This window comes from Lutra lutra, chromosome 5, assembly GCF_902655055.1.
Source record: "Lutra lutra chromosome 5, mLutLut1.2, whole genome shotgun sequence".
Taxonomy (NCBI): Eukaryota; Metazoa; Chordata; class Mammalia; order Carnivora; family Mustelidae; genus Lutra; species Lutra lutra.
Window position 1 is genome coordinate 125,015,901 of NC_062282.1, and position 288,358 is coordinate 125,304,258.

Consider the following 288,358-nt stretch of genomic DNA (forward strand, 5'->3'; position numbering starts at 1 on the left):
AGTCTTGTTGTGTGACCCAATTCCACTTTTGGATGTTTTGGGGCCTTTTATTACAATTGTTGCTTCTCTTAGTCACACTAATTGGAATGGACAGATATGATTATGACTCATGTACATGAGAGCTAAAGAGATGGAATAAAATATATAGCCCCAGTAATAGTTTAAAAATTATTTAACAACAGTAATAATACATTCTTTAATTTACAACAACCTGTGAGGAGATAATCCTTTATATGTTTCTTTTTTTTTAAAAGATTTTATTTATTTATTTGACAGAGAGAGAGATCTAGTAAGAGAGGGAACACAAGCAGAGAGAGTGGGAGAGGGAGAAGCAGGCTTCACGCTGAGTAGGGAGTCCAGTGCTGGGTTCAGTCATGGGACCCCAAGATCATGACCTGAGCCAAAGGCAGACACTTAAGGACTGAGCCACCCAGGTGCCCCTTTTATATGTTTCTTGCATTTCTTTGCTTCTTGAGGGCGGAGGTTATAATTGTCTTTTTGTTCTTGAGTACCTTCTAAAAAAGTTTGTGTATGGAAGTGTCTTGGAAAATAGATATTATGTCTCCCTCCCAAGCAAAGGACTGACTGGTGTTTCATCCAATACAATAAAGATCACGTCTTCCTATAGGACAAAAATTGGGTTTGCTTGCAGTGGGTTAAAAAATATCAGAGTTTCTTAGAAATACTTGGGGACTTTGAGCTTTAATACAAATCCACTATCTGTGCAGTATCTGCCAGGCTTCTCCATGTCACCCAATGAGACCTTAGTAGAAAATAAAAATGACGTGTGCTGCAGATAATTAAGTTCTTTGTCTCTGACCCAGGAGTTTCTTCTCTTATGCCAGCATCCATGAAACAGACAGGATAATTTGTTATCTTGGAAGTACATTTATTTTCAGACCTTTCACAGTTTTTGAAAAACCCTGTAGAAAAAAGTAGGTTCTAATACTACACACATTTCTAAATGAGTATTACTAAGGCACAGTGAGCTTAAGTATCGTTCCCAAGCTCATACAGAGCACAAAGAGAAGAGCTAGGATTCAGATTGAGACAGGTGGCTCCGGAACCCATGCTTTCAAACATGTCACTCCACTCCTAGGCACATTTACTGCTAGTTTCTCTTGTGGTGCATGGTTCCTGATAACGTGACTATAAATGTACTTAACAAATAGTAGTGACTATGAGATGAATTTTGACCTGAAACTTCATTATACAGAAGTCTTAAAATATTCTTCCCAAAGAATGATAAAGTTCAGTTTTCAACTGTTTTCTTAATTTTTTAAAGTCAATTTTACTCTTCAAGCCTCTTCTTGAGCAACCTACAAATAACTGACAATATGTACTCTGCAATGATCCAATATCTAATATTTTTAATTTTAAGGAAGATTTGATGCCCTCCTCTAAATAATAACACTTACTCATTATTTCTTTTTTTCATGAATCTCTTCTCTGAAACCTTTCCCACCCTCTTGGAAATTTCTCTTACTGTTGTACCACTTTCTACAGGGACATTTATTGATTTTGGCTTCTCCACTTTGGTTATCCCTTCTTTGTATAACTTTGTAATATTAATTACCTTGACTTTCTGGTCATGTAATTTGAATAACCTTACTCTCCCCTCCCCCCTGCTTCAGGATGGGGCATGTATCATTTACGACTTGCCATTATTGGCAAATATTGCCATTTCGTCTTTCCCACAGTGACCGGTTCAGACGTGCAAGTGCGAACCAGGTTTCACCAGCCAAAAGTAGTGGTCATCAACCTTGAGGTTTTGTTTGAACTACTGGCACAAAAGTCAAACTGTAGTTGAGTTTGCTAGATTTTGGAAGTAAGCCTGTGTCTGCCAGTGGCCATTTTGGTGTAGAGGAAATTTCTTTCCTGGGAATAAAGACAACACAGATCAAAGCAGGACCAAAATATAGAAGGTAAACATTTTCTGACAATAGTGTTTGAGCACTTGGTTCCAGCTATGCTATGCTTTAACCTAGAAATATCCCTGGACATTTTAGTTTCGTCATGCAGTAATGCTCTCACCATACTTATTTTCCCTCTTAAGCCACTTTGATTTAGAACATGGCTACTTACAAGAGTCCAGATTTTTGTGCAATCTTAGTTTCCTTTTTTCTAAAATTATATATTTTCACTTGATTTATACTTTCTCTCACTTTAGAATGTTACAGTTTTGTGATTTTTTTTAACTTTTTAATTTAATTTTATTATTTATTTATTTATTAAAATATTTTATTTATTTATTTGTTAGCAAGAGATCACCCAAGCACAGGCAGACAGAGTGGTAGGCAGAGGCAGAGGGTGAAGAAGGCTCCCTGCCGAGCAAGGAGCCCGATGTGGGACTCGATCTCAGAATGCTGGGATCATGACCTAAGCCGAAGGAGGCTGCTTAACCAACTGAGCCACCCAGGCGTCCCAAATTTTTTAATTTTAAAATATCTCTAAAGATTGTGTCCTCTTGGAACAGGAAAACCAGCAGAATTATTTTATGTTTACTCAATATTCAATCATATGTGGGTCATAATGATATATATTCCATTGAAATAAATGATATAACAATAATTATGCAAAACAGTAAAGTGATGGAAGAATAGCCCCTGTCTGAAATATGAATGAATGTGGTAAAATCCCATATTTACTCAGCAATTAACACTTTGCTTTAAATAATACAGTCCTGATCTTATGTTTTGAAAACAATATATCAGATGAATTTATGGTATACTCGGTTTCGCATTAGCAAACATGCTGTGCTAACATATCCATATATTGCTTATAGGCTTGTTTCTCTTATTCAGTCCCACATGGAAGATAAAGATCATAATACTTCTCTGCTTATCAATCCTCAGGTATACACACACACACACACACACACACACACACACACACACATCTATATATATATATATATATATATTTTTTTTTTTTTTCCCCCTGGTGACCAGAAATACTCATAAAGGTGATGTTTTTCTCATTTATCCTGTAACATTACCTCTCACATTTGGATAGCATGGCATCCTTGGATGCTTCAAAAAGTAGCAAAGAGTTTCAAAAAGACTGTATACATTCTCTCTCTAGCTTCTATGACTATTCTGCAAGGTTAATCAGAAAGACGCCAAGACCTCCATTTTGCATACAAGATAAATGAGCCAAGTATTTCAGTGAAGTCTAGAATACAGAACTTCAGTTGCTTGGTCCAGCATACCTGTAACTGCAGCACAAATAGAGAAATAGTCTGAAGTTGGTAGATCAAATAGAAATATCCTCACTAAGCATTAAATCTAATACATTTCATATATGTTATCACATCTTTAAGGTATACAGCCTAGGGCAGGGTCAGAGCTGTCATATTGCATTACATGGTAGAAAATAATAATGCAGAAGACTCGTTGATTCATTGAATCTTCAAATATAGGGAGTGTATTGCAACATGCCAGGCACTGTTTAGGGATGAAGTCTCAGTGGTAAACAAGTCTGACTCTGTTTTCAAAGATAATCTTCTTTTAAAATTTCCTGCCTTTATTATTTCAATTGCAAAAGAATCTAACTCAAAGGCTCAGCTAACTAGGAAATCAAAAGGACCCTATTAGGCCTTGGATGTGCACATGAATATGTTCTTGAGTAAATTAAAACTATAAAAAAAGTGTGTAATCTTGTCTGAGTACAAAATCATATCAGAAGCAAACATATATACAAACACACAAAAAGCATTTTTGGCTCTGGTGGCTGCCCAGGTCAGCACACAGTTAATCTCTCCCATGAAAAAATATTCACCCTAACCTTGGAAGATTTGCTGCTTTTTGAAGAGGCTGCTTTTTGAAGGTGGGAGAGGAACAATCTTTCTGCTTACTATATAAACAGAAACAGAACAGACATACGTATTGCAATATAGTAAACCCAAATGTCAGTTTTCAAGTACAAAGACTTTCTGCAACCTCAGGCACCCAACCTTCCAAAGGTGCCAGTTTTGTTCCCCCTCCCTGCTGCGCTCTGAGAAGGAGAGGCACCACAGGGATCAAAATTAAAACACTTAATTACTTTACGCGTTAAATGCAAACTATCTGTGGAAAACAGCAGGCCAATCTTTTTTCCTATGCACTCAACAGAAGGCTCTTTGGTCCCTGGACAACTCCACTAATCATCTGTGTTTAAATACTTTTCAATCGTCTTGCATTCTCCCTACAAACATCTTTACCCTCTCTTGGAAAGGCCTATACACTTGGTTACTATTTAACCACTTATCTATTGAAGTAAATGCCTGAGAATTAAAGCTCCCTGGAGCTGGCTGATGAGCTTTCACATAGAGTAAGTGTTGTAAGACATCTGGAAATAAAGGCTAAGGGGAAAAGGAGGCTAGAATGAGTTTCCAAAGGCACTTCTTGGAATTTGCAGAATTGCCATTATAAAATGAAGTGTTTTCAGTGGAATCAAATTTATATTTCATTGATAACATTAAAATCATCAGGAAATCTTGATCATCTATCCCAGTGTCATTAGTAGAGAATGACATTGGGATAAATATCTTAAAGGCTTAAAATAGACCATGATAACTGTAGAAAAACAACTGAGAAAATCCTCCAAATATATTATAGATTTTAAATTTACATATTTCAATTGCTCATTATTTTTTTATCTTTTTTTTTTTTAAAGTTAGCACACTGTTTGTTTTCTGAGCATTTCAATGATTTGAGTCAGGAAATAGCAATTATCTCAGTTTTGCAAATAAGGAAAATGTACAGAAATTGTCCTGGCTCTCACTTGAGGTCACACAATTAATTAGTGCAGAACTCAAAGTAGAATACAGATTTTTAAAAAGCCCTAGCCTAAGACTTTTTCATTAGAGTGAGTGGCTTCTCGAACATTTATTTATATGGTTATTATAAAAATATATATTAAGTGAAAATATGTAAAACTGACTTTCTAGAGCTTGGGAAAAGACTCTTAGGTAATTTGAAAAGAGTCTTATGGGAAGGAAATTTGTTCAGATTATATAAACTATATGTGTAAATTGAGACACATTAACCACATACCAAAATCACCTATCAAACACAGTATGTACGTCAGAGAAGTCCAGGATGGTTGGAAAGGCAAGACAAAAATGGAATGGTGAGGAAATGTGGGAGACAATGTGCTCCTTCCAAACTCCTGAACTTAACTTTCTTTTCCAAATTGTCTCTGATTGCTGTAATTTGTGGTTGACAAGGGTCAGTAAAAAAGCATCAAAGATCATAGTACAAAGGTGAAGTGATTCACCCTGCTTTTAAAATCTTAGTACAGAACTCTGAAATCTTCTAATTAAAGAACCAAGATAGACATCTACTCGACCTTTACTTTGACATCTTTAAATTTAAAGCAATTCAACTCACTCCTACACTCTGGTTAATTTTCACTAGAAGAAATGATTTTGACAGTTTCAGAAACTCAGATTAAGCTCATATAAGGAAAAAAGGATAAAATTATCTCTTTTACTAATAGACATATCCTCCAAGATGAGATTTCCTGAAAGCTCTAGGACTGGCCAGGATGGGCCAGAGCATAATGTGCATCCAGGAGTTCAAAATTAGGCCTAGAGTCAGAAGTGTGGGTGTAGCCCATCCCCACCAACACCTAGCCACACTATGAATTGTCCCTATGATCTAGAGAGAAACACATAAACATCTCTGAAAGGTGGTTCCTTTTGCCAATTTAGGGATTTATGATGGTGGTAGTGGGTTGAATAATGGCCTCCCAAAGGATATGTCCTTGTGCTAATCCCCAGAATCTGTGAATGACACCCAAAAGGGGTGTTTTGGTACCTTATGATACCTGAAAAGGGTCTTTTCAGATCTAATTTACCTAAGGATCTTGAGATGAGATCTTCTTGGAATATCTGGGTGGATACTAACTCTAATGACAAGTATCCTTATAAAAGACAGAAAGAGGAGAGACACACAACAAAGGGGCAGATTGTGTGACAAGAAAAACAAAGACCAGAGGTCATAGGATTACAAACCAAGGAGCACCATAAGCTGAAAGAGGCAAGGATTGGATTGTCCCCTAGAGCTTTAGGAGGGAATAAGACCCTGCTAACATCTTGACCTCTGGCCTCTAGAACTGGAAGAAAATAAATTTCTGTTTTTAGTCAACGAGTTTATGGTAATTTGCTAAATAGCCACAGGGAACTAATAGAACATTAAATGAAGTAATTGCAAAGAATGTACTTAGTGTATGACCTAGAACATAAGATGGTTTGGTAAATGGAGATGGTTATATAAAGCCTGAGAAGTACATAGAGCCTAGAACTATTGCCAAGTGATGTGTGCACTTGGGGGCTTCCTCCTACTGAGCACTTTCTATTTGTCAAGTATGCATTCTATAGTTTCTCCATCTAGCTATAACAAAAGTAGATATTATAATTTCTTTTAGCAGACAAGGAACTTAAGACTCAGAAAAGTGAAATGGCTTGCCCAGCTTCTTTTTAATTAAAAAAAAATTTTTTTACTAACATATAATGTATTATTAGCCCCAGGGGTACAGGTCTGTGAGCTTGCCCAGCTTCTTATAAAAAGGAAGAGCATCAAGATTAACTCAGGCCTGTCTGAAAAAAAGTTTCCTATCTTTTCCATGCTGCTTTTGTAAGATACATTGTGCTGGACTGGTGAGGGGATTCGGGGGAGATATTAAGCTAAGGCCAGGAGTTCTGGGTAATAAGTTTGTCAGCCTTACTGGTGATGGCACAGTGGAAAAATCAATCAATGAAGCAATGGAACAGATAATGGGAGGTAGAGACGAAGGTGAGGGACTTGGAAAGAGACCAAATGTGAGACTGGCAAATGTTTCCTAAACTAACTGCGATCTTGTTCATTGGAGGCAGGAAATGGGTGTTGGTAAATTGTAAAGGATGTTAAATGTTTCAACACTGTCCCGGGCAAAATTCTAAAATGGCCCCCAAGATTTCTGTCCCTTGGTGTACTTGGCTATTATAAGCCCACCTTGGAATGTGGGTGGGAACTGTGATTATGATGGGATGTCCTTCTTATGATTACTGCACTTTATATGGCAAAAGTAAATGGATTTTACAGATGTGATTGAGGTCCCAAATAAGTCCATCAAAAGAGAGATTATCTTTTGTAGACCCAATAAATCAGTTGAAAGACTTCAAAGGAAGAACTAGGTCCTTTCTGAGGTTAGAAAGATTTTTTCTTGCTGCTCTTGAAGAAGCAAACAGCCATAGTGTGAATTGCCTTTGGAGAAGGCGCATGGCATTGCAGGTGGCCTCTATGAGCCAAGTCACCCCAGCCAGTAGTCAGCTATAAAACATGTACCTCAAACCCACATTAATAAAGGGGTAAATTTTGCCAACAACCTGAGTAAGCCTAGAAGCAAATCCCTTCCTAATCAAGCTTCTGATATGAATACAGCTTTGTGAGAGCTTGAGTAGAGGACTTAGTCTAGCTGTGCCTGGACTTCTGACACATAGCCCCTGTGGAGAGAATAATGTGTGCGGTTTCAAGGCAGTAAATGTGTGGTCATTTATCACACAGCAATGAAAAACTGATACAGACACCTCTCAAAAATCAATCTTTTGGTTTAATTACATAGTTTATATCAAAAAAAATCACTACTATGCTACAAACTAGTCTAGACCTTGCAGGGTTTACCGATAGTGCTGCACACTTAGGTTTTGACACTCTGTTTTGGTCTCAAAAATGTCCATCCCCTGTTTTCATACCCTCACTATACATCCTTCTACCCACTGAACATATTATTAACACCATCAGCTGTGAGGCGTGAAATCTGAATGCCACCTTTGTACACACATGTGCATACACACATACAGAAACACATAGCAGGCACATACATGAACACACATACCTCTCTGCACACACACACAGAGACATACATGAACTCAACCCATTGCACTACATCTGCACACACACAATGCATACACACAAACTTGCTGTCATTGCAGCCTGATAACATGTGCTGTGCCTTTTTTACTTGCGTGAAAGCCATGTCGGTCCTCACTTTATTTCTGTTTCTCTTTAGTACTTAAAACACACTTGTGCCCAAATGTACTCCTGCAGTTGTATAGTAATGTACTTTTAACATTTTTATCACATAATAAAATATCATGGTGACGGTACGTTAATGTTCAACTGCTGCATTATTAATAAGAGAGGTTTTGCCTTTCCAGAGCATCCTGAATTTGTTGTGATCCACAGTCATTATAGACCAATAAATATGATGTGGGTCAGATTGGAAATGCAAAGAATTTGGTGAACTCTGAATATATTAGGTGCACTTTGAACCATTTACTGCCACAATTGCAGTAATGTTATTTCAAAAGAAGCATTTTAGATCTTCAAAGCAAATCTTTCTAACACCATAAATGGTTACCCTCTCTTGCAGTAAAAATAACAGATTTATTGGCAAAGGTTGTCACTTGTTAATTTCATATTTTAATTTTCCAAACTCTGGTAGTTGAATACAGAATGACATAGTTTAAGCATAAAGTAATGATTTAAAGTTCAGCATATTAATGTGATCCAAATAGTTTTTTTATGGTTCAGCTAGATTAATTTGTCAAGGTGGGACCAAAAATCTTTATTTCTCTGGATGAAATTAATATTTTGATATTTTTTTTATATGATGGGCTAAAGTATCACTGAATAAAGATGATAAGTTAGTTTTGATTTACAAATGTATTTTAAACAAGTAATTCACAAAGTAATGAAACACAAATCCATACATGATGCAAATAAAAATAATGCAAAAAGACTAATAGTAAAAAATTTTCCTAATCAATACATAAAATAATATTTGGAAGTGTTATTAACAAACAAAAGCTAAGGTGTGAATAACTAAAAGCAATCAGTCATTTATTATCAATTTAGCAAATATTTTCAAGGATTATAATAATAAGTTTTGTCATGGAAATAATGAAATGGGCAACCTATCTGAAAGTGTGTTTCAGTATAATTCAAAAACCTGGAAAATATATATACCTTTGATCCAGTTATTCCAATTTTCACTTGTAATTATAATTTCCAAAAGATAATGCAGCAAAGTTACAAAATCTTAAAAGCAGAAAAGGACATGATAATTCAATCCAATCAATTTATTTAAAAAATTAATGATGATAATCTGTTTTAAATAGGACATAATTCAATATATACTATGTTATTCTCACAAAGATAATTAATTGGTGATATATAGGCATATGTTTATTTAATGTAAACAGTCATGATGAGCAATTTCTCTGACATCAGCTATAGCAACTTTCCTACATGATTTTATGCTCAGTTCAGTTATACATTTTCCATTTTTAAAATTCATCTTCATTTTTTCTAAATATAAATATAATGCTTGTTCCCTGTAGAAAACTGAATATATAGCTCCAAAGAGAAAAAGTACAAAATGAAAGAAATAAAACTTGTTCTCTTAATTTTAAATGACCTTTGGACTATGAAATTCATAAATATTTTTCTACTAATTTGTAACTTTTTAAAAAATTCTAACATTGGGTATATTATATAAAAAAATAACTCCTGAATCTTTTAAAATATTATCCCATAGTCTCTCTTGGCCTGCTCAGGTAAATATTTGACTACTGAATAGATACAGGCATTTTAAGCTATGATTTAGTGACTCCTTTTCAAACTTTTCAAAGGATTCTAGCTGTGGCTAGTATTTCATGATAGATTGACAGTAGAATTAGGTCTCTTGTTTCTATATATCTCCAGCACCCTTATCACATATTAAATTTGAGATGAGGGATATTTTTTCTGAATTTCAGTTTTTTCTGATCTCCCAAATGTCATTATTATTAGACTTACAGGAAGATAATTTGAGAATTCCATTTAAATTGACCTTGGTCAATTAATCTTTGACAAAGGAGGCAAGAACACCCAATGGAAAAAAAACAGCCTCTTATTAAATGGTATTGGGAAAACTGTACAACGTACCAAAGAATGAAACTGTACCACTTTCTTACACCATACACAAAAATAAACCCGAAAGGGATTAGGGACATAAATGTGAGAACTGAGACCATAAAAATTCTAGAAGAAAGTGCAGGCAGTAATTTATCTGACATCAGCTATAGCAGCATTTTTCTAGACATGTCTCTTGTGGCAAGGGAAATAAAAGCAATAATAAACCACTAGGACTACATCAAAATAAAAAGCTTCTGCACAGCAAAGGAAAGCAATCAACAAAACAAAGGACAACCTACTGAATGGGAGAAGATACTTGCAAATGACATATCCAATAAAGGGTTAGTATGCAAAATATCTAAAAACATAAAATTCAATACTCAAAAACCAAATAACCCATTTTAAAGATGGGCAGAAGACATGAGCAACATTTCTGCAAAGAAGATAAACAGGTGGTCAATGTGTACATGAAAAGATGCTCAAATCACTGATCGTCAGGAAAATGCAAATCAAAACCACAATGAGATATCACCTCACACCTATCAGAATGGCTAAAATAAAAAACACCAGAAACAAGTGTTGGCGAGGATGTGGAGAAAAAGGAACTCTTGCACCGTTGGTGAGAATACAAACTGGGACACCCACTCTGGAAAACGGTATGAAAGTTCCTCAAAACATTAAAAATAGCACTACCGTATGACTTAGTAATTGCACTACTGGATATTTACCCAAAGAATATGAAAACACCAATTCAAAAGGATATATGCACCCTTATGTTTATTGCTGTGTTATTTACAATAGCTAAACTATGGAAGCAGCCCAAGTGTCCATCGATAGAAGAATGGATGAGATATGGTATGTATGTGTGTATATGTACACACACACACACACATACATATATACATACAATGGAATATTAGCCATGAAAAAGAATGAAATCTTGCCATTTGCAGAGCCATGGATAGACCTAGAGAGTATAATGCTAAGGGAAATAAGTCAGTAACAGACAAATACCATTTGACGTCACTCATATGTGGAATTTAAGAAACAAAATAAATGAACAAAGGAAAAAAAGAGAGAAAAAAACAAAAAAATATGGACTCTTAACTATATAGAATAAACTAATGGTTACCAGATGGGAGATGGGTGGGGGAATGGGTGAAAGGGTGATGGAGTTTAAGAGTACGCTTATCATGACGAGCACTGAGTAATGTATAGAATTGTTGAATCACTATATTGTACACCTGAAACTAATATAACACTGTATTTAATTATATCGGAATTAAAATACAAAACTTAATAAAAAATTGACCTTGAGAGGTTGCCAGTATAAAATTAGTTCCCCCTCTTCCCATCCTCCCTCCTTCCCCCTTCTCTTCTGTTTCCTTTCTTGGTTCTCTTTCTTCTCTTTCCTTCCCTCCCTCTTCCTTTTTTAATGTATTCAACCAGTATGTATTTGACAGATACAATGTGCCAAACACTGTATTAGACAGAAGGGATACAATTGTGAGCAAGATAGTTTTGTATCTGTCCTCCCAGAGCTTAGCATCAAGGAGTTGAAATACTTCAAACAAGCATTTACAATAAGTTATGGTAAGTGATACTGTAAAGAAAGAACACAGGTTTAGGGAAATGCCCAGGAGCAGCCCCAAACACAGTTGCTGGCAAAGAGTATTGCTCAGGGAAGAGTTTCTAGATGAAGTGGAGATTCGTCTGAGACCCAGTCATTAAATATTAGAGAGGTAGTATTTCCAACTCTATAAGAATGGAGGCAATTATTTATCTACTTCAGTAGACTGCTGGATCCTCTTTGTATGTCTGTTACCCACCAAAGTGCCTGGCATATAGATGGTGTTTAGTAAATATTCGATTAATGAATGCAGATTTATCAATAAGTTAATAGTATATTGGTGAAATACAATTTGATACCTGAATTTATAAATTAAATAATTTAAAAAGCATGGATTTCAAGAAATATTAATACTCCCATATCTCCACTGCTAATCTTAGATTCTCTATTTTTTATTTTATTCTTTGCTATATTTCTCCTATTTTTTGTTCATTTTTAATGTTTTGGCCTGATAGGTCAACTCATATGGTATACATTTGATTTTAACTTTCTGCCAGTATAATTGATAAAAGCTCCAATACTTGTTCAAAGTTTAATGACTTATTTTTGGTTACAATCTTATAAAAATATGAACTTATAAATCTTCTGAGGTAATATTTGCCCTTTACTTTTGCTTATAGGGAAATTAGTCCTAAAAGTCAGCAAAAAGAGACAAAGAAACTGCCAAATGTTTGGAGTATTAAGTGATTACCTTTGGTATTGTTTTTAAAAACCTGAATATTAAGTTCTGAACGCATATGGAACATATACAAATTTATGCTGCTTTCACTAGAGACCATTTAATTAAAGAAGAATGAAAATTACTTAAAAACTTATTCAAAATTCATTTGGTAATATGAGGGTATAATACACATGGAGTTACTAGACTCATAAATTCATAAATAAAGGAAGTAAATTAGAAAATAGCAGTGCTAATCTGATATAAAACACCAAATCAGTGGGGCATCTAAAAATGTCACTCAAAGTTGGAATATAGTTAAGAAAATGAGCTTTAAGATCTCATTAGGAACTAAGCCCAATAAAATCTCATAAGTTTTTTTTTTTAATTTTATTTTTTATAAACATATATTTTTATCCCCAGGGGTACAGGTCTGCGAATCACCAGGTTTACACACTTCACAGCACTCACCATAGTATACCCTCCCCAGTGCCCAAAATCCCACCCCCCTCCCAACCCCCCTCCCCCCATCAACCCTCAGTTTGTTTTGTGAGATTAAGAGTCACTTATGGTTTGTCTCCCTCCCAATTCCATCTTGTTTCTTTTACTCTTCTCCTACCCCCTTAACCCCACATGTTGCATCTCCTCTCCCTCATATCAGGGAGATCATATGATAGTTGTCTTTCTCCGATTGACTTATTTCGCTAAGCATGATACCCTCTAGTTCCATCCACGTCGTCGCAAATGGCAAGATTTCATTTCTTTTGATGGCTGCATAGTATTCCATTGTGTATATATACCACATCTTCTTTATCCATTCGTCTGTTGATGGACATCTAGGTTCTTTCCATAGTTTGGCTATTGTAGACATTGCTGCTATAAACATTCGGGTGCACATGCCCCTTTGGATCACTACGTTTGTATCTTTAGGGTAAATACCCAGCAGTGCAATTGCTGGGTCATAGGGTAGTTCTATTTACAACATTTTGAGGACCCTCCATGCTGTTTTCCAGAGTGGTTGCACCAGCTTGCATTCCCACCAACAGTGTAGGAGGGTTCACTTTTCTCCGCATCCTCACCAGCATCTGTCATTTCCTGACTTGTTAATTTTAGCCATTCTGACTGGTGTGAGGTGATATCTCATTGTGGTTTTGATTTGTATTTCCCTGATGCCGAGTGATGTGGAGCACTTTTTCATGTGTCTGTTGGCCATCTGGATGTCTTCTTTGCAGAAATGTCTGTTCATGTCCTCTGCCCATTTCTTGATTAGATTATTTGTTCTTTGGGTGTTGAGTTTGCTAAGTTCTTTATAGATTTTGGACACTAGCCCTTTATCTGATATGTCATTTGCAAATATCTTCTCCCATTCTGTCAGTTGTCTTTTGGTTTTGTTAACTGTTTCCTTTGCTGTGCAAAAGCTTTTGATCTTGATAAAATCCCAATAGTTCATTTTTGCCCTTGCTTCCCTTGCCTTTGGTGATGTTCCTAGGAAGATGTTTCTGCGGCTGAGGTCGAAGAGGTTGTTGCCTGTGTTCTCCTCAAGGATTTTGATGGATTCCTTTCTCACATTGAGATCCTTCATCCATTTTGAGTTTATTTTTGTGTGTGGTGTAAGGAAATGATCCAATTTCATTTTTCTGCATGTGGCTGTCCAATTTTCCCAACACCATTTATTGAAGAGGCTGTCTTTTTTCCATTGGACATTCTTTCCTGCTTTGTCGAAGATGAGTTGACCATAGAGTTGAGGGTCTATTTCTGGGCTCTCTATTCTGTTCCATTGATCTATGTGTCTGTTTTTGTGCCAGTACCATGCTGTCTTGACGATGACAGCTTTGTAATAGAGCTTGAAGTCCGGAATTGTGATGCCACCAACTTTGGCTTTCTTTTTCAATATTCCTTTGGCTATTCGAGGTCTTTTCTGGTTCCATATAAATTTTAGGATTATTTGTTCCATTTCTTTGAAAAAAATGGATGGTACTTTGATAGGAATTGCATTAAATGTGTAGATTGCTTTAGGTAGCATAGACATTTTCACAATATTTATTCTTCCAATCCAGGAGCATGGAACATTTTTCCATTTCTTTGTGTCTTCCTCAATTTCTTTCATGAGTACTTTATAATTTTCTGTGTATAGATTCTTAGTCTCTTTGGTTAGGTTTATTCCTAGGTATCTTATAGTTTTGGGTGCAATTGTAAATGGGATGGACTCCTTAATTTCTCTTTCTTCTGTCTTGTTGTTGGTGTAGAGAAATGCAACTGATTTCTGTGCATTGATTTTATATCCTGACACTTTACTGAATTCCTGTACAAGTTCTAGCAGTTTTGGAGTGGAGTCTTTTGGGTTTCCACATATAGTATCATGTCATCTGCGAAGAGTGACAGTTTGACTTCTTCTTTGCCGATTTGGATGCCTTTAATTTCCTTTTGTTGTCTGATTGCTGAGGCTAGGACTTCTAGTACTATGTTGAATAGCAGTGGTGATAACGGACATCCCTGCCGTGTTCCTGACCTTAGCAGAAAAGCTTTCAGTTTTTCTCCATTGAGAATGATATTTGCGGTGGGTTTTTCATAGATGGCTTTGATAATATTGAGGTATGTGCCGTCTATGCCTACACTTTGAAGAGTTTTGATCAGGAAGGGATGCTGTACTTTGTCAAATGCTTTTTCAGCATCTATGGAGAGTATCATATGGTTCTTGTTCTTTCTTTTATTGATGTGTTGTATCACATTGATTGATTTGCGGATGTTGAACCAGCCTTGCAGCCCTGGAATAAATCCCACTTGGTCGTGGTGAATAATCCTTTTAATGTACTGTTGAATCCTATTGGCTAGTATTTTGGCGAGAATTTTTGCATCTGTGTTCATCAAGGATATTGGTCTGTAATTCTCTTTTTTGATGGGATCCTTGTCTGGTTTTGGGATCAAGGTGATGCTGGCCTCATAGAATGAGTTTGGAAGTTTTCCTTCCATTTCTATTTTTTGGAACAGTTTCAGGAGAATAGGAATTAGTTCTCCTTTAAATGTTTGGTAGAATTCCCCTGGGAAGCCATCTGGCCCTGGGCTTTTGTTTGTTTGGAGATTTTTGATGACTGTTTCAATCTCCTTACTGCTTATGGGTCTGTTGAGGCTTTCTAATTCTTCCTGGCTCAGTTGTGGTAGTTTATATGTCTCTAGGAATGCATCCATTTCTTCCAGATTGTCAAATTTGTTGGCGTAGAGTTGCTCATAGTATGTTCTTATAATTGTCTGTATTTCTTTGGTGTTCGTTGTGATCTCTCTTCTTTCATTCATGATTTTATTTTTTTGGGTCCTCTCTCTTTTCTTTTTGATAAGTCTGGCCAGGGGTTTAACAATCTTATTAAGTTTTCAAAGAACCAGCTCCTAGTTTCGTTGATTTGTTCTATTGTTTTTTTTGGTTTCTATTTCATTGATTTCTGCTCTGATCTTTATGATTTCTCTTCTCCTGCTGGGTTTAGGGTTTCTTTCTTGTTCTTTCTCCAGCTCCTTTAGGTGTAGGGTTAGGTTGTGTACCTGAGACCTTTCTTGTTTCTTGAGAAAGGCTTGTACCGCTATATATTTTCCTCTCAGGACTGCCTTTGTTGTGTCCCACAGATTTTGAAACATTGTGTTTTCATTATCATTTGTTTCCATGAATTTTTTCAATTCTTCTTTAATTTCCTGGTTGACCCATTCATTCTTTAGAAGGATGCTGTTTAGTCTCCATGTATTTGGGTTCTTTCCAAATTTCCTCTTGTGATTGAGTTCTAGCTTCAGAGCATTGTAGTCTGAAAATATGCAGGGAATGATTCCAATCTTTTGATAACGGTTGAGACCTTATTTAGGACCAAGAATGTGATCTATTCTGGAGAATGTTCCATGTGCACTAGAGAAGAATGTGTATTCTGTTGCTTTGGGATGAAAAGTTCTGAATATATCTGCGATGTCCATCTGGTCCAGTGTGTCATTTAAGGCCTTTATTTCCTTGTTGATCTTTTGCTTGGATGATCTGTCCATTTCAGTGAGGGGACTGTTAAAGTCCCTTACTATTATTGTATTATTGTCGATATGTTTCTTTGATTTTGTTATTAATTGGTTTATATAGTTGGCTGCTCCCACGTTAGGGGCATAGATATTTAAAATTGTTACATCTTTTTGTTGGACAGTTCCTTTGAGTATGATATAGTGTCCTTCCTCATCTCTTATTATAGTCTTTGGCTTAAAATCTAATTGATCTGCTATAAGGATTGCCACTCCTGCTTTCTTCTGATGTCCATTAGCATGGTAAATTCTTTTCCACCCCTTCACTTTAAACCTGGAGGTGTCTTCGGGTTTAAGATGAGTTTCTTGTAGGCAACATATAGATGGGTTTTGTTTTTTTATCCATTCTGATACCCTGTGTCTTTTGATTGGGGCATTTAGCCCATTAACATTCAGGGTAAGTATTGAGAGATATGAATTTAGTGCCATTGTATTGCCTGTAAGGTGACTGTTATAATATATTGTCTCTGTTTCTTTCTGATCTACTACTTTGAGGGTCTCTCTTTGCTTAGAGGACCCCTTTCAATATTTCCTGTAGAGCTGGTTTGGTATTTGCAAATTCTTTCAGGTTTTGTTTGTCCTGGAAGCTTTTAATCTCTCCTTCTATTTTCAATGATAGCCTAGCTGGATATAGTATTCTTGGCTGCATGTTTTTCTCGTTTAGTACTCTGAATATATCATGCCAGCTCTTTCTGGCCTGCAAGGTCTCTGTGGATAAGTCTGCTGCCAATCTAATATTTTTACCATTGTAAGTTACAGACTTCTTTTCCCGGGCTGCTTTCAGGATCTTCTCTTTGTCACTAAGACTTGTCAATTTTACTATTAGGTGACGGGGTGTGGACCTATTCTTTTTGATCTTGAGGGGGATTCTCTGAACCTCCTGGATTTTGATGCTTGTTCCCTTTTCCATATTGGGGAAATCCTCTCCAATAATTCTCTCCAACATACCTCCTGCTCCCCTCTCTGTTTCCTCTTCTTCTGGAATCCCAATTATTCTAATGTTGTTTTGTCTTATGGTGTCACTTATCTCTTGAATTCTCCCCTCATGATCCAGTAGCTGTTTTTCCCTCTTTTGCTCAGCTTCTTTATTCTCTGTCATTTGGTCTTCTATATCGCTAATTCTTTCTTCTGCCTCTTTTATCCTAGCCGTCAGAGCCTCTATTTTTGTTTGCACCTCATTAATAGCTTTTTTGATTTCAACTTGGTTAGATTTTAGTTCTTTTATTTCTCCAGAAAGGGCTTTTATATCTTCCGAGAGGGTTTCTCTAATATCTTCCATGCCTTTTTTGAGCCCGGCTAGAACCTTGAGAATCGTCATTCTGAACTCTATATCTGACATATTACCAATGTCTGTATTGATTAGGTCCCTAGCCTTTGGTACTGCCTCTTGTTCTTTTTTTTTGTGGTGAATTTTTCCGCCTTGTCATTTTGTCCAGATAAGAGTATATGAAGGAGCAAGTAAAATACTAAAAGGGTGGCAACAACCCCAGGAAAATATGCTTTAGCCAAATCAGAAGAGATCCCAAATTGTGAGGGGGGAGAAAGGGGATAAAAAGAGGTTCAGAAAGAAAGAAAAAAAAATTAAAAAAAGAAAACCAATAATGAAAAAGTATAAAAAGGAAAATATATATATATATATATATATATATATTAGATAAACTAATTTAAAAATGTTAAAAAAGAAAAGGGTAAAAGTTAAAAAAATTTAGCAGAAGAAGAAAAAAAATTGAAAAAGAAAAAAAAATTAAATTAACTGCAAGGCTAAAGAATCATGGGGAGAAAGCCATGAGTTCCGTGCTTTGCTTTCTCCTCCTCTGGAATTCTGCTGCTCTCCTTGGTATTGAAACTACACTCCTTGGTAGGTGAACTTGGTCCTGGCTGGGTTTCTTGCTGATCTTCTGGGGGAGGGGCCTGTTGAAGTGATTCTCAAGCGTCTTTGCCCCAGGCGGAGTAGCACCGCCCTTACCCAGGGCCGGGCTGAGTAATCCGCTCGGGTTTGCTTTCAGGAGCTTTTGTTCCCTGAGCGCTTTCCGTAGAGTTCCGGAGGACGGGAATGAAGATGGCGGCCTCCCAGTCTCCGGCCCGGAGGAGCCGAGAGCCTGGGGACCCACTCCTCAGTGCGCCCCCAGAGAACAGCGCCCAATTACTCCCGTCACCCTGGCCTCCGGCCGTGCTCCGAGCTGACCGAGCCTGCGACCGGTTCAAGGTAACCCCGAGCTGATAGTCACTCCTCGGCTCTGTCTCTGTAGCCGGCTTCCCTGTTCTAATACCTGTGAGCTCTGCGACACTCAGATACCCCCGATCCTTCTGTGACCCTGCGGGACCTGAGGCCACGTTGACCCCGCGCGGGCTTCACCCCGGTTAAGCCTCTGGAGCGATGTCCCTCAGCGGAATAGACTTTTAAAAGTCCCAATTTTGTGCTGCATTGCTCCGCCACTTGCCGGGAGCCGGCCCCTCCCCCCGTCGTCTATCTTCCAGTCGCTTTGGATTCACTTCTCCGCCAGTCCTACCTTTCAGAAAGTGGTTGATTTTCTGTTTCTAGATTTGCTGTTCTTCTTCTCTTCGATCTCCCGTTGGATTTGTAGGTGTTTGTAATCTTTAGATAAGTTATCTAGCTGATCTCCCGCTACCTGAAGTAGTCTCAGCCTGTTACTTCTCCGCCATCTTGACTCCTCTCCTAAAATCTCATAAGTTTTTTAGTGCTTAGGGTGACTATTGGAAATTTGCTTAGGTTAGATCAACTTGGTCTTGAGTATCTCATTTTCTTGTTATTACATATTCTCAATTATCTGATAATTTAAAGGCAGGAAAAGGAACAGTAAAGAATGCTAAAGCTAGAAGTAGATCATAATTTCATAAATACTATCATACATTGTTTTTTGAAAACCAAATAATTTTTTTGAAAGCCTCAGAGGCAAAAAGCTATCGTTTATATCAAAATTTGAAGGAGAGGAAACTTAATTTAGTTTGCTCCAAAAATCAAGCCTGATTTTTCAAGAGAAACAAATTTATTCTTCAAAATACCAAATACACACACAAACACAGCCCCCTTCACAAAAAAATATGGGACATCATATTTTAGAAAATAAAAATATGTCCTAAATTATATTTTTCATTTTTTTTTCATTTTATTTTATTTTATTTTATTTCTTTTCAGTGTTCCAGAATTCATTGTTTATGCACCATACCCAGTGCTCCACACAATACGTGCCCTCCAAAATACCCACCACCAGGCTCACCCAAGCCCCCACCCCCCCTCAAAATCTTCAGTTTGTTTCTCTGAGTCCACAGTCTCTCATGGTTTGTCTCCCCCTCCAATTTCCCCCAACTCACTTCTCTCCATCTCTTAGTGTCCTCCGTGTTATTCCTTATGCTCCACAAGTAAGTGAAACCAAATGATAATTGACTCTCTCTGCTTGACTTATTTCACTCAGCATAATCTCTTCCAGTCCCGTCCATGTTGCTACAAAAGTTGGGTATTCATCCTTTCTGATGGAGGCATAGTACTCCATTGTATATGGACCACATCTTCTTTATCCATTTGTCCGTTGAAGGGCATCTTGGTTCTCTTAACAGTTTGGCAACTGTGACCATTGCTATAGTTTCCTTTAAAGAAATTGTTTGATCATAGTGGAACTTTTCAGGAAGGGTTTTATCTTGGATTTATGAAGTTTACCTGTTCTCATTTTTGTGCAATTTTAAATAGGACACTGAACTGTAATAGCTCAGTTTAAAGAACATGAGTTAATACCTTACCTAGAAATGGCGTATTAAATGCAGGTAGAAATAGTCAATTAAATCAGTGTTTCTAATACTCTTATCTCATTTGTGTCATTTGGTAAAATTCACAGAACCTGGTAACTTGAGTAAAAATGCAAAGGGGATGGAAAGATACATAGAGGCATATTACAATCTATAAATTTTTTTTACCCAAAAAATGAACAACTTTAAGTATCCTTTCCACATGTGGAAAAGAGTGTATAGTGCAGAGGAAACAAATCAGAAAAGGAGAAAAAGAAAATAGGTGTTGGTTGGGAGGCTATATTGGGATAATTCTCCCACATTTGCTATCAAATGTATTTTCAGAGCTTCTCACCAAAGGGAGACAGAAATGGGGTGCTATGCGCTAAGTGACTGGATATTTCCAATATAGTAATTTGGAGTCCTAGCACAGCCATTATAGGACAAGGGATAGTTAAGTAATTCCATTGTTTAGAATCTGTGCACTGATGGGAGAAGGAAGGGACAGGAGGAAGAAAGATTAGAAACTCGAATTGATCTGATGCCATGAGGTCCAATTACCCCTACATGGGAAGTGCAAGAGCAAGCTTTTGGGTTTCACTTAGATAAAGGAGTAGCAAACTAAAGCAATTTCAGTTTACCATTTTGCTCAATTAAAAAAAATTACAATGTGTTATTTTGCTAATTTGTTATTTAAATAATGATATATTCATTTCATTTAATAATATTAAAAAGCTACTTTCTCTACATATATTATCACCTTAAACTTGAAGATCGAAGAAGTTTGAACTGCCATCAGAGCTGGTACAACCATGGCGAAACCTAACCCTTATCATAACCCTAACTGTAATCCTAACCCTAACCCTAACTGGTTAAAGGTTAAAGACTGAAAAATAGAAAGTGAAATTTCATTCTCCAACCTCTAAACTCAAATTCCTACACAATAAGAGATATCCCTAAGGCATGATAGGAAAAGCAGCAACTTATTCTTTAGAATAAAGAGAAGACTTGCTACTTGGAGATTTCAGTTTATCTCCTTTCATAATAATTTAATACACTTACAACAAATTGAAGTAATTAGATTTTAAGACTTTAATTTGTCAGCCATAGCAATTTATAATTCTTAGTAGCAAGGATCCAGTCACTGATATGTATCAAAAGTATCCTTTTGGTATCAGGGGAAGGGGCTGATGTTCTTGATAAGAGTAATTTTGCTATAATGGAGAGATCAAATTACAAAGATAACCTTGAGTTAAGTGTCATTCAGCAAGACAGTGGAACTGATGCACCTATACAAGGACATGGTAGGCAGTCGCACTGGTTATTCTTTTGTTGAACAAATGGTTAGCTTTATAGTCTGGAAAAAGAGATAGTTATCAATTTTATTTTGGTGAACTAGATTTGGTCCTGAATTCACTACTTCACTTTGTAATTGTAGATTTGACCCAAAGTTGAGTAAGTATTTTATCTAATAAATGTAAAATGCTAGCTGTATCTTTGAATATGGCTGATGAATTAATCTTCTCACAAATTGTTGAAGATTAAATTTTGCTGTAATTTAGCTTTTGAAAGGTTTGAGCAATTGTAGACTTCCCCACATTTTTCTGACACACAGTATATCCATCAGTGAAATATGGCCATTGTCTTATACTGAACCATGACAATACAATGTATCTTCCAATCTAGAACAAGTTTGAAAGTAAACAAGATACTATTAATAATTTTATTAGGATACCAGACATAAGCCCAAACTATTTTAGACCCATAATGGGGGCATCATAATTATGACAGACCTGTTTCCCATGAAAATATTTTAGGTAGGGTAGAGATAATCAGAAATTTGATGTGACTGTGAGGTTAGTTTTACTTTGGCTTTCAAATGAAACTCAATTTATGGAACAAATAGTGTCTTGAAAAATGTTCCTAGGTTTTAATTTATGAGCATTATATTTGTTTCTGTTTTCAGTTCTTCAAATTCATTTCTGTTTCTTATTTTAAAACCTTCCATATTTAATTAGCAACTGTATATTGAGATTTTAGGTGATACTAACATATACTTTATATTTAATTTCTAATACAGAATAGAAAAATTGCCAACAAATCCATCACTTGGTGTATCAGTTCGTGATTTTGAGGGCATTATGTCTGAGTAGATATTGAATGTTGTATTTAGCTACATTGGTTAAATTGTGTAGAATTTTTTTTGGGGGGGACATAGGTTTATAATAAAGCAAATTATAAATTCTGCTTTTATATAACAATTTATGCCAGATCACTTGAGAATTTTAATAGAGTTATGCTTTAAAAGAAACTGTATCTTGCTGTCCAGTCAGTTTTGCTCCAGAAAGGATGAAAAGTTTACTAGATTACAGAAATAGAGCTACAACTTTTAGACTAGTTAGACAATGTTAGAGAGTTGACTTTGCAGACCTACTTAAACAAGGTTCTCTGCTGGAGGTTCTGTGTTCCTATTCTCCTAAGTAAGGAGTTTTGACTTATATTTCTATTCGTTATGGTACCTTGTGCATACAAAACCTTTTAAAATATATGCGGACTGCAAAGTGATTATTTTAATGTCTTGCCTCTTGAACCAAATTCCAAATTCTGAAAGAAATCACTCAGCTAGAACTGAGGGGGAACTTAGGTAACTGTTGACTGTTTTATAGTTTTTTTTTTCCTCATTCCTCTTATGAGATTCAAGCTCTGCTATGTAATTATCCAATCAATTTTAATGCAGAGAGATATCTATATAGACATTCCTAACAGTTCTATCTAGAGCTCCAAAATCACACTTTATCAAAATGTACTGATTAAAAGTTCCCCCTTGTCCTTTTTTTTTTTTTTAATCTCCAGAAGGAGTTGTCAATCAACTAGAAAGATCAAAGAGTGGAAACAGGAATCATTTTTTAAGAAAGAAGAGATTCTGATAATCATGAAATACTGGGTAGTTTAACATTATATTTTAAAATCTTAAGAGTATATCTGAAATTAATATTACATTGTCTGTTTTTTTTTTTTTAAGGATTTTATTTACTCATTTGAGAGAGAGAGGGAGAGCTGGTGAGAGAGAACATGAGCAGTGGGGAGGGGTAGAGGGAGAGGAAGAAGCAGACACCCTGCTGAGCTGGGACTTTGATTCAGAATTCGATCCCAGGACCCTGGGATCATGACCTGAGCCAAAGACATACACTTAACTGACTGAGGCATCCAGGAATCCTGGTAACTAACTGAACTTAAATGAAAACTTAAAAAAAAAAAATTATACTGTGAAAAAAATCTTAAAGGCGAAAGTCAAATTGTCAAAAATAATACTTAAGATCTAATGAATATCAGAACCAAGAAAGTTATATATAATGAAAATGTACAGAAATGGCCATGATCACAGTTGAAAATGTAATAGTTCACATTTGTTAAATATGTACCATGTGTATTACCTTTAAAATGTATTTTATTTCAATAGGAATGCCTCAAGATATTTTTGTCCTTATTTTACCCCTGTAGAAACAGAGGTTCAAAAAGTCAAAGGAGTTGCCTAGTAACTCAACTATTAGGGGACAGAGAAGAGGTTCCAGCGAAGACCATGCAGATTTCTGCCCAACTCAGCAGCCTTATAGACCTAGGAACTATTGCAGAAAAATAAGATTCCTCCTCTACTGACTCTACTGCCCCAGTTTAGAGATGAAGAAATTGAGGAACACAAAAGGCGAGGCCAGGATTCTCATTTCTTTATAACTCCAAACTCTGTTCCCCACCATGCCATATTACATGATAAAAGTACACCTGTTATTTTTTATTAAAAATATTCAAGAGTAGCTAATAATGTTTCAGTTTTGGCAGTGGAAAGAAAACACATATTTGGAAATTTGAAGGGCATAAATTATCCAATGAAACTAGTGGTTTCTATATGTACTTGAAATTCTAATGGGAAGAGTGACATATGAAACATTAAGGAATACAAAAAGTTAACATGCAATTGTGTACATCCCTCTGCCTGTGGTTTTTTTTGTTGTATCAAAGGACCATCAGCAAGTGTTCTGAAACAAATCTTCTAAGTAAAATGATTCCTTAACAGTTCTTTATATTTAAAAAAAAAAAAAAAAAAAGGTGGCACACCAGGGTGGCTCAGTCAGTTGGGCGTCCGACTCTTGATTTTGGATCAGGTCATGATCTCAGGGTTGTGAGATCCATCCCTGCTGTGGGATCCACACTCACTGTGGACTCTGCTTGAAATTCTGTAACCCTCCCCCTCCTTGTGCTCTCTCTCTCTTTTTCTCTCTCTCAATAAATAAATAAATAAAATCTTTAAAAAAAAAAACCTTAAAGTAAACAAACTACTAACTGAAGAAAATTATAATGTTGAGAAAAAAAATTTTAAGATTTTATTTATTTATTTGACGCACAGAGAGAGATCACAAGTAGGCAGAGAGGCAGGCAGAGAGAGAGGAGGAAGCAGACTCCCTGCTAAGCAGAGAGCCTGGTGCGGGGCTCTATCCCAGGACCCTGACTGAGATCATGACCTGAGCTGAAGGCAGAGGCTTAACCCACTGAGCCACCCAGGCACCCAATGTTGAGAAAAATTTAACACCAGCTATTCTATGTGAAATCTAGAGATCAGACTTCAGGTCCTCAAAATTTCCAGGCCATGTTTTTTTTTTTTTTTTTTTTTTTTTTTGGAGAAGACTATGAATCTCTTAATACTGTGTCCTAGGTTTTCCTTCTTACTTTATTCTTTATTTCATCCTTGAGGTAGAATATAAGTAGTGGCTTACATGTTCAGTCTTCTGTTTTTGGTGGTGGTGGTTTGTTTTTGTTTCTATTTTATTTTTAATTGAAACTTTTTTGAAGAGAAATTTAATTGTTTATAGAAAAATGGAGGGGGGGGCACTGATGTATTTCCTGCCCATTTCCTGCCCTCTACAATCTATACCATTTTTAAGTATAATGCATAACTGCCGCATCTCATTTCATCCTAAAAGCAATCTTGTGTGACTTGGGTAGTCTAGGCCTCTCAATGGAAAACCATGGTTTACACAGGTTGTTACCTGCCTAAATTCACAGAGCTCTTAAGTGGGTCGAGTATCACTTACCACAGTAATGTTTGGTAAATGCTTAACAACTGGTTTTCAGATGAAAAAAAAAAAATGGGGGGGGGGCCCTAATCTCTACCTGACAATTTCCTGGTGTAAATACTCCTATCATGACCAATTTCAGGCATCGATTCTGATGTCATTGAATCAGAGGAGAAGAAATGCTCTTAATCTGAAAATAGCAAATATATTAAGCTTTGCTAGCTATACACTGTCTGTTACAACTACTTAAATCCACCAGCATAGTACAAAAAAGTCATGGGCTAAACGTAAATGAATACAAGCAACTGCAAGTGTGTTTATGGATACTGAATTTCAAATTTCATATGGTTTTCAAATGTCACATAAGCTTATTTTTCATTTGATTTTTTCCAGCCATTTAAAAATGTAAAAAGCATTTTTAGCTTGCAAGATACATAAAATATAAAAACAGGCCACCGTCTGCAGATTCCTGGTCTAGACTATAGATAATTGGTTAAATTGGAAGAGACTAAGCAGAGTGGCATTCCTAACTAGTCCAGACATACCCATGTCTATAGTTTCCTATGTCCTACCTGAATCTTTTCAGCTTTGGGTCATCAGTTTCCATGGGCCTTTTGGCCCTCAAAACCCACCAGCTCTGGGGTGCCTGGGTGGCATAATCAGTTAAGCAGCTATCTTTGGCTCAGGTCATGATCCCAGGGTCTTGGGATCAAGCCCCTTATTGGGCTCCCCACTCAGCAGAGAGCCTGCTTCTCTCCCTCCCTCTGCCTGCCGCTCTGCCTGCTTGTGATCTCTCTCTCTGTGTCAAATTAAAAAAAAAAAAAAAAAAAAAAAGACTCCACCTCTAAGATGCCTGCTTCCTTAGGTGGTTTCTTCTTCCTCTTCATCTCTATGGACATTTCTTGGGCTGAGCTCTGTGGCTGTCAGGATGAAGTTTGCAGAATACATTGGTTTTAAAAATTTTAGGAACCAAAAGAAATACACTTTATATACTAAAGACATATAAAAACATACACGAAATAGCTGAAACAAGCATTTCACGAATCAGATTTTTTCCCATATCACTTGCAATTACTGTAATCTTTTCTATTCTATTCATTTCCATTCCATTCCATTCTCTTTTTAAAAATTTGTTGGGGTGCCTGGGTGGCTCAGTGGGTTAAGCCTCTACCTTCAGCTCAGGTCGTGATCTCAGGGTCCTGGGATCGAGCCCCACATCAGGCTCTCTGCTCAGCAGGGAGCCTGCTTCCCCCTCTCTCTCTGCCTGCTTCTCTGCCTACTTATGATCTCTCTCTTTAAAAAAAAAAAAAATTTGTTCCTGGAGATTCATTAATGGGTCAAAATCTATAATTTATAAAACCCTGATTTAATTAAAATGATTGACACCAAGTTGTGAATTCTTTATAAACTAGCTTGCCCCTATGGTCCCCTACACACACACACACACACACACACACACACACACACACACACACACCACCCTCTGGGCTATTTGCAGTTGCTAAGAGGAGCCATTAGCCAAGTGAATCATAAGTTGTGGAAAGTATGTGAAAGATTTTTCTGAGCAGGGATTTCTAAGACTCTGTTCTTACTCAAGGAATTGTTTGTTGGGTCACTTCTTTCTCTCGTCAGTGACCCAGCATTCCCTCTCCATAAGCAAATATGCATCCTATGGACTTATAATGACACGTTTTTGGGGCAATGCAGCTATGATATGCAAAACTCTATCCTGATTTGTAGAGGGTTCCAGCACAATATTTCTAAATTTGCATATGTTTTATATTCATTACTTAGGTTTTTGTGATTTTTTTCCTGTTTCTATACTCTTGTACATCTACTACATCATCTACTTAGTTATAAACAAGGCAGTATATGGATTAATCAGTCTGCGAACACTGTTATTATTTTATGTTTTATTGAAAACATGCATTTTTATCCTTCTACTGATTACTGAGCATGCCCATAAAGCAAAACCAAATCAACATAAATCCAGCTTGAAAACATTATGTCAAAATATACATTGTACCAAAATGTTCTATGACTCCATCAGACACCCCCTTTCTGGTATGCATATCTTTCTCTGATGGCAGGCATTAGGGAAATGTAACTTCTGACTCAACCTGGGAAATAACTTGAGGAAGCAGTTTATAGTCTGATGAAAGTTTTAAATCACCTTTGAGAAAATGATTCTGACTCGGAACTAGGAAGTTCCTATTCAAATCATACCTTAGCATAAGAACTATGTGACCATTAGCATATTTATGAATATAGGTCCAGTTTTTTTACTCTGTAAAGCCAAAATAATACTATTCTACTTAGCTCATAGGCACTCACTTGTGAGGCAGTGATTAGCTAATAAATGTAAATTTCTTTGTAAACTTGAAAGTACCCTAAAGCAGAATAAATCCTCTGTACATGAAGAACTGTTAAGTCATCTTTGTCACTTCTAATTTCACTTTGATGGGGAAGCCACATCTAACCTCTGCTCCTCCCTCCTCATCTCTGTGATATGACAGCCTCCGTTCACTTCTCCGTAAGGAGCCACATTTGGTAGCAGCAGGCAGTGTGTGCGTGTGTCTATATTCTGAATGCCTCATTTACTACTTTCTGTGGCTCAAATGCAGTGACAGAACAGGACTTTGACAGTTGGTGGAGAGAGAAATTTCAGCAATAGTAATAACTTGAATATATAGGCAACATTTTTAACATTATCATGACTTATTGCTAGAAGACGCTGAATAAATGCATTAGACACACATCAGCTCTTTTAATTACCATTTTAAAGCTTCACTGGTTCTTTTATCCTTTATGTTTAATAAGCTATTATAACTGTTTCATATTATCTTCGAATTAAACTTTTCTTCCATTAGAAAATGAAACCTTTAAAAATGATTGAAATATTTTAGTGCATAGTTGAAAAGTGTTTCAAAGTGAAAAAGTCACAGATAATTCTCCTTGCTTTTCTTTCATATATGTGTATGTACATAATAATGGAAGAAACTCTTCAACAAAACCTGTATTTTATAAGGCAAACACTTGAGACCTGCCATGGGAAGGGGAAAATGAAGTCCTATACCTTCCTAGGAGATCTGGGAAGAGGATCTGAGTCAATAACAGCTGTAATGTGTAACACACATGCTAGTATCAGTCTCTAGGTCCCTTGAATACAAAATATGATTTTATTGTTTTGTTTTATTATTGTATTTTCTGATACTCAGTTGACTATGTTAAGTGAATTATGCTAACTCAATTTATGGCACATTATCACCAATGATTCATGTAATCTCTCTTGTTTTACTCATTTATTTATTCCCTTCTTTTCCCCATGCTCCACTTCTATTCCCATTTATCTGATACTCTTTGTAATAATACCATTAATATGTTTAATGTGTTTTTGATGTGTGTATATTTTGGCAAATGTGTATCACTTTGTGTTCATGAGTTTTTTAATACTTTATATATTTTATTTAGCTTTTTAATTTATATTTTATTTATTTACATTTTAATGTATATGATTTATATTTACATATTGTATATTTTATTATTTAAAACACATTTTACAAATATAGTATTTTTTAATCTACCCATTGCTTAAAGATCATGTAGTAGAAAGATGGTTTTCTTTTTTTTTTTTTAATTTCTTTTCAGCGTAACAGATTTCATTGTTTATGCACCACACCCAGTGCTCCATGCCATACGTGCCCTCCTTAATACCCACCACCTGGCTCCCCCAACCTCCTACCCCCCGCCCCTTCAAAGCCCTCAGATTGTTTTTCAGAGTCCATAGTCTCTCATGGTTCACCTCCCCTTCCAATTTGTGTTCATGTATTTTTAATGTACTTAAGTGGTATTGTGCTCTATATGATAATCTCTATCATCTTTCTTCACCTTTATCTTTAATGCTATGCTCTAAGAACGTTCATGTTTCTTTGTGTACTTCTAATCCCCTACTTCAACACTCAGTATTTCCTGCACATTATTCTGTGGTGTACATCAACTTTGTTTTCTCTTCTACTCTTCTAGTAGAATCCCACAAACTCTCTCTTACTATGAATATTGCTGCAATGAAGATCAATATACACATCTCTCCAATGACTTCTGTGAGAATTTCTTAGAATTATACACCAGGAGTGGAATTCCTGGATTCTATCTAACTCATACATAGTTTATTTTACTAGGAAATGACAGTCTCTCCAGAATGAGTGTAATAATTTACATTCTCAGCATCAGAAGAAGAAAACTCATACGGGTCTTATCTATGCCAGTCCTTTGTATTATCTCGCTTTTTAATGTTTTTGGCCATTTTATAGGCATAATATGATATCTCATTGCTTTACATATATAATGCTCTGTTCATTAATAATTATAAACTTTTCCTTAATGTTTCTTAACTTCTTTTGATTTCTTCCTCTGTTTTACTTATTCTTACTTGTTTTTATTCATTTGTCTATGTCAGTTCCTTTGTCAGTTTTTCTATGAGGGATGACTTGTTGGTTTGGGTGGCATTCTAATTTTTGTTTCCCTGTCACAGTAGACTTTAAATATCTTTTTCTATTCTATTTGATATGTACTAATTTTGTTCAGAATCCATTTTGAATACACATTCTTCGTTTTCTGTTATGTAAACAAATGCAGTTTTTTGCCTTAAGGTTTGTGTCTTTGAAATTTTGAGAAATCCTTCTTTTTCATTAAGACACTTTCCAACATTTCCTTCTAATGTTTTTATAGTGTTACATTTAACACATAGTATTTAATTATTTTGGAATCCTCTTTTGATGTAATAAGCTCTCTTTCTGTTGCACTGAGCTATTGTCTATTTCAGTCTGAGACCATACCATACTTATTATTGTGGGTTCGTAATCCATCTAATTATCTGGTTGGTCAATTTTATGGATGTTAGGGGACCATAAAGTCATGTGGTCCAAATTTCCATCTGATCCCCAAATCTTTTACAATGTCCCTGATGGTTCATCCTCAGCCTGTGTTTAGTCAACTCTGCTGATGCTTCTCTAAGTAATCCATGCTATTGTTGATAACGTGCCTTTACACATGATCTTTGCACCTTGAAATGACATTTTTCCACTGTAACTCCTACGCTTTCACCATAGGTGGTTCCTTTGGGGCAAAACAAAAGATTTGCTTCATCTAATACATGACAGTTCTTTAGCTATCATTGTGATCTTCAAAGACATATTTTTTCCCTCTAGATTTAATACCTCAGCTACTTTATCTGTCCTCAGATGCTCTGATATTCAGAAGCCTCTCAATTCTAGCTATCCTCCTCAGTGCACAATTCATTTGATCTTTGATCCTTTTAAAACACTGTATATGTAACTGGAAAATAATTCAGATGTGGTCTGGGAAGAATATAGTATAGTGAACTTTTTGTCTCTCTTCATGTGGGCTCTTCCTGGTTACTCCTTCCATGGATAAGTTAATATAACTTACAAATGGTAGCACATCTTAAGGAACAAATAAAAAAAAATACTCAAGTCTACTAATTACTACCACTGGTACGAATCTTAATCTCATCAGAGAAAAAAAATAAAGCAGTATATTTAGTGCAATTAAATTTATGATTGCAAAATCTTCCTCTCATGACCAAATTCTCAGAGACCTTTGACTTGCTATTTGTCAAGATTTGCACCAAGACTGGCCAAATCTATGGTCACACTTCACAAAACTGGCATTAAGTATAGTACATCTGGTATTTTGACTTATGTCACAGGGGATCTAGTTTCCTTGGGCCACTCCAAGTTAAATTGGCCATAATAATGCCGTGACATGTCTCTCTCCTATTTTCACACATCATCTGGCTCTCAGCATGGAGGTATCTAGGAAAATATTAGAAGGATGATTTGCCCCCTCTAGGCAAGAAGGGACAAACCTTAAGAACCAGTGACAGGTTCCATGTGAGGAGAACCCAAAATGTGACAAATCTTGTCAACTATATGACATAGTACTGCAGGTCTGTCAGCTCACTTTTGTGTTCTATTAAAGTATTAGTTACATCACATCCTCATGCAAATTCCAGCTGTGTGTCCTGAAATACTGGGAAAAGTCCTGGTGACATTCATGGGGGGTGGTGTTCATTGAAGTTCATTGCATTGAATTCTCTTAGTTCTTTTTCCCATACATTCCTGCCTACACTCTTTGAAAAATAAATACTTTTGCTACTTTGAGCTTCAACGTATTTCCCTAAGCATTTCTAGCCTATTTTGACAGGCTGTCTTTAGGTTGCTTTGGACAATCTAAGCAATTTGGCTGAATGCATTTAGAATCAGCTTAGAAATCTGTGGAGCTTTGTCTGTTTATATACTAGCATGATTTATCTCATCCTTCAAAATCTAAGTCCAAGGTTATCTCTTCAGTGATGTCTTCCTCTGTTAGAATTAATGCTTTGCCTTTTTATACTTTCTTCAAAGACAACTCACAACATGATTATAGTATTTATTCACTTATTGAGAAAACATTGAGTGCCTATTACAAATCAAACTCTGTGTTAGGTACTAAGGGTTCATAGTTGAACAAAAGTTAACCCCTTGCTTTGAAGTAACTTACAATCCAGTTGTGGAGATAGACATGTAAACCCGCTTGCATAACAGGAAAATGTAGGACCATACCAGTTAAATTTTAACAAAAACTTTGCTTACAAATTATAATAATTATAAAAAATAAATGCTAAACATATGATTTTAACAAAGTGTGATAACTCTCAGGGTGAAGATATGTGTAAGAGATAGAGTTTTTATAGGGAAGTGATCAAATTGCCTTGGTTTTGAGTCAGTTAAGGTTAGCCACATGAGACATTTGACTTGGGTCTTGAAGAAAAAGGAATTCACTTGCAGTCCAGCTTGTTTGGTATGTATTGGCTTCCACCATCAAAATGCTGTGCTTCTTGGACTAGAAAACATGAGTTCTTTATTTCTGAATTACCACTGCCTGGCAAGAAAATGGATATATAGCAAGTGATCAAAAATATTGTGTTCTTGGGGCGCCTGGGTGGCTCAGTGGGTTAAGCCGCTGCCTTCGGCTCAGGTCATGATCCCAGGTCCTGGGTTCGAGCCCCGCATCGGGCTTTCTGCTCAGCAGGGAGCCTGCTTCCTCCTCTCTCTCTCTGCCTGCCTCTCTGCCTACTTGTGATTTCTCTCTGTCAAATAAATAAATAAAAACCTTTATAAAAAAAAAATATTGTGTTCTTAAGCCAGGGACTATGTCTATGATAATCATAAATGCTGAATAGCTTACCTTCAATAAAACATTCCTCCTAGTTAACCATATAAATAAATTATATATAAATAAATAAATATAAATAAATAAAATATAAATAAAAACCATATAAATATAAATAAATAAATATAAATAAATAAAAACCATATAAATAAATTAGGAAAAAAATCTAGGAAAAACTAGAAAAAATAAAAAATTAGAATTAGGAAAAACAAAAACAAAAACACTAAACTGTAAAAAGGGGAAAGTAAGGGATATATACTGGGGGACTTACTCATTCACAGAAACACTTATTTCTAGTGTTCAAGGAAAAAGGAGGGAGAAAGATAGTGGTAAATGTGTTTCTAATCTGAAAATAACCAGCTTTGTCTTCTCTACTCCAACTACAAATACTCTCCCACACAACCATGCATTCTTCTAAGAGTTAGGTGTTTTTCATTATTAGTTTTCAAAAACAGTTACTTTCACACTGACTCACACATCACTCTAATAATTATTGACCTCAAAAATAATGGCCATATCCTAGATGCTATGCAAGTCATTTCAGTCATCTCCTTTACTAAATATAAAACTCCTAAGGTGTGTGTGCCTTCTCCCTGTAGTGCAGATAAGTAAACTGAAGTTCGTTAAGTTGATCACACCACACAAGAAGCAGAAGCCTGAAACTAAGCCTGCCTAAGTCTGAACTCTAGGCTTATTTTATTAAATCACTCTACCTTCCTAATATATATTTATAAATGTGGCATAAATTAAAGAGATTTATACAATCATGAACCAGCCATAGGAACAGTGTAATTTTCTTGCTATTGGGAGGCAGCCAAAACAAAGCCAGTGGTTAAGGAGAACTTTAGACTCTTGCCAGTCTTATGTGTGGGGAGGAAGTTTGTGAAGATGAAGGCACTATTCATAAAGACAAGTTGTTGTAGCAATCAGGAACAATTCTAGATTTAGATTTGAGATTGCAAAGGAGGTTAGGGAGATGTAGGTACAGAAATAAATTAGGAGGGGTCAGTTGGTAAGTTACCCAACTAATGCCTGGTTCTTTTGAGCATATTAGGCATGTTGGATTACCCAAGCTGTTTCACTTTTTGAGCAGTGATGGGTGGCCAGTTGAGAACAATGAATAAAATATATTACAGTGGCGATTTGAGTTAGATCTTCTTCCCTGGAGACCAGTATAGCGCTTAGACCATAGCAGACAAGGTCTTTCCTATGACTTGGATTATATTTCTGGAAATTTCTAAATCTGTCAGTGTTGGAACATGGTAGGGGTGGGGGAAGAGGTTAGAGGATTAAGGTAGGCAGCAGTGCTACTCTGTTGTTGGGGCAGATACCCAAAGCCTGATGTAAAATATATGTAAACTCTGAATCTATTTCTTCCCTTTAAGGTGCTTTCCAACCCTCCACAACACATGTCAGTAGGGTTCAACACATGCCTCAAGAGTTTCAAGATTTTTGCATATGAGGTCACATACTTCCTTAACCAGGCTGGGGTTCCACAAGGGCCCCTGGAAAGTGGATCACCCTCCTCTATAACTTTTTTCCCCCAAATTACTTGAGATAAGAGACCAGAATGGTGCTAACACACTGACTTAGGGTGAGTCCCATTTACCTTTCACCAAGGATAAAGACACTTTACATGACCAATTGAACAGAAGACAAATGTCTAAGTACCAGTTCTCTGTTCATCACTCTAAATCTTCATCATTAAATCATTATTTTTCCCACAGGCTATTAATTTTGTAATACATTTTACAGTCAAATTGCTGGTAAATGCCTAGATTCTGGGGGAGAAAAAAGATTTATCTGGCTAAGACTCTGTCGAGCACTAAAATGAAATGCTGGTGTGGTGAGTGCAGCTGCAGAATTCAGAAGGTGGGGGCTGGGGACCATCTTTCTGGGCCAACAACTGTTCACAAACACACTGTAACAGAGCAGGAGCGAAACTTGGTGGTACCACAATAGGAGAAGCACTACTATGGGGTTTCAAAGCTTTTTTTTTTTTTTTTTTCCCTTAAAGAGATGACTTACAATTGAAATTTGAGTTGAGCAAAAACACTTTTGATGTCCTGAAATATATTTCAACCCATGGCTACTTATTTCTATGTATGTATTTTTTATGTTATTCGTATAATTTATTATGAGTGTTTAGAATGTGTGCTAACAAGATTTAGAGTGCTTTGATTTTTTTTTTTCTCCTGGAGGGGTGGGGGTGGAATGGAGAAGTCCTGAATAGAAGGTCGAAGTGGAAAAAATAAATCTGTGAAGGCAAGTGTGATGCGGTGTGCAATTACCAGCTCAAAGGCCTCAAAGGTGCTTCAGCAAGGCTGCCTCCAGCCCAAAGTGATGACGTGCATCTTGGGAACTTTCCGTGAGTTCTGTACTTCAAACTTCTTCATGTGGTCCCCAATATAAAGGCCACGCCGTGTTCTATAAGAGGAGCCCAAGGACATGGAGTTTGGATCATTAATATAGATCCACCCACATCACAGACTCTTTCAGCTGAAAAGTACATAGAGTCCATTTCTGCTAAGTAACATTGTTCTATTTCATTGTTAGTTACTTCTGTTAATCTCTTACTGTGCCTAAATTATAAATCAAACTTTATCATAGATATGTATGTATAGGGAAAAAGCCTAGTATATGTAGGCCTCAGTACTATCCCCAGTTTCAGGTATCTAGTGGTGGGGGTCTTGGAATATATCCCCTGTGGGTAATGGTGGGGGAGGGTACTGTGCATTAAAAGGATTACACACCATGACCCAGAGGGATTTGTTCCAGGGATTCAAGAATGATTTGCTGTTACAGTTGTGGTACAGCACATTAACAAAATGAAGGGAAAAAATCACATGATCATCTCAATACAGGCAAAGAAAAGCATTTCACAAAATTCAACATCCGTTTGTAATAAAAACCATCAACAAAGTGAGTATAGAGGAAACATAACTCGGTATAATAAAGGCCATATACATCAGACACACAGCTGCCATCATACTCAATGGTGAAAGGCTGAAAGTCTTGCCTCTAAAATGAGGAACAAGATAAAGATATCCATTCTCACCACTTTTATTCAACATAGTGTTGGAAATCCCACACAAAGAAATTAGGCAAGAGAAAGAAATAAAAGCCATCTAAATTGGAAAGGAAGAAGTAAAATTGTCCCTGCTTGCAGATGACATGGTAATATATATAGAAAACAAAACCCTAAAGACTTCATAAAAAAACCTGTTAGAACTAATGAATGAATGCAAAGTTACAGGATACAAAATCAATACTCAAAAATCTATTGCATTTCTGAAATTGGAAGGGGAGGTGAACCATGAGAGACTATGGACTCTGAAAAACGATCTGAGAATTTTGAAGGGGTGGGGGGTGGGAGGTTGGGGGCACCAGGTGGTGGGTATTGTAGAGGGCACGGATTGCATGGAGCACTGGGTGTGGTGCAAAAATAATGAATACTGTTATGCTGAAAAAATAAAAAATTTAAAAAAAATCTATTGCATTTCTATATACTAATAATGAATTATCAGAAAGAGAAATAAAGAAAGTATTCCCATTTACAACTGAATCACAAAGAAAAAAAAATACCTAGAATAAATTTAGCTAAGGAAGTAAAAGACCCTGAATACCGCAAGACATTAATGAAAGAAATCAAAGAAGACACAAAAAGATAGAAAAAAAAATAGATATTTTGTCTCACTAATTGGAAGAATTGATATTGTGAAGATATCCAAACTACCCAAAGCATCCTACAGATCAAAATTGCTATGGTGGGACGCCTGGGTGGCTCACTTGGTTAAGCATCGGCCTTCAGCTCAGGTCATGATCCTAGGGTCCTGGGATTGGGATAGACTCACACACTGGGCTCGTTGTTCAGTGGGGAGCCTGCTTCTCCCTCTGCCTGCACCTCCCCCTACTTGTGCATGTTCTCTCTCTTTTTCTCTGACAAATAAATAAATAAAATCTTTTTAAAAAAATTGCTGTGGCATTTTTCACATACATAGAACAAACAATCCTAAAAGTTGTATGGAACCACAAAACACCCTGCATAGTCAAAGCCGTCTTGAGAAAGAACAAAACTGGAGGCATCACACTACCTGATTTAAGTCTATATAGCAAAGCTCTAATAATTGAAACATGGTATTGGCATAAAAACAGACACATAGATCAGTGGAATAGAATGGAAAGTCTAGAAATAAACCCATGCATATATGGTCAGTTAATTTAAGACAAAGGAGTCAAAAATATACAATGGGGAAAAGACAGTGTCTTTAATACAAGGTATTGGGAAAATAGGACAACCACATACAAAGGAGTGAAATTGGACCACTATCTGATAGCACACATAAAAATTAACTCAGAATGGGTTAAAAGCTTGAATGTATGACCTGAGACCATGAAATTTCTAGAGCAGAAAATGAACAGTAAGTTCTTTGACATAGGTATTAATGTTGTTGTTGTTGCTGTTTTTTAATCTGAAAGCAAAAGCAACAAAAGCAAAAAAAAAAAAAAGTAATGGGACTACATCATATTGAAAACCTTCTGCAGAACAAAGAAAATCACCAACTAAATTAAAAGGCAACATACTAAATGAGAGAAAATATTTGAAAAATCATGTATCTGATAAGGAGTTAAACCTAAAAGATATGAAGAACTCATATAACTCAATAGGAAAAAAAAGGTTAAAAAATGGACAGAATTTGTGAATAGACGTTATTCCAAAGAGGGCATAGAAATGGCTAACAGGCAATTGAAACTTTTGTTCAGTATCTTTAATCATCTGGGAAATGCAAATTAAAAGTACAATGAGATATGACTTCCTACCTGTTAGAATGACTGTTACAAGAAAGACGCTGTAACAAGTATTGGCGGGGATGTGGAGCAAAAAGAAACCATGCATAGTTGGTGGGAATGTAAATTGGTGCAGCCAAACAGTGTGGAGATTCCTTAAAAAATTAAAAATAGAGGGGCACCTGGGTGGCTCAGTGGATTAAAGCCTCTGCCTTGGGCTCAGGTCATGATCACAGAGTCCTGGGATCGAGCCCCGCATTGGGCTCTCAGCTCAGCGGGGAGCCTGCTCCCCCCACCCCTCTCTGCCTGCCTCTCTGCCTAGTTGTGATCTCTCTGTCAAATAAATAAATAAAATCTTTAAAAAAATTAAAAATAGAAATACCATGTAATCCAGAAATTCCACTTCTGGGTATGTATTCAAAGAAAACCAAAACAATAACTAGAAAAGATGTATGTACCCCCATGTTCATTGTAGCATTATTTACAATAGCCAAGATATGGAAACAACTTGAGTGTCTACTGATAAGTGAAAACTGAATGGATAAAGAAATACATATATTCATGCATATAATTCATGTAATAATGTGTAATGATGCATACATAATATATAATGATACATATAATATGTAATTACATGGGTATAAAATAAATATATAAGGGCACATATAATACGTAATAATTATTATTCAGCCATAGAAAAGAATGAAATCTTGTCATTTGCAACAACATGATGGAACTTGAGGGCATTTTGCTAAGTGAAATAAGTCAGACAAAGACAAATACCATATGATCCTCTCATATGTGAAGTAAAGCAAAATGAAAGAAAATAAAACAAACATCAAAAACCAGGCTCCTGGGGCACCTGGGTGGCTCAGTGGGTTAAGCCTCTGCCTTCGGCTCAGGTCATGATCTCAGGGTCTTGGGATCCAGCCCTGCATCAGGCTCTCTGCTCAGCAGGGAGCCTGCTTCCCCCTCTCTCTCTGCCTGCTGTTCTGCCTATTTCTGATCTCTCTCTGACAAATAAATAAGATCTTTAAAAAAAAAGAAAAAAAAAAAAAACAAGCTCCTGGATACAGAGAACAGACTGGTGGTTGTCAAAAGGAGGGGTGGTTGGAGACTGATTTTTGTCTTTATTTTTATTTTAAATAGTTTAAATAATAATAATAATAAAGAATAATATTAATTCTGTGTGGCATTATATGGCTCCCTGGAAATATATTTTAATACATACCAATATATGTAAATATATCTCTATATATCTATATATGTATCTATCTATATCTATGTATCTTATACCTTTTTGGACATTAGTATTTACTATATAATATATTGTATATAATATAAATATATTATAATATATTTTATAATAAAATAAATAGAATTACACATTTATAATTCATAAATTTTTAATAATTTAATAATAATTTCTATATAATTTATATTATATTTATGTAACTTTATAAATTTATATGAATTTATATAGTTACATAAATATATTATATAAATATTATATATATGTATATGTACATATATATGTATATATATGTGTGTGTGTGTATATGTATGTATGTATATATATATATATATATAAAAAATACCTGTTTAGGCATTAGTTTTATTTGCCTAGCTCCTGTGGGCACTTAAATTTGTAATGACCTGGTCAAAAAAAGGTCATGCAGTTAAATAAGTCAAACTGATGTGAAGTATAAGTACTGTAGTTGGGGGAGAATACTTCTAAGTATTTCTAAGGAATGTTGAAAATAAGGAAATTTATACACTGAAATATTAATGATATTAGGGCATTTATATATTGCCTGTTCTTAATGATCTTTACCAGAAAGCAATTTTTTCCAATGTATCAGGAGTTATCATTGTCATCTAGCAACATGTTCAAAAAATGATTTCAGAGGCACAAGTAAACAAAATTGTGTTGTAGCTAGAATTGTGGGCTGAAAGGAATAGCACATGTATTTGCCTGTGAGAGAGGGATAAAGGCTCCCTAATTTTTTAGGTAAAGTAGCCCATTCAGTTAAATATCACTTCAAGACCTTTCCTTTGAACCAACTTCTTTATCTTTAACCTGACCTTCTCCTTGAGTGTTTGTGTTTAAATTGTTTATTGATACCATGCGTGATAAAGGTCACAGTCAGTAATATGCCCTATTTCATATTTTACATCATGCAGGTCTAATGTTTCTGACCAAGCCCCAAAGGAATGAGTGTTAGATACAGAGTTCAGCATTAGGAAAATAATTGAATTTGTCTGGCTCTACAGTATAAAACGCTTTGAAGGACAAAGAGAACTAATAGTCTGAAAGGCCAAGTCAGAAAGAGGAGCAGTGTTAGGAGACTATTTTTATTTTCCCCCACAGAAGGCCATACTTCTATAGACAGTTATGTGAAATACTTATGCAAAAGATCTCAAGCCAAACAAAGGACAATCTTCATAATTTTCTCTTAATTTTCTGGGTATTTTAGAAAAATTCATTTCAACAGGGGTGGGAAATAACAAGGAAAAATGGAGTGACTGGAATGGACGAGATTGGCCATTTCCTCATTTTTATTTTGCATGTAGTGTAACATTACTTCAGGATAAAGTCAAGTTGGGACTGTGTGGCTTTATGGAAAAATAGTTGTAGTTATAAACTTAACAGGTTAAAATCAAGGACTCGTTTGATTTTTCAGAATATCACAAACTTGAGCCATTTTTACCAGCTTCTAAAATGTTTTGAGCATGTACTGTGCTCTAAGCACTATTCTAAGCACCTTGGATGTGCTCTCTTAATCTGTTCAATGTCCCAGTGCTGGAGATACAATTATATCCCTCTTGTATGGAGGAGAACCCAAGGTCGAGAGTCTAAATAGCTTGCCCAAGACCACAGAGCTAGTTGGTAGGCATAGGATTTGAACCCAGGATTTGAATCCCAGACCAGGTGCCTTCCTCATGGGTTGCTGACCACTAGGTCTAGAGCTTAACATTTTGCCTTTGCTGCATCTAGAATGCGCAAAACACATCCTTTTCTCAAAAGTCTGTAATTCATATTTCAAGAATCTTAAAACTATCTCTAAAGCGAGGAAGGAAGTCTGCTCCTCACTTTTTGTTTTATCAATAGAGAAACAGGGTCCACACTCAGAGTCTCACGCTGATGTAAGTGTCCCAGAAGAAACTAGGACTCAGGACCTATGTCATGTTTCAGGACTCCCAGTGGTCTGTATACTTGACCAATTGATATTTCTTGACTGTTTACTGTTTTCTGGGCACTGTGCCAATTTTATTTGCTTCATCTCATTGCATTTCCTCTCAAAAATTTTGCATCTCCCCAAACTTTCTGCATTTTAATTCTTCATTGGAAATCTTCCTTTCATCAAAAAATAGGAACCACATTTTTAGACCTCTCTTCTTCAGAGCAGTCATCAGAGTGGGTGCATTGCAAACGTAGGTGGACTGAGTGAGAAATCACTGGAAGGAGACAGATGAGGCAGGTAGATTGACATACACAACTTTACTCTTCCCTTGCTCTGAGGAGCTGACAGTAATTTACCTGAGATTCAACTTGTTCCTCCCTGTTTCAATCCACTTTCTTGCCTTTTTCCCACTATGCCGTCATTTTCCCCCAAACGATAAAATTTGTCCAGGGTAACTTGTCCATGCTTTAAACATGTCTCAAGATACCCTTAATAAGAGAGTCAACATGGGGCCCTAATTGGTTCCATTTGTCTATGCTGTTTCTATTCTTACAATATTATAAATGTTCTACCTCCCCATATGGAATAGAAACTCTCTAGAAAGTTGTGATAGCTTTATATATTTTATAAATATGTTATAAATTTGAAAAGTATAGATAGACTTATAGGTATTCTTTGATAGCAAAGTATCTATTTGTACTATTGACTTTCCCTTGACTTGTTTGTACCTTGAGGAATAATAGTCTGAAGGCTAGGGCTGAAATGCCTTTATTATCATTAACTGAAAAGCAGAATGAATGCACGTTGACCTTAAAATATAAAGTAATAACAGCAATGTGAAGAAAGCGTATTGCCATTGTTAGTGGAAAATTATATTGGTGTAGGTATTAAAGGTAATATACATTTTTTTCCAATGAGATTTTATTAAAGATCAACCTTTCTGAAAACAATCCTAAAAACACCCTTTGGACTTTCTTTGTTATTCTCTTTGTTACCTTTACAAGGTTCTTTCAGAAAGTACCAATTTTATTTTAAAGTTTTAATCAATATTTCACACAGTGAAATCTTTTCCTTTGACACAATGAGTTATCAAAGCATTTTTTCTTCCTGAGGCAGCAGCTTTGAGCTGTAACTGACAATAGATCTTGTGGATACTGTCTGTGTCAAGATTAGATCAGACACCATGGGGATTCCTTTTCATGTTTGTAACTCTTAAATCAGCATAAGCAATACACAAATTCCTCCATTCTAAAGGTGAGTTTTTCTCAGTGGAATGACTGTTGCTGATCGTATTTGATTTTCATTACTTCAAAAACAAAATAGAACTGTATAGCTGGAAACTGTATAGCTGTATAGCTGGAATTGTACCTGAATATATACTTACCTGACACTTTCATTTTCTCCAAAACTACAGTAAAATTTTTTTAATATATTGTCTACAGTTTAAATGGCATATGCAATTAAATCTTTCAAGTAAAATATTAGTCCTCTGTTAATACAAACCCCTTTCTTTTTATTTATTTTTTAAAAAATTTTAAGATTTTATTTATTTATTTGACAGACAGAAATCACAAGTAGGCAGAAAGGCAAGCAGAGAGAGAGGAGGAAGCAGGCTCCCTGCGGAGCAGAGAGCCCGATGTGGGGCTCTATCCCAGGACCCTGGGATCAAGACCTGAGCCAAAGGCAGAGGTTTTAACCCACTGAGCCACCCAGGCGCCCTACAAACCCCTTTCTTATATTGAAAAAAAGAAAAAGAAGATTAATTACCATCTATTCCTGCATATATATATGTTTTCTTGTTATGTTTAATTATAGTTATAGTTTCTGTATTTGTGCTAAGAGAAACGTTACACCCCATTAAGACTCTGAGAAAGGTTATGGGATACTGGTTGAGTGCAGTCTGACATTAGACTTTTGTGGGCTTGAATCCTGCCTCTGCCACTTACTAGTTGTGTGACCTTGGGCAAGTTACTTAAATTCTCTGAATCACATATTCCTTAAGTATAACAGTGCCTGACTCACTGGCCAGGTAGAAGGATTTAGTGAGATAATCTACCTAAGAACTTAACCCTGTTCTTGATATATACTGGATGTTTCATACATTATCAGCATCCTACACCATACATCATTCATTAGCATCATTATTATTTATGTAGTAAATGAAAGGAAGAATTTATTTTCACTACATTGCCACCTCCCCCTGTTTTTTATGTCTTTGAGTATTTTATTAGCCTTTTTTTTTTTTTTTTTTTTTTTTTTTTTTGCAATGAAGCCTAAGAGGTAAAATAATGTCATTTCTTGAGAGTAGAAAGCAATTGGGGTGTAACTAATATAGCCTTCTGGGGGTAACATTTTATACATGGATTTTCTTAAGCAGTCAATATTCTTTTAATATTAGATAGCTCCAGATCTTTTTGATTTCAGTATTCTGTGACCAGCCAACCAGAAGAATTCTTAAAGAAAATTGCCAACGCTAGTCGGATCCAAGAAAAACGTACAGTTGGGCTATGAGGGAAATTTGCTTCCTATTCAGCTGATACGGCATCAGGCTCTGTTAGGGGAAGTAATGGCTGTCTTGATTATTGATGACCATCTGGATGCTTCCCTACTTCAGAAGAATTGGATAAGTGGAAGATGAAGTCATTTTCTAAAGCTTGGCCCACTGCCCTGCACTCTCTTCACTCTGACCGTTCAGACAGTGGACACATAATAGCAAGAAAGGAAGTGTGATGCTGACATGAAAAATGGGGTTAATGAACCACGAAGATGAATAATATAAACAAAACCATTTTAGCAAAGTAGAGTTTTCATCTTTTGCTCCATAAACAATGAGCGTACACTCCAGAAATTAGCCAGCTTTTAAAATTTTAATTAATTTGAAATGTTAGGTGAATCTTAGGTATCTACTTCCTTGTTGAAGGCTACAGGGAAGTTAAACATCAACAGAACTTCTGGGAAAGGGAATTTTCTGCATCCAAGAAATCTTACAGATGGGAAATTTTCATATATGATGTTAATACTTTCAAGTAGGGTCTAAAACATTCCTTTACATAATCCTGTAATTAAGGCATCCTATGCCTTAATTTTCTGCACAATATTCAGAAAATATTTAGGAGAACTACTGATATCCTAACTACATGAATGATAAAAATAGATCTTTAAAAGTATATGATATAATTATTTGGAGAATTAAATGTTTACGGAGAAGGACTGAAAGGGTGTTTTAAATAAGACCTCCTTCTTCCCCTTAGCTAGACTTCTTCCCAGAGTTTCTGTTCTACAGGAATTATTATATCCAAATCACACTTTCATTTCCTGAATAAAGGTACTTCTTTAAGGATGTGCAAGTGTATTGGAGTAACTCTCTTTGCAGAGCAAAGGCCCTTAAAACCATGGCTTATTCCTCATATGCATTACCTCTCCCAGGTGAAAACAGTCAAGTACATTATTCCAGATCAGCTCCTCTCAAAGAGAAATATCCTGTTTGATCCTAAACAGATTATCTAAAAACAAGCTTCCAAGTCAGTGGTAATCAGAAATTAATTAAAACAAAAAGAGAATGTTTAAAAATCCCATTAAAAGCCTGAAAGTAGACAAAACAAAACAAAACAAAAACAAAAAGTGGACAAAAACAAAACCCAGCTCTCTTACCTTTTTGCCCTCACTTCTATCTGGAGAGTACGTTTGTGTGTTTTTAGTCTATACAGCTTTAGGTGAGCGAGGTGATATCCTTTCATGGGGACCACATGTTAGTTTATGCCACAGGGGCAGGTGCCCACAGGGTGAACAATACCGTCACTCTGTGATGCTAAAATGGGACTGCCATTCTCCATCTGCAAATCCTCTGTCTCCCCATGCTACCTGTTCTCTGAGAAATGTTACTAAAGCCTGGAGGTAACTGCTTATAATAGTGCTGTGACAAAGAAGCTTTTTATCCGCCTCACTGACAAGCATCTCACATTCTCTTAGTCTAGGAATAACTATTTTTCAACCCCAGTCCGTCAGCTCCTAAAAATGAAAAAAAAAACAAAAAAACCAAAAAAAACCCCAAAAAACTACCTATGGTTCTAGCTCATGTATGAATCATGTTGGTAAAAGAATCTCCATCTTCAGTCCAAAAGGCTATTTTTTAAATATTTAGAATAAATTACTGAGAGAGACCATAAATGTATAAAATTATTAGATATTCTTTTTTGAGAGAGTATTATAACTTTATCTTCAAAAGAAGGGAAACCTTCAGAAATAAGACAGGATCTGATAAAGAGAAATTCTCTGTGGATGGTTTTTAGGGCTTTCCATCCTAAAACACATGTATTGAAGCACATGAGCGACTTCTCTGTGTATACATATAGTGATATTTCTGTTGGTGTCAGGTGTGATGGATTGCTATAGTTTTGAAAAGCCGTGCTTTGTGTCTTTATAAAATAAATCATGTTTCAAAAAGTCACTGACTTTTTTTTTTACATAAGCTGACATTATGTGGCAACATGTTACATTAAAGGAATTTTGTATATTAAATACTATTTAGTATTTATATTAGAAGATTCAAGTGTATAATATGTGTATCTTGGTATCTTCCTTTTCTCAATATTTTTGAAGATATGTGCATCCCCAGGAGCTTGTGCTAATTCCCTAATGATAAAATATGTGAGAAGCTATAAAAAAATGCTAATGTCTATGTAAACAGTGACTTTCAGTTGGTTTGGAGATTTGGAATTTTAATTCCTCTCTATGGAAACTGGTTGCAGTCCATTGCTCCTTCTCTGGGTTCCTGCTTCACTGGACAGCTGTCCTAATAATAGTCTAATAGGGCACAGACTGCTTCCTGCTTGTCCACTTTCAGGCTTTTAATGGCATTTGTAAACATATGCTATTTTGCCATTCTGTTCTCTCTGAGGGCACCAGACTATGAGTTTCTTGTTTATCAGTTTATTTTACCCTAGAGACTCACATGGTTCCTGGCACACAGTGGGTACTCAAAGCCTAATTTTGAGTGAATGAGAGAAAGAATGAGTTCCTCCCATCAGCTGATCCCTGAGAAGCTTATGTGTCCACAAGCATGTGAAGAGATCACTAAAATGAATTTCTTACTGGCCTTACAGGAGCTACATCTCCCCTGCCTCAATTCCTGGACTGACATCCAAGATGGAATCTTCCTGGTTATGTCTCCTCTCATCTTCTCAGGTGACACAATTTTGTACCCCCTTTAGCATGGTACATATTTTTTCAGCCTTCCTGCTTCCAAGTACTCTATGATTTCTGAAATCTACATTCTAGGGGCGCCTGGGTGGCTCAGTGGGTTAAAGCCTCTGCCTTCAGCTCAGGTCATGATCTCACGGTCCTGGGATCGAGCCCGGAGTCAGGCTCTGTGCTCAGCAGGGAGCCTCCTTCCTCCTCCTCCTCCTCCTCTTCCTCCTCTCTCTCTCTCTCTCTGCCTGCCTCCCTGCCTACTTGTGATCTCTGTCTGTCAAATTAATAAATGAAATCTACATTCTATGATTAACACTTGTATAATCACAATCACTATCTAAGCAAAGAAAGTTATCTTCACTTGTTTTCTTTAACTGACAATGCATTTGCCCTTAAACCATCATTTTCCCTTCCAGACGGAGGATTGCAACATCCCACACCCCACCTTCCTCAGTGTTGGTACAAGGATTTGACATTCTCCTCATTTTTTACTTTCAGGTAAGAAGTCCTCTATTCTCATGGAAATACCTTGATTCTATGGTTGTAGACATACTGGAAAAGATTATGTAGGCATATTAATGGTGCAAATCTCAGCACAATTAGGTTTTTTTTTTCCTTTTCCTCTGTAATTTTCTTCATTGTTTGAATTTTTACTAATATGCATATATTGTTTTACATTCCGAAGTTATTTTTTCCTCTTGTTTTTACCAGATTATTGAGATGGAATTGTGTATGACATTGTGTAATTTTAAGGTGCACATGTTGAATCAATACACATAATTTGCAAAATGATTATATTGTAGAGTTAACTAACACATTCATGATGCCATAAAATTACCATTCCTTTTTGGTGGTGAGAACAGTTAAGATGTATTCTTTACTGACTTTCCAATATATAATGTAGTATTTGTAACTATGATCACTGTATTGTACATTATATCTTCAGACCTTATTTATCTTATAACTGGAAATTTGTATTCTTTGACCAATATCTCATTTCCCTAACCACCAGCCGCTAGTAACCACCACTCTACTCTATGTTTCATGAGTTCAACTTTTTTAGATTCTACAAAGAAATGAAATCATACAACATTTACCTATTTTTGTCTGACTTATTTCACTTAGCATAATGCCCTCAAGTTTCATACATGTCACAAGTGGCAGGATTTCCTTCTTTTTCATGGCTGAATAATATTCCACTGTGTCTGTGTGTGTGTGTGTGTGTGTGTGTGTGTGTGTGTGTGTGTGTATCTCACATCTTTTGTATCCATTTGTTTCTTGTTGGACACTTTAGTTGTTTCCATGTCTTGCCTGTTGTGAATAATGCACTGGTGAACAAGAGAATGCAGATATCTCTTTGAGCTCCTGTAGTCATTTTTTTCAGATATATATGCAGAAGTGGGATTGCTGGATCATATGGTAGTTCTGTTTTTAGTTTCTTGAGGAAATTCCATTCTGTTTTCTATAGTGACTGCATCAATGCATGTTTCTACCACCAGTGCACAAGTGTTGTCTTTTCTTAAAATCCTCACCAACACTTTTATCTTGTCTTTTTTTATGGTAGCCATTTTAGTAGGTATGAGTTGATAATCTCATTGTGGTTTTGATTTGCATTTCCCTGATTAATGATATGGAGCACCATTTCATGTATCTGTTTATCATTTGTATCTTTCCTTTAGAATGATGTCTGCTCTGTTCCTCTCTTCATTATTTAATTGGATGGGTTGTTCTCTCTCTATTTTTTTTTCTGTTGAGTTATATGAATTCTTTATACATGTTAGATATTAACCCTTTATCAGATAAATGATTTGCAAACATTTTTTCCCATTCTCTAGGTTACCTTTCAATTGTTGATGTTTTCTTTTGCTGTGCAGAAACTTTTTAATTTGATGTGGTCCCACATACTAATTTTTGCTTTTGTTGCTTGTGCTTTTAGTATCATATCTCAAAAAATTGCTGCAAAAACCAAACTCAGGGAGCTTTCCCCCTATGTTTTCTTCCAGGAGTATTACGATTTGAGATTTTATGTTAAATCTTTAATCTCTTCTGAGTTAATTTTTGTGAGTGTTGTTAAGATAGTGTTCTCCTGTGGCTGCATGTAAGTGCACAGGGGAGTGCACTTTGGCAAGTTGCACGGGGGCGGGGGCACAGGGTTCTACGTTGTCTTCTTGCATTCTTGCAGGCACAGAGGTCTGAGCTAGCTTCCGGTGTGGTTCCTGGGCTCCAGTGGGAACAAATAAGAGGAAGTTAGGGACTGGTGTCAGCAAGTGGCGCAAACGTTGACGAAATCTTCAGGGTGTCTTCAGCAGTGATGCTGGCCTTTGGTTCCTTTTTTGGTGGCAAAAGTTTCTGAGTTTATCCATAGAACAAGTCACTATGAACCTCACCCCCTCCCACCACATAGCCGCTATTGGTAGCCCCTGATTTTCTTTCTTATTTCTAGCTGTTTTTATAGGTCTCAGCTTAACTGGTCGGGGTGCAGTGAAATGAAAGTGGGACCTTGGTGTGGTGCCCCCAAAGACTGGAGAAGATGGTAGCTCAGCCGTTCCTTCTTTCTTTGTAAAGAGAACTCATTCTATCTAGGAAGTACCCTCTTGGCACTGAGCAACGCCAGCTTGGGGAATAAGATGCTGCTGCAAGATGAAGCTGTCTCCCTTCTCTTCTTATGTAGTTATTCTCAGATTTTTGTTCCATTGCATTTCTAAAATTTCTTAAGTGGACTCCAGAGCTCTCCCAGAGCTGATTTTATTCATAGATAGCTGTCTAATTGTTGATTTTTGTTGGAAGATGGAGGCTAGGGTCTCCTACATCTGCATCTGCCAGTTTGGTAATTTGACTCTCAAAAGAACTATTTTTAAATTAAAGAGCTTCCAGTTCATGTCTAGCTTGTGTCATTACATTATTTCAGTCTTCTACATCTACATTACCTTGCCTTGCCACCAGCAACCACAATTCTTGAAGCCTCTAGAACCTGGATCTCCATCTTCCTTCTTCCATTTCTAACATTATAGTAGGTAACTTCGGTAGCCACATGGCAGAGCCAATCAATATTCTAGCTTTACAAACCCTTAATCTCATCCTCAGATATATTCATCTCCCTTCCACACTAGTCACACATTTTCTAAGGCCAAAGATCTTCTCACATCAACTTCATCTTTGAAATTGTAAATTCTACTATTGCATGACTTCATACAATCTTTTCTCTTTCTATCTTTCTCACTCAGTAGTCATTGTTAGATATGATATTTGATCTGATCTTTTATCTTTCTCCTCTGACTAGCTCGTTCTACTGCAGAACATCTGGACCCAGATCTTCAGTTGGTCTTCTATTATAATTATTAGTAGTATTATATTTCTATAGTTATATTCAACCTGTAGTTTCCCATCATTTTCAATTATTTTACCCTATTTTCTCTATAATACTACCTGGAAAACCTTAATCCTGCATCAGTCCCAACTAAGCTATTTAATGCTGCTAAAGGAATTCCACTACATTAGTAATAGATGAATGTCAGTATAAATTATCATCTACATACACTTTTTTCCCCTCAGGAACCCTATCTCAATACAAAGTTTCTAAGAAATTCTATTTCTTTAGGCAATTAGCAGGTATTGTATAAGAAAACATGCTCCTTGATCAAATTGGTTTGGGGAAATGCCAGAAATCATAAAATCAAATGGGTTTGACACAATATTCATAGAGGCTGTATTAAAAGGCTACCATGTATGATGAATGTCCCAAAGGTCACATAATGTAACATTACCCAGACTTAGAATGTGAAGCAAGGAACATTATCATAAGAATATTACCACCCCACCCTTGCTCTTTAGCTTTTTCATTTCTACTGCCAGGTGATATGTCCTAGTTTTCTAATCCAAAAGAACAAATGGTGTGCCAACTCTTCTGCTCCCTTGGCAATCTTCTCTCTTTCCACTTACAGTCAAATTCCACAGAAGAGATGGGACTCTCACTGTTCCCAAACCTTCCCTAATTTGCCTTTATTTCCACTGCAGGTCCCCACAGACGCTGCCAGACCATGGTTGCTTCTTCCGCAACTTTTAAAAATATTCCTTCCTCTAGAAATTTTTCCCTGCCTTCCGCTCCTCAATAACCTTTGACAATTCTCCTTTCTGTTTTTACACTTGTATGAAAACGTTCCTTGAGGTTTTTTATTGCAAGTGATCTTCTCTCCTCCAGTTAGATGCTATTTATTTGGATCCCTCATTATTTCCCAAGGCATCATGCAACATCATATGTATTGATTTCCTAATTTGTATCTTTAACACGGATCCTTCTCCTGAGCTCTAGATCTTTATATATAGCTACCTGCCAAATACTCCCACTTGAATGACTCTTAGACACCCTAGTGTTCAATAACTTCAAAATTTAAATAATTGTTCCTGTGCCAAATCAGTTTTCTTCTAACTTTCCTATGAAAAACTTACCAGAAAAGAAATACTGAGGGTATTTTCTTTCTCTGTCTGCCTTCTCTCTTTACCCTGCTTAATCAACTTCAAATTCCTGTTGAATCTATCTCTAATTATTTTTCATATCCATTATGCCTCTTAATCCCTACTACCCATACCCTAGTTCAAACCACTGTCACTATCAGGTAGATTTCTAGATGCCCTAAACTTGGCTCATCCTCCCAGGGTTTGGCTCTCTTGAATTTATTCTTAACTTCACTATTCTGATTAAAGGCCTTGAATGGCTTCCCATTGCTATTGCAAAATAGTGACCACCAGATCCTGGAAATTAATCTTCTATTCCTTATTATTAAAATGTATATGGTCTATTGACACCAACAATTGTCTGAATAGAGAAAATTTCAGAGAGACTAGTTATTTTCATCATAAAGAACAAAGAAATCTAAGACATACTTTTGTTCTTTTAAATATTTTAAAATTAAATATGTATTATTTAGCCAAAATGCAGTACTAGAGCAAAGATGGTACTATAATAATATCCTACTATAAGATAATGGGAATTAAATGAGTTCTGGTTGTTGTGGAGAATCATTTCATAAAGGAGAGGACTGCTTTCCTCTTTCCCTTGCATAAGTGAATAGTATTCATAGGTATTACTGTTTTTCTAAGGTACATAGTAGAGAAATGGAAAAAATAGAATCTCTGAAATGTCTGGCCCATTTGCCTGTAATGACAGCCATGGTCACAGTCTGGACCAAATACATAAAGATATATGGGATTCAAGTTTTTGAAAACCTAGCCAGTTATTTATTGAATAGATGGCAGTTTGAACCCTTTGAACTCATTATATATTAGCAATAATTCTATTGATTAACAGAATCTGTTTCAGCTGATCACAATTTTCAAAACTTTCATTGACTACGTGGTAGTCACATTGAAATATACTTAATACTGTGCTATCTATCAGGATTACAATGTTTCTCTTTGGATGAACTCATTAGTTTTAAGTTAAGGTTTTAAATCTCTGGATGAACTCTTCAGTAGAGACAAGACTCACTTCCAGCTTCCTTGATTTCTTTCATTAACTTGCAACATTGTTATACTTTTTTTTCCAGTTTATTTTTTATTTCTCTCATCAGAAAGAGATCTGGAAGATCTCAAAGATCTCTCATCAGAAAGAGAAAAGGAAACTATACTTCAAGTTCTAGCTCCACTTACCCCACTCTGTTATGGTTCCCTGATGACTCCTCACAACAGGCAGTCACACCTCCCGCTCTCCCACCATACCTTACAGTTCTCTTGGTTTTGTTTTATTCTTCTTTAATCACAGGGCTGGAATTATTTACTGATCTCATTTCTTCATTAGAATAGGATTTTCTGGAGGAGATATTTTCTTCACCTTTGTATGTCCAGAATCTAGCACAGAAGATGACCAGAATAGACACCAAGTAATGCTTTTGAATTAAATAATTATGCAGAAGTGTTACCATCTCTAATATTAAAATGTCCTTATTTGTTAATGTTTTTTTTTTGACTACTGCCATTTTCTTTTTGGGGGTTGAAACTTTATACATCTATCAAGTTAGGTGAAGTCGTGACTGCTTTTTCTGGTCTTAAAAATAGTCCATAGTGTTCATTCATCCCCACCGTGGACTCAAAGAGCACCTGTGCTGCAGCAAGCACTGTGCTAGGTATAGGGGATCTGGTGGTGAACATGACTGATAAAAGTCCTCCTCCCATGCAACTTACCTCTTGGTGGGGAAGAAATAATAAGCAAAGAATTTTAAAAAAAATACAGGATCAGCTAATGATAAAGTAGGAAGAAAAATAAAGCCAGGGGATATAATTGTGAAAGAGTTTTGTTTTATGTTAGGATGATCATGAAAAGGGTTCCTTGACAGGATAGAGAGGCTGTTAATGAAGTTGTTCAGAAATAGGTGAACACACAGGGAAAACAGATATGTCAGCCAACTTTGAACAGATCGGGAGAAATGCCCTTGATACAACTTTTATTTGTAATTTCTTAGCACATTAGTGGACAAGTATACAACAAATAACTCCTTCCCCTTCCCACCAAAAAAAAAAAAAAAAAAAAAAAGAAAGAAAGAAAGCAAAAAAACAAAACAAAAAAAACACACAAAAAAACACACAAATGATACTGTTATGCTTAAAAAATAAAAAAATTTAAAAAAAAACACACAAATGATGGATGTGATATTATTTTCTTTAATATAAAAATGTAGAATTTTACAAGAATAGGTCTATGGGCAAGTGTAATTATTTATACGGCCTTTCAATAGTTTCTGCTTTGCATCATTTAGCTACAGAAAAATAATGCCCTCCCCTCCAAAACATTATTACATTTCAAGAATCCTCTCTCTTACCACCACTAACAAAAACCCTGTATGATTTGATATGATAGGTTATGATTCTCCTTAAATATATGTGTGTATATACATATAATCTGTGTTCTAACATGGCAGGTTATGTTTGAATGTTTGATTCCCCCCAAAATGTACATACTAATTCACAGGTAGTAACTTTAAGCTACTTTTTAGTTATGGTATTCAAACTGCATAAGTGTCCTTAGACAAAATAACAGAGAAACCGGAAAACCAAATAAGAAACTCTAATACACAGAGAAAAATAACAGACTTTATTTGATTTTTTTCCCTTAATATAGATTATAATTTGGCTTTAGAGAACTTCATCAATAAGGTATTTTTGCAGACAAGATAGAAAAGTAGTTTCCTGTAAATCATTGGAAAAATAAAAAATGAATTCTGTAACTATAGCTTCCATCCATGCATTATATCACATATATGCCTAGGGAAGCAATAACTGATCAGGGTTCCTCTAAATGGGTCATTAGTTAAGCAGAAGGCATGTGTCTAGGAGGGTCATTTACTATTTTTTTTCGGGTAGAATGTTTTCTTAATGCATGGAACAACCTAAGCAACACAATGAGAACAATTTTGACTTTCATTTTATAAAAAGGGGGAAAAAAAAAAGAAAGACTTTAAGAGCTGTCATTTAAAAAAAAAAAATAAGCCCACGGTTATTCAGAAATAGTCCCTACCTTAATTATTAAATACAAAGAGAAATCCATTAGCTAACAAAGAGATGGGATAAATCCAAAGATTACTTCACAAACACAATTTACCTTAAATCCCGAAAGAACAAAGGCAATTTTGTTAGATGGACTACCCTTTCTCTCAGGATTATTTTTTAATTGCTTCTGGTTTGACAGATAAATAGGATCAAGTAGAAAAAAAAAACTGATGGAATTGTTTATTAGACCTTCTCAAAACCATTAAAGCAATAATAAATACTTAAAATAGAAACTGAATCATCTTAGTTATATTAAAGTTCATCGCATGCCTCTTGTGGGAAAGTGTTTACTAGGTTCCCAGGACATATTTATTTAATTTTTTAAACTTTTATGTAAAAGTTTTAGCATAGTTCTAGTCAACTCAGTTCAAGCCAGAGCAATAAGCCTATATTAAGTACTTACTCTTTATAAAGCACGGTGCTAGATAAAATGTGGGGTATGAAGATGCTAAACCTTGACAGCTGGGCTCGGAGGGATCACAATGTAGTGTGGGAGAGAGAAGTTGAAAGCAATTAACCATAAAGTAAGACATAATGTATTAAGTGCTGGAATATAGATACTACGTGACAGGAGAGAAGAGCAAAAAGAAGAATTAATTCTGACTCAGGAAGGAAAAGGATTCCTGAAACGGGTTTTGTGCTAATGCTTTCTGAAAAATTCAGATTTGGGTAGGTGAAGGAAACACAAAGACATAACAAAATTAGTTAATGGGTATGGGGAAGCCTGAGCACAGATGATTCTGGAGGTTAGAACATGGGGAGAGAGTGAGAATAAATGAGGGTAGAGACTGGAAAGGGAGGTTGAGGTTAGTTCATGTAGAACTTTGGATGCAAGCCTAAAGAGTTTGGACTCTACCTGCTAAGCAATAGAAATCCATAAAGGTTTCTTGGCCAGAGAGTGTCACAGTCTGACGGGTGTTTCAGAAGGTAAGTTTGGTGGCAAAGAAAGTAATAGATGGCAGAGACAAGAAATTCAAGTTAAAGAGGTCATATAATAAAGTAACACCATAGCAAGAGAAAGTGTAGAGGCAAACCACAGCCGTGGCATAGAAAATGTAAAGGGAAGAATAAATTGAGGGAAAGTATCAGTGGGATGTGATCTGGTCAGGTGCAGGGGATGAGGGAGAAACAAAGGTCAGAAATGACTTTGGGTTCTGGAAGGATAATGATGCTTTGAAGCAAGCAATAGACTGAGAAGGTTTGGGAAAATCAAAGCAAAAATAGCTATTTTTTAATATAGCAAGCACTTAAAATTTTTCAGTAAGTTAGAATTCATGATTTAAGAGAGCATGCAGATCATCGAATCCAGTGATTCTTGATTATGGCTGAGCCTTAAAATCAGAAGGGGAGCAGCATTTTAAAAATCCTGCTATCTGTACCCCGCTGCAAGAGATTTGAATTTAAGTGGTCTGACCAGCCATTCTTTTATTATCCTTTTAAATCTCACCAAGTGGGGGGTGCCTTGGTGGCTCAGTGGGTTAAAGCCTCTGCCTTCGGCTCAGGTCATGATCCCACGGTCCTGGGATCGAGCCCTACATCGGGCTCTCTGCTCAGCAGGGAGCCTGCTTCCTCCTCTCTCTCTGCCTTCCTCTCTGCCTACTTGTGATCTCTGTCTGATAAATAAATAAATAAAATCTTAAAAAAAATTATTAAATCTCACCAAGTGGTATGAATATAGAGCCAGGTTTAAAACCTCTAGAATAATCTATACCTTCAATTTAAAGATTATCCTGATATTCAAGGAGATTTCAATCCTTTCCATTTTTTGGCAGGTTATGCTCTTGGTTTTTCCTCCCCTTTTATCTGGTTTCTTTCCCTCTTTATTCTTTTTATACATTGGTCCAGTGAGTCCAATAAGTAATATACTAAGGATTGTTTAAGGAATTGGGAATATAAAAATGAGTGGGGAACATAACAGCTGCTTATATTAAATGCCTTTGGAATGTCACATCTTGACGCTCAACTCTTAAGTCCGGCCCCTACTTCAGATCTCCCCTCCTTTGTACTGTTTCTGATTTGTTTTCCAGATGTCTCATGCTCCATGCCCTGCTGTCACCACAAACTCAATTTTGCCAGGTTAAAATTGACTTTCCCTCCAGATCATCATCACTAGTTCTCTACATAATGAGCATCGAATATTCATCTTGGTCACAAAAACCCATTCATCTACCCATTCACACTTAACTTCCAGAGTCATCTTTCCCTGGCACCCATCATGTGGGAATCTCCCGTAGGCTATCCAGGGTTCCAAGTAGAGCACAGATTGTTAATGATTAACATTTCCTGAGGCTGCTCACAGAAAGCAAGATGCTCCCTTCAGGACCTCTTTCATCATTTTTTTTTTTTTCTTTATTTCTGGTACCACCACACATACAAAGACATCTAACCCAGCAGGAATTTTCTCTCTTCTGGAGGGCAAGGTATCCTCCTCTTCCCTCATTTGGTGTCTCTCCTTCAAAGGTGCAGTTTCTAACATGATGTTTTTCCTCACATGCTAACAATACTAAACTGCAGTTTGCGGGTAGAGCCAGAGACTGGAAGTTTATTTTTCTCAAATCACATCCTATAATGATGAACACATTGCTTTGTATGGGAGATAAAGGTAGAAATAATAGCAAGGAAAAAATTCTACCCATAACATTATACTCTTCCCAGCTGTATTTTAACTCCCTGTGCTTCACTTTCTCATTAATAAAACTAGAGTAGTTGTACCTGTCACAGTTACTATAAAGATTAAAGAAGAAAAATGAATAAACAGCACTTATTAATTATTATCATTGTTACTCTTCCTAATGGTCAAGGACTTCACCTTAAATATCTAGTTAACGGGTGGCTATTTGTCACAAAAAAATCAGGCACAGCGTATGTATGTTTAGGAAGAAACAACAGTTACAAGTGGCGTCACCACAAGGATCTTCATCATGACCCATCTCCCGCAATATTAGTGAACGGTGCTCCCTTTGGGGTGGCGGGGGCACAGGTGGTTCTGGGCAGCTAGATGTCATAAAGCAATCCCGGAGGACTTGTCAGATGTCTTGATTAATTGCCGTTTTTCGAAGCAGAAGTAAGAGCACAAACAAACACCAGACTTCCAAATAAGCTCGCATCCAGCGCGGCTCCGTGCCAGCCGAGGTACTCAGCTGTGAACTGGCGGTGCTTAACTTGCCTTCTAAAGCCATCGAAGAGCTTAGCGGACCAGCAAATGATAACAATAAACAGCTACCCACGCATGAAACAAGAAATCAGAATTTTCTACTTGTATGCAAGCTTAAGCTAGGAGAGATGCCAGTCAATGCGCTTAAAAAAAGGTGGGGTGGTGGGGGGTGCTGTTGAAGCAACTTCAAGATGGCATTTCGGAGCTCTGTCTAGACCTAGGGAAATGTGCCCAATGCTTCACACTTTGGGGAGAAGCTAGGGCTCTTAGAGGCCCTGGGAAATGAGCCCCCTGCAGTAAGCAGAGCGATTAACCTAGAGCAGACTCTGGCTGCTAAGTGGGGTAGAAATGCCTTTGTTTGGTCAGGCAGAGGCTTCCCCGGTGTGCTCCTATTGGGGTATTTCACACAAATTCAAGTTGTGTGGTTCAACAGCTCCCCTTGACAGAAAGGATTCTAAAGGCTTCACTGATGTGGCTCTGAGTGCAGAGCTGGGTTGAGAGAACCTGGAGGATTTACAAGGAGAGGCTTGTAAATCTCACCTGGGGAGAGGAGGGTGTGGCTCCCTGCGGCTGCAGGTACTGCTTGTAGCTCCCCGGTCGGTTCTTTCCTGAAAGTGAAAAATAAAATCCTGTGTTTTAGCCCTGGATTAAAGAGAGGATAATGTTTTGTTAGAAAAGTCAGCTGCCGAGATTCGGTCGGAGCGTGGCTGTGGCTGCTGCTGAAAGGTTTTGATTTGGCTAATCACAGAGGTCTTTCCTGAATACTAACTAAGGATTCCAAGCAGAACAAATTCAGTCCTGATGAAGTCTTGCAGCTGACAACGTGGAATAATCTGAATCACAGACCTGTAAAATTTGATCAGGGTGGAATTAAATGAGTCTCCTGCAGTGGTTTGGCAAGTCCATTTTCACCAAGGCATTGCAGTCAAGGGGGGGGCGCCAACCAAGGGCCATCTTCATCTGCCATCTCACTCAGTGTCTGGCTGCCAGGAAGGATTCTGAGGGTCAAACCTTGGAGAATATGCTTGCTCGCCTTAGTCAAACCTAAAAATAAGGTCTAACACTTGTGCCTTCTCCCGTGTATGGCTGCATCATTTACAAGTATCCTGAGCGTTTTAGGATCCATTTACGCTAAGACCACCTCTTGGCGGGGGGGGGGGGGGGGGGGGGGGGGAGATGATACTTTTACATTTATTGACATTTGTGTGAAATACAATTTCTCCTTATTTCTCTTATACTTTATATCTGATGCAGGTTAAAGAGTACAAAGTACATGGAGAGAAAATTGGAAGCTAGTATAAAAACATCAGCCCTAATCTTGAACTGCACGACTCCGAGATAGAAAACTTTTTTTAATGGCCTTGACATAATATGCTTTTCTCTTCAATAATTCTATGAAGAATAGAATATTCTACCTCCCACAGATGGAACATATGAAAAGTTTTTTTTTTTTCTAATGTATGGCTTGTCTCTTAGACAAAAGACATGATGAGGGAAGTTTCTGAGAATTATATACAGGGCACTGCTAATCAAATTTTAGGGAATTTGTGTGGTGGTGACATGAGGGATTAGGATGGCAGTTGTTTCCAAAGGAAAGGAAGATGGGGGAAAAATTCCAAGATTTTTCTAATAGTGTGGAATTCCAAAAATTCCATACTATTCCAAGAGGGATAGTATGACCAAAAATTACAGAGTTTCAGAGAAATTAGGTGAATAGAAGATATAACAGGGCTGTAATATGAAAGTGATCCAAGAAAATTCATCATAAAATTTACCTGTCAGGGCGCCTGGGTGGTTCAGTTGCTTAAGCCTCCCTTAAACCTCCAATTCTTGGTTTTTGGCTCAGCTCATGATCTCATGGGTCATACAAAAATACTGATTTAAAGGGATAATGCACCCCAATGTTTATGGCAGCACTATCAACAATAACCAAATTATAGAAAGAGCCCAAATGTCCTTCAACTGATGAATGAATAAAGAAGAGGTGGTGTGTATGTGTGTGTGAATATAAAATATATAATATATAATACAATATATAATATATATATTCTATACAAAATATATTCTATTAAATAGATTAGATGATATATATTATTCTATTATATAGAATAATTATATAAAATATATATAATATATATTATATATATTTTATATAATTATTCTATATAATAGAATAACATATAATATATTATTTAATAACATATATAGAATAGAATATATATGTAATAGAATATTAACTGTCAAAAGAATGAAGTCTTTCCATTTAAAATGACGTGGATGGAGCTAGCATGTGTTACATTAAGCAAAATAAGTCAGTCAGAGAAAGACAAATACCACAGGATTTCACTCATATGTAGAATTTAAGAAACGAAACAGATGAACAGGGGAAGGGGAAAAAAGAGAGAGAGAAGTAAACCGTAAAAGACTCTTTTTGTTTTGTTTTTTTTTAAGACTCTTTATTTATTTGACAGAGAGACACAAAGTGAGAGGGAACACAAGCAGGGGGAGTGGGAGAGGGAGAAGCAGGCTCCCCGCTGAGCAGGAAGCCCACTGTGGGGCTCAATTCCAGGACCCTGGGATCATGACCTGAACCAAAGGCAAGCCCTTAATGATGGAGCCCCCAAGCACCCCCCCACCCCGTAAGAGACTCTTAACCATAGAGAACAAACTGAGGACTGTTGGAGGGTATGTGGGAGGCAGAAGGGCTAAATGAGTGATGGGTATGAAGGAGGGCACTTACTTGTGTTGAACACTGGGTGGTGTATGTAAGTGATGAATCACTAAATTCTACACCTGAAATCAATATTACACTATGTTCACTAACTAGAATTTAAACAAAAGTTTGAAAAAATATATACTGCTTTTTTTTTTACAACAAACATATTTTTTTTGATTAATCTCAAAAGTGGCAAGGTGTTTTTTTTAACAAAGGGGCTATCGCTGCAAGAGCCAGGAGTCAAACGCTTGGCTTCTCATAGCAGTGAACAGGCTCTCACTTCAAGTAACACATATGGTATGATCACTTCTGTATATTCTCTGAGGCACGCAGAGTGACTATGTGGGCTAAGGTAGAAGCCAAAGGGCGAGAAAGCCTGAAGATTTGATATAGTAGTCCCCCTTTATTTGTGGGGTTTATGTTCCAAGATCTTCAGTGGATGCCTGATAGTACTGAACCTCATATATACTGTTTTTTTTTTCCTATGCATACATACCAATGATAAAGTTTAATTTATAAATTAGGCACAGTAACAGATTAACAGCAATGACTAGTAATAAACCAATTATAACAATATACTGGAATAAAAGTTATGTGAACGTGTTCCCTCACAGAAAATATTGTACTGTACTCACCCTTCTTGTGATGACGTGAGACTATGCATGATAAGGTGAAGTGAGGTGAACGACGTAGTTACTGTGACGTAGCATGAGGCCACTATTGACCTCCTGATGATCTGCTTTCACATTGTGGTTGACCCAGGGCCAGAGAGACTGCAGAAAGAGAAACCACAGATAAATGGGCACTGCTGTAGTTCCTTACAAATGCATATGTGGATGGACATGCTTGATGTTTGAAACATTCTCTAAATGCAAAGATAATTCTTTTGAAGCTGAGCTTTGCTCTTCTAAAATACTGCAAAAATTCCCAGGGTAGAAGGAAATCCGCTTTTTTTTTTTTAATTAGGCAACTATTCATTCAGAGATAAGCATAGGAATGAAGAAATTGGTAATGAAGTACAGGCTTTTCTCTACCACAACTCTACCCTATGTCTTAAATTATTTAGAAAAAAATTCTACTTGCATATAATTATATATATATATATATATAAAATATATATATACACACATATATAAAAATACACTTATATAAACATGTATACCTATTTATACATATATGCATTTATTTTTAAAAAACAAATCTTACATATATATACATCTTTATATGTGTGTATATATACACACACATATATATATATGGTTGTAAATATAATACTCATATAAGAGAGCTGAATGAGAAAGTGTTTTTTCTGAGTTACACGGTACCAGAATACGAAAAGGGAACTTTGTCTCTGAATCTTAAGTCAGCATTGATTTAAGGGAGAGAAGAATGCTTTTAATAACTGTTGGAAGCAACTTTTTACATGTGGTTATACTTAAAAAATCAGTTTTTCTTTGCTACAATTTGTTTAAAAATAAACTGTGGAAAATGCTCTGAAAATGAAACTCTTTTTTTAGGCAAATTGGAAAACATTCCAATGCTATTCATGTAAAATGATAGATCCGTTTTATCTCTGATTTACTGGAACAAATATGACAAGTCACTTGATGTCCCTTTAAGCTTAGAACATTCAGCTGGAAACAGAGATACTAATCATGGATGTAGTTCAGAGAATGGTTAACATCTACTACTAACATCATATAGATTGAGAACATATTTACATGTATGTGTTGTAGTGGCAAAAATAAAAAGATATTTTGTTTTCCTGATATTCTCCCTTTGAATCCAGAAACAAAGAAATATTGATTTTTTAGAAAGTTTTTGGATTCTTCAGAAAATAATTGGTGAATATTTTAAGAAATATCTACAAATTTTATGGATTCCCAACAAAGCAACTGTAGCCTCCACTGCTACCATGGTAAAATTACCAATCTCATGGGGCATGTCTATTCTCCTTGGTGTCTCTTATACTGTTCACAGGTCCTTTCTTCAAACTTTCTTCTTTCAATTTCTATGAAGTTGTACTTGGTGTTTTCTCCCACTGACTCATGCCTTCTTCATTTCCTGTTTCAGCTCCTCTTCTCCCTTCTGCTCCATAAATGAGGCCCTCTGCCAAGTTTCCATTCTCTTTCTATGTATGCTTTCTCCCTCATACTTTTCATATACCCCTAGGGCTTCAAATATTACAAAAAAGTTGAAAAAATGTTAACCCATTTCTTCAGCAGCAGACCTCTGTTATGGTTCTAGTTCCAAGGTCAGCTCCCTATCTGTAAACTCCACATATGCATCCTATGTAATATTTCTGGCATCCAGACCTTTCTGATCATGCAGGGCTTGTGGATTATCCCTTCCTTGATGCCTCTGCTTCTATAATCTCCTCCTGAATACCAGTCACCTCTCTAAAACCTTTAGCTCCAGATCAATACATTCAATATACTCAACAGATTCCTTAATAGCTCCACGTTAATGTTGCAAAGCTATAGCAATTCAATTTATCATGCACAGAACTCTTGATTTAGCACTCTCCTAATTTGATCCTTTTCTCATTTTCTTTGCTTCAATGAATTGGATTACTCTCCATCTTGATTCACAAACTAGAAACAGGGCACTTATCCTTAACTCACCCCCATATGCAACACAGTCAAATCCTCACTGTTGATTTATTCAAAGTTGCGATTGTCTTTCCCCACACTACACAGAGCACCTATTTCCTCCACGTAAGCACTTTTCTTATCTACTGATTTCTTCACTACAACTAGAATCAAGAGTCATTTCCATTTTCTACATTTGTCTGAAATTGTACCTGTTCTTAAAATCTCGCCTCACAGCCCAGTTTTTCTTCAGACTCTTTCATGACTCCCTCTAGCCCTCAAATCTTATTTTAGTTGTTACAGTAGCAATGTGAGGGCAAGCCATGGGCTTGATTATACCCATCTCCCCTGCGTGAAATCTAAGGCTCAGAGAGAAAAATGCCCAAAGTCATCTAATAAGTTGGTAACAGAGCAGGGCTTTGAAATCAGGTTTTGTGACTTAAAATTCATTCTTATCTGCAATCATTCCTTCAGTGTTGTCTTTTCTCTAACATATTAGTGTCACTATTATGGAACTTATCTTGTATTTCCATTCTTTCATATTCCTACCTGATATAGAAACTCCTTGAGATTAGAACTGTTGCTTGATTCATTCACTTAACACATGTTTTTGTCTATTTTATACCTGACAAAATAAGAAGACCTAGGCATAGAGCACTGACATGCCAGATTTAACAAATAAATACCTGTTTCCAGCATAAAATATACTGTTTCAGCAAATCTTAGTAATTATTAACAAACTATGAATATATTCTATTTTAATCTTAACATTATTAATAATCTTCACTAGATATAAGACTTTATGAACCTGGTTATTGAAAACTTAATGTAGCTGCCCACGGTATTTGGGTTTTGGAAGATAAAAACATTTGCTTTCAGAGGAATGTCTTTGTAAAAGACCGGGAGATGCAGCCAATTTTTATACAGCCTTTAAATATTAGATAAAGTCCAGAATAGATGATGTGTTTAACAGTATAGGAATTCACAGACTGAGTTCAGAAGTGATTATGTAAATAAATGTTAATATTTGTGAGGTAATAAGCATAGCTTTCCTGAGATTAACAGAAGCTAGTGGAGTCAGTGGCTCAAATGTTCAATAAAAACCACAACTGTTGGGGCGCCTGGGTGGCTCAGTGGGTTAAAGCCTCTGCCTTCGGCTGGGGTCATGGTCCCAGGGTCCTGGGATCGAGCCCCACGTCGGGCTCTCTGCTCAGCAGGGAGCCTGCTTCCTCCTCTCTCTCTCTGCCTGCCTCTCTGCCTACTTGTGATCTCTGTCTGTAAAATGAATAAATAAAATCTTTAAAAAAAAAAAAACCACAACTGTTTCACTTGGGGAAAATATGAAGGTACGTTATTGCCTCCTAGATATTCTAACTGACCTCAGCTCCTCCTTCTGAACTCATTGCCCATGGACAGCTGGGACAGAACAGATGGTGTCAATCTAGGAACCAGGCTCAAGTGGGCAGTATGTATTAGTCCCAAGTAGTTGGTATATCTGGAACGGTGAATCTGTCTGGGAAGTTCAGCATATCCTTGATGACCAAATAGTCCATGCCTCAAGACCACATACGCTGTGAGGGGTGGGGTGGGGGAAGCCAGTATGCTCAAAGCATTTGGTATGCTTATGTTGTCAGTTTGTCGTTAGTGGTCATTCTGTCTGGAGTGAACTACATGTCTGGGCCATATATATCCATCATCAATATATCTAAATTGGTCAGTTCATTTGGGAGATATGTTTGCCTAGAGTCATCAGTAATTTTGGCTTGGCCAGGTGTTATCAATGCCTTTATGTTTTTCATACTTTATTTTGTTTTGTGGAAGAGGTGGCTCAAGGAAGGCCATTTCCCAATTGAAAGTGAGTATCAAGATGGAGGTTAGGATGAGTAGACTCACTGGTGTCTGTGGGGAATCTGGCTCTAGCCACATAAACAATGTCCTTCACACGTAAACAGTCCTGCTAAGAAATTGCTCAACTCCCATGACAAAAGGAATCTGTACCAGTATAGCAGTTTCAGTCCCAGGGCATCTAAAGGTTGGAATTGGAAGCCAGGGCTACCTCAGGGATCAGGACCCAGTCTGAGCTCCTGGTAACCTAGTTAGCAGGGTTCCCTCTTCATCATTATCTCTGATTTTTTGCTGACTCCCAACCTCCTAAAATCCTTTGTCTCTCTGAGTGACATCTGGCTTTTGCAGCCCTAGCTACTGTCCTTTCCTTTGGGCTATTTTGTAATAAGGCCTGTCTGAGGAAACAAAGCTAACTCAAGAGCTAGTGTAAGCTCAGAAGTCAGATTTCCCATCTTAGAGTTTCAGTTTCACTGTCAGTAGTGTAACCTACGAGTCCTCATGAGTAAAATGAGATGATATTAACACTAAAGAAAACTAATGACTAACTAAAGTTGTTTTTGTGTAGCATTTGGCGGTATACATAGCACAGAGTAAGCTTTCCATAAATGGAAGAAATTATGTTTTCCCTATTATTTTCAAAAATAACTTAGAGATGATTTAAAAGTTTTATTTGGACATAGTTTTCACAGAGAAAAAGAGGGAATTGTGCTAATTGCCTATCATTAGCTCAAAAACAAAACAAAACAAAAACCCTACAGGTTTATAATGTATTATAGAATATGGAAAGTGAGCAGTTCCTGGGTGGCTCAGTCAGTTAAGCATCTGACTTTGGCTCAGGTCATGATCCCAGGGTCCTGGGATCAAGCCCCAAGTCTAGCTTCCTGTTCAGTGGGAAGTCTGCTTCTCTCTCTGCCTGTTGCTCCCCTGCTTGTGCTTTCTCTCTCTCTGACAAATAAATAAAATCTTAAAAATAACATAGATGGAACATGAGAGTGATATTTAAACTGATAAAGTGATAAACAAGAGTATATCAAATTAAAGGGATGGGGGTTGATGTGTAGAAAGAGATTAAACAGTACAAGGAAATGAGAATCAATTTGGCTCTGTTTAGGAATAAATCTTAGAGATCGATGCATGGATTTCTGAGGGACATGGGAAAGTCAACTTGGGGTTAGATAACAGAGGGCTTTGCAAAAGGAGGTTAAGGAGTCTTGAATTTGTCAGAAGGTTGGTGGCATCACAAACAAGGGGTGGATATAACTGGCTCTGTCTTTGAATCATCTGTGTGCAAATGGAATAGTAAGGACAGGGAGACCAGCACAAAGGACCTTTTAGTGGTATTGTAGTATCTCAGACTGTTACAGCGGCAAAGGAATTGGAGAGAAATCTCCATATTCAAGAGGTATTCAGCATTATAAGTAACGACATTGGATTATCTGTAGGGACCGAAGAAAATAGATGACAACATTTTGGCTTTAGTAGCTGGGTGGATGACGAGACCATTTGTTCACATCGAAAACATCAGAAGAGGAAAATGGATAGAAATGGGGGGAAATGTTTAGTTTTAAGTACGTTAAACTCACCGATAAGCAGCTGTCTATCTGAATCCAGAGGCAGGAGACAAGTCTGGGCTGAAAGCTCAGCTGAAAGATGCTAGTGTAAAGAGGCCCCTGCAGCAGTGTGGGTAGAGGAAGTGCCTGCGGAGGGGAGAGTAATGGAGGGAGGAGAGCCAAGGACTGTAGCTTGCCTGCATTTGGTGCCTCGTGCAGTGCATCCCGCATGTGGCTGATATTCAGCAAATCTAAAATTGATTAAGATTTGGATAAAAATGAATAACATCCTCTCATCTCAAGGGTCTTCTCCACGGAGAGGTAGATTTCTGCAAACTGATTTTTTTAAGTTTTTATTTCATTTCAGTTATATAACATGCAGTATAATATTGGTTTCAGGTGTACAATATAATGATTCAATATTTCCCCAAAATACCTGGTGCTCCTAACAACAAATGCACTCCTTAATCCCATCACCTTTTTACTCCTCCTCCCACCCACCTCCCCTCTAGTAACCGTCAGTTTGTTCCCCATAGTTAGGAGTCTGTTTCTTGTTTGTCTCCTGCTCTTTTTTTTTTTCCTTCCCTTTGCTTGTTTTGTTTCTGAAATTCCACATATGAGTGAAATTATATGTTATTTGTCTTTCTCTGACTGACTTATTTCAATTAGCATAATCTATCTTTGTTGTTGCATCTACTTGGCTCCATCTATGTTGTTGCAAATGACAAGATTCCATTCTTTTTATGACTAGTAATATTCATTCATATATCTATATATGTGTGTGTGTGTATATATTATATTATATTATATTATATTATATTATATTATATATCACAACTTCTGTATTCACTCATCAGTCAATGGACATTTGGGCTATTTCCATATTTTGGCTCTTGTATTATCATACCACTATGTCTATCGGACTGCATGTATCCGTTTGATTTAGTGTTTTTGTATTCTTTGGGTAGATACCTAGTGACACAATTGCTAGATCATAGGATAGTTCTATTTTTAACTTTTTGAGAAACCTCCATACTGTTATCCATAGTGGCTGCACCAATTTGCATTCCCACCCACAGTGTAAGAAGTTTCCCCTTTCTCCATAGCCTCATCAACACATGTTGTTCCTCGCGTTGTTGGTTTAAGCCATTCTGACAGGTGTGAAGTGATATCTCATTGTAGTTTTGATTTGTATTCCCCTGATGATGAGTGATATTGAGCCTCTTTTCATGTCTCTATTGGCCATCTGTATGTCTTTTTTGGAGAAATGTCTATTCGTGTCTTCTGTTCAATTTTAATTGGATTATTCAGATTTTGGGTGTTGAGTTTTATAAGTTCTTTATATATGTTGGATGCTAACCCTTTATCCAATATGTCATTTGCACATATCCTCTCCTATTCTGTAGCTTTCCTTTTAGTTTTATTGATTGCTGCCTTCCCTGAACAGAAGCTTTTTATTTTGGTGAAGTCCCAGTAGTTTATTTTTGCCTCAGGAGACCATATCTAGAAAGAAGTTGTATAGCAGATGTCAAAGAGGTTATTGCCTGTGTTCATGTCTAGGATTATTATGATTTCAGGTTTCACATTTATGTCTTTAATCATTTTGAATTATTTTTGTGTATGTTGTCAGAAAGTGGTCTAGTTTCATCTTTTCCATGTTGCTGTCCCGTTTTCCCAGCAGCATTTGCTGAAGAGACTATCTTTTTCCTGCTGGATATTCTTCCCTGCTTTGTCAAAGATTAGTTGACCATATAATTGTGGGTCCATTTCTGGGTTTTGAAGTCTGTTCTATTGATCGATGCATCCATTTTTTTGTGCCAGTACCATAGTGTTCTGACCACTACAATTTTGTAATATAACCTGAAGTCTGGAATTGTGATGCCTCCAGCTTTTCTTTTATTTTTCAAGGTTGCTTTGGCTATTCAAGTTCTTTTGTGGTTTCCATACAAATTTTAGGAGAGTTTGTTCTGGCTCTGTGAAAAATGCTTATGGTATTTTGATACAGATTGTGTTAAATGTATAGATAGCTTTGGGTAATATAGATATTTTTATGAATATTTGTTCTTCCAATCCATGAGCATAGAATATCTTTCCATTTCTTTGTCTCATCTTCAATTTCTATTTTAGTGTTTTGTAGTTCAGAGTATAGCTGTTCCACCTCTTTGGTTAGGCTTATTCATAGGTATCTTATTATTTCTGGTGCAGTTATAAATGGAATTGATTCCTTAATTTCTCTTGCTGCTGCTTCCTTATTGGTGTATAGAAATGCAACAGATTTCTGTACATTGATTTAGTATACTGTGAATTCATTTATCAGTTATAGCAGTTTTTGGTGTAATCTTATGGGTTTTCTATTTAGAGTATCATGTCTGCAAATAGTGAAAGTTTAACTTCTTCCTTGCTGATTTTGATGCTTTTAATTACTTTATCATCTGATTACTGTGGCTAGGACTTTCAATACTATGTTAAATAACAGTGGTGAGAGTGAATATCACTGTCTTCCCAACCACAGAGGAAAAGTTCTCAGTTTTTCCCCATTCCCCAAGATGATATAAGCTATGGGTTTTCCATATACGGTGCTCATTATATTAAGGTATGTTCCCTCTAAACCCACTTTGCTGACAGTTTTTATCATAAGTGGATGTTATATTTTGTGAAATGATTCTTCTGCATCTATTGAAATGATCATATGATTCTTTTCTTTTATTAACATGGTGTTTCACATTGATCAATTTGCAAATATTGAACAACCCTTGTAACCCAGGAACAAATCCCACTTGATTGTGGTGAATGATTCTTTTAATATATAGTTGGATTCAGTTTACTAGTATTTTATTGAGAATTTTTGCATCCATGTTCATTGAGGATATTGGCCTATAGGTCTCTTTTTTTGGTGGAGTCAACCAATTTTGGTATCAGGGTAATGCTGCCCTCTTAAAATGAATTTGATGTTTTCTCTCCTTTTCTATTTTTTAGAATAATTTGAGAAGAATAAGTATTAGCTCTTCTTTAAATGTTTGGTAGAATTCTCCTGTGAAGCCATTCAGTCCTAGACTTTGTTGGTAGATTTTTTATTACTGATTCAGTTTCTTTGTAGGTTATCAGTCTTTTCAAATTTTCTATTTTTTCCTGTTTCAGTTTTGGTAGTTCATATGTAAGAATATATCCACTTCTTCCAGATTGTCAATTTGTTGGCATGTAGATTTTTATAATATTCTCTTATCCTTGTGGCCCGTTGATTATCCCATCAGAATCACACCCTGCTCATGTGATTATATCCCTTCTGACCTGACTCAATACAGCTGAAAGACCTCCTTCAAGAACTCATCTATTCCTAGAGCATCACTGAACTGTGTGTTCAGAGACACTCCGCCTCAGGAAGGCAGGTTCTCCTTACTGAATCACCTACTCAGGATCTCTCAGCTTCTCAGGTACACTGAAAAGTAGTTGTGAAATGATAGGTGACATTCTGCTGCCTAGTGTGTTTCCACACAAAGTTGCTCTTGATCATGTTGTCACTTCACATGAAAAGACTTAGATGGAGAATAAGTTGACTTTCGCTGTCCTCTCAGAAATGAACAAAGACACTCTCTGGGAGAGTAGGATCTTGAATTTTCAAGCTTGACTGAATAATATTTCACCTGGCTGCAAAGCTACCACATGCTACACACTCCCGATTGCCTTTAGACTTGCTAAATGCATTTATAGGCTGAGAATGAGCAGTAGGAAAAATGTGGTAGATGAAATAAAGTCTTTTTCACACTGCCCCTTTTATTATTGTGTTATAAAAACCCAGGCTCAAAATAGATTGAGGTAGATTTATCTTTTAATGAAAATCACCAGGAGGTTGGAAGTCAAATATTCTTATCTTTTTCTCCCTGTCTCGCGGTGCTGACCTTGCACTACAGTCCCAGAGGGAGCTACAATGACATTGTGGACTGACTTCCCTCAGAAGAGACTTTGAAAAGAGACAATGGAGCTAGCATGCCTCCTTTTAGGATCCCTGGTCCGGGGTTGTGCGGGTCAGCTTTTCCGGAGAGCAAAGAGCGGAAAAGTTCAGGAGCCATTGTGTCCAGCAGAAAGGAGCGAGTTCTCAGGACACTGTTAGGGAGATGCCCTCAGCCGCTCCAGAGGCCTTTTGCGGCAGTTAGAGGCTCCCGGGCGCACCTGAACTGCAGGTCGGAGGCTGGGCGGGTCCATCCCAGCGGGTTCTTTTCACACATTCCCGCTGTGGGGGGAACTGCCCTGCCTCCTTGCCGCCGGGTCCTGCGGCTGGGTCGGTCTCCTGACTCCTTAACCGGGCAGCCTGAGAATGGTTTACCACTAGTCTTTTCTTTTTTTTTTTTTCCTTTTTTTGGAGGGGGAGGGGGGTCCTTAGTTTTTCATCTTCCATAAACCGTTGGGGAAATAATGTTGTGTTTGTTTTTGTTTTCACTTCCCTGGCATGAATTTCAAAGTTCATCACAGAGAAGAGGTTGCGTGTTGGTGTTGGGAGAAATGAAAGTAGAGGTAATAAGAAAAAGTAGGCAAGAGAATGGCATTTAGAGGAAGAGTGATATCAGTCAGCATTTCAACAAGTATCTGTTAAAAAAAAAATCACTCCGGAGAAATACAGTAATGAGAATTTAATGTCAAAATGATTGTAATTTTATGCCTAAATACATTCAACATGACAAAGAATTCTCTTAATCTTAATTAGGGATAGGTGGGGGCATTTTAATTTTTTTTCCCATAAACTGCATAGCTCCTGGAACTAATTGCTTTCTCAGAGCAATAGATAATAGAAAAACACAATTGTATCATATGTTCTGGAGAACATAAATAGCATCCCACTGATTTCTTAACACCCTGAACTGGAGCAGCATTTCAATCTAGCTGGTAGTAATTAAAATTCCATATATCTATCTATCTAAATGGAAGGTTTTATATTTTATGTAATTACTGTACAATCACCTTACTATGAATGAATTCCATGTGCAAATGGCAAAGCGAGCTTGAAGAACTGATTTGGTTAAGTAGCTTTAAATCTATTACTCCTGAATAAAAGTCTCAATGAAATTGTATGCTGCTTAACAGTTTAAGGAGTTTTGTAAATTGGTGAAACAAATTTATCTTCTATATAGATATGATTGTCTGAGACTTGTCTAGTGTAGTAAAATCTACTCCTACCCTGCTCCTACCTTCTTTTTTTTAATGAGTCACAGAACTCCTTGGCATCCAGCCAGGGATGGCTAAACAAACTTGATTAAATTTACTTTTATTTTTCACTTTTTAAAAATATTTATTTATTTATTTGAGAGAGAGGGGGAGAGAGATCACATACAGGGAGAGGGGCAGACAGAGAGGGACTCTCCAGCAGTCTCCCTACTGAGGGCAGAGCTCCACGTGGGGCTGGGTCACAGGACCCTGAGATCATGACCTGAGCTGAAACCAAGAGTCAAATGCTCAACTGACTGAGGCACTCAGGCACCCTGCTAAGTTTAAGAAATTTTTTTTTTAAGATTTTATTTATTTATTTGAGAGAGAATGAGAGAGAGCATGAGAGAGGAGAAGGTCAGTGGGAGAAGCAGACTCCCCAGGGAACTAGGAGCCCAATTCGGGACTCCATCCTGGAAGTCTGGGATCATGACCTGAGCCCAAGGCAGTCACTCAACCAACTGAGCCACCCAGGCGCCCCTGCTTAAGTTTAAACTCTTCTCCACTCACCTGAAATTGGCAGAGCCTCCCTCAAACCCTGCTAGAACCTTCCTAAAACTAACCATTGTGTTAAGAAAGAGGTTTCTTGGGGGGTTGGGGGAGTGAAAAAAAAAAAGATTTCATTTCATCCTCTTTAGTTTTCCCTAAGATACACTCCAACTTAAATTCAACTGGGCCATAAAAATTATGTTCATAACTGGATCTGATATTAGTTGAAAACATATGAAGATCTTTTCCAGTGAAACTTAAAATCCAGGATAACAAATTAATAACAAAATTAAAATTAGAAAAGAAATGTAACCAAAACCATTAGTGTGGGCACAGGTTTTTATACATCTATAAATTGGTGTGAAGTGCACACTGTTCCCCAATCTGAGAAGCATACCCATGTTCTTCCCTGTAGTAGAAGGCCTATTTATTTGTTTACTTATTTTTATTCTTTTTAAATTCTTTAAAGATTTTATTTATTTGAAAGACAGTGAGATAGAGAGTGGATGAGTGGGGGGACAGGCAGAGGGAGAGGGAGATTCCCTGCTGAGCAGAGAGCCTAATGTGGGGCTCTATCCCAGGATCCCAGGATCATGACCTGAGCCAAAGGCAGATGCTTAACCAACTGAGCCACTCAGATGCCCCTAGAAAGCCTATTTAAAAAAAAAAAAAAAGTTAGAAGTCTCTTATGTCTTAGATACACTTAGAAGTGCACATCTGATATTAAGAATGAAGAAAAAAATAAGTACTGCTAAGGTAAACAAACTTTAGTTTCTCTTATTTGCATAGCAAAGATTTGTAACTGAGAAAGACTATCTACTGTTTCTTGTTGTTTTGTTTGATAAAGTGTCCTATGATAAGCCAAATTTAGTAGTGTACCACAGGTTGTTGGAAACATTTGACTGAGAGGAGGCACTTTACAACTGTATATTAAAAGAGGGAACAAGTGAATGAATGGTAACCTGAATTAATTTATTATTATGGTATGAGAAATTTAGCAAAGTGTGAAGGGTGAGCTCAACAGTTTAAAATTTGCAGCTTTAGATTTTTTTTTTAAGTATCCAATGTTACACTGCATTCCTATATGTAAAGTTATGAATTTTCATCACAGTAATGGGTTTGTTGAATCAGACATAAGATGTTTTCCCACTTCAGTCTCTTGTTCAGCAATCAAAATTATAGACCTGAATATCATGGTAACTCTAAATCTTCAAATAGTTTAAAAATGTTGCTTCCCCTCAAAAACTATTTTTTTAGCATTCATTAAGTGTCAGGCAGTTTTAAATGCTGAGAATAGAGAAGTGAATAATAGAAGCAAGACTTTCAGCCTTCCCAAAGCTAATATTCTACTAAAGGGAAGTAGACAGTACAAAGTAAGTAACATAATAGGTATCAGATAGTGATGAGTGTTGGGTGTAAAAAAATAAAGCAGGAAAGGGAGATAGGTATATATTTAATATAATGTAGTTAAGAAAATGCCCACTAAGAATGTGACTTTTGGGAAGACAACAGAAGATGAAGAGGAAGTGAGCCATGGAGGTATCCACGGGTAGAGGGGACACTGGGGAGAGGGTTCAGCAGCACAAAGGGTCTGAGGCAGAAACATAAATGATATGGCAGAAAAATAGCAAGGAAGCCACTGTGGCTGGAGTGACATGAAGGAGGGCAGTGGTAGTATGTGAGTGGTTCAGTGTTGCAGATCATGTAGGGGCCACTGTTAGGACCAGCTTTCCGTGTGAATGAACCAGGGAGGGGTGGGAATTTGCATGGCATGGATACATAAATTTTATTTTAGCATCAAAATTCATTTGAATGTTAATCCTTTGGAGCAAGAGTTCAAAACGAGGCTGATCCCCATGACTTCCACTTTCTCTCTGAGTCAGAAATGAGGATTTTATTGGTTTTTTTGTTTGTTTGTTTTTTGTTTTGTTTTGGTTTTTTGTCACATTATTGCCCCTATTGTCAAACTTCTAAGAGTATGAATATTTGATATAGGGCACTGGAATTAAAACAGCATAGATCAGGTTAAACTGGACCAGAAGGCCAAGATGTATTCCTCATACTAATGATCATCCTGAAAATCCCAAGACAGGCTCCTCAGTGAGGTGTCCTGATTGCAAGAGCAGAGGAAAGACAAGAGTGGGAGTCAATGCCCTTGAGTCTAGATTCTCCTCTCAGAGCTAGAGTTAAGGCTCAACCCCTGGTGTCTGAGTGTTCAGGACAGTCTGGAGACCAACAGAAGGAAGCCCATGGTTGGCCGCAACACCTCAGAACAGGAAGATCAGCACTTCCTGCCCACTGAGCCCTGGAGGTCTGGATATGAGAACAAGACATTGCCGGGGTGCCTGTGTCCTGGGCCAGCTCCAAGGTTAATGTGGACACGTGGTTTTGTGCCTCAAAGGGAGTCCACAACACCTCCCCTTCAGATGAAAAGATAGGCATTCTGTATCCTTGCAGGTGGTTTGTAAGTTTTTGTTTTGTTTTGTTTTGTTGTTTTTTTTTTAACTCATAATTGCAAATAAAGGGGTTTAGATTTAAATACATGGTGAAGCATCTTCTGTCCTTTCAGATGCAAAGGACAGGTGTTTGTGGCCTGAAGATTTTGGCTAATGTTAGATTACTCAATAGGAAGATAGCCAACCTGATGGGGACACAGTTTTGTTTTGTTTTGTTTTAAGAATTTGATAATTGATTTTAAAAAAGTATAAATCCATCTTAGTTACTTATTTTACTTTCTTCCAAATATTTTACTACCTAGTAGTGTTTCAGTTTTTGATTATATATGGAAACACATTTTACATTTTTAGGGTTAAGTTCTCTGCCTAGCTAGAGCTAACTTATGTTTCTTTCTCAAGCTGGAAAGATGTTCATTGTGGACAACCTGGTGATATTAATACATTATGCTATCACCAAGATATTTTGAGATCCTGCTGATGAAAATTTGGGGTTGTAGTAATTTGTGGAATAAGAACAAGTTAATGCAGCATGAAGGAAATAGTTAAGCAACTTATCTTGAGAATACAAATGAGTCAGAAAGGATCTGGTCAATCCTAATTGATGGCTAATAATTAACTCATTTGCACACCACTAGTACACTTATCATTTATTAAATGTCAACACTACATTGAGAAGATAATTTAAAACTCCAAGAATTTTTAATCATTCATTACCATCTTTTTATAGAATCAAATACCTCCTTAATTGTAAGACTCTCTATTATTTTAGTTGATATTAAAACAAAACAAAGCAAATCTTCCAAATAATCTATAAATAAGAAGGACATTAAGCAGCACTCTGCCTTTAGACTTGTTAGAATATTAAAATATGCGTGCCTTGGAATCAACTAAATATAGTAGTTAAATAATTCATCTAACTAAAGGAATCACAGACCTACTACGTGTCAGCTACTATGAGAGGCACTCTAGTTCTAACAAAACTGATACAATATAATCTCTGTCCCCCAGTTGTCAACAGTTTTACAAAATAGAAAGAAAATTAAATAAGTAATAATAATAGAGTTTGGACAGTACTTTGATATGGGAAATACAAACTGATGTTTGAGCTGAGACCCAAATGATCAACAGATGCTAGCCAGCTAATATGTAGTGAGTGTCTGGAAAGGTGTTCTAGCTAAAAGGATTGGCCAGAGGAAATGGAGAAATGATGGTGCTAAAAAAAAAAAAAAATTAGTATGGCTAGAACATATGGTTTGGTTCATAAAATTTAAGTGTCAACAAATGCGATTCAAGAAACAAGAGGATTCAAGTTCCTGAAGGGTTGATAAGCCAAGAGTAATAGAAAACTGCACTGAGATCTATAATAGCTATAATTTAATACAGTCAGGGTCCTAGTCACCCTGAGTGCATCTTCTTTTTGAAATACCCTGTTTCCTCTGAAGTGAAATGGAATTAAATGTTTGTTGTAAGGAAAATGTTTACCTGGAGGAGCAACCTGTAATTAACAGAACATTTTGAGTTGAGACAGACAGGTATGCACATAGAATACATCTTTTTTTTTTTAAGATTTTATTTATTTATTTGACAGAGGGAGAGAGATCACAAGTAGGCAGAGAGGCAGGCAGAGAGAGAAGGGGAAGCGGGCTCCCTGCTGAGCAGAGAGCCTGATGTGGGGCTCGATCCCAGAACCCTGAGATCATGACCTGGGCTGAAGGCAGAGGCTGAACCCACTGAGCCACCCAGGCACCCCCATAGAATACATCTTGACACATGCAGAGAAGCTTCAGCTTTGCATCTGGAAAGCTGAGGAAGGATGCTGTCTGAAAATCATTCTTTCATCTGAATATTCCAACAGTCAGAATTTTAAAATTTACATTCATGCAACAGAATACTAAATAGTAGTGAAAATGAATCAGAGTGCTATATGCATCAAGATCAGTACCAGCTCTACATATACTAAGAGAAAAATCCAGTGGTAAGGTGATACATAAAGTATGAGTCTACTTTTATTAAGTTTAAGCCATGTATAATAAATTATATATTATTTAATGACATAAACACGTGTTAAAATTATCATGGAAAATCAAGGGTTCTAGATTCTGTTTTGTCATAAGCACACATTAATATATATGTGAAAGTTTGTATAATTTGTTATAAGAAAATAGGGTTTTTTCTTACTATATTTCCAATATCAAGTACTTTCAGCATATAGTGTATTGCAAACCCTCACCATTTAAATTATTTCCACCAATTATCACATCTTAGCATATCTAAGTGTCAAACTCCACGAGGGTATTATTACTTTCTCCAGTTAACAGATAATTTGAAAATTAGAGATTTCAGAGCAAATAAGTGAGAGAGTCAGGGTTAAATCAGGCCTTTTTGTCTGTAGCCCTGAGGTCCTTTCTCCGTAGACATAACCTGATCGACTGTGAAAATTCCCCCACAACTTATTGAAGTAGGATGGTCTTGAACCGTGCTGTCCACGTCAATAGTCATTATGTAGCCTTATGTTGCTATTGAACACTTTAAAAGCTACAAATTCAATATTTGGGGAGGTGGCAATCTATGTGTCCCTGATTTTTTTTTTCCCAAACATGGCCCTGATTTTTTTTTTTTTTTTTATTTGACAGACAGAGATCACAAGTAGGCAGAGAAGCAGGCAGAGAGAGAGGAGGAAGCAGGCTTCCTGCTGAGCAGAGAGCCCGATGCAGGGCTTGATCCCAGGACCCTGAGACCATGACCTGAGCCGAAGGCAGAGGCTTTAACCTACTGAGCCACCCAGGCACCCCAACATGGCCCTGATTTTGATAAAATAAGCTTCCTTGGATGAGCATTTTACCTTCTTTGGAGCTGGGCTATTTAGATGATTAAGTTTTGGACCTAGTCCTCAGCTTTTTCTTTTTTCCCCTCCTCAGAGGAAGAATATGTCTGTGTGAACTCCCAGAGTCCCTTTCTCTATCTTTTCAATCACTTGTTAATTAGTAGTAGCTATTTATTATATTTTTCTAGAGCATCAGTTACGGTGTTTAACAGTAGTCATTCGATCCTGTTGTCCTTAAAATTGCTATTTCCCCTCTATTTCCAGTATATTATCTAATGCCCTGAATGATCCAGGATAGGGCCTAAGTCAATACCCTAGTGTGTACTAGGGTACACGCGTAAGTTATGCAAATAGGTGATGTGCAATTCCATATCAGTTACTTCTGCTGAACCATTGTTTATCCTCAGCTCACATCTATGGCCTCTAAGGAGGTTCCCTAGGACTAAGTTGCCAGAGGGAAAATTCATGTCTAAGACTCAGATAATTCAGCTTTAGTTAATTCTGAAAATGTGTATCTGACTGTACTTCAGCACAATCCAAGTGTGGTCCTACAGGACAGTGATAAGAGGAAGCCCTCCCAGTGAGTAGAGTTGGGAGTAGTATGCTTGGTCATTTATTCTGAATCAAAGTGACACATGATTTGACTCATTGAATAGGGACCCAGACAGGCAAAGATTGGAACATAGGAAAAAAGAGGAAGTCTGGAGTCTTACATTCAGATAGATTTGGGATAAAATTTGTAGATTATTGTTTGTCTTATATTAATAGTTGACAGAGACAAAAAGCCTGTGTCACTAGGTGGACAAGATGGGCCATCCTGCTGATGAGCATCAGTCCACTTCTCAGCCAGTGCGGTGTTTGCACAATGGGCCCATGAGCAAGTTATCCATGGTGGCTGAGATGGAACTATGCATGGGCCCGACAGTGTGGGTTCCTTCCCACTAAGACTGATAAGCTATTGCCATTGCTAAATGTATAACCTGTCAATGGCAACAACCAGTGTGGGCGCTAAATATGGTACTAACTCAAGTTGAACAATTTGGAGGCATGTTGAAATGATACAAGGTGGAATTTTTGGACCCTTTCGAATTAGACCCTTTCAATTTCTAGAGCAGACAACAATTTAAACTTACCAGAATCAACATAATTCTCTATATGGATTTGCTTTCTTACATTCAGTACTTCACCAACCTTATATTATCCAGGGTCTTAAAAAATCCCTAATTCATTAGAATGGGATCATCAAGGTTTCCTTAGACTAAAAAGACAATCTTATGGCAAACAACGTGAGGCAGTGCATAAATTGCCGTTACTGTGGAATCGACTTGTTTCACTCTACACCTTATCACCACAAAGTGTTAACCTAATGTGATAATAGGATAACCTCTTAACTGCTCAATAAAATGACAACTCAGAGCCAGGACACCAAGCAGTTCTGGTATACTGTCTTTTAAGATGTGTGATCTCCTTTAAACTAATGGCCAGTATATGGTGCTGTGTCCCAAATATCTAGAATGCCAGTCCTGTAATCAAGTGATAAAAGTACCATTGGCTCTTTTTCTCATACTTCTGTCAATTCATTTTAGAAATTTTTGTTTCTGGTATTCACAATTCAAATTCCATTAGATAATAAGTCTTGATTTCTAATGGGGGAATGTTTTTTTCCAGTGGACTCAATAAAGATCCCAGTAAACTTGAGGGTAGCAATGAGCTAATAGACAAAGAAAGAGTTATCATACTGGCAGGAGTAACTGACACAGATCATGACAGAGTTGGTGCTATATGATGAGGGAAAAGGAAACTGTTTCTGAGACCCAGCAGATTCACTGGATATCTCAGTGCCCAGACATAAATCTGAATGGAAAATTGCAGCAATCCAGGAGAAGTCAACTATGTGCCCAGATTCAGGTCACCTCTCATACAAGAAACCCACACTAGCAGAAGTAAGGGAACTCTGAGAAAGGAGATGATGAATATCAATTATGACTTGGAATAATTTACAGATGCTTGGACTATAGTTGCCAAACTAATCGCTTACAGGCGTCTGACAATTTAGAGAGTTGGTTATGGACTGGAATTAATAGAAGGTACCAGCCTATGCAAGTGGTATGCTAGGGGGACTATATTAAATACCTTGTGCACTACCTCATTTCTTCTCCACTTCATGACTCATTCTAGTCATTGACTTAGCAAACAATATTGTGTAGACTGTGCCTAGTATCAAGCATGCATTGCTTTCACATACTACTTGAGTGTTTTTCTGGCACATGCTTTAGGTCATCTCTGGGAGCTAGCTAAGAATTCACATGTACAATCCACAAGTTGAAGAAGTTTATCACTCATGGAGAAACTCTCAATGGAGGGTTGGGTCTGATGGGTAATTGCTTCTTCTATAGTCCTTGAATCTGGAGATCCTTATGATAAATTTCTTCAGATAGTCCGGGTGGGACTGAGCACTCAGTCTCCACAGAAACCGTCAATTTGAAAACATATCTTTTATATAGGCTTTCTCTTCTTTCCTGTTACACTCCTCCTATGTGTTAGTCCCTTCAATCTGCAGTAACAAAATATAATTGACAAGGGGCTAATGAACAACAAACTGTCATTTCTCACAGTTCTGGAAGGTGAGATGTCCAAGAATCAAGCTCCAGCAGATTTGGTGTCTGCTGAGGACCTGGTTCCTGGTTCAAAGACAGCCATCTTCTTGCCATGTCTTCACGTGGTATAGAAGATCAGGGAGCATTCTTGGGTTCTTCTTCTGTGAGGACATTCATCCCATTCATGATGGCTCCACCCTCATGACCTAATCACCTCCCAAAGTCCCCACTTCCAAATACCACCATTTGAGGATTAGGTTTCAACATATGAATTTTGGAGGGACACAGACATTCAGTTTATGGCACCTGGTTCCTCACTTCTACTCCCTGGGAGCATTTGCCCAATACACTATCTGCATTAAAACCCCCTTGAGCTGTTTATTAAAGGGAACCTATACTATGAATATGACAGGAATATGCATATTTTGTCTCTGAATAAATTCCTTAAATTATTATTCCCATATACCTGTACATCTGCCAAGTTTACAAACATCAGAGTGGGTACGATCTCTAGAGGTGTAGAGAGAGAAGAAAACTGAAGAGAGCTCTGCCACCACCACCTCCAATGCCAAGGCTGGAAGCGCTGCCACCATGGCACCTTACAGCATTGTCTCCTCGCCTGTTGGAGAGCGACGTAAGGCCATAAGCATGCTGCTGGCTGACCAGGGCCAGAACTGGAAGAAGAGGTGTGACCAACAAGACCTGCCCTCCTGTCTACCAGGGAAGTTTTCTGAGTTCCAGGACGGAGACCTTAACCCTGTACCAGTCCAATGCCTCTGTTGCAAATACCTCGTCTTTATCTATGCCAACCCCATCGCAGGCAAGGAGGGGTTTATGAAGCCACGACTGGGGTACCTGAAGTCTTTTGAGCTCCTGTTGTCCTAGGACCAGGGAGGGGCAGGTCTTCATCATAGGCAACTGGATCTCCTTCTTGGACTACACATTGCTGAACTTGCTGCTGATTCATCAGGTCCTAGAACCCCACTGCCTGGACTCCTTCCCCCTGCTCTCTGCCTATGTGGCATGCCTCAGCCCTGTGCAGGAGCTCAAGTCCTTCCTGGCCTCCCCCTAGCATGTGAAGATCCCTATCAACCACACCAGGAAGCAGTGAGAGCATTGTCATTCTCTGCAGGAGGTGGGGCCCCGCACATTTTCCTTTCTCCAGGACCAATAAAGTTCCCAAGCACGGAAATAAAGAAGAAGGAAAAGACTGAAGAAAAATCCTCAGAAATACATTTTAAATAAGGACATGAAAGCACAAGCCCACAGAGGAAAGTAAGGGTATGGTCACTGAATGAGAATATTAGAAGGCTCACATTCTATATTTTGGAAAGTTTGGGCAGGTGGATTTTCAAATTCTGGAACCATCCCAAAATCAAACTTTAAAGTCATGATAATTTGGAAGCATCTGTCAAAGTGAAAGAAATAAGTCATTGTTCAAAGTCATTACTTGGAGGCAAGTAAAGGACTTTTTTTTTTATGGTAGATTCCATCAAGCTGGAAACAAAGTAAATATTAACACAGAGATATTTGGAAGTGGAGTGTCTTATACAATGGATAATTTCAGTAAGTCTGCACTTACCTGGCCTTGGTAGGTGTTTGGTTTAGGGTAGACTTCAGTTTTGTTTAAACTTGTAATTCAACAATGATACTATACTGGTCAGGAGTGGGAGTGGAAATTACCTAGTTTCCATAAGCAGTTTTTTAGGGTAATGGTTACTAACACACACACATACACACACACACACTCACACTGAGAAGGGCAGCTGGTTTCTGTTCTTTAGTCCTTTGTTAGTGGACTATTGCTTGTCTTGATTTTACTGCCTGACTATAAACCATGCTCAAAGTAGCCTGTGTCCTTTGCCTTGCCCCTTTGTGCTCTCTGAACTCTCTGGGTACTCCAGAGATAGAATACTTGTTACCAAAGGATATGATTTTTTATTCTCTTGTATGTCTCTTCCAGGTAAACCTCACATTTAGTAGAATGCCTTGTAGGTAGTATTACTTTATAAAAGTAGTTTATAAAGTATTTCTGATTTTACATACCATCAGGATTTGCAAATGCATATATATGAAATGAGTTTATAAACTCACCTAAGAAAAATATACCATCAGCGTCTACAAAATTAAATAAAATTACCCTATAAGTGAATGTCTAGTATATTGTTAAAAAGCAGGACTAAGAACTATGAGTAGAGACAATTATTACAACAACCTACAAGATTACAATGACCACAGAAAAACTGAAAAATACTTATTTTTCTTTCACTAAGTCTATGCTTTACCTTTGAAGAGCTCAGCAAATAAAGACATAAAGTAAAATAAAGACCTGAAATAAAGACTAAATAAAGTCTAAATAAATAATAAAGACTAAAATAAAGACAAATAAAGTAAAATAAAGTAAAAGTAAAGTAAAGTAAAATAAAGCCAAATAAAAATTTGGCTTATTAACAGAGCCTTCAGAAACATTTCTCCACATATGTACATGTTAAATACCAAACAGCTGGGCTTGGATCTACCCTGTTATTGTTCTAGATCTGAAAAACAAATGACCTATTTGAACACAATGACCTTACGCCCAATCATGGAGATCAACTCACATGGAATCCACAGCAGAACAACTCCAGTGTAGTGATCTTTCTTGGAAAACATCTGCTACCAGCTGAGTGTGTTTACATTTTGACAGCCCTGGCAGATGTGCTCATATACGGCCCATCTGTGTGGTGTTAGGAGGCTAGAGGTGAGGAAGCTGGTCTGGACAGACAGTTGGGAGAGAGCTTATTATAGTACATGGAGTTGTTCTAGAAAATGAAAATTAGCACCTCATAGCATTTTTTTTTCTTCCTGTGCTATTAATGCCTTATAGCAAACTGATTTGTTTGCATTGCCCAGAATGAGCAATAAAGTTATGTTTGGGACTGCTTTTTAACATGTAGCCATGGTCTGATTAATATTTTAGAAAAAAGAATAATTGTTATTATAAAAATTAATACAGAAAGTTTAGAGAATAAATAAATATATCAGTTTAAAATATTTTTCATATTTGAAAATGTTATTAAGATAATATTTTGGTCTATGGGGAAAAAAACACTGAATAAATGAAGTATTTATTTCTACCTGAAGCTTTTACATGTTCTATTCTCTGCATTGTTTGCTACATTCTGAAGTATTATTCAAAGTGTGTTGTGAGGAACATAATTTCACACTTCATAGTAGTTACATACAAAATTACCTATGTCTTTTTAAAAATTATTTTTATTAACATATAATGTATTATTTGCCCCAGGGGTACAGGTCTCTGAATCCCCAGGTTTATACACTTCACAGCACTCACCATATCACATACCCTCCCCAGTGTCCATCACCGAACCACCCTCTTCCTCCCCCCACCCCCCAGCATCCCTCAGTTTGTTTTGTGAGATTAAGAGTCTTATGGTTTGTCTCCCTCCTGATCCCATCTTGTTTCATTTTTCCCTTCCCGACCCCCTGAAGCCCCCCACCCTGCTCTAAAAGAAATTTCTTTATTGTAAGATTTCTCAGATGTTTTAATATGTTGGTGTATTTTCAGAATATCCAAGGAAGAGATACACAGAATTCTCATTCAATGAGCATATTTTTGTGGAACATATCCCGGACTAATATTCTCTTGTGTTTACTTGAGAAATTTTACTTTGGTGATTGAGTCAGAAATCAGCAATCTGGAAGGAAAAAAGTTAAAAAAAAAAAAAAGAAAAAATAGATTCATATTAGCATTTACTTATTTTACATAATTCATTTATGGAGATTCCAGGAATTAAGCAACTAAGTGACGAAGATATATCTTAGTTTGATATATTATCAAGCAATAATTTTATTCTTATATCCAAGATTTTTTTTTCTTTCATGGGCTCATGCATGATGAAACTAGTTTATAGGAGAGATCATTAAGATGCTCTGTTAATTTGGATATTAGGTTATTCCCCTTCTCATAAAGAGAAAGAAACCAGGGAAAATTGTTCTAAAAACACGTAAAATGCATGAACTTCCACCTTGAGATAGTTAAGTAGTTACTAAAAGAGATGAATGAAACACCCAAATTCAATCATGTTTGTTTAGGAATCTCACAGTTAAGAGTTTTAAATAACTGTAATGTAATAGATTTTGTGATACGCAGTCAGAGTCTAACATAAGAGTAATGATAAACGTGCATGAAAAAAATGAGGAAAGAAGTTGGAGTGAGAATTGGTAGGGTTTATGCCTGGAAGGCACAGATCTTGTCATTAGAGACGTTTGCTCTATTTGAAGACAGGGATAGCTTGTTAGATGGTCCCAAAGTCCAAGTTATATACTCCTCCTAAATACCTGCCTATACTTTTGAGCTTTGCTCATTAATTTTTTTTCAAGTTTTTAATTGAATTCTAGTTGGTTAACATATAGTGTAATATTGGTTTTAGGACTAGAATTCAGTGATTCATCAGTAAGATACAATACCCAGTGCTCCACACAAGTGCCCTCCTGAATACCCTCCACCATCTAGCCCATCCCCCACCTACTCCCCTGGGGTAATCCTCAGTTTGTTCTCTATCATTCAGTTTCTTTTCTTTTTTTTTTTTTTTTAAAGATTTTATTTATTTATTTGAGAGAGAGACAGTGAGAGAGAGCATGAGCAAGGAGAAGGTCAGAGGGAGAAGCAGACTCCCCATGGAGCTGGGAGCCCGATGCGGGACTCGATCCCGGGACTCCGGGATCATGACCTGAGCCGAAGGCAGTCGTCCAACCAACTGAGCCACCCAGGCGTCCCTCTATCATTCAGTTTCTTAAGGTTTGTTTCCCTCTCTCCTTTATTCCACTTCTCATATGTTCATCTGTTTTGCTGCTTAAATGCTACGTATGTGTGAAATCATATGGCATTTGTCTTTCTCTCACTTGTTTCAGCATTGTGCTCATTAAATAATACTGTTTGCAAACTTAGTTTTGCAGGGAACCTCTTGTCAGTTAAAAAGACGTGGCATCAAAATGTTACGAGAAGGTGGGCACTGAAGTCACACTGGCTGGATTCAATAATGGTTCTTTTACTTCTGAACTGTGTTACCCTTAGCAAGTCACATAACCTCTCAGTCTCATCTGAAAAACGGAGGTAGTGCCATATCCATTGCACAGGTTCATGCTGAGTTCTGATTTTATCCCGAGAATCAACAGGGATTACCGATTGTATATGGATCCTTGAAAATAAAAGGTAATTATGTAAATACAACTAAGATCTATTGTCATTAAACATTGTTAATGGTTCACTCTTGGTCTCTAGCAAATACTCAAAAATTTCAGAACACTAAAAGTGACCTCATGAAAACATATTAGTTTCTGAAGAAAACAGCGCAGTCTGAAAATGTAGATTTGGCAGTTAGATAAAGTCGTGGAAGAAGACTGAGATATGCAGGTTTTCAGAATCACCTCCTGGAATGTGAACTGCAAACAGTAGTAAGTGGACGTAACAGCAGCTGAAATCACAAGTCAAGGGCTACCACAAGAATGTGCGGTGTGTGAGGAGCCATGGACCTCTCCAACCATGAAACCAGATTGACCCGCTGACAGCAGGATAAATTGGATGTAAATGTAATTGGTGTAACACTCCATTCCCTGAACCAGAAACAGAATGTACCGAATTTAACAAAAATTGTTAAAGATTTCCTGATGTTTACGGGGCTTTCGATATTGTTCGTGTTTCTGTGCATACGCTGTAAAAATAAATGGTTTGCCAGATTGTCACTGGCTAGCAGAGGGGCAGGGAAGACAAAAGCACTAGCTACATTTTGTTTAAAACTGTCCTCTTATCTTATTGTACAAAGTGGAACCGGGGGGCTTGGATATAAGAGATGAGAGAAAATTAGGAAAAAAAAAAGGGAGATTTAATTTATTTTACAATTTTACAAATGATAAAACAATAACACCCAATTGCTATACATAAACCATAGGAAACAGTGTTGAACAGAATGAACTTGACAGAATAAATCTCACCTTTCAATTCCACAAATGATATAAGAAATACTCAGTAGCAATTATCCTGTGCAGCAGTGCTATCTCTGTAAACTCTTTTTTTTTCCTGCTATATACATTTGAAACACTTGTGCTTTTGCCTACACAAAGAAACATTTATTAAAAGGTGCTACTTAAATGGGAGACACAGGGCCTGGGAGCCACGGAAAACTGCAATTTAAATACATTGCCAGCTTGAAAACTTTTTAAAATTTTTCTTTTTTTTCTTTTTTTTTTTTTTTTTTAAGACTTGGCCATATTAGACCCTTATTGAAACTCTAAGTATGAACAATAGAATTCAGTTATAAAGTAGATCCCTCTTAAAGCAGGTTAATAACTGAAGTCTCAAAAGAACTTCTTTATTCTAAAGTAGTCTTATCTCCAGACTGCTTAACAGTACAGCCTCTGAAGATGTTAGCATGACACGAATCTAGTGTGTGTATATTACAGACTCTGTGTGGATAACACAGACACACATATATAACATTGTATATATGCATCACACATGTCTATTTGTACTATATAGATATATCTATAGCACATATATAATAAAATATCTATGTCTAGGTGGGCATTATTTGGATTTTCTGTCATCAAATAGGAACAATAACCCTCTTTCACTCAATTTTTTTAAAACATTGGTATACTGATAAGGTCTAATGGGAAAACTTCCACACTCGTAGAGGTAACAACTAACTATACATAGCTTTTCCTATACCTCTTCCACAATTATAGATACTCCCAACAATAAGCACATGAAAACAACTCTTATGAACCAAATACCACATTGTGTGCAGTAATGACTAACTGGCTCAATTAGAAATAAATTACTTTGTTCACCCTTTTCCTGTGTAGAAGCTTATGTACACTACCCCCAGCATTGCTTAAATAAATTGCTTATGTAAGCATATATGTAGAAATTTCCATTAGCAGTTGATATACATTTCATATGATATACAATACATAAAGACATTTGAATGCCCAGCACCTTCCTTCAGACAGAAAAACTTCCACAGTAATTTCATCAGTCCTGTGGGCTGAATCACTAGATTTGCCCCCAAAATCTGTTACTGATTCTTTTTTTTTTTTTTTTTTTTAAATTCCAGCAACTTAATATTGAATATAGAACAGGCTGGGTAATAATGATGAAAATATTTCCATGGCCTATTCATGTCAACAGCACAGTAACAACCACGTTCTCTAAAGGACACGAATATTTCACAATCAGCTGCCTGAGCATTGCCAGGTACAGGGGGAAATTGTGAAAAAGAAACAAAAAATTAAAGCTGTGAACATATGATAGTCTCAAAAGAAAAAAATTCAGATGTTTCAAGTATGTATTTATGATTTGATATTATCATGATCCCTTTTGGCCCCATATTGGTTACATGGAATTCTTCTTCTTGCTTGCTTTTAGCCTTCAGCGATCTCCTTGCCTCATCCCTGTAAGAAGGCCACAGTAGCTTGTGAAGGTGGTGGGGCAGATGGAAAGCTGTACAATAGGGAATGGAATGGTCTTGTACAGTTTGTTTTCTTTGAGCACTAAATGCCTTTAATTGAATTCATTCTTGAGTATTGAAAGTTCCCTGAGATGAACAAAAGTAGTCTCAGTCGATATTGAAGCCCTTTTTATATGCTGAACATTTTTAGAACTGGGCAATTTATTTAGAGAACACAAAGTATAGGGCAACAAAGCAATGCGAAGCTAAAAAGGCACTACTCAATGCATCTATGAGATAAACATTAATGCACTAAACAGTGAGTGGCTGGGATGCTTTTGCTGTGGCCTTAAAATTGTTTAAACACATTTGTTGATAATGCAATAAAAATGGCAAGGTTCCTTGCTGCTGCTTTTGAAGACATACTTTGAATGAGTTCTGAGGTGGATTTGACTATCAGAATTTACTTGTAACTTCAAATCTTTTATTGAATTCAAATTAAAGCCTACTCAAAAAGCTTACCCACAAGTAGTAAAAATTAAGGTTCTATAAATCATCTACTTTGGATTTGTTACGTGGATCAGACTTTTCATCTTTACATTCAGAATTTGTGCCTAATTCTTTTAAGATTTCCAATAGATAAGAGGTTAATGACAAAAGTGCATCATGTTCTGTCCATTTTTAGCTCTGCATCTCCTTTATGCATTCTATTTGTTTTCTTAGAGACACATGAATTCTAAAAAATAGTATTCTGAAACCCAAGGTTCTCATATTTTTAAAAATTATACCACATATTATTAATATATTAAGAACTGTCCTACTGTGAACATCCTTTTCTATGAGAACATGTATGTGTGTGTGTATATATATATATATTTATATATCTATAAACATATAGATATATATAAAATCTCCATGCTATTTTTTTTTCAGACTGTCTTTCCTAAGAAACAAAACATACATATTCCCCACACTATTTCTTCTTTCCTCAGACTGCTTTCCGTAAGAAACAGTAAGTCACGTAAGTGTTTCAGGCTAAGAGTAGAAGTGGGAACATAGTACTCCTGCTTTCTAAACAATTTGCCATTAGGATTACCTACCAGTATAGTATAAGTTAACAGAAAACTGGCCTCTTGGTCAATTCTATCACATGTTAAAACTTTTTGAATCAATTTCTTAATAATCTCATGTGCTTCTTTGAAAACACATTAACGTGATAATGTGAATAAATTTAACCACAGGAAAATATTGGCCAATTTAATTCACTTGAAGTGCAAATACTGACACACAGATTCATTATTAAACCTCTGAAAATTAATCATCTCTTATGAAGACAACATTCTACTAATCATGTTGTTTCTGCACTAAGAAAATTTAACAGTGATGTAAAGAGAATGCCAATCTTTCCATTTGAAGAATAAGGGGAATATCAAAGAACTGGAAGTCTCATTTCAGCCCTATCAGTCTAATACTTATTCTAAAGGGCAAAATGCTTCCACAAAATTATTACGAAATGTAAAAGCTATGGAAATCTTCCTTCAAATAAAGATAAAGTTTGAGTTTGAAAGCTTTAATATCTCTAAAGACAACTTCCATATTAGTAGCATAATAATATATTAATACATTATTTTCATGAAAGGAGAATGGTTTGTTGTGTAGAAACATCAGCACAATCTTTGGTACCAAAAGTGCTTGTTTTCTTTCTGCTAATTTTACCATCTCAGATGACATAGAACATCTTTCCTTTAGAATGGCTCAAGATGACTGAGTGGTACAGTTTAGCTGGTACCTTCTACACCCCTGGAAAAAAATCTGGAGGTCTAGAGTTGTGCAAAAGAAACCTCTTTTACAAAGTCGTCATGTGATTGCTCTTTAAAAATATAAGAACTTTAAAAATGATTCCTTGAAGGTTATTTATCTCATTCATATTTATCTCAGAAAAGATTTCTAAACACCCTATACCCAAACCAAAAGAGACTCCAGAAAACAAAAACAAAAAACAAAAACAAAAACATAAAGTTCATGATCAGACTCAGAGTCCTGACTGAAGGCATTTACTTGAGTTGTTTCATCTTACGGATTTCACTGCTCAAACTATTTCCATCTCGATTCCTGCTGACAAGGATGGTTTAATCCCCAGGGCTGAGTTGTGTTCCTGGGCGACTCTTTTAATGTGCTTGGCGTTGCCATGGCAGCCCAACAGTGATGAACACATTTGTCTCATTAACTAATGACAAGTGCATTGTTGGATCTTGTAAACACTACTGATTATACATTCAAACTGTGTTCTTAGTGGAAGTGGCACTTACTAGGACCCTTGAAGTCAACATATGTGTTTTTTTAGAGCACTTTGCAGGTATTTCATCAGCTGGTAGCAGATTTCTCATAAATGTCCTCTATCACCTTGCATCTAGATACTTGGTGGATGCTGACACTCAGTCTTGTTTTGGATCCCATTTTCAAATCTTAGGAAGCATCTTCAGAAAAGAAGTCTGTATTCAGTTTGTAGGTTTTCAAATGTGCTTTATTGCTTTATACACTTTCCTGTTGTTAGTTTCAGAGCTCCTCTATTATGCAGCACATTCAATGTTTTGAATTCTAATGGCATTCTGTGAGGACTGGCGTTGGAAAAGTACCTATATTTTAAGTCATCGTAGTAATGATATTTGACGGCTTTTCCATTCAAATCCTTAGGGAATGGCCAGAATCCATACAGGTGGATTTCATCACAGAATCTTGTGGCAAGTGTATACATGAGGAGACCTGTGCTGGGTCTTTTGATGGGAACTTTGTTTGTCAGCCAGTAACTGGAAAAGAAAAAACACACACAGAAAAGAATTTAGAGAAACATACAACATACCCTACGGCAAAGTATATACTATGCGGTATGGAAGTAAAATTAAATTTGAAAAGTATCATTATGAATAACATTTGAAAGACTGCTACAGAAATAACATATTTCTGAAACTTTGCCCATAAGTTTTTCAAAATCTCTGATATTTCAATTAAAAATCCAAACAAACACTTCACTTGCTTTATACTGACTTATTTAATTTCAATTGTCCAAATCCCATTTTACAAAATTAAAAATACTGCCTTAACCCACAGAAAAACAGCATAAAACAAATAACATATAAACAAACAATTCACCACTTAGTTTAACATTTTGTTACATAGGTAAAAGAAATTTAATAAGTATTTTATACTATTCATTTTCAAAGGCAATAAAATACTCCAAAATGTTCAGATCCATCATTGTTGCCAAACTTTGTTCACCTGAAAAGCATGCAAATTCACAAGTTAATCATCACCCCAGGCGAGGAAGGGGGTTTCCAATACTTCATGGCATACTCATTACCTTATGTGGAAACAGCTAAAAGAGGAAGGGTGTAGATTTTCTTTAACTTTCAAAGTTGCCCAATTACAAAAAGAATAAAGCTAATATGTATTTTTTTAAAAATTTTTGTTTGAACTCTTGTCTCTTACCTGGGGATATATATATACCCTGCTTGCCATTCAAACGTAAGGTGGAAGATTCTACTAGATTCTAGTCATTGCTGTATTTACATATTTGCCTTAGATTTTATATAATATTCTTTGTCTTTTTTAAAAAATAATTTATGAAGCTTTATGGGGACACCAAATACACCTGGTCTACTAAAAGCTGACCAACAAATACTGGACTTTGAAACATTCCTACATCCAAATAGGGAAAATACACTTATGAACTCCTCTCCCCCCCGCTTTTGAACCGGGATTGACCTTTCACATTTTTTTTTAAAGATTTTGTTTATTTATTTGACAGAGAGAGAGATCACAAGTAGGCAGAGAGGCAGGCAGGGGGCGGGGGGAAGCAGGCTCCCCACTGAGCAGAGAGCCCAATGTGGAGCTCGATCCCAGAACCCTGAGATCATGACCTGAGCTGAAGGCAGAGGCTTAACCCACTGAGCCACCCAGGTGCCCCTGACCTTTCACATTTTTTTATTTTCTAGCTGGGCGAAGGCCACGTGCTGAATGTTTTGAGCAATATGAAAGGCACGGTAGATCTTTTGTTACCAAAAGTGTTTTAAGGAAGCCTATTTTCAGTAGAGGAGATTTATAAGGAGTTTTCACAGATTATTATTTAAGAATTTTTCCACAGCTAATGAACAAAAACCATCGCACTTACATTGTTAGCATCATGAAGAAACCACAGATACTGGTTCTGTGCAAGGAGCTTACACTACAGTTTGAAGGTTTTGAAGGGACTGTGTGATATAGCCGAGAGCCCTCTCAGCTTTGAGAAAGCAGATGTTCTAACACAAAATGATGATCATTGGAAAATTTTGTGAATGTGATCTGTATGTGATTACAAATGTCAGTTGATAAAGTTGGTTAGTGTTTAAAAAAATGCACATATTTATAAATTTCTAAAGAGGCTGAGGCAAGTTCAAACTCAAAAAATGATTATTTCTATTGGGGAATGTCAATGATTGGGAATAGTCCAGCAATACAAAGGTCGTGCTAAATTATCTTATTTCTAAAGTGAGGGGAAAGAAAAAATCATCAGGCAATAATATACTGCATATTATTTGTAAGGGACTCCAAGGTCACATTACATGTGACTTCAAGAACACATTATAAATACACGCTTTCCATTTTCTGGAGAAATTTTCTGGATAGCCACTCAACCATGAATAATCATAGACAAAATACCGAAGGAACTTTTATATGTAATACAAAGCAGCAGTTACAATATTAGAAAAAAATGCCAAAGGCATTTTGTTTTAAATGTTTTAAAATAGTGTCAGAGATACACAGTCACTCAACATTTTTTGATCTGGGACACCACATGTGACACCACAAGCAGAAAATCTTCTTACCCTCAAGTACCTGACATCTAAAAGCAGAGCAGCCCATGAGCTGAATGGAGATGTCAGCACATCCAGAAGAAAGCAAGAGAAAAATGTGATTCTTGGGACAATTCTCAAGTATGTGATGCGATTTCAGAGGAGATTTTATAGAGGAAATAAATTTGTGGCTTTGGGGATAGGGAAGATATACCCACGATATTAATTAATTGATTTTAATAAATACGGTGTTTTGAAAACTAAACTCAAATAGCAAAGCCTCCTATTTGAAAATAATGGGTACAGAGGCTTTAGAGACGTGTTATTTTAATCTATGCAGTTCAAAGACTGGTGCGAAAAAACGTTGCTTTAGAACTCCTAACACTCTCTGATGTTTGACTTGTAACAATTTGAATAATCTCAAAGAAATAATAAACTACCCATTTTCAGGACATTTTCGGAGAAAAAGCACACAATAGATGCCATTTATCAAACAGCCCTTAATAAATGGTATCAACATGTAACAGATAAATTGAAACAAAACTTGAAAGCAGGTTGAGAACTAAGGCCACAGCTAATGACATTCTGTGAAGTTAAAAAGAAACAAGAACTGATCCGAATATAGTCAGTAAGAATTTCCTATGTGCTCATTATAAATCTAATGTTGGGCTTGAAATTGTATAGGCTAACATAAATTACTGATATTCAGTAGTTGCCCAGGAACACGTTCCATATGTGAAAAGGACAAAAATGGATATTCTTTTTAAATTCTATTAGCACAGTCAGTTAGAGAATATCTGCCAACTTTACAAGCCAAAATCCAGAGAACAATTTTAAAATCCGTATCTGGAAGTATCTAGTTATGTACAAGCTGACATTTAAAAACCACAAATTTCTTGTGAAGAGTTAATCAAAAATAGAATGCTAACTTAAGTTTTTAACCCTAATTAGGAAAAAAAAAAGAACCGAAAATAATGCATATATAAAATAATGAACTATTTATATTCTAATTCAGTATAAGCTTTTCTAAATTTTATCTCAAATTCATTTCCGTTGTAGTTTAAAATTGGCAATGTTTTCAATTCAGCAAATAATCTAGTTTCCATGTATGTATTTCTTTTTATAGATTTATTTTTTTTATCATAAAATCAATGTGGGCTCCCTGTAGAAAATTTGAAGAAAAAAGAAATGAACGAGGAAGAAAAATATTCCTTATAATCCAACTACACAGTGATAATTACCGTTATAATGTGCTGCATCCCCTTGTTTCCCTGGCTGTTTTGGATCTTAATATATATTATGATCATTCATACACAGAATGTTTTTCACCAGCGAGGCTAAGTTTTATTTCAGATACTATTAATTCCCTCCCTCCCCTTCTTTCTGCTACAGTGTTGGAATACTCTGTTTTGTAGGGCGAAACAAACTCACCCTGGATTTTAAGTGTAAATTGAACATTTCTAATTTTTCTTTTAAAGATGTTATTCATTTATTTGGCAGACGGAGACCATAAGTAGGCAGAGAAGCAGGCAGAGAGAGGAAGGGAAGCAGGCTCCCCGCTGAGCAGAGAGCCCGATGTGGGGCTCAATCCCAGGCCTCTGGGATCATGACCTGAGCCTAAGGCAGAGGCTTTAAACCACTGAGCCACCCAGGCGCCCCGACTTTTCTAACTTTTTATCGATGCAATAGCCTCCATTGGCCTCACTACTTCCCAGCGCTTCCCACTACTTCTCTGTTTTTGCCAAGCAAGGCGTCTTACCTCCCTTTCCTCCAACATATCCATCCCATTTCTTATTTCAAACTAACTCAATATTTGCCATGTTTGCCTACCAAATCCGTGTCACAAGATGTGAGTGTGACTCTATGATATAATAGTTGAGTCTTTGGGAAAGCTACTTCACTTCCTTGGACCTCAGTTACTAATATTTAACCTTTAAGGTTGTTATGATAATGCAAAAGAGATAGTAAGTGTGAAGGTCATTGCACACGCTTGACACACAGTAAGTAATATTAACTGAATTTTAGCATATCCCATAACCCATTCCTCAGTCCCACTCACACATCCCACTTCTCTCTGGGTGCTTTGTATAACTACATATTGCCTGGAGAATTGTGGTCATGTCATTTAACCTCAATGGGCATGTTTCCTTAGTTGAGAAACAAAAACACCTGATTGTATGGCCTTGGGGTTTCCTCTATCTGTAAGATTCTATGGCTGTTTCAAATCATCTTTCTCCATGAAACTGCACACTGCTAGAAACTGGGTGAAACGCTCTTGATTCTTCTCTGCTACCTTCTCCTCATTCTGTTCTCTTCAACTTTTTTCAGGTTTTAATATACTGAAAGCAAAAAAAGTACTTAATATAGTAGTTTTGATATTAAACACCACACTAGATTAGATTTTATCTCATAATAAAATTAGGTAATGGGGGCACCTGGGTGATTCAGTGGGTTAAAGCCTCTGCCTTCAGCTCAGGTCATGATCCCAGGGTCCTGGGATTGAGCCTCTGCTTGCTTGATAGGGAGGCTGCTTCCCCCTCTCTCTCTGCCTACTTGTGATCTCTGTCTGTCAAATAAGTAAAATCTTTAAAAAATATATAAAATTAGGTAATAATCACCCAAGAAGCCAAAACATATTATTTCAAGCAACCAACATTTTCAAAATAAAAGGAAAAAAACTTACTTTCAACAGCATTCAGCATTTGATATACTTATGACAGTTCACACTCAACATTTTGGCAAACAAGGAACATTAATTTGCATTTATATTTAAACAAAGGAGTCTAAAATTTAGAAGTAGTATTTTTTTCCTCTAAAAATCAAACATGAAAACTTCTAGAAGAATATAAAATATAATATAAAATATTCTAGAATGTGGAATCCCTCTGTGCCAGTTTTAGTATTATATTATATGCAAAGTTTCTATTTATGAACCCAGCAATTCCTTTCTCTGGAATGTGATATGAAGTACAGAGCATGGGGTGCCTGTGCATACTATTTCTTCTCTCCTATTTACCTTCCCACAACCGAGCTTTGTGCTTGTCCTGCAGGAAGATTTTGTTAAGGATAAATAATATGGTTTCTGGGTCTGAAATATATATAGTAATTTGAGATCTATAGAAGTTTGAGTTACTATAAAAGAATTAGCTTTCTATAATTCATCTTTGCTGAAGATGGGTTCATCTCCCCAATTCTATACTCCATGCTGCAAAACAAATTTTTAAATAATACCTGAATATTATACACAAGTTTTCATATTTGTTAATATGTTGGCTCATTCTTAGAAAAATGACATGGCATAGGCTGTATAATACAAAACTTAAGGCAGTCATCTCTGGGCATATTGAAATGGAGTATCTCCACTGTTTCATTTTCAACTGTTCACACAATCCTTCCCTTGTATCTCCAGTCTGAGGTATGCTCCATCTCATAAATTTACTTTTTAAAGTGCAGAAAACTTAATTTTGTTTTAAAACTCCTTTAGTAATTAATGATGTACTATGTATGTTGGCTAACTGAATTTAAATAAAAAAATATAGATGAATGAAAATATCCAAAGACAACAATTAAATGTGATTATATGGGAAAAAAATTAAAAATAAATAGAACTGTTTTACTACCTCTTACTAAGATTATGAAATAGATTTGTCTTTCTGTAACAGTAGGGCTGGTGATGATTTAAAAACAAACAAACAAACAAAAACTTCCAGCACTGTACTCACAGAGAATAACAGTCCACCATGAATTAACTCTTATAGTATCCCATTAAAGGAAAAAGCGATGGATCTTCGATCTCCCTTTCATAGAGGAAGCAAGGGGATGAGAAAGGCAGATTTCATACTTTTTGGCAAGCTAGGAGTGAATCCAGGAAGAAACATTTAAGCGATATCATACAAGGTAGCAACGGTAATACTAATTTATTGAGTGTTTATAAAGGACTAGAGAGCGTGTCAAGAGCTCTAACTATGCTGTTTATTTCATTTAACCCTCATCACAAACCCGTGAATGGATGGATGCTAGTTCCCAGATGAGGACACTGAGTCTTGGGCAGGTTAAACAGCCAGTTTAAGGTCATGGAGATTGCCGGCGACAGGACCAGATTTTAAGCCCACACCTAGCTGGCTATGATGACTTCAATTTTAACTAAAAAGGAACAGGATTGTTTAGCTTCTCAAGAGAATTCAGCTTGGAATAGTAATTTCCTTGGTACATTTTCAACATAGGGTTCATATGGGGAAAAAAAAAAGTTCTGTATGGTGCTTTGATGATTGACAGTCTGTGTGATTTTACACATGGAGCTTTTCTGGCTTTTTTTTTGTTTCTTTCAAAGGTAAATAAGAGCTGACCCACTTTCCCCGTGAACACTCTCAGAAGTACTCCAAGTCAGATGATTTTGTAGTTTCAATATATAACTTACTTAACCACATTGCAAATGTCAAAGGCAGTGACACTGAATCAAAGGGTGGGGATTTCCATGCAGATATGAATAAGTTTCTGAAAGTATTTGGAAGCGTTATTAAAATGAAAGCAGGAATTTGTGACCTCAAGGGGTCAATTTGTCAGTATTTTTTCTAGGTATCCTTTGCAAGTAGAGCTCTATATGGTTTTACTGACCTTCAAAACCCGATTCATCAGAGTCGTAGAGTTCTCATGGCATGGAGAAGGGAACAGGAATACTAAGTTAGGCCCCCAAATCTCTATACTACAGGAGTTAGACTCTGACCTTAACTCTGAATTTCAGCCTTCTTTTTGTCTAGCCAGATACATAGCCTGGTGGAGCATTGACAGCATTAGAAAACTCAAGATCTATCTATACTATGTTGGTTTTGCCAAGTGTCTTGCGTTTTATTAGTGAAAATATAACTCTGGTTATTCATATTCACAGTTTTAAAGTATTGTTATATGCTCCTCATAAAATCCCGTATAGAGGCTGTAGTATATATCATAATTTCTACTTCACAGTAGATCTAGTGAAAATTTCAAGAGGTAAATGCTTTGTCTGAGTTGGCTCAGCCAATGTGCTGTCCACTGGTGTGTTGGTAACTATTTAGCAACAGACATTAACTAGTAGGACAGAAGGAATTGCTGATTTGTAGCCTTTGCAAACTTCTGTAATGTAAATAACTCCCATCAGGCCTGAGTTCAAGCTATGGACCTGACATAGGTGAACAGTGAAGAGGGACGAGATGGTACCATCCACTCTTGGCAGCCAGCACCAGCTCTCTCCAGTAAACCACCAGCTGTAGAACACACAGAAAATATTCTTCCTGACCTGTATCCCCATAAGGTTTGCACAAGAAAATTCAACATTAAAGAAACTTGCCTTAGAAAAATTTCCAGGTAATTATTTATATACACCTCATTTGTAAAAAGAGAAGATGGGGTATAATTTGCTTCTTATAATAGAGAAGTTTAACATTATCATACAATGACAACAGAAAGAGATGAATGAGTCTTTTATTTTTATCTCTCAAATAAGATATTTAAGCACAGTTTTGGATACACAGCAGATAGTTAATGAGTGCATATTTAATTTATTCCTGCTGCAGTTTTAGAGATTTTTAGTGTTAATAAAAGGGAATATACTCATGGTTTGGCATTCTCTGAGTGGCAGTATTTAATATGATAAGCACTGGAAAAGCTGGAGTTTTGACTTTGCTTTGCCTTAAACTAAATATATGATCTTGGGCAAACCACTTAAACTTATTCAGCTTTAGTTTACTCAATGATAAAATGAGATTTTTAGTATGGCTCCTACTACATCTAAAACTCTCATTTTTAAAAGGTCACAAGTAATCTGAATTCAGATTGAGAGACATGAGAGTTCCTCCATTTGCAGCTGGAGTCTTATGTTTTGCTTGTAGTAATTAACTATCCCCACTTTTATAATGTATGATCTGACATCACATGCAGCATATCCATTCAGTAATGTTATAGAGCTGTTGGATAAAATCATCCCTGACAAAATTTTAACATCATATCCAATTTCCCATAATACTTGTATCTAGAGGTCAGAAAATTTTCTCTACTTACAAATTCATAATAAATTGAATTTATTTGACTATTTAAAAATTATAAAATTATCCATCATAATTTCAAAGATAAAACTAGTGGAAGAGAATAAAGTAAAAGAAAATGGGATCTTGCTCAGATGAGAGAAAAATTAAAACAGAGGGGATCCTTTAAAGGACTTTATTTGCCATGAAATAAATCCAAATGGAATTTAAATGGATCATTCCAAAAATGTATTACATGTTGGTTAGATTTTGGTGAAAGGGAATTGAAAAAATTATTATAGATGAATTCTATATTGTATCTATTGAAGATGGGGTGCCTGGCTGGCTCAGTTGGCAAAGCATGCAACTTTTTTTTTTTTTAAAGATTTTATTTATTTATTTGACAGACAGAGATCACAAGTAGGCAGAGAGGCAGGCAGAGAGAGAGGAGGAAGCAGGCTCCCTGCTGAGCAGAGAGCAGATGCAGGGCTCAATCCCAGGACCCTGGGATCATGACCTGAGCCAAAGGCAGAGGCTTTAACCCACTGAGCCACCCAGGTGTCCCAAGCATGCAACTCTTAATCTCAGGCCTGTGAGTTTGAGCCCTACATTGGGTGTAGAGATCACTTAAAAATAAAATCTTTAAAAAAAAGATATTAAAGATTGTATCTTTGGGGACTGCTCAAAGATTATACTTAAAAACTTGAACTGGAGCATGGGGGCTGTGGAAAAAAAAAAAAGTAAGTAGATGTAAAGCCACAGGTTTTAATGACCTTCTTTTTTAACCCAATTGAACTCTGAAAGACAACCGATTTATGACCTGAACTGCCAGAATGAGGAAGTGATGATGTCTGAAAGGTGAAATACTGGAAACAGAAGGGGGATGGTCTTTTGAAACACGATGATAGAATTAAATAAGGTTCATGCTAACATGCCTTGTGTGTGATTCCCACTATGAGATCAGATTGCTTTCTGAAGGTCAAAAATTATGGAAAACTTACATTTTTCCTACTAAGATTAAAAGGAAACAAACCATTTATCAGAATATGTGGAGTCCTACAAGAAAAGAAATAAATCATTGAAAGCAAGTGGGGGAAGATAATCCTAAAGCTTACCAAAATGGGCTAGATATTGAAAGATGAAAATGATAGCAGTATTTTATCCATGCAATTTTTTTCTTTTCATAAACATTATTCCAAGAAGGTACTTAGAGATTATATTTCCACATTCCCAGATAACATAAAGACAACTTCCTGATAAAAGTCCCTTTTACAATGACAAAATGTAAACAACTCTTCTAATGGTCTGATGACCTTATTTTAGCTTGATGTGGACAATTTACAAATGAGTATGCCCAGTTTCCATCAATAAGTCAGGTTACATTAACCTTCCAAATAGGAATTGTGCTAAAATCTATTTCAAGAGGAGTAAGGACCAACAGATGTGATCTATAATCCATTCAATAATGTAAAATGCTTGCTAGCAAAGTATACAAACTAAACATAGTCCAAAGATCAGACTTCTCAAAGCCCAGTGAAGGAACAGAATCAAGATAGCTAAATGCAAGTTCAAAGTAGTTCTTTATAGTCTTACCAGCAAGTATCAGAAGAATAGCATTTGGGGAAGTTAGTCAAATTTAGATCATTATTTTTTATATTCATTCCTGCCATAAAGTGTGCAATACTGAAGGGAATGCCCATTTAGACAATTTCCTTGTCCTTGGCATAAATTTATCACTCAATAAATGATTTTCTGTGAGCATATAAGTTGATAAAGGGGCTTCCAGCCAAGGGAAAAGCCTTCCTGAAGGAATATTGCCAAAGCAATGCCACTGATGTAGGTTTTGGGATTTGAATTTTATTCCAAAGCAACTTGTCACTAGAAATACTACTGCTATAATTCTGCCCCCAAGATTAATTATGGGAAATTTTATATTTTTATCCCTGAAACTTTGAAGGACTATGAGGTAGTACATAATATTTTCATTACGTCAAATATCAATGAACACTTGGGTCTTTTCCCTCCAGATGTCAATCTATATTTGATTAAACCCCAATTTGATGCAATCAATGGTAATTTTCCTCTCTTTCAGCCTCACTTAATACTAATCCCTTCAATGTATTTTTAGGTAGACTGATTTAATTTTAAATCACATTTATAAAATAGTTGCCAAATGGAAGCCCATTAGCAGAATTAAGAAACAAAAATCAAAAAGCCAAAAAACAATGTTCTTATTCTTCTGAGGAAATAAAACAGTGAAATTCATCTGTAAAGGCAACTACACTAGGTAATATGCTATTCTTTGTGATAGAGAAGTATAAAAGTGAAAACAGTACTACAAAATCAGACCATCATGTAATAAACTGTACCTTGACTGAGATGTGCCCCTATTATGATGTTTGTCACAATATTCAATTAAAATACAGTAGTGAAAGGAATGAAGTTGCACCCTTGCATCATACCATATGGAAAAAAGAACTCAAAATGGATCATAGACCTTAACTCAAGAATTAAAACTCTAAATCTCTTAGAAGGAAATACAGGAGTAAAGTACCATGACTTTAGAGAATATTTTACTAGATAGCAACAAAAGAAAAATAAAAAGGACTTAATCAAAATTAAAAATTTTTGCGTTTCAAAAGATGCCACTGAAGAGTGAAAAAACAGAATGGAAGTGAGTATCTGTAAATTGTATATCTGGTAAGCAACTTGCATCAAAATACATAAAAAACTACAACTCAATGATAAAAATATAAAAAACCAATTTTAAAAATGAGCAAAGGCATAGATATTTTTCCAAAGACAAACCAATTACCAATATACATATGAAAAGATGTCAATATAATTGGCTATCAAGGAAAAGTGAGTCAAAAACCACAATGAGATACTTTTTCACACCACCTGGAATGTTTATAATAAAAAAGACAAGTAATAAGTGTTATTGAGGATATTATGGAATTGGACACTCATACATTGCTGGTACCTGTGCACGAGAGTGAAGTAGTATAGACCTTTTGGAAAACAAGTTCCTCGAAAGGTTAAACATGAAGTTACTAAACATGTAGCAATCATACTCCCAGGTAGAAGATTCTCTCCTCAACTAAATTTAGTTAGATTCCTCTGAGCTCTTTTCTCAACTAGGCGTCTACTTTGGCCTTCTGCATCCATGCTTGTTGAGTCTAGTTCTTAGCAAGAATTCTGCCAAGTTTCAGTTTAGTGAGAATTCCCCCACCCCTGATATCTGTTTATCTGTGTTTCAGTTTCCTGATCTGTAAATTTGAGGCAAAACATCTTACCTTCTGGAATACTGGAGGAATTGAATGATCTGATAAAAGTAACAATTCATACAAATAACACAATAAGATTATAAATTTTACATACAAGATCAGTTTAATATATCATGCTGATGGAATCATATTAGGAAGGTCAGTCACATTATCTATGTACATGCCTATAGATCATTCACTCAATTTGCAATGACCTTAATGGAACTAGAGGGTACTATGCTAAGCCAAATAAGCCAATCAGAGAAAGACAAACATCATGATCTCACTGATATGTGGAATTTAAGAAACAAGGCAGAGGATGATAGAGGGAAAAAGGTAAAAATGAAACAAGATGAAACCAAAGAAGATGATAAACCCTAAGAGACTCCTGATCTTAGGAAACAAACTGAGGGCTGCTGGAGGGGAGGGGAGTGGGGGATGGGGTAACTGCGTGATGGACATTGGGGAGGGTATGTGTTGTAATGAGCACTGGGTATTATAAGACTGATGAATCACTGACCTCGACCTCTGAAACCACTAATACATTATATGTTGATTAATAGAATTTAAATTAAAAAAAAAAAAAAGAACATTCACTTAACTAGTGAATTTGAATTTAGCTTAGCTCTTGTTTTTGTTTAAAGAACTTGATGGATTATTGCCTGCATTCTGCAAGTAGGGCCAAGTCATCTAGCAAAACACAACAAAGCAAACAAACAAACAAAAAAACCACAATAGTTACTTTTTAACTTGATAAATTTTAAAAAGCAGGGAGAAATGATCATAAGGTTTCCACTTAGAATGTGAACTATGCAGTTCAACTGAATATAGCAATCATGAAATTCACATACGTTTAGAGGCATTGCCTAAGACAGCCATTTATTTTACATGATTTGTTTTCTTTTAGTTATACCAATATAATAGAAATTCAGGAATGAGAGTCACAAAACTTTTTTCCTGACTCTTTGAATGAGAATGTAAGTTGATAGAGATAATTAGCTCAGACTTCATAACAATAAACTTATCAAGAGGGTGAACCATAACTTTCTTTAAAATGGAAATGTAATTGAAATGGCTTTTTGTTTTTGTTGTTGTTCAAGAGGAATATTTCCATAATAAAGAATCCAAAATCACTTATCTGATGATTGATTCTACTGGGTGAAAAAATATTGAAGACAGGCAATCTGCGGGAGTTGGTTTACAAAGCGTGTGTACAGTATTCTTGACCATCTGTTTCTTGTTGTGTTAGTACATTCACGTAATATTGTTTTGGATGCTGACTCAAATTTCATTTATAAGCTTCCTTGATGCACAAAACATGATAGAATATAGAAAGCAAGGGATGAAATCTGTAGAACGTACAGGTTCAGAAAAGGAGTGTACACTACTGGAAAGTAAATTACATTTAAATTTTGGAATAAAAGTGATTAAGTTTAAAATATTACAGAAGATCACACTGGATCTCTAATGGTCTTGCTTAGCTAATAAAACATCTCTCAAATATCTCAGCTGCTATCTTAATGTTCATACTTTCAAATAAAGAGGCTAAATGAAATACAACACCAAAAAGCTGCAAATCATTAAAATTCATGGGTATTCTCTAAGAGCTGTCTAGAGGGTCCTTCATTTTGTACTGGCATGAAAATAAGCCTTTTTGTCTTTGGCTTATCAATTGTGTATAAAAGCAAACTCAGGAACTTAGGGACTGAGCTATAAATCCAAAGTACATTAAATTATAGAATCTAAGAGAAAAAAAGGAGCCAATGTAGGCCATCCTGTAGAGTTCCTTAATTAAGAAAATACACCTAAAGAGTTCCTTGTAATGGCTGCCTACATGAGAGACCAGAGAAGATCCTTAACCAGCTTATTAAAACCAGAGATTATTCACTAAAGAAGGGGAAACAGGTGGATTTCTGGAGTGGTGTGGAAGCAGAAGCAGCATAATAAATATTATAATTGTTTTGATTGGGTTTAAGTCATACTATTGATTTTGAAATTCCAAATATAATTAAAGGGCGTAAGATTTCTGGTTTTCAAAAGGAGGAAAGGTCTGAAAAAGCTTTGAGACTGGCCTATGAATTCTACCTAAAAATATTCTATATTAACATTAAACTTTCCAAGTCAATGATGTTGAAATGCAGTAATAAGCACAGAAATAGGTAGTACACTGATGGCTGTCTTTAATAGTTCACATTTTGGTTATCATATTCTGTCTGAAGCATATGGAGTTTCCAAAATTTTTTTTTTTTTTGAGTGTCCAAATTCTTAAGCATTTAAGAATTCAGAGTTAGCTCATCCAATTGCCAATTAGTTTGGTCTCATAGACTTTAATTTAAAGAAAACCAAAAGTACTATGTTTTTCCCACAGCAAGAATTATCGGGTCAGAGATAGGCTCTGAATGTGCAGGATAGTGATTGAACACTAGAGGTTAGGTGGTCTTTTAGGTCTGGCAGCTGGTTAGGGTGAGGAAAATAATTCATATTGTTTACAAATGGAATATCCGTATATAAATAGAGGTGCATCCTATAGCTCTAAATGTGGACCTGTCTCAGGTAGATATATTGTCATCTTTTTTATTTAAACAAAAAGGGTTATTTAACTAATTTATATCTTGTAGAGTGTTTTCCCTAAAACTGAATTGCCAGTAAGTTTCATTTTAAGAAGACTATACGGAGGTCAAAATATAATTATAATCTGTATAATTTATGTAAAATATAATTTGGCAGAGTAAACAAATCCTTGCCAGAAGAGTACTTTATTTCCTCTCTCTTAACATTTAATCAGCACTTCTACATTTCTCAAACTAGTTCTTAGAAGAGTTTTCTGACCAGAGAGAATCACAGGCAACCTGATACTTTTGCTGTCTTTTCAAAAGTTGGTGGAAAGTGGGTTGATCTGGAATGACCTGAAACTATTTTCTGTATGTGGTTCACTAGATGAAAGAAATGGGAAGTGCACTGCAAGGCTACGTGATGATCTTCCAGTTTTTATCGTCACACATTTTGGCCAGTTTCCCTGTTCCCTGTCTCTTGTCCATACTTAAGAGCTAACTGCATCTTCCACTGTGGGAAAACATAGCTCCTTTTCAAACAGAAGTTCTACATAAGTTTCAATTTCCAGTTGATTCATCAAAACAAAGCTGGTTCAGAAAGGGGAAAAATCACAAATTGCTTACATCTGTTCAACCTAAAACATTATTCATAATCTGCCAGGGATGATGTCTAAGCCATCTGGGGAATATGATAGGTGTTTGGGGAAAAAAATATCTGTCACAGTGCAATGGAGAAATGACATGTGGGAAAGTCTCAAGGTTACCACATGGTTCAGTGATGACTTTCAGGTACTCTGCAGCAGACAAGTTCTGAATTTCTATACATACAAACTAGAAACATTAATCTACTCAACAATTTTACATAGTAAGCATGAACATACTTATTAAATAAACTGATGAATTATTGGAATCAAGAGTTTTTGAAATAAACACGTGAAATGAATTATTATAGGTTATGTTTAGGAAATAGGATACTTCATTCCAATTAAAAAAATGAATCTTTGGATACCTGATTGGCTCAGTTGGAAAACCATGTGACCTTTGATCTTGGGATAATGAGTTTGGTGTAGAGATTATTTAAATAAATATACTTTGAAAAAGTGAATCTCTATACATTATATACTAAGTACGACCATATAATACATATGGTTATATGTTACATATTATATATACATGTATATATATATACATGTATAGTTATATATGATACACTAATATGTAGAAATACACATGTAAATAATGATATATGATATGTATATATAGTTTAAGTATACATACATTTGCATAGCAAATTATAGATATATTTACATAAACATCCCATAGGTATGTTATAATTACCTAAATATCAGAATACGGAGGTGACAATATTAACTCAAAACAAAAAATAGTTTGAGATAGCAAGACTTTTATGACTGTATTTTTAGTTGAATCAAATATTTCTCACATTTTCATTTGCTTTTAGAAGTCTGTTGGTTGAAAATGCAGATCTGTACAATTCCTAATAAAACTTGGCCTAAGATGAGGCAATTTTACATTTATTTCAGCCAGTTTTATCAAGAATGTACCAAATTCAATCAATCAATTTGTTACTTGACCCTGTTTCCTACTTTTCAGAGACTTTTAATACAAAATTACAAGAAAAGAAATCTGCTTTGAAACTGATTTACTTCCATCTATTTGGACACACCTGGGGAACCATGTATATTAATCCCTTATTAGGAAAACACTTATATAATCACTAATCTCACTCACTGAGCTTCTCTTGACATTAATGGAACAAGCTGGAAGTTTTAAAATTTTATTATAAATTTTGGTGTTAATGGTATAAATTTATAAAAATGTTGAATAGGATAAGTTCAGTATCAAGGAATAAATACAAAATAATTCTTTAAAGTCTAGGTTATGGAACTGTGTCTTTTGCAAACATTTCATTGAAATATCTTGGGGGATCTATAACAATTTTTATCCTCAGTGACGAAAGAGGAGGACAACAGTGCATAATTCAAGTGTGTATGACTTGCAAATACTCCCTGCCCCTCTCAAACACAGACCAAGAGAAACACTGAACCAGTCTGCCTCCAGAAAATGCTTAGCAATCAAAGAGAAGAAGAGGTACTGGGGTCATTTCCACTCATCTGCTTATTAAGCAGCGATGATCCTGTTGAAAAAGTCACATTCAATGTGACTGGAGCTGTGCATTTGTATGCGTTCTCCCTTGGAACCAGTTTGAATGTTTTTCTCTGGAGATTTATGTATTTCAGTGACAGCTGCATTGCCACAATGTGCTGCAGTGGCTCCTCTTGACAGGTCATATTCTGGATTTCACATTCTGAATGGCAGCTGGGATGCCAGAGAGTTTCCTCACAGCGGGTGGGCCCTGTATTTAATCAGGCCCTCCCTGGCTTCAAAGACAAGCTGCACACGTGTGGTTACAAGCCACTCTAACAAGTCCAGGATGTACCTTTGTCACTCTGGTTGCTCCCTAAATAGCACTGACATTCGCAGTGACAGTCTCCGTGACTCTAGGAGAACAGTGTGAAGCACCTTTTAAGATCCCAGATTTCCTGTGTCCCGTCGTAGCACTTTCCCCTGATGCCACGGGCAGGATCAGCGCCATGCATCACGGTTATAAACACCAGGTAAGTGGTTCAAGTCTCAAACTGAATCTCTATTTACACCCATTTATCTATGGATTTACAGATCTAGAAACTGACATTAAAATCAAACACCTTAACTTACAGTTCTGGGACATCTCGCCAATCAGAGCAAAGCTGTGACTGTAACAACGGAACATGAGCCCACTCCCATTCCTGGGAATGTGAATTACCTGTCTGGCGTGAGCCCTTGTTTCCTTCCGGTAGTGAGTTTATACTTTGTGAGTTCACCACCGACTGAGGCCTACATAAACCAACCACTGCGCAACCCTAATGAGCTGATGGGTGATAAATTAATACGTCCTGATTTGAGGACTAGTCCCCTCAGCTTTTCAGAGTCTCTCTTTTTTTTTAAAGAATTTATTTAGTTATTTAGTTATTTATTTTTTAAAAGATTTTATTTATTTATTTGACAGACAGAGATTACAAGTAGGCAGAGCGGCAGGCAGAGAGAGGAGGAAGCAGGCTCCCTGCTGAGCAGAGAGCCCAATGTGGGGCTCGATCCCAGGACCCTGGGATCATGACCTGAGCTAAAGGCAGAGGCTTTAACCCACTGAGCCACCCAGGCGCCCCAAGAATTTATTTATTTTTTTTGACAGAGAGAGATCACAAGTAGGCAGAGGGGCAGGCTGGAGGAGAGAGGAGGAAGCAGGACTCGAATCCAGGTCCCTGGGATCATGACCTGAGCCGAGGGCAGAGGCTTAACCCACTGAGCCACCCAAGCGCCTTCAGAGTCTCTTGTCTGTGCTAGACAAGCAGAGTTTGAGGCATTCACCCAGCTCTCCCAAGGAAGCAACCCTCTGTTACTCCTGTAAACTTGAGGCTCTACTTTTCACTCCCTGAGATCTCAAAAAGTAGGACCTCTTTGAAAACCTCTCTGAAAGCGGCTTGTGACAGAATAAAAAAAAAAAAAATGTGTTAGATGGGAATATAGGTTGAGCTTAAGATGTCTAAGCACATCTTTGCAAATAGATTCCTCTCAAGTCAAAAGCCTAGACTGTGCTGTAGATTTTCTGACTTGCAAGACTCTGGAGGCATCTAAGGCCATGTTTCAGTATTAAATCTGCAGTGTGCCCATCAAAAACCTAGACAGAAAGCTCTCAACTTCTGATACAGGAGATCAGCAGTTTGCATGGGGTGTGGGAGGTCCTTAGTCCACAGGTGTTGATCCAAGTCAAAAAAGGGAAAGGCCTTTCAGTTAACAATCCTCCCTAATTGAATAAAGGAGGAGTTCAGCTTTTTCAAAGACCCAGATTCCTGTGAAATGTCTTAGCAAGTCTGAGACTGAGAAGAATTTTCATTTGCTTAATTACTACATTCAGAAAAAGGACAAAGCCCTGTCAAGCCGCCTACCATGAAACGCCAATGAATTCTGATGCAGACACTATTTGAGCCCAGACAGCGATCCTCCAATGGCTGATGTGGGAATAGGGATTTGTAGATGCAGGACTATTCCCATGTCACAGAGTTTCTTCATGAACTATGACTATCCTGTACATAGAAATATCAGCGGATGTGCGCCACAGCCCTGCCGTGCTCCATCTTTGTGGGATAATTACCAACAGTGAGCAGAAAACCGGGGGAGGCCCTCAGAGCTTTGTGACCAAGAACTCTTTCCCAGCACTGTCTTTCTCTCTTCAAAGCAATTATGCCTTCTCCTTTTTGTTCTGTTTTCCTCTCATGGATTAGAAATTTAGCCTTAATCCTTTTTCAAACATGTATGTCTCTTATATCCATTTTCCCTGACTTCTTCCAACTATTACCCAAAATGTTTTACTCTTTTCATTTACTCGCAGTTTTTTTCTTTGCCTTAATTCTACTTTAGAGTAATAAAGGAAAGGCTGGAAAACAAAGGATACTGACAGTGATAGATCTAGAACAGGGAAAGGAAAGTCAAAAGTAAAACAAAAAGTGGACATAATAAATTACTTGTGTCCTTCACCTTTAAAAGGCTTGAACTATCCTTCAGAGGTACCACAGTCTTTCTATCTGGCAACATGTTCTCCTCCAAGTAAAATGATTTTTCTCAAGTACAAATTAAACAAAATAAAGAGATAAATTTATTTATTATGTATTTATTTATTATGTATGCTGTATTATTAAAAGTGCAATAGTGACATTTTTGGAATCTTTGACCACGGAATGTGGAACAATAAAGGCTTTATCTTTATTTTTGTTAAAGATATAGCCCCTTATTTTATGCAGCTTAGTCACGAGTTTAGCTCTTTAAAAGAAATTATTAAAATGTTGTATAAGAAGACCTTTCCAAGGGACAAGCAAGTGAAAGGCATTAGAGCTTAACAAGATGCATCACGATGCAGTAGTTATGGGCACACTGGAGTCAGGCTGGGGTCAAGCCCAGGGCTACCACTTCCTGGGTGAGGTCATACAAAGTATTTAAATGTGTTGTGTGTCACTTCATCATCAGTTAAATGGGATAATATTTACCATATAGGACTGTTACAGAGATTACATGAGTTAACATTTACAGAGTGCTGCAAATAGTGCCTGGCACATATCACTGCCCTATTTATTATTGAATAAAAACAGTCAATAAGAGAGAATTAGCTTATTATCATTTGCTCAGGGAGGTGGTCCCTATTCTTTACCCGTTCTTCCTCTGTACTAATTATGTAATTCTAATACAAATAATTTGTCCAATTATTTAGTGTTTCTCCTGCTACACTGCAAACTGTCCATCAGGGTGGTATTCACCAATGTATCTCTACCAACTAACACTCAATCTGACACAGAGGAATGGATCAACATGTATTTATTGCAAAAATCCTCAAATAACTGATAAAATCTATAAAAACAACAGCCAGTAAGGACCTAAAGTTTTATAGCTCAATCCATTTCTAAGTTGAAAACTGTGCATATGCAGCAAAGACCTATGTAAAACAAAGGTTTTATTTTTCTGAATTCAGGATACCTTTTCAAACTCAGGAAACCTATTTTATGTCTTGTAATATCTCTGGATGATAAAATATTGCAACACTGCTCATGAGTTTAGGCAAAGAGTTAAAGATATTTTGTCCAGAATAACATGGCATATCATTATTGTGTTACTTAAACAAAAATATCCTTTTTGATGGCTGCATTATATCTGTCTGTGTATGTGTGCGTGTGTTTGTACAGACATGCAAAAAGTGTATGTATGCAAATGCAAGCAAAATTAATTTCAAAAAAGGTAGATGATTTTTTTTAGACAAATGAGTTCTACAGAGGATTAAGAGATAGTCACACCTATTTATATAGCCAAACTTCAATATGACTTCAAATCTAAGTATTTTTTATTATGTTTCCTTAAGTTGTTACTTTATTATGTTACTTAGGTTAACTTGAAGTACAGTGTTTTAATAACAAATTGCTAATACATTAGTCCTTAAAATTTAGATCCATAGTTTCTCAAAATAAATCCTGCAGTGAATAATATATAGGGCTTGCTTTAAGTGTCCATTGACCAAAACTGTGTCCATTGACCAAGTGACCAAGTGACCATTGACCAAAACTGAAGTTTGGGGGCACCTGGGTGGCTCAATTGGTTAAGCATCTGCCTTCGGCTCAGGTCATGATCCCAGGGTCCAGGGATCCAGTCCCTCATCATCTGGCTTGCTCATCCTTGCTCAGCAGGGAGCCTGCTTCTCCCTCTGCCTGCCACTATTCCTGCTTGTTCTCGCTCTCCCTCTCCCTTTTTCTCTCTGACAAATAAAATCTTAGAAAGAAAAGAAAAGAAAAAGAAACTGGAGTTGCTGGGTTTTACCACTGGATCATTATTTATATTATGAAATTATATTTGTCTATATAAGTTAATTTTGGAAAGATTTCTCTCTTTTGTTCACTTAATGGTCCAGTCCTCCAGCAACTACTGGGTTTTGAGGTCTACTATTCACCAGGTAGATTGCTGAGGAACAAGTACAGAACAGGACAGACACCATTCACCACCCTGGAGAAGGTGACAATCTCCACCCTACAACTGAACACTTAGTGAGCTGCTCATCAGCCAAGTAAGGGGGTGTGGATTATGCCCTGACAGGGCCAGATGTGGAGAAGTTTCAAAATGGGGCTATAAAGATATGAGGGTTGTATCTTAGGAGATGAAGTACTTCACAATTCTACTACTTCCTACCTGGATTTCGAATCAAGTTCCTGAGACTCAACCATTCTCATCTCTAAAGAGATTTATCAAATGGACTCTTTCTGAGGATTCAATGAGAAGATAAATGTTTGCTCAGTGGAGTTATCAGTATGGTTATTTCACTTCCCCTACGCAGACACAACAGATCTCCAGCCTATCTGCTCATCTCCCTCCTGCTGCATCACATTTACGTGTCCTCCGTCCTCCAGGATTTCTGCTTGACCACTTAAGCTTCCACTGGAGTGGAGATCCAGTTCTTAACTAGATCAAGCGCTCCACGATGACTGAGTTCCGGTCATCTCTGAGGGTGCCCCAAACAAATCATTTTACTTTTTAAAATTCTTATCCTCTGACTCTTGATTTAACTTTTCTACAATTTTCTCTTCCCTTGCAGTGGGGGATGCATGAGTAACAAAGAACCTGAGACATGATAGGAATCTATACGTGCAAGGGAAAAATATTTGTGTCTCTCAGAATCTGGAACCATAACTTTGTTTAAAATATTGATTCTGGCGAAGACTTAGAATTTATCTATGAGTTCTAAACAGAATCTGTTTTCATTTAAACACTATCTTTTTCTAAGCAGATACTGAATATCAGTAGCAAAGATTTCATATTGGGTAAATTAAATGTGTTGTGTTCATTTATACTTAAAGAGAGCTTTGATATGAATCAGTCCATGCTGCAGATTTTATCTTTCTTTTCTTTCCCCCTTAACTCTAGGGCGACTAGTTTTTACTTTCGGGGCTCTGTTGGGGACCAGAGGTTTTGCAGTTACGCCTAAAGTGTGGTACTGTATATCTGGGACATATGCCTGAGGGAAGCCTTCCCAATTCTTAAAAAATATTGAGGATATTTCGGTGCCACAGATGTTTCCTTATTGAAGATATTTCAGTACCACAGATGTCTCATTTTCAAACATGCTTTGGACCACAGCAACTGTTATAATAAGAAGAAAGATTTGCTATTCTCATCAATGAAGTGAAAGAAATTGTTCTTATTTTCAAAGTGTGACTCTCAGTTAATATAGGTTAGTGCGCTAACGTGCACTGCGGCACCCTAAAAATTCAATATACCCCTGGCTGACTCCCACATCTCTGTTTCCTTCTCTTTTTGCTTTTCTCAGCTTGCTTTACATCATCATTAATTTGTACACAGTTGAACTAATTAGTGTCTAAAATATTCTTACAGTTTTCAATTACCCAATAAAACACTAATTTTTAAGTAAGTACAGCTCTGATCTTGTCACTTCTTGCTCACAAGCCTCTGATTATCCACTTTCAAAAGAATAAAGCTCCTTTCTATGTCATTCAAGACTTTCTAGAATCTTACACAGTCAGCTCTTCAGATAATCCTCTCACCGTATTTACTTAGTTCTCTATTTTTCTACTCTAATGATTTTGTTCATCCTCTCCCCCATGGGTCAAACAAGTTTCACTTACCCTACTACTCTACCACCTTCCATTAGGGAAATCTAACCCATGAATCTAAAGGTGAATAATGCAAATTCTGTGCTCTCATATCATTCAGATATCTGCTTGGTTGTATTTGTCTTAGGTTTTATATACTCTTTATTGGTTAACATATCATCTTGTAGGCAAAATTGAGAGCCCACGGAGGGCAGAGATTAAACTAATTGATCTTTATGTCCCTGGGTCCTAGCAGATTTGCATGTAGAGGAAGACAATAAATCTTTGTCAGAGTGAAGTGAATTCCTAATCTGTCATGGAATTCTGATTCATGATAAATGACACCGGCTTTATGGTGATTTATACTATTTCAACTACTGTAAGTCTGGTTTTATTGGACTCTAAAAAGAATACCTAGTATAATAAATTAAATTTTTACTTTAACATATGTCCATTGTCAAGTGCAATATGGAACTGAGAGGGCGAGTACACATTATAGAATCAAGTTCCTTGGCTTTGAGTCTGGCTTTTTACCAGTTGTGTAGACTTGAGCACATTACTTAACTCGTTATTTCCTTGGTTTCTTCATATGGAAAATGGAAGTAATAATGGAACTAACCCATAGCGCTGTTTACCTAGTGAAAATCACTTATAACAATGATTGGCACAGAGTGAGTGTTACATGTCACCCAATATTATACAATGAAAAGACTGCAAAAAGGCATATGCCCTTTTCTCTACCTGAGACACTTCCTCCCTATTCCTTGAATGAACTAAAACATCAGTTTCTCCAGCAGGTCTTTTTCTTTTAATCAATTTCCATTGTCACTTCTAGAAGTTACCTTCCCCCACCCCCCCCCCAACACAATGTTGCTTTCCCCCCATCAGTGCAATTGTTACATCATACTGCAATTTTCTGGTACCGATATAAACATCAAGTGAAGGTGAGAATTGTGTCTTTTTAATCCAAATTTGCACCCCGGACCTAGCAAAGCACTTGGCATATAGCATATGTTCAATTCAATTCATATGTTCATTCAATTCATATGTTCAATTCAATTCATTCAGTGAATGAATGAATTCAATTCATTCATTAAATTGAATGAATAAATGAAAGAATTAGAGAAAACCGGAGTTTAGGAAATCATATTAACCATGTGAACACTAATAATAATAAAGGAGATGCCTATAAAACACAAGCTAAATATATATATACATATATAATGTATCTGAGTATAGACTACTGAGGTCTATTTTTAATAGAATTAGAAGAATAAAAAATGAAAGAATAATAAAGGGAAATAAAATATGAAATCCTGGAATGCCTGGGTGGCTCAGTTGTTAAGCATCTGCCTTCAGCTCAGGTCATGACCCTAGGGTCCTGGGATCGAGTCCCTTCCCCACATCGGGCTTCCTGTTCCACGGGGAGCCCGCTTCTCCCTCTCCCACTCCCTCTGCTGTGTTCTCTCTCTTGCTGTGTCTCTCTCTGTCAAGTAAATAAATAAAATCTTAGAACAAAACAAAACAGAGCATGAAATCCTATAGTGACAAAGAAGCAATTGTTAGTTTGTGCAGAATGGAAACAGAGTCGAGCAGCTTAGGACTTAGCACTTCTTAAAACTTTACTTGTATATTAAATATAGTAACTTCATGGTTCTCTGTCTCACATTTAAAAAAAAGCCCTTATTTGTGACAATGCCTGTAATGGTATCTAATGGGGACACAGTCTCTGCAAGACATTATTGTGTCACTTATTTTAATTTGATGGTTTTGAATTTCTGAATGCTTAAAAAATATTTTTTTGTCTTTTTTATTTTGTTCTCATCTCCAGTTGTCACTCTTAATGAAACTGACTCATCCTCTTTGGATCAATTTTTTTTTTTCAAAGCCATAAAACAGAAATAGGAAGAAGTCTTCCAATTTATATTCTTGCATTTATAGCTGTAGCACTTTTACATACCAGACATGACACTAATTTCGTCTTTTCAATTTGTACACAATGTTCTCAATCCAAATTCTAAAAAGACCCGAAGGTTCAGCTTTTTTTGCAACCGGCCATTTCGTTAACTCAACAAAGTGACATTCCTCTCTTAGTTATGTGGTATAATAAGAAACATATTTAGTCTTTGTCTCCAGTCCCTGGCACAGAGCTCCTAAAACCCTTGGAGTCTCCTGAGTGATGGGAGTGTCTTTCATAAAGGATCCCTTTCCCTTACACCTGAGTTCATACTCATGTGGTGACTTTCTGTGGGGCCACTGAGGCTGGTGGATAAAAAGCCAATTATTACAGGGTGGGCACCTTTGAAAGGTGGGGAGGACTGAAGATTGGGTTATAGAAACTCTTGAACAAGGAAAGTCAGAGAGCTTCCTGGTTGATGTACACACTATGAAGCTGGAAACCCCTAGCCATGTCCTTTTCCCCTCTCTCCTACCTCAATCATATCTTGCCATACGTATCCCTTTATTTATTTGGCATATCCTCAGTTATATCCCTTAGGATAAACCAGTGATAATAAGTAAAGCACCTTCCTGAATCGTGTGAGTTCTAGTATATTATCAAACCTGAGGAAGAGGTGGTGGGAACCCTCAATTAATAGCCAGAGGTGAAAAATGGAGATGGCTGGGGACCTGGAATTGTGTCTGAAGTGGGGGCAGGCATATGGGCCTGAGCCCTTAATTTGTGGGATCCAAAGCTAACTCCAGGCAGACTGAGTCAAAATGGAACTTAGCTGTTGAACAACCAGTTGATGTCCAGGGAATTGGAGAACTGGTTGTTGGTATCAGAAAACAACAGATGACCATGTGGGGAGTTAGTCAGTTGTTCCTGGAACTGTTAAATACCCTGATAGCCAAGCATGGTGTGCTATGTTGAAAGATAATTACTATTTTTTTTCAAACATAACCAAATTATGTGGGAAAATGCATAGGAAAATACATGGGGAAGAGCATTAATTTTCTTAAATCCCTTTTTTTTTTTTTCCAGCCCAACAAATGTAGCCACTTGAAATTGGAACAGATACGGAGTTATAGAAAGGAAACACTGGATAATTTGCTTTCTGTAGTATTGACATTACTGGTAGTTGAAATAAGTTTCATATTCATTCATATGAAATTTGTCATCAGAATTATACTTGCCACTTGTGAAAAGTTTAAAATGAGGTTTAAGATGGAAAAAGTTGTTATGGATACTATGTCTGCCAATTAGTCTTTAAGAAATAACATAGTAAAAGACAATAGAGATTTGCCAACAGCTCATGGAGAGCTGATAAATCTGCCAGGTTTGGAATGGAGGTATTTCCTCTTTTGGGGATTCATTAGACATATTCATCCATTATTAATATTCACCAGAATGGAAAGATAAACATCAGTTGACTTCAAACCGAACTGCGAGAAAGCAGTAAGGAGGAAGATAAACCCGAACATCTCAGGTAGAGTAATTTCTGATACTGGGGTAAGGCAGAAGATGTAATTACTGGGTCTGCTATTGGTTTTTTTGGCCAAAGTTTTAATTTATTTCAATATATTTTATTAGGCACAATTACTATTAATTTAAATAAACCAGCAGAAAGGTGGAGGTGAGGGAATCCCTACAGAGGGGAATACCTGGAGAAAGAAATGAGCTTTTCGTAATTACCCAAAGGGCAATTTATTGAACCTATTTTTCAGTGACGCATTAACTAGTTATTAAGTGCTAAGCCTTGTTTAGCATTTGCAAATGTGCCAGGCACTGTTCTATATGCTTTACTCTTCATAGCCCAATTTTACAGGTTAGAAACCTAAAGCACCATGAAAACCAAGAATTGGCCCAAAGTCACAGTGTTGGTAAGCTGTGGAGCTGGGAAATGATCTCCCACCAGAGAATGTGCCCTAAAAATTATGCTGCAGTGAATCTCAGTACTGCTACTAATTTGGTCATGCTGTTTTAAGTTGGCATTACATTAATTTTGAATCTTAAAATTAAATTAATAAAAGGAAAAATGTCACTGAAGGGCCAGTACTCCTTTTTATAACTTCATTGAATATTATTCTGAGGTTAGTTATTAGTTATGTTACATTAACTAATTAAAAAAAAAACACTGAGAAGTAGAAACGCTCTAAAATGTAATAAAGAAGGTTAATATGCTTTTCTCAGTTAAATATATGGTACTCCTTATTGAATGTCACCTGGCATTAAACAACTTCTAGTTTTCCATGGCAAATGTTACACCCCATGTTGGCTTCCACTTGTCAGATCAAAGTTATCCATATATTTGAAGGGGACGGATAATGTTTAGAAATAAAAACTAATGTAGTTGATCAATTTGAACTACTCATAATTAGAAGGAAAAAACTCTAGAAAAGTGTTTTATCATCTCCAGATTCTATTTTTAACTGGATTGGGCAGAAATAATGCTGATGCTTAGAAAGGGAAAAAACAAACAAACAAACAAAAACATCAGAGAAAACCACTCTGTGCTAACATTTAAATGAAATACTTTGGAGACTTACTCTCCAATTCCAGGTAAAAATACTCCCATGCCAGTTATTATCACTATTGACTTTACTCACAGGTGCTCTAAAGAAGTCTAGGGAATTTTCTCATTAGTGCCAAAACACACACACACACACACACACACACACATCATATAGCTGAGGGAAATATGAAACTATTCTGATTATCAGCTCTACTTTCCACTTGTAAAATCTTAGTCATCTTAAGAGGTGCCTTGGAGATTCAGTGTTGAATTGGTTTACAAAGAAAGAAAGAAAAAGACAAATGACAGATGATAGATAGCTAGGTAGATAGTCCCTAGCGAGCTGGCTAGACAGATTCCTGCAGCTTTATTCTCCCTACCACGCTTTCTCTTTAAATTAGGGGAAAACACATGAAATAATTAGCCAATCTCAGTCTTATGCATCCGTTTCTACTCCTATATTCTGACTTGAGGATCGTTTTAGAGTACTAGGACACAGGCTATTTTACTTTTCTCTTATGTTATTTTTCATACACTCAACCCAAAGTCAAAGTCCTAACCTTCTCCAAACCATTGAGTAAAACAGATAATTTACTGTATGTTACAGGTGAAAAACTGTAAATAATAGAGGACAGAATTCAACAACTGTTCCAAGTGATTCTCCCAGTGCAACACACACACACACACACACACACACACACACACACACACACACAAGTTCTTCCATTTTGCAAGTCTCTTCTCAGTCAATAGATAAAGTAGGGGTCCCAGGTCCTGTGAGTAACAGCAATCTCTCACAAGTATTTGAATGTTTATTCCCAAATCTTATCTTTCCTCACTTCCCCCAAATTAAACGTTACATTTGCCTGTTTCCTTATTGGTTCTTTCAACTGCAGAAGAAAATTAATGGAAACAAATGGCACAGATTCACCATCTGTAACATTTAATAATTCTGTGGCTCTGGGCAAATCATCTTCTTGCAAGAGGGATGAAATATTTCAGATGTCACGGTTGCAGCAGAACCATATTCAACTATGGGAAAGAATTTAAGAGATTTAAGAGGAAACGTCTACTATTTTATTTTGTTTGCCAAAACAGCTCTATAAAATCTGTTTTCTTGACAAAATAATTCTCTTCAATTATAAGATTTAAACAGATAGAAAATGGAGTAATATAAACAATGTATGATCTCAAGCATTGTAAAGGTTCTAATTCTCTGTGGTGCTGAGATACTTTTTTTAATGGAATGAGGAAGAAATAATAATATTTCCATTTTTTAACTTAAAAACATGTTTGAAATAGATCCCTGAGAGTTACAGGAACATATGACAAGTGAGATGAATATTTTTTCTAAAAATCTGAACTGCTACTTTGCATACATATATCTTTTTTTCTATTTAGAAATGAATCTTACTCTGTAATGGTAATTCACTTAAATCCTGCATTAGAATACTGGCATTATATACAGAATTGGATGTTCATTAATGGAACAGACACACACATATGCATATATATACAAACATGTCTATATATAATATTTTAATCATGCATTATCAAGTATTGAAATTTATTTGTTTTCTTTATAAAACTTTTACCAAAAATTATTTTTCTTCCTATATATTTAGTTATTACTAAAGGAAACTTAATATAATTTTATTTTCTCAGATAAGTTACTATCATTTTTCCTAACATCATTTGATTTTTTTGTTAAATAGTTAGGAAATCATAATTTTCCAATTATGTAAATAAGCACATTTCTTACCTATTAAGAATCAATAGCAAACTACCAACTTTCTGGAATAAAATGGAAAAATTTATTTCTCTTGAAGAAAAAAGGTTTTAAGCATTTAGAATAGAGAAATCAGAATATAAGAATTTTGCCATATCATAACTATTATTAATGAGATTAGGAGCTCTTATATTTTAGAAAAAATGATGAATGTGTAGGTCAATAATAATAGATTTAAAGTAAATACTCATTTCTGACAGACATCATAAAATCCAAAAGCTATTCAAAAGCATTTAGCCAGGCCAAACTCAATAACAGAGCAAAGAATTTGAGTAATTTTTCTGTAGTCAATAACATTCAGAGATTCCACTTTAGGGATTATGATATAAAATATCCATAATGTATGCTTATCTTGATTAGTATAGTAAATGAAAAATATGAAAGTTATTGATTTTGCTTTTATATGTCACTGATGTCAGTGCATTTTCATTAGCCAATCTAAACTGTGATAACAGATACAATCAAAAGAAAACATTCTAACAAATGAAATATTTCTGATAGAGTTGCCAGGGTGATAGAAAATATCTTATTGAATAAGCGTATATGGTATGGCTTGAATTTCTCTGTAAGATACATAAGAATTCCTGAGTCACACATTTAGTCTGATGGGCTGGAACTGGCTTTTACTGATTCACAAAGGCCAGTGTTAAACCTTGAATTTTATAAGGTGATTGACATCTCATCATAGCTTGAAAGTGGACCTGGTGGCAGTATTTAGATTATAGAAATCAGCAAATGGTATAATCCAGGTTTGTTTGTTTTCCCAGAGAGCTGATTCTTAAACAGTTACTAGCCACACAGCTTGAAAAGAATCTCTATTGGCAGAACACTGTGTAATTTTCTACAACTATTCCACAATCAATTTCTTAAACTAGTGAAAAGCGCAGACCATTTGGTGTTGAAGGATGTATGCTTGAGGCCAAACTGCTTAGAGTCTTAGGAGGTCACTTAACCTGCCCAAATATGCTTTAATGTCATTATTTTTAATGAGATTTTTGATTAGAAGACGTGCAAAGTCTTCTCCACTTATAAGATGGTCTGAATCAATTACCATATATTTTTCTACCTTATTCTCCCCGCAAAAGGTAGAATAATGAAACTAATGGTTAAGAGCTAGAAAAAGCAGAACAAGGATGAGTGAATCAGGCTGACTGTTAGAATGGACGGGACCCTGGGTTATGTTGTTTCTGAAGAACTGGATAGCATGCCTAGACTACTGAATACAGAACAATTGAGCTGTGGCTTGGAGTTACCACGAATAAAGGCTGTCGGATCTTCTATTTTTTAAAGAATCAACAAAAAAAAAATTGAAATTTTTATTTGAAAGCTGATGGCTATTAAATGTTGGCAACAAATTTTATTTTTAAATATGTGTTGTTAAACACAGGTCAGTAGGCTGGAAATCAGAATTTATTTTGTTAGTCATCAAATTGTTAGTCATCCGTTTGCTACCCCTATTCTACAATCAGGAAGAGGAACAGAAATAGCAATAGGGTGTTTCTACAAGAGAAGTGAAAGAAATTAGGGATTTTAAAAGACCAACGTTATATTACACATACTGCCAACAAATAAATAAGGGCCAAATAAATACAATAAACAACACATTTTACAAAAATCTGTTTTGGCCAGAAGTATATCTAAGTTATACTTTACTCATTCCAGTCCAAACATAAGTAACTGAGGGAGTTAGTAACAGAGAGCACCAGAGAAAAAGAATGGTAAATTAAACACTGAATTAAAAGTCAAAGTACTACAAGTTACTGGTTATGTATTTAGAAGAAGGAAGTTTGTTTAATCCAAATTAAAAATACTTACCATGAAGCTTTGAGTCCAGAGACTCAAGTAAAAATCATCAGCATTGTAGTTACTTAGAAAATATTTTCTGGGGCGCCTGTGTGGCTCAGTGGGTTAAGCCTTTGCCTTTGGCTCAGGTCATGATCTCAGGGTCCTGGGACTGAGCCCCACATCAGGCTCTCTGCTTAGCGGGGAGCCTGCTTCCCCCCTCTGTCTGCCTGCCTCTCTGCCTACTTGTGATCTCTGTCAAATAAATAAATAAAGTCTTTAAAAAAAAAGAAAAAGAAAAGATTATCACTAGGTAATTTCAGCAAATTGTGAAACAGCAACATTTGGATCCTAACACTGTGCTGTCCAAACTAAACTTCCCAGAAAATGTATTTAAACCATTTTGACAAAGCTTTCTCTAAAAACAGACGGCTATTTATTCCTCTACACTTTCAACTACTTAAAATGTACAAGAATTGATACTTAGTTTTGGTACAAATTTTACTTGTTCTCTAGCCACATACATATTTTAAAGTTCTTTAATGTGTTTCAAATTTTATTTAAATTAAAATAATTCAAATTTAGATGGCATGAGCTTCACAAATAAGATGGCACACCATCAATCAATTTTCTAGAAGAGCTCTTGATTTTGCTCTGCAGATGTCAGCTGAAAGCCTGAGTAGATAAGTGAGTGAACTTAAATATAAAGAAACGCTCGGAGCTCAGCTATAGAATTCATGTTATCTCTTTCTGAGTTGGAAAAAAAATGGAGTTCTATTTTAGAATTACTTCAAAACTTGTGTCTGAAGTTGGGATATAAATCCTTAGCTAGATAGGTAGTTTATTTAGGTGCTTCCTCTTCTTGTTTGTGAAAAATAATCTTTTTTTATCTCTGGTCAGGAAGCACAAGCCAGAAACAACTCAAGATCTTTGATAAGTTATATAAATAGGAATGCATTCACTTTCTGAATGTAACTTTGGCAAAGCGTACAAGGCTATATAAATTAATATGTATTATTAAATTGAAAATAATACATCAAAAAGGAATTATAAAATGACGAAATCTGTCATAATAATATAAAGTGATACCCTTCTATGGAGATATTGGTGGAAAGTGAGCTGTTCTAGAATCAGTGATTTTGGCTCTGCCACTGAGTATCTCCTTAGATGGGACTTGGGGACTTAATACCTGTTCTGTAAAAGAAGTTTAATGAGCTTATATCAAAGGATCACTGCAATCAATACATATTAATTAGCTATGGATATATATTTATATACTTTTTTTCCCTCCAAGCTTTTATTTAAATTCCAGCTAGTTAACATGCAGTGTTATATTAGTTTCAGGCATACAATTCAGTGATTCCACACTTCCACGCAATACCTGGTGCTTGTCACAAGCCCTCTCCCTTAATCTCCATTGCCTATTTAGCCCATCCCCCACCTGCCTCCCTGTGCATGGACTAAGAATGGGTGTATATACCACACACACACACACACACACACACACACAATGGAATGCATTTACACATTTTTATGATAACATCATTTACATATTTTATCTATACCTAAAATCTGCCTTTAAATATTCCTGATCCTTTACTTTTATGTTATTATGGTTTTATTAGTGAGACACAGAAAAATTGTCTGACACACGAAATGAGAATATTCAATGATTTTCAAATGGGTTTCAGTTTTGCTAAGCAGTTATGAATGTCCTCACATCTTTTTGCAACGTTTTCAAGTATTTTCTACTTACTTTAGGGAGGTTTGTAAGCTATTTATAAAGAAATTCAAAGCAGAAGCTATAACTGATGAACACATATAAATACATGGCCAATATAGAGTTTCCTCTTGGGTAAAAGGCAGGGGATTTTCAAAGAAACTACAAACCATGTTTCAATGTGTTACCGTAATGGAATAAAGCACAAGTTATGAAAATGTTCTGTAATATCATCAAATCAGCTTGGTTAGAAAGTCCCCAATCAAACCTAGGTGTTAAAAGGTCCAGAACATTGAGGAGAGACATCAAATTCCCCAAGCAGTTCATTTCATCATGAGTCATAATGCTTGGGCAATGCAAAGTTATTTCCTAACACTCTGACTGCTACAGAGGAAACCTTATGCTTCCATCAGCCCCTGACCAGTCAGAGCACTTATCCTACTAAACAGTCTTATCTGTCTTTGGGTCTCTTTGCGAAGAATCAGCCTCATTTGCTCCTGTAACATTCTTTCCTTGGTTACCTAAGGACAGAAGAAAACCAATCTCCAAAGTTTTTCTATTACCCAGATCCAAACATTAAAACAAAATGAAGATAGATTTTCCGGCCTGTCACCTTTTTCTTTCCTAATTGCTTCTTCTTGTTCTGTTCTCCAGTAAGTCTCTGTCCTCCACCTAATCTAGTTGCTGTCACAGTGTGCCTCCTCATTGTCATATTCAGAGTCTCACACAGAGTGACAAATTCAAGGACTTAGTTCCTGTGAACACCAAGTTAAATGAGAAAAATGGAATAAGGGAAACGTCAAATCCGCCATATATCATGGTGGAGAAAGAGGAGGGATTTATACATCTATTCGAATGTAATTTTGTTCTGTCACTTTGAATTATTTCTAAACAGGTTACTCATTTCAGTAGCTGTATAACTGTTTCCTTTTATCACTTTCCATCCTTTTCTAGAATAAATTTTAGCATGTAGGAACACTGGTTGGATCCTGAAGCTTTTTGTAAACTGGGACTCCAATTAACTTTTTTTTTTAGATCAAGCTGCAGGTATTGGAGTCATTATAATTAGGTCTTTCAAAAAAGGACTATTTAGCGCTAGATAACTCTGAGAAAACTTATAAATAGGCAGTACTGTGAATTCTTGGTTTATACTCTCAGCTGACTTTTAATCCTGCTTGGAAACTCTTTTGTGTATCTCTACACATGAGATACACATGTGTAGACTGACCTCACTCACATATCCCACCACATGTATTCTAAGCATTTGCCAATTCCTTGGGCTAACATTCCCCAATCACTTTGTCCTTCCATACACAAACCTCTGGATTTTATAAGCCCATCATTTAAGGAAGCCTCTGTTGTAGTCTTCTTCGTAACCCCAGACCTAGCCCAGTCTCTGAGACAGGATGCACTCTGTCAATGTTGCTGAAGGAGAGAATGTGCAGAAACACATTAATTCATTTTTGCCAAATGTGGAATTATGTGATTTAAAGTACTTGGATGTTCAATAAAAACTTTTTTAATGAAATATTCGTATTTCATTTTTTATTCTAATAGGAGCGCCATGTATATTACTACAATATTTGTAGGAAACATATTCGGTGTTAATTATTTTCTGTAAAATAATCAGCTTACTAGTTTTGAAACTGACAGCAATTTTGTTGTTGGCATCTGGTCTAGAGAAAAAAAGAAACAGAAAATATTTGTCAGCTGAAGAATCTACAAAATGTGTTTAGCACACTGATTCTTCCTAGTAGTGACTTTTATTAGTGGGAACCTGACTACAACACATACGGATTCTACAAAGTATCTAGTCCTTTTAGTTTTTGGTTTTTTTTTCTTTTAAATGATGACTATTAAGAAGCACAAGAATTTTAGGAAGATGCCCACAACCTACCACAACATTATTTCTTTAGCTTTTGTTGTTTTAAAATGATACTAACAATTATACAACTGTACAGTTTTCTCAAGCACTGCTGAAAAATATATATTTTAATGTAAGATCAGCTTGTCACACTGTGAAAATTTTATATGTGGCTATAAAATAATTCCTGCAGAAAGTTCACAGATCTATTGAGAGGAAAAGATCAATGGAATAAAATGCAAAATCATAACTTCGGCTACAGGTAATAATTTTACGTTAAGTCAGATCCACTAGAGGAAATGAAAAGATATAAAGGAGTTGTTATTAAACCAAAATATCAAAATACTAACAGTGTAATATAGAATCCCTTGCATTTTAGATTATGTGAAGAATATGTACATGTCACATAATTGTGTTAGCTATTTAATTTTGTCCAAGTTTTTAACTTGCACAAATATTACTGGATATCTGAAACAAGGAAGCTCTAAATCTGAACTCAGTTATTTGGTACTACAGCTTACTTAATTCTGGCAAATTTCTCTGAAATGTAATAAAGGCCAAGGAAATGCAATCTATGTAATTTATTTAATGGGTTTTATATACTCCAAGTACCAAAGAATTCCTAATTCCTTTATCATACAATCACTTTATGACTTTTTTTTTTAAAGATTTTATTTATTTATTTGACAGAGAGAAATCACAAGTAAGCAGAGAGGCAGGCAGAGAGAGAGGAGGAAGCAGGCTCCCTGCCGAGCAGAAAGCCCGATGTGGGGCTCGAACCCAGGACCTGGGATCATGACCTGAGCCGAAGGCAGCGGCTTAACCCACTGAGCCACCCAGGCGCCCCTCACTTTATGACTTTATTTTTTGCAGAAGGACAAATGGATTCTCTACTATCCCTAGGATGACATCAAAGGGCAATATTCCCTTCAAGAGTGTGCTTCAAAGGAGGGATGACAGAATGGGACAAACAACATGAACCATACTTTTATTATGACAATTTGGTGTTGACAATGAAAATGTATACTGCCTGAAACAAAACCAATTTATTCTTTGGTAAGAAACTAATGATAAAATAGCAACTGCCAGTCCATTCTCTCTCTGCAACACCTTCCGTTTGACAACCAACGTGCTCACAGTGGACGATGGTCTGGAGGACAAAAGGGGAGGCAGGATAGAATCAGGTGACTGTAACTGAGTTCTTTATACGAAGCATGTGACTGATATTCTGCCCAGAAAAACTTAATCAGGAAATACAGCTAAGTAATCTGACTGCTGAGGTAATGAGGTTTGGTAGAAACTCACGTGAAAACGAGAAGGCAGCAGGCATTCACCCTCTAACAGAGCAGTGACTGTGCAGTTTTTTGGTGCTGACCTTAACTTCAACGCCTAAGTTCATGATGCAGCAGGATGAAGATGCAGAGCAAGGAGCAACAGGAGGACAGAAATCAGCAGTACTTACTTCTGCACCCAGATTGTTTCCACTCTGTACTCCCCAAATTTCCCAGGTTGGTTCATTGGGCCTTTATGATGACTCCCTTTATTCCCATGGACATTCCCATTGACATATGTGGGAAATATGGCATTAGGTATTTGGCATTAGGTAAGAATTATTTGGCATTAGGTAAGAATTAGCTTCAGTTATATATACCTTACTGTTTGTCTAAGTTACTTTATCCTCTCTGTCCTGAGTATTTGACGTTTAGGCGGATATTTCTTATTGAAACTAAAATCTGTTCTAACTATATAGAAGTGAGGTCATTTAAGGAATGAGAAAGCCTTCACAGCACATATAAAAATTCTACGATCTTGGTGGAGCCCTAAGTTATTGGCAAGGAGTAGCAATGGTATATCGGTAGGCTAAAGTTTTTGTTGTTGTTGTTGTTATTTTTTACTTTTTTCAAAAGATTTTATTTATTTATTTGACAGAGAGAGACAGAGAGACAGTGATAGAGGTAATGGGAGAAGGAGAAGCAGGGAGCCCGTTAAAGGTTTCCTGCTAAGCCCGGAGCCCCATGCGGGGCTTGATCCTAGGGCCCTGGGATCACAACCTGAGCTGAAGGCAGACGCTTAATGATTGAGCCACCCAGGTACCCTAATTTTGTTTTTTTAAATAAATTTTTAATTTTAGTTTCAGTATAGTTAATATACAGTACTTTATTTGTTTCAGGTATACAACATATAGAAGGCCAAATTTCTTAAGATACAATAGAAATTATCTTTTTTTTTTTTTTTTTAAGAACTGAGAAAATACTTCAGGATTTTACTTTCATTTAGGCCCCTGGAGTGACAGCACCAGCATCCCCCCTTTGGCAGAAATGACTGTGACCATGAACACTGAAAAGTAGTGTAAGGATTTACAATTTACATAATGTGATTTGATTGGTTCTTAAAATAAACCACTGAACGCTATTTCCCACATATGTCAACAGATACATTGAGTTTAAATATAGCCTTCAGAAAACCATATTGAACCACAAGCCCTATATTGAGGGAGAGCACATTCATTTACTAATGCATAACAAGAACATCATTCAGCATATTAGTCGGGCACAGAGAATAGCCTGTGGCTCTTTGGGATGCATAATGGTGAGGGCAAGCTGGGAGAGTTATTGGACTGACCTGTGCAGTGTGGCTTCCCTTCCCACCACCGAATACTGGTATTTACTAGGGTTTTATAATTTTGCTCTTTCTCTTGTCTCCCTGAATGTTTTCCTTTGCTTATTTCTTCTATGGATTGTGAAAATGTAAATGTCTTACTTGTGAGAAGTCATTCCCAGGCCTATGGCTCCAACTGAAAAGGAAAGAGTTTCTAGCCTGCTCCAACACGCTTTCCAATTCTTGGTTTTTATATAACCCATAACTAAAAGGAATTGTTAAAAGGTCTTTAAAATATTTTATAGTCAAAGCCCTTATATTCTGATATTTAGGCGGTTATTTCTTATTGAAACTAAAATCTGTTCTAATGATATAGAAGTGAAGTCATTTAAGGAATGAGAAAGCCCGAGTATTCTGAGTATGTTTACTCACTCACCCAGATTTTTAAATCATTTGGTGGTAAGAGTGTTGAGAAGAAAGAAAAAGGAGAGATGACCCTTTCCTTGATCTCCTGCCAAAAGGGATCATGGTATGCTGTCACACGGGCCTTTGAAATATGTGTTAAACTCTGTCAATAACTTGTTCCTACATGAAAATTCTAGTACCCAAGTCCCAAGTCTTTTGCCTTATTCTCTTCTCATATATTACTAGTATCTTGGCATTTCAAATATCTAAGCCATAATTTGAAAATTATAGCCTGAGACTGTGATCATCTAATCAACCATATTAGGAATTAGTTTTAGTTGATTGACTGCGATCAATTATATAGATTGAAGCTAAACCACATCTAAGTTATTCTATGGAAATAAGAAACTACAATTTTTTTTTAAAAAGCTTTATGGAGTAGTTGATTCAATAACCTTCCTTGGAGAACTCAGTATCTAGTCATGCTCACTGTTTAAAATTTTATTACAATGTACTTGCTTTTTATTTTAAATTCACAATTGTTTTAGTGTATATAAAAATCCCTGAATGTAATAAATTCCCAGTTACCTGAACTTAAATTAGAATAGCTTTATTCAAATTAATTCAATACATAGTTTGCATATTGATCAGTGTTCCTCTTTTTTTTTTTTTTTTTCCCCTGAAAGGTCAGAGAAACAAGGGAATTTCTAAGGTTATTTATATACTTTCTAACACTCATTACAGGATTGGGTCTTGAAAGTAGAAAGGCAATAAACCTATGAAATAAATTCATGAATTTTTACTGTAGCTCTTAAATATAGCAGTATAAACATGTGTTCCAAATACTAAATTTCAGTCTTGAAATTTAAAAAATGATGACAATCAATTTATTTCCCTTGCTAAAATATTTAAAATGGACATTTTTCTTCTAGGAAACAGTATAATAAATTAATATTTTAAGAAATCATATACATATACAGTTCAGGAAGATAATGCTCAAGATAATAATCAAGAAATAACTCTAAATTACTAAGTTACTAAATTATGGAACTAAGGTACTTTCTCAGGTGGCCAGGATGAATTTATAGATCTTCATTCTGGATGTTCCTAAGTGTCTCACTCCATTGTTATGGTTCATTTACTTTTTAATCAGAATTTAGTCTTACATTTTCATTCTAACAATACCTTAGGCAGGTATTAATTCAGTAAAAGCATTGATTTACAATTATGGGGGTACGAGGCACAAGTTGGTTCTTGATATATACCAGCTGATTAATTAATAAAATGCTGGGAAGATAGGGTATCTATTGAGATTCAAGCCTTCCTTATTGGTATGGTTCTCCTCTGTTCCCACATAAGCTAAATGGTAAATATGAATTCCAATGGTAGCCAGACTGATTTAAAAAAAAAAAAAAATTTCCTCCATCAAGCTTGCTGACCTGCTGATTGCTCTAAAGAACAAACATGAATCAGACTTCAAAGTCTTTCTTCAGTACAACTTTGCCCTTTTTCATGACTCCATTCTCTCCATCTCTGCACCTGTGTCCCAACCCTCACAATTAGGAATACAGGTCTTTCACCTTTCTTCCTAGTTACATGAAGACATAGATAAATCAGCCTTTGCACCTACAAGATTTACAACATAGAGAACAAAATGAACAGTAATAATATGTTCTGATTACTGTTCTATTAGAGACAGAAGATCCTTTATAAAGAGAATAGAGAAAAGACACCCATGTCAATCTCTGAGAAAGTGACAAGAGTGAGGAATTGTGCCTACTGGAACTTATCTTTAACTGAGACTTGAAGAATAGAAATGATCGAGAAGAAGAAAAGAACAAAATGCATACCAAGGGAAAAAAATTAGAGTATGTCACTGTCACTGATTGCCATGAAGGCTTCTCCACTGTTCAAAAGCCATTTTAGATACTTTGCAGAACTTTTTAGTCTCAATGAGAAAGAACCAAGTATTGGGAAGTATGTTGGCCTATCAGCTGTTTTTCCAATAGCTTCCTTTTTCAGCCATATACCTGTGAATGAATTCTCAGATATAAGCCATTTATATGTTCACATCCACAATGAAATATAAATGATAGGAGCTGCTAGGAAATAATACTGTGACACAAGAGGAACTGGATTATGATTTCAGGAAACACTGCAGCGCCGGAAGGGTAAATATCACCATCCCCAGCAAGGGAAGAAATACTACATCATGAAACTATTATGAGGTTTAAAATACCTATTATGCAGTAGTCTAGCTACCCAAAAACATTAAAGAAAGATGCATGTTTTTTAAAAGGAGTATTACAGCTGTGTTTCTCACTGGTCAAAATAGAAACAATTTGGAAATGTTTTTGGCATAAGACTAAATTTAAAACAAGTAAGCCATTTTCAGAAAGCATTTGGAGTGAATGTCATGATATTCAAAGTTTGTTTTTTTTTAAATTACTTCTCCTTGTGTGACTTTGACTTGGTCCAATATTCCAAAACAATCCGTTTGAATAATAGTGATGAACTATTTCCTATCAAAGGTCTATTTCAATCTCTACTTTTACTGTAGACTCTTTTGGGACCCTGGTCTGATTCAAATTCTGCAAGCTCAAGCCATTCACATGAATTTAGCCTGCAGAGGATTACCCTAATTTTACATAGCCTTTTATCTTTACACTTACTTAAAATTGAAAGCTTTTCACATCTGAAAGATGAGTGCAGTAACTAATATCCAAAAAATTATATTTTTGTGTTAGTCGTAACAGTGCAGAAAAAAAGTTAATGCTGAAAGATGGGTGAAGATAGAACAATCTATTTATTTGTTAAGAACCATATTAAAAATCATACATTGTTATATATACAATGGAATATTATGCAAAGATGAAAAGGAAGAGATTGTGCCATTTCCAACAACATGGATGGACCTAGAGCGTATTATGCTGTGAAGTAAGTCAGACTAGACTAGGAAAGACAAATATTATGTTTTCACTCATATGCAACATCTAAGAAAAACAAATGAACAAACAAACAAAAAGTAGAATCAGACCTATAAATAGAAAGAACAAACTAACGGCTTCCAGAGAGAAAGGGAGTGGGTAGATGGACAAAATGGGTGGAGGGAAGTGGAAAATACAGGCATCCCATTACGGAATGAGTAAGTCATGGGAACAAAAGGCACAGCATAGGGAATATAATCAATGATACTGTAACAGTGTTGTACCGTGAAAGGTGGGAACTACACTTGTGGTGAGCATCACATAAGGTACAGAGAAGTAGGATCACAATGTTGTACATGGAAACTAATGTAACTGAATATCAACTATATTCGAATAAAAATTAAGGCAAACAAATCATACATTTAACAAAGCAACCAATGTGTGCTTCCTTAAATAGAAACATATACTTTGGGGTGCATGGCCTCCTTAGTTGGTTAGCATCTGACTCTTGATTGCAGCTCAAGTCAAGATCCCAGGGTCCTGAGATTGAGCCCCCAAGTTGGGATCCACACTGTGAGCACAGAGTCTGCCGGTCCCCCTCGGTCCCCTTCTGCCCCTCCTCCTCTAGCCCTTCCTACACTAGCACTCTCTCATCTCTCTAAAATAAAAATTTAAATAAATAAATAAATAAAAGGAAAGCTATAGTTGCCTAATGAAAAATTTAGAACAGAATGACAACCAGACCGATAAGAGGTGAACTAGAGATGTCACTTGATTTCTGCAAGGCTTATTATTCCTTCCAACATTTAAATCCACAAGATTTAAATCATGACCTTGATCATTAAATTGTGAATGCAGTACTCACAGCCTGCTAGTTTAGGGATTGCATGCCAAAAGAAAACCTCATTGATCCAGCAAAATCCTGGGAGACTTAAGAGGGCATATTAAGAGATATTCCATTGTTTTTTTTTTCTTTTTTTTCATTGTTTTTTATTTATGACAAAATGAAGATGTATACTGTTCATGAAAAATGCAAATTAATTAGAATATCACCTTACATTCTGAATAAGAGTAAATAATTCAAAAGTGTTTTAGTCATAGAAATAGTGGAAAAGAATACCTATCCTTCCAACACAAGATAAAATTACTAAGAATAAATTTAAGATAGCACAACAAGTACCAACAAATAAATATAAAGTGGGAAACTCTTGCTGTATATTAAGCATGGCAAAACCAAACCAATTTTTGAAAATCCCAAGTGACAAGTCGAACATGAATAAACATGAATTGTCATTATAAGCAAAGCCAGTGTATTACTGGTACTGTGCTTAACAGGCAAAACGTCTAGCAAAGCAACTTGCATGGAATACTATTAGTAATCATAGGTTGTATTTTTATTTAAAATAGTGTATTATATTGTGTATTGCATACTTTGTAAGTATATATAAAATATTGATACAATATTTAATGTTATTATATGTTGTGTGTATATATAGCGTATATGTATTACTTTCATTTTTTCCATATACAACATATAAATACCACTCCAGAAATTATTTTAAATAATTTGTATTTATAGAAAGAGCTATGCTTTTTAAAAAGTTTAATAATTTTAGAAATTTAAAGAAAGAATAAACTCAATAGGCTAAATGGCTCCCTAACATATATATATGTTTTATATATATATATATATGTATGTATGTTATATATTTTTTATGAATTCTACTTAGGAGTTTTGTATATATATATATGTTAAATATATATCTTTATCTTATCTATCTATCTATGTGGGTGTACATATTTGTGTCTGCATATGTGTGTGCATGTGTGTGTGTGTGTGTGTGTGTATCTTTTACCAGCAAAAGGAAATTTTTAGATGAGGGTGTAATAGCTTAAATATCGTTTTAAAAAATATAAAGAATATTTAAATTCCAAGAGAAATGACTTTGAAGCAGGAATATTTTCATAAGCTACCTCAATTATCATAATGACCAAAAGTTAAATGAAGCTTTTTACTTAGGTTAAGAGAAGACATTTCTGAGAATGTCTGTAAAAATTAAGTACAAATGTGTATCATGGTGCTTTGAATATTCACTTGAGTAAGAACAATTAAAGTATACAACCAGTGAAACTCAGCACTGAAAAGAATCTAAATGATTCAACACCCACTTTTTAAAGGATATAGATTTGAGCCTGAAGGATGTAAATAGTCTATCCCTGGACAGAGCTGAAGTTTTATTTGACCTTCCTTTTATATCAAACTCCTAAATAATTCTTAAAAATTCTTGAAGCCAGTGTTCTGAGTTTGCATCAATGTAGACACAAGTTTTAAAGAGATTAGGAGCATTTTCTCAGAACTTGCAAAATACTCCAATCTGACAAACACTGCCATAGGTCATGGGGTATACCAACCATTTAAAATGAAAATTCTTAATTCCAAGCAAATTTAAGGCAGTCGTGTAGTCATTTTATCTCACACTTGTACATTTCTTTTGCAGTTGTTAAATTATCCTTTAAATAAGAAACATTTGGAAGATTTGTCAAATATAAGGGTAGCACATGTATTCCTCACTAAAAGATAAAGAACAAAACTCCTAAGTAGAATTCATAAAAAATTTTAAAAATCTACATGAACTGAATGTATCTTTCTCTTGAAAATCATTCTGGTGAAGACGTTGTTTACGGAATTGTTGGATAACTTTAGAATTACCAACATATAGAACATTTATGTACTCTTGTTAATCTTAATAATGAAAAGCAAGCCCTTAATCTGTGTTTATCTTAATTAATACAAAATGTTTATCAACTTAATGAGAGTATAGTTCCTATTGTATGAATATTGATATTAAAATAACTACAGTGTGATGAAAAAATAGGATAAATAATCTTTATTACAATAGAATTAAAAGTAATAAAACTAATGGATGGTATAAATTTAGAAAATAATTAAGACTTGAATATTTAATTTTTGGCTTGAATATTTTTTAAAGATTTTATTTATTTGACAGAGAGAGACACAGCAAGAGAAAGAACACAAGCATGGGGAGTGGGAGAGGATGAAGCAGGCTTCCCACTGATCTGGGAGCCTGATGCAGGGCTCGATCCCAGGACACCATGACCAGAGCTGAAGGCACACACTTAACCATCTGAGCCACCCAGGTGTCCCTTGGCTTAAATATTTTAATGCTTCATAATCATCATCAGGGGGTAAAGGATTCAACTCTAAATGTTTGAATATATTTTCCAGAATGGCTGCAAACAAATCTAAAGTTTAAATTAATTATGCTCTTAAATAAGTATCTGAATAAAGGTAGAAGAATTACAATTAAGATATAAGATAATAGAGACAAGAACTAAAAGAGCAAACTTCCTAAAGTACCAACATCCAAAAAAAAAAAAAAGAGGCAGAACACTACATATAATTCTAATGAAGAATTGGCAATTTATATATAACATGTTTATGCATATAAGGCATATAGCATATTTATGCATATAAGACATCATTTTAAAATATATTTATTTATCTATCTAACCTCTTTCCTTGGATAATTCTTAAGAAATTATCTATCAGGGGAGCCTGGGTGGCTCAGTGGGTTAAAGCCTCTGCCTTCTGCTCAGGTCATGATCCCAGGATCCTGGGATTGAGTCCCGCATCGGGCTCTCTGCTCAGCAGGGAGCCTGCTTCCTCCTCTCTCTCTGCCTGCCTTCCTCTCTGCCTACTTGTGATCTCTGTCTGTCAAATAAATAAATAAAATCTTAAAAAAAAAAAAGAAATTATCTATCACACTTGGTACTGGAACTAAGGACCTACTTTTTGCAGGATGATTTTTTTTTTTCACCATGTTAAAAAATAAGAAACTAAAGTATAACCATCCCAGTCAATAAAACAACACTTGGCTATTATGAATCAAATTATAGTAATTATAAAAATAGGATTTATTTTTGCTTAGACTAAATATTTTATAAGATATATATTTTGAGGGGTGTCTGGGTGGCTCAGTGGACAGCCTGCTTCTCCCTATCCCCCTGTGGGCCGCTCTGCCTACTTGTGCTATCTCTCTATCAAATAAATAAATAAAATCTTTAAAAAACTCCCTATCTATCTATCTATCTATCTATTTTCACGGCCTGGATGGCTCAGTTGGTTAAGGATCAAACTCTTGTTTTGGCTCAGGTCATGACCTCAGGGTTGTGAGACTGAGCACCAGATCTAGCTCTGTGCTCACAGGGAGTCTGCCTGCGATTCTCTCTCTCCTTCTGCCTCTGCTCCCTTCCCCCACCCACATGCATTCACCTTCTTTCTCTCTAAAGTAAGTAAATAAATAAAATCTTAAAAATCATTTGTTGATCGGTCTTATCATTTAGAATTGTATATTAAACAATGCCATTGGGCAAAATGTTTGTTTCAGGATATTTAGGCTATCCGTTGATAATTTTATTATAAATGTAAAAGAACTTCGATTTTTTTATATCTTGTAGTTACATTTTTAAAGTTTCAACAAGTCACTTTAAAGTTTCAAACTCCTGTCTTCATTCTTAAAGTCTTATGAAAATTGCTCCATTTTTCACAAGGAAAATTACAGAATGATAATTAAAATATGTAATCATGTGTAGCTTTTGAAGAAATACACATTGAAAAGTTTGCAACCCCAACCACTTTAATACATTCATGTAGTCTCTTTAAATTGTAAATATTTTTTCTCTGTCCCCATTAGATTACCCTTTCATTATTTTGTAAGATTGTTTTAAAATTAGAATCTAGCTATAGTTTTTCCTTTTATTTTATTTAATATGGCTTGGGAAGAATGACCATTCATTAAAACATAATCTAAGAATCTCTTTTAATTTTTCAACTGATGGTTGTATTTTTAGGGCATTAAAAAACCCCACAATTAAATAGATGTTTAAAATTAGTTAAGCTATCAGAATTTTCAGAGAGGAAAAATATTTAAATAATGAAGCTTGGCCATATGAAAACTACCATTGTGTTAACCTTTTGCCTTGCAAATCACTTAAACTTTCTACCTGTAACTGCAGTACTTGGAGGGCCCTTCATGTTTTAACACAGTGATTATATGCATACTATACTGCATGCACTAGGTGTTCAAACCTTCTATTAGAGACAACAAACTCCAATAATCAACAGGGGCTATGAAATTCTCTAAATTATTTTCCTGAATTTTATTAACCACAGTGTTTCAGAGAGATGTAAAACAGATACTTAAAGAACAGCTCTTTGGGGAGTTTGCTCTTGCTTTCATATCATGTGGATCTTTGTCTCATCAGCATTCATACTTCCTTATTTCAGTAGTTTCAGTAGCCTTGTAGAGCATAAACATTATGTTGAAATGCTACATTGCATGCATTATTAATTCCATAAGTGAAATGACTTTTCACATATACCACGTGTACAAATTTCCAATGTATTTGTAAGGTGAAAGGCAACTCTAGAGCTACTTTGTATATCCTTTGTATATCCTGGTTTTTAGAATTTAATCGCTTGTCACTTGAGGGGGAGAATGTAGATATATAACCATTAGAGTAGCAAGGTTAAGTTCCTCCTGGGAATCCAAAATAAGTCTTGTTAAAAACACCTAAAGCACAGTAATCAAATGAATGTATACCATTAACTTCATCGGCACTCAGAAGTTTGTTTGGCCTTGTTACTCTGGGATGAAATGCTTAGGAATTAGTGAAGTAGTTTATAATGGGTATGGAAGGAAAGTGGATAAAGCAAAACAAAAGAAGAGTATTGATGAACTACTTATTAAAAGGCTCTGCAATTTCTATATTTAGGAAAGTCTATAAAAAGCGTATATGAATTCACAGTTCTTTATCATGTAAAAATCTGTCTGGATTCTAATTTATTGAATGTCCTCCATTTCAGCCATACCTCTTATTTTGTGTTTTGACATTGATAGTCAATGAAAATACAATTTAGGGAACAAAAGTACGAATTCCAACACTTATATGGAGAGGCAAAAGACCAGAATAGTCAACAAAATATTGATGGAGAAAAAGAAAGGCAGAGTATTGATACTACCTGACTTTAAGACTTACTTTACAGCTAGCATAATCAAGGCAGCATGATGTTGGTGGAGAATAGGCAAACAGATCAACAGAACAAGTAAAGAACCCAGAAATAGATAAACAGATACCCACACATATGGTCAACCAATGTTTGAGAAAGGAGCAAATGGAATACAATGGAACAAAGATTTTTTTTTTTTTTTTTTTTTTTAAAGATTCTCCTGGTGCCATCTTGTGCTGGAGGTTGCTAGGAGAACCCAGCCTGCACATGTGCCGAAACCTTGCTCCTGTCCTCTGATGTGCGCCTCACAGGTGCCTCAGAGATAATCTTTTCAACAGATGGTGCTAGAACAACTAGACAACCACATATAAAGAAAAGAAACTAGACAGAGATCTTGTATCTGTCATAGAGATTAACTCAAAATAGATGATAGATCTAAATGTGAAATGCAAATCTATTCAACTCTTAGTAGATAGGGCACCTGGGTGGCCCAGTCCGTTAAATGTCTGCCTTCAGCTCAGGTCATGATCCCAAGGTCCTAGGACTGAGTCCCACATTGGGCTCCTTGCTCTGTGGAGAGCCTGCTTCTCCCTCTCCCCCCTGCTCATGCTCTCTGTCACTATCTCTATCTCTTTCAAATAAATAAATTCTTAAAAAAAAAGAAAGAAAAGAAAAGAACATAGAAGATCATCTAGATAACTTTGGGTTTGGCGATGACTTTTTAGATATATCACCAAAGGCACGATCCATGAAAGAAATAACTGATAAGCTGGACTTGATTAAAAATAAATCTTACACTCTGTTGAAGACACTGCCAAGAGAATGAGAAGACAAGCCACAGACTGGGAGAAAATATTTGCAAAAAACACATCTAATAAAGGAGTGTTATCCAAAATATATATATTAAAAAAACCCTCTTAAAGCTCAGCAGCAAGAAAACCAACAACCTGATTAAAAAATGGGCTGAACACCTGAACACACATCTCACTGAAGAAGAGATAAAGATGGCAAATACACATACTAAAAGATACTCTGCATATGTCATCAGAGAAGTACAAACTAAAACATCAATGAAATGGCACGACATAACTATTGGAAGGCCAAAATCCAGAACACTAAAAGCACCAACTGGGGAGGATGTGGAGGAACGGGAATTCTCATTCCTTACTTCCGAGAATATAAAATGGCATAACCACTCTGGAAATCAGTTTGGCAATTTCTTACAAAATTGAACATACTCCTATCATGAATCCAGCAATCATACCCTTTGGTATTTACCCAGATGAGTTAAAAACCATGTCCACCCCAAAAGCTGCACACAGATGTGTATAACAGCTTTGCCAAAATTCGGAAGCAACAAGTGAATGAATAAACAGACTGGTACATCCAGACAATGGAGTATTACTCAGTACAAAAAAGAATGAGTATCAGGCCATGGAAAGACATGGAGGAACTTTAAGTGCTTACTGCTAAGTGCAAGAAGCCAATATGAAAAGGCTACATACCGTATGTATGATTCCTACTACATGACAGTTGAGAAAAGGCAAAAACAATAGAGACCATAGAAAAACAAATTGAACACAATTTTTTAAAAAAAGAACATAGTCAGTGGACATTATAACAGAAAACTACGTAAAATATATTAGATGAGTAAACATATCAATTATTAGGATATATCAGCTCAATGGAAAACTGCTCAGCAATAAATGTGTACTTTGAAGGCAAAAACAGACGAACAGTTCTTGCCCTGAGCGAGTGGGTAGGGATGGAGGATTAGGCTGAACACCGAGGACTTTCAGGAAAGCAAAACGACTCTGAATGATGCTGTAACGGTGGATATATGTTATTATACATCTGTCAAAACCCACAGAATGTACAAACTAAGAGTGAACTGTAGTATAAACTATGGACTTTGGATGATAATGTGTCAGCGTAGGCTCATCAGCTGTAACCAGTGTACAGCTCTGGCGCAAGATGTTTATGATAGGGCTCTGCATGTGTGGGGGCAGGGATATGGGAAGTCTCCCTCCCTCCCTTCCTCCCTTTCAATTTTGCTGTGAACCTAAAACTGCTTTAAAAAATAATTTATTAAAAATAGTACTAAGGGGCGCCTGGGTGGCTCAGTGGGTTAAGCCGCTGCCTTCGGCTCAGGTCATGATCCCAGAGTCCTGGGATCGAGCCCCGCATCGGGCTCTCTGCTCGGCAGGGAGCCTGCTTCCTCCTCTCTCTCTGCCTGCCTCTCTGGCTACTTGTGATCTCTCTGTCAAATAAATAAATAAAAAATCTTTAAAAAAAAAATAGTACTAAATCAGAGTAATCTTAAATTTTATTAGTTTCCAATAATCAAGGGGTACTTACTTCAAAATATTTGTTTTTAAATCTTACTAACCCATCACTGGAGTGTGCAGGTATATGTGTATGTGTGTGTCAGAGTGTGTCTGTGTATAAGATAAGACAATAAGAGCATTATCTTTAAAATTTTCTCACACTCAAATGATACTCAACATTAACATGTCAAAAAATAAGATGTGTTCCTAGCACGATGCTTTTATAAAGTTACCCTATTAAAAACACATTTTTTTTTTCTTCAGAGTCAGATTACCAGGAAACTTTGTAATTAAAAAAAAAAATTACTTATCCCCCAAATGAATGTATTTTATCTTACTTTGTTGAAGCTTCATGTCAAACATCAAAAGAAGGCATGTTGAATAACCAAGATCTAATTATAAGAATGCAATTTAATTGTGTGCAGAATAACACGATCCAAAAAACTGTCTTGACTCTTAACCAAGGAAATGGTAAATTCTGGAAGGAAAGTATCATAATAACAAAACAAACTGAAAACACCTTAGCCCAGCCCCACTAACAGCATAGGAAGCAGACTATTTTTAACTCTCTCTTTGGAAACCTTTTTTCTTTTAGAACTTCCAGCCATTCTACTTAATTGGTCCCTTGAACTTGCCCTTCCTTTGCATGGCCACTGATTCTGTCCTACATCTTTATCACCTTATGAGTAAATTAATCAAAAAAAGTCTAATTGGTCTTCATACATCTAGCACCTCTTCTCGCTAATGCAGACTTGGCTGTTACAAGATTTAGACTCCTAAATTCACCATATAACTGTGCCTTATGCAAAATAAAACTGATTCTTTTCCTAACCAGATCACAAGTTATTTTTCCAACTTTATATTCCAATGCTTCACAACAGACTCCATTATTTCACAAGTTTATTGTGTACTTAATTATTTCCTTGACTCTGTTCACTCTAATAATGCAATAATATTTCCTTCTGTTTGGTTTTCTCTGTCGCCATCTCCATCTCTCTGTTCCTGTCTCTGTCTCCTTCTCTTTTTATTCCTGAAGAATAGCTATTCTGTTCTTCAAGTCTAGTTCAAATGTTAGACTTTTAAGTCTTCTTTGCTAACATGAAAACAAATTCTACACTCCTGACAATATACCCCCTTACCATGTGTCTATGTCCTAGCTAGTTGTATATGGGTCTGTTTCTACTGTAGAACCTATGCATTCCTTTAATAAAGCAGTGATTGGCCTTCTTCATTTTTCTGTCTCCAATATCTAACAGTAGATATTCAGTAAGACAGGTTATTGCTTATTTTTGTATTACAAATTTTTACACATTTATACATATGCATGCCTGAATTTGGCCTTTTGATCACTTGCACTTTCAAATAAATTCTATTTTTTAGGTTTTACATCTGAGATTGTATTAATAAAAGGGAAATGTTGACTGAATTCATAAAAATGGCATCTGTGATTTGTGGTGGGAGGAGCATTAAGGCATGTCATCTCAGCCAGCCTTCTCTTTCTCTGGTAGGCCTTTTAACTACAGATGGGACTTAATGGTTCCTTAAATACATCCAACATTTATTCTTCCACAGTACTGCCCAGCAGCCATTTAGCACTTCTGTTGATAGCTTTCTTACCTGAAATTCATCAAGGGTACTATGAATCCTTACTGGTCTCTTCAGCTCAGCAGAACATAAAAACCGGTAGTTTGTTCATGACCATACATAAGTGCCAAGTTCAAATATTTGCTTTTTCAAGAAAGAGAGTGAGCTAAAATAATATGGTACATAAACAAAATTCAAGATGGTGAATCGAGTAGCCATTATTAAAAAAGTGGAAGCATATATCCATTGGAAAGATTTTACCGAGGCTCCCTCCTGTCTAGGGAAAATGTTTAGTTATGTGTTCCATTGTGCCAAGGACAGACTGGTCCTTTCCAGACACTTACCCTCTGACAGCATGAATAAGTCTCAATGATGGATAGGCAGTTCGCACTTTCAGTTTATTCTTAAGGATTAATGCATTAACCCACTCCACGTGCTTCTCTCCTCCTTTGACCATGAAAGCAGGGATCCAAAGGACACTGTCATTCAGCATGGAAAGTCTATGCACAAATTTTTCTCTGTCACTCTCATTCCGAAAGCCTCCAAATGCTCTTTGTACAACTGATGGGTTCATGGTAATAAAATCTGATTTAGTTCCCACATCTGCAGCAAACTCCACCACAGGGGCTAGATTACACCTGAAGAGGAAAAAATTAACGGACAAATGAAAAATAAATACAAAATAGTCACTCCTAAAATGGTGCGCATCAAAAGAAGAATGGAGAACAAGCATTTTCTTTTCACCAGGTTGAGAAAAAAAAAAAGATAATCTGCCTGGTAAAATTATATTTCAGAAAGTTACCACACATTCAGGAATACTGTCTTCAATAATGATGTGCTTCCCTAGTGTAGGGCTCAAATTGTCAGATTAATTCAACCTATTGTCTGAGAATACTCTTTGCTGTTTGTTATTTTCATAAAACCACATGATATGAATTCCATTCCTAAGAATTGGAACTTGATGTTCCAATCTGCACAACTTGTCAAGCTTAAGTAGTCTTAACAACTTTATAAACAAAATCAAGTGAAGGTGGCTTTTCTGTACCCTGAGGTCAACTGAAAGTATAATTCCTTATAGTATTTTCCACAAACATATTTGCAATTGCCCTCTACTGCCCTAAATGGGAAAGGAAAGTTAGAAAAGTGGAATTATCACATTTAATATGGCTTTTTGAGATGTTAAATAATTCAGAAAAGCCTTTACGACCAAGTATCTTTCTGTTCTTTTTGAGCACATCCTTACGATGCCTATTTTCCTTTGCTAACATGCCACATATGCCTTGTGCTTTGTGGAGGGACAGAATCTGATGTCCTGTTCTTTCCACTGAAGCTCCAGGGCCTTACAAAGTGCTTGCACCCGATTTTATTCTTGTGACCTGATTTCATTCTTATACTGAAAGGGAGCTCTGACAAGCACCTTGAATTTTGTCTTCAACCAATTTGTGATGCTTCTTTGATTCTACCACACAGATCTTTGGATTCTCAACATAAAAGATAGCTTAAAATATTTTTAATTTGCTAAAAACAAGGCAAGTTTTAGTTAGTTAATAAGTGAAAAGTCAGATTTGTAACAAACAAGAGTTTGCTAATTTGGAAAAAAATCATTTACATCTATTCAGTCTACGCCTTCAAGAAAGCACACACGCATACATGCACACGATTTCTTTTTCTTTCCTTGTATCAGCCTTTAATGAAAAAGAGAAATAAACTGATTCATCTTTTCTGTATTTTTGCAGGTCTGACTGCATTATGAAAGTTTCTTACAATATTCTTCCTTGTGCTCTTTGCCACTTTAATTAAGCTCTCAAACAAGTTAGATTTAATTAAAGAGTAAAGTGTATGCTCTGCTATTAGAAATACTGGCTTGTATATCTTTCCTTATTTCTCTTTTTTTTTTTTTTAAAGATTTTATTTATTTATTTGACAGAGAGAGATCACAAGCAGGCAGAGAGGCAGGCAGAGAGATAGGAGGAAGCAGGCTCCCCGCTGAGCAGAGAGCCCGATGCGGGACTCGATCCCAGGACTCCGAGATCATGACCTGAGCCGAAGGCAGCGGCCTAACCCACTGAGCCACCCAGGCGCCCCTTTCCTTATTTCTTTTAATTAATATATCTTATTACTTTCTAGATCTCTGACAGCATTTAGCCATCACAACAAACACCTCACACAATTAAGCAAAGTCTACATTATTTAGGACAAGGTCCTCAGAGAAAAACAACAACAACAAAAAATAGCATATTATTTAGAAACAATTTTTTTTTAAAGATTTTATTTATTTATTTGACAGAGAGAAATCACAAGTAGGCAGAGAGGCAGGCAGAGAGAGAGGAGGAAGCAGGCTCCCCGCTGAACAGAAAGCCCGATGTGGGGCTCGAACCCAGGACCTGGGATCATGACCTGAGCCGAAGGCAGCGGCTTAACCCACTGAGCCACCCAGGCGCCCCTAGAAACAATTTTTTAAGTTACATATATTTAATTATACCCCCATATCATATGATGCAGTTTTTGTTCTAGCCATGATCTGTACATTATATGAGACTAGGTATTATTCATTCCCATCAGAGTAAGAATATTATGAATGGCACTGCCTTGGGAAAATAGCTACATGTAAACAGAAGCCAAAATGAACATCTTACTGTGGAATTCACGGAAGATCGAGGACATGCTAATTTTTCAAGTCCAGAACTGTATTCCATACCAACTTTAAAAATAATCTAAAATTCTAACCAAGTTAAATATGAGATGAATTTGGATACTGTGGGGAAAATGCATTTTGAACATCACTATTACAGACACTTCTCCTTCCTCAGGTAAAAATAGACAACACTTGTTAACGTTAGAGTTAACATGATATAATCTTTCCACTAAAACAATTCCTCAGCAATTCTTTTCAGAGGATTTCTATATTAGACAAATACATCTATATTTCATTTTCTCTAGAACTATAAGAATAATCAGAGCCAACCTAGTTAAGCAGAACAAAAATAACATTCTGCTGCATTATCTTTTCAGGGGGAAAAAAAAGTCACTTGATTACATTTTTCATTACTTTTTCTTATCATTTATTGAAAAACGCCTTTACGCCTTGGTTAACACTTCAGGATTTTAGGATTGACTTTTAGGATTGACTCAGCATGCTCCTAAAACATAACTGTCAGGCCACGTGTCTTTTAAGAACGAACAAGAGATTCATCAGTGAAATTGGATATTGAAAGACAGGTACTTTCCACTAGGAAGCAAAAGTAAACTAGAAGAATAAGAATATTTCTGGAGAACAGTATTGATCTGGGAGACAAACCAATGTATATGATGCAAAGAATGCTAAATGATTGTATTGATAACTAAAAGAGCACTAGGAGATCAAAGAGTAATTGATTCACATGAACTTGACTGAAGAGTTTTTATGACCTAAGCATAGCCCAATCAAGCTTTGTGAGGGATGGAAACAGAGGTACTGAAAATAGCATGACAGAGGGACACATCCTAAAATATAATGTATGCCAGCTCTAGGAATCCAGTATATTCGTTTTCCTTGGGATTATTATGTCTAATTTTTCACTGGAAGGAAAGATTAACATTGTGTCCACATGTGGTCAGTGAATTAACTACTCTGTAGTTGAGTCAGATATTTAGTCATATAATTAGCTGAATGCCACATAATCAGGGCAAGCATTAAGAAACCCAAAATAACCAACCAGCTGTGTCACACTCCAGCAATTCAGTAGACTTATTGTGAACTTCATAGCGTTACTAGTAGTAAACTGCTGATTGAGCAAGATTATGAATAGATGTGCAATCAAACATTCTTCCTCTTTCTCTTTAAAAATCTTCTTAGGGATTATAATACTCAAAAGTATCCAGGATGTGTAGTAAGCATTTATGAATTAACATATTATTTCACATGTTATTCTTAATCCCATAAAACTGATGAGTGGCAAATTTTTAAATGATGGATTTTTGTAAGTCAAAACTACGGAGTACATAAGAGTATTTAAGACATTCAACCTCTATTTCTTTGGCCACATTAAATTTTCATACTCTCCAACTATTTTTGACATATCAAAAACATGAAAACATATATTCAGAATTAGGAATGTAGGCCAAACCCCTGTTTACTCTAAGCTGTCCAATTTTAAATTTATTTGTGTTTATTTTCCATCATTAAAAACCTGCAGGAATGTACTCTAGACCTCTGAAATTTCTTCTGTGATCACACACCAGATGGGATCGCCTCTCAACATTTCTTTTACACAGAACTGAAGATAGAAACGTTCATTTCTTTTAAGGCTATATAAAATGTTTTAAAGTAATTTTCATTTTAATTCATTTAAGTTTTTTAAGAAAAGAACTGCTTATTTCGTGTATAACACCTAAGGAATTCCCTAGGAAGATGTGTCTCTTAGGTGTGTCAACATTCTCTGCATTTCCCTTAAGTATCAGCTCAACAGTCAAGCAACTAGGAGGTCCCTCTTCCAATAGCTCAGCAGATAGGTCTTGAGAGTTCATTGTGCAAATACTATATACTAAATGCTCAGAACTCTTTTTCCAACTATTTTACTATTTGTGCTATTTTACAATGATATAATCTGGCCAAAAAATAATCTTGACCATTATTTAGTCATATCAGTAAGATAATGTTCATTCATTTAGCCATGCGTTTATTCATCCCATAATGTGTGTTATACACTTATGCTAGCTATAGCATACTAAGTCATCTGAGATACTAAGGTAAGACCTTAGTATATCACAGTGTGCACTGTAATACAGGAGGTTGTTAATTACTTCTTTCCACATATAACACAGATTAAATGAGAAGAAAACAATAATGAGTAAGTTACAGACCATACTCTATTGTTTTTCACCACTTAATGTTTAAACAAGTTCCAAACACCTCATTAACACCCTTTTACTCTTTTGGCCAGTCTCACTGTATGTGTATTTCTCTGTATTAACACTGAAATCTTTCAGCCTTAGCCATCATTACCAAGAGAACACATTTAACAACAGACCATGAAATGGGAGATAGCCTCTTCTCTTTTCTCCCCCCAGGGGAAGCTTATGGTTTCTAACTGCTCTCTTCCTGCTTTTGAGCTTGAAGAGCCAAGAGAACAAAGACTCTGATACCTGCCCTCTGCCCCCACCCCCCAGGTTTTGTGGTTAACCTCTCCCAGTGGCTAGGCGAAGCTAAAATACCCAGCCTATTAGTTTTTCTGACTTTCTCAAGTGAGCGTAGTAGGCCCTAAATAGACCTGAAACCAATATTTTTTGCAATGCTTTGAGGTAAGGAGTTGTATTATCTCCACTTCGGAGATGAGAAACCAAGGTCAGAGTGGTTAAGAAATATGTCCAAGGACACAGTGCATATAAAAGAAAAGCACAACTCTTTAAGAATGACTTTAGGACAGGAGTTTTCATTGACACTGCTTACACGTGTGATTTGGTTCAGAACCAGAGGAAATGTCAGTATGTTCATGCTTCACCCCAACCTTCCTGTAGGAGAAAGAGTGCAGATTCCTAGGATTTAAGCATATTACACAAGTCCACTTGGCCATGATGTTCCCCAAATCCTCTGAGCAGTTATTAAGCAAAGGGTTTTAAGTATCTAAACCATAAAAATAATACTTACACCTCAGATATCTTGAAGGAGAGGATTTTTAAAATGCTGACAAAAGGATTCAATACCAAATTGATGTGATGTTTTGAAATATGAAGCATAGGATTATTAGTTAATTTATACATGGCATACCATTATGTAGTAAACAAAGTGCAAGAAAAAAGAGATAAAATATGTTGAAGATCTGCACTGCAGCGTGGTGAATGGCTACAGAAATACAGAAACACACATACACATATCACATTTTATGCTTGCTGATCAGTAACAATTAATGAAATGCTCAACTTGACAGAAATAAATACAAATGACACTTATGTCATGAAAATAACTAAGTGACAAAACAGAAGAGGAAATATTTTCACAAACCCAGATTTGTTTACATTACTGGCAAAGGTGGGAAGAACAGTGCCCTATTATTTCTAGGGAAATCACAGAATAAAAAAAATTTTTCAAACTCATTCTAAAAGACAAAGATGAATACTGAGAATTGTATTAGGCTATGTCATTCCCACATTTCTGCCAAAACCAAAGTGGAGTTATCGAGCAAAGTTGCTAAAACTACACAGATTTTATTTAATGACTTAGTTTTTTGGGGTGAGGGATGGGGAAGCTATGCTAATGAATGGATACGTTGTGCTGAAATCAAATAAAATATTACAAATGTACCTACTATGTATTCAATTATAGCTTAAACTTTAAGAATAAAAGGTATTTAGTTTAGTTTCTGCCCTCAGCCACCATTTAAATGGTAGCTATGTGGGCACTGCTGTTCACATCCCAATCAGTGTGACCTCAGACAAGTTAAACTCTCTGAGATCCAACTTTTTCTATAAATCAGGTTATTAACACTGACTGAAATGCAACTGAGAAAATTAAATAAACACAATATCTGAATTTCCTCTCAGCATTGCTTGGTTAGAGTTGGTAATAATTATTAGCTAATGGTAATCATTTTTTTTAAATGACCTTTGCTTTTGCAACCTACTGTGAGAGACAAAAAGAATGGATACAGAGAAATTAAAGAGTGTGTCAGAAAGAAAAAACTTACAGAGCAAGAGTGCAGGGTGGGGGTGGGGTAAAAAAAAAGGTTTATTTATAGCACACTTAACAAGCCATTTTGTCTGGAATTCAGCCATCTCCCCCTGCCCCCCCCCCCCAAACTAATTGGGATTTGAATGGTTGATTTAATGACTGATGAAGAACCTCTTGAACATTAGACAAAACAAGTCTATCTTCATAGGCAATATGAAAAATAGAGAAACTCATAGACATGGCCAAGTGTACTTAAGAAAGAGAATATGACACATATATTCAGGAAAAACTAGAATAAAGTTCTGCAATTAGGACTTTGACACAATTCTTATATAAGGTAGTGAAGATCTTTCATTATGACAGTAAGAAGAATAATAGCTAAGTTTTACTGAGTACTCATTATGTGCCAGAAATTGTTCTATTTGCTTGGCATGTAATATCATATGCAGGTCTCAAACTAATCCCATGAGACAGGCACTATCATTATGCTTCTCCATTGATGAATAAACTGAGTTGTGGTAAGCTGTATGCATTTACAAAGCTTGTAAGGAGTAAAGAAAGGTTTTAAGCTCTTCATATTTTGCATCTATTAATTCATGTGAATGTAAAGGAAGAACTAGACAAACAAATTCAGCCAGATATCTTGGTCTCAAGTTCAGTTGCATTTAAATGTGATACAGCCGTGTCTATCATCTCAGTGAGTTCACTGATTGGCGTGTCTGGTCTGAAGGTCTGGCTGGCTAAGGGAAGTGAGGAAGTCAGATCCCTCCTCACTCTCCAGTAAACACTCTTCACCAAAGGTGGGGGTTGGATGGGAGAACATGACAGACCCAGCATTCTGAGGTTACTCCTTGGCAGCAAGGATATATAAATAGCTGTGCTCCTCTGAAAAACCACCTAAGCAAGTAAACATGAAAAGGAATGAGAAGGGGGGGAGGTTAGTTCTGAGATTTCCTACCAGAAGATTATTGAAGGAAGGTGAGGTAATTCAAATGTGATGTACATAAACTAAGGAAGGAAAGGGAGGGGAAAATGGAAGGAAAGAAGACAGCAGAGAGATGGTATCATTTAAAAAGCACAGGACAAAAATTCAAAATGAGCCCCTATGGTAAAATTCTTGGACTACATTTTATTTCTCTAAAATAGGGAAATTGTCCTAGGTGAGAATGAGAAGAAAAGTTTAATTTTGAGTTTAATTTTGAAATAAATACACCGAACTATTCAGGTGTTCATTTTCTTTTTCTACTGAAGCTTTATTTCATAAAAAGTGTTCTCATTATGAAAAACTACATATGAACAAGTGTTATGGCTGAAAGGACAAATATCCTCAATGTTCCTTAAAATAATGAGAGGATACTAAAATGATCTCAAAGTAATATAGAGAGTACTAGAAGGCTATCAGTAATTTTAACAAATTTAAATGTAATATAAAATACAAATATCTCGAGGCACCTGGGTGGCTCCTTGGTTAAGCATCTGCCCAAGGAGCCACCCAGCATCTGCCTTCACCTCAGGTCATGATTTCAGGGTCCTGGGATAAGCCTCTCCTTTGGTTCCCTGTTCAGTGGGGAGTCTGCTTCTCCCTCTCCCACTGCTCCCCCTACTCATGCTCTCTCTGTCTCAAATAAGCAAAATAAATAAATAAATAAATAAATAAATCTAAAAAAAACCCCAACAAACATCTCGTCTTATATAAAGCAGTTTAAAAAAGGCCTAAATATGCAAACTTATTCCAAGACTTTAGTTCTGGACAATATTTTGACTCAACACGCCTCTGCCTAGACTCCCAGTCAACTCTAGCATATAAAGAGACAAGAGTCTGGGAGATCAGGAAGGGTGGAGAGTCAGCTTTTCACTCTGCCATTTTTTTTTTTTTTAAAGATTTTATCCATTCATTTGACAGAGAGAGATCACAAGTAGACGTAGAGGCAGGCAGAGAGAGAGAGAGAGAGAGGGAAGCAGGCTCCCTGCTGTCACTCTGCCATTTTTAATCAATTCTCAAACTTGACGTTTGTCATGCTTCCTCTTGGAGCCTACCTCATTTTGAGTAGTACGAATACTTATAAGTCATTACCTATTTTCAAGAAAGAATAAAAAAATAAAAGGAATAAAGGGAACAACAGGAGAAGTAAAGAGAAAAGAAAGACATTGGAAGGACAATGACTTAAAAATATATTTTTCTCAAGTAAGAAAAACTCTCCTAGCCTCTGGTTGTCAATGCATGGTTGTCTGTACTAAACAATACATTGGAAGGAGTTTTGACTGCTGTTCACCATCTGGGGCTTGATAATATACTTATAAAAGTTTATAAACTTACTGAGCATTGTTTAAAAAACCTGTCATTATACTACACAGATTTTAAAGGAATTTAAATATAATTTACTAATGTCAGCCTTTATCATAATTAAGAATTTGCATATGATTGCTTTCTTTTTCATAAAAATAAATATGGAATATAGATAGGGTAGTGAGACTAATATTTACTTCAATTATTGTAAATGTTGTTTCTTGAAATTGCATATAGAATGAATACTAAGCAACCTATCTAAATGTTTCCTTTGCAATTAAAAAAATAATCATTTTTATTTCTCTGAAGAGGGTGTACAGAGAAAATTATGGCAGTTGTTGAGAAATTCCCTATTCATTGTCTTGAATAAAAAACAAAAAAACAAAAAACAAATAAAACAGAACAAAACACACCATGACTGGTATATCTAAGACTAGGGGGGTTGCAAACCAAGTAAGAATTCTTAAGAATATATGCTCATGGAGCGCCTGAGTGGCTCAGTGAGTTAGAGCCTCTGCCTTTGGCTCAGGTCATGATCCCAGAGTCCTGGGATCAAGCCCCGCATCAGGCTGTCTGCTCATCAGGGAGCCTGCTTCCCTTCCTCTCTCTCTGCCTGCCTCTCTGCCTACTTGTGATCTCTGTTAAATAAATAAATAAAATATTTAAAAAGAAAAAAAAAAGAGTACTCTTTTCATAATCAGGGGAACTGGGCCACTCCACTGATGAGTGGTTGCTGAACACTCACTATTGTTTTACGGAGGGAAGAACTGATTCAGCATGAAATTATGTCCTTAAAAATCATGTTGTGCATTAAAAAGAAACAAACAGGATTCATGAAATATTATGGCTGATATTTTCACCATTCATGCCAGAAAACCATGGCAGAAAAACCATAACTTTTTCTCTTTGCACTTCAGGGTGTTAATAAACAATATACATTGTGGTCATTTCAGAGGCTTGGGAAACACATCTGAGTTTTTGAACTTTTAGTGATTACACTATCAAACTTGTCACAGCAACAGAGCTTTGACATTTAATTTTCTCATTTAAGAAAATAAAAAATAAAAATATTTTGATTTGTCGTTACAAATTATGAATATATTTTTCTTTCATTTTTTGAAAGTATAACCAAAGGTTGAAAAATGATTTCTAATTAGTATGTATGATTTATTTAACACTTGGTCCTGGAAAGACAGTTGGCATAATGCTCAGAGGATTTAGGCATTCTGGTACCAATCAAGTATACAGAAATATTGTCAAATTATGAGTGAATAAAAATGAATGTTTTATTTCCTGATGTAACAGAATAGGACAAGGCACCTTCACATTCATTAAATCATATTTATTCTAAGTAGAACTTTCTCATACTCTATTTTATTTTAATTTTATTTTTATTATTTTTTAAAAGATTATATTTATTTATTTGACAGAGAGAGACACAGAGAGAGAGGGAACACAGGCAGGGGAATGTGAGAAGCAGCAGGCTTCCCTCGGAGTAGGGAGCCTGATGCGGGGCTCCATCCCAAGACCCTGGGATCATGACCTGAGCCAAAGGCAGACACTTAATGACTGAGCCACCCAGGTGCCCCTCATACTCTATTTTAGTAGAAAGTCACATTCTGACTTGGCTGAAAGGCCTTCATCTCCATAATTGTTTTATCCTCCGTATCTGATTCAAAAAGTTCCTTTCAGAAGATCTCTCCTGAATATATTTTTTTCTATTCCTACTGATATTTTCTCAACTTAGCTTATGTACGACTATGTCTCTTTCAACTATTGTTGCAACAATTTGTTAATTATTTTCAAACTATTAGATAGACCCACAGGTGGATCATGAATTGTATTTAGGGTCACTGATCAGCAATTTTTAAAGAATATGAAAGAATAGAATGGATTATAATTGAAAACAACAGCGTTTCCAACACATAATTTTATGAAAATTTGTTGAAGTGTGTGTGTGTGTGTGTGTGTGTGTGTGTGGTGTAATAGTAATAGCAATGGAAGCACAAGTAGGAGTGTAACATGATGTAAGTTCTATTTCTTACTATGCATCTTTATTAAATAGAATTGAAAAACACTGCTCTAACCAGTTCTTTAACACAGACTCCATATTATTCTGCTTCAAAGATGTTATCATCTTGTTAAAATGCACATTTTTAAAATTTTTAAAATTTTAAAAAAATTGTTTAATGTAAATTCAATTAGCTAACATATAGTACATCATTAGTTTTTTTTTTAATTTCTTTTCAGTGTAATAGTATTCATTGTTATGCACCACACCCAGTGCTCCATGCAATATAAAATGCACATTTGATCACACTGCCATCCTAATCAAAAAATTTTTAGTGATATCAGTCCAGGGTTTTCATAACTTGTCCCTACCCTTACTTTTCATAATTTTCTTTCCACAAGCCCACTGCCTATCTTAGATCTGAGTGGCTACAGGCCACTCCATGTAGTCTATGTCTTTTCTATGTCCCTTTATTTATGATGATGTTTCTGTCTGAAATGACCTCCCTCTCCAAGACCACTGCATTGTTCTAAAATATTTACTCATATCTTTTTTCTACCAGACATGAAAAGCTATCATCATATTTAGTTGCTTGCATTGGGTTCACATCTTTAATGAAATTAGTAGAGCCACCATAATAATAATGAGATTATTATTATTATTATTATACTCTTTGTATTCTGTGTATGTGAACTGGTTACCTGTGTATGGGTATTTGATCTCTTAGTCTTTTAAGAACACTGCTGATGCTCTAAACTAGAACCTGAACACACACAGTGCTGAGTCAGAGTTAACCCAACTCTGGAAAATGGGCAATTTTGCTTGACCATTACACCATTTAACGGGGACAGGCTCTTCTGGGCTTGTGATGATACACACCAAAGAATCTAGACTGGGCCCTCAGGCTGTCAGTTTGTGAACTCTGCACCAAATCTCCTGATACCTGTACAATCACTTCAATTTTTATTTTTAACATGTTAGTTGTGTTACACATGTTAAAGATGTCTCAGTAGAAATATGATACAGTGTATGTTTTAGAGTTGAGCTAAGGAAAACAAAAGGTGCAGTACTAATAAGTATGCGTTAAGCTGAAAACCGGGTTTCAACTGTAACTGTTAAAATATTAACTGTTAGAAATCATGCTAGTTAAAACAGACCAATATTGAAATAAAAATCATCATTTTAAGTTGGAATTATTTAACCTGAAACAAGAAAGGTGATCTGTTCCACTAATGTACCTATTTTAGGTAACTGATGTTTCCTGTAAGCAAAACCATTGTCATTCAAAACAAGTTAGGAAGAATGGAGAAGTTCTAAAGTCATAGTGTTTTTTTTCATTCTGATTTTTTAAAACAACTCTAAGTCAGAATTTACTCAGAAGAGTTAGCACATGGGGATTAGTGGAAACAAGAAACTACAGTGTTTATTGTTCTTCCAATTGTTAGGATTCCTCCTCCTTTATTAATATATAACAACTTTCAGTTTGTGGTTTGTAAAAATGAAACTCCCAGTTCTCCCTTAACCAAATAGTGTTCTGCTTTTTAATGTAAAATACTGAGGCAAGCTTAAAAGTCTATTATGCATTAAAATTGCCCAAGACTTAGAAATATCTTCATCAGGTAACTAAAGAATAGATCAGAAATATCATAAACAGAAAAGGTTCCAAATTAAGCATTCCAATATTAATAGTTCTTTTCCAAGTTACATATAGAAGGTCACACCTGGGGAATTTGAAAAATTGAAGTGAAGGCCAAGTTATGCATATATACATGTTAAAAAACTAAGGATTATTATTAATGATCCTGATCATTGAAACTAAAAGGCACCAAAAGCACATTGACACAATACTTTGATAAGACGATGTGCAAAAAGAATAATGACAAGAATATCCATAAATATACAACATTCTTGGAAAGGGAATTATTGTTCCTGTTCCACATAGAACTGTGGAGAACATAAAACTTAGTTCCATTCATTTTTATAATTAATTCCTTATGTCTCACTGGCAGCAACACTTTGTTCTTAGCTCTATGGTTACAGTACCTGTACTACTTTCTTACCCCTCTATCTCCTCCACCAGACTGCAAACTCCAAACAGAACGGACCATGTAATGTATCTTTATTTCCCCTAATATCTACGGCAGTCCCTCAGGATTTGGCGTCTACTGGCTGCTTGATAACTGTTTGTTGAATAAAATAGTATTTGTTGAAATAATGTGACAAATTAATGGAACTACTGTTTATATCTTTAAACTTCAAATAACTGTTTTTATTTTTTTTTTATTTTATTTTATTTTTTTTTTTTAAGATTTTATTTATTTATTTGACAGAGAGATCACAAGCAGGCAGAGAGGCAGGCAGAGAGAGAGGAGGAAGCAGGCTCCCTGCTGAGCAGAGAGCCCGATGCGATGCGGGGCTCGATTCCAGGACTCTGAGATCATGACCTGAGCCGAAGGCAGCGGCCCAACCACTGAGCCACCCAGGCGCCCCAACTGTTTTTATTTTTTTAAATCATCATATTTAAGAGCCATCCATTTATGCCAAAGATGACATCAGAACTCAAAAAATAATTATGGGACTCTAAGTTTGAACTTCGTTCCTGAACAAGTGATGAGTCACAGTAAAAAAAATCATTCTCAGGTTTTTATTAGATCACCGTGCTTTTGACATGTTGTTCAATCTGATAATCTATTTAATTCATTAAATATGAGAGCTATCAGTTATTGCCTTTTGTCATATATCATTTATATCTAAGTTATTCAAATTTTATAGAACATTCATATAATAATGCTATCTGTAATCATGTTTTACAAATGAGGAGGTAAAACCTACAGTTTACACATCTTCAAGCTGGGATTTAAACTCAGCCTTGAATCTAACATACTGCAAATTCAAGACAGTCACACTTGTGGTGAGCATAGCATAATGTATAAACTTGTTGAATCACTATGCTGACCACTTGAAATTAATGTTATGTGTCAACTGTACTTAAATAAATAAATAAATAAACAAACAGGAAGGTACAAAATAAAACTGAGGTAAATGAAACAAAACAACATGAATCCAAAATTTATAGCACAAGACCAAAGTTTCAAATGATTCTGATTATCCAAAACACATATTCTCTCTTACACACACACGTACACACACACACTATGCTTGTCATTAATGAGAAAACACTCAAAACTAGACTACAAAACTCTGTAAGTTGAGGTTTTATGTATTGTTTAAAACACACACACACACACACACACACACACAAACACACACACACACACATATATTTCATGCTCAAAATCACTCAGGTAGTCTTACAGCTGGAACATGAGTTCAACTCTTCAAATTCCCAGTATATTACCTTTCCCAGTATATTACCTTTCCCATCTATACTCCAGATTTTTAACATTTTTTTTAATTTTTAAAAATTTTTTGAAAGTAAAATTGGTTTTGTTCCCAATTTAAAAACAGTCCTTGTGTCCATTGCATGGGGAAATGGATATACACACACACACACACACAATCACTACCAAAAACAGAAATTAAGCTAATACAAACATAAAACACTTTTAAGTCTCCCTCTAAAAGATAATCACTGTTAACATTTAGTACTATACTGACTGCTAATATTCTAAAAAAAAAATATTTCCAGTAATGGCATAAGTCAATACACCAAAAAGATTTTGTGGTTCCAAGAATTCTGGTGGATGCCAGTAAAGTAGATATGGGAAGTGGAAGGTCTTACCTCTTAGAAAAATGTCAGGATCCTTTCCCCAAAACTATACTAAATGATGTCGATGTAAAACAGCTTCTCTTCCTTTTGATAATACTCGTATTTACTGGTTCTTCTTTATTTATTCTCTATGTACCATGACTTCCCAAGGCCCTGATGTCATCACATTTACAAAAATCGATATGAATCATTAAAACTTGGTTTTGTTTTTCTTTTGCTAAGAAGTGATACTCTTCTCCTGATTTTGAGGCTTAGCATTTGCTTGCATTCATCAGGAGGAAAGGCAACACTCCTGGACCAAAGGAAACAAAAGCCAGACTACAGGATGCAGTATTAAGTAGAAAATGTTATTTCTACAAAATGGCTGATGAGAAGTAAATTTATTCACAAAATATGGCAACAGAAGGAAAAAAATTGAAAGAACTCTGCAAGTTGACAGGACCTATTCCAAAGGTGTCTACTGAATCATAAGAAAATAGAGTCATAGAGTTTCAGAGCCAGAAAGAAATTTATGAGACCATATAGTTCAACTGCCTCATTTGGCATATTGGGAACCTGAAACCCAAAGTGATTTATATTACTTGTTCAAAGTCACACAGCTATATTTAGAGCCAATGTCCGCAGGAGGATCCAGGTTTCTGAACTCTCAAATGAGTATTATTTTAATTATACTTCATGGTAGAAAACGTAACTACTTAGCAACAATGACCATTTAACTGCAAATGTTTACATCTTCTGTGACCTAGGTCACAGATATAATTTCATACCATGAATGTACTACAAATACATTAATCTTAAACCATCGGAAAGAAGAAAAATTTACATTTATTGAATAATTTGTACTTGGGTTTATATTAGTCAGTTTCACACATCTCATTTCTATACCCACAAAAAATAGAAGGTGAGGACTATTTTCTTCATATTAAATGTGAAGAAACCATGGCTTGGAGAAGTAAATAAATCAGTTAAGGTTGAATATATATATTAAATGGAAAAGCTGGAACTTGAAATCAGATCCACCTGATTTAAAGATTTATCTCACTTGATTAAAGTGTTAATTTCCTTGAAACAAAAGGTCTCAGTCTCCCCCTCACTTATCTGGACTTAGAATATTCTGGCATACTTTTGGCACACAGTGAATAGACATTTTTTTAAAGATTTTATTTATTTGAGAGAGAGGGAGAGAGTCGGGGGAGGGGCAGCAGGGGAGGGAGAGAGAACTCAAGCAGACTATGTGCTGAGCAACACAGGGCTCAATTCCAGGACCCAAGATCATGACTTGAGCCAAAGTGAAGAGTTGAACGCTTAGGGGCGCCTGGGTGGCTCAGTGGGTTAAAGGCTCCGCCTTTGGCTCAGGTCATGATCTCAGGGTCCTGGGATAGAGCCCCGCATCCGGCTGTCTGCTCAGTAGGGAGCCTGCTTCCTCCTCTGTCTCTGCCTGCCTCTCTGCCTACTTGTGATCTCTGCCTGTCAAATAAATAAATAAAATCTTTAATAAAAAAAAAAAAAAGAGTTGAATGCTTAACTGACTGAGCCACTTGGGTCCCCCAACAAGTAAATATTAAAAGAAAAGAATTTTCCACAAGATGGTCCGTAGGTCACAACTGGAAAAACTGTTCAACACTATAAAGTCAGTGTTTATTTTTTATTTCTTGGTTTTTTGTCCACTTTTATTAAGATATAGTGGACACATAATATTGTGTAGGTTGAATGTATACAACATGATGATTTGGTATATGTATATATCGTGAAATACCTACCAGAACAAGGATTATTAAAATATGCATCCCCTCATACAGTTACTATTATGTGTGTGTGTGTGTGGTTTTATATGCTGTTTGATCTGTTTTTTAACCTACTTTGAAGAATGGCTAGTGCCATTGTGGAATATCAGACATTATAATGGCATTCCTATTCTTTTCTTTTTTCAAGATTACTTATTTATTTATTTGACAGAGAGATAGAGAGAGAGCACAAATAGGCAGAGAGGCAGGTAGAGGGAGAGGGAGAAGCAGCTCTCCGCCCAGCAGGGAGCCCGATGCGGGGTTCGATCCCTAGGACCCTGGGATCATGACCCGAGCTGAAGGCAGCTGCTTTATCAACTGAGCCACCCCAGTACCCCTATAATGGCATTCCTATTCTGTTTTACATGCTAAGTCATCAAAATTTGAAATGTACCCTAATAAAGACAATCTCTCACTGGTCTTTTTATTTCAGAGTAAATATACAACTAAAAACCTCTTGATCTAGTACAGCACAAACTATTATTTCTAATTGAAAAATATGTGTTTCCAATCTTTATTTAAAAATAAAATATTAAACTTTGAGAAGGAGAGGAAAAAGCTCTACTGTTGCTTTCTTTCCTATATACTCCTATATACCTTTCCTGTATACTCAGGAAAGTCATTCAAGCTCTCTGTTCTTTGAAAAAATAGAGTTTGTTAACCTAAGCTTAACTAATTCAAAGGAACAATGAGAACCAGTTAGGTTTCTTTAAGATTCATTTTCTGGTATCCAAAAAATGTCACATTTTAAAATGGAGCACATTCGTGTTTACTACCATTTGCCTTTTCCATCTATTATGCAATTCATATTATTCCTTTATTTTCTCAATTTGCCTTCTACACTATCTCTATACTGTCTCTATCTTACTTTGCCCCCTCATTATCTCCACCTTTCAAGAGTGCTTCCAGTAGTACCATTTTTATTCCCTTCTTAATTTATCTATCACCTAGAAATCTCCCTGAAATTTAAGTTTGGTCATGTCATTCCTCTACAGAGTAGCTTTACAGACTGCGGGCAAAATGAGCCCAATTTCCTTAGCAAGGCACCATGCACCCTGTGTTACCTGTCTCCCAGCCTCGTACTCCAGCCTCACCTGGTTCCATTGGCCCACACAACCTTCTATTCCAGAATGCTGAAACCACCTGCAGACTGGAAAGCCACTTTCTTTCATGCTCTGGCCCCTTTGTGTGTAATGGATACAGTTTGGACTTGGTCTCACTACCTTTTCCTTCCATTCTATATTTACTTTCTCAGTCAACTCAAGTGCTGCTTCTCTCAGGAAATCATCTTGAATCCGGCTTATGTCTCCTCTCCACCTCATTACTAGTGCTTACTTCTCTGTATAACTCTAACAAAGCAATTTGCAATGTTATTAGTCATTACTTTATCTCCTTCACTAGACCATGATCATTGGTCTAGAGACTTCCTTTTCATTTTTGCAGCTCCAATTCCTCATAAGTAGATGGATAAAAGACTAAAGGAGTTAGTGAATAAATTACAAGAAAGATCAAAGTTATGCTATTTATCACTGAAATAATAGGTACTGAAAACTTTCTATTTGATTTTGGGGTAGATACTTTGGCCTTTTATCTATTTACAGATGACTTTGTTGAAAAATAGCAAATACTTTAAACCCAAAACTGAATTCTTATTTAGAAAAAAATCTGTGGAAGGACTGATCAACTGACCATTTGGTAATGCTCAACTAATGTCAGGAAATGATAATTTCCACAACATTATACATTAATATGAGTTATAGCATCTAAGCTTAGTTTATCATCTTACTCTGTCCTATGAGATGGATTTCATCACATTTTGCCTCCTCTAGTATCTTCCTTATTGAGTGCTCTTCCTGTTTTTTTCTTTCCTTTTATTTATATATTATCATGGTCCTTTAATCTGTTAATGTGCTTATGCTTCTATGCCTCTAAGTATATTCCCCTTCTGTTTATAAGAACAATAAAACCCCAACAAGAATAAGTAAGCCAACAAACTCAAAGGGCCTTTCTTGGACTATAGGATACATTGTAAATCCTTAACAGGGTGTAATGATTCTTCATCATGTAATTCCAATATACCTTGATATTTCCCCTTCCATACTGTTTCTCATTATGAACCTAACAGTAGACTGATCCCAAACTCTATCTATCCCAAGACCATGGAAATTATTTGCCTTTATGCTTACTGGTCTCTTTGCCTTAGAGCCCTCTTTTCCACTTGTTGTATGACAAATCATCCATATGTACAATTATTTACTTATTTTTATTTGCCATGCTTATAAAATGCCTTGAAACATAAGCAACTGTTCATGTTTGGATAGATTCCTAGAACTGGAGTTAGTGAATAAAGAAATACACTACTTGTAAGGTTGGTAGACATTATCAACCTGATTTTTGGAATAGTTACATCAATTTACATAACAAGGCATTTCACAGGAGTGCCAATATCAACACAAGTTTGCACTTAATATTAAGAGTTTTAAAAATCCTTGCTAGGGGCGCCTGGGTGGCTCAGTGGATTAAAGCCTCTGCCTTCAGCTCAGGTCATGATTCCGGGGTCCTGGGATCGAGCCCCGCATCGGGCTCTCTGCTCGGCAGGGAGCCCGCTTCCTCGTCTCTCTCTCTGCCTGCCTCGCTGCCTACCTGTGATCTCTGTCAAATAAAAAAAAAAAATCTTTATAAAAATCCTTGCTAGATTTGCTAGATGAGAAATTGTAATTGTTTAAAATAATGAATTTTTAGAGAATGAGATAAGCATTTTAAGATAATGTTCTAAAACTTAAAATAGTTAACACTTATTTCCATTAAAAAAAAATCTCTTCTAGATAAAAATCTTCTCATCTGGTGGCGCCTGGGTGGCTCAGTGGGTTAAGCCTCTGTCTTCGGCTCAGGTCATGATCTCAGGGTCCTGGGATTGAGCCCTCATCAGGCTCTCTGCTCAGAGGGGAGCCTGCTTCCCCCTCCCCCTTTGCCTGCCTCTCTGCCTACTTGTGATCTCTCTCTCTGTCAAATAAATAAATAAAATCTTTAAAAAAAATCTTCTCATCCAAGGAATTATATGGTTGGGGGAAAAAAGTTAGAGCTTTACTTCAGATCACAATCCATAATGAAGTCCATATTTGGCTTTAAGTTAAATTTTAAAAATCATAAGAAATTATAAATAATTATAATAAAATGGGAATTCTGATTCTTCCTTAGAAAATAAATTTTATGATTAATATCAATGGAAATCACAAAGGTAATTAGTTTTATATAAGCTATAAAATTTCAGGAATTCAAAATATGAATAAACATTAAGTAAAAACATGGAAGAAATTAAACGGAGTGAATATTGCATATGCAATGGAACTATCCCTAAAATAGTAAGTGGGTATTTTAATCAAAACAGACTTTTAAAAATCTTTCTAATGCTTTGGATCTGGCTCACTACTAGAAACTTCACTGTTTACAGTTAACATTTGAGTTAAGGACAAACATATTCTCTGGGATAGTGAAGAGGAAACAATCAAGGTCATTTTTGTGAACACACTGAAAAGCAGAAATATTTTTTTCCTTCCCAGAAAGAGTCTACTTTGCTATACGAATTAGCATTCATAGGTCAAGAGGATGATGTAAAGTTTGCCCTAAAATACCCACTGGTGGAGAATCAAGAATTGATTGAGTCGTAAAATGCATTGTATCAGTCAAGGGAAGTCAATTCCTCCATTTTTTTCTTTTTTGAAACATATTATCCCTTCTTTTAGGAAGCTAGATGATCATAAAATAATAAACATTTTTATCTTATTGCTTTAGTTTCCTGAAGAAATGTATGTCTTTACTATAGTTGTTCTTAATAATACATACTCAGATTTTACAGACACTCCTGAGAAGAGTTCCTGTCTCTTTGCATTCCATATTTTCTTTATGTTATTCAGTGTCAACTCTATACATATTTGATAAATTTGGAGAAAGTATACTTCTTGTTCATAACAGACAGTGAGAATTTACTTTTCTAGTCAATGGGCATGGCTATTAGGAAATGTAGTGACAATCGCTTCTTGGCCTTTTGGCTAAGATCAAGTGTAGTAAATGTAGTGACAAATCTAATTTTCAACTACGACACTTAAACAAGATGTGTGTTAGTATCATATTAAGCTTTATAGTTCATGCATTTCTTTACTATATTTTCCAACTAATACTTAGAAAAACATTTTGAAGTAATAGGCCTATATTATCATCATTACTGGACAGTGGAAAAATGATGTTTAGGTATTTATCCAATATTATGCTTCTATTAACTACCAGGAACCCAGCTCTTTGACCCCCCAGTATCTAGGGCATTTCACCATACTGCTCTTCATATTTCTGTATTTTCTTTTTAGTTGTAAGGGTTTAAAGACCTTTATTTATATATGACCCCTCTTACATATTACTTTTGAAATTCAGTGTATAATAATACATGCACACAAACAGCATTTTTCTTAAGTCCTACATTAATTTGTTCACTCTGTAAATAGCATAGACCTCAACATATCAATTTTGGTGCTAGATCCTGAAGACACAGGTTAAATAAACATACTGGGACTTCCAGCTTGCCTAGAGCTTAGCGTCCACATATACAGAGATGTCCAATACATCTCCAAACTTAATACACGTAAAAATCACCTGAGCACTGTGAAAATTCCAATTTTAGTATATGTGCTGCCGAAGCGTGCACCTGAGCACTGTGATCAAATGCACATTCTGACTCAGCAGGTCTGGTACAAGTTCTAAGATTCTGTATTTTTTTTTTAAGATTTTATTTATTTATTTGACAGACAGAGATCACAAGTAGGCAGAGAAGCAGGCAGAGAGAGAGGTGGAGGCAGGCTCCCTGCGGAGCAGAGAGCCCGATGCGGGGCTCGATCCCAGGACCCTGGGATCATGACCTGAGCTGAAGGCAGAGGCTTAACCCACTGAGCCACCCAGGCACCCCAAGATTCTGTATTTTTAACAAGGTTCCAGGTGATACCAACACTGGCAGTTCAGAACTACAATTTGAGTAGCCAGATTTACTTACAAAAACATATACACAAACATAGGTAGGTAGATAATTTTAATTGATCTCTCATTGCTAGTTTTGTATTTTTAGAAAAATATATGAACCAAAAAGGAAATTAGGAGGGAGCTGGTCAACCATGGCAGGAACTAAGGATGATGACCAAGAAAGGAGAAATCAAGCAAACAGAAGATGGTGATGTAGGCTGGAGGGAAGATGGGGACAGGATAGCACAGAGAAAAAGGAGGTACAAAGAAAAGTATAAATGAACAAAATTAAATTTGGAATTCCAACTAGCCCAAACAGAAAATGTGTTTTATAGTTCTTAGTTAACCATTTCTTAATCACTTAAGTCATACTTGTGATTCCTAGTACCTTTGTTTAAGCACAGCGAGGAGCCCCAGATGATGGTTAAAAAATAACAGTTACCAGGTGCAACTGTTAATGAATTCCTTCCTCAGAGGGTTCCACATAATGTCAAAGGTAGTACAGAGGCGGACCAAGTTTACTTTTATCAGAGTGGACATAGCCTCTCTTCTACGAAAAACAAGTAAAGATGGGTTGCCTGACATTTCCTACAATCACCAGGTAACCCAGAAAAAGGAAAGAACACACAATCATTTCCCCACACCAAAGCGGGGTTGAGAAGATTATGGAAGATAGAATGAGGGTTTGTTCTCCATCATCTCTCATTATCAATATTAAGAAATACCTGAATATTTTTGTCATTAGAAAAATCACTATTGCTAAACTTATAAAATTCTTGAGCATAGGCAGCACAAATATTAGAATGTACTATAACATAAATTCACATGGGAGTAAATTATCTGAAAAAAATTGAAAAATAACTTCAGGAGAATTTAAAAGCACTTTAAATATTGTTTTCCAAAGTCCAAAACAATTTTCACTGCTTAGTGTTAAGATATACACTGTTATAATAATTTTACAACTACACAAAGTTTAAAAAAAGATTTAAAGGATACTTTTAAACAAATTGTTTTTGCTTAAAAGTAGCTTTCTAAACCTATTTTCCTTTGTCTATGATGATATGGAAATGATATATATTGTCTTCTAAACTCTAAATTCTTGAAATTCTACAGCATACTTTTAGGTATGTCCATGTGGAATAAACAGGACAGATATTTTGCAGAGCAATTCTACCACTTGTGGGCTCTGTGAGTAGGGGAATTGTAACAGTTTAGATGAAGAGATGTAGTTTATACAATAATCTCAGTTTCTAAATTAGTAAAGTAAAGCACAGAAAGAAGTCCAACTTCAATGAATATCATTACTGTGAACTCTGCTTGGACTTGAACTCTATACTGGGTAAGGCTTTTCCTATGCAGCACTGATTCTCTCTTTCCAACAGTTAGCATATGTCAAGCCTCCCAAATACAAAATATAGACATTCATTTCAATAGGATAATTTCTCTAATGCTTACCAATTTTTAATGTAGTGATGAAGAGTCTAGTGATATTCTTCTTCTTCATGGGATATTAAAAAGAGCTACTGGAATGAAATCTGGCTCAGAGAAAGTGCTATTCAGACTATCCCACAGATTGTGTGTAAAGTGTAAAAGTGGGCCAGGATACCCTACGATGCAACTATAGAAGAAGTCAGAGGCTGTTTAGAGTGACTGGAATATTGTTCTGTATCTCGTAATGTGACTGAGTCTACTGATGGCTTAGCTAATTCTGTAAGGTATGTAATGAAGCTGTTTGGTATGTTCTGGTTAGTGTATGTCAGGCTGTCAGACAGTTCATGGCACTATACTAATGTCTTGTAATGCCCTATGGTATCTTCTTAGAATGTATTGTGTGTGACATCCGAAGATTTGTTACCCATCTAGAGTTCTTCTGGAATATTTCAAAGACTTCATGTAAAATTCTGAGTTTGAACAGTCTCATTCAGTACAGGAAGCATACCTCATATTCTCTTTCAAATATTTTCTATCATTCTGCATAATTTGAAGTACCAATGCTGGCCAAAGACAAATCTTTTAGATTTTACCATGTGTCTTTAAAAACTTCTCATTTCAGTGATTATTCCTGACCCCACAGAGACAGGCCTCCTGCAAGAAGGAATGTAATGTGAAGATAATCATTCTGTAATTGTACTCCACTCATGACTGGCCCATGGTTGGCACTCATAAAGTTGTGGGTTTTTTTCTTTTAAGATTTTATTTATTTATCTGACAGAGGGAGACACAGCAAGAGAGGGAACACAAGCAGGTGGAGTGGGAGAGGGAGAAGCAGGCTTCCCGCCGAGCAGGAAGCCCGATGGCAGGGCTCCATCACAGCACTCCATGATCAGTACCTGAGCCAAAGACAGATGCCTAATGACTGAGCTACCCAGGCGCCCCTGGCACTCATAAAGTTTTGTTGCATGAATAAACTAACGTAGTAAGTTACTAGTACTTTTGAGAAAATAATTTAATGTAATGACAATAAGAATAATACCAAATAAATGTATTTCAATGGGTAGAATTGTAGTTAATGTGGCACTTGGATGGGAGAAGAATTTGAGAGAATCATTTGTGAAGGCCTCTAAATTTCCTGGTTCTATAAATACCAGTATAAAGGAATGTTTCACAATTTTAAAATTACGTATATTTTTCCTTCTTTGGTCTATATACAACATTAAAATAATGTTAGAAGTGTAACAGTAGCCAACTGAGCATTTGGAATGTCTTCTTTTTACTAATTAATAAAATAAAGCTATCATTAGGCCTAAAATTGTACTTCTCTTTTCTTAAAAATGCCCTAGATACAGATTTTATTTGAAAAGAAGAAGAGCTTATCCCAGACAGGAAAAGAGAATATTGGAGATAAAATTATATATCCCACAGAAACATTCTTTCTGTATAGATCCCGGCCTGTGCCAACTCCATGGATGCAGAGGCACATAAAAGAAAGTCATAGTCTCCTTTGGTTTCAAGTGGCAGATTCAGAGAATTCAAAATGCCTATATCCAGAGAAGTAGGTCTAATGAATAATATTAAAATAGTATTTCCCTTCCTGCTATTTGTGACAACATGGATTGAGCTTGAGGACACTCTGCTGAGTGAAGTCAGAGAAACACAAACACTGTATATTGCTTAATGTAGACTCTGTTACTTAAGAACATTTCCCTGTTATTTAAAAAAAAATATATATATATATATAAAATGCATACACACACATATATAATGCATACACACACACACATATATATAATGCATACACACATGTATATGCATACACACACATAGATTTTACAAATAAATTCAGTATTTAGTCAGTTATTAGAGAATCTAAACTAGGCTTTAACTTATTTTTCTATCTTCCTCTTACTTAAAATATCATATTGACCAGAGCTTTTATTTTGTGTAATGTCCCACTGAAGCCAACATTTAATTTAATTGATTAATTCATGATACAAACTGCCACTAAAGGAGTCTATTTTTTAGGAGAGAAAAATGCATGATATGTGTGTGTGTGTGTGTGTGTGTTTGCATTTATGAAAAGCTACCATTATATGTGCAAACACAAAAATAGGCACTTTTCACAGAATAATTTTAAAATACTTATGTGGGGTACTAAAAATAGCATTCTCCAAAATCATATTCACAGGACAATATGCCACGTATATATGCCATGCCCTCTTTCCCCAATACTACAACTGCTTAGAAGAATAGATAACTGTTGAGATATAATAATGCATAGTACCTCATTATACAAAAAAGACAGCATTTTATTTCTATAAAGTCCTTTTGAAAAAACTAAAAATGAGACTTAAAGTTTAATTAATGTGAAATGAAGATTTTCTCTACAAGTAATGCTTTGGTTTATTAAGTTAGAGGTCAGGTTGAATGTAATACCTAGATGAACCTGATCCTTGAGGGATCACTAGACTAATTAGTGCCTTCTGCAAGCAGTGCAGGCATGATGTACCTCTCTTAACAAACTTACTAACAGGAGAAGTGGAAAACAAATAAACAACCTGGGAACACAAGCTATACATGCAATCAAATAACCAAAAGTATCTAGAGATATGCAGATACAGACACAGTACATTTCTAAGAAGGTGAGAAACTTGAAAGGTTCTAAAGATTGTTACTAAAATTTGTAACAACTTCAACCAGGTTGATATGGATGGGAGACTATTATAAGGACTGAGGCTCTGATGGAGTTTTACAGGAAAAATCCTTCACAGTGTTCTAGGGTAAAAGAGATGTATATAATAATGAATGGCCAAACATACGTGGGGAAGGAAAAGGTATTTAGCACATAGATGATGAGACAAAACTCCATGAGAAAGACAAGAGCTTTAGAAAGGACTGAAGTTTGGTATAATGATATGTCATTGAGGACTATTGTGTCTATGACACTCAAATGAATGAACTCCCTAAATAGCTATGATACAACCAAGATTGTTTTCCTGCAGAGATTTTGTTTCTAATCATGAGTGGACTCTTGCTAAAGTTTTCCTTGTAAAATCAGAAGCCTAATCCTGGACTCTTGCTAAACTTTCCTCATAAAATCAGAAACCTTATCCTAACCTAAAATCAGAAACATTTCCCAAATATACACTTTAATCTAAAATATTCCAACTTCTATTTTTGGAAGCTAGTAAAACCCAGGAGGAAAGGAAAATAAAAATAATTATGGTGATAATTTTCATGTTTTCATTAAGATGATTTTCCTCATTTTTGAAGGGATTGGTCATTATTTTGTTCTTGTTAAATAAGTTTTAAAAATAATTATAGCTTAGAAAAGCATAAATAACTTCCTGAAGTTCTATTCCTAAAAACACTCCACCATTTGCTCAATACCAATTTGTTCAAATACCGTTTGCTCAAATACCAGTAAGTGACTTGTAACAGAGAGATAACAAAGTTCTGGAGATATAATGCATACCATAGTGATTATAGTGAATAATACTGTAATACATATTTCAAAGTTGCTAAAATACTAGGTCTTAATTGTTCTTATTATAAGAAAGAAGTGGTAATTATGTGAACTGACAGAAGTATTAAGACTACAGTCTTAATTTCAGAATCAGAAATGGGGCTGAACCTAGTAAGTTATATATAGATACCAAGGTTTAAGCTATATAGAGCCCAGGGTTAAAGCTTAGAGGGATATAAGAACAAGGAGTCAGTCACATGCAGTTCCAGTATTAAACCTGAAAATTCTTTTCTTTACATTGGAATTAATTTCCGTTTCTGTAAAATTTTTACTTCATTTTTCCTGACCTCTGATTTTTAGTCTCTTCAGAAATTCTAGAAGCCTTGGTTTTTCTTTTTTTTAAAAAATATATATATATATATATTTTTAATTTGTCAGAGAGAGAGAGAGCATAAGCAGGGCAAATAGCAGGCAGAGGGAGAAGCAGACTCCCCGCTGAGCAGAGAGCCTGTGGGACTCCATCCCAGGACCCTGGGATCATGACCTGAGTTGAAAGCAGCCACTTAACCCACTGAGCCACCCAAGCATCCTAGCCTTCCTTAGTTTTTCTTCACAACTATCTTCACACAGACTTCAATGTTTGGAACTCATTGCCTCCATTTCCAGTGTCATTCCCTAATTAAATATTTCCCTCCTTTTTGGAGACAATTTTGTTTGTACATCTACATGTTGACAGAGCCCCTCTCCCCCAACCACAACTCAGTCCAATCAATTTAAGAGTTCAGGTTTTTAAAGGCTCAGCTGGATCTACAATCAATCTTTGATCCTGTTTCCAACTGAGAAAAGGTAAAACAATAAAGTAAAATGTTCATAGTTACATTCATTGTTATTCACCTGGTAGTGTTCTATTATAATAATTTTTCATGGCTATTATTGTTTTATGGAAAAAAATTGCCTATTTATGATGAATAATTATATAATTAATTATATTTCTTTTAAAGACTATATTTCAAAATAGTTCATTCAAAATCTATACTTTCACAGGCTGACTTCCAACATAACCTCAAGACTCCAGACCATCAACAGAGCAAATCGGTATATCTTCCTGTGTATCTTCACATTGAACCATTTCATATTTCAACATACATACTTCATTCAGCAAATTTTCCTGAAGAACTAAAACAAGCCAAAACATATGTCTCGATGCATGAACTGGAAATGGAAAGCTAATATCTATGTTGTCATCATAATCCCATTTCTATTGCTGTGTTTCTTTCAGTTCATCTAAAGTTAACCAAACACATGACTCATCAAACATCTGCTGACCATCAATGAAAAACAGGTATGCTTAGTTATGTGAGAAAACTCAAAAACCAAAATATACAAATACCACATATAAAGAATGATGCAGGTAATCTGGTGCAAGATATCAAATGTAAACTTGTTTATATACTTTTTAAAAATTTTATAAACTTGTCATATTCTTAGAATCCGATAAATGTCATTTAAAGGGTAAAATTACTTGTCTATTACATCATTACACAGAAATATTCAAATATAATTTATTGTATGTAAAAAGGATTACAAATATAATCAATTAAGTGGATTAAATGAATTAATCCATTCACCAATATAAAAATTAACTATTAATCAACTAATAAATACCCATTAACTATATTAGTGAATGAATTAACATTAAATTAATGGACATAAAGAAAAACTATTAATAGAAGTCTTTTTCCTGTGTATTAAATCTAATATAATTATCATTTGGCAAAAAAAAGCTATTGTGAATCTTACTGCTATAATAAGATACAATAATTTCCTTTCTTTTCAGTGATACAATAATTTTAATTTTATATCCCAGGGTAAATGTAAATTTGGATACTACACAGAAAAACTTATCATAAATAAGTATTTGAACTTTCAATAATCCTTAACATTAATATTAGACTTATACATTTCTGTCAGTTTTCTACACCTCAGTAAAACATCTTTGAAGAAACTACAATCTTTAAGAACAGAAGAATGCTCACCTTATTACAAAGTTGTGGCTGTCAATCTCCTTTCCACATTCACTATCTAGCAGAATGCCAGAATTTCCAACAACTGCACAGGTCTTAAACCTGCGATTTTTCATTGGTGAGACTTCAGGTAGGAGGCTGTGAAGATCCTGAGAAATATTTAATGTCCTGCGCCTGTCTAGCACATAGTGTATGACATCACCAGGCTTAAAACTGCTCTTGACCACTGAGACATCTCTTTCCGCATCTAGGAAACGAAGAATGTTCTTCCTATATTGAAATACAAGCGAAGTTTCCCATTAATGACAACATATCCAAGAGATGGTACTATCATGTACAAAATAAGATATGAGAAAACGTAAACTGAACACTACTAATCTTAAATTGTTAGGTGGTACTTAAACCAACCAATTAAATAGATTCTACTGATACTGAATTTGTTTTTAAAAAAATCACTTGCATAGAATTTCTCAACGATTGGTAAATAAATATAGTATATAGTATATACATCTATTTATAGAGTGAAAAAAGATACAGAAAATATATTTGGGTATAGCCACTGTGGAAAACAGTATGGAAGTTCCTCAAAAAATTAAAAACAGAACTATCTTACAACCCAACAATCACATGACCAAGTATTTACCCAAAGGATACAAAAATACTGATTCATAGGGGTGCATACATCCCAAAGTTTATAGCAGCACTGTTAGAAATAGTGAAATTATGGAAAGAGCCCAAATGTCCATCAGCTGATGAATGGATAAAGAATGGATAAAGAGATGTGATACATACACTCAGCCATCAAAAAGAATGAAATCTTGCCATTTGCAGCAATGTGGATGGAGCTAGAGTATATTATGCTAAGCAAAATCCGTCAGAGAAAGACAAATAGCATACGATTTCACTCCTATGTGGAATTTAAGAAACAAAACAGATGAACAGGGACGCCTGGGTGGCTCAGTTGGTTAAGCAGCTGCCTTCGGCTCAGGTCATGATCCCAGCGTCCTGGGATCGAGTCCCACATCGGGCTCCTTGCTTGGCAGGGAGCCTGCTTCTCCCTCTGCCTCTGCCTGCCACTCTGTCTGCCTGTGCTCACTCTCGCTTCTCTCTCTATGACAAATAAATAAATAAAATCTTTAAAAAAAAAACAGATGAACATAGGGGAAGAGATAAAAAGAAAAAAAGAGAGACTCTTAACTATAGAACAAACTGAGGGTTGCTGGAAGGAAGGTGGGCAGGAGATGGGCTAAATGAGTGATGGGTATTAAGGAGGGCACTGATTGTGATGAGCACTGGGTATTACATCTAAGTGATGAATCACTAAATTCTACTCCTGAAACCAGGATTATATATATGTTAACTAACAAGAATTAAAATAAAAACTTGAAGAAAAAAAATAAGAAAAATTAGTTTATTAAATAAAATGAAAATACCATGATTTGGCTTTGCATAACTAGATATTCTGCTAGCTTTAATTAATTCTCTATAATAATTTTGTTTTGTTTAATATTGTCTAGTTAAGGTAAATAGAAATAACTCAAAGTGGTTTGGAATCATATCTTACTTAATTCTATTAAAAGGATTAAATTTCCTAATAAATTTATATACATTAATCCAAATCATGTGTATATTATAATTATTTGAAGAAGAGTTAAATCTGAAAGTTTCCTTTGAAGCTCAAGAATCCAGGAAGAAAAATGGGTATGTTAGAGGAAAAAAAAATGGATAGGCAGAACACCACACTATGTCCAGCAGAGACAGCTAATTTTTCCTTAGTGTTCTTCCTTCCAGTCTTCCTTTTAGTATTTGTATCTTCTAAGTTTTACTGAGGCACATGTATCTTCAACCAGAAAATTTCCAAGTTTATAAACCCAAGTGCATGTGGGTTTGGTCATGTGAGTTTTCTTACATGGGATATGAGTAGATCATGTGCATGGCTATGCAAGAGAGAAATAAACTTCCAACTTGTTTGAACCATAGTATTTTAAAATATCACTCTCTTTTGTTACGGAAGCTTAGCCTATCCCACACATAATAAAAAGAAACCAATAACAGATGTGAGATGTTGTATAAACAAGTAGGTAAATGCTAAGTTAGATGGTGGAAAATGAAAATAAAGATATAGCTAGTTAGAAAGCTAGCGACCTTGGCATTATATAGCAAAGCACTTGATAAAATGATTGTCTGAAGTAATTTGGCAATCAAATCCTATATCTAATAAGCCTGTTGCTCTTGGAGACATGGTTAAAAAGTGTTTGTATGCTGTTTCATGTTAGTTGCCCCTTCTAGCAAGGCACTAAAAAAAGCGAAGTCAGGAATGAAACAGCCAAGTTGCAGGCTCAGAAGGATAAGAATGTCTCTAGCAATAAATGGCGTGTATGTAAACTGTGGGTAGACTGTGTGAAAGTGTGGAAACTGAGACCTCCCAAGTGTTTTTTTGTTTTGTTTTGTTTTTTTAAGATTTTATTTATTTATTTGAGAGAGAGACAGTGAGAGAGAGCATGAGCTAGGAGAAGGTCAGAGGGAGAAGCAGACTCCCCATGGAGCTGGGAGCCTGATGTGGGACTCCATCCCGGGATTCCGGGATCATGACCTGAGCCGAAGGCAGTCGTCCAACCAAGTGAGCCACCCAGGCGTCCCCTTCCCAAGTGTTTTTAATACCCCAGTTAGCAAGAGATAAAACTATAGTTCAGAGCCGTTCCAGGAGCAAGAGTCATTGCCTTCCCACCGAAGTTTATAGATTCAAATCAGTTAGGAGGAAAATGAAGGGAGAAAAGGGTTAGGCTAGAACAGGGAGAGTCAGAGACTGAAGAACTATTCAGGTGAAATCTTTGGGTGCAGTTATTTATACCAGTAATTAAGTACAAGGAAATGAATGGCCCAGGAGCCTACTAAGTTTTCGAGGGAATTATATAGCCAAAGAAAACTATGAGCCTGCCCACAGAAGTCTGAGACCACCTCATTCTCCAGCTACCAAACACATACCAGCTAGAAGCAATCTGGGAAAACCCTCTCCAGACTGGAGATTGGATATTATTTACAGAAGTGCTCTTATTGCAAGCTTGTATTTCCAGAGTGCTAAAAACAATACCATTATTACAACGTTGAAGATATGACAGACATCGTTTCCTTTAGTGCTATTACTGTTTAAGCTCTATCACATTCATAAATTTTAGTACTGAGCACAATATGACCTACTCTCATTATTCCACCAAAAGGGCAATTCTCCCAGTCCCAGGTACAAGCCAGAAACATGGCTAGCAAGAAGAGATGGAAAATAACTCAAATATTTCTTTTTTGTTTATTTTGGTTTGCTTTAAATAGGTCCCAGTTTAATTTGTAGTCTTATTAGAAAACCAGTTGGCTGAAAACTTTGGCCAGGTTTGATACATAAGGGATACATTCATTAACTCTCATAAGGGATACATAAGGGATACATCCATTAACTCTCTGGAAAAGAAAATATTTTTTTGAATTTTTTTCTTCAATCAGAATACCAGGTTCGTTAAGTAGAATTTATATAGAAAAGCTTGTGTAAGTGCCTACAAATGAAATTTAAAAATTAATAGTAATGTGGGGCGCCTGGGTGGCTCAGTGGGTTAAAGCCTCTGCCTTCGGCTCAGGTCATGGTCCCAGGGTCCTGGGATCGAGCCCCTCGTCGGGCTCTCTGCTCCGCAGGGAGCCTGCTTCCTCCCCTCTCTCTCTGCCTGCCTCTCTGCCTACTTGTGATCTCTCTCTCTGTCAAATAAATAAATAAAATCTTTAAAAAATTAATAGTAATGCTATCAGGTACCATAACGGTTCATCTTAACAAAGTACAGATTACATATGAAGACAATTGCCAGGGAAATCAACAACTTTCAGGTGTATGAATAGCAGAAAACTGACAAGTCTTGCCTTATGGTAAGCACATTTAGTTCTTCACAAAAGTTAAGCAGCACCAGGAACAGCAATCCATAGAAACTTCTGTATCTACTTAATAACTACCATTTGTTTGGGGGAAAAAATTTAGTAATGCCTGACACCTGTATTTCAAAAAATAATCTCATTTCCTGTGGAAATGACAAGGCTGGCTCTAAAATAAAAATTGCACGGATGTGGTCAAATCACCAAACTAGCTGGTATTATCATTTTCCTTTGAACATGGTTTAAAGGGTGGGTTGTAGATATTTGAAGATGTAACTTGCAAGTAGTGAAATGCTTACAAGTGTGAAGAGAATAGACCAGAGATTCAGATTTGAAAGAAGACTCTTTAACCTGGAAATCCAAAAGGGAAAATCCCTTTATTCACAAAACAAGTTAACACTTCTATGCTTGTCAACTGATGGTACAAGGGACTTTCCAATAATAGCATCTTTGCTGTCTTACAGAAATTTAGCAGCAAAATATTTTAAACACAGGTCTTCTACATTCCTGAGTATAACAGAACATCTTTAATGTGTTCACTCTTAGGGAAAACTGATACTAAAAAAAAAAGTGGACAATAAGAGTTCAGCGAAATTTCAGGGACACCTGGGGGGACTCAGTTCACTAAATGTCTGCCTTGGGCTCAGGTCAAGATACCAGGGTCCAGGGATTGAGCCCTGTGTAGGGTTCCCTACTCAGTGGGGAGCCTGCTTCTCCCTCTCCCTCTGCTCCTCCCTGGGCTCATGCTCTCTCTTTCTCTCTATCAAATAAATAAATAAAATCTTTAAAAAGAAAAAAAAAGAAGTTCAGCAAAATTTCTAAAGATACCACATTGCCTAACTCTTGAGATAAATGACATAATTATTAAATGCAGATAATACTATGTGTTCTTCCAATATTGTTTTTATAGGCTCAATTGTTTATTGGGTCAGAGCAGTATCTGCATTTTTAAACTGAAAGAAGGGTGAAAGGAAACCTTGAATGTCTCCAGTATGTTCTTTTTCTTATACTGAACTAAACTTTTAGTTTCCATGTTAGGGCTTACATCTATGCATGGAATATTATTTGAGCTAAGATTCCTGGTGTAAGATTCAAGAAAAACTGAAAATAATTACAATGAGTGAGCAATATTGTGGCTTCAATGCTTAACATTTTTTTTGGAAACAGTAAGGAAAGGTTAGAGTCTTTTTTTTTTTTTTTCCTCCCTAGCAAGCTGTAGTAACTTTTTATCTTATTTTTTAAAGAATTTTAGTTATTGGGGCGCCTGGGTGGCTCAGTGGGTTAAAGTCTCTGCCTTGGGCTCGGGTCATGATTCCAGGGTCCTGGGATCGAGCCCCGCATTGGGCTCCCTGCTAATAAGCAGTGAGCCTGCTTCCCCCCCCCACCTCTGCCTACTTGTGATCTCTGTCAAATAAATAAATAAATAATCTTTAAAAAAAAGTATTTAGTTATTAAATTGAGAGACAGAAAACATGCACAGCGTGGGGAAGGGGAAAGGAAGAGGAAGAGGGACAAGCAGACTTCTTGCTGAGCACAGAGCCCAACTCAGACTAGATCTTAGGAACCCTGGGATCATGACCTGAGACCAAGGCAGACACCTAACGAACTGAGCCACTGAGGGACCGCTAGGCATTTTTTAGATTATAGATGTAATGGACTATAAAAAGTTCTGTAGATTTGTTTAGTTGTTATTCACACTGTAGGCATATGAAAAAAAGAAAACTAGTGCTTAAATATAATTAACTAAATGTCATTGAAAGCATGAAAAACTTTCAGTGAACTGAATAATATTTTCAGTATCACCAAGAAGAACATATATGCTTTTGCTCAGATAACTGACATAAGTGAAGAGAGTAAACAAAATTCTTTCAAAATGAGAGATAGAAAGGAAATTCAATTTAATTTCTCGGTTCTAAAGAAACATGAATCAACCAAAGCTAAAGCTTAATATTCAGGCTGTCTCAATACTAGTTTTCCTGATAAGGGATCAAGTCATTACCAGATATTTAAAGCAAGGGGTTGTGTTTTCTGTGTGTGACTGAAAAGAGCAACAACAAGAAGAAGGATCCGTTATCTGTCTTTAACTGTCATTCTGTGGGCATAAAGTAACTTTTGAAACCCTATTAATAAGCAAAAATCTAAATTCAGCAAATGTTTTAAGGTTAAAGATAACTGAAAGAATCTGAAAATATGTTTCACTTTCAGTGAGACTAAAAATCTTAGTCATAAAGATTATTTTTTGTTAGGCAATGCTGGTTTAAACTGAAAGGCTGGTTGAGACTGTTCAACTGACAGGAACAGATTCTATACAGAAACTTTTCAACTGAATTTTCAACTAGAACTTCCCTTTCAACATCACACATCACTTGAAATAGCAGCTGCAGAGTTCCAGAGAATTAATTTACTAAACATTGTTTTCACTTGTGAAATGTTAAATATAGCTAACCTATCACCAGGTGCCACTCTTTCTTCTCTGTAGGTTTCTTGTCAACAACAAGCATACGTGCTGCGGCAACTAAAATTTAATCTAAATGACACTGTTGACTCCATCAGCGAGCATTGTTAAGACAAATCTTACAGCTGGAATGCATCACAAGTTGAGAAGCAAACTGGGTTATGATACGTATATGAGGAATCAGGTTTTGCAAACTTTGGACTTTAGACAAAAATCGCCGAATCAATTCAATTGTTACTAACGTGGTTTACTAAAAAGAAATTTTAAAAGGTTTAAGAAACGCCGAGTGTTTCATTACGCCTACAAAAAAGCAGAGAGAACACACAATTTTTTTTGTCTCAAAGATTATTTTCGCAAGGCAACATTCTTCAAAGCACTGGAAGAACATAACCTGTAGCTTGTTAGGGCTTCTGAGCTTAGGGTCCCAGCTGTTACAGAAAGATATTCTAGTATCAAAGAAAAATCCTACGCAGCCAAATGAAAAGGCAAAATGGTCTCAAAATGCTTGAAGAAAAGCATTTCTTTTAGTTTAATTTACTCCGCAGAAGGCCATTTGATTATTTGACCCAGAATTCAGTAGTACTGGATGAATAATATATTTTATTATTTTGGAGCAGAAAAACTCTCCACTCTGTGTACTTCATAAGGCTACTTTGTTAGGATTAACATAGAGTCGTCCAAGAAATTTGTTTCCTGGTAAGAGCTTTGGTTCTAGTTAGGCCTAGCTCTGAAGCTTGACTCTGCCACTAACAAGTTATGTGTCCCAAGATGTTCTCCTCTGGCTACTTACTGAACAAAGTAAGTAGAGGAATTGCATGTGGACCTTTCTTCAAGGTAAATCCATGCCTGCAACAGCAAGTTCTTTTTGGTAGGTAAGCGTATATAAATTCACAATTATGTTTCATTAACCTGCAAGTTTGATCTGTTTAAAAACCTTGACAGGTGATGACACTGACTCGAAAATACTCTGATTATGATGTGTATTGATGAGTAGCTGAGCTCATACAACTCTATGCGTCCACATTTTTTTTTTTTTATTTTGTAAATTTAACTTTTTCCAGTGTTCCAAATAAACAATGAATTTTGGAACATATTTGGTATTTTAATTCCTTAGGTTTCTATTCAACATATGAAGAACGAGGGGGGAAAAAAAGATAAACAACCTAAAGATGGGGAAGAAAGGGTGAAGTCACAAGTGTTGGACAAGACCAAATACTCTCTTTGTACAATGTTTATAGATTTAGTCACAAACATCTGATGCATCTTAAATATGTTATTTCTTTTTTTTTTTTTTTAATTTTATTTATCTGACAGAGAGAAAAAGAGAGAGAGCACAAGCAGGGGCAGCAGAAGAGGGAGAAGAAGGTTTCCCGCTGAGCAGAGAGCCCGATCTGGGGGCTAGATCTCAGGACCCTGGGATCATGACCTGAATCAGAGGCAAATATTCAACTGGACTGAGCCACCCAAAAGCCACAGGTACGTCATTTCTTAGCTTACAGTAACAAAGAACAAACTACTAGCAGTAAAATCAAGTCCTTAACCAAGGTAATTATTTTAATTGTGAAGTTGGCTGTGGAAAGGATAGACTCTTCAAAATCGTTGATGAATTTCCAAAGCACAATGAAGGTGGAACCACCTCTCTCAAAAAACTCCCCAGAGGTACAGTTGCTTGATGAACATACATTAATTAATTCTTGATGCGTTTACGAAAGTACCAGAGTATATATAGGGCTGAAAAAATTAGTAATAGAAAAAAATCATTTCTACAAATGTAGGGAAAAACAACTTACCATCAGTGACTGTTTCACATGTTAATGCAAATAGATAAATAATTTATTAAGAATGTCATAAAAGCATTATAAGTTTAATGAGATTTTTTAAATGAGCAAGATTTGTAAGCATGGTTTAATCATGTAAGATCAAAAATGATTAGTTGTAGTATCTTAATCAAAACTTCAAAGTAGAATTTAAAAAAAAACTTGTAAAATATGCTGACATCCCCTCACAGAGACCAAGTAATGTGGTTCTTCATAAATGTTATAGATGTGGGGAAGAAATAAAGAAAGATAATAATCCAAATTAGTTTATGGTAGGTTTCTGGCATGAAAAACAAGAGCTAAGCTAACAATCGGACATTTTCACATACTAAATTTTTTATAACAGATGTCAAGCTGATAAATACAAGTCACTAATGCTATAGGCAATTTTAATTTTTATGAACTATTTTCATATTGTAGAATAACAGTTTTGCAAATTTATTATTTCCTTGTAAGTGACAATTTTGTATATATTATTCAATGTTTGCTCAATGTTTTATTGTTTACTTCTTTCTCACTTAAGAAGAATCATGTGAAGAGAGTACTAACATTTCATCCATATTATCATCTGTTATAATTGAAAACAGATCACCTTCACAGATATGAATGCAATCTTCATTAATTTGTAAAACTCCAAGAATGATTTGCTTGGCTCAATTTGTGTTTAATACCCTTAGCTTGAATATATTAAAAATAGCAGAATGTACCTCTGTAGCCTCATTTTTGTATAGATACTAGGAAGGCATGGCCATATATATTAATTAAATTATTGCTAATTGCTTTTTGAGTTTACTTATTAGACTTTACCTTACCTAATATTTAGATATATTAATTAAACTATTAACATTTCTTAATTTACTTTACTTTCTTCCATTACTTTCCTTTACCTGATCTATACTGCCTTACCTAATTGGCTCACTTCTTGCCAAATCTTTCAGTTTGAAAGTTCCTTTTAAGACAGCCTTATAGATCAAAAACTTCCCTTTTAAATCACCCGTATTTCTCTCTTTCCAATATCTACCTCCAAGAAATGTGAATCCTTATTCTGTTCTAAACTAAACCAAGCTTGTATTTATGACCTCATGTACTCCCATATTCTGTAGCTTTTCTCTCATAATTATCTCTTTTAGGGTTTCTAAATTCAAATGTGTATTTAGGGGAGTGAGATAGTGAGGAAGATAATATATGTCAAGAAAGAAGGGAACCCCAGGTGGAAAAATGTTAAGCTGCAGGGATCATGGGTAGAGCTGACCTCAGCCAACTAGTTCTCAGAAGGCATACAGGTCCAGAGTTGTCAAATTTTTCACTTTCTTAAGAGTATAGAGAAAGTTTTCTTTTATAAGGAATCTCCTAATTTTAATTTTAATTCTGGTTTTAAGGGTTTTTATTTATCCAGTTGAAATAAATCTTGTTTACTGACCATATTCTACCCAAAGACACCAATTTATAAACTCTGTCTTTAAACCCTACTCATTTCCTCATTCTTGTACTCTGCCTACAAATACACAAAATTTCTCATAACTAAAAGAAACCAAGCACACACTATTTGATATTGCCATGGTCTGATTCCTGTTTCCCATTCCAGCCACTTCCAAAGCTTCAAAACAAACGAATTCCTGCATTTCCCTGGCACCCATCTTTTTAAAAAATTTCCAGTCTTTCAAGTGTATTTCCACATGGAGTGAGTGTCTTTGCCACAAAGCATTTTAGGAACTGCAATGCATACTCTGAAGATGAGTATTAGCGGACTCTTCCTTCAAGTTGCTCATGATCTACATTACATGTAGGTATGATCCAAGAAATGAGTAGACAGAAACACAGACAAACAGATCAACGGCTTATCCTCGTAACCACTTACAAAATCTGGGCAGTAATGTCTGTTCATTGAATAAGTAGCCTTTTGCCAATATGAAATTGCAGTGATTTTTTATATAAAGGATAGTTCTTCGAGTTTAATTTACTGAAATGCTCTGATTTAAACATATCAACCAATATAGCAATGTAGGTATAGGAAAACATGATGTGTTTGCATCCTCCATGCTCAGGAAGGTTTGACCCTAAACTTTATTAGTTGTAGAATTGTACTAGAAGAAAATAAGATATAATAGATACATGCAGGCATGGAGTTTGATTTCAAGAGCTTGTTTTAGGCAAAATGCCAAAATCTTACAAAGAATAAAGCAGTACTCAAGAAAATGTATTTTCTGACTTTTGCCAATTTAAGATATAATTATTGAGACTTTTATTACAGGAACTCATATGGAAATACACATTTATAGAGTAAATAAAATTTATTTAGAAGAGTCAGCAAAATAGGAGTTGAACAGGTTCTACTTTCACCCAGTGCGAAAAGACACAGATAGGTATGAAGACTTAATAAAGAAGTTAAAGATAATTCTCAGAATATACGTCCATCCGGAGGAACAGAATAAAAAAAAGTCTATTAAATGTTAGTATTCTGTTGAATATTTTATTCTATTAGAATAAAGACAGTATATTCAAAACTCACATATTCTTCCTTAAATTTCTGACTGCATAATGATTTCAGTTTTATGGTTTCATATCCTTCATTGATCAACATTAAGTAGAGCTGGTTCACCCTTTTATTAAAGTATTCATATCTAAACTATAAATCAAGCATTCAATATAAGTTTGCAAAGCCCAATGTATTTGAGTACATGATGTGAAATTTATTATGGCTTATTAAAGAAACTCACCTTATTTCCAGGACCAAAGAGGAATTGATTTTCCAACCTTCTACAGAGTGCTGGAAGATTGAAGAACCAGCCTTTCGAATGATTTTATCAGAACTATTGACAAGGGATCGACTCAAACACAGCTCACCATCTCTGAAACAAAACAAAAATGCCAGCTCTGTGAAAGTAAGAAGCATTTTATCTAAGTAGCATAACACATAATTTGATTTGGATTACTGGTGACAACTTTTTCTACATGGTTAGAAGAGGTATGAGATTGAAGGAAGGTATTATGAGAATTAAGAGACTATGTCTTTATCAGGACATCTTTACACTTATTCTCTTTGAAATAAAAGCACTTTTCACATAAAGGAAAGCCTTTGTGGTGTTTAAAGAAAAAAAAAATGTCTTCAAACTCTATCCTCCCTCCCTGTTTTGCTTAGACAATAGAGACAGGAAGTTTGGCCACTTCTCTTGCATCTGTATAATTGTGACTCCCAAGATAGCAATTTTATTTTTACAACGAAAAGAGATTTTGTTTTGGAGTAAGAAGACTTTGGAGTATCAGGTGATCTGGGCATGCTGGTGATTCCTCCACTTGCTAACCTATATGTCCTTGGATAATATTCTCTTTCTAGGCGACAGTGGCCTTGCTTTATCTTGAAAATTGCAAGAACATTATCTACCATGCAATGATTTTGTGAGAATTCAGCAGGAGTCTGTATGGGAAGGTAATTTATAAAGCACTATAGAAGTGCTAATTCCCAAAATTACACTGAGTCTGAAATCATCTCAACAATGAAGACACTTTTCCTGATAGTTGGTGGTGGGGAAACAGAGATTGTAATGAGGAGAAAGAAAACTCATTCAGTAGTCATTTTTAATGGTATTTTCTATTATATCACATACACAAAATCAACTATGCCATCCTTTTCAATCAATGCTTCAGGCAAGCATATAGGTGGCATGGTGATGCTGGTCATGTTGATGACAGTGACAGATAACGTATGATAGCATTTGTATCATCAGGACGGTTATAGCGAAGCCAGTTTATTGTTCAATAGACTATTTTCTTAGTAATTATAGCCATAAACCCAGACTCACAGAAACAAAATGCTACCTGTTTATGGAACAGCCCTTCTAGTATCTGTATTTATTTCTTTACATGTTACCTCTTTTATAAAATCTCAAAAATAGAGTTAAAAGTAATATGACTATTTGCTCAGTCACAAAATCTAAAACTGTGTTTATTATGTAGGCAATCCTCTCCTACTATCAATGGAAACATTGCCTGTGTAACAGCTGTTCGATGAATTCTGTAATTAGAGGCTTATAGTTTGGTATTTTGGTTTGCATTCTTTTTTAAACATGTAGTTCCAATGTGAAGCACTCAAAGCATCACATGCAACTACTCCTTGTGAAATTTGGAACTCTATAAAAATCAGTATTTTAGGGGCGCCTGGGTAGCTCAGTAGATTAAAGCCTGTGCCTTCGGCTCAGGTCATGATCCCAGGGTCCTGGGATCGAGCCCCACGTAGGGCTCTCTGCTCAGCAGGGAGCCTGCTTCCTCCTCTCTCCCTCTCTGCCTGCCTCTCTGCCTACTTGTGATCTCCGTCTGTCAAATAAATAAATAAAAATCTTTAAAAAAAAAATCAGTATTTTAAACTATCCTACTGAAGAAAAGGATACATTTGCATGCCTATGCATGGTCAATAATAATCATCTTATAGAGGTCATTTAAGATGCTAGGAAGCATAGGGTGCAATTTACTACTCAGTGGCCCAGAAGTCAATTTTTATATTACGTGTTTAATGATAATAACTAGATATGAATGAGAACATGAATATATACAGAAGCTAACCTTCACACTTTTGGAGATGCCTTCAAGAATATGGGTACAAACTCTCACTGTTTCTAAGGGCAGAGATTTTTTTCCTATCTTTATCTTGTTGGCTGGATTGTTAATACCATCTTTTTCTAACCACAGAGTGTCATAATTATACCAATTATTTTTTACTCCAATAAACTTCTCATAGAAGTAAAAATATACATGGGCTGGCATTTTTTAAATATCTGTGGAAGACTGTTTCACTGACATACAGCTAACAGTGCATTTTGCATGGCAAAATAATTGCTGTGATATACTCAGTTATATGGAGGCCTTTCAGAACCTCCAAGACTTAAAAAAAAAAAAAAAAAGAGTGCTTTAAAAGTTTAAATCAGTTTTATATTAATGAAATACTACCATATTACTCTGCTCTTTGAACCATTTTCATTGAACTGATGACAAACCAAAACTCAGTTTCATTCCTGGAAAGAACTTTGAACAAAAATAGCTACCACTAATGCCACTTCTTGAAGTAGATGGAATTCCTATGTAAGAAGGCTAGGCTTAGTGGAGTCTCTGGAGCAAATTTCTTTGTATAAAGTTAAGTTGGTCTCACGGGATGTTTCCATTTGTGACCTTGGTAGTGTTCTGACTTAGAAAGGGTTTTCCTTCAATGCAAGGCATGAAGGATGTTGCCACCCCCTACTAGTTTTTCATTCCAGATCAAACACAATTACTAAACAGCTGCACTGAAAACATTTCTTGCACAAGGCTATACACAGGAAGATCCAACATACATTTCTAAGCAGAAAATCACAAAGCACATCAGGGAAATAAGGCAGCATAAAGCAATATAACTTATAAAGTATTCCTGCTTATGTTGAGCTAAGAAAACCTACTTACAATGATAGTAGTGACAGAAATTAATCATTAGTTATGTTACTAGTTTTTACAAATATTTTTCTCTTTGAAATATGAGTTGCCAGGCAATACTACACCTTATTCTATTAATTCTGGAGTACGTAACAAATATAATTATTTTTGTTTCTTGAGATTAGGTCCCAAAAGCCCTGCATTCAATTCCACTAAAAACTCTTCGTAACTTGGCTCCGGAATGAATGTGTTCCCCATGGACTAGGTTAAATTTCCTCCTTATTATAAAATTATGAAAGTCATTCAAAAGAAGACTAAGCCTGAGTACCAACGGCAGGCAATTTGGTGTTTTCATTCCCTAAGTGTCAAACAACTAAAAATAAAGATGAGATGTACTACCTTAACCTCCTGCCTACAGTTTTTAGTAGAATTCCAAATGAAGCATACAAAGTGAAGATCCTGGGTTTCCTGATTTGTAAGCGTGTGCTCTACCCTAGCATCAACTGGAACTAACTTTGCTGACAATGGCAGTATTCTAACTATGAATGCTTATATCTACTGTCAGTATTATAAGTTTCAGAATTAATATGGACAGTTATTCAGTGAGAAAAAGAACAGTTAAATTAAAAAGGAAATCTCTAGATGACAAGAAAATTAGTCTCATTTGTGATCAAAGAGGAGCACAGTATGTGTCAAGATTTAAAGACTTGCAATTAAAACAAATAGTTGTGTGATAGTAAAGTTTATGCCACACTCTCAAATACATTATCTCATTAAATGAGCACACCCACATGTTTTTGTTTGTAGGACCCTTAAGTTAACACCATTATACACAAAGAGTGCACAAAGTCAGTGAACTCATGGGCCAATGGTGAGGCAAGTGTCATTTTTCCCATTATGAGAAAAAAAAAATATATATATATATGTCAAGAGTAAACCACTTTATAGCCCCATGCCTTTTGAGTTAAAATTTTATTAACTAGTAATCATACCAGGCAATAAATAGGGTTGCATGAAAGGATACATTTCCAATAATTACTTGACCCATTCTCAATTCCTTAGAAAAACCATGCTTTTAGGGCGCCTGGGTGGCTCAGTCACTTAAGTGTTTGCCTTTGGCTCAGGTCATGATCCCAGAGTTTTGGGATCCCACATCAGGCTCCACACTCAGCGGGGAGTCTGCTTCTACCTCTGCCTCTGCTGCTCCCCCTGTTTGTTCTCTCTCTCTCTGTTAAATAAATAAATAAAATCTTTTAAAAATGCTTTTTAGTATTTCTCTGCAGGTATGAGAATGTGGATGGTACGCAGGAAAGTTGTTCCTCTGCGTGGAATGACTGTTCAATATTGTATATAAGAACAACGCTGCACTGACTCTAGATGGGACCTCCAGTTAAGGTGGGGGGATGGGGAATAAAGAAACTGCCTATTGGAAATGGTAGCAGGAAAACTAAATATGAGGGGGGTTTTTTGGCGGGGTGGGGGGAGAAGGTTCTAAGGTATAAGGACTGAACCTACTGCCCACTCTCAAGTCATGCAGTGCCTCCCAAAGGTCAGAGGCTGCCTGTTACCGGACTTCTGAATATTAGACCAGGGCTCTGGGGCCCAATCTCCACTTACTCATCTCAGAACGAGCCCCTCTAAACGGCCTGGGGTAGACATAGAGTCAAAGAGATCACTGGGTCGTTGGATGAGTCAACTCCTCCACCAGAAGCACTATTTGGAAGTTGAAACGAAATCACAAAGCGAACGTTTCCTCTGGAGGGAAAACGGAAAGAGCGCTCAGAGGGACTAGCTGGGTCCGCAGTCTCCGAGCAGCGCCAAGTCCGCCGAGGGAGGGCAGAGGCGGGCGCGGGGCCGCCGCGGCCGGGGAGCTGCAGGGCGCCAGGAGCGCGGCGCCCGCGGGCGGCTCTCGGCCGTTCCTCCGCACCACCGTAATTGCGGGCTTTAATTAAGGAGGAGGAGCCCGGCTGCCGACTGAGACGTAGAAGTGATTTTTTTTTTTTTTTTTTAAAGCGGGAACCTGACTTCCGAAATAGACTCCAACCTGTCCCCGCACTCGATCTCCCGCCCTCGCGGCCCGCTCTCGCGGAGGAGCGGAGATAGCGATGCGTTCGTACCTTGCTTCCTGTTTGATTAACTCACGCGCCCGCCTCCTTCTTTCTCGGAGGAGCAGGGGAGCAACCGCAGCGCAGCCCCAAGAGGGGGCGAGCGGAACCCAGCCGGGCTAGCCCGACCGCGGCGCGCGTGCCTGCGCCGCCGGCTCCTCGTCGGTGCCCGCCGGCCCGCGGCGTCCAGGGAAGGGCCGCAGGATGAATGTTGCCCTGGAAACGTGGAGCGTCCCAGGTCGGTTGTTCCCCTGGGAGGGACCCGGGGTGCGCGCCCCCTTTCCTGGCGTCGGTTTAGGGAGGCCCGGAGACGGCTCCTGGACTGCATGGGGCGCCTCCTGTCGCTCACTGGTCCGCACTCCTGCTCCTCAGCTAGCAGAGGGCCCGAACCCTCGGAGTTCTGGCCAGGCTTGGCGGCTTTGTTTGGGCTCACGCTCGCGTTCCGTTCAGAGCCCACCAGCCCCGAAGGGAACAAAGAGCCGCGACCCCCCACGCCCAACCTCCGCCTCTCCCCCACGTGCCGCTTTATCACCTTCCCCGAGACCCCTTTGTCTGCCTGGGAAGCACAGGTCTGCCGTGGATGCCCACGCCCCCGCCCAAAGTCCTGCTTTGCTGACAATTGAGCTCGGCTGCGTTTTCAAGCCACCCACTCCCTGTGTAAACGACCTCATACAGTTAGGCTTTTTTTTTTTTCCTTTTCCAGAATAGACCATTTGTAGATTTGTCGATGCATAACGACCATCCAGCTCATTCTTTATTAGCTTTTTCATTCCCTTCCAGTCCCTTTCGACTGTACTTCTGCTATCTTAGTTTTCTATAAAACAGCAAATCCTTTAAGTATAAGCCTCCGTCTTGCTCACTTAAATACTCATTACTTAGGGAGCAGCAGGAATATTAAATAGAGTGCATGAAGTTTGTGTGTGTGTGTGTGTGTGTGCACGCGTGCACGTTTTAGCAGTCCTTACATGCACATGCACACGCGCGCGCACACACACACTGGCAAGGGCTCTATCTTCGTTTTGATAAATGTCAGGGAACATAAAAACCAGGCTGGCATCTGCCGGCGTGGAGTTTCCGATAGCGGACGCCTCCGGATAAGGGAGGATTTCCGAAACAGGACTTTGAACAGAGTTGACAACCAGGTTCACATCCTCAGAAAACGCTTCCAAGATATGTAAGCAACACAAAGTTGCAGCCACCTCCTGGGTAAACTTCAAAGCAACAGAGGCCAGGGGAAGGGAGGAAGGAAGTGCGATTATTTAGAGAACTTACTGGGTGGGGGAAGCTTCTGAACTCATTTAGACAAACTGTAGAAATAGCAGAAATGTAGTCTGTGTGAAGCTACAGTACCCGGTTTCTAAAACTGTAACCATGACGCCCATGCGTTTTACCCACAGAAGAGCAAATAGGGAAGAATCCTTGCTTGTATTGGAGTTTCTAATTCAAATGATACACAGATCTACCCAACGCCAAAGAAGAGGAAAGAAACAGAGGAGACACATTTCTGCTTTCTGGGCTTTAACTTCAGCCTTTCAGAAAGCCGACTCTCTCTACTCTCTCCTTAGAGTGATAGGGCAGAGAAAGAAGGAAGGACAACCACATGGGCAATGAAGACATCTCTCCTGAGTTCTGCCCAGGGCTTAAAAGGACAAGGGCACACGTTCTTTGTTGACACTTCTGCAGTGACTTCTCCTTGGGCGTGCGAACCCCAGCGCCAGCACAACTGTCACTACCACCACACAGGGCAAGTTGAACTCACACTGGGAACATGCCCTGGAGAAGCCCACACACCTCGACCAACAGCCTTTGTTATTTAATTCATGAGACGAAACACACAAAAGCTCATCCGAACACACAGACTATCCCAACCCTCACTCTACCGACTATATTCCCATTTCATTTATGGCTTGACTTTTTTTGTTTTGTTTTGTTTTGTTATATCCTGAAATGAAGCTTTGCATTTACCCGATGAGTTGCGTCTCCTGGTGCTCCTCAGTTCTTGCTATTTCTTTTGTCTTATAAAAGATCAGGAGCAGACTTATCGTGCAGATCGTCCACCTCTTCCTAATGGAGCGCATCTTGGGTGCCCGGGAAAGTCCTGGTTGCCCCAGCTCCCTCACCTTCTCTTCATAGAAAGGCTCCGTTTTGGGGAGATACAGTCGCGGGGGGAAATCTGTAAAATTCGAGGAGAACGTGGAGCCGGGATCTCAGGAACAGGTCGCAAGGGTCCTCTGCGTCCGAGCTCCCGCGGGTCCTTGAGCGCTGCCCAGCGCTCTCCCTCCGGGTTCCCGCCAGCCCTGCCCCGGTCGCTCCGCGCCGCCTCCTTGGGGCTCAGGTTTCTTCTCAGATGAGACACCTTGTACATTGGAGGTGGCGGCCGCTTCTGCAGCTGGGTTCGGGGGCGTCACTGGCCCTTCCCTTTTCCTAGCAGGGAAATGATGAGCAAAATCAGCCAATCACCAGACTGAGGGGGCGGAGGCTGCGGTTGCCTCGCGTTGCTGTCGGCTGCTTGGAGAGTAACGTCGCCGGCGCTGACTGCACAGTGCCGGGAGAGGAAGCTTACAAGCTCGCAGTCGTGTACACACACACACACACACACACACACACTCGCGAGCACGCACGCACCAGCACTCGCACACCCAGGGGAGAACGCAGCGCGCCAGAAGGAATTCAGGTCGCCTTCCGGGGAAACCAGAGCATCAGCTCTCCGGACGAGCGCGGAGATGGTCTGTCCTTAGCGTGGCGAGGACACCTCAGCTGGGGACAGATTAGAGACGCAGCTTGCTGGAGAGATGCTTCGTTTTCGTTTTCGTATACCGTGGAGGTGGGGGGTGTGTGCAGAAGGGGTAGCTTCTTCCTGGCGCCTTTGCTGAACGTACACACTCGGACATACACACGTGAACGCGCATACACACGCCCTCCCAAGTAGACTGAATCGGGGTGGGGAGAGGGAAGGAGGAGGACGTTTTGTATTCAGTGCGCAGCTCAATCTGGAAAGTACAAATGCACACATGAACCAATTAGCCGATCACCCACTCGGGGTGGGTGGTGGATGACCACCCCGATTCAGGACCTAGTAGGAAACAAGTGATGACAGAGGTGTCAGGCGCTTTGTGGATATTTGTGTGACTCTTTTTCATTGCCATTTGGAAACTCCTCACGCAGGAGTCAAGGAAACTCCAATCCTCCTTAAACTTCACTGCGGAGAAACAGAATTCTGAGAAAAAGCAGCCACCAAGGACATCCTTTTTAAATACAAGTACATCCAGACACGGGAGAAAGAAAGGGAGGGAAAAGAGGTAGAAAGATAAGAAAGGAAAGAAGGAAGGGCAAGTTCTTCCTCAAAAGTCTCAGTGATGTGCATTTAACTTCAGGTTTTCACCAGTCTCCTCACCTCCTACTGTTTTTCTTGCTCCTGTTGTATTGTGTGGCAGGAGTACTTTCAAGTCCTGGTTAACCCTCAGCTGAGTACTTTACTGTTCTGTGGTCTTGCCCTCACTGAGAGAGAAGCTTGCTGCTCTGGTTGCACCTAAGCCTTGGTTTGGCTGGTGGTAATCGGTGGTGGGGAGGCACCCCTGGTGTGAAATCTTGTCTGGAAGCCAGGAATTTCCCCCATCTACCAAGTTCCCCCCCCTTCTCCCCTTTCCCATATTTCCTGCAGCTTCTCTCAATTGCATTACTTGTTCCTTCAGGTTGTGCAGAGGCTCCAGCTGCCGTCTACTCTTGGGCCCTGGGGGTTTATACTTCCCCAAGCCGGGAAATGATGAGGCCCACCACCACTCCTTAGGCAAGAAGGGGAGTTCTGATTTACTAGCCCCCTGAGGGCTTAAGATAACAACTAGAACAGCCAGCACCTTTGCTTAAAATCCTGAGGTCCCTGCTAATGTTTGCCTTTCCTTGCCTAGGGTTTAAGAAGTTAAGAACCTCTCAGTTCTCAAGCTTCATCTTCGCAGCCCAGTGAATTGGGGCGTTGGGTCTAAAATGCTCAAAGGAGCAAGTAATTATGAGCCTTTATCGACACTACAAGTGGCCCTCCGGGAGCCTTTGGAGTTTATTGATGTCTGGGCAAATCCCGCTAGCATCTCTATCACACTGACTTCTCTGCAAAGAAACTGCAAGAATAAAACAGCTTCTTATTTAAGTTAAAAGGGAATTGGGGCAGGGAGAGGGTGTGCAATGCATGGTTAGGATTCTTTAGGTTAATTAATTAAATTCTTTAGGTTAACATTTGATTTTTAAACAGTAAACAAGATACTTTGGATTCTAAATAAAATACTTGCTGGTAAGGATGGAGTAATATGCATCACTTAATTAAATTCATACAACATATTTTGAGCAGATAATATGGTCCAGGCAATATGTGAGGGCTTAAGAACACAGAGATGAATAAAATACAGCATCTAACTAGGGAGGAAGTTCACTCACTGTGGGATGGTGGTGGGGAAGACAGATTGTAAAAGAATTAATTTGCAATGTAGCACCATGAACTAACACCAGCATTTTAAGTATGTGTCTCCTGTCTGGGTACACTACAGGGTAGAAGCAGATGGAATGTTTAAGTTGTTGGGAGCAAGGAAAGTGATCTTCCTGGGAGAAGGCACACATCAACTGGGGTATGCAAACCTAAGGAGTAAACTGGGCAAAGGAGTCAGAGGAAAGATTATGTGCACTCCAGAGAGGAAGAGAATGCTGATGCTTTGGGAAACTTTGAAGTAGTTCAGTACTGTTAGAACACAAAGTGAGAAAAGAGAAGAGTAGGACATAAGTTTTTAGTGGGATCATAATATTCTATAGCTTTGTAACGTCAAATTGTCTTCTCTAATGGGGAAGTTGCAACAAGAAAATCTTCAAGAGGAAAGTGGGTTTAATTCATGTTTTTACTTCATGTATTTACTTTAATTCATGTATTAACTTCAAGTTAAATGAGGGGAAACTGTTCCTCTGGACCAAGCAGACCAAAACAAACCCACCTATATCAAAACCAAAGCACACCAATAACTAGTTACGTGTATACATAAGAAATCTAAACACTGATAAAAGAGAAGAAAAATGAACTCTCCAGCTGTAGAATGCTGCTATTTCTGTATTCATTAAGCATAACACCTTCTATATCGAGGTGAATACTTCTGAATGACTGATAATGGTTTAGTGAGACTCAAGAGATTCCCCTTTCCCATAGTTGAGCAATTTTGAGTTTAGAGAGTAATATAGTGTCATTTGTTTAATATGATTAGATTCATGAAATATGCATCCATAACAATTTGCCAGATTAAAAAAGAAAAAACAAAAACAAAAACGTATAGGCCAACAGTTAGACCAAACAAAGGATAGTCTGATTCTTCTCAATATGCAACTAGGTTTAAGAACCATAAACCTGGGTGCCTGGGTGGCTCAGTGGGTTAAAGCCTCTGCCTTCGGCTCAGGTCATGGTCCCAGGGTCCTGGGATTGAGCCCCACATCGGGCTCTCTGCTCAGCAGGGAGCCTGCTTCCTCCTCTCTCTCTCTCTCTGCCTGCCTCTCTGCCTACTTGTGATCTCTGTCAAATAAATAAATAAAATCTTAAAAAATTTACAAGAACCATAAACCTAGGGGCACCTGGGTGGCTCAGTTGTTAAGCCTCTGCCTTCAGCTCAGGTCATGATCCCAGGGTCCTGAGATCCAGCCCCACATAGAGCTCCCTGCTAGATGGAAAGTGTGCTTCTCCCTCTCCCACTCCCCCTGCTTGTGTTCCCTCTCCCTCTGTGTCTCTCTCTGTCAAATAAATAAATAAAAATCTTAAAAAAAAAAAAGAACCATAAACCTAAATATTGAGTAAGAAGTCTTATCAATGTAAGTGTCTTTTGGACTCAGCTCCTTCCATTAAAATGCCTCCTTTTGTTGATCCTAAGAAATTAAAGTTGTTTCTAAATTTCCATTCTATCTTTGGGCTATAAGTTCTTCAATAAAGAGAGCACATTTTTCTTTATTCAGCACAATTATGCAATTACACAGCACCTGATGAATAAATAATGCAAGTAATGGCAGCTGGTTTTAAAATGTTACTGTATCCTTTAACTTCATGTAAATCATGTTTTGATTGCCGGCTGTGCCGTCTACTTTAGCTGGAAAGAAATGGGTAGACACTTGCAGTGTCATAGTTATAATGGCCCATGACATTTTTTTAATCAGTCATTTTTTAGAATAGTTTAGGTTTATAACAATATTGAGCAAGAAGTATAAAGACTTTCCTTATACCCTCTCTTCCAAACATGCACAGCCTCCCCCACTATCAACATTCCACACTAGAGTTGTATATTTGTTAAAATCAATGAAACTACAGTGACATATCATTGTCATTCACAGTTCATAGTCTACATTAGGCTTTAAGCTTGGTACTGTATATTCTATGAGCTTTGACAGATGTATAATGACCTATGTCCACCATTATGGTGTCATAACGGTTTCCCTGCCCTAAAAATTCTCTGTGTCCTGGCTATTCATGACTGCCTCCCCTAATGCCCCCAGCCCCAGGCAATCACTGATCTTTATTGTCTCCATAGCTTTGCCTTTTCCAGAAGTCATATAGTTGGAATTACACAGGAGGTAGCTCTTTCATATTGACTTCTTTTACTTAGCAATATGCTTTAAAGTTTCCTCCATATTTTTTCACAGCTTAAAAGCTTTTTTTTTTTTTTTTTAACATCAAGTAAAATTCCATTGTCTGGATATATCACACTTTATTTATTTATTTATTTTTATTTTTTTTTATCACACTTTATTTGAGTACCTGCTGAAGGACATCTTGGTTGCTTCCAAGTTTGAGCAGTTATGAGTAGCTCTGCTATAAACATTCATGTGCAGTTTGGGTATATACCAAGGAGCATAGTTGCTGGTAAGCTAGATGGTAAGACAGTTGTTAGCTTTATAAGGAACTTATTTTTACAGCTAAATTGTCTTCCAACTGGCTGTACTGTTTTCCAACCTACCAGCAATGAATGAGAATTTGTATTGCTACACATCTTCATCAGCATTTGGTGTTTTAAGTGTTTTGGATTTGGGGCATTCTAATAGGTGTGTAGTGGTATCTCATTGTAGTTTTAATTTGTGTTTTCCTGATGACATGGGATAAGGAACATCTTTTCATATGCTTATTTGCCATCTGTATATCTTCTTTGGCGAGAGGTCTATTCAGATCTTTTGTCCTTTTTAAAATTGGATTGTTGTTCTTATTGCTGAATTTAAGAGTTCTTTGTGTATTTTAGATAATTTATCACATATTTCTTTTTGCAAATATTTTCTTCTACTTCATGGCTTGTCTTCTCATTGACAGTGTCTTTCATAAAGAAGAAATTTTAAAATTTTGATTAAGTTTATTTAAGTTTGATTGGTTTATCAATTAGTTCCTACATTGATCATTCTTTTAATGTATCTATAAAGTCATTGTCAAATTCAAGGTCATCTAGATTTTTTTCATGTGTTATCTTCTGGGACTTTTATAGTTTCTCATTTTATAGTTATGTCTATTATCTTTTGAGTTAATTTTTGTGAGGAGTGTAGGGTATAGCTCTTTTCTTTTCTTTCTTTCTTTTCTTTCTTTTTTTTTGTTTTTTTGGCATGTGAATGTCTATCTGTTTCAGCAAGATTTGCTGAAAGACTATCTTTTCTGCATTGTTGTTTCCTTTGCTCCTTTGTCAAAGATCAGTTGAATATACTTGTGCCTATTTCTGAGCACTTATCTGTTCCATTGATCTATTTGTCTGTTCTTTCACCAATATCACATGTTCTTGATTATTGTACCTTTATAGTAAGTCTTGAAGGCTCATAATGTCAATCCTCTATTGGTGTCCTGCAATTGTATTGACTCTTGTGAGTCTTTTGTTTCCCAATATAAATTTTAGAATTACTTTGGCAATATCCTCAAAATAACTCGCTCAGATTTTGATTGGAATTGCGTTAAATCTAGAGAGCAAGTTAGAAAGAATTGGCATGTTGACAGTATTGAGTCTTTTATACGTGAACATGGATTAACTCTTATTTAGTTCTCCTTTGGTTCATTTCTTTTTTTCATTCTTTGATTCAGAATTTGGCATATTTCTGCACATATCTAGTTATATTTATACCTATTTCATTTTTCCGAATGCAAATATAAATGTGTGTTTTTGTTTTTGTTTTTGTTTTTTTTTCATTTCAAATTCCAATTGTTCCTTGCTAGTAGTGCCTATGACATTTTAATAATGGGAATGTTGGCTCATTAGTCAATAATCTCCAGAGAAACAGAACCAAGTCTGTCTCCCCAGAAAGAAAGAGATTATTTTAAGGAATTGATCGTGTGATTGTAGGCATTGATAATTCCCAGAACTGTGGAGGAGGCTGGTAGGCTTGAGACCTGAGAAGAAGGAAGAATTGATGCTGTAGCTTAAGTCTGAGAACATCTGGAGGCAGTCATCCCTTTTGCTTGGGGAAACTCAGTCTGTTTTTTTTCTTAAGGCCTTCAGTTTATTGAATGGGGACCACCCATACTATGGAGGATAATCTGCTTTACTCACACTAACTTAAATATTGCTAAAACAACAACAACAAAAATACCTTCATGGTAACATCAAGTTCTAAAATGGTCTTTGACCAAATATGTGGGTACCATGGCCTAATCGAGTTGCTATATAAAATCATCACAGAGGGGCTAGTTGAAGTTCTTGTTAATGACCTTAAAATATAGTGAGAATTATCCATGCAAAGCCCTTTACTTATAAATCAATGATCAAGAAAAGCAAGGAGCATATTAATGAGAAAATTCAGCTTTTCGCCACTAGACAGCTCAATCTCTTTTATTTTTTTCTGGACAAAATAACTAGTTTAAAAAATTATTCTAAATTAATTTATTTTACCTATGTAAATAGCCATAAAAGTTTCACAAATGTTTTTCTGTATATATATATATATATTCATTCTCTTTCTGTTACTTATGTTTTGTTTTCATCCTTAATAACCAAATATAATAAGTTTACAACAGAAGGATGACCTTGACTTTAAGTGCAAGATAAAATGATGAATCTAGTGTAATTTCTGGAACAGGATAAATCCCATCATTACTATTCTCAGTTCTTCCCCTTTATGTAACCCATGGTACTTATATTATCCTTTGCATTTAATACTTGATCTCTTTTTAATCATGAATATCCAGAGAAGAGACAATTCTTAACTACTGTTAATCAAATATTCTTTAATTTGTATCATTTGAAATGTTCTGTGAGACATCTTTTAACTACTGCTAGTCAAATATACTGCAATTGGGAATGGGCGCTTCATGTGCTCATAGTCCACATTTTAGTTGTTTATAGATTCTTAACTCTTTAGTTCTATAATCCTAGCTCTTGCTGTTTTATTTTGTATTGCACAGATCCCTGAAATGTTAAAATAAACAGATACACTATCCTATACATGTTTTGGGAAATCTTCATTGATCTACATTATTACCTAGAAATATTTTTTCTGTGTTCTCTTCTTGCTGTGTTTACTGTGCTCATTGGTGATGGGAGGAACAGAATAGAAGGAATAGAGTAACTTGAGCTAAAAACTACCCAAACAGCTTTCCTACTGAATACTGATCACTTACTTGATAGTTTTCTATGTTGCTATCTAGAGAGCTTATTATTTGGGCTTGTAATTTCTTTAATATTTGTGAACTTTTTAAAGGTCTCCCTTATATCTGAATTAGATGCAATTTCTTCCTTCTCTCTTACTATCTTTCTTTTCTTCTCTTGCCCAGTGCAATCACCCACTTAATATCCTCTTTAATGTAACCCACCTTCCTTTTATATTACTTTCAATTCATCATAATGAGAGAAAAAGAGAATGTTCAAATTGTTAAAAAATTATTTTTATAGGTCTTTTTCTAGATATATAGATGTGTGTGTGAATACATGTATATATACATATACACATCTCTGTAATTGCTTTTATAGTTATAATAGTATACAAGGAGTATCTCTGGAAAATATCATTTCAATGTACATAATTATAATAAGGAACAGTCCTATGTAAATCAAATATTGTGATGCAGGCATTTTAAATGATTCATTAGTGTTTATTATTTCAAGATTCTAAAGAAAAATACTTTTGAACTCATTATTAACTTTAACTGGTAAACATTATTAACAGGTAAAGCCCATAGAAGACTTTTGTTTTCTCATAAAGTAAATTAAATACACACAAACACATAGACACACAATGAATTGGCAATATTTTAAATTTGTTTTCAAAAATGTTTTAAGAGTTGTTAACACCAGACTCACCTACTCTAGTGGTAACAATTCAGTGGGATTAAATAGCTGTTTCATCTCTCCCTCTAATTTTTGTTCATTCCAGAATTTATTAACTTATTTTATCTACTCGGTCTCCACATGTATTTGAGCTTACAATACTTCAAGTAAATAATTCTATTAAAGAATATACATTTCACGATTTACCTGTTTAATGGACTGAAATTTTGATAATCTTGGATTTTATAAAGTAAATAGTTGAGCAAATAACTAAATAAAGCCCTTATGAACTAAAATTTTGATTGCTGAGTCTAGCAATGCCTGCTGACTCTGCCAGCAGGAGAAAGTTGCTCTGGGAGAATGAATCAATAGATACTTATTGGAGGGAGCCTGTGGGAATAAAGGAATAATAATGAGTCTAGTTCACATCTGACCTGTACTTCATAATATAAATAATTAATCTGTCTTCTGCATTACCACAACCCTACTTCCAACATTTCACTGGAAAACTTTATGTAAATACCTATGGATAACATAGGTATTACAGCTAAACACATTTTCTCAAATAATAGTTTATGAAAATTATGATAACTTATATTGGTTATGATTATGTTCCTATCATTAGAAAAACCAAGAAATACATTTTAAAATTCTACTGGGAAATCCAGGTGTCTGGGAATTTTACACCTCTTCTATGACCTGAATGTAAAACTATTTACCTCTGACCACATGTGTTAGATGGAGATATGAAGAAGAAAGTAGATTGTATTTATTGGATTTATTCACCGATGATTTTTTTTAAGAGTTTATTTATTTATTTGACAGAGATCACAAGCAGGCGGAGAGGCAGGCAGAGAGAGAGGAAGGGAAACAGGCTCCCTGCTCAGCAGAGAGCCCGATTCGGGGCTTGATACCAGAACCCTGGGATCATGACCTGAGCCGAAGGCAGAGGCTTAACCCACTGAGCCACCCAGGCACCCCTCACCGATGATTTTTTTGACAGAGAAATGAACTTATAGGAACTCTAAGGGGTGAATGGGTTTTTATAACATTTTTTCCCATTTATTTTTTTAACTTTTATTTATTTTTTTAATTTCTTCTCAGTGTTCCAGAATTCACTGTTTATGCACCACACCCAGTGCTCCATGCAATAAGTGCCCTCCATAATACCCACCACCAGGCCCACCAAACCTCCCACCCCGCTCCCCTCCAAAACCCTCAGATTGTTTCTCAGAGTCCACAGTCTCTCGTGGTTCGTCTCCCCCTCCAATTTCCCCAAACTCCCTTCTCTCCAAATCCCCATGTCTGCCGTGTTATTCCTTATGCTCCACAAATAAGCGAAACCATATGATAATTGACTCTCTCTGCTTGATTTATTTCACTCAGCATAATCTCCTCCAGTCCTGTTCATGTTGATACAAAAGTTGGGTATTCATCCTTTCTGATGGAGGCATAATACTCCATAGTATATATGGACCCCATCTTCCTTATCCATTCATCTGTTGAAGGGCATCTTGGTTCCTTCCACAGTTTGGTGACTGTGGCCATTGCTGCTATGAACGTTGGGGTATACATGGCCCTTCTTTTCACTACATCAATATCTTTGGGGTAAATACCCAGTGGTGCAATGGAAGGGTCATAGGGAAGCTCTATTTTTAATTTCTTAAGGAATCTCCACACTGTTTTCCAAAGTGTCTGCACCAACTTGCATTCCCACCAACAGTGTAAAAGGGTTCCCCTTTCTCCACATCCTCTTCAACACAGGTTGTTTACTGTCTTGCTAATTTTGGCCATTCCAACTGGTGTAAGGTGGTATCTCAATGTGGTTTTGAATTGAATCTCCCTGATGGCTAGTGATGATGAACAGTTTTTCATGTGTCTGTTAGCCATTTGTATGTCTTCATTGGAGAAGTTTCAGTTCATGTCTTCTGCCCATTTTTTGATATGATTATCTGTTTTGTGTGTGTTGAGTTTGAGGAGTTCTTTATAGATCCTGGATATTAGCCCTTTGTCTGTATTGTCATTTGCGAATATCCTCTCCCATTCCATAGGTTGCCTCTTTGTTTTGTTGACTGTTTCCTTTGCTCTGCAGAAGCTTTTGATCTTGATGAAGTCCCCAAATTCATTTTCGCTTTTGTTTCCTTTGCCTTTGGAGACATATCTTGAAAGAAGTTGCTGTGGCTGATATCGAAGAGCTTACTGCCTATGTTCTCTAGGATTCTGATGGATTCCTGCCTCACATTGAAGTCTTCTATCCATTTCGAGTTTATGTTTGTGTATGGTGTAAGAGAATGGTCGAGTTTCATTCTTCTACAGATAGCTGTCCAATTTTCCCAGCACCATTTATTGAAGAGACTGCCTTTTTTCCACTGTATATATTCCTGCTTTGTCGAAGTTTATTTGACCATAGACTTGAGGGTCCATATCTGGGCTCTCTACTCTGTTCCACTGGTCTATGTGTCTGTTTTTGTGCCAGTACCATGCTGTCTTGGTGATCACAGCTTTGTAGTAAAGCTTGAAATCAGGCAACGTGATGCCCTCAGTTTTGTTTTTCTTTAGCATTTTGGGGTCTCTTAGCATTTTCTTTAACATTTCCTTAGCAATTTGGGGTCTCTTCTGATTCCATACAAACTTTAGGATTGTTTGCTCCAGCTCTTTGAAATATGCCAGTGGAATTTTGATTGGAATGGCATTGAAGGTATAGATTGCTCTAGGCAGTATAGACATTTTAACAATGTTTATTCTTCCAATCCATGAGCATGGAATGGTCTTCAACTTTTTATGTCTTCTTCAATTCCTTTCATGAGTGTTCTGTAGTTCCTCGAGTACAGATCCTTTACCTCTTTGGTTAGGTTTATTCCTAGGTATCTTATGGTTCTTGGTGCTATAGTAAATGGAATCAATTCTCTAATTTCCCTTTCTATATTTTCATTGTTAGTATATAAGAAAGCAACTGATTTCTGTGCATTGATTTTGTATCCTGCCACATTGCTGAATTGCTGTATGAGTTCTTGTAGTTTGGGGTGGAGTCCTTTGGGTTTTCCATATAAAGTATCACGTCATCTGCAAAGAGAGAGTTTGACTTCTTCGTTGCCAATTTGAATACATTTTATTTCTCTTTGTTGTCTGATTGCTGTTGCTAGGACTTCTAATACTATGTTGAATAAGAGTGTTGAGAGTGGGCATCCTTGTTGTATTCCTGATCTCAAAGGGAAGGCTGTCAGCTTTTTCCCATTGAGGATGATATTTGCTGTGGGTTTTTCACAGATAAATCTTATGAAGTTGAGGAATGTTCCCTCTATCCCTATACTTTGAATCATTTTAATCAGGAATGGATGCTATATCTTGTCAAATGCTTTTTCTGCATCAATTGAGAGGACCATGTGGTTCTTCTCTCTTCTCTTATTGATTTGTTCTATCACATTGATTGATTTGCAAATGTTGAACCACCCTTGCATCCCATGGATAAATCCCACCTGGTCGTGGTGGCTTTTAAATGTACTGTTGGATCCTATTAGCTAGGATCTAGTTGAGAATCTTGGCATCCATATTCATCAGGGATATTGGTCTGAAATTCTCCTTTCTGATGGGGTCTTTGCCTGGTTTGGTGATCAGGGTAAAGCTGGCTTCATGAAAAGAGTCTGGAAGTTTTCCTTCTGCTTCAAACAGCTTGAGAAGAATAGGTATTATTTCTTCTTTGAAAGTTTGGTAGAATTCCCTAGGGAATTCATCAGGTCCTGAGCTCTTGTTTTTTGGGAGGTTTTTGGTCACTGCTTCAGTTTCATTACTAGATATTGGTCTATTCAGGTTGTCAATTTCTTCCTGATACAGTTTTGGAAGTTTATAGTTTTCCAGGAATACATCCATTTCATCTAGGCTGCTTAACTTATTGGCATATAACTGTTGATAATTATTTCTGATGATTGTTTCTTTTCCTTGGTGTTAGTTATGATCTCTCCCTTTTCATTCATAATTTTGTTAATTTGGGTCTTCTCTCTTTTCTTTTGGATTAGCTTGGCCATTTGATCTCTGCTGTAATCTTGATTATTTCCCTTCTTGTGTGTGGGGTTGGCTTAGTTTGTTGTCGATTCTCCAGTTCTTTAAGGTATAAAGAGAGCTGGTGTATTCTGGATTTTTCAATTTTTTTGAGAGAGGCATGGATGGCTATGTATTTCCCCCGTAGGACCACTTTTGCTGTATCCCATAGGTTTTGGACTGATAGTGTCTTCATTCTCATTCATTCTCATAACATTTCTTTTTTAAATAACATTTCTGATATATAGAATTTTTTTGGAGACGATCATAGAATGCATGAAGATTTTGAATGTGTGTCCTTGGTATGATAGATATCTTCCATATGTCTGTTGAGGTGAGCAGAGAGTTTTTTATAATTTATAATATAATATAATTTTTTATATAATTCTTATCCATGGATGTTGAGATCCCTCTGAAGATGCAGTTACCCACAGGAAGCATCAAAACTATCCTTATATCATTGGTTCTCTGTTGATAAATTGTAGAACAAATGCAAAAACATACTTTAAACAATGAGTTGATTCAACTACCCACTTCATATCATGGTACAGCTATTCACAACAAGGAGTTAAAGAGGGAGACTTTGGAAATCTTGTATTTTTATTATCTTCTTACTTTATAGATTAAAACAAAATAAGTTAATGTGTTTTCAAGTCATTTGCATAAAGTATTGATTTGTAGAGGAGGAAAACTTTTCTTTCCTTCTAGATTCTTTGCTTGATCTAATAATTAAAGACATAAGACAGATTAACAGGAGAAAAACAAATTCAATTTTATACATAGAGGAGCTCATAAAAATATGAGACTCAAAGAAATGACCAAAGCAAATAGCTTTGCTATTATTTAAAGAAAAGATAAATTTGTGATAAATTGACAAGACAAAGAATTTTGAGCTTCGGATAGTAAATTAGTGAGGAAATAACAAGATTTGTTTATATAGCCTGCTAGGCCTTGACATCACTAACTCTAATGGTAAGATTGCCTTCTAACTCCTAATATAGGCAGGGTACCTTTCACAGGGGAGATTCACTTCTTGCTTTCAGGGGAACAAAGAAGGTTAAAGTGTCCTCGTCCTCTTCCTCCACCACCTCCTCCTCCTCCTCCTTTTTTAAAGATTTTATTTATTTATTTGAAAGAGATCACAAGTAGGCTGAGAGGCAGGTGGGCTGGGTGGGGTGGGGGGTGGGGCGGCGGTGAAGCAGGCTCCCTGCTGAGCAGAGAGCCTGATGCGGGCTCCATCCCAGGACCCTGAGACCATGACCTGAGCTGAAGGTGGAGGCTTAACGCACTGAGCGCCCCCAGGGGCTCCTAGAGTGTCCTTCTTGTACCTGATATTTCTTGAGTAACTGTAATTTAAAATAATCAATATGCCAAAATATGTTTTGGGGTGGCATATTTTGCTCCCTTTCGTATTAATTTATCCATTAGTTAAAAAACATTCCTTGAGTACTTACTGTTTGCCAGATATTATACTTGGCACTGAAGATACAGCAGAGTACAGAACAGACAAATGTCTTCTTCAGGAGTTTAATTTCTACATGTAGAAAGATATGATAAAAGGGAAGAAAAGGAAAAAAATGGGGGTAATTACATATTGTGATTAGTGCTGTGAAGGAGTAACAAGGCAATGTAACAGGATAATAAAGGGTCTGTTCTTTGAATAAGATGGTCAGGGAAGGGCTCTCTGAGGAAGTGACATTTGAAATGAGATTTGCAGAGTAAGAGAGAGCTATGAACTGGGTAAGAGCATTATAGGCTGAGAGAATAGCAAATACAAAGGCCAAGAAGTAGAGAATGGCTAGGTAGAAATGTCAGAAAATAAAGAATACAATGGAAGCCATTATATCGTGGATAATAAATTAAACAAAATAGAAGATACTGTATAAGAAGATATTTGCTGAAAGCAAATTTCTGAATTATTTATACCAAAGCCTGGAAAAGTGAAATTATTTAGGACATGTAGCATTACTTTTAGGTAGTGCTACTTGTCTATTTAATGCTTGAGCTCATGAATTTAAACAGAGCCTTGTCAGTGTGGTTATATGACTATTTCTCGCTGAGTTGAGTTATCCAGGCTTTAGACAACATAATCTATACATTTAAGTTCAATGAAGGTCGGGGCACCTGGGTGGCTCAGTGGGTTAAGCCGCTGCCTTCGGCTCAGGTCATGATCTCAGGGTCCTGGGATCGAGTCCCGCATCGGGCTCTCTGCTCAGTAGGGAGCCTGCTTCCCTCTCTCTCTCTCTCTCTCTCTCTCTGTCTGCCTCTCTGTCTACTTGTGATCTCTGTCAAATAAATGAGTAAAAAATCTAAAAAAAAAAATAAGTTCAATGAAGGTTGAAGTTTTGTCAGACAAGTGTGGCAGAGGGAGAGAAAATAAGAGTTGTAAGTACTTAAAAATTAATGAAAATAGTGATGAACTAAGATGATACTCTAAGATGGAAGAAAGGAAAGTGAAAACATAAGGGGACAGATGCATTAAGATAAAGTCTACAGGGGCGCCTGGGTGGCTCACTGGGTTAAGACTCTGCCTTCGGCTCAGGTCATGATCCCAGGGTCCTTGGATTGAGCCCACATCAGGCTCTCTGCTCAGCAGGGAGCCTGCTTCCCCTTCTCTCTCTACCTGCCTCTCTGCCTACTTGTGATCTTTCTCTCTGTCAAATAAATAAATAAAATCTTTAAAAAAAAAAAAAGATAAAGTCTACAACCCCATGGGATGAAATTTCAATGTAATGAAGTAGATTTAACGGGCCACCAGAGAAAGTAAGCTAAAGAGGTGATAGACGGTACTCAGAGAGAGATACTTACAAACTGGATTTCAGGGGAAAATAAGTTAATGGTGGTGCAAGATACAAAATTTTTATGGGAATAGGAGACTAATGGGAGACTGAATTGAGGGGAAACCAAATTTTACTAGCGATGAGAAGAACAAGAAGAGGAGAAGAGCTAGGGTGTTGGATGAATTGCCATATGATTGTTTGAGGTCACTAAGAATGGTGGAAGTTAAGTGTGGATTATATGAGTTGATCAGTTGATCAGTTACATGATTCCATGAGTTGATTAGTTACTAGGGACTTCGTCTTAAATTGTTATAACCAAAAGGCAAAGAAATAATTTTTCAGCAGCTCTGGATTGCAGATGCCTTCTTATTCAAGACTTTTTTCTTATTTTGTATTAATGTGAATTCCAAATAACTTTAATCTTATTTTTTTTATTTTGTTAAACAACTCTTGCTGCTTGCAACATCTAAAATGGATTCAAATTAGAAATTCAAGGTTTGCTGTTTAAGTATTTAATTTTGGTTATTTCCTAAGCAAGTATGTGTTTTATTAGTTAGCTTTTTTTTTTTAAGTTTTTTTTTTAAAGATTTTATTTATTTATTTGACAGAGAGAGATCACAAGTAGGCAGAGAGGCAGAGAGAGAGAGGAGGAAGCAGGCTCCCTGCTGAGCAGAGAGCCCGATGTGGGGCTCGATCCCAGGACCCTGAGACCATGACCTGAGCCCAAGGCAGAGGCTTTAACCCACTGAGCCACCCAGGTGCCCCTATTAGTTAGCTTTATTAAAAAACAAATGACCCTCCCCAAATCACAGTAGTTTACAATAACACACATTTATTTCTTTTTCATGATAGGTGTCAGTGGCTTTCAGTCAACTTCTGTGGCTGGGCCACAGGTCTTCTCAGGTTCCAATTTTTTGGGACATCCACTAAAGAGGAACTCTTGATGCCTTTCAAAGGTTTCCGTGTTATATTCCCTCACAGGCCTTTGGCTAAAGCTTGTATTGCAGGCAAGTCCCAAATCAATAGGAAGTATGTTGGCTTTAATGTAGAGCATGAACTCAGCTGCATTACTGGGCTTGCTAAAATGTATCACAGAGGCCGCTGGGGGTGAGGAAAGTTTTCCAAGAAGGGTGTGGGCCTTTGGAATGCCACGGTCCGCAGGACCACTCTGACGTTGGAATGCCTGGGGGAGTTGCTTCCTTAGCACAAACAGCAGTTGCGGTCTAAAAGATGTATGCATTGTCCCTTAGGCTATGTTTAGCAGAACTCCTGGAACACGCAGATTAGCATATCCTATCTTTCAGGTAAACAGATCCTCCCAGTTGAGTAAGACCCCCTGTCACACATCACCCTGTTTGAGAAACAGTGATAAGGATTTGTTATTATCCTGAAGGACCAATAAAAGCAGGAGTAAAGAAGAGCAAAGGTACTTGGTCTCTGTACAGTGACCCCTTTGGCTTCTCCTCTCTTTCAGAGCAAAGTTTGGAGTCCTCTTTCATCTGTGAGTACTGGCTTGCTGGCCATTCCCAGCAGCAGTACTGTACGCGTCCTTCCGGAGGTCTCTGCATGCCTCGTGTCCATGAGTTAGGCGGGATAAAGCCCTTACCAGGAAGAAAAGAGAGCAGAAATTTAGCAGCAAAAATAAGATATACTAGTGGAAGGTAGCACTGATACCTTACACGAGAGATAAAAAGTTAAAATAGATCCATGGCTCATTAGTGCTCAGGAGATAAATCCACTCTGGGCAAATAGACATGTATCTGCCAAGGGTAGAAATCCAAATGCTGACAATCTGCAGGGTCCAAAGGGATAGGAGATTTAAAGACAGAATAAATGTCAAGAATTTTTCTGGAAAAATTATAGAAAATAAAAGCAGGTGAAGCAGTGGGCGTAGTAGCACTGTTAGAAAAGAAAGGTTAGCTAGTCCATATTCCTAAAACCCGCACAAAGTAGCAATTCTACTGTAAAATTTTCCTGCTCCCATTGTCTGACCACCAAATTTACTGACTGAAATATATGATGTTGTTCATGTGTCAGAGGGCAGGCTCACATTATTTATAGCTAATAGCTTGTTTTATTCATCTCAGCCTAGGGATGCTTTTGCTAGGGGACTAAATGTATTTGAAGGCTGATGTCCAAAGCTCTCTTTCCATAGGACCGTGGTTGGGTAGGAGCTTCCAAACTTGTTTCTCGGGTTTCTTTTCTGTACTATTACTGGATTGATCGTAACCCTTTCTGATTGGCACATTTATTCCATAGCATTCTTAATCCATAGTCAGGTTACATTTAGGTATTCACAGCTATGTAGCTATCCCGTCTCCCTCCTATAACATTGTGTCTGCTCTTTAATTTTAAAATTTTGCTCTCAGGAAGCAGCCGTTGCTACACTCCATTCTAAAATTTTAGAGGGTGTACCTTACTGTAATTCCAGAGAACAGACATGACATACACATGAATCTGAGTCTTAGAGAAAGTTTCCCTTAATTATATCACCTCACAAAATTAATAATTTAACATTTGAAAGATGGACATCAAAACTCTGGAATATGAAGCCAACAACACAAGATACCCGTTAAGGGGAGAAAGAACAAAGGAACAATTAGCTATGAGAATAGAGGTGTTCATAAACATGTAACAGTGAGTTTAGTTATACTCTGTCATTGTCTGTCATGGACTTTATCTATTTATTTATTTTTCTAAAGATTTTGTTTATTTACTTGACAGAGAGATCACAAGCAGGCAGAGAGAGGAGGAAGCAGGCTCCCCGCTGAGCAGAGAGCTTGATGCGGGGCCAGATCCCAGGACCTGAGATCATGACCTGAGCTGAAGTAGAGGCTTTAACCCACTGAACCACCCAGGTGACCCTGTCATGGACTTTAGAGAGAGTCATTCTGATTTTGTTGATATAACTTACATTCAGTGAGATGTATTCTTAAGGAGGCAATTTTTTTTAATTTATTTTTTTTGTATTTTTAATTTTTTTTTTATTAACATATAATGTATTATTAGCCCCAGGGGTACGGGTCTGTGAATCGCCACACCAGGTTTACACACTTCATAGCACTCACCATAGCACATACCTTCCCCAATGTCCATAACCCACCCCCCCCCACCCGCAACCCTCAGTTGGTTTGTGAGATTAAGAGTCTCATGGTTTGTCTTTAAGGAAACAATTTGATGAGTTTGGTAAAATCCAAAAGCAGTAACTAGAACTCTGGTCAGAGCATAGAACATTCCATCAGTCCAGAAATGCCGTCTATACTTCTCTCCAATCTCCATTGACCATATGCAATGATTCTTTATCATGTATCTTACTGTAGATTAGTTTATTTTGTTCTTAAGTTCAGTAAGAATGGATTTATATAGTACCTACTCCTTTATGACTTTTGTTTTTGTTTTTGTTTTTTAAAGATTTTATTTATTTATTTGACAGGCAGAGATCACAAGTAGGCAGAGAGGCAGGCAGAGAGAGAGGAATGGAAGCAGGCTTCCCGCTGAGCAGAGAGCCCAATGTGGGGCTTGATCCCAGCACTCTGGGATCATGACCTGAGTGGAAGGCAGAGGCTTTAACCCACTGAGCCACCCAGGCACCCCTATGACTTGGTTTTGAGAGTTTTTAATGTTTTGTTTATTGATAATTTGATTATCATATACCCTTTTTTCTTCTTTTACTTTTAACTCATCTTTGCCTTTATACTTTTTAGGAGAATTTATTGGAAGCATATAACTAAGCCTTGATTTTTTTTTAATTGAGTTTTACAATTTATTCATTTTCTTTGGAGTTTTTAGTCTATTTAGTGTTTTTGAAGTCCTTAATTTTAACCAATTTTTAGTACACTTTGATTTAGGTATACTAATTTAATATTAGTTTTATACTTGATCCATATTTTGTTCTTTTCTTTCTTTCCTGTCTTTCCCATCCTCTTTTGGGTTATTCCAATTTTTTTATCAATTTATTTTATTTTATTTATATGTTTAGACACATTTCTATTATTATAGCATATGTTAGAACGTACAGTTTTTTGGAGGATAGTTGTCATACAATATTACACTAGTTTTAAGTATATGACATAGTAATTAGACAGTTCTTACATTACTCAGTTTTCCCACGGAGCATGGGCACATTATACAATATGATTGAGTATATTCCCTATGCTGTACTTTTTATCTCCATGAATGGGATTAAAAGGATGTTCATTCTTAAAACACATAATTAATATTATAACATGTAAGGAAGTTTTTTAAAAAAATATTTTATTTATTTATTTGACAGAGAGAGAGATCACAAGTAGGCAGAGAGGCAGGCAGAGAGAGGGAGGAAGCAGGCTCCCCGCTGAGCAGAGAGCCTGATGCAGGGCTTGATCCCAAGACCCTCAGATCAGGACCTGAGTGGAAGGCAGAAGCTTTAACCCTGAGCCACCCAGGTGCCTAAATGTAAGAAAGTTTTAAGTATATACTTCTGTTTATTACATCTGTGCTTTTGTCAGTTTCCCTTTGCATGTATCATAAAACTGCACAATACAGTGTTACTGTTTTTGGTTCAATTCATAGACTTTTAAAAAATTTAAGGTAGTATAAACTAAAAATATCTGTTTATATTTATCCATATACTTACCATCTTCTTGGTTTTCTTTCTTTATTATTTTTTGCAAATGTGAATTTCCATGTGACATTTTTTTTTCTTTTCCTGAAACATGTACTTTAATATCCTTTGTAATTCAGGTCTGCTGGGAACATGTTCTTTTCATCCAAGTTTTGGAAGGACGCTTTTGTTTGCTATAAAGCACCTATGGGATAATATGTATTGTTCTTGTTCCAGCATTTTACAGATGTTGTTTCATTGTGTTTATTTCTCTCTTTCTCACCCTCCCTCTCTTCTTCCCTACTTTTTATGAGAAGGCAGCTGTGATTCTTCTGTTAGTTCCTCCATAAGTATGAGCCTTTTAATCTGGCTTTCTTCAGCATTCTCTGTCTTATCTTTAATTCCCAGCAGTCTGTTATGTGTGTAGGAGTTGTTTCACAAACTTTCTGGATCACAGAAAGAACACCTCTAGCCAACATTGTGCGTAATGGGGAAAGACACAGTGCTTTCCCCCAAGTTCAAGAACAAGGCAAGGCCCTCCAGCTGCACCGCACCAACTCAGAGTCCTGCTGCAGGGCCAGCCAGGTCAGAGTCACGGAGGAGAAATAAAGGGCATCCAGACTGGAAAAGGAAGTGTGCGATTGTCTTTATTCACAGACAACACGGTCTTCTGTGAGATGCGTAAAAATACCGTGTGAGCTGAGCAGGTTTGCAGGACGCAAGACCAATATGGAAAAGCTTTTTTTTTTTTTTTTTTTTTTTTTTTTTTAAGTAGCAAATGGTTTATTAGTAAGTATATGGTTTCAGTGGCAATAATAAATTCACTTGTAGAGAATAATCAAAAGAATAAATGCTTGTTAATCGTCAGAAAATCTGTGGCCATTAGGGCTGTCACGGAGAAATCCAAAATCACTCAGAGGCCAAATCTTGAAAAAGATACGTCCTCTTATTAGTCCATATGGAATAGGTCCATAATACCTGGAATCTGTAGAATTCTGTAGATTATCACCTTCTAACCAAACATGACCCGTTGGCACATAACTATGGCTTTTAAAGAAATCTGATGGACGATTGGTGAGGATTTTGTCTCCTTCCAAGCCAATTACTCTTTTACAAATGTTTGATTTTGGATCAGTCGGGCTTTTTGCAATGACAATGTCACCTCTTTGGATACCATAAAAATGTCGACTAAGATTTTCTGCAAAGACAATATCTGAATTTTGAATTGTAGGTTCCATTGATGGTCCAGAACACATGACAACACCACCAATGTATTCAAAAGCACAATGAGCTATACAGCCATACTGAATAGTATAGCCAATAAGTCGAAAGGTTTTTCCCAGAACACCACGAATAGGTTGAGGTTTTTCACAAAGTTTGGGAAAGTTTGGCCATCACTTTTGACCTCTTTTTCTAACCCATTTTCTTCTTTCCTCTTCTAAGAAACACCAGTGAAAGGACATGTATCATACACTTGCTATTTTAACACTGGCCACTGAGACTGTTTTTTTATTTTCCTCCCATTTTTTTTTCCTCTTTATTCTTTAGGTTTGGTCATTACTACTGGACTGTATTCGAATTCACTAACATTTTCTCATGCAGTATCTAATCTCCCACTAAACTCGCTCATTAAGTTTTTCATTTCAGATGTTTGTATTTTTGTGTTTCCATTTGTTTTACTTTCATAGATTTTTGTTTCAGTTCCGAGAGTCCCCATCTGAGTATTCATCATGTTTCGGTGTAACACCTTTGTCATATTTGTTATAGCTTATGTTTTAAAGTCTTGATAATTTCTCTATCTGGCTTATATTGGGTTATGTTTCTGTGCACTCTTTTTGCTTGATTGTGGGTCATGTGTTTTGCATCTCTCTCTCTTATTGTAGAGAGGCTATTGAGAATAGATAACACATTCTAGGAAGTCTTGAATGTGTTATAACTCCACAGTCTCCCCTCCTTACATGATTTCTGGTGTCTCTATTAGCTCTCATCCTGCAGCAGCTACTCTCTGTTAGGTCTTATTAGGGTGGCTTAGTAGGTTAAGTGTCAGACTCTTGATTTTGGCTCGGGTCATGATCTCATGGTCCTGGAGTGTCACTGAGTGTGGAGCCTGCTTCCTCTCTCTTCTTCCTCTACCCCTCCCCACTCCCATCTCTCTCTCTCTCTCTCTCAAACAAACAAAAGACTCCCTGTGTACATATGCAGCCCTGCCCTCAAGCAGTAGTGTGCATTTCAAGTGAAATTCTGGGGCTCCAGCTCTGCATATTTCTACCTCTTTTGTTACTTACTGGAAAATTCCAGCCAATTTATGGGTCTAGAACACAAGTATCTTCTCTGCAGTTCGGCAAACTGTATTCTGTTTGACTTTTAACTTCCTGCATTTCAGTCCAGAACATGGAATACATTCAGAAATTAATGTGAACATGAGACTTGGTTCAATCATTTCCCTTTTCTTAGAGATCACATATGTGCTAGTTCATTTCATGCAAGAAGCAGAAGCCAAGGCAGGATTACACATGCAAAAGATATATTGGAGGAGGGATTATGACCAATACCCTGGGGGCAGCCAGAGGAGGCAGGGAGAATCATCAAATTTATTTAAGTCTTAGCCCTTTGAAGGAAGAGGGAAAGGAGGAGGCTGTGTAGGAAGTGAAATCTCAGTCTTTAGTACAATTCTATGAGTGTTTTGGTCAAGCATATGGAGAATCCTTAAAGCAAAGTTGCCCATTAGAGGGCATGAGTATTTCTGCCCTAATTATTCATTAGTCAGAAGCAGCCCATAGGAAGTATGGCCTTGGCCGGAATGGGGTGGTAAGTTCATAGTGTAGCCCTGGGGTCCTCTATCATTTATGCTTTCTGCAGCAGGGCATGTCAACAGTCCATTTTCATGGCTACTCGCCACTACCTATCCCCACCTGCTCTCTGCCCCAGATTCACTTCTCTATCCTAGTTTAAGAAGCAGTTCTTGTATGATTCTCCTGGGTCTATCTTTCTAAGAGGAATCTTAGAAGGCAGTAGTTAGTTAAACAAACACAGCCCTCACCACTGCAAATGTTCATAGGGCTATATCCATTATTCATTGTCTCTCTCCTCCTCTAACCCTCAGCTATCGCCATTGAAGGTCTTGGTGGCTTACTTAGTGTTTTGACCCAAACCTTCATTCATGAGTGTTCTGACTCCTTGGTTGTCATCTTTCTAGGACAAGTTTGCTCCATGTGTGTCTTCACAACTACATCAGAGGAAGGGAGTAATGGGAAATAATAGGAAATGTCCAAGTAGGTCACATTGAATTCCATATTTATTCCTTCTACCTCCAACATGTATATCATCACGCCTGAAAAGACGTTCTCGCCCACTGGGACATTTTTCCAGGTTACCGCTGGTGAAATTATTAGGAATTGGGCTACACCTTGCACTAGTGTCCCACCTTCCTTTCAAGATTGCATCTTGATGGATAGCAAGTCAGCCAGTTCAAAATCTTGATTTTAGGGACGCCTGGGTGGCTCAGTTGGTTGGACGACTGCCTTCGGCTCAGGTCATGATCCCGGAATCCCGGGATCGAGTCCCACATCAGGCTCTCAGCTCCATGGGGAGTCTGCTTCTCCCTCTGACCTTCTCCTAGCTCATGCTCTCTCTCACTGTCTCTCTCTCAAATAAATAAATAAAATCTTAAAAAAAAAATCTTGATTTTACCACCTATTTTTTGATTAATCCTGGTACCATTTCTATTATTTCACATATTATGAAAGGTGACCATTTCCATAACTCTCTGGGAGAACCCATAACAGCACTCCATTTTTTTCCACTCATTATGACCGCACACTTTGCTTCTGATAGTTAGATGCTGCCTTTGGACCCTATATTTTCTAGATTCTATCATCCTCCTTACTTCTGAGAACATGGTTCTGCAATAGCATTTATTACCATGAGCCCTACCAACAGAAGACAGGTGCCTTTCAGTGTCTCAAAGATGATGGTGTTTCTCTTACTAGTGCATCACAACCGCTTTTATAATTGGGATATATTTCAGGCTTGCCCTTAGAATGCAGTAAACTGGTAGGTTTTCTAGCCTTACATAGCATATCCAGTAGCTTGGCCATTTTTGTGAATTTTTTGAATTCCTCTTCTTCATGTCTGCCATGACAGTTTTGGCTTCTCTACTCTACTTATTACTGGCTATCATTTTCTCTAGGCTTCCAGGAATCATCTTGATTTTCTGAGGTCTTTGTCAAGGTCTCAAATCCTTTATAATGGGATAATTCCTTCTTATCAATTTAACATATCCTTTTACAATCTCCTGTTCTGCCTTTTTCCATATAGAACCGTCAGGATGTAGTCCCAATCATATTCTTCTAGCTCCTTCAAGTGTATATTGATTAGGTTCTACAGAACCCACTAGGGGCGCCTGGGTGGCTCAGTTGGTTAAGCGACTGCCTTCGGCTCAGGTCATGATCCTGGAGTCCCGGGATCGAGTCCCGCATCAGGCTCCTAGCTCCATGGGGAGTCTGCTTCTCCCTCTGACCTTCTCCTCGCTCATGCTCTCTCTCACTGTCTCTCTCTCAAATAAATAAATAAAATGTTAAAAAAAAAAAATTGAAAGAAAGAAAAAAAAAAAAAAAAAAAGAACCCACTAGAAGTTTATTGGGAAGAGCCCTCAAGTTCTCTTGGGGATATAGTCCCTTAGTTTCCTTAGCATGCCTCACACTTTCCCAGCCTAGAGGCTAAATGGGGAGCTTCTGGCAGGTATTGAATGATGTTCATGATGTCCTATGAGGCAGTGGTCATTGCATCATTTTCAAGCAATGGAGGCATGCTAGCCTTTACTGAGAAGGAATGGGCCTCTCTTCAAGCCCAGAGGATTCAAGGGCTCTGGAGATAATGTTTATGAGTTTATCAACCCAGATATCCCCAAGTCAAGCCTCATGGTCTCACTCTTTTTGACCAAGCATCTATCACTGATACATCCTTTGTTGGAAAGACTGACAATTCAACCTTCTCTAGAAGGCTCTCTGCTACTGTTAGAATTAATTTCTGGGCCAAATTCTCAGGTTTTTTTTTTTTTTTTTCCCTTGGCTCCAGCTACAGGAGATAAAATCCTCTTTATAAGCTGCCAAGGAGGCCCTCTGAATTTTATACTTCACCTTCAGTTGGTGATTAATCACCCACAGCCTTTTATTGGTCTTCTCTGATGCATCAAAGTCACTCAGTAAGAGACATCTGATGCAATATTCTTCTAATACTTCCCTGAGCTACTCAAAAGCCTGAGATACTGCACTTGTGAGTACATTCATTTGCACCAGCATACCAAACCAGTTCACCACAGAGTGGGTTTTAATAAATGTGCAGCTATAATTGAAAAGCTCCAGCTACTGAAAGTTATGGAGTCCTCCTTGCCCCTTGTTAGCAAAGCATTCAGCTTCAGGGTCCCATAAAACCTATATACTTAGAGTACTACTGATACTGATTATCTTAAGTCAGGAAAACAGACAGATGGAGATTTGTATGTGAGAAGTGTTTTGGTCTGTCTGTACCCTCAATATCAAGACTTTTTCAGTGGAGTTGGGATGGCCCTTTAGAATGGCCTTCCCTTGAGACAAAGGAACTATGACTTTACACTCCTTGACAATGGGTAGACTTCTACTTTGGGATGGGGTATGATTTCAGTGTAGTTATTCTCTTTAGCTAAAGAGAATTTCTAGAGGGAGATTCGCTACTGGCAATCTCAAAATATGGGAGAATGTGTCTCAGTGCTAAAGGGTCTAAGTAGCATGTATTATAAGCTACAGAAAGTGATTGAGAATCACATTGTGTTGGTTGGTCACTCCTTGATTTTGCATTTGTAACAATATTAGGGCTTTTTTCTTATCTGTTTTTACTATAATTTCTGGGAGGATTAACTAAGTTGGTTCAGGTTTCATTAGCTTTTTTTCTTTTTTTTTTTAATTTTTTTTTTTAAAGATTTTATTTATTTATTTGTCAGAGAGAGCGAGGGAGAGAGAGCGAGCACAGGCAGACAGAATGGCAGGCAGAGGCAGAGGGAGAAGCAGGTTCCCTGACGAGCAAGGAGCCCGATGCGGGACTCGATCCCAGGACGCTGGGATCATGACCTGAGCCGAAGGCAGCTGCTTAACCAACTGAGCCACCCAGGCGTCCCTCATTAGCTTTTTTCCTGTACTGTTATTAATATTCATACAGGTGGCACTATATAAAGTTACATGTGTTAGAGTTTTGTTATTTAACATTTCTATAAGAATGAGAATGTATTTCTTTCAAGACACTCAGGATTTTTAGCAAAAAGATGGCTTTTTCTGAGGCTTACTAAGTCTAACTTCAGCAAGCCCAATTGCTCTGTAAGCTTTAGAAACATGGGCCGTTTAATTAATTCTTGGAGGCTTAAAGGAAAATAAAAAGAAGTGAAGAAAAAATAAATACCACCTACTGGTTTAAGTGGGTTTTGTTCATCTTGCAGTCTGAAGTGGCCCATTGTTAATTTTGGAAATCCTTTACAATATTTAACTTTCAGATCACCTTTAATGCTACTGAGATTTACTGTCTAAATGAAACAATCAAAATAAGAGTGATATAAGCGGCAAGCACCTCTGCTCTATTTTCTCTTTGCAGTAGGATAATAAAGCTCAGGTCCATTGATCCAGGCACCACTGTATAGGAGTATCCCATGGCTCATAGCACAAAATCCCAAAGATAATATGTGCAGAATCACACTCTAATACAATAGTAAAAGCCCAATAGTAAGGTAATGTTCAACATTATGGTTTGAAGAAAGATTATTTTTTTTGTGAGAGATTGCACATTCAGACATATTGAATGCTCAATGTGGCATTTATTTGGATGGGCAATGAAAAATTCATACAAATGTTCATGAATGATCACATGGTTGCACATAATGTTCAGCAATAGTTACCTAAATGTTTTCATATTTCCATGGGAAATTCATATATAAAGCCTGAAAGCACACATTTGAATGTATGATTAGCGAAAATAGATCTAATTGATATTATTCTACCATCGTCTACTCACTCTAATCTTTACATAGGTCTTAGTATTGTTTCCAAATATAAAAATAAAATGTGGCATGAGAGCTGTAAGGATATTTGACAGTTTATTTGAAAGAATGAAGATATAAAAACACAAATGAATTAGGAGCCATTTTATTATTTTTTCATAGTTTGAAGAGACAGTTGTTGAGTTAGTCTTTTAGAAGCTTGTGAAAATAGGGGTGGCTCGATTAACTTTGAGTGCTTGGAGGAGTGCTGTGTTTGACACAAAAGGCAGAAGATTCTGCTGCTTTATTTCCTGTTTCACCCAGTATGACTGCATAGCTGAACCAAAATATTCCTATTCACTGGATAAAATTTTGAGGGGTGGAGGATATAATCAAGTGAGTATAGGTATTGTATACATTCTAAGTATCCATGGAGAAGAAGAAAGATGGCTGGGGAAATTCCTCACAAATTACTTTGACTCTTGCCTCAGGACCAATAGGAGAGGTTTAGAAAAATCCCCCCTGCCCCCCCCAAATCAATCTGATTCCTATAGATTGGGAGTTAGAATAGGAACACCTTTCCCAAAGTTTAATTATTACTGTGTATAATATTGCTTTCTCTTTAGGAATGTTAACACCAAAGGCTAAGGTTGAAAAATCTCTTACCCTTGTGTGATTAAAACTGCTTATTAATTGTCACACTAATTGTAGAGTTTTCACACATGATTCTTTGAAGTATCTGAAGTCATTAGTGCTCCTGAGTTTCCACAGCTATCCTTATGTGCAGCTGATATTTATGCCTTTGGGACAATAGTAAACATTCTAGATATTTAATAGTAGAATAAAAAAATACTACTGTTTTCCTTTTACATCAGCTTTTCAGTGTTCCCTCTTCGGAAGCTTTTTCTAAACCTCCACCTGTTCCTGTTCATAATAGCTCCTCTTCATTACACCCTATAAAGTATGTCCTTGTTAGTTTTTCAAACATTCATTTTAAGTTGCCTGTTTTCTCGTCAGTATTTTAATAAGGCCAAGGGATTAATGTAAATGGGATTCCAATGGTTAATTTTATGTGTCAACTTGGAAGATGAAATTAACATTTAAGTTGATGAATTCTGGGTAAATCAGATTGCTCTTTATAAAGTAGGTGGGCCTCATGAAATCAGTTGAAGGCCTGAATAGAACAAAAATATCAACCTCCCTGAGAAGGAAGGAATTCTTTAGCAAACTCCCTTTGGACTTCATCTGCACCATTGACTCTTCTCTGTCTTGAGCCCCATGGTTCATACTGGATTTTGGCCTCACCAGTCTCCATAATTGTGTGAGCCAACTTTTTACAATAAATCTCTGTCTCTCTTTCTATCTGTCTCTGTCTCTCTCTCTCTCCCACCTTCTGTCTCTCTACATATTTATCTTATTAGTTCTGTTTCTCTGGAGAACCCTAATACAGCTATCATATAAAATTTGGCTATTAAAATTAGATACAAGTGCTTTTCAGAAAGTTAACCATGATTACATTGTTAGCTCCTCTCCATGGTTATATCTAGGTCCTTAAATTCTCTCTGCTTGGATAGCAGAGCCTGTTTAATGGAGAGATTATATCGCTAACTGTGTTGCCAGGGCAGCTTTATGACTACACACCAGTATCTTTCTCAAGAAAGTGACAATGAAAGCAGCTTTTTTAATATTTGAAATCCCAAAATATAGCATTAGCAAATGGGAAAGGAAGAAAGATGGAATTTATAATGCCTATAAATATTAATATCACCTGCTTTAGGGGAAAAAAAAAGGGAATTAGGTATAGAATAGCTTGATAATCAGGGCAAAAACTCCTAAAGTTACTATTAAAACTTGACTTTTCTTTCAAATATTTCTGCTAAATACCTTCCTAGCTGGTAGAATCCGTGGGATTATGCAGTGAAATTTTAAATTTTATTTTTTTTCTTTCATTTTTTTTTTTTTTTTTACATAGTTGTGGTCTTAATTCTCTAAACAAGCAACATGCACACTTACTGCCCAAGAGCATTTTTTGGCTCTATGGTGTTGTTTAGGTATACTTTCAAAGTAGGACTCTGCCATCAGAACATACTGGAAAATTTATACAATCCTTTAAGTTCTTGTGGATTTTAGAAAAGAACAGTAATCTGTCAATTTTGTATTTTTTTTTTCAGAAGTGTCCAGAAGTGTTCCTCAGAAAAAAATGTGCATAGGTAACGAGTTTCTTGATAAAAAGTTTCTTCATCAAAACTACACAGAGGACTTATGCTTCCAGGTAAGTTTACTTCCCTCCATAAACAACTAGAAAATTTGACAGAACATTTGTTTTCAGGTACTGGGTGGCAGGTAATGCAAGACTGACTGTGACAGAAGAGAAACAAGAGAATTAACAGCTCTCAATCACTCTGGCTTTCTTCCTACAGGCAATTTTTTGAAATCCTAGAACAGGGAGGGTCGACACAAAAGATGTAGTTTGAAGTTTGGAAAAGCCATGGTGGCTAGAATATTGGAAGCAGATTACCAGTGAAGAGAGAGTTTCACAGAGAAAGCTCTGGAAATCTGCATAAGGATTCTTTGGAGTTTTAGACTGAATACCAATCTGTGTGTATAAGGTTAAAGTCCATGAGAGCAGGCAAAAAAAATTTTCAGAGGAAATAATTGCGAAGTAACTGTAAGCCAAACAATTGTTGTATCTCAGACAGGGCCATGGATCCTTCTGAAACCCAGAAACCACAGTGAAGAAACCTCATTACATACGTAGGGCACTTAGTAGAGATGCAAAGCCATGCGTTAGTAATTGGGCTGAAATACCCCTCTAGAATAGATTACTGTAGATTGAGGTCAGCAAACTAAGAACCAAATCTGGCCCTCTGCCTGATTTTGTAAATAAAGTTTTATTGGAACACAGCTTTTCTCATTCATTTACATATTATCTATGGAGATTTTTGTGTTACAACAGAGTTGATTAGTTGAGATAGAGCCCTTTTAGCCTGCTGAACTTGAAACTGATGCTGTTTGGCCTTTTTACAAAAACTTTGTTATTCCTACTCTAAACTCACCCCGAGTGATAGGATTTTCATGCAACTCAACAGCCTGTCAAAACAAAGTTCAATATTGTTAAAAGTCAGACAACAAAATTCAGTAATCAATAATCTAAAAATTTCCAGTGCCTGTCATCCAATGAAAATATTGTTTGTTTGTTTGTTTAGCAAGGGTGAATGAGAAAACACAAGCATCAAAAACAGGTAGGAAGGACTGAAGACACTTAGGTAAGGAACTACCAATCTCACTTAGCCTAGGGTCTGTAAGACTCTACAGAAAGACTACAACAAACAAAAGAGCAGGGGCTAATGAGCACAGAATCACTTCCAAGAGACACACTCCTACCCTTCCACCAGCTCAGTATTGAGGGAGCAGGCAAAATGGTCTATCTCCCAGTCTTTCCCTGGAAGGGTTACATCTGCATACTTTGAAAGTTCTGCCTAAGTTGTCTTCTAAGTTGGCTATATCAAGAGCTATAAATACCATTTTGTTTCTATTTTTATCATTAGTCTTCAGGGCATTCTGATTTTTATTGTTGCATATATATCCCATAGTGATTTTAATGAAATTTGGGAGATGGAGATACCCTTAGAATTTGCCTCATAAGTGAGAGATATACTATATGTATTCTTGACCTTTGTTTTATTGGAATCATCATCGTCCTGAATTTAAACTACAGTGCTATCTTTATCCTATGAAGAAGGGTTCTCAAGTTAATACGTTCATGTCCATTCTGTTTAGATTTCCTCCCATCTTCCCATGGTATGTTGGAAAGATAATCTATATGCTTTGGCTAAATATTACTATACAATTTTACTTTAATTTACTTTATATGTTTAATACACTTACATGATTAATTGTATTCAGTTTATATTTTAGTATAACATTCTTTTTTATGATTTTATGTATTTACATATGTATATATTTATCATGATAAGTGTACTCCTTAATCTCCTTCCCCTATTCCCCTTATCCCCCAACCCATATCCCTTCTGGAAACCACAAGTTTGTTCTCTATAGTTAAAAGTCTCTTTCTTGGTTTGTCTCTCTCTCTCTCTCTCTCTTTTTCCTTTGATCATTTGTTTGGTTTCTTAAATTTCACATATGAGTGAAATCATATGGTATTTGTCTTTCTCTAAATGACTTATTTTGCTTAGCATTATATTCTTTAGTTCCATCCATGTCCCATCCATCCAAAAATTTGCTATTTCCAAATAGCAAAATTTTATTATTTTTTATGGCTGGAAAATATTCTGTTGTTTATATATACCATGTATTTGTTACTCATTCATCTATCAGTGGACACTTGGACTGCTTCCATATTTTGACTGCTGTATATAGTGCTGCAGTAAACATAGGGGTATATGTATCCCTTTGTATTAGTGTTTTTGTATTCTTCAGGTACATATCCAATAGTGTGATTACTGGATTGTAGGGTAGTTCTATTTTCAACTTTTTGAGGAAACTCCGTATCATTTTCCACAGTGGCTGCACCAGTTTGCATTCTACTAACAGCACAAGAAGGTTCGTTTTGCTCCACATCCCCCGCAACACTTGTTATTTCTTGTGTTTTTTATTTTAGCCATCCTGACAGGTATGAGGTGATAGCTTATTGTAGTTTTGATTTGCATTTCCCTGATGATAAATGTGTCTGTCAGCCATCTGTGTGTCTTCTTTGGAGAAATGTTTGTTTATGTCTCATTGAATTATTTGGTTTTTGGCTGTTGAGTTTTGTAAGTTCTTTATATATTTTGTATACTAACCCTTTATTGGATATGTCATTTGCAAATAATCTCTCATTTCATAGGTTGCCTTTTAGTTTTGTTGTTTCCTTTGCTGTGTAGAAACTTTCTATTTTGATGTAGTCTCCGTAGTTTATTTTTACTTTTATTTCCCTTGCCTCAGGAAACATATCTAGAAAAATGTTGCAATGGCTGATGTTGAGAGATTACTGCCTGTGCTATCGTCCAGGGTTTTTATGGTTTCAGGCCTCACATTTAGATCTTTAATCCATTTTGAGTTTCTTTTTGTGTATGATGTAAGAAAGGGGTCCACTTTCATGCTTCTGCATGTTGCTGTCCAGTTTTCCCAACACCATTTGTTGAAGAGACTGTCTCTTTCCCATTGGATATTCTTTCCTGCTTTGTCGAAAACTAATTGACCATATAATTATGTGTTCATTTCTGAGTTTTCTGGTCTATTCCATTGATCTGTGTGTGTATTTTTATGCCATATGATACTATTTTAATTACTACAGCTTTGTAATATAACTTGAAATCTGGAGTTGTGATACCTGCTTTTATATATATATATATATAATTTATTTATTTGAGAGAGAGAAAGAGAGAGAGTGCACAGCAGCAAGGGAAGTGGCAGAGGGAGAGGGAGAAGCAGGCTTCTCACTGAGCAGGAAGCCTGATGAGGGGCTCTATCCCAGGACCCTGGGAATCATACCTGAGTCAAAGGCCTATGCTTAACTGACTGAGCCAACCAGGTGCCCCTGTGATAATTCCAGTTTCATTTTTCTTTCTCAAGATTGCTTTGGGTATTCAAGGTCTTTGTGATTCTATACAAATTTTAGGATTGTTTGTTCTAGTTCTGTGAAAAGTGCTATTGGTATTTTGATAGGGATTGCATTAAATCTGTAGATTGCTTTGGGTAGTTAATATAACACTCCAGTTTTCACTGGATTACAAGTCAGGTACTCTTTCCTGAAAGTTTTAGTTACTTATATTTAAACTTTTGCCATTGTTTTTTCAACACTAGGCTTTCTTTAAAAAGTTCATGACACCTAACTGGAATATGATAACTTCAATGACCCCAGACCCTGATGTAAAGACATTTTTGAATCAAGTTTTGGCACTTTGAACTTTAACAATGCAAATTATAACATTGTACTACAGTTCTGAGATGGACTAAAAAATAAGAGGCATAAGGCTAATTGTACCAGGTGGTACATTTCATTTGTAATGACAAAGCTTATTACTACCCAAAATGAGTTTACTGTAAAAGAATGTTAAGAATTCCTATCTAGTGCATCACCAATTTCATTAATTACCCCCATTAATGTGCTTTCACTAGCAATACATGGTGCTGACAAGCTACCCAGAATTAAATATTTAATTAATGCTGCACCTTTCTTACTAAAGGAAATATTTAAATATAGCACAAGGAAAAAAATAAATATAGCACAAGGAACTTTAAGTCCAATAATCTTCAGTTATGTGAACAAAGATTAAAGAACATATTCTCTCTTAGGGAAGTTGATAGTAATTGCTGAGTTTCTTTAATAATAAAAATTGGATTCAACAAAATATAAACAACACAAATAATCGTATGTTTAAGAGGCTTAACATTTTTGTGTGTTAATTACCTTCAAAGACATATTCTGCCTCAAAGCTTCTTTACATGCTGAGGAACATATTGAGGAATTATAAACATGTCGTGTAAAATATGTTGTCATATATTCTCCAGTAACTAGGTTTCAGAAAAGCCTGCCCAAGGCTTAAGAAAAAGTCAGAGAGAGCTTAAAGTGTTATCTGCCTATATAAAAAGCAGTAGTTCATTGATTAAATGAATTATGGTAACCTAGTGAAATGCAGAAATTAAAATGTATATGTATAATAAAATGTGTAACTAGTAAAATAGTATTTTTATAAGAATATTTGGTGTTAGTAAAATATTCATGATACTTTAAATAAAATGCAGTTTGTTAAATAATTATGTGTACTTTGTGATAAAAATAGTATAGATGAGTAGAACATATGTGTATATATGTATATATAGAATGTGTAGAAAGTCAGAGAATGAGAGAGAGAGACTGACTCCTTAGCACCTTAAAAGAATTATAGCCAAGTGGTAACAAGCATCATTGGGGTAAGTGGGGTTTTGTGTTCTTATTTTTCTTCTGTGTTAAAAATATTTTTAAATTTTCATTATGAATATATATAACTATTATAATAAGACAATGACAATTGCAAGAATTTTTCATTAATGATCATAAAGAAAATATGTTTATTAATTATTTAATATAAGCCATAGTAATAATTGCTTATTTCAACAGAAAAAAAAATCTTTGTTTTTTTCCCTAAAATCAGGTAGAAATATTAACTAGTGAGTACTATATATCCTAGATTTTATATTATTGTTATATGTTATAATTATGATAACTCCTAATCTACCTGCTCCATTTTATACCCATTCTTCTATTTACCACCAAGAAAGGAAACTTGTAATTCTTTTGTATCTCATTTCATATATTAATCTCACAAATGAATATGGAAATTTGTGGTGGACGCTACATATGCCCCCAGGAAACATGCATTCCATTAGAAACCAGGAGTGTTGCGTGATAATGACTGACAGCTGAGTGCTTCTCTCAGAAATGCTTTGTTTGAAAGGAGTTGAGCGCCCCCAAGGCTCCATGATCCCACCCCAGGAGTGGCCAGCATCCATCTCTGGCTGATGTGGGGCAACAGAGGGCTAGCTGGTCTGCCTTGATTTAGGAGTTCTCTAAAAGGCCATCCCCTTCTTAGATAACTGTGGGGTTGTCTGATGCTTGTGTTCATATTGTATCCAGTTCTTCCTTCTTGTCTTCCCAATCCTGCTTCATGTACATTCTCATAGATACCGTCCTGAGAGTATGGCTCTCTGCACTTCCTGCGCGCACATCATTGTCTCTGGGCTTATTTTACAGGGAACATATCAAACAGATTATACAAAATTGCTTCCTGTGAATATTTATTGGAATTACACAGGAAATGTTAAGGACCTAAGTATGAAGGAGAGCCTATTTTCAGTTCAAATTCCCCATGAGAGAAATTTCTTTCTCCTGCCTTCATAGTTAACGTGGCAAAGGACCCTAAAGTAAGTAGGGCATTTCAGGATAGAGAGAGCTGTAGCCTAAGAAGACAGATAGACACTATTTCTGTGCAAAACAAGTAAATCTGTCAGTCAGCATATTGCAGAACATATCAGAGGGAAGCAAAGTCTTTGTGGAAATAAGTTGATGTAGATTCTACTTAAAGCTAACTGTGGTTTTTTTTTTTATTTCAAAGGCTATGTATTTGGTGGTAATGGCTCATAAAATCATTGTTAGAAGAAAAAGGATCAGCAGAGTTGGGATAATTTAATTTAATTCAATTAAAGAAATACTTATTAAATTCATCCTATATTTTTCTAGCACTGTTCTGATGCTGGGAACAGAGCCTCCAAACACAGAGTAAAAAAAGGAAGACAAATCTACTTCATTACTGATGATAAATATTAAGGAGAAAAATAAAACCAGTGAAAGGAACACATAATGCTGGGTGGGGTTTGAGATTTAAACAGGAAGAAGAAAGAAAGAGGGGGTCTTTGACTTCACCCCTGAATGAGTTGTTGGAGTGAGTCATCATGTTTTCTATGGGAAGAAAATGAAAGATCAATTTTAGAAAAGATTATGATAGAGACTGTATGGGGAGTGACCATGGGTTCCCATTTCCTCACTTTCTTAATGAGGTGAAATACAGAACTCCTTACCTATTTCTCCCCCACTCCTCACTGTTTAGACCCCTCACTGTTTCAACTCTTCAGCCAGTCCTGTCTCACATCCCCACAGTTCTGGAAGCCTTCTAGCTAAATTCAAATATTATTCAGTCTTTAAAAAGAAGGAAATCCTGCCATTTTTGATAGTGTGGATGAATTTGGAGGACATTATGTTAAGTGAAATAAACCAGACACCAAAAGACAAATATTACATGATATCGCTTATGCGGGAACAAAAAATGTCAAATTTAGAGAGACAGAGCATAGAAAGTTAGTTGCCAGGGGCAGGGAGGTGGTAGAAATGAAGAGATGTTGGTCATAAGATACAAACTTTTACTTATAAGATAGATAGATTCTAGAGATCTAATGTACAGTGGGGAAGGTATAGTTAATCTATTGTGTACATGAAATTTGCTAAAAGGTGAGATCTTCAGAGTTCTCACCCCCTCATACACACATAAATACTTTATTTCTAGGATTTCTGATTTCTCAAAGCTTTTTCTTCATAGCACTCTGTTTTAAGAAATTCCTTTAGACACAGTTCTATAATTTCCTTTGTTATTTCTGCAACACACTAAGCTATTAACATCAAAATTCAGGTATCCTAAATGGATAAAACCAGATATGCACTACACCTTCTATATACCATCTTAATTCTCGTTGTTTCTGCCTGAGTTTCTTACATCTCCACAATTTACTTTCCTTCCTAATGCATCCTGCACTATCTTACTCCCTCTTTCATCTATTTCTTTGGGTGATTTTTGCATCCTTAGTGAATGCCATCCTTGACACTTTCTTTCATAAGAGTCAGGTTGGCTCGTGGCCCAGGAGACAGCAAGTTATACTGGGTTTTCTAATATACTTCAAAAGCCCTGAATTGCATTCTGACATCAAAGAGCCATAGAATGATAGAATGACAGCCCTAGATTGTACTTTGAGAAATCATCTAGTTTAATCCCTCTCCTTCTAAAAGGTTAATAATTGCAGTCGAGGTAGTGGCTATTGTATACTTTTTTTTTTTTTTTTTTTTGTCCTTTTCCTTTCACTCAAGCCAACATGGATGGCATTTCTCCCATCTCACAAGTTACCCTATTCCAGTATTTAAATTCTCATAGAGAACTATTTCTTTTTCTTCTTCTTTTAGGAAATATACATTTCCTTAGTATTTCCTCTGGCTCAAGTATTATGAAAACTCGAGAAACAATTTGTTCGTATCACTGTCATTTAATGGTACTAACTTTATAAGATGGTCATTATTGTGTTGTGATGTCTTCACTGGTAGAGTAGGTACAAAATTCATCATCTACAAACACAAATTGCCCAAGTAAAATTTTATTTTTCATGAGTGGACTTAGGTATTGGGTCCCAACTTCTGCTTTTATTAGAAAATTAGTGCCAACTTAAGGTAAAAGCAGTTCTCTCTGTCTCTTTCTGTCTCTGTACCCCCTTGTCATCGCCCCCCCCCCCCCACCTTCTAGCGGTTAGGTAATCCATCAGTTCGGTATTTTCCTTTCTCCTCCATTGTTTTCCCCTTCTCTCTTTTGGGTTTGGAAGGTGAGTGAGGTGGTGGGCAGGAACTTATATGCCAACTGTTGAATCGTCCTTCTGTTTGCTCTGTAGGTCAGCAGGTGAGCACTGTTGGGAAGCCTCTTTAGACCTACTTTTCTAGTCAGCCTCACATCCTGGGGATGCAGAATACTTGGAGATATTCTCTCATGTTATTTCAGATTTAAAAGAAAATGGTGGTGGTAGTGTATACAGAATAAGGGTTTCTTTTATTTCTTTGTTTTTGCTTCATTTGCTTTTGTTTTAGTTTTGCTTCCTCGAGTTTCTCATGGTATAGAAGATATAGCTTTTCTTGACCCCGGAATCTGTAAAAAGTATATGGATTTATCTCCTGACACACACTTCCTCAAGAACCCTGAAGGATAGAGCAAGGTGCAGGTTTACATCTTGTATGAATATCCACTTTGATCCTCAATATTTTGCTATATATCATGCTATTTTATCTTTTGGGGTTTGGAAAAATGAACTTTTATCCTTCAGACTATAATTTATAGTAAAAAACTTCATGTGCTAAGTCCTCCAGATCTGAGAGGGATGTGAGTGCTGGCTAAGGTTCTGCTCTTGTGGACTTTACATGGCTCTGAGGTCTGGTCCTGAGAGCTCTAAGCCAACCTGAATGTCTGCTGTAGGACTTCCCACAGTCTTGGTCTTCCCTCAAAGTACTGTTTCTTCCCATTTGCCCAAAGTAACCAAACTTCTAACCTGAAATGATCCTTTCAGAATTAGTATTTCTTCTCCACTCAGGCATTTTGTTCTGTTAGCTATTCAACTTTCAGATAGAGGCTATACATCACCAAGACTCAGGATAATTTCTCTTTGTGTATAGGGTTTTTATTTTGTTTTGTTTTGTGGTGAGGTTATGCTTTGCGTAATAACCCTTTTGAAACATAGATGAGTTCCCTTTACATGTCATAGTGTACATCCCATAATGAATTATAGTAGCACAAACTCAGGGTACAAAAATGTCATAATATTTATTTCTATATAACAGAAATAATAGTGACATGACTACTAAACTTTTATTTTCCCCAGAAAGAAGAAACTTAATCTGATAATTTGCAAACAAACACTATCATTTTGGAAATTAAAAAATAAAATCTTTTTAGAGAGAGAGAGAGAATGGTGGTAAGGGGAAGAGGGAGAGAGGGAATCTTAAGCAGGGTCCATGCCCAGCACAGAGTCCAAATGTAGGGCTTGATCTCATGGCCCTGAAATCATGACCTGAGACGAAATCAAGAGTTGGTCGCTTAACGAACTGAGCTATCCAGATGCCCATTATTTTGGAAATTGAACACAATCTCAGAAACTTAAATTCAAACAAAAAACAAATAAAACTGTATCTCTGTTTTATTGTATGAAAAAGTAACTTTTTATTATGTCTCTTTATTTTCCAGCTTTGAATACATTTATTTACAATGAATGATATGGACTTTATGTATACTATATTAAGTATGTGCCATGTAATATGCACTATATCTCCCTATCTTTGTCTCTCTCAGTCTCTCTAACCTGAATATGTGTGAATGGCTGTGTGTGATACAAGTTAGAATTCTGAAGCTACGATTGCTCTGGTTCAGTCTAGAGTGGTACTTGTGTCCCCGCAGTATGGTATCACAGTCCAAAGTAATTTCCAAAAATTTAAGTTCTTAATTCATATTCATTAAAGATGAAGAAGGAAAAACAATGCTCAGTGTATATATGCACCATTGCTGTCACTCCAGAGCTGCTCTTGTTCTTCCTTCTTTACTCTTCTTTCCCTCTCAAAAGAAGGAAACTCTAGCAGCCCCACCCCTAGCCTTCTGGGTTCACACAGAGTGCATGAGGTTCTGTAGTCTCTGTGCTTAGTATAACATCATATAGTTTTTGTACACACTTCAGCCTGTATTTATAATATACTGAAGTCCAGACTAGTTTTTTTTTTTTTAATGGAGAAAGTCCAACCATTGAAATGCATTTTCTCTTCTCACAAAGTAAGAATAAGACTATTCTCGTTTTCAAAGTCGAATTTTAATTTTGAAATAAAATAGCCTGTTATTTATAAACAGATTCCTGAATAATGACCATGTCTGGTCATTTATTTTGGATTTTTTATTCCAAAAAAAAAATTCTGAATCGTTTATATTACTTTCCTATATGTGAGGTCTTACAGTGATATATCATCTCACTAATGAATCTGATCAAATTGTAAAATTTTAGTGAAAGGTTTGCATACTATTTTTATCTAGCAGATAAATAATTGAAAGAGAAATATGGTATAAGTTTTGGCATAACAAATACAACATAATTTATCTTAGCTCATTTTAGTTGCTATGCTCTTCAATTAGATTAGTCTCAGCAGCTTACCTCTGTTGCAGCAAGACCCTGGAAGATTTTTTCTGATTATTACCATTGGGTTTTCTTGTGAACATTGCCTAAGAAAGTGAGTTTGTGTGTGTGTGTGTGTGTGTGTGTGTGTGTGTGTCTCCTCCACTGGTAATTGATAGCCACTGGTGTTTTCCTTATTTATTAGCCCATCATTTATAGAACTGTTCTTAATCCTTCAGTATTACTTCAAATATATTTGCTAGGCTGGGCATTTTGCCTATTTATTTTCATTTTTATTACTTGTACAACATCCAGCATCCCAAAATGTATTGAGAGAGTATCCTTATATATCATTAATTATTCTTACACTTTAGTTTAATGTTAATTTTTGCTAAAAAATATTGCTGGGTACATATGCTCTGGGTCTACCTTAAAAATAGTTCCATTTATCTTTTATATTTTTAACTTTTTAGGAAAGTTCCCTATCTAAAGCAAATTTTGCTGCATCCCATCCATTTTGACTCCTCTCATTCTCATCTAGCAACTCTGCTAGGTCTCCCTGACAGTGTGATCAGACTCTTGTCTCTCCAATGTCTGAGCCAATGACATTCTTCTACTATACTGTTTATGATCCATTTGGGCAAAGTGGTAGACGAAGGTACACTGAGAGCTATTTCCCCTGCCATCACTGTGTGACAGCAGCCCTATCTGTTCCCATCATGGCCACCTACCAGTGCCATGGTAGTTCTTCTCTTCTTGCCTGCTGATTCCTTTGCACAGGATTCCAAAGTGACCAAGTAGGAACCATAGCTTATGGGAATCTTGCTGTAACTATGCAGAAAATATTCTCCCTTTAGAAATAATGCCTTCTGTATCCCTAAAGGCCAAAGAGTCAGGGAGACAGGTAGCACAAAGAGAGGGTGTGGATGCAGGATTTTGGCCTCCATGATTCATTCCCTAGTATTATACCTGTGACTATGTTACTAGGCAAAAAGGGTGTTGAAGTTGCAGATGGAATTAAGGTTGGTATCCTTAAAATATAGAGATTATCCTAGATAATCCTGATGGGTTTTATATGATCACGAAGTCCTTAAAAGCGAAAGAGGAAGGTAGCATAGTCAGTCAAAAATGTGTCATGGAGGAAGAGGTGAGAGATATTTGGAGTATGAGAGACTCAACCCATTGTAGCTGATTTTGAAGATGGAGGAAGAGACTACCAGCTTAGGAATGCCAGTGGCATCCAAACCCTGGATATGACAGCTCACAGCCAGCGAGGAAGAGAACTTCATTCCTACAATGGCAAGGGACTGAAATCTGCCAACAATCCAAATAAGCAAGGAAATATGTTATCCCCTAGGTTTTGCAGAAAGGAATACAGCCCTATTGACCCTTCGATATTAGCCTAGTGAGAACTTGATCATATATCTGATCTACAAAACTCTAAGATGATAAATTTATGTTTTTTTAAGTGTCCCTTGGCATATTTAAAAAGAAAAATTATCATTGTATACTTTTTTAAAAACAAGATATGGAAGCAGTCTCTATAAAGACATAAGCTGGGGCGCCTGGGTGGCTCAGTGGGTTAAGCCGCTGCCTTTGGCTCAGGTCATGATCCCAGGTCCTGGGTTCGAGCCCCGCATCGGGCTTTCTGCTCAGCAGGGAGCCTGCTTCCTCCTCTCTCTCTGCCTGCCTCTCTGCCTACTTGTGATTTCTCTCTGTCAAATAAATAAATAAAAATCTTTAAAAAAAAAAGACATAAGGTAAATACAGAGCATCCTTCAATGAACATTTAAACAAAGTTTCCTTCAATAAGTATTTAAACATGTGCAACTTAAGCTAAATACAAGATTTTATAATGATAACACAGCCAACAAAGAAAATAAACTCAAATGAAAACAAAACATAAAAACTAAAATTTTCTGTTCAAATGTTATTTTCATGTCATGATTTTTATAAAGGAAAACATTACATAACTGTTAAAAAGCCCATAAAGATATCTATCTATCTATCTATCTATCTCCTTAGGAAGAACTAATAGCTAATTGGTCTGATAAGTATGTAGAGTTCATTTTTTGGTTTGAGTTGATCTGTATCTGAAGGCTAATATACTTAGGAATTAATGGTCACTTTGTGTTGATAGGTAATTAGTTTCTATATTTTTAAAAATTTCTTTCTGTATTGTTTGACTGTTTTACAGTCATTACTCTTTTATAATAAAATGAAAAGTCAGTGTTCTGTATATCTACACACAAAAAGTGACAGAACCATGCATACTACTTAGGATGGGCTCTGTAGGGGTTTACATTGCCTTTTTGAGTCACTTTGGTGAATCTTGCCAAAACAAGCATATCTGATGAGTTTTAGAGGCACTCTCAGTTCGTGAGAGACAGATAAATTTGACACAATTGGTTGATAAATCTACACTGAAAATTTGATCATTGGGTGAGTGTGGAGATACAACAAATCAAAATAACAGTGTGATCTTAATGACTTAAAGTGCCACTGAGCCTTGATGGTTTGATGGTTCCACTGTCACCAAAAGGATAGACCTATTTTCTGACAGACATGGTACTCAGGACAAGAATTCTATAGGGAGACCATAGAGACAAACTGTCACACAGTGCTCTTAGATTCAAAACACTTTTCATTCTCTCTTCACACAGAGTACAACAAAGTTATTAAATTTCAGTTATTATTTATTCTTCCCAAGTGTGTAAGGTACCCAATTATTACCAACTTTATTTACTTTCAGTTTATAAATTGTTTCTTAGAATGGATGACATCTATGGGTAGATAATATGTTTTTCTTTAATAACCTAAACTCTATTACTAATATTCTTTATTTTAGTGGATGCCCATTACTGCAAACATCAATATTTAATATGGATATATTGATAATATCAATATTAAATTTAATATTGATATTCATAATATCAAATATTTAATTTATTTACATTTAATTAATTTATTATGGTCCTTACATAGAGTATTGACTTAATAAAATTCTTTAGTTCATGGTGGCTTGTCGATATCATAAATACATACAATGCTACATTTTTATCATGTTTAATTATTTTCCCTTCTCCCCCTTCCCCAATAATATTCTCTTTCATATCATGCAGGAGGAATCTTGCTAATATATATAAAATATATCTTTAGATAAGAATATACCTGAAAAATATTAGTTTGCTTTGCAATTTTATTTATATCAAATTATGCTAAATAGTTTTTTCATTTTTTATACTCAGTGTTATGCTTTTAAGCAGAATACTAGATAACATCACTGCATATGGACATACATTTTATTATTAATTCTCTTTATGACGACAGCTCAGTTTTCTCCAACTTTTGCCACCACAGACAAAGAACGTACTCAGGAACCCAGTGGGGACTGTATATTAAAGTTATGCCTTGCGACACACACTTAATTTCATAAAAAGAAAATCCAGAAATTTCTCTAAAGCAGTTGTCTGATTTATGGTCTTACTGGCAGTAAATGTTTCCATCTTTCTATATTCTAGTAGCACTTGTTATTATTCAATAATTTCACATATGTACTTATCATTTGATAATTTCTTCATGTACTTGTTGTCATTTGTTAATGAGTAATTCCCTTTTTTTTAAAGATTTTATTTATTTATTTGACAGACAGAGCTTGCAAGTAGGCGAGAGAGGCAGGCAGGGAGAGAGAGGAGGAAGCAGGCTCCCCGCTGAGCAGAGAGCCTGATGCGGGGCTGGATCCCAGGACCCTGGGATCATGACCTGAGCCGAAAGCAGAGGCTTTAACCCACGAGAGCCAACCAGGAGCCCTGAGGAATCCTTTTTTAATATAATAACACTTTTACTTCTATGCTTAGTGCTTTTGGGGAATTTTTAAAAGAAATGATAAATATGAAGAAAAGTCATAACAAGTTTTGAGTGACAGATCAGTACATATTTAGTGATCATTTGACCTGAATCTCACTACTACACACAGTCTTACATTATGATAATTTTGAAGTGTCACCCTCTTGGATATGGAATGAATATCTGTTCGGTTTGTTTAAATATGTCTTTATGGTTTCCTTCCATACATTTAAAAAAATACAGCATATTCAAAGGAAATAAAAATGTTTCCAAAAATCATTTTATTTTGGGTAGGTGTCTAGATCATGATACATTTGCCTAGGACAAAGGTTAGTAAACAAGATGGGATTTTGGAATAACAGGTGAAAATTGGTAAACCAGAACAGATGTTCATGCTACCTTGAATAACATTAAAATTCTTTCCAACTGCATATGCAGTTGCTTTTCTGTGATGTGTGCTTGTTTCTAAGCACTGTCTGTGAAGTGGGGAGGGTAAGTGGAAGAAGTTGGCTAAGGCACTCCAGGTAGATCCCGTCTGTCTGAGGGCCAGTATATGCTGGGCTTGACAGTGTCTGTCGCAGTATTGCTCGATAAGCATCTCATGATTCAGAAAGATGTGAACTTATAGATTATTCATTACTGAGAAGGGATAGCCAGGCTTCTCTTACTTATCTAAGCTTTTTGTGGCATTATTTCTCAGGTTATTACCAGTACAGATGATATAAATCAGCAGATAATTCTTCTTGGCCTTTTGTAACCAACACAGCAGTTTTTGAATTCTAGTGACAGAGATAAATAGGGAGGTGGAAAGGTAGGCTTTAGAGTTGTGAATTGTGAATGTAGCTACTTTGCCCTTCCCAGTTTGGATTTGCTATTTTGTACCATTTAGTGTAAAATGTTTCTGTTAAAAAATATATATATATATAGATATAGATATATATAGATAGATATCTATCTATATAGATATAGATATAGATATAGATATAGATATATATCTGAGAAAGTCATTAGAGAAATATAGCTCAGGGATTCTGGGTGCATAGATGCAACTGACTGAGCAACAAACTTTCTTAGGGAAAACATATACAAATAAATCGTAAGAATAGTTTTTTTTTTTTTCAATTTCTATCATTTGCCAATGAGTTATAACTTGTAAAACATCCAAATATATCAATTCTAGGTAACCTTTTTCTGGTTTTTGTTTTTACCAGTAAATAAATAAACACATACACAAATATGTCTGTATTCATTGCAGAATTATTTGACTTATAATTCAGCAGACTCTTTTTTAAGTCACTGGATTACTTTTAATAAATAGCGCCATTACTTGACTAAATGGTTCACCAGGGTTCTGCAAGACTCCGTATAAATTCTCTAAAGAATAGTTCACATTAATGTCACTGTAAAATCCACTCCCTCTCTCTCTTTCTCTCTCTTTTTCTCCCTCCCCCTCTCCCTCCCTCCCTCTCATCCCCTCTCCTTCTTCTTCCCTCCCCCCCACCACCCTCACCACCAGCCTGGCTGAGTAGAGGAACAAATCACATAGAAGCTTTTAATATACCCCAGAATTTATATGATATTAAAGGAATCAACATTATTTCAAAATCACTGTTAGAATTTTAATAAATCAAACAGTATTCTCCCAATAAAAATATATGGCTTTAAATTTTGTTAATAGTTTAGTACAATTGGGCCCTGGAGAGTAATTTTTACAATTACACAGTGGGATTAGAAGTACTTAAGTGATAAAGTGCTAAAATGTTTTCTGCATTCAGACAATTTCTAGCTTACTTTCAGCTTTATATGTAATTAATAAGCCATTTTAAGACCTTTTTGGATGAAGGCAGTATGGCTAAACACATAAGCCAGAAGGTACTTAATATTTTTAAGAAATTATAATCAATTTTACTATTCTGTTTACACTTAAAAGATCTTTATAGTCATTCCCCAAGTTCTAAACAAATTGTGCTAGTTTAACAATTAAGTTTGATTAGTCTATATTGTCACGTAATTAGAACCTTAAGATGTGTTTTGTACAAAGCGGTGTTTTAAATTATTAGGATAATTAGTCAAATTAATCCTATAACTTCCTAAATCTGTAGTTCATGCTATACTACAAAGAAACAATCTTAATGAGATATAGTATATACTCATACAAAATGTCAAATGTAAGGAATGTTCAAAGTTCTTTTCTTACTGCACTAATATTTAATATAATTTTATATTTTAATATGATCAGTTTAAGTACAATTATTGTAAATTTTAATGGTGGTTAGATTATTGGATGTAGTTTTATTGATTTTCACATGTTAATTCAAAATTTAGATGAATATTTATGTTTTTCTTTTATTCAAATTTATCCTTAAATTTCATTTACAATGTAATTACATGTTTACTAAAAATTTTATTTCATAGGATGACTTCCACTCCAAAGTTCACCTTTTACCTTTATTAAGAAAAAAAAAAAAACATTTGCATTGATTTATTTTTCTACAGTACCCTTTTCAAAGAAAGTAGATGAGTATCATATCCCTTAATTTACAAGGTTCCTGTGTTCCACCCCCAAATACGGCTACCAAGAGTGCTCTGCCAAGAAATCACTTCAGCATAACAATTCCACAACGGTAGAAAACAACTGTACCAATGCCCTGTGTATAGTGCATATCATTCAGTGTACTCTTTTTATAGATCATTGGCATTGGCATTAAAAAATGTTAGTGATTATATGAAGAACCCACAAAAAATTAGTATTCAAACTAAGAGTCTTAATATGGTTGTCAGTATTTTTCATGTACATATGCTTTGGTAGAAAAGGGAGATAATATTTTAAAGAATACTGTGAGCTTACTATGGTTAGTTTATTAATCCAGCATCCCATTCAAAAATATTATTGAATGTGGAATGTGTTCCAAAAACCTTAGGCCTAGCATTGGATGTGTCCTCTCTGCTTCTTATGTCATTATTCTCTACTTTAATGAATTTGTAACTTATCTGTCTATAGTGAAAAAAGAAATATTAGGTTGTTGAAAATGAAAATTTAAAAATATCCACCACACCCATCCTACCATTGATCTAAAACTGAAAGTAAATATTAGAATCATTTTCAGTGTCTGTATGCTTAGGCCATGGACATTTAATTGCTCATGACTGGCTCACTTTTGGGAGAACATAACACACGTGCATTGTTTATTACAACGTCCTGTGGAGGTACTTTTTGTTTGGGTAGGCATTCACTCCACCAAAGTTGCAAAGGAAATATGGGTTCTCATAGGATTTTTTTTCCCCAAAGATTTAGAAAAATAATTAATGCATGATGAGATTAGTACAAATAAAAAGGCAAACCTTAGTACTCTTTTATGTCTAAGGAGATAGAATCGTCACCAAACAAAAGGTAAAAACCTTTAATTTATAATAAAAATGTGATTAATCTATTGGATAACAAAATAGGAGGATTATTTGGGCTTAGCAGATATTAACTCAAAGAGACCGTTTAACAACTGAGCATAAATACAAATGTGATTCATGATAGCTAGGGCTGGATGACCTTTGTGAACACATTAAAAATCGTAAGTTTCAAAAAAAAAATCGTAAGTTTCAAAGCCACAAGACAGATTCTAGAAGAGCCAAGTCATTGTCATTCCCTCCTCCATCTAAAAAGTTCAGTGTCCAGCAAAAGAACAAAATGAAAATACATACATAGTCAGATATTATCTAGGAAATGTTATTAAATATACTTTTTAAGTGCTATAAAAATGCATTGCTCTCAAATGTCATTTTTTACTTTAGAGAGATACAGCAATATTCAATTTCCTTTATAATTAAAGGGCACGACTGAAAATACAACCAAGATGTTAAAAATGGGCTCTGACTTTTTAAGTAAAAAATAAGTGATATTAAACCATTCATATTTTGACCATTACTCTTTTATCCTACACTTAAAACCCATATCTACAAATAGGAGTTATACAGTTAAAGAAAAAAGTGACTGAAGAGAACAGAAAATGGAAAAAGGTAGTATTGCTGATGTTTTGGCATTTGACTCTATAGGATCTCTCCTTTTCTCCTTTTCTCCAGAACTATTCCACATAGCGCTTAAGCCTTACAAAGGTACAATGAACAAGACTAAGAGCAACTGCTGCAAAACGTGCCTTCTTCAAATTCAAGTCCAAAATTTGGTGTGGTCAGTATGACCTCCAGAACAGGCAAATTGCCTTATGTTTTACAAGGAACCAAACAGGCAGATTAAACCATTACGACAACAAGATGCTCTTATTAAAACTTTCAATTTGGAAATAATTATAGACATAACAATTTGCAACAACATCACAGAGAGCTTTATACCATTCACCTAGCTTCCCTCAATATAAGGTCTGTTAAATCGTAAACTGAGGCATATTAAAATTTTCAAGATTTTCCTTGAGCAAACATCCATTTGAATGGGGCCGTGCCAAACTGAAAGTGGGTAGGAGCTCTTTCACTGGGTGTTAAGGGAAAGATTTTTGTAGAGGAGATGGGGAAGCAGAGTAAGGAAATTATTTGATAGGTTACTGCTTGAACAATTACCTTATTTTGGAAAGGCTAGTTGGCTGTTTGTGATTGGTTGTTCTCAAATTTTGTTTTCCTTGGTCCAAGTGCATTGGCCCTACCATAGGTTTTGGATTTCTCATATAGGCTACCAAGGCATCAGAATCACCCCAGGCTAATGACCTCCTTGATTTAACACATTGCACAGAACTATGGAACATTATCAACATCAGAAAATTAACAATGTCACACTACTCTTAACTAGACAGCAGATCTTAATAGAATTATACCACTTTTTACAGGCACACATTTGGGTGTGGCTGTGTGTATGTGTTTCTTTGAAATACCTTCGCAGATACAGATTTACCACCACAATCAAGATTCAGAACTGTTCCATTACCAGACAGGAACTCCACATTTGTCTCCACCCATGTCTTGATGATATCCTTCTAGAGTTTTCTTCTAAAAGTTTTAGAGTTATGTCCATTATCTATTTTGAATTTTTTTTTTGAGAATTGAGGTTTGTTTTTTGCCATGTAGGTAACCATTTATTTCATCATATATTTCCTGTATTGAATTATCCTGACAGATACTTGCTGAAAATTAATTTGATTTAAATTTTTGAGGATTTTATTTATTTGAGGGGGAGGGAAGAAAGAGAAAGAGAGAGAGATAGAGAGTATGGGGAGGAGCAGAGAGAAAAGGACAAACAGACTGCTGAGCTTGGAGTCCAACGCAGGGCTGGTTCCTAGGACCCTGAAATCATAATCAAGAGTCAGATGCTTAACCAACTGAGCCACCCAGGTGCCCTCCCCCCCAAATTAATTTATTTTAATTTAAATATGTGGGTCTATTTTTGGGCTTTTCCTTTCCATTAAACTATTTGCCTATCATTAGGCTAATAGCACTCTATCTTATTGTAGCTTTACCCTGAAATCAAGTAGTTTGAATTGTATAAATATTCTATGCCTTTTCAGTTGTTCTGGGTATACTGTATCCTTTGCATTTACATATAAATTTTAGATTCAACTTATCAGTTTTTATAGAATACCTTCCAGGATTTTGATTGGAATCACATTAAATCTTTTGAAAAATTTGGGGAGGATTAACATCTTAAGTTCTACAATCCATGAACATATTATGTCTTTTCATTAATTTACTTATTTAGAACTATATGTGCACAACCAACTTTTACTAACTAGTACTTTAGTACTTCATTGGTTTTACTTCTGTTATTTCTAAATTTTTTGACAATATTATTGCCTTTATTCACATCTAAGATGGAAAATATTTGTTATTTTACCAGTAAGTATGATGTTATATCTAGATTTTTCTGTGATGCCCTTAAGCACAATAAGGGAATTCCTTATTATTTCTAATGTGGTGAGATTTTAATTTTCCGTTTATGAATTGGTATTGAATTTTTTCAAATTATTTTTTCTGCATCTATTAAGGCATAGTTTTGATAACTGGAAATAATTTCCTTATAATTTTCTTTTATGCTATTTATATAGTGAATTGCATTAATTTATTTTCAAATGTCATACCAGCCTTGTATTTTTAGGATAAATGTCACTTGGTTCTGGTTTTTATATTGATTATACTTTACTAGATTCAACTAGGTGGAATTTTGTCAATGATTTTTCCACTCATGTTCTTGAAGGCTACTGACATGTAGTTGTTTTTCCTTGTAATGTATTTAACTGGTTACATTATTGGTGGTAATGCTGGCATCATAAAATGAGTTAGCAAGATGTATGCATGCATTCTTTTTTTTTTTTTTTTTTTTATTTGACATAGAGAGAGAAGCAAGAGCGAGCACAGGCAGACAGAGTGGCAGGTAGAGGCAGAGGGAGAAGCAGGCTCCCTGCCAAGCAAGGAGCCCGATGTGGGACTCGATCCCAGGACGCTGGGATCATGACCTGAGCCGAAGGCAGCCGCTTAACCAACTGAGCCACCCAGGCGTCCCTGTATGCATGCATTCTTAATCTAAGCTTGCATGCTAAAACTTGTGCTTATCTCTTGGGTAGCCTAAAGTCATAGAGCTAACCCTTGAAGCTTAAAAGAAATATGCTATCAAGTGATTAATATACTCCTGTGTTAGGGACTGATATAGATCAGGAATAATTTATACCTTTTTATCATCATTTAACTAATTGATTTTTTTGAAACCATATTCTTATTTCTTTTGCCATATTTAAAATCCAATATGGGCATATATAGGCATAGAATAATGAACAGTAAAACTTTATTTATTTAGGTGAAAAGCCTGAGGAAAGCCAGTTAGCAAACAATATAAATTTGGGATTTTTGCTAACTAATTAGTATTTTGCACATAGTTTATTCCATGTATTCCTGCTTCCTGCTGCTGAGTCTTACCATGCACCCAGGTTTTAGTTCTGTGACTAGAAGAGTATAAAAAAGCTCTTTGGAATAGACTATGGGTCCCCTTAAACTAAGGTGTTTCACATTTATCTGATGGTTTAAACTCTGAAGCTGAAGTTGTCTTTCTTGTGTGACTGAGAAAGAAGGGCACTCTGCCTTTCTAATGTTTGCCTGTGAGTTGTTTCTCCTGTTTACCATGTCTGTGTTTTCTTTCTTTTTTTTTTTTTTATTGAAGTATAGTTGACATACAATGTTAGATTCATTTCAGGTGTACAGCACAGTATTTTAATAAGTTTATGTATAATACAGTGTTCACCATGGTAAGTCTAGTTACCAATTGTCACTGTATGACATTATTATAATATTATTGACTATGTTCCCTATGCTGTACTTTCATCCCCTTGACTTACTTAGTTTATAAGAAACTTATAACTCTTAATCCCATTCAGTTATTTGGCCTATCCCCCCCCCCACCCCTTAGCATATCTTTTACCTTTATTAAAACATTACATCTGTGTACCCTGTGCAGCCTCATGAGTTTTTTTCAATTATCCAATGATGTGTAATTACTGGAGAAATTTTCCTTTCTCTTCTAGTATCTGAAATAATTTGTGTAGGATTGGTATTATTTCCTATAACTTACCAGGAAAGCCATCTGAGCCTGAAGATTTCTCTGCAGGAAGGTTTTTATACTATGTATTAATATTTTTGAAAAAAGAGACATGGCACTCTTCTTGTTTTCTCTTTCGTCTTGTGTCTGTTTTGGTAACTTGTGTTTTGCAAGAAATTTTTAAATTTTGTGAAACTTGTTAGAACGAAATTATTCATAATTATTTCTTTAAAATTTTAATGTTTGTAGAATCTACAGTGATGCCTCCTCATTCATTCATTCATTATTGTTCATTTATCTTCTTGATTCATCTGGTTAGAAATATATCAACTTTATAGCTATTTAAAAAAGATCAACTCTGGTCTCTGAATTTTCTTTTCTTTTTTGTATTTTTTCCTCTTTCTCTTTTCTTTTCTCTTTCTTTCTTTTCCTTTCCCTTCCCCTTTTCCTTCCTTCCTTCCTTCCCTTATGAGTTCCTTATAATTTCTTTCTTGCTCTTCTTTTTTTTTTTTAAGATTTTATTTATTTATTTGACAGACAGAGATCATAAGTAGGCAGAGAGGCAGGCAGAGAGAGAGGAGGAAGAAGGCTCCCTGCTGAGCAGAGAGCCTGATGCGGAACTCGATCCCAGGACCCTGAGATCATGACCTGAGCTGAAGGTGGCTTAACCCACTGAGCCACCCAGGTGCCCTCCTGCTCTTCTTTATTTGACTTCTTGAGGTGGATGGGTTGGTGACTTAATTGCATGTATATGTAGACTCCTTAAGTTTCTCATACACATCACCACTCCCTCTCTAGTTCTCTACCCTACCGTTTTCAACTGCTTATCCTCTTCAAACTCTATTGTTTTTTTTCTTCAACTCAGCAATACTCACAAACTTTGCTTGGGATTATTCTCCTGGCACTGTGGTCTAGAATGGTTTTCAAGCAGAGAGCTGGGATGATAATGAGCCTCCTTCTTCTTCTGCTTCTTTTTCTCCTCCTCCTCCTTCTCATTCCCCGCCACGGTCTCCCCTCCTCCTCCTCTTTCTTCTTCTTCTCAAGAGCTTCCTTCTGTTAGTTCCTCCCCCTGGTGTACAATGTCTGAAACATTGTTTTATATCTTTTGTCTGCTTGTTGTTGCTTGCATGGGAAAATTAGCCACAATGAATCTGTATGCAGCTGTAGATCACTCTAAATAATATAGGAGAGATCATGGAGCTTGAGTGTTGCCAAAAGGAAAGACAGGACAGGGGTGCCTAGGTGGTTCCGCTGTTAAATGTCTACCTTTGGCTAAGGTCAGGATCTCGGGGTCCTGGGATGGAGCCCTGCATTGGGCTCCCTGCTCTGCAGGAAGCCTGCTTCTCCCTCTCCCTCTCCCTCTCCCCCTGCTTGTGTTCCCTCTCTCACTGTTTCTCTCTCTGTCAAAATAAATAAATAAAATCTTTAAAAAAAAAAATAGGACAAATGCCTATACTTTATATTTGGATTTTAGGTGTATCCCAGAAACTATACATTTCTTAGCTTTATTTTAAATCATGTGTAAACACTTCCGGTTGGCATATTACCTGATAGTTAATATAGAAAAAGAAGATGATTATTTGGATTATTTCACTAAGAGTAAACCAGACAAAATAATTCATTTTAATTTTGTACTGGGGTTACTAGATTTGTTAGAGAGATAGATAGGTATAGATAGGTATACATACAGATACAGATATAGATATAGGTATCTTGATAAATAATATGCTTTGTTTGAGGCCTTAGTGTAACTGCACAGGGTACAAGGCATATTTATACTAGATTTACATCCTAAAGAGTTAAAACCATCAGAGCGGGAAGCTGATGATTTTTAAATGTTTTAAAACATCAGAACTCTTCTATGTTGCATAGGCAAGCTAATGGTCATGGTGGATGGGAAATTCTGAGAAGTTTAGATTTTCCTGTTTTAAGTGCAAGGACAATTCCCTTTTATATTAACAGTTTTCCTTCTATTGGAATCTTCTTTTTTGGGAGCAAGTTAAAAATGCTCTCAGAAATTGAACAGAATTGTATCCTTTTATACATAAAATATCACTTTTATTTATATAAAAAATATTCATAACTCTAAGTACTTTGGTGGTAATAGAATACAAGAAAGAGAGCATTTTAAATTGAAGAATTACTCATACTGGCCATTTTCCAAACAGGTTGAATTAAATAACTCTTGAACATTTTTGAGCTATTCATTTCAAACTTCTTTGAGTCCTCTGAAAACATGTTGGAAAAAAAAAGTGGCACTTAGAAGCATGTGTTCTGCCCATGTACTTCTGGTTGGAAGTGTGAATGTCAAAAATGCAGTGGGTGAATGACCATAAATGAAAAGCAGTGAGATATATTTTAGGAATTATTTATGAATTTATTCAATCTTAGGACATTATGAAATCATCAAAATGAATGAACAGGTTTTTTTTTTTTTAGCATAGGTTTATAATATATCTATTTATACCTATATTTGTACTTATGTAATATTTATAATTTAGATATACACACATGTAGCATATACAGCCTTACTAAAAATAGATAATAAACAGTTACTTCAAAAAGAATGTGTACTTGTGAGGCTTAAATAACAGAAGTTGCTATTTTGAGCAGCTACTATATACAGGAACTATGGTAGGCAGTTCATGGACATTATCACTAATTGTCACAAGAACTCTTCAAACTAGATGATACTGACCACTTTCAGAAAAACAACTCACTTAGCTTGGATACCTTACTCATGACAAAGCCAAGATTTGAATTTGGATCTCCTGGACTCTAGCTTGGATGTCTACACCATTTTCCCTCTACATGCCACAGGTGTAACATAGGCTTGCATGAGTTTTGCTTTTTTTTTTTTTTCCTTAACTATCCACATTTTCAGAGTATGCTTCACAGAACCCTGGTGGCTGTCACTGAGTTCAAAGGATTTTCAACTCATTTCATTTGAATAAAGGAAACGGAAACATAAATACTGCTTTTCTCAGAAGTTCTGTGCCACTTTTTAACTCTAACATGTTTACGTTCCCCAGATTTTTATCAGAGCTCTTGATTTTCTTTTTATACGTGGCCAACTCAGTCATACAACACTCAGTTCATGCTCAGATTACTCTGTTGTATCAATTCCTGTTCCCTCTTATTAAAATCAATGCAATTTTCTTTTGTCTGCTGAAGAAGCCTTATAACAATATTTTGAAAATTAATGAACTCTGAATGTTATCATCATATCCCTTATATTTTCTCTTCTTTCACATTTTAAAATTATTATAGTAATATTGAGTCTCAAGAACTACAAGTTAGGATTCTGAGGAATTATACAAGTCTGTGGATTATTTCAAGTTTTACTGATGTTTTCAGGGCCTTAAAAAACACTGGATTCATTTCAAAAATAAGATTTTTTTCATAAAAATATTGACTTTGGGATTTTGATCTCTAGTCATTGTCTTTGAGTTTTCTGGATTTAAGTCAAACATAATTAGCTATAATTGTCAACCTATTATCCAATATGATGGTGATGAAAACACACTTTAAGCCTTCTAAAAACTGCTATCTACATTTTACATTTCAGTGGATAAATGACTTTTGTGATTATGTACAGAAGTCTTTTTTCTGGAACTATATTTCACTAAGAGTTCCTGTGGTTACTAATATAACCATTGGTGGATTAAATAACAGGTAGTTTTTCTTTTCCTGTGATGATCAACCATGGTTGTAACATTATAGCATTTTTCCACATTATTCCACCTGATAGTAATAATTAAAACTTCTCTGTGTTTGGAGTGGATATGATGATATTTACATTCCTTTCTAAGCCGTTTTGGTATAGTGCATGATTTTATAAATAGCTGTTTTTATTACCAATAAGTTAGTTACACCCCGCACAACATAAGGGTGAGGCCTCTTATAAATCCATTTCTCATTTTTTATCGAAAATAAGTTTGTTTTGTTGATATTATTTCAAACTGGTTTACAGGAATAAAGGAGCTGTTTCTTATACCTTCATACTTAGGCTCTACCTTTGCTTCAGGTTTCATAAAGTTCTTATTTGAATATATGCTGGTTTGGGGTACCTGGGTGGCTGAGTCAGTTAAGTGATTATTGGTTTCAGATCAGGTCATGATTTCATGGGTCTTGGGATTGAGCCCCACATCCCATCTCTGCTCTCTGTGGGCAATCTGCTTGGAGATTCTCTCCCTCTGTCCTTTCCCCTGCTAACTCTCTCTCTCTAAGTAAATAAATAATTCTTTAAAATAAAGAAATGAATATATGGTGGTAAAAAGAACATTTTTAAATTAATTTGTGAATCAGTTGGGAAATTCTAATTTTTAACTTTTTAAAAAAATTTTATTAACATATAATGTATTATTTGCTTCAGGGGTACAGGTCTGTGAATCCTTAGTCTTACAGAATCCACAGCACTCACCATAGCACATACCCTCCCCGATGTCCATAATCCAGCCACCCTATCCTTACCCCTCCACCCCCCAGCAACCCTCAGTTTGTTTCCTGAGATCAAGAGTCTCTAATGGTTTTTCTCCCTCCCTGGTCCCATCTTGTTTCATTTTTTTCCCCTCCTTCCCCCATGACCCCTGGCCTTGCCTCTCAAATTCCTCATATCAGGAGATAATATGATAATTGTCTTTCTCCGAATGACTTATTTTGCTTAACATAATACCCTCTAGTTCCATCCACATGGTTGCAAATAGCACGATTTGGGGTTTTTTTGGATGGCTGCATAGTATTCCATTGTATGTGTGTGTGTATGTGTGTGTGTGTGTGTGTGTGTGTGTGTATCACATCTTCTTTATCCATTCATCTGTTGATGGACAGCTAGGTTCCTTCCATAGTTTGGCTATTGTAGATGTTGCTGCAATAAACATTCGGGTGCATGTGCCCCTTTGGATCACTACATTTATATCTTTAGGGTAAATACCCAGTTGTACGATTGCTGGGTCGTAGGGTAGCTCTATTTCCAACTTTTGCAGAAACCTCCATACTGTTTTCCAGAGTGGCTACACCAGCTTACATTCCCACCAACAGTGTAGGAGAGTTCCCCTTTCTCCATATCCTCACCAAAATCTGTCATTTCCTGACTTGTTATCAGTTGGGAAATTCTGAATAAACGTTAGAGTTGTATCATGTCACTGAACTTATATTGGCTTCATAGACTTTTCTTATTCTGACACAATGTACAAAGAAGTACTAAATTAGATGCCTCTACTTTCTCTGAACAATGGCAACAAAACAATCACAATAACAATAAACTTTGTTGGGACGCCTGGGTGGCTCAGTTATTAAGCATCTATCTGCCTTCAGCTCAGGGCTTAATCACAGGGTTCTTGGATCAAGTCCCATATTGGGCTCCTTGCTTAGCCAGGAGTCTGCTTTCCCCTCTGCCTGCTGTACCCCCTATTTGTGCTCACTATCACTCTTTCTCTGACAAATAACTTAAAAAACATTAAAAAAAAATAAATTTTGTTAAAAACTGCTGAAGGAGCCTTATAACAATATTTTGAAAATTAATGAGCTCTGAAGGTTATCATCATGTCCTTAATATTTTCTCTTCTTTCTCATTTTAAAATTATTATAGTAATATTGAATCTCAAGAACTGTAAGTTAGGATTCTGAGGAATTATACTTCTGTGGATTATTTCAAGTTTCACTGACATTTTCAGTGTCTTAAAAAACACTGGATTCATTTTGAAAATAAGATTTTTTCATAAAAATATTGACTTTGGGACTCTGATCTCTAGTCATTGTCTTTGACTTTTCTGATTGAGCCACCCAGGCATCCCTCAACATAGCACTATTATCATTATTCTCCCTACCCATTCTTTTAACTACAAAATATTTAAATATAGTTTTGCTTAGCTTGCAATTAGTATGCATTGATTTGAGTCTCATTTATGCAATTATTTTGAAACATAATTAAAATTAACATTTTTCTCATATACGTAGTTTGAAACACACATTACTATTAAAAACTTCCAAAAAGAAACCCTCCAGAAACAAAAACAAAAGCAAAAAAAAAAAAAAAAAAAAACTTCCAATGATAGTGATTGATAATTTATTTGATACAGTTTAAAAAATCATGAAGATATTCCATGTCAGACTTGGATATATAATATTTGTTTGAAACCTTCTGAACATTAGATGTCAGGGAAATGTTAATATTCCCTTAAAATTGTAAAGTATTTATAATATGCATAACTGTTTACTGAGCTCTCTGATATTTTTCTCTCATAATAAGTTAATTCGTGTATTGTTTCTGTTGCAACAACTGCAACCACTTCTGGCTAATTTAAACAGAAAAAAAAATTCTTTGAAGGAATTCAAAGATCACTGGGTTGATCCACACAATCAAAGGAAGAATGGGGAAGAATGAGGGAGCTGAATAAGCCGGCGGCAGAAACAAATGGTTTTAGGAATTTGGAAGGTGGCACATGTGGGTAATATCTTTATGGTACTGTCAAAGGGTTAAGTTATTGTCAGATTATTTTAAGACCTTGTTCAAAATATAATTTCCAAGAAGAGAGTGCCTGAAGGGTGCATTTTGATCCCGTGCCCAGTGCCCATTACTTGGCCATGAAGAGATACATTGTATTTTGCTTATCCGTGCTAACAAGATTCTATGTGCAGGGTTAGGATGGTTCCCCAAAGGAAATCCAAGTTGTTGTTATCATGGATATTAGGTAGCAAAATCAATAGATATCCATTAGACTAGAATCACCAATAATTCCTTTTCATCACTAATTATCTAAGTAAATAAGCGTCATATTTAAAATATGATTTCATCTAGTGCTAAAACCTTTTTTCCTGCAGGAATATGTTTTGGTTCTTAAATTCCCAATGGCAATTATTATCAGCCATTTACATATGAATCCAAGATTCCTAACTCTAGCATGGTTACGGTATTTTCTCTTTTTACTTGATTCGTTTTCTCTGTAATGAGGTCTTTTTATTGAACTATTTAAATTTTAACTATAGTACTTTTTCAAATATTTTCCTAAGATTAGGTATATGGGTAACACAGTCTAAATTTTTTAGCTCAGATAAACAGTAGTTTGGCTAATATAGGATGGAGTTGCGATCTTACCTTCTTAGTAGTTTTGACCTAGTGTTGCTTTATCTTATAGCCTTCAATGTTGCAGATGAGAAATATCATTTCATGCTGTTTCTCTCTTTTATAAATTAGTTTTTCTTTCTGTTGGATATCTTGTGAAATTTTCTTCACACCACTTGACTTTTCTTCTTGTTTTGTGCCAATCCTTTAAGTGGACTCCAAAATTGTATAAAAAAATTATACAGGATCAAGTAGTCAATAAATGAGACAACTTCTAGAATAAAAAGAGAATTATTGTTACATTCCCAGATAACAATTATAGTAGTGCTGCAAAATGGTGAGGGTACTAAAACATTGCTGAAAGTAAAAAAAAAAAAAAAAAAAAAAAAAAAAAAAAAAAAAAAAAAAAATTGGATTAAAGTTACTATATCTTCCAATTCCAATGTATTATTTCCTTTTAAAACTCTATTCCGCTAACTGAACCTCACCTTCCCCTCAAAAAATAAATAAATGCTATATTTAAATATCTGAAGTGCAGTAAAGAATTGGGTGTCTTCTTGCTTTTTTGTTGGCATATGCTAAGATCATTTCCCCCCATGTTTGAGCATGCAACAAAAAGAACCTTTTTGAACCAAGCACAATATATAAACCAGTCTCAATGTCCCTTTGCCATACAGTCCTAATGTTTATTTTCACACAATCATATCAGCAAAATAAATTGAATATGTAATAGGGTACCAGAATTTGTACTACTCTCCGTGTTTGTCATTCTCTAGGACTGTGAAAGTCACTGAAGAATATACATAACATATTGTGCTCAGTAAGGACCATTCCAGTTCAGCATTGCCATCCACTTCTGTGTGCTCCTCGATGTCACTGGGTATATAAAATTAAGAGCTACGTTTCCCAGGTCCTTTGTGTCTAGGGTTCTGATTGTTTATATCGGTTCTACCAATGAGATTGATTTGTTTAGGGTTGGAAGTTGAAAGAAGTGTGAGACCAAAAGTATTCCTGTCAGCTGGCACACAGGTTGGATAAAGAGTGGGAGAGTGGCCAGTTCTCATGTTCCAGAGCTCCAGCTCCATGAGTGTCTGGTAGTTGTGGCTGTAGTTTCTTCCTACTGATTTCCTACTGCATTGATATAAAAACCAAATGCCCCTTACTTCTCCTCCAGCACCATGTCCAGTGATATTGTTAGGACTCAAGTATTGTTACTAAATGATTTCTTATTGAAATACCTAGGGTCGATTCTGTTTCTTGAGCTGAATCTTGAAAGATATATATTGTACATATCATAGAAATAATGTGTGTGTGTGTGTGTGTGTGTGTAGAGTCAGCCAAACTTGGAATTATATCCTTGATTTACTACATACTTTCCATTTGAGCTTGCTGAGCCTCAGTTTCCTCAAACTGCAATGTTTATAATGTGTTTATTATGCTATATCATTGGAAGGAGAGAATAGTGGAATGTATGTAAAATACCTGGGCCAAATAACAGCAGTAAATAAGTAGTGACAAACTGAAGGGGAGCAGTCATTGCTGTGATACGGGAACTGAAATTATGAAATCCTTTGATCAGTACTTTTGTTTCCATAAGAGCTATTTTTTGTTAGATATTTTATTCAGCATTCTGGCACTTAGTAAATGGATGCATTGAAAAACAATAAAAAACAAAACTAAACAGATGTGTGATTTTTAAGTTCCAAGATATCATTATGACAGGTAATAAATAAACACAGTAAGCAGGAAAATGTACTTAGGTAAGTAAATAAAATTATATGTGTGTGTGTTGTTAGAAAGTAAACCACATTCAACTTAGATGTAATAATTGAAATGAATATGCATTAAATTCATGGAAATTAAGCGAGTTTTAGGAAAATGCTTTCATTTACTAAGACAAGCTAATCAAGACAGAAGTACTATTCTGAGTAAATGAAAGTAAATTAGTTTAAATAGTCAGGTTTTTGGTTGGTTAAATATACTGTTAATTTGAAAAATTTCAAGATTTTGTCTTAACTTGAACAAATTTATCCATTTTTATTCAATATTTCCTCCTATGTGTATAATTTACATTTTCCTTCATTTTCTTTGAAGAGTTTGAAAGAAAATCTCCATGAATTAAATTTCTTTGAATTGATTTTACTACAAATATACTTTATAAAAGATTTACTTATTCTTCTAAAAATTTGTATTTTTTTGAAAGACCAATTAGGTGAAAATAAGGTAACTTAAAATTCACTTGATGCCATTGAGAGAACATATAAATATATTTTCCTAAATTACAGTAAGTGATTGTTTTATGGTGATTTCAAACTATGTAATTTTTGAAACATTAGGTTCTTTCATGATCTACCATATTTATAACTAGAAAAACATAGAATAAAGGAAAATGTATAGTTTCAATCAATAGCTAATGTTAAGTGAAGTTATTCCCCCAATAAATACTTCTGAGTATTGAGATTTTAACAATTTATGAAAGTTGTGCACACTTAGCATTTGACTTATAATTTAGTTCACAGTTTAAGATTTATAAAGTTTGAAGATTTTTCTTTTAATTCTATTAATATGCCTGTTTTTTTTTTAATTCTTTGTTCCACACAGATAATATAATGTCATGAAACCTTTAATGTTAATATCAACTTTCCATATCTTTTTAATATTTTCAACAGTTAAAAATTAATAATCAAAATTCTAGATGTTATCTAGAATACATAGAATAAATAAATAGAATAGGTAAAATCTATCGATGGGTGTTTATTATTAAAATATCATTTAACATTATTATGCTTTGAAAGATGAATGAAGAATCACAGTAAAACAATAAACACCTAAAATTTTAACTAATATTATACAGTGTAAAGTCAGATGGTAGGGAATGGGGTCATTATCGATAATGAAAAAAAAAAAAAAAAGACAGTGGGCCTTGGTGCTCAGTTTGTGAGTATGTGTAGCACAAGCAATGTGTTTGTGTGTGTGTGTGGTATATGAACAAACTGTTTCAATTTGACAAATAACTTTAAAAATAGTTATTTGGTCTCTGTTAATTTAGCAACTGATTATAAAGTTTCAATTATCTTATTTTGATAAACTAGCAATCACTCTGTGTCACAGTGATGATAGTGTAATGTCTACCCATGAAAGCTTGGCAATGTTCACTTTGAAGAGCCTACAACAAGAGGTACTACATCACTATAGCTTCATATCATTTAGTCACTTACAACTTACAACTGTTCATCTTTTACCTTATGCAGATCTTCACCTTAAATTGGTCAATGTAAAAAAAAAATTTTTTTAAATAAAATTATTGGAAATAACCCATCTGAAAAGGAGATTAGGAACAACTTGCAAGATTTCTTAACATGGCAAATGGTAGACAATGTAGGTTCTTAGGTCAGATGGTTTGGGTATGTATATTTGTTTTGTCAACTATTAGTTTCTTAAAGATTTTATCATTCACCTGCTGTGATTATATTTATACTCCCTTTCTTCATCATTTTCATCTAATTTCCCTGAGAGAGGGAGAAGTGACACACACTATTTTTCCTAGATGATCCTTGTACAAAGTTAATTAGAAATTATGTTAGATGGGGCACCTGGGTGGCCCATTTCGTTAAGCGTCTGCCCTTGGCTCAAGTCATGATCCCTGGGCCCTGGGATTGAGCTCCACATCAGACTCCCTGCTCAGCAGGAGGTCTGCTTCTCCCTCTTATGCTCCCCATGCTTGTACTCTCTCTCTGTCAAATAAGTAAATAAAAATCTTTAAGAAAAAAAAAAAGAGAGAAATTGCTTTAGAGTAAGAAAAAAGATTAAGGTAGCTTCTCCAAATTACTGGCTTCAGAATTATGACCTACATACAGTTCTAGAGAGGTTGGCACCACATGGGTTTTGGTGAACGTGTTTTTATCTTGAGATTTGTGAGAAGATGAAGAGCAAGTCAAGAATAAAAAGGGAATAAGATGCTTTATAGTGGGAAACCATCAATGTGAAGAAACACATACACCACTAATTATCAAAAGGAACAACCTTCTCTGAGCTGATCAAACTTATTAACAGATAGGGCTTGATAAAAATCATAAAAGCTCGGAACTTCTTTTAACTCACATTTTCCAGGTTTTTTTTTTTTTTTTTTTTTTTTTTTTCTGAGCAAAACAAAAAAGAGTAAGGTTTATCTGACATATTTTATTCCTATCCTTGGCCAAGAAAGAAAAAAAGAGGTAGGGAGGGGTAAAGAGAGAGAGAATAAACAGAAGAATGAATAAGAAAATCTCTGTATGAATAAATGCATTATGAGAAAACACTATGAGATACCTGTAAGTTTTTGATATATGAAAATATTAGTTTCTTTTGTTCTAGCATATTCTTTTTTTTTTTTAAAGATTTTATTTATTTATTTGACAGACAGAGATCACAGGTAGGCAGAGAGGCAGGCAGAGAGAGAGAGAGGAGGAAGCAGGCTCCTTGCAGAGCAGAGAGCCCGATGTAGGGCTCTATCCCAGGACCCCGGGATCATGACCTGAGCCGAAGGCAGAGGCTTTAACCCACTGAGCCACCCAGGCGCCCCTAGCATATTCTTTTTGAAGAAGAAATATCTATGAAAATAAGGAATATATATCAAGATATTTATAGCTGGTTTTGTTACACTTTGTAGTATATACAATTCTCTTATGAGAAATCCTTTTAAATAAAATGTTATAATTAGTAACAAGTAACTCAGGAGATATTGAGTCTTCTCTGAATATTCTTAATGTTATTCTATTAAATGAAAATCTAATTCAGTATTTCATAGTACACGTGTTGCAGTATGTGGTACAAATGCATGTTAATTGAGTTAATACCTGCTTTTATTCACTTTGTTTTCTTTCTCTGCTAAGAATCATTACTTTGGTCATCGCTTTGCTTGAGGCTCTTTTTTTTTTTTTTCTTGTGGCAGTTAAATATGTGAAGTCATATTAACTATGCACAGTTATAACTAGGTATGTAAAGATGGTTTCTAATTACTATTAATGGCATTGGAGACATAAGTACATAAGTACAGATAGTTCAGCTCCTACCCTTGTAAAAGTGCATATATTTTCAAGAATTTTCATATGTATAGCTTGATTGCTCTTTTATTTAAATCGTGGTCTTTACTTAATAAAAAATAATTCAAGCTTATTTTTTTTATAACTCAAGCTTGTTTAAAAGAACATATAAAATGAAGAACTATATGAGAATAAACAAATAATTTAAAAACAGAAGGCTGTGATCAACTTCAAGTAAATATTTGCTTATGACAAGAGTGATTGTTATTTGGCTATCATTTTTTTTTAAACATTCCACTTATTTATTTCACAGAGAGAGAGACAGAGAGGGAACACAAGCAGGGAGAGTGGGAAGGAGAGAAGTAGGCTTCCTGCTAAGCAGGGAGCCCGATATGGGGTTCGATCCCAGGACCCTGGGATCATGACCTGAGCCAAAAGCAGATGCTTAGCAACTGAGCCACACAAGCACCCCTGTTAATTGGCTATCATTTTGAAAGCTTTGCAAATTTCATGAGCTCCTAGTAGAAAAAGGCTCCTTTTTTGCTCAAATGTTTCAAATAGAAAAAATATATAGAATGTCAGCAGAAAATAGACACCAAAACAAATTCATTGCCTTCATTGGCTCAGTAGCATCATATTACTTTAGGAAGAACAGAAAATAAGATGATTAAATAAAGACGGCTATTAATCACTGTTTGTCCTGAAGAAGTTAATAGGAGGAGTATGGAAAACACTTAAAGGGATGTATAAGTCAGCTTCCAATGGAAACAAACAAACAAACAAAAAAACAAAAACAAAACCAAAAAAAAAACCCTAAACTACAAACCACTTTAATCAAAGAAGATTTTAATTCAGACAAGAACTGTTCTTTTTTAGCCAAACACCATAGAACACACTCCATCTATACCCATGCCAGCAAAGACTAAGAAGGTGGCCTAGATTTCTACCCTTGAGAGGCTGTGATGATGTACCCCAGCATCTCCTTTGGGATAATGCAGAGACCAAATAGAAGTCTGAAACTTTTATCCCAACTGCTTGGTTAACAAGGCCCTTCTCCAACATAGTGTCAGTAGAGACCATGTAAGGAAACCTACTGGACCCCCACATGGCATCAGTGAATCACCTCTCCCCTCTCCTTCTAGAGTAGTCCCAACAGGGTCCCAGTGGAGAGCCGGGCTTTCACCATTACCCAAAGATAATAGCCACACTCCACACAGTGTCAGTGGAGACCACATGAAGAGTTAGAACTCCTATCCCCTCCCAGCAGTAGCAAGAAGCCCCTACCTTGGGTGTGAACAGAGGCCAAATGAGAAACCTGGACTTCTGTATCCACTTGGAAGTAATAGGGTGATAGTACCCAAACTGCCAGATAGAGCCAGCTTAAGCAAAGGTTTACATAAGATCCAGATTCTCACAACATAAGAAAATGTCCAGAGAGATATTATATCTAGATTCTTGTGAGATGAAAGTCCATAAAATTTACTAAGAACCTGGAATATCTCAAACCGTTTGGGGGAAAAAAGACAATCAATAGACACCAACACTAAGATAATGCACTATTTATCTGACAGATTTAAAACAGATATGATTTTTTTTAAATGTGCAATTAGCAATTTTGAAAATGCCTAAAACAAATGGAAAAAAGAAAGAAAGAAGAAAAAAAGCCTTATCAAAGAAAAACAAAATCTCAGCAAAGAAATAGAAGACAAAAAGAGTAACCACTGGGGCTGCCTGGGTGGCTCAGTTGTTAAGTGTCTGCCTTCAGCTCAGGTCATGATCCCAGGGTCCTGGGATTGAGCCCCACAACAAACCACCAGTTGTTGGCAAGGACTCAGAAACCTGGATACAGTGCCAATGGAAATGGGAATGTAAAATAGTACAACCATTCTGGAAAACAGTTTAGCATTTTCTTTTAACAAACATACAGAAAATGAAACCTCCAATTTTCAAGACCTAGGAATTGTATTTCTGGACATTAATTGAGGAGAAATCAATCACACATTTAAAAAAAAAAAACTGTAGAGAATTGTTCGTAGCAGCTTTATTTTAAATAGCCAAAATAGGAAACAATGCAGGTATCTTTTGATGGGTTAAACTGTTGTGCATTTGTAGCACTGAACACTATTCACCAGTTCAAAAGATCCTGGACAGTGATTTCTTCGGAACAGTCTTGTCATTATGGTTAATGATACACAAAATAACCTGGATGAATCTCCGAAGATTTACTCTGAGTGACAAAATCTAAGCATCCAAAGTTACATACCGTATATTCCACTTACATAACATTATATAACATTATTGATATAACAGAATTATAGAAAAAGGGAACAGATTAGCAGTTGCCAAGAGTTGAGAGGGAGGTGAGGGTGAGAGGAAAGTGAATGTACCTAGAAAGAGGTAACCTGAGGGACCCTTAGGTGACGTAAATGTTCTATATGTGGACAGTATCAATGTTAATATTCTGATTGTGATGTTTTACAATAGTTTTGGAAGATGAGAATTTTGGGGAAAATGGGTCAACCATATATGGGATCTGTTAATATTTCTTAAGACTGCATGTGACTTGGAAGTTATCTCTAAAAAACAAATTTAATTTTTAAATATTTTAAATAAAGGGAAAAATGATTACTTCTGAATCATGAATTATAAACAGGTAATTAAATTAATCATACATATTTTATTTTTATTTATTTATTTATTTTTTTTTAAGATTTTATTTATTTATTTGACAGAGAGAGATCACAAGTAGACGGAGAGGCAGGCAGAGAGAGAGAGAGAGAGAGGGAAGCAGGCTCCCTGCTGAGCAGAGAGCCCGATATGGGCCTCGATCCCAGGACCCTGAGATCATGACCTGAGCCGAAGGCAGCGGCTCAACCCACTGAGCCACCCAGGCGCCCAATCATACATATTTTAATGTTACTGTTACTATTGAAACCAGGAATTCTTTCCAAATTGCATTCTCCGAAAAATAATTGTCATAAGACATGAATGTAATTCTTTCCCTTATATTTCCTTTTTTTGGTCCTCCCCCCATGTAATAGAACATAGAATCAGTGATAATATTAACAGGATCATAATTAGGCTTGGCTAAACCACATGAAGCATAAGTTGAACAGTAATCAGTGGAAGAGATCACTGTTTAAAAAAATGTATTACTTTGCAATAGGCTATATAAATTTGTTAAATGTCAAGATCACTGTAATGGCTTTGGAATATACAACCTGACTAAGCTGATCTACATTTCCTAGAGTCTATTTCTTTTATGTTTTCATTTGAGGGTTGCACACAGGGACATCGTGGCTAGATTTGGAGGCCAGAGGGAGCAGTAGCTATCTCCTTTTATTTTATAGAGTGCCCATCTATCTGCACACACCTGTGCACACACATCCTGTGTATTTGCTGATTCACTTTGACATGAAGCCCCAGTGGGCCTGCAATTACTCCATCTTACCTAGATCCTCTTTTAGTTTCTCTAACTACTGGGCTAGGTGTGTGTTTAGTTTTATGGTAAAGGACCCTGGACAGTGCTTTCTTCAGAACAGCCTGGTCACTATGGTTAAAAGCAACAGCAGGGGGCCCAGATTTTAGTACATCCTTGTCCCTTGCCAGCTACTGCCTGTGTGTCCCAGCTGACCGAGTAATCTTTCTTTCCTTATTCCCTGTCCTGTGTATTTCAAGCTTCATTATCTGATGCTGAGGTAACAGCTTCACAACAACTTCTTAACTAACCTCCACAACTATATAAACTATTTCTCTGTAACAAATGCCTATGATATCTCTTACTGGTCTCTAGGTAAATCCTGATAAAGGATTTATCAGGATTTATCATTGCCATGATAAAGCAATTTTACATAATTATTACCTTTCTATTAATTTTCTTTAGAGAGATACAAGTATATATTTGATATGTCATCATTTATTGAGACATACGACTCATTCATTACCAATATGAATAATACTTTATCCCAAGATAATTTAAATATATTAAGAAACTACAAAATAAGCACTTAGGGAGTTAGAAATATCTGTGGTACACATTTAATTTGGAAATCATTCTGTAATTTCATTATTCATATATGCAATGACTTTGTTTTAACATATGAGCTAAATTTAATGAAAAGAATAATTTATACTTGCAAACTATAATAAGATGTTGATTGTGGTTTAAATATACAAGCTATTACAATATTAAAAATATGACAACTCTATATTTATGAAATACATTGAGAGTCAAGCTCAAAAATATTAATTTTGGAAAGCTTACAGGCAGGACTTCAAAGGAAGACTTACTAGCTTCATAAGAATTTTGAAATTGCAAAGTAGACTATCCCTAACTTCCTTTTACCCCGCTCTGAGCCACCATCTAAAATTGTGAATTGTAGATCATCTGAGCATCACAACAATGCATAGTTTGAATATACTAAAAATTAAAGTGGAATTTTGCAAGAGTTGCATATTTGGTACATCCATAATTCTTTTCTCTAAAACCAAAATTGTAAACCTGTCACCTTCACACAATGTGGGAAGCTGTGACTTTTTTGTATCTTCACATGAAGTTTGGACTGAATTTCAAATATCAGTAACACATCATACATAGTGAAATATTAACTTTACTTGAAGTTGCATAGCTGTGAGCAAATGGACTTGTACTGTAGACTCATTTTGTGATGAGAAGAAGGTTCACATTTTGATTATAATTTTTAAGTAATATTTGACTGAACAAAGGAACAGCCAGCGTTTTATTTCAATCTTCTTGAAAAGGACAGACCCATTATTTACCTATAGCTGACCAGACTCTTCAGAACCTGGGTCCCACCCAACATATGGGACCATCAAAAATGCTCTTGTAGAATACATTTTTTCTTTTCTTCTAAAGTGTCATAACCTCCTGTTTCTCCACTCTTAAAACATCAATTTTTAAATTTCCAAATCAAATTTATCTTAAGAAAATGTATCCTCTTTTAAGACAGTAACACCTTTGGTAGCAGGGCCCTACATCTGTCATTGAATCTTTAGTAACCAGCAAGGTCGTTGACGCTAGGGATTTAAAAGTAGTTGTGCAATGACAGAATGCGAATGAACAAATGAAATTCGCCACTTCTCTGATTTGCCAGGAATTACCCTCTCCTCTGAAATCTCTGTTGACTCCTGTGTGTTACATATTGTTTTTGAACCACTTAACTCTTTCAGGAGCTCATTCACCTACTGATGAGGCTGTAGGCATCAAATAAAATGGATATGCATTTACATTTAGCAGTTCAAGGACTCTCTCCAGGATCAACATCCTAAATCCTTTCAGGAACCTCTTTTTTTCTGAGTGTTTATTATTCTATTCTGGTATCCTTAGGTCTGCCACTCTCCAGCCTAGATTCGTACCTGTTGTTCCTGTTTTCTTCACTGGGAATACTTAATAAACAAGACTGACTAAGCTTATTATCAGTGAGCTGTATATATCTATAGATATATAGATCTAGTAGAACTATAGTTCTACTATAGAAAACTATAGTTTTCTAGTAGAATATACTAGAAAAATGTGGCCTAATTGCACACAGCTAGTAGTAAATTGGACTGTATCAATACAAAAGAACTAGAAATAATATAACTAGCTCAGTAGCACAAATAATTTTTAGCCAGACAAGCAGTTATTACAGTGATCAAAAAGGCACAAAATTTATACATAAAAAAGAACTGATAGATTGGACTCTGGTAAATTTTATTGCTGGTAAGACTTTTAAAAAGCTGAGAAGATATTTAATTTGCATGATTTGCTAAGTTACCTGGGGTTTGTTCAATTGCAGATACTGATTCAGTAGGTCTGAGGTGGGTGTCTGTGTTTCTCAGTCTTCTAGGTGATGCTGATGCTAATCTTCTGACTACTCTTAAAGTATCAATCCTAATACTCTGGTTTTCTTTTAATGTAGTCAAATAACAACACAAAAATCTTTTATTTAAATCTATCCCTAATTTACTTTTAGATTTATGTATATATATGTATATATAGAGAGAGACTATATGTCCATGTGTGCCTATCTAATACCTATATTAGCGTTATCTATCTATTATCTAACATAATAAAACTATATATATTTAATATGCAATTATTTATATTATATTTTTATGTATTTGTTTTAATATTTATTAGCTATTATTTAATATTAATTACTAATATATTATTATATTATTCTAATACCATTCCTATAAAATAATTACAGATCAATTTTTTAAAGATTTGTTTATTTCTTTGGGGGGGGAGGGGCAGAGGGAGAGAGAAAATCTCCACCAAACTTTTCACTTTCCACACAGCCCATTGTGGGGCTCTATCTCACAACCCTGAGATTATGACCTGAGCCAAAATCAAAAGTTGGATGCTTAACAGAATGAGCCACATAGATATCCCTATATATCATTTTAATGTTAATAGAAATCATACAAACATTCCACATTGAATATTAGATTTAATTTTAGATTTATATTCATTTACTCAGTTTTCATTTATATCACATTAAGTTTTTTTAGAATGCCATTTTCATGTTTTTAGGATAAATTTTCAAATAGAGTATGCTGGAGTATAAAATTACAGATAAGATACTCTTGCATCAGTATCCCTGTAGAAGGTCTTACAGAAAACCACAGGGGAAATGTATTAGAAATGTATTTATAATAATCAACTGAGTGTAGCGGTGATGTAACTGTATGAAAATGTTAATAGCTTAGAGTTCTTAGACTACCTTCTCTTCAGTTATTCATTCATTCTGGTGATTTTTCTTTCTGTTGTGCTGTCCCCAGAAAATCAGCTAGAACTAAGTTAATTTCCAGCTCAGCAAGAAACCAGAGCTCCACCTAGGGGTAGAGTCCCAGGCTGAGCTCTAGAAAGGGAGTGTTGGCAGCCTGTAACAACTTCATGCAATTGACAGATAGAAATTGGTGAGGAAATGTAAGCTTATATATGAAAAATCACGTTTTGCCATTTTACCTTCAATTCCTCTACTTCGAAAACAAAATAGATAATCACTACTGCAGTACATTGTTTAAAACAGCTACTTTGTGGTTCCCTTGTGATGAACACCTGGTGTTGTATTTAAGTGTTGAATCACTAAATTGCACACCTGGAACTAATAATGCACTGTATGTTGACTTAATAGAATTTAAATAAAAATTTTAAAAAATTCTCTGTGTAAACTTTTCACAAAGTAAGCTGTTTTTCAAAATAATATAAATAATAAACTAGGTATGGATAGTTAGGTGGCAATTTCACATTTTTTTTTTTAAGATTTTATTTATTTGCCAGAGAGAGAAAGTGCCCAAGAGAGCACAATAGGGGTAGCAGCAGGCAGAGGGAGAAGCAGGCTCCGCAGTGAACAAGGAGCCTGATGAGAGACTTGATCCCAGGATACTGGGATCATGACCTGAGCCAAAGGCAGAGGCTTAACTGACTGAGCCACCCAGGCATTCTGCAATTACACATTATTAATAACGACAAATTTATAAAAAATTCTAGAGTCATCCAGTTTACTGATCTCTTAAAAACCCTACTAAAGATTATATATCATGAAATTTAAATTTCATGACAAATTTTAAATAGCCAGGAGCTATTTGCTTAAACTACAGCAAAACTACTTAACAATTCATCATCATTCTTTACTAGATTGTCTTGAGGAAAAGTTGTGTAAAATCTCTTTATATTTGTAGAATTAATCTAGAATGCTGTATATTTCTCAGCAGAATTAAGTATTCTTAATCTCTTATGTTCAGTTAATAACTTAAGGTTTTCTTTTAAATAATAGTACCTACTTTGTTTTACACATACAGTTTATCTGCAAAACATAATCAGAACCATATTTCCTCCAAGTCATGTAAATTTTCTAAGGTGCTTGGCAACACTGCACCCTGTGGAGTACTCACTACCTTTTGTTTGATGTTGCTGATGAGACCTAAAAAATAATCCCTTAATATACTTACTATTGAAATGTAGCAAAACTGAAAAAAAAATCAGAGAGTAATGTGTCTTTGATTCTGTTAGCTGTGTGTAAGGAATAACAACAACAAAATAGCTGGTCTAGAAATCCCAAGAGTAGACTTCTTATTTCTGCTTTTAACTGCACAGAAAATTTCAATGAATGATTCACTTAGTGGCATGTTGTATCCTTTCTCTTGGAAGTCCTATCCCTTGTTAGTATATTAAATAACTAAGTATCTGGAGTCAGGAAACCTGCTGTTTTTCTTACTTCCTATTTTACAAACTCATTTCACATATCAATCTACAATTTGTTGCACCTATTCATGTTCTTTTAAAAGAGCGTATTTTGTGGACAATTTTTAAATGCTGCAGTAAAACAGAAGCACGTGAGAGCCATTATGTAATGAAGAGATGAATCATTGCAAAAAAGTAGGAAATAAAGTAGACTTGGGAGAGCTGCTTTAAACAATGTCACATAGCTCTAGATCCCCAGGAAATAAAAGCAAAGTACAGAACAGATTATAAAAAAGTTATTAAGAATAGAGGGAGAAGAGATTTATCATTCAATGCTTTTATTTCACTGCTAATTCTCATGGTAGGGATATAAGCATTTATAGACTCTACATTTAAGGGCTGAAACCACACAACTAATTATAAGCTATTGTGTCTTTGACACAGAAAAGAAAATCTGAGAAAAAAATGCAAAAACCCTCTAACTTCTTTAGACAAATCCAGAATGAGGTAATTTAATATCGCTTAAAATTTTTAACTTTAGGTATGAAGCATGAATAATAATGCACTTCAAATGTCTGTTTGTAATGCTCTATTTATATGGTATGACAATAAATGTAGTTTTTTGATACTTTTCAAAAATAAAAAAAATTGACTATATGTTACCATTGAGAAATTTTTTAAGCCATTCTTCTTTGTGAATATCTCGTGCTTTATTTCCAAAAAACTGTAGAAATTTAGAATGATACAGTATCAGTGAGGTCTAAATCTTTACAGGTGCAATTTTCACATAACAGCACATTTTCCTAATGTACAACTGTATGTATTTTTGAAAATATAGACTCATATTTGACTTAGCTCAAATAGAATCATTTCTTTTTATAGTTTTTATAAAAATATTTTATAGCATAGAGTTCTTTTCAAGTAAATGATATCTATCATCTTATGCTAGTCAAGCATATTCTTTTAGGAGACTATGGAACAGCTGGAAAATTTTGTGAAAAATCAAACCATTTGAAAATATTTTAATGAGAATGATTATTTGTGTGGTCCTCTGAAGAATGTTAAAGAAAATAACTCCTTTCATCCTCCTGAATCTTTGTCATATAACTTACCAGACTTCCCCTTGCCCACTCCACCCTATTCCCATGGTTGACCTTGTTTTATTATTTTTTTCTTTTTCAAGTTTTTATTTAAATTCCAGTTAGTTAACATACAGTGTAATATTAGTTTCAGGTGTAGAATTTACAAACTCATTGCAAATTACATACAACACCCAGTGCTTTTTATCACAAGTGTCCTCCTTTGTACCCATTACCCATTCAGCCATATTTTAGACTTTGGTCTGATAAAGGAACCACCTTCATCAACCACCTTCATATTGGCCAAAAGTCTCAGTGGAATTTTCCAAAATATGTCTGAAAACATATTCAAAAACCTTAGAGACTTAAGGGGCTCTCACGACTTCACCACCTTTCCATTCTTGCCACAAACACAAATATTTATGTACAGTGAGCGTGTGCAAGTTTCTTTGTTTATTACCATTTCCATTCAGATTTTTATGGGCTCTGAGGAAGGGATGCTGAGGGGAGAGGAGGGAAATGGGAGTGTCTAACATTACTGACCTTAAATGGCTAAGCTTCAACTCCTGCTTTTCTCAGTACTTTGTTTATATCCTGAACAGTCAACTGACTACCCCAAAATAGCTGTTTTTCTGAGACAAAGATCAGGGGAGCTCTTTGAATCATAATGGTTGATGACAAAACAGCACACAGTTCTACCTACTAATTTGTCCTTTTTTATTTTATTTTTCAGCTTCAACTGGCAGTTTCATTTTCAGTTATCTTGACTTTCAGGTCCTTGTTTTTTCTTTCTCAAATATACCCCAAATCTGAAGACCTTAATGGTGTTTCTCTTCAGTTATATTCTTCTTCTCATATATATATTTCACTTCCTTAGGTAAAATGACAAAGGGATAATGTGATTTAAGTGTGTTAATAAAATGAATGTTTTGAATAGACCATAATGTGAAAAGCTTCTTAGGGTTCAGTGCTTAACTATGCTTTACATGAGCAATTAAAGCTATCAGTTTTGGGGCACCTGGGTAGCTCAGTGGGTTAAGCCTCTGCCTTTGGCTCAGGTCATGATCTCAGGGTCCTGGGATCGAGTCCTGTATTGGGCTCTCTGCTCAGCAGGGAGACTACTTCCCTCTCTCTCTCTGCCTGCCTCTCTGCCTACCTGTGATCTCTCTCTCTTTGTCAAATAAATAAATAAAATCTTAAAAAAAAAATTCTCTCCTCTCTGAGTCCTGGTATGAAAAAAAAAAAGATATCAGTGTTAATAGTGACAAATTATATTAAATGTATAAGCTTTCTATCCCTGCATTCACTGAAAATTAATGTTAAATCCTAGAAAGTAAAACATTTTCTTATTAATTGAAATATCCTTATTTTAGAATCTGGGGAAATACAATTCTTTACATCTGGTCAAGTACAAGAGAGTCACCCTTTTTTACTAGGAAACTTAATAGAACAATGAAAAGAGAATGAGAATTGGACCTGGAAACCATTGACTTGAGTTTTAGAACACTTACCAGCTATGTGATTTCGTCGAAGAGATCTACTCTCCACGAACATGGATTTTGTTCAAGTATAAAAAGGAATAATATGCCAAATAATGCTTTCCTTGCCTACATTCATAAAGTGTACTTAATAGATGTATATCTACGAAGTAAACTTTGAAATGGCATGCCGTTGTTTTTTGTCAGAATTATAAAACTTTTGAGAATGTAGTTAAGATCAAAATAGAAGTTGATAGATAGAAGGAGATAATTTTGAAATCTCAGAGCAGAAAAAGAATGGAGTAGAATTGCAACTGATCTCTCATAAAGGAAAGTTTAGTTCGGCCCTGGTTAAAGGATTTAGCACTAGGTCCCCAATCATGGCCAAGCTGTTTGTCAGACTTAGTACTAGGTCTTCAATCATGGTCAACCTGTTAATCACATATAGATAACAATGTCTTGTGAGGTAGCATAATAAGGAATTTATGTATCTGTCTTTCTGATGGTCTGGTTTTGTACGGGCCATTGATTATTTATTTTACAATGTTTTTCAGCCTTGTAAAACTTGTTTCAATAAATTTCCAGGTTTGTTTCATAAATTTATCTGAAGACAGTAACAGTGCTGACCAATTAGTCAAGTATGATAGAATAAGAACACAGTATTAATTGTCACCGCATCCAACTTCTTAAATGTTTGCATTTTTGCTTTGCCAAAGGGCTAGCTAGAGGAAGCTAGCTTTGATCTCAGGATTACTATCTTAAACCTTAGAAAGACACTAAAACATCATCAATGTATTTGTTCAGAAAAAGTAAATCATAAATCAATGTCCTGGTGCACTTTTTTGTTTGCCTCAGATTTTTTAAGGTCTCTTTCACCTAGAAGCAGAATATGTCTAAGGTTTCCTTCCTACTCACCTCTCCTGGTCAGTTAGCACACAATACTGGTAATCAAGAACTATAACATTGCTGACCATATTTTTCATATTGCTAATTGGTTATGACAACCACTTTTTAAACCTTTTATGTTACCTACTTCTCATGCTTTCTTCAAATTGTGTCATCTTTTTTAGCATATAGTATTAAATAGGGAGATTTTAATTTATGCCTATAGACCTATGCAGTGGCCTTTTTGTTAGGAAAAGCTACATAGAAAATTATAAATATGGTAATAACTGTGACCTGCTTATGGCCTGAAAGTGAAGTTACACATGTGTAACTTTTCATTAACATAAAAATGCCAACTTATTGCAAAATAAATTCCCAGATTTTAAAAACTTAATGTAGGTATATTTTAAGCATTGTCAAACTGTAATTGTGGCACTAAAATGTATTTTTGTATAGAGCTGGCACTGTATAAAAGGCATTGGAACTTGCTTTTTTGGTAATGATTTAAACTCATTGGCCAACTGGGGAATGGAACAAAATTCTTTAGTTTAAAGGAGTTTGATTTATGCCGTTCAATTCACAATAGCTCTATATGCTTTATGTCAATTTTGCCATCTGTGTTCTCTGTTTATAATCAATCAAAAACTCATTGGTTTGGTCATGTACTCTTGTTCATATAAATAAAACTAAAAGATGGAAAATATATTATTTTCAAAATATATATACAAAAAGAAACACCATGAAATCTATAAATCCATGCACACAAACAATGATATTGTCTTATATATCAATGGATTTGGAGATGTCATCAAAAATGTATTTCTTATTACTAATCTTATGAGAATGAGTCTAAAACCCAGGCAAATTCAATTTTATTTATACTACCAGTGGAATTCCAACAAAGTGACTTTTCTCTCAAATCTACAAAGGAGAAAAGTTCCATGTTGCCAAATATTCTATAATTCTAAACTTTTACAAGTATAGTAAGTTGCTGTCTCATAGCAGTTGGACAATACTTAACATAGCCTAAGCTCTAAAATTTAAGTATAACCGAGAAACCATGCTCTTGATTCCAGTGTAGTGTGCCTTATGTATGTTACAATCACTACAGAAAAGTAGGCGCAAATTCCCACAAACGTTCCCATCAAAATACCAGAAACATCACAGCTGTTGTTTAAAGCTGAGCTTCCAGGTCTCTATACAGAAGAAAGGTGGTGTGGAAAGTGTGACCCCCTTGATTTTCATAGTTCTATCCTCTGGCTTTTGGGTGAGAAAGGAGGAAAGGAAATGTGTAATGGGGGAAAATAGGAAAGACCAAGGGAAAACAAGAAATAATTTAAATAATAATGGCTTCTGGCATACTTTTCTCGCTTCCTCTAGACACAGTTGCCATTATATCATCTTGTGATTGGAAGCAACCTTGACATGCATCTGATCTCAGTACATCAAAGTCTTTACATGTTATGTATTTTTATTTTATTTTTATCTCTTTTTTTCCTTTTGAGAGAGAGCACAAATATGGGCAGGGACAGCGGGGAGGGGCAGAAGGAGAAAGTGGGAGAGAGACTCTTAAACAGACTCCATATTCAGCAAGGAGGCTGTGGAGCCAGACGCAGGGCTCCATGCAAGGCTCGATCTCAGCACTCTGAGATCATGACCTGACCTGAAAATAAGTACCCGATGCTCAACCACTGAGCCATCCAGGAGCCACTGCATATTATGTATTTTTATGAAAGCTGTCAGATGTGGTTGGAAGGAAAGCACACTGGAGGCAGGGTAATAATATCTCACATGGAGTATCTGAAGTGGTGCAAATGTCACCTAATCTTTCTGAGTTTTACTTACACATTGATAAAACAATACAAGAAAGGTATAAATACATATAGTTACCCAGACTGTTTTGAAGGAGCCAGTGAAAATATTTTGAAATCCCAAAGTACCATCCAAATATGAAATGCAATGATTATTTTCCTTCACTTGCAGCAGAACTAAGACATTGGGATGTCAACTATAAATTTAGTTATCTAAAGCAAGAAGCTTTATTGCTTTTTTAGATTCAGAACACACCCAGAGAAAGAAAGGACACTATCAAAAGGAAATGATGAAAGTAACGAACATTGCTTAAGCAGACATTCACAAAGAGAAAACAGGTTAAATAATAAGATATTGCACCCAATTACTGCAGCTATGTGGGGGCTGGGGAATAGCACAATCAGGATGAAAGAAAGATAAAAATATATTTTGAAAAATAGTGAAGTTGGAGGTTGAAGTTACAAAATGTTCTAACTGCTGGAAATAAAGAACCAATACTGTGCCTAACATTGAACATTAAAATGAAAGCAGTTAGAATTTTTCAGAAACATAAATAATGTCCTTGGAAAAAAGAATGTCATGATGTATCAATACACATTTATACAGAAATGTTCTCTTTCTTTGTGGAAAATAAGCCCCCAAACTGGATGTTCTTAGAGTGACAGGGGGTTTTGCTGCAGACCTGAGCAGAAACTTTGGGACTTGACTGGAACAGACAAGAGAGAAAATAGCCTGGGCATAACTGTTCATGGCTGTGTGAAAAGGCTGAAGAATAGATACAATTAAGTATAATATTTATTCAAATAAAATATTTTATTACTATAGTACAGACAGTAGAAGGACAATTGGGGTATTTTTAATTTTTTTTTGACCCAGCAATTGTAGTATTGGTTGTTTACTGAAAAGATACAGATGTAGTAAAAAGAAGGGCCATAAGCACCCCAATGTTCATAGCAACAATGGCCACAATAGCCAAACTGTGGAAAGAGCCGAGATGCCTGTCAACAGAAGAGTGGATAAAGAAGATGTGATCCATATACATAATGGCATATTACTTAGCCATCAGAAAGGATGAATACCCAATTTTTGCATCATCTTGGATGGGACTGGAGGAGATTATGCTAAGTGAAATAAGTCAAGCAGAGAAAGTCAATTATTATATGGTTTCACTTACTTGTGGGACATAAGGAATAGCATGGAGGACATTAGGAGAAGGAAGGGAAAAACGAAGGGTGGAAAGCGGAGGGGAAGACGAACCATGAGAGACCATGGACTCCCAGAAACAAACTGAGAGTTTCAGAGGGGAGAGTGGTGGGGGGATGGGTTAGCCCAGTGATGGGTATTAAGAAGGGCATGGATTGTATGGAGCACTGGGTGTTATATGCAAACAAGGAATCATGGAACACTACATTAAAAACTAATGACGTACTATATAGTGACTAACATAATTAAAAAAAAGAAAAATATTTTATACAAAGCAATAGATAGAGGACAACTAGGACTAGCAAGTAGCTATGCCAAACACTGGAATTTACACTATTTTTTTTCCTTTTCTTAATCAAGATATAATTGATAAAACATTATGTACATTTAGAGTGTAAAATATTGATTTATTACAATATGATGATTAACACGAGAACATTCACCAATACCTGTGTCATGTCACAATTATCATTTCTTTTTTGTGGGTGAAAACATATTTCTCTGCTGTACCAACACTCTTAAATTTCTGTAGCTACATTTTTTTTCAAGTTTTTATCATTATTTCAAGAATTTCCATTTTACAGGCATATTTTCTGATTATCAAATTCTGACTGGCAACTGGGTAACCCTGAAAATTATTTTTGCTGTTGTCAGGTTACTCTGACTGAGTTCAGGTGATCAGACTGTTCTTAAAGATTTTTATCTTGGTTCAATTTTGCCTTTAACTTCTTACTAACTTAGTAACCTTGGTTATATAATTGACTCTATTTTTATGTTACTCTCCTTTTCTGTATAATAGGGAAAATGGTCATATATAGTATAAATTTGTTATAATAATTATATATATGTATATATTATGTGTATATATATGTATATATACGTGTATACACACGTATATATACATATATATGTTACGTATATATACATATATTTGTTACACAGCATATGGCACCTACAAATTGTTTTATTTTTATTAAAATTAGAGATTAGTAGAAATATTAATAAAATGCAATAAGAAGATATTAAAAGTAGGTTATGCTCTGGCAAGGTATCGATTAATGTTATTTTTTAATGATGATAATAATTTTTCACATTTCCTTTTTTTTTCTTTTGAGATTTTAAATATTTACTTGAGAGAGAGCGTGAGTGAGAGAGAGCACAAGCTGGAGGACAAGCAAAGGGAGAGGGAGGAGCAGACTCCCCCTTGAGCAGGGCGCGCGACATGGGACTTGATCCCAAGACCCTGGGATCATGACCTGAGCTCAAGGCAGATACTTAACTGACTGAGCCACCCAGGCACCCTTTCGTATTTACTATGTAGACATTTTATTTTTGGAATCACATAAAAATTTAAAAATATATTTGTTATTAAAATTCGAATTCACAACTGTTTTTATAAACAGCTCTTTTTTGTAAATATTTCAATGTATTGATATGAGGATCATTTCTTATAAACAAAATCTATGTTGTTTGTTTTTTGCAATCTTTTTTGCAAATATTTTGATACATTAATATGAGGATCATTTCTTGTAAACATAAATCTATGTTTATGGTTTCTTGAAGTCTTTCATTTTTAGGCATTAATAATCACCTTGGTTTTGAATGTTTGGATTTTTCTTGGATATCTTTTTGGGTAAGAGAGATATATAGTTTCTGGGAGGTGATAGATCCTTCATCAATTTTGTTAACTTTTGTGTATGAAAACAAATTTATGTAATGAATTCAGTTTAAATTACAGTTTTAGGTAATGTTTGAAATTGTTTTAAACAATGGTGGTAAGGGGGAAAATATGATTGAATATTGGTAAAGAGAGTGAACAAAATTAGAGAATAAATAAATCATATATAGAGCCAAATATCAGACTACATTTTCTTATAAAAGTTGAAAATACTCATCAATAGGATATTTAAAACTATATTATATAAGAAACAGAAGTGGTTTTTATTTTTAGTTTGAAATGTAATGCTGTTAAAGAAATGGTCAGTAATTTATAGGAAGGATGGCAGTTTGGGGTAGTAAATATGGAAATATTTTGTTTTTAAGCAAACATCAAGGGACAGTGATCTGCCTATCTTTCAAAGCAGTGGTGAATTAATTATCTATTTATTAAAAACTACATTACAATTGTTCTCCTTTATTTTTTTTCTCTTGGAATGAATAGAAAGACTATTCAAATCTACCTCAGTGTCTTTACTTTAGTTATAATATTTAATAACACATCCAGAGGACTTAGATCCAAAAAGCCTTAACTGAAATCATTACATACTACCTATTTAGCTATTGTAAAACTAGGAAACTTTCTTTGATTATACTAAAATTTAAGACTAGTTCCAGTGGCATGAGGAATATTTTTATGGGAGGCCTATTTTATACCTCGTATATTAGTAGGAATCCACCATCTTGCTATCCAAAATAAATAGTCATCAATTATAAGAGTATTATCTTGTCAAAGTTTATAAAATGAAAATTAGGAACTTTTTAAGGGAAAAAATGTTCATATGGCGTGTCATTCTTTTTTTTTTTTTAAGATTTTATTTATTTATTTGTCAGAGAGAGAGAGAGAGAGAGAGAGAGAGAGCACAGGCAGACAGAGTGGCAGGCAGAAGCAGAGGGAGAAGCAGGCTCCCCACAGAACAAGGAGCCCGATGTGGGACTCGATCCCAGGACGCTGGGATCATGACCTGAGCCGAAGGCAGCTGCTTAACCAACTGAGCCACCCAGGCGTCCCATTCTTTTTTTTTTTTTAAGATTTTATTTATTTATTTGACAGAGAGAGAGAGAGAGATCACAAGGAGGCAGAGAGGCAGGCAGAGACAGAGGAAGGAAACAGGCTCCTTGCTGAGCAGAGAGCCTGAAGGACCCTGAGATCATGACCTGAGCCAAAGGCAGAGGCTTAACCCACTGAGCCACCCAGGCACCCCTGGCATGTCATTCTAACACAACCCTCCCACATGAAGTCATCCCTGCCAAATGTTTTCAATACTTAAAATAAGAGTTTGTTTGTTTCTAATAGCTTAAAACTTGGAGAATATATGTTTTAGAATTACAAAGTGAGTTATGGTTACACTGACATGATTAATCTAGTGATATTAAAGTGTCACTTCAACATCTTATAGTATTGAACATGAAAATCTGAACCTTGTTGCATTTATTTTGTGGAAAAGAATCTAAGGGCAATGCAAGTATTTATTGGCAGGAAACATTGCAAAGACAGCCCTGCCACCTTCTGTTCTTAATGTTTCCTATCTGGTTTCAAAGTCAAACCGGTTCCTATCTGGTTTCAAAGTTAAATCACTAATTTAAATATATCATAGTATTAATCCTTTAACTAAACACCAATAGCTTTATTTCTAGAATATTATTAACTTTAACTTCCCTATGTTCATTAATTCAGATGTGCAGAATAATGTATTTCATTGGCCTATTTTTATTTTTTCAAGAAGTTCATATATAGCCGACATAGGATACTGCATGTGTATTTATTATGTTATTGAGTCCTAAATAACCTACAAAATTAAAAGCTTGCTTTTACAGTATATGCAAGCTATGATGGGAAATGAAATTCTTACAATATAAAATGAAATTTCAGGAAATTTTATTATCAGAGAGTATTGTGAATCTGGATGCAAAGGAATAGGGAGAATGGAAGATGAAAATTTTAGACCCTAAATATACCAAAGAAAAATTTGATGATGCAGACAGAACACTTTTTAAAGTGTCATAAGGCTTATTTTTAATTTGCTTAATTAAATGTCATATGTCTAAAGACAACATTTCATATCAATTCTCACAGACACAGTATTGAGGAAAAAATACAAAAACCTGAGGAGATTCCAGATTGCTCCTATGAAGTAAGACAAGATCGAAACCCATACCTACAAGGACATTCATATTCTTGTAAATTTTTTATGCTGTGTAAAATGTTTTAAAAAATCATTAAAATTGATGTTGACATATATATTATTAACTCTGCTACAATTCTTACATTATTGCCAATACCGCACAACAGAAATTTAGATGCAGGACAGTAATTAGCTTGGAATTTCATGACAATTTATTTTAGGACAAAAGCAGTAAAGTCCTTTCACCATTGTGAGCCCTGTCAAATGTAAAATCAACATTTTTCTTAAAGGAGCTTCTCTGTTTGGGATTATTTTTTTCTTATTTAATGTTGGAAATGACACCGCTTGAAGTATTGCTTTGTCATAGAGGCCGAATATTGCATATATGACTATCTGGCAAACCCCTCTTCTAAGTATGTAGTAAACATGGGCATATACTGACATTAGTTAGGTTTTTTATAATGTCCACACCATAATTGTGACGACTCCTACTCCCTCACTCTAGATGTATCAGCCTCTTATCTCTTCCTTAATTACTACAGTTAACTTCTACCTGAGGGATTTTTCTTTAATTCTTCCCTATGCCTGATATCCTTTCTGTCTCTATATGTATATCTCTATCTGTATAAAACACATAGCTTAATTTGTCTCTTTCAACCTTCAAATGGATAAGGGAGATAATATGTCATCAGGGATGCAATTCCAATTTGAAAAGAGAGAAAAATAGTCGTTTTAGATGCATTCTTGTTTTGGACTATAAGGGCAGTATTACAAGCTTGGCCTCCCCAAAATATTCTCAAAGTCTAAAAATGGAAATGTTGACTAAAGAGGGTTGTAGTCATGATGTTGATCCTATGATTCGTGTGTGCGTGTGTGTGTGTGTGTGTGTATGCATGTTTTAACTGTTTTCTTGGCACACTTACCCAGGGTCTAGTACCTGAGTACCTCTTCTCTCTCTCTTTTTCACACCAATGACATTATCTCACTGGGCACTCAAGAAAAACAGAAAAAGCTCCTTCGCTCCCTGTCACCAGGAAGGCCTGGCAACACACTGGAATTTTCCGAATGGGTCAGCTTTTTCTACTGCTAGCTGCATCAAACTTCTTTCCCTAATCTGGCCAGATGCTCTTAGAGCACAAAATCTCCATTATTCACGTTCTACTACAATTTTGTGACTGGTTGAAGTTGGATATCTTTAAAGATCTGTTCCATTATATTGGAAAAAAAAAAAAAACCTCTGATTAAAATTTTAAGATACTCTGATAGATTTCCTGAGTTAGATAAGGACAAAAAATGAGTCCTGATGAAAGTGTCCGTGTCTGTGTAATGGACTCATCATTGTGTGTGTGTTTCTTCTACTTGTGCCTGGACAGTTGGGCCAGTATTTTGTGCCCTCCAAAGGGATTGATTTCTTTACAAAAGATAGATTTAAATCTTATAAAAGTCTTCAAAGACGATCTGGCATTTCTTAACCAAATATTTGAGATCAGTTTGCTGGTTACTTGATAGTTGATGGCAGTTCCAAATAGCTTTTGACATCTGGACTAACATATTCCTTCTCTGATACGAATAAGATGTTTCTCACCCTGGCACTGTCATTTCCCCTGGAATATCTCAGCGTTGTGCTGCTTTGATATATAAATACCAGCACCATGTATCTGATGCTGAATATTTTAAAGTCAGATTTCTCTAGTCTTTTTCTGTGTTCTACGCTACATAGTGGGATGTTTTTATTTTGGGTCAATTTGTAAGTGTCTAAAGTCTGATGCTTGAAATATTCAAAACAGCCACATTAATGGAGATTTTGTACAAACACAAACACATTAATACAGCAGGAAAGCAGGGTTTAAGTCAGTTTATTGCATGGGAGACATCATTTCCATGAAAACAAATGGTGTGTTCAGCTGCCAGTGACAGTACAAAGAGCTAAAAGAGAATTATTGCTAAGAGTCCCACTTTACTTATTAATGATTGAAAGGAAATTCACTGTGAGACCATCAAGAAGTGGAGGGTTTTGAATTTTTATCTTCCTAAAAGAAAGCTACAAAAAGCAGAAATGAGCGTTCTTGTTATCAGTTGTATTTATTTTAATAAGTAGAAAGGTAAATTCTGGCAATTTAGAAACAATTTGCATTTTATTTTATTCATACATTTTTCAACTTAGGAAAAAGTCTTTTCTGGAGATACAAAGTCAAATATTTGCACTTTTTATTTCTCAGCTACACAACAGAAGAAAGGCTAAAAAATAATTTTCCTGGTCATATGCTATTTTGTTCTCTATCCAACTGGAAGTGAAACATCTTGGCAGGAGATAAGATGTCAAAAAATGTGCTAGAGTTGAAGAAAATGCATAGAATAGTAGTTTTCTCTGGCTTCTGTGAATACAGTGTTCAAAGTATAGAAGTTAGAAGGTTTATTTATTATCCTTTCTTATTTTTAGCTCATAGGGCTTGAATAAAATTATTCTCAAGTTTGTTTCTTGCTATTTCTATTTTAAAATGGAATATCTCTAAAGTACTTCAGGGTATTTTGTCTCAGTTTTTCGTTCTATTCAACCACAATCCTTGAGCCTGGAGTATTTAGAAAAATGTGAGTGTATACATGCTCGTAATAACATGCGTGCATATATGCACACTGAATAAGTGAATGAAGAGTTGTTCAGCCAACTTGTTGGGCCATAGTTTGGAGATTATTATACCAGAGCCTTGCAGAAGTTAAGCTGCACTTCAGGTAATACAGAGTAACTTTATATTTACTTGAAATCCAGGAGATGAACCTGGAACAAGTGAATTTTTGCCTGCCTCCAACATATAATAAGAACAACAAATATACATATTTGTGTTTTATGGATATATGTATATATGTGTGTGGATATATATATAAATATACATATATCCACACATAGTTATATATATTGTTATATCTATGTGGTTATGTATAGTATTTTTCCATATATCACTCTGCTGAGCATAAATTTGCTTTCTTATAATTAAGAACACCAGGCTTTTCAAGAGACATCCTAAGGTGTTATGTTTGTTAATCAGTTCCTTTCTAAGGGAGTTTATAGATTCATTGGACCGAGCTCTCTAGGTGAAAGAAATAAATCTCAAGTTTTGAGCAACAATGACAGGTGCATGAAATAATCTATTTTGACATATAGTTCTCCTGAGAACCTTTCAAATTCAAAGTCCTTTGTGTAGAGGTTAGTTAACTTCCTTGTGTACAATGTCAGCCCAGAAGACATTATCCAATTTGTTTTTCTTCCAGTTTTCCTTCCTCCAGTTTCATCATCTGTGTGGAAGCTTTTGAAATTTAACAGCAAAGCAGACTTATTTCAAGTTTAGACAGTGTGATGCAGATGCACTGAGATCAACACCTCAGGAATCAGTAGCTTGGGACAGCTGTCTGGGAAACTAGGGAAGAAAATGAATTCTGTGATCAAGCATGTATGAGAAAATTGGGAAGGGGTGGTTATTTATTTTTATTTCCTATAGAAATATTCATTGTAATTTCCATGGCAAATAATTTTTGAATTTTTAATGTGTCTCATACAGCATCTTCTCCCCCACCCCAGAATGCCTATAGACATATTGAGAACATTTATTAGCCATAGTTCTATGGCTACTAGTAATACAGTCTTCCCTTTTGTTCTCTGTTGAGGAAACATTTACCTAATCACAGAACCCAATTATTTTCACCAGCTGCAAATCTTTTAAGTGCTTAGATAAACTTCTGTTGTATTTCCTCTATTACCTACCACAGCATAAAGCTCAATGTCCTAAGAGACCTGATGAAATGCCTTTAATCCATCCATGACTCAAGAACATTTCTAGCCTGTGTGTTTTGTTAGCTGCAGTGTTGTTAGTGGGCTAAGTACATGTATTAAGGCAATTTCAGTAAATATAAATTTTCAACATATATAGCATCTGGTATTTAGACATAAACAGATGGCTCAAGTACAGATGTTTTCAGATATTGGCTACTATTCCATTGTAGATCATAAATCATGGTTACATTAAAGGCTCTTAAGCTAAAGAAGATGGATGTAAAATTTTCTTACTAATCAGGAAGGGCTTTAATGGTAGGAAAAAACAACAATAACAACAACAACTAAATCTCCATTTATTTAACTAGCTATTTTTTCCATACCATTTTGATAACATTCAAAAGGTATATAAAGGACAAATTAACAAATCAAATAAATTCCTACATAAGATGTACATATAAAAGATGATGTGAATACCCATAAAAAATATAACTAATACTTACTCTAACTTTTCTATATGCCAGTCACTTCTCTAAGTTACAGATACAGATATATATATATATATATATATATATATAGATCTATATTCCAGAGCTCACTGTGCTATGAAGAGGCAGACTGTGTAATGTGACTTCCAAAAAAAAAAAAAATAGCTTATATGTCATAGTTTGCATGTTTGGATGTTTAATTACATGTCTGTCTGACTGCCCTTGTAGAGACCAGATCAAAGAGTGGATGGATGGATGGCAGAGATGTTCTGGTGGTAGACAAACATTTGGCATAGAAATGTTGTAAAGTTTTTTTTTTTAAATAATATCTTTATTATGTTATGTTATTCACCATATAGTATATCATTCATTTCTGTTGTAGTGTTCCATGATTCACTGTTTCCATGTAACAGCCAGTGCTCCATGCAATACGTGCCCTCCTTAATACCCATCATCCAGTTACCCTATTTCCCCACCCCTCCTTCACTCTAAAACCTTCAGTTTGATTCCCAAAGACCATAGTCTCTCATGGTTTGTCTCCCCCTCCAAATCCCCCTCCTTCATTTTTCCCTTTCTTCTCTTAATGTCCTTCATGCCATTCCTTGTGTTCCACAAATATGTGAAACCATATGATAATTGTCTTTCTCTGCTTGACTTACTTTACTTAGCATAATCTCCTCCAGTTTCATCCATGTTGATGAAAATGTTGGGTATTCATACTTTCTGGTGGCTGAATAATATTCCATTGTATATATGGATCAAGACCTCCAGTTTTACAAAGTCTTATAAATGGTCACATGATTTATATGTGACCTTAGTTTTCAATTTTCAGAGTATCCTTATGATCTTAATGTTCCTTATCTCACATTTCTAACCATCATAACCTCAAATATCTTAAGGACAGTTTAAGAATCTGGTAACACCAGATCTTTCAGAAATTTTTATGAATACAAAGTCAAAGATAGCACTCTAGGACTTTTGCAGCAATCATGTCCGCAAGCTAAATCCCAGTATCTCCTTAGCAATTCCCTTACTTTCATATGAGCATTGGCACTTCTATGAACTTATTATACCCACCACAATAGAAAAGTTTTTGTTGCAATGCATATTCTGGGCCATAGATTTGATTTAAACACCAGCTGCCTAAATTCTCAGTAAATTTATGCCTACATTAATAATTTCACAAAATTTGGAGGCATATAGTCAGTGAAACTGCATAGGAGGGACTGGGAAGAAGGTTCTCAAGCGGAGTTGACAAAAGTGACAAACTAGCAGCCACTAGTTTAAAACAAAGTCACAGGCTGGGGCATCTGGGTGGCTTAGTCCAATAATGTCCAACTCTTGGATTTGGCTAAGGTCCTGATTTTATGGCTTGTGAGACTGAAACCTGTGTTGGGCTCCCCACTCAGAGGAAGTCTGCTTGGACATTCTCTCCCTCTGATCCTTCCCCTGCCTTCTCTCTCTCTCTCTCTCTTAAGTACATAAATAAATCATAAGGGGAAAAAAACGGTCACTGGCAAGTTCCCTTGGATGTCAAAACAACTTAAAAAGCATTCATTTGGAAGTTTTGAATAAAAATCTAGATGTCTTGCTTGTAGTAAAGAATATCTGGACACATGGGTATGTTTTCTCATGGTTGACTATAGGTAATCTTTGCCACCTTTAGTATGGAATTTATTCTCCTGTCATCCATTTCCCCCTCCTTCTAATGCAAAACCTGATTCAGGTCATTCAGGTAACCTGCCTCTCTCTGTGGGTGTTTAAGGATAATGACTGTGTTCTTGTTACTGCATTAGGTGGAACTCTGCCGTCAGCTCTACCCGCTGAGTCTTGGCCCAACATATGTGGCATTCTCATTATAAACTCACTTTCTCTTCCTTCCCCCATAAACTGTTGTCTCAGTCTATAAATGATAATCTCACCAAAACCCACATGCTACCTCAGATGATAAAGTACACACCAGTAACAGTCATAATACTTTTTAACATATTACAATTGAACTACTTGCTCCTCTTCGCTCATTGTTCATACCATTGACAACTTCCACTGAAGAGGAGCTAACAGAATATAGAGTATTCTCCTAATAGTTTACTTGCATTTATTTTGCTTTAGTTCATAGAAATTCTATGTCTTCATCAGCAAGAAATCTCAACAGGAAGATGTGGTATCACTGATGCAGATATTTAAAGGCATTAGTGGAAAGTTGGCATCTAGCTGAATAGACTGTCTCCAACATGAAGCATATCTTGCTGCCCAGTGTGACATGTCTGTACTAGAAGAAAAACCATTGTGCTAATTGCCTCATAAGGGAAAATCAATGCCTTGTTATTCCCCATCATATCCTTGGGCCCATGATCTTCACATTGGTGGAATAACAAATAACTTCACATGCATTGCCACACACCACACACAGAACAACACTTTTGTTCCTTATTACCTCAAATGGACACAGTCCATTCTGCATTGTGGATCTTGAAAGCCATCTTTCTGAGGAACAAAAAAGAAAAGCCCAACACTTCAAGGAAAAATGGGGAGGCTGTGAGCTTAATCCACAGATTCCAGACATTCAGTGTTAGAACTTGGTGGCCTAATTTTCTTACATCCTCTCACAGTTATTGTAACTCATTTTTCCCAAGTTATGTTGAGAGACCCCATATAGGTAGGTATGCGAGTAAGGCTGGCCCTCAGTAAATATTTTTAAGGAGGTGCCTATCTATCTATTGATCTATGAATTGATTGATATATACATACCAGTTTGCTGTATCTTTGGGGGAAAATGCATAGCTGGCCTTCAACAAAGAAGTATATGAGCAATCATAGATATATGTGTATATATATGTACACATATATATACACATACATATAAAATACATTTTTTTTCCCCAGAGTAATAGCATTATGCAAAGAGGGCATCTGGTTCTAGATTCAGAAGAGCTCGTCTCACTGTTTACTTGCCATAGATCTTGGGTTGTTTTAATTTTAATTGAGGACAAGTTAATGGCATTTTACAGAGCTATAATACTCAAATAAGGATATACAAATAAATGTCTGCATAAATTTCTAAATAATAATAGATGAGAATAGTTAATATTTAGCTAATATTTTACTGTATGAGTCCCTCAATTTTTTTTATAACACTTGATCCCTATACTTACCCAAGATTCATGCTATGCTCAAACTGAATCAGACTGGTTCTCTATGGAGTACTTTACATTGATCTGTCTACCATGGAAGAAATGCATAGGTCAGCTTTTATTGTGCTAAGTAAACCCCCAGCCTGTAAAGTAAATGAGTTGGTGCTAGGAAAATGCTGGCGTCCTGTCTTATCCTAAGTGAGATAAAAGAATGAAAATAAGAATAAGAACAAGAATAAATAAGAATACAAATAATTATGAGGTCAGAGTGCCTGCCCTCTGCCAGCAATTGTATAAGTGTATGATCTATAATTCTTAAAAACACTGTCAAGTAGGATTTATATCTTTGGCCAGAGACAAATGAAAGAGCACAAGGTCAAATTTTTCACTCTCCAATGTTTGTCTAAGGACTTTGTGTTGTACAACTATCTTTCTACTTTTGGAGACACAATCACTTAACTGAAGAGAGAATAATGAAGAGGATGTCAAAATCAAGTGGGAGTTAGCAGAAGGCATTTAAGAATGTTTTCATACACATCACCAAGTGATCGTCTGCTTGGACAACACCAAGGGTTGGGATAACACACTTTTTACCAGTAAGTAAACCATGAAAGTGTTTGAAGCAACTGAATAATTCTAGAAAGGAACACACCACCATTTTTGTAGTAGAATGATTTACACTAGCTTTTCCAGATGCATTAATAAAGGTTTACTTCTTACTTTTGTCAAGTCTAAAGCAATTCAGATGCCCTTCTTTTTCTTGTAGCTTGTATAATGTTAGCAGGGAAAGCGAGAGATGGAAGATGCATGCTAGTTTTTCATTGACACAAGTCACTTCCTCTCATAGTCTGTTGGCCAGCTCTAGTTAAATGAACCAACCTGATTGCCAGAGAGACTAGGACATTTTGATCTGCATGTGGATATTTTTGTGTCTTACATACTTTACCACACTTTGGTTTCTGTTTAGGTTTTTATTTCATGAGGAAATGTCTTTATACCAAATTATGTAAATAGCTGAACCATTTATTATTTTAAAGCTAAAAGGTATTCATTGTCACTGCAGATGCTAAAGTTTGTATATTCTCCTTATGAATGGGAAACCTTGGACCTCAGATCTTATTTATAGGCTTTATTTTTTTCCTAAGTTATCAAACCATCTACAGTACAATGCAGATCAATATGATGTACTGAGGAAGCAACATAATATGATGTTTCCTGGGATTCATTATCTCCTTATTGTCCATACAACTGCATTATAGAAAGCGTTCAGTTCTTCCACATCATTGTTTCTAGTAAGATACTTTCATTTTGGAATGTGAGACCCGAATGACCCAAACTTTTATTGATTAAAATTTTCTTATCAGGATTGAATTCAGACTAAAATAAATAAATTCAACTATATTACATATATATGATATAACCTGGCCTGAGATAGTGGAGAAAAGGTATTTGATCTAAATAATTTTGGACAAGAGTTTTGCTTGGATACTTTAAGGAAAATGACTAAAAGGACTGTACATTATGCTGGACTCTAGTTGGTAAATGTGTTTCCTATAAGATGTAGGCTAACATTTAGAAACCAATGTGTGTGTATACTGGGGTAGAACAAATAAGTAAAATGTAGATAACGGGAGCCAGGTTTCTTACTGTCAGAGAAAGAAGCTAGAAAGAGAAAAGGAGAGAGAGAGGGAGAAAGAACAGGCTTGAGCCTAGAATAAACCCTGTGGGGCTAGATGAGAGAGTTATCAGTGTGAGCTCTGGAGGTTTTTTTGTTTCTGTTTTTTAAATTTTAAAAAAGATGTTATTTATTTATTTGAGAGAGGGAGAGAGAGGGAAGGAACAGGGGTAGAGACCAAGGGAGAGAGAGAAGCAGACGCCCCACCAATCAGGGAGCCCAACATGTGGCTTGAATCCCGGAACTTCAGGATCATGACCTGAGCTGAAGGCAGATGCTTAACTGACTGAGCCACCCAGGCATCCCATGAGTTTTGTTTTTATAAATATATAATATCCATATACGTAGAACAGAAATAAAATAGATGTGTGTATATATATACAGATTAGTATAGCCCACCCCGTGTTGGAATTGGGCCAGAGAACCCAAAAAGGGCCCATTTTAATGACCTTTGAAAAGATCTTCAAATCAGGTCACATTGTAAAGAACTGAGGGTTAGGATTTTAACATAGGAATTTGGTGGGGACAGATTTCAATTCATGACACCTATTCATGTACACTACTCCTTAAAGATTTTCCCTCATTCTCAGCGCGTAGGCACGTGTGTGTGAGTGTGTGTGTGTGTGTGTGTGTGTGTGTGTTATTTAGGCTATTCCAGGAGAGCATAAGTGAACACAAAGTCAAGCTGGGACAGAGAAGGTATGGTTCGCACATAGTCTCCTTCTTAGCAGTTGCTGTTAAGAAACTATCAGCTTGAGAAGTTAGTTTAAAAAAAAAAAATCTCTGAAAACTTACAAAATGCATTAAACTGGAAGGCAACAGAAGTCTTCCTATGGAAGCATAATTCTGTTTGATTAGATCTTACCAGAGACAAACTTAGCAACAAAAATATACCACTTTCCATTCTGGTAGTGACTCAGCATATCATTTATAATAAAGGCAAATTACCTACTAATTCCATATATTATACATGGTCATACACATCCAAAGGCAAAGTTTGTCTTCCTGTTTCCTTATAATAAAAATTCATTTCCATCTGCACCCCAGCAAGGCAGAATTTCCACTGTTTTTTTTTTTTTTTAATGCTAAGTTTTGACAACACTTATACTAGGAATCAATGGATAATATAACACAGTGCCATATGATCGTCATATATCTCACAGATAGAAATATCAATTCCAGTGCAATGGAAAGGAAGAACATTTGAAACCATGCTGAAAAAGAAATACACATATGCCAAAACATATTGGATACTACTCTATTTAAAATATTCTGCACATCTGTTATTAATCTTCCTCTGCTATGCAAAAAATAATTATATTAGCTACTGAAAAATCAGGAAAAAATAGAAGTCAGAATCCTGAGGGATGTTGTAATATTCCATAAATATTCAGGCCAGCTGGGCCAGTTTCTCAGGCTTTGAGAAAGGCAAAACTTTATAATGCCTACAGTGGGTTTGATGCTGTTTGCCTGAGAAGTGACCTATTAGTAAGGGGAGTTAAATAAAAGTGCAAATAACAGAGGATATAATCCATTTATAATCCTAAGGCCAGGGCTTCTGTATGCTAATATTTCCAAGGAACTTGGCAAAGAATCAACAAACTAATAGCTCCCTGCTCCCATAGTATCTGAGCTATTATAGAGGACAGATCTCAGGATCATGGAAATGTCCTTAGTGTAGTTCCTAAGAGAGAGAAATGTTTCATGTTAAGAAAAATAAGCTATATTCTGGTGGGAAATAAAACCCCAATAAGAAATCCTAATTTTGGATTTTTTTTTCAACTTTGGAGTGCAAGTATGCCGATAGAAATAACTGATGATAAAGCATTGTACGTTGTATGTTGCTTGACTTGATAGATTAACTCCCAGAATTCCAAGTCAGATTTTTATGTTTTTCAAGACACTTAGAATATTAACCATAATATCTTTAAACCCTAAAATCACTTAAGTGTGTAACCTGATCCTTTGTGCACACAGAATGACATGCTGAATGTGTTTTGCAGTATGCAGTTTTGCAGGTGCAAGTTCATTGGGAATTTCTGCTAGCAGAACAAAAATCACAAAATCATGGTTCTACAAATATCCTCAAATTTAAAATTGCTCAATTTAGACTTTTCTCTTTTTCTTTAAAGTGGCTTGTTGCTTCTGGGAAGATTATACACCTCATGGATGCCATTTGTAAAGAAGCTTCCTGATCATATCTGTCTTCCTTCCTTTTTCCCTTGACCACGTTCAATCAGGCTCTTCTGAGCTCTTTTGCAAGATTTTTGTATTTTTGGATTTCTCTGTTCACCTCTATATTGACCAATTTTAGCAAAAATCCTGCCAAATCAGTTTAATCGGAATCGGCCGCCCAGGAAAGCTGACCATTCTTGGCATCTAATCCGATTCCTCATTCTCCACCATCCCTCAGGGGCTGTCCAATCACCATGACCCGCCTTAGAAAGAATCCTGTCGGGACTGTTTAGCTGGAATCCCTCCCTTATCCCCAACGTTTCCTCTTAATTGTTTTTCTATACAACTATACACCCCACCCCCAGTCCTTTGCTATAAATTTCCACTTTGCCTTGTTGTATTCAGTATTGAGCCCCAACTCTCTCCACCACTGCAAACCACATTACAACGGTCCTCACACCTACTCTGACAGTTACCCTGAATAAAGTCTACCATATCATCTTTAACAAGTTTCAGTAATAATTTTTTTTTTCTTTACAACTTCCTCCTTGCCTTCCTTCCTTCCTTCCATCTAGGCTTCTTTCAATCTTTACTTCCTTCTGATCTTGTTCTTTTTTTCTTCCTTCTTTCCTTTTTTTGTAATAATAAAAAATGTTTATTAAAGGTTGATTTTCCAGGCACTATATGTTGCTATGTGAGACATGTTTGCTTTGGGAATGAAACGTTTCTAAATTACTGTAATAGAGCAGATCACAGAACGAACATGGAGAAAGAACTCACAAGAGGGAGATGGACTGTACTCATGTTATAGGGCCAGAATTTGATTAACATTTTTTAAAATATATTAATTCAGAGAAAGGAGTATGTGTAAATTCACGAATTGATCCCCAGGTTATTCATTCAGTATGACAATACATGTAACATTCATGGTTTATTTGTGTATAATTTAGTCTAATTTAAAGGTTGAATGCTTCTCTAGAAAATTAACATAAATAACATTCATCAAAACTTAAAAATGGGGGCACCTGGGTGGCTCAGTGGGTTAAGCCTCTGCCTTTGGCTCAGGGCATGACCTTGGGGTCCTGGGATGGAGCCCCGAGTCGAGTCGGGCTCTCTGCTCAGCAGGGAGCCTGCTTCCTCCTCTCTCTGCCTGCCTCTCTGCCTACTTGTGATCTCTCTCTCTGTCAAATAAATAAATAAAATTTAAAAACTGAAAAAAAATTTAAAAATTAAAAATTTTAAAATTAAAAAAAAACTTAAAAATGCTCTCCTATGAAGTTATAATAACTTAGAAGTTATTATAACATCCTTCCTAAAGAAGGAAGAGACGTTCAAGAGTCATGTATTTAGTCATAACTTCAATAGTCAAACAAGGAAAGCAATCATTTTATGCATTCATAAAGCAATTACTGTTTGATGTGCAAGATATAAGGCAGAAAGTATGGTGTAAATATGAAACCATGTAATTACTCAGAGGCGATGCATCACATTGTTTTAGGTGGGGATAATAAAACAAAAAGAGTGAAGGTCATTTCCAGCATAAGACAGTATGTGATGTTTATTAAATAGTAATAGGAACAATTCAAAAGGAAAGGAGGTCCCTATGGGTCAAGCTGTCAGGGAAACAGAAATAAGGATCAAGTTAGAATTTTAAGAATTGCTAAGATTTTGTTCATAATCTAAGTTAAAACATATCTTAGGCAAATGAAGAATATTCTTTTTTTAGGAATATTCTTACATCCTGCTGTAGACTATAAAATACCAGGTTACCTGACCCCTCCATCACCACCATCATACATTAGCATGTGCATGACTGTATATGTGAAATAACAATATATCTATTAGTCTCTGCCCCCCACTCCTTCCTGACTCAGAGCTCCACAAACCCTTGTAAATTCCTGAGTGATAAGACCACTGGGAGCATCTTCTGTTCTAATGAGGTGACTAGATGGGCTTGTTACACAAAGTAGGGATATCTTCCCCTGTTATTCAGTTCTCCCCACCAAAGCCATACAAACGAAAACAAAGATATTTTGTCTCATTTGTCCATCATCTCTATCATCTTATGTCAATAAATTACTTTCTCAAAGCAATCTAGAGTATTTAGGTTTTGTCACACTTTTCTGTGAGAAATGTATACTTTATTCATATAGAGTTTATCATTATACTTTAAATTGGTTCAAGGTGGGCTACATGATAAGAAAATGAACCTTAATAGTATGAAACTTATGCTGAATTATTTTTCATAATATGTATATATATTTTTATTTCATTAATTTGAGAAGAACCCTCCACTTGTGATGCTTTTATTTCTTTAAATATCCTTTTATTCTAAGCAGCACTGTAAGATACTCTTTTTTTTAAATGATGACTTTAAGAACAGAATATGTCACTAGACAAAAATGTACTTTCATATGGCAGACCAGCATTTTTTTTTAATATGGACTATATATTTATAGTTTCCTGTCACCAACAAAAATCTATATTGGACAAGTACCAAGTATTTAATAAATACTTGATGAGCCAAACTAAATATCCCTTAAATAAGACTCATCAAATAAATTTTTAAAAGCTGCTTTTTTCCAGTGACTGCTTATTTATCTGTTGAATAATAAAGTAAGACCATTTCACAAAATATATTAAGTGATGAATAGTGGGGGTTGCAATTAAAGTTCATTATCTGCTAGATGGCACTGTCATATTTCTTTGGCTCCATGTTTTGATTTCTTTCAGTTCTGCAACCAGAGATCCAAGCTTTCATCTTCAATCTCTCTATCACTCCCATTTATCTCCCCACATTTCACCTTGAAGCCAGATTTAATAACTAAGCTTTAAAACCTGAAAGCTGGGGCAAGGCCTTATCTTTAGCAACATGAATAATGTCACAATTCTCAAAAAAGAAAATGCCCTCAACTTCTAGAGCAACATTAAATTATATACTTACTCTAGGTTCTGGGCAGAGAAAAAGTCAATGGGCTATTCCAAATCATCTTTATTAGCCATACTATAAAGATGTTATCCAGGACCATGTATTATTGATGCCTTTATTGTTTTCATACTGTGATCAATAACAGTAGTATAAAATTTCCCACCAGTTACTTGGTCATCTTGTAGTCCTATGGGGTAACATAGAAAACTCAAGAAGATTTGCAGTTGAAACATTATTTACAGGAATGCATCCTTTAGATGCTGAGCTAATACAGTACTCTTCTTGATTTACTAATGAGATAGAGTCAGTGAAAGAGTAATAGCAAATATGTACTCAGAGTATATTTCCATAGCTTTCCTTTTCCCTTGGCTCATCATTTTATTACTGAATTGGACGGCAAAAACTAAATAGCCTTTGAGCTTGCATCAGCATTTTTAAAAAATATTTTATTCATTTATTTGACAGAGATCACAACTAGGCAGAGAGGCAGGCAGAGAGAGGGGGGTAAACAGGCTCCCCACTAAGCAGGGAGCCCGATGTGGGGCTCGATCCCAGGACCCTGGGACCATGACCTGAGCTGAAGGCAGAGGCTTAACCCACTGAGCCACCCAGGTGCCCCTGCATCAGCATTTTTATAGCTACTCAAAATATATGTTGTCCTGCTATTATTTTATTTTAGATCATAACCTTTTTTAGTTTCCAAAATAAATTTGATATTATCTCAGTGCTGATCATTCAAAGCAGGTGAGTCTTCCCAGAAGAAAAGAGTTCCCTAGAAACATGAGGGTCAAATCACAGAGCACACAGATAAGCAAGAGTTTCCCAGGCTTGTTATGATTTAATACTTCGAAAAGTACCACATGTGCCTTCTTTAATACCTATCACCTGGTTATCCCATTCCCTCCCTTCCCCCACTTCCTCCCTTCTGTAACCCTCAGTTTGTTTCCCAGAGTCCAGAGTCTTTCATGGTTTGTCTCCTTCTCTGATTTCTTCCCATTCAGTTTTCCCTTCCTTCCCCTGTGGTCCTCCACACTATTCCTTATGTTCCACATATGAGTGAAACTACATCTCCAGCTCTATTCACATCAATGCAAATGGTAGGTTTTCATCCTTTCTGATGGCTGAGTAATATTCCATCGTATATATGAACCACATCTTCTTTACCCATTTGTCTGCTGAAGGGCATCTTGGCTCCTTCCACAGTTGGCTGTTGTGGACATCGTTGTTATGAACACTGGGATGTAGATACCCCTTCTTTTCACTACATCTTCATCTTGTAGGTAAATACCTAGTAGTGCAGTTGCTGGGTCATAAAGTAGCTGTATTTTTAACGTTTTGAGGAAACTTCATACTGTTTTCCAGAGTGGCTGTACCAGCTTGCATTCCCACCAACAGTGTAAGAAGGTTCCCCTTTCTCCACATCCTTGCCAACACTTGTATTTTTCTTTCTAATGCATTATGGCTTCTCCTGTTTCTTGGTGAGCTTAACAAAATTTTGCTACTACAGCACTCCTTAGTTTATATATCTATATTATGAATATATATAAATATACCTTAGTTCCAAACATGCTTAAAGACCAACTGGCTATTACCTGTTTTTAAATGTTGCAATTTAAATGCTCTCTATTGTGAATATATCTGCCTTTTCGAAATCATCAGGTTTGGGGTGCTTGGGTGACTCAGCCAGTTAAGCATCTTACTTCAGTTCAGGTCATGATTTTGGGGTCTTGGGATGGAGCCCTGCATTGAACTTCCCCTCGGGGGAGAGTCTGCTTGTCCCTCTCCCTCTGCTCCTCCCCCTGCTCCTGCTCCTGCTCTTTCTCTGTCTCAAATAAATAAATAAAATCTTTTTAAAAATCATTATATTTAACTTATCTGAAAGTAACTTATTTAGCATGTTTGCTTTTATGATATTCAGGAATTTGGTATTTTGATTTATGTGACTTTTGAATAGTAAAACAATTGTAAAGAAAATGAGGTAAATATTTGAATTATTTCTAGTCTGATGGGCAATGTCCTTGAAAAATGTGCATATTTAGTATACCTACATTTATTTGTATATTCATTTTTATTTTTGCTATATCTTACATATTTTGAGTTTATATACTCAGAAAAATATAAAAATAGAGTGTATAAAATGCATGATATTGGCCATGTAAATGAATTTCCAACTATGAACAACTGGCTTAAAAAAAAAAAAAGGTGAAGGTATATGGAATTTATTTTGGTGAGAATATAAGATCAATTAATCTCTCCAGAAACAGACACCATCATTCCCCCAAAACTAGCACAGTTCATATAATTTTAAAATAGTGTGTAATAAATCCTTTGTAGTCTCAAGGAAAATGTCTGAACAAATAGAGAATATCAATAAAGAGAAAGCAAACCAAACAAAATTTCTGGGCCTTTAAATGTTGATTAACTGAAATGAAATAGTCATTACTAGAGGATTTCAGGATCCAATTTGAGCAGACAGAAGAATCAGTGATGTGATGATGATGCATTGCAATCATCTAGTCTCAGAAAGAGGAAGTAAAAATAAAGATAATGAACTAGGACTGTGAGATACCATCCGTGGACCAACAGTAGCGTAGTCAGAACCCCAGAAAGAGAGGAAAGAAAGAGTGCAGCAGAAAGAATACTTGAAGAAGAATAAATGACTGAAAACATCCTATATTTGATCAAAGACCATGTATCTGTTCTTTGAGGAGACGGAATGAAACTAGAGAAGGAGGCACATTATAATCAAACTGTTGATAGTCAAGGACAAAAGAGGCATCTTGGAAGCAATGTAAAACCTGTGACTCATCATGTACGGGGAATCCTTAATAAGATTAACAGCAGATTTCTCATCAGAAGCCATGGATGCTATAAGGGAGTGGGATGATATTTTTGAAGTGTTGAAGGAAAAGCAGAAAAGAAGAATCTGTCAAGAATTATGTATGTGGCCGATTACCCTTCAAATATGAAGAAGAGGATAAGCTATCCCCAGGTTAAAACAAACAAATAAAAACAGCTAAAGGAATTCTTTGCAAGTAGACCTGCCCTACAACAAATGCTAAAATGAGTCCTTAAGGTGGACATAAAAGGATGCTGGACAGTAACTTGAAGCCATATGAAGAAATAAAGAACTTTGGTAAAGGTAACTGCATAATAAAGTCTGGTATTATTGTATTGGTTTGTAACTGTTCTTTTTATTTTCTACATCATTTAGAAGATAGATACATGAACTAATTGTTATAAATCTATGATAATGTGAAAGTAATGTATAGAGATGTAATTTGTGATAGCAACAGTGTAAGGAGGTATATCTAGAAGGACATGGATAAACATTAAATACATATTTCTAAGTGAAGTAAGACAATCTGAAAAGGCTTCTGTATGACTGCAACTATGTAACCCCCCAGAAAAAGCAAATCTATTGAGAGAGTAAAAGGATCAGTGGTTGCTAGGTGTTAGGCAGGAGAGAAGGATGAATAAGTAGAACACAGAACATTTTTATGCATAGCACTATAATGTTGGATACATGTCATTATACATTTATCAAAACCCAGAGATTATATAATGCCAGATGAGGACTCTAATGTAAAGTATGAATTTGGGGTGATGGTGATGTGCCAGTATAGAGTGATAAATTGTTACAAGTACAGCTCCAGTGGAGATTTTGATCGTGGGAGAACCTGTGTATACGTAGACAGCAGGAATTAGGGGAAATCTCTACACCCTCTCCTCAATTTTGCTGTGAACTGAAACTTAAAACTAAGATCCAAATCCCATTTAAAAATATGCTACATAAAGCCAATACAATGTTTGAAAAAGACTAAAACTACAGAGACAGTTATTATATTTAATGAGAGTTTTGTCACCTTTTTTTTTTTTGGTAGCAAAAAGTGAGGGATTTCATGGAGGCCAAGGTGGAAGAGAAGAAACCAAGCAGAGCAAATAGAAATCTCTCATGGAAAGATGATGTCTTATACTCACCCCAGGGCAACAAAGCGGAAGGGTTATATAATGGAGCTTTCCTGGTTTCAACTCTGAAAACCGAACATAGATAACCTATGGTGAGAGAAATGAAACAATCTTGCCTCACACTGCTGTGAGCCTTCTTTCTGTAAAGCCAACATCAGGTTGTAATTAGAAGTATACTAGGTTGGATGACTTTGAAAATAGGGCCCTTCTTCCATGGCAAGACAAAAGGCACTGTTTCCGCTGAGTCTATCTTAGGAATAGCCTATTCTCAATGAGCACCACAGTAACCTGAGCCCTATCCTTGTATCCAAGAAATCAAATCATTTCTAAGTGGCTGCTAACAAATCAGTAATTTTTTTTTTTTTTTTTTTGGTCTAGTATCATGTGAGAGTGGTGCAATTTGAAGGTATAACCTTTGGTGTTTACCCAGTGATTTCTTTTCTAGATACAAGTGCTTCCTGGGTCATTAAAACAGCAGTATGCTTAAGAAAATGTAAAATTACATAGGGAAAAAGCTGACAGTTATCTTTCTCTTAGATTTACACAGCTGGTTCTTAGAGCAGCAGTGGACCTCTTGCATCAATTGGAAAGTTGATTTCAATCAACATTGATTGCCCAGTCTGGACCATTAAGTGCATAAGCTGTTTTCAGAAAAATGAAATATGATGGATGTGGAAATCAGTGTAGGGAAGGAAGCTAAGGAACAACAGGAAGAAATCAAGGGTCCTGAAGTAAACAAACCCATTTACAACTGTTTGCTAATTAGCTTTTTTTTTCCTTTAAGTTCAGCAGTTTTGTTGATTGTTCTTTTCTTCTTTACAGAATCTGAATCTAGAGAATCTGAAATGCAATGTGTCCTAAGAACTATATAATAGTAAAGAAATTCATAGCATTCCTAACATTCCCCAAGTTAATGCAAGTTCTGCTTCCCCAGGGAAGTAAGAAGAGAGAGTACAGGGAACCCCAAGTGTCTCAAACCCACAGGAGGAGAGGAAGGACACTTAGACATTTGGGGGGGCTAATGAAACTTTGTTCACTTTAGTATAATGCTTTCATTTTCCTCATAATCTGGAATCTAAATATCCTTTTTAAAGTCAGTCGAGTGTCTTTCCTACTTACACACTTACTGTTTTCTTCAAACAATGGGGGTACAACTGTTTAGAGACCCCTGAAGCCCATCTCCCTTTTATTAACATCCAATAACAGCAAAAGTAGAAATGGAAGGTATTAGGAGTCTAAACTCCTAAATTTCTTGGATGAGTTTACAGTGAGGTTAACTGTACGTTTTATGCTGGTTATCCTACATATTTTGCCCTATTCCCCCCCAAAAAGCTTAAAATAGCACCAGAAAAAGAGAGCAAAGTTCCATAAAGCTGGGAAAGACTGGGAGAAATATATTTACAGAGAGAGTTCACATGGCAATCTTCATATTGCCAATGGAACAGAAAACATATCTACTATTTTATCATATACAAGCAGTAGAAGGCAATTCTTTTTCTTCTTTTTCTTCCAATGAAGAGCTTGAAAACTATTTAGTGGTTTCCAAGAAGTCATTTTTGGTACTTTTATTTCCATATTACAGGCTGTTATTTCCTTCTGGATATTTCCCTTAGTTCATTAGAAGAGACAGGGTTTCTTTATTTCCATGCTAATATGCTGTTCTTAATAACCTGTTTATACTCCTCAGATCCATAAATGTCCTCAGCCTTTCATTTCTTATTTCAGTAATATGGAGCATATGTATTTAACTAAAGTCCTAACTTTAATCTTTATGCTGCACAATTATAACACAGTTTTGGTTTAATGAATTATAAAATCTTAAATAGCATAAGGTATAGACAGGCATATTTTTGCAAAATGTATTTATGAATCTTCTCTGAACATTCAAAATATGGATTCAAAAATCGCGGTGGGATTGCAGCTCTACTGAAATGAACTCAGATACATACAGAAAAAGAAAATTTTCTTTTCTCAAGAGCTGAGCTGATCTCTTTTATAAGCCATCACAAAGCTCTATTAGTAGAGAAATATGTCTTTACCATTTTAAATAATCTTTTGATTGCAATATTTTTCTTTCATTATAAATGATTCTTTTGGGTAACTGGGTATGTAGTTAATCCTTCCGCATTCATCACTTCCATTTCTCCAAAATGGCAGAGTGGTATATGAAGTGTATCATAGGACTAGAGATTGGTCCTGACTGTCGCCTGGGAACTTAAGTAGAAGGGATGCCCATCAAGACACGTACACCTGGCCTTTCCACATTGCCATGGCTTCCTTAAAACTTAGTGGCTGGATACAAAGTATAAATATTCTAGGAGGGAAAGGGCAAAGTAAAAGTGGCTTTGCCTTTTTGAAACCAGCTTTGAAATTCACATAGCATAATTTATATGATTATTAATATAAATGATATTAGTTTATTTATAATAATTTATATTGATTAATTAGGAATAAGTCATGAAGGCCAGGCCATATTTAAAAGAAGGGAAAGTAGGATCTACCTTTTGATGGAGAGAAGTGCCAATGAGTTTGCTGTCATATTTTTAAATTATCATAATCTGCCACCCATTTCTATTCTTCCCACATGTCAAATATACTAACCCCTTTCCCAATACCCCAAGAAAGTATGGAATCACATTCAGCTTAAAGTTCAACATTTCAGGGGCACCTGGGTGGCTCAGTGGGTTAAAGCCTCTGCTTTCGGCCCAGGTCATGATCCCAGGGTCCTGGGATGGAGCCCCGCATCGGGAATCTCTGCTCAGCGGGGAGCCTGCTTCCCTTCCTTTCTCTCTGCCTGCCTCTTTGCCTACTTGTGATCTCTGTCTGTCAAATAAATAAATAAAATCTTAAAAAAAAAAAAGAATATATTAAAAAAAAAAAGTTCAACATTTCATTATCTAAATTATGTCCAGATGTAGTCTTTTCAAGTACGGTTCCTTGAGTACTGCCCCTCCAGAACCATTCCCCTGTGTCTGAAGACCTGGGAACTGTAAAGAAAAATGACCTGTTCCTCTGCAGTTCCACTGCTCCCCTGCCAACCACCACCCGCCCCCCGCAGCCCAAAAGATACAAGATGGTGAGACTGGATTAGCATAGTTATTACAGACCATCCCATTCAAAAAATGGAACACATATAAAGGAAATATAAAATCCAGCCAAGACCATGCTGCCGGCTATTTGATTAGGGCTCAACCCTATGGCCTAGGAATGATTTTGAATGGCTCTTGGATGCACCTTCAAGGTTCTTGATTCTACTGTCTGAATTCTCTTGTCTCTTGCATTATAAATGATTGGTATTTGCAGCTGAATGGCCTTCTCAGCATCTGCCATGCCAATACTAGTTCAAAGGTCAATACACTTCATTTTGTTTTGCCTCTGTCTTTGTTCAAGCTGGCAATGATGTGCCAATATGTTGTCCTAAAATTCTTGCAGGTTTTCTGTGAGTATTAATAGCACTTGTTCCACTAGACAAAAGCCACACTCGCAAATCTCATCAAGATGTGCTCATCCCTATTGTTAAAAAGTAAACCAATGTGCACTTAAATGTTCAGAGTTTATTTGACCAAGTATGGATTTGAATTGGGCAGTGCCTGACAGAAAGTGTTTAGAAGTGCTCCACTGACAAGAGCTAAGGACAAGATTACTATAGAGAACATACAGAAGCAAAGCCAACCAATTATTTGATTATTATAGTTTAAGCAGTCGCTTTATTTGAGAGAGTCTCCCTGGCCACGTTTGGTTGGTCTTAGTTTTCACTGTCTCGGATTTGAGTGTACTGACTCTGACTTCGGTTTGCTATGAAGACATTAGAGCCACCTGTCGAAGGGTCTCCTTGTTTAATTACTTTAACACTACCTTTGGCTTCCTGTAAGTTTTGAGGAAAGTTTCTATTCTGTAATGAAGAGCATCTCTGTGGCATGATATTAAGATGTTAAGAGGGACTGTTGTCTGTTGGCAGTACCACAATAAGTATACCCATGATCTTAACAATAGCTTTTATACCTGAGTAGCTTCTGGAAACAGTATTTTCCATAACGCCCTGGATTTGATCTCAGCTCAAAAAACATTTTTACTTTTTCAGAATCATTTGCTTAATGTAGAATATGTGGATGACAAATGGCTTTATTGTCAAACCAAATCCTGAAATTCTATTGCTTAATGCTAAAAAAAATGTTTTCTTTATGCTGTTTTTCTTTTATGTTTTAATATGAGCAACTAGAAGAAGCCAGATGGCAACTTTCACGCTTTGTCTGGAATATTCTTAATTAGATCATCAAGTTCTTTTTTTTTTTATTTTTCAAGTTAACAAAGGTGACGATATCATTAAACTTTCCACCTCCTGATAACATTTTTCTCACGTTCCTTTCCTCTCCCACCAACATTCTTTTGAAGTGCCACCAAGCTTCTGCTCACAGTCTCTGTGACTCTCAGTGTCCTTCTGACTTCTCCCACCACCTGGGCCTAAGCCACTCTCTCCCATTCTAAGTGTTTTACTATCGTAGCACTGCTCCTGGTACCTAAGTTCATTCCAGGCATGTATTGCTGTGAAACGCACTAGTGCAATATTTAATGTTTGGAGGAATGTTTTATTTTTCAATCACAGATCTTCAGTTTGAGCAGGGCTTTGGGGCTACAGCTTATTTTTGCTTCACTCAGTGTTAGGTTGGAATTACTGAATGCTAGAAGCTAGATTCAGGGATGATCTGAAGGTTGAATTGTCACATATCTCCTGGTCTCGATGTTGGCTGGAAATTGTAACTAAACTTGTACTGCTGGGTAATATGACATGTGGCCTCCCTGTGAGGCTTGGCCGCTCACAACATGATTGTTGGTTTGACAAAATGAATGTCCCAAAAGAAGGAATCAGGCCTTTCCTAACCTAGCATCAAAAGTCAGGCAGTTTCTCTTCTCTTAATTCTGCTTATTAGCAGAGGTTCACGTAAACTGGCCTACATT

General features: G+C 36.1%; 2 protein-coding genes, 2 long non-coding RNA genes and 2 pseudogenes across 4 annotated transcripts; 2 read left to right on the forward strand and 4 right to left on the reverse strand.

Moving 5' to 3' along the window:
• Positions 1–31,495: 31,495 nt before the first annotated feature.
• LOC125100828 (uncharacterized) lies at positions 31,496–32,345 on the reverse strand. The gene is made up of 2 exons (XR_007127669.1): positions 32,308–32,345; positions 31,496–32,001 (listed from the first exon to the last, which is right to left on the reverse strand). It is a non-coding gene; the product is annotated as an uncharacterized LOC125100828 (long non-coding RNA).
• A 22,309-nt stretch (positions 32,346–54,654) lies between these two features.
• On the reverse strand, positions 54,655–81,167 carry LOC125100827 (uncharacterized). The gene is made up of 3 exons (XR_007127668.1): positions 81,013–81,167; positions 59,500–59,637; positions 54,655–56,756 (listed from the first exon to the last, which is right to left on the reverse strand). It is a non-coding gene; the product is annotated as an uncharacterized LOC125100827 (long non-coding RNA).
• LOC125100826 (glutathione S-transferase P-like) lies at positions 78,948–79,639 on the forward strand (annotated as a pseudogene).
• Positions 81,168–84,275: 3,108 nt separating the features above from the next.
• Positions 84,276–184,688, reverse strand: ST8SIA4 (ST8 alpha-N-acetyl-neuraminide alpha-2,8-sialyltransferase 4). Its single transcript, XM_047729810.1, is given in 7 exon segments — positions 84,276–88,670; positions 138,533–138,826; positions 166,590–166,847; positions 177,473–177,604; positions 184,223–184,413; positions 184,415–184,507; positions 184,509–184,688. Coding segments are annotated over 7 exon segments (1,365 nt in total). The 5' UTR covers positions 184,623–184,688; the 3' UTR covers positions 84,276–88,387.
• LOC125101332 (uncharacterized) lies at positions 158,676–158,815 on the forward strand (annotated as a pseudogene).
• Positions 184,689–204,662: 19,974 nt separating the features above from the next.
• LOC125101197 (mitochondrial inner membrane protease subunit 1-like) lies at positions 204,663–205,265 on the reverse strand (the record flags this gene model as incomplete). The annotated part of the gene is made up of 1 exon (XM_047731801.1): positions 204,663–205,265. A coding segment is annotated over one exon (516 nt), but the record flags the coding sequence as incomplete, so codon positions are not given.
• Between the last annotated feature and the right edge of the window lie 83,093 nt (positions 205,266–288,358).